Raw genomic sequence first — 226,725 nt, forward strand, 5'->3', positions numbered from 1 at the left:
TGAATGTTACATTACATCCCTGGCAGACTGTTTTGTACTTCACATCAGGTTCTCCTTCATGCCAGAGGTTATGGGGAGAGAAACAGACCAAAATAAAGCTGGGCAAGATGCTATACTGAAATCTGTCCTATAAGTAAGTGTGCCCAGGAGGTCAGAAACAGACAAATCTTCAAGCTTGGGAAACAAGGATGTCAAACATAATGAGAAAGTGAAAAATGGTTTGCAGTAACTCATGTAAGGAGAGGAAGGTGACATGGCTCTTGGTTGGTTCAAAAAGCTTCCCTGCAAAAGCAATTCATCTTCCCTTGAGGAAACACGGGAATTGGTTTCTGGGTAGAATTGCAGTGGCAGCACCACAAGAGCAAGTGCCCTGATAAAAATGTTCTTGTAAAAGTCCCAGCTGCAGGGATGGCCATCAGAGCAGATCTTACATCTCTCTTGCATACATTACCTTTTCTTTTAAAAGGACGCTAAATAATTGAATATCTCAATGCAGGCTCTTGTACTAGCACCAAGCCCAAGAGAATAAAGATTATTAGTTTGCAAAGCCAACCATGGAGAAAAAAAAAAGAAGAAAAAAGTGAAGGTTTAAATCTAGCTCACTAATAATTTTTTCATACAAGTTTTCAATCAAATTTCCTGTAGCATTTCAGGGGAACAAGAGCAGTAAGAGGGATGCAAAAGAAACACAGCGTATCAGCCTGCCATGGCATTTTTTAGGCAGAGCTGTACTGAGAGTGGGATAAGATGGATGACCACCATTAAGTGTCTGTTGGGGTGGTGGTGGAGTACAGGGTAAGCTATCCTATACAACAGCGAGGATCTGCAAGGATTGCTGAACAAGAATAGGATGAGAAAGAAGAGCTTGGGGCAGGGCACAAGTGCCAAATGACATCACTTTTGGTGTCTCTAAGAGCCTGAGCCATCAAACCAAGCCAGGCTGGCTGGACGAGCATCCCTTTCAAGGAGTCATCCTACACGTGGCAAAAAGCAATGTCTGGAGCTAAAAAAACAAAACCCAAATCCCAAAACCAAACCTTGAAGAGCAACATGAGAACCCAAATGCCTCTAACCAATCAGGTGTAGTGCTTGCCCCTGCAACCTGGGCCCATTGTAACTGCTCACCCTTGTAGACTCCATTGCTCCACAGCAGCCACCCGGTTCCTCCTTGCCATAATACACCAAGTCACTTCACATTGAGAGTGTGAGGCTTTGCCTGGAAGTGGAATGAGAGGATTCCCGCCTGTTAGCGGAAATCAAGTCAGATAACTGCCTCAGCTGTTCTGTCCACAGGTGACTGTTTGCACACCGCTGCCCCAGGCAAAATCTATTTGTTCTTTAAAAAGAAGACCCACATACAATCAGCCTGGACCCAACCTTTCCCCACTGTAAACTCTGTTCCCATTGAGCAGCGCTGGAGCTTCACACAGGAGCAACTTTTGCACAGCAGCATCAATGGAGCCCATGCAGGCTGAACTGGAGCGCACCACGGGGCACCCTCTCCCTACACATTCAGAAGGGGGTCACCGCAGTAGGTATTTTCTCAGTACTCTCTGAAATGGCAATAAGGTCTCCTAGATTTAGGAGATGACAGACTGCACACATGAAATGACTGTTCAGATCATCCATTCAACCTCCCCAAGCCCCAAAACCATCTTTTTTGTATTTTGCTACTGGTTTAGCCCTTCCACTTGCATAAGCCCCCACCTCAATGTCAGTTGCCCACAAGAGATGCTGTTGGGGACCTCCATACACCTTGATACCAGTGCATCATTCTTGGGCTGCAGCTGAAAACCGAGCCTGTTGCAAAGCTGTCCACATTGAGTAATGGTTCTCAGCAGCTCTGCTGTCCTGGTGTTTCTAATGTGTAAGTGTTCCCCTCCAATCATTCACACATCCCTTAGACAACACACTTCATCCATGATCTCCTGTTTTCAGTGCTACACCCTGCTGCCGGGATAAGCCCCTCGTTTTAAGAAGCCACACTTACAGCTTTTGCTTTTGTACCTGTGGTTTTCTATTGAGGGCCTTGCATGGTGCCTTACCTTTTATAATACCAAGGACCTTTCACTTCCAATCCCATAGCATGCTTTCCACTTGCATCTCTGTAAGCTCTCATCGCCCCTGCCCAAGGACACTGTAGCAGTGCCTCTACCCTGCTGTCCCAAGCTCTCTTATCCTTATAGCCTTGCACTGGTTGATTCTGAAACATTTTTTTATCCCTTACATTGCAAAACCTCCACCTTTTGTGTTTAACTCGTCTCTTTTTCCCCTCTGTCCCCTAACATTTTAGTTTCCATTTACAGCTCCATAGTAAGAGCTCTTCAGTCTTCCCCTCACTGTTTTTAGTAGGTAACTTAAGCGCCTACTGGGGTAACAGCTCTTTATGTACCCACCAGACACTGCCCAACAACACACATGCACAAAGCTTAGGCAGCACATGCACCACATCAAGCGCGATGCAGCTGATGCTAACAGCATCATAATAAGCAAAAGCAACCGATAGGGATTCCGAGCAGCTCCCAGTGAAAACACCGCAGGCATGCTGCAAAGTGTTGTGGGGCACCTGCAGCACCAAGAGGACACCCCAAGGAGGAGAACACCTGCCTGGGACTCCCCCACGTCTCTTCCTATCCAACTGGTGGGGAGAAGTCTTCCCTTTTCTCTGCCCCTTCAGGTGACTTTGTGGTCAATATATGCCACCAGCTCTGCTCATAAAGGATTGTGTATTTAAGGCTAGCTGACCTGTCTGTGTGCAGCAAGGGTCATACCCTTGAATCTAGGCTTGAGCGCAATTTTGCTGACAAGTTGAACCATTAGCAAGTGCACTTGAAAAAATAAAGCTCCTGTCATGTCTGCAGATTTGGGGCCTTTTTTATATACAAGATTTTCTTCAGGTATTTCATCTCTACAGTGAACTTTATTTTACAGGTTGCAGAAGGCTGTGCATCTTCTCTGTAAGTTGGAAGTAGAAATCTTTAGATTCTCAGCAGGAGATTCAGCTTCAGGACATGAACTCTGAATTGCAACAGTACACAAAACACGTGTTACTTCAAGCAAAGGGATGTTCCAGTTCACCTAAATTAAAACAGCACAGAATTGCCCAAAGCCTCTCAGCTGATGCTTTGTTAAATAGTGCATACTTCAGTTCAGGGAGTTTCATATGGATTCAGAAGTACACAGACAGGAATAATTTTCCCCCTTGTCCTGAAGGGATGAAGGCCAAGGGAGACCTTTGGCCTTTCCTTGGCAACTGAGCACAGCACTGAACAAGTATCTCCCAATTTACAGCCCCTGTTCTCAAATGGATGCAGTCTGCAGCTTCAGGGAAGCCACCTAACAAGTGATGCGCTGGGGTTAAGGAGAAGCAAATAACCGGCCTGATCCATGCCTGAGCCCAGTCAGTGAGAGCTGGGTCACCTCCGCTGCTCCAGCTTATCCTCCAGTGTGCTGCAGCTCTCTCCTTCATGGTTTCTCCCTTGGCTCTCAGAAAGGCCACTCAAGGAATTGGCAGTACCTAACCTTTTAACCCTTCTTTTGCAGAACCTGACAGTCCCCCCACTACTGTCTTTGGTCCAGTCTGTCACATCACTGGTCCTTACATGTATATGGGCAACTGCAACCCGCTACAACCCTACGTACTGCATCTGTTGGCTTAGTTCACACAGGTGATTTTCAACTCACTCACTGCTAAATACATTTCAGGGCAGGAATAGATTTCAAAAGCTGTATTTCCTCAGGCTTTCAAATGTTTCAAGCATTTTAACAATGACACGTGAAGACTTACAGAATCATCGTTAGTGACAAGAAAGATATTAGGGCTTCTCTAAACCTGTAGTTAAGAGACATTATCCTGTAAGAGAGTATGTTAATACCTACAGTTCTTCTGCTCTGGAGTAATTTGCATTTTTTCCAGTCTGATGAAGAGCTGGGCTAGTCTTAGAAGCTAGAAGAGCTATTCCTTCTCCAACAATGCTCTCTTGGCCACACCGGATCTAAGCAACAGTATCAGAAAGACTAACTCCTTTGGCATACAGAGTCAACAGATTTTTGCCAGTAAATGACATATCTTCATAACCTGATTTGGATAATGATCATGCTTTTGTATAAGATTTACTGTGTTAGCAACAAGTACTGACACAGAGACTGCTGTATTTAGATTCAATCTCAAGGGGTTTGATACAGAGATTCACAAAAATCCAACAGAAAATTGTATCATTTTGAACAAAGAATTGCTAAACAGATTGAAACTCAGTCATTATAGGCAAAGCAGAAATTGCATCACCATTAACTACACTTAGTTGGGCCAAGTTGTTTTAGTAGGATCACACAGTAGCCAGAATTAGATATTTTTTTATCAAACGCTGTCATTACCAATCTTGCCAAAGAAGTATAAAGCACTAACTAAAGCCCCACGAATACTGAAGAAAAATGCAACCACCCGAAAACACACACGGAAAAAAAAAATATCCATGTGTGCTAAAAGATTATTGTAACAGCAGTGGATTTAAAAAACAAAAAACAAAAAACAAACAAAACTGAGACTCAACTTGTGTGAATTATGTATTAAAAAAAACCAAACAAACAACAACCACCAAAAAAACCCAAACCTGAACAAAAAAACCCCCACCACACAACCCAAAAAAACCACAGAAAACCCACAACAAAAAAGCACAAAAGGTAGCTGCTGGGTAAAGAATAAGAACTTAGTATTTATGAAAGACATTTGGAGCTCCTGGACTGTGGAAAAATAAATAAATAAACAAACCAATGAAAACAGGATGATTATCTTTTAATCCACACCCCAAACAAGTATGTTTGGGAAAGAAGAGAATCCATTAGCGAAGTCTCCCTTTTCTAATTTTTATGCAGTGATGATATAATAGAGATTTATGCATTGCCGTGGGGAGAGGGTTTTGTCTGGTTTTATGTTGTTGTTCGTTTGGGAATTGTTTAACCTTTCAAACGTGCTGCAAGAAAGGTTAAAATCTGGGCAATCTAAGTTTTCTATGTTTTTCCACTATTATACATTATTTCACCAATTCCCAACTTACTGAATAAATACAACACAAGTCGCTGCAGGTTGCTTGCGAGGTCCGTATCTGAGGTCTGCCCAACACTACGCAAGGTCAACAATGAGGGTAAGCGATACCAAATACAATGAACACCACCATACTATAAAAATAAATATCGTTTGGTCAGATGCAGATAAATCTTAAAAGTTTACTTTTAAAAGCTCAGCTGAAGGTTAATCAGACATTCACATTTTCTCCTTAAAAGTTTACTTCCATATATTGGCACACATTACTGGAAGAAAACAACAGAAGAAAGAAAACGTGGATAAAGGATTAAAAAAAAATAATAATCTATGTGCCATTCTTTAATGTCAGTGGTAACAGACCCATCTGCTCTACTTCCAGAAGCCTTGTAAAGGAGAGATACAGCCGTTGTTGCAGATGCTACAAATATTACAATTTATAATGGTGCCCACAGTTGGCGGTTAAACACAGGCATATTTTACAGCTGTGTTAGATAATCTATTGAGTAGAGATCTCCCAGACATAGATTTTTATTACTATTATCATTTAAAACAAGAAAGCAATAGCTCAGCCTTATTTTTAATGGCTTAACTTAAATTAGGTTGCATTGCTGGTATTAGAATGGTATAAAGTTTTACTAAAAAAAATGGAAGAGACATTTTACATTGCTACCAAATTAGATTTTTCAACAGGAAACCTCAATGAGAGTTTTTTTCAGGTATATTTAAGGACTGACTATTTTTTACTTAAGGGGACTTCATTTATTTTGATATACTGCACGAAGCAGCTTTTCCACAACATGGAATGAGCTCTCCTCTTTCTAGCAACATCTGCCTCTTCTTGTTCAGTGTCATACACACACAGCTTCCCTTCACAGCTGCCCCCCTCCCCATCTTCAGGCTATCTCCTGCCATGGAGCTTTTGTGTTGGGTATTTATCCCTAGTTAGTGTCTTGCCAGTTCCTTGCTCCCTTTGCCTGAAGCATTTCTAATCCTTTTTTTTTTTTTTGGAATATTGTCCATATAAAGCAGCAAAACACCTAATCTCTCACTAAGCTTATGGCAACGCTTCTAAAAGCATATGCGGTCAGCTGGGCTTTGCTTTACCCAGCAACGCTTAAATGCCTGTGCAATTCCAGTCTTTAGTAGCATTGGCAGCATTAGATTTACAGTCGGACTTGATCTTAAAGGTCTTTTCCAACCTAAACAAATCTGTGATTCTACGATTATCTCAGAAAAGATGCCTGCAAACTGCTTATAACTGCATTTTGGGAAAAAGGAGGGAGAGAGGGCCACTTACACTCCTATGAAATCCAGGTTAAATTAAATAGCTGCAGAAGCCAAGAACTTACAACTCTGAGAAAGACGAATAGAGGCCATCAACCTTCCCCTGATGTCCAATTAACTTTTGCTTCCTCTTGCTTATTATTGGTACAGGACAACCTGTAGATCATGGCCAGTTTCTAGTTCAAGTTCAGGATTCCCAGGCAGAACAGTGGTAATCCCAATTCATTCAAAAGTCAGTTGAGCTCAGCAATGCATTTGGGGAAGTTATGTTAAAATGGAAGAATTATTACATAAATTGAATGGCTCTTTTCTATTCCTATACTTTGTGCATATATAACTCTTCTTTTAAAATGCTGATAATTTTTTTTTTTTGGCTAGGCGATATGCTACAAATTTCAGTTTTCATTATTGATGAAAATATTGGCCTTGAGTCAGCATAAAGTTACAAAAACAATCTTTTCTGTACCCCGGAAAAGCAGAAGATGCTTATTTGCAGGTGACAGCCCGGAAGGAAGAATCCCTTGCAGAGAAGCAGAATCAGTCAAGAATGTTTTTTCTTCAAGACCAAAGGCCAAGCACCCGATAAGCCATGCCATGGGCTCCAGGCAGGGGCAGGAGGCCACACAGTCACCAGGAGGCCACAGTGCTGGGATGAATCAGCCTGCATAAATGTTCAAGCTACTGCAGTTCAGGTACCAGTGTAACTGAACTGCCACGGCCAGCTTTACAGTATATTCCTTATGCCAGATAAACGCATCTTGAGTTAAGCTTTGCTAAGGCAAAAAAGTTCCCCTGGTTTGATTTCATGACATTGAATAGGCGTAATATAACGCAGTGGGAAACGGGCCCACAGCCCACTTAGCTATGACAGGTAAGACGATACACAGAGCTTAACGTCTGCCCCTTTGCCATGGAGTCAGTGGCAAAATTTTGACTGGCTGTGATAGCAGAGAGTGAGAGCCCAGGATGGCAACACAATTTTCACTGACATTAGTACAAAAAGAGAGGGTCTTACAACGTCAGGAAGACTGAATAAATAAAATGGGCATGTCTTGGCCTGAAAATAGAAAACACACCCAAACATTTAATTCCCACTTCCCCTACAAAACACAACTCAGCCTTGCTTTTCGCAAAACATGAGCCACCACTCAAATCAATTCCCTAACACTTTTATCACACACACACACAGACAGACAGAGTTTAGGACAGTAAGGAAAGATGTGTCATGCTTTTCAAGGTTAGCCCCCTTCCCCCTAAAAAAGTTTTGTTTTCCAGCCTTTGCCCTCACTGTGGTTTCCTGGAAATGTTCTTCAGGGCACACTGATGGGGTCACTGTACACCCAGGCCCAAAGGGACATGGGGGACGTCACCTGCCAGGCCCTTCTGGGACGGCCTGTCAGTCGGGTAGTGGCTGCAGGGCAGGCTGGGCTCCCCAACACTGCCAGCACCCAGCTGTGCCAGGGGACGTCACAGTATGGTGTCAGGCACCCCAGCCCGTGTGGCATGGCCTGGGGAAAGCTGCCCATCCCACCGAGCATCTGACACACTCTACCAGGCACTGGCTGCTGCCCAAGTTGAAAGGTAGCAGCTCACTTTTGGACAGGCTCTTACACAGCAGGTTGTTTGGTGTCCCAGCACCCTGTAAGGCTTACAAAATATTGACAGAATGGCTATACGGTTGCACAAGGCAATGTGGGCTGAAGCAAAGTAAGAAAAAACCTAAACCCACCAAAAAAACAGCCACAAACCCCCCCACAAACAAACAAAAAAAAGAATTTCTGTAGTTTGGCTAAATAGGACCAATCCACCATACGGTGCATACTGGCAGACTTAAAAAAAAGAGGAAACACTAATTCAGGGCAAGGATGACCAACCGTAAATGAAGGGGATTAAACCTAGATTGACAGAAATTACAAAAAAATAAATAATAAAGCACCCAAAGCTCTAGACAGTATTGTCAGATGGATGCTGGTCAGTCATCAGCACTCTGCTGTGGCCACAGTGCTTTTCAAGTGTTGTTACACCCAAAAACTTTAAGGGATATTCTGCAGGAGGCAATCCTGGGGTCTGTCCCTGGCACCCTCTCTAAAGGTTTTGCTCTCAGCTACCTGTCTCCAGCACTGGATCAATACCTCAGCGGTACCTGCTGCTGCTCCTATGCCAAGGTATGCAGGCTCAGCCCGCACATGTGCTGGAACCAGGTCTCCCCGTCTCTGTTTCTACAGGCTGTGACCCTGTGCAGCTTGTCCACAAACACTGCTCTGCAGAATCCTGGTTGTCAGCGGGACCATGCCAACTCGTACCTACCCTTTGAAGTCACAGTGGTTTTAGTTTGATGGGAGGAGGACACTGCTCTTCAGAAGGTGCTTTAGTTTTGAATGTATTGATGTTTAACAAAAAAGCAAATCCAAAATCTCAATATTGTGAAAAATTTACCAAAAAAAGAGCAAGTCACTATGATTTGCTTAATTACCCAAGAGAAAGGGAATGGACAGCAGCCAGCACCACTCCTGCCTGAAGGACACAGCAGCATCTACCAGCTGGTTGTAGGCGAAAAGTCAGTGTCTCCCTCCATTTCATCCCATGAATCTCCACCTGACAACACAGTGCTGTTTACAGCGGTAAGACCTCACCCACTACAATTCCAAATTTTGCGTTATTCAGGTCAGCCCTCACATCCCCCCTCACAGCAGCACAGTTGTTGTTCAAGCAGGGATGGTTCACCAGCACCTGTGGAAAGTGGCAAAAGAAAGGGGGAAGAAAGTAGCAAGAGATTTGAAAGGCACCGAGGGCACCGTGGATATTCTGTTCCCTACCAGTATTAGTGGCAAAACAGCCTAGGCTTACACTGCTAGTCACAAACATCTCAGCAAATCAGAAAGATGAATTATTTATGACAGCCACTTTCTGCTTCATACTGAGGAGGTGCCTATTTTCTGCAGTGGCTTCCTCAGAAAGTCTCTCCCTGCTCCCCTGCTAGAGCACTGGAAGCTGTATTAGCAACACTGCCTCAATTACAAACATCATGTTGCCATTATTTGACAAACCTTTACCAAATGTTAATCAATTTAGTGGTAGCATTCCGTGCCAGCTATTTTCTCCAGATTATTTGATAGGGCAATTGTTAAATTCGACTATTACAAAGGGAGGTGGGGGTGGGTGGGTGGCGTTTTGTCCATAGCAAGATCTGAAGACCTCCAAAGGTCAACCTCTCATGCACTTCAAAGCAGAAAGCCTGACACCCGGCTGTAGGGCTTGGATTCAAGGATCTTCCTCCTTCCCCCTGCTTTCACACTACAGCATGCCCAAGCTATGGTGGTACTTTTGAACTCTTTGCGAGAAGGAAAAATAAACGTCATGTATGCCCTGCAGGGCTGGTAGAAATCTGCAACAGATTTGCCATCACAAATCCAGTCTCGAGGGGTACTGCTCCAGTTCTGCACAAGAGCAGATCTCTACAAAGGCAGTATATTAAATGGGTGTCTGACCACTGGCAGTAGAAAGACAGTATCCCCATTACTCTCACTAATCTTCCTGCTGGGTCCACTGATTATATAAAAAGCCAGAGAGACAATCATTATTTTATAATCTAATTACCTGCATGGCAAAGGCCACCACATTTCCCCAAATTCCCATTTGGCTTCAGCTCTACAAAATTAAATCATTCTTAAACATTTTCCAGAGGTCCAGAATTCAAAGCAGCACTTCCTAACTCAGGTCAGCAAGTCTTTAAAGTACGCACCTTATTTTTTGGCTAAAAATCACCTAACTAGAACCCAAGTATGCCAAACTGTTTATACTAGAGGTACACACCATTTTTTACTTCTCCTCATTATTCATGATACAGTCCCAAAGCAAATTTACAGCAAGCTTTTAAAAATAGCATTAATCACCTTAGGGGCTGTATTAAGACCCTAATTAAGATAGTATATGAACGTTTCCTGCTTGCACATGAGATGACAGATTTAAGCTACACAGTCACAAGGCTCCTTAAGGAATTTAATTTCTTAACACTAGTTTGGGAAAGATGGTTGTCATTCTTGCTTCCATACAAGGTGTCAAGACATCAAGTCAGAAGTATTTTGCTGCCTTGGTGTGACCTGTTAAGCCACATTTAGGACCTGGTTTCTCAGGGGATGTTGTAATTCACAGCATAACTGCCCTGGACTCTGGTTGCTGCTGCAAACACTCACCAGCCCTGAAAGTGCTTGCCAAAATGACATGCAAGGCACCAAGGAAAGGAGAATCCTTCCCACAAGCAGGCAAAGGCTTTGCTGAGGTGACTGTTCTACCTTCACACAGGACCTCCTCAGCAGATGCAAGAGCAGGGTCTGGTTTCCAATGAACAATGCAGCTGCTTCAGCACCAAGACCAACCCTTCATTTGATATTATTTCTCCCTGTCCACTGCTCACCCGGCAACTTCAGTAACAAAACAGGACGGATTTATCAACCAACCTCCTCTCTTCCCCACAGGCCAGGTTCACCTGCAGGGTAACTCCTCCTGCACGCTGCAGTCACAGGGACCACAGCCAGCCTTGCAACAGGCTCCTCCAGAATTTCATTAGCAGTTGGAAGTGCCAGCACTTGGACGTTTCTGACGGAGCTACAAGAGTTCAGCTTGCTGCCAATTAGGCTTGCAATTCTCTGGGAGCCATAAGTTCAGAAAAGGAGTCGATGAGAGGATGTCCAAGCAAGAAATCAGAGGTTACAATTCTGACCCCAATTTTGCATCATCAGTCCCAAACACAACTTCTGCTTCAACAGGTTAGCCTTGAGAAACCATGCAAAATACACCACAGTTGAACGGGATATTTTCAACAGCCTCTCCCTCTGCTCATAGCGAGGCAGAAAAAGACACCTCCAACTTTTCAGTAAGAGTTAAACCTTGATACAACTTTCAACTTAGATTAAATATTCCTCCCTTCAGAGGTTACCATACATCAGTGAATTATTTTTTTTTCCTGGATAAACAGCACAAAGGCTGGAAACAACTGCCATTTAACAACATATATCCTAGAAAGCTGTAAATGAGTCCTGATTTAACTGCACTGACAACTTGCTATTACTGAAAGCAATCGTATACTCTCAGTGACCAAAGCTTTCCTGGCAGAGTGCTCTCTCTGGATTTATCATTAACATCTACATCCTAACACTGCTAAATAATTCAGCACAGCATTTAGCCTTGTGTCCTTGCCTCTCTACCCAGAAACCACTCTCACTATTTACTGTATGTTCCAGCAACAGGGAGGAAAAACCTGCCTGGATTGTGGTTCCTCCTCGCGCTGTATAACTGAGGGGGAACCTTTGCTCTCAACACAGAGTGGGTTTTCTCTATTTTATTTTGTTGGAAAAGTGTTTATTAGATACCTAAATATAGAGCGTTATTTATCCACACGGAGTCATGACCATGTGGGCTCAGATTCACATGCAAATTCCCCTTTTAATAATCCTAATGCAGGGAGCGCTCCAATCAGAGCGCTATCAGCCCTAGCTCCCAGATACCTGATGCCAGCTTTGCTGGTAATGTAGGCCACCGAAGCAAATCCAGAGAGATTGAGTTGGAAGTGGAGAGAGGCTCTGAGATCTGTTTGCTTGGCTTCCTGACGACGGCAGGGATGTCTAACTTCTTTTTTTCTTTTCCACTATAAACGGGATATCATTTAAGAGGGATCATTAGCTGAGAGCAGCCCAGCTGGGTCAAGGCTGGGAGGCGGGGACGCAGTTGCAAGCAGCGAAGCAAGGTGGAGGCTCGAAGACAGAAGACCAGGTTAATGAAAGCATGAGGTGGCTCTTGGGCAGCAGCTGGAGAAAATTTGGACACGCTGACAGGGGAAACTATGACTGGCTAAACAGCGAACCAGGTGGGCCGCTTCTGGAAACAGAGCTTCAGGTCTGTACCCCCTCCTGCTCATCTCTGTGGCATGTCCTTTGACTTTGCATGTGTGTGTACGTCTGTTTAATGCCTCAGTGTATAGCACAGAGTAGATACCTGGGTATTGAGACGTATCGAAGCAGTACTACTCAGTCACATAGTGTCAGAGCATTTATTGCTGTGAAGTAGTTTGAAACATATTAGTGGGGAGAGAAAAACATCAGATGGAAAAATGTTACTGGGGTGGCAGGTAAAGAAGTTTTAATTATTTCTTTTAAGCATAATGCATTCTGCTATTCCTCGATTTCCTGTCTTTTAAATGCATGTTTACACTTTGGATCTGGTCCCATGAAGCCTTGCTGCAGATGTTACAAGTCAGTAGCAGTCAGCAATGAACTCTTGTTCCCTAAGCTGTGCGCTGATTACTTCTGTGAGAGAGGATCACATGCAGGCAAGTGGGGGGAAGGGAAGTAGCCCTGAGACGAAAGCACACCCTGCCTTTCTGGCTTTGTCTAGGATACAGCGGAAGGGTTTCTCTGATCAGAAATAATAATTTAAGGTGCACATATATCCCCAGTAAATGTCTGAGTCAAGTAGCATTAGCAAATGAACTAACTGGCCATGCTACTTAGCCGAGATATCAAATGTACTGTTGTAAAATAAAAGGGGGTAGGAGTTGGGGGGGTCAAAACATGAGAAGTAATTTTTAAATGCCTCTACAATTTTAACAAATTCTACCTCATCAGTAACATTGCCAGAGTTAGAATGTCAATGTCTTCAGACTTTGTCTGACAGTTTTGTCTGACAGTAGGACACAAACAGCATCGCCAGAGTCACATTCTAACAAGTATTTAAAAACCCAGCGTAAATCTAGGCTTACTTTAAAATTATGTGTCATTATTAATGTATAAAAGGCACATAAAAATGTTTTTCTGTTTGCCAGTTAAATGATTTTGCCTTTTACAAGCAATAATGAATCAGCTTTAAGCAGCAGGATGGAGCTTGGAAAAGCACCTATGTGTGGACCACAGCCCAATGACTTCAAAACAGACTTTGTTCCAAATCCACTTAAAACATCTCAGAAGTATCGATTTCCCGATTCAGCTTCAGAAGATACCAGTATAAATATGAGCTATATTAATAAAAGTAAGTTTAATAAAGTTCTAAGTACCCTAGCAAATCATTAACAATGTAATAAATCCTAGCACCAAACAGCCACTTCAATGGGAATTTCAGTAAGCAAAACAAACTTTTGTTTTTCTGTCCTTACACAGAAGCTTTCTTTAAACTCACATTTGGCCTTACTAGGTCATTCTCTTCCAAGCCAGGTGGTAGGCTTCTTTTGTGTAGACAAAGAGTTCGATTCTAAATCAATACTCATCATGGAAATGCCACATAGCTCAGCTGCACTGTGTTTCATTCCTTTACCAACAGGCACGAGTAAAAGCTCATCTAAACTGATATGGGTCATGTAATCTGTAAACTGACAACTGTACATGCTCAGCATGTTAAAAAAAATGCAGGCAGATAGATTAGTAATGAAAGGCTTTACTACTTCTAGCGTGTGCTCTGTGCTTGGGAAAACTGACCCTCTGCCTCAGTCCCTACAAAGGTATAAATGAAAGGAAGAGAGTAAACACGAGCCTACATGACCAAACCATCCTACTGAAAATCAGTTCTGGGAAAACAGGGGGCTTTTTAGAAACATAATCCCTTTTGCCCCCATGCCTTTTTCTGCCTTTCTATTTATAAAGGGTATTTTCCCTGTATTTACGTGTCTGTAACTTCCTTCGTGCTGGAGGTCAGAGCCTTATTTTTGTCAATTACAAAGCCAACAATAGCTGCTTGTGATGACACAGGCTGAGCACACTGACCTCCAGGGAAGCAGCAGCATCAAAACCAAACCAGTCAAGGAAACACTACCAAGTAATTCCCTCAGTCACTTCATATGCTTGGTTTGGAAACTTCCCTCAGTCGCTTCATATGCTTGGTTTGGAAACTTCCAGATGTCAAACAGTAGAGAATTTTACTTTATATATGTTCTGCAGTTGGGTTATTTACTTTTACAAAGCAAATTTTTTACACTTTCTTTTCAATTACTGAAGATTCAGTTTCATTTCTAGATCATTTCACTTTCCAGTTCTGGCAGCTATTTCTGATACCTATACATACCGGTTCCATTTCTAGTTTTAGAGCTTCAGTTTTAGAAGTTAGTTTTAGTTCAGTTTAGAACTTAAGTTTTAGTTTAGAACTTCACAGCAAATATTAATGTTCTCTAAGTGACCTTTGTTTCATTTCATTAAAATTATTTCTATTGTTAGTATAATCTTCTTTTAATGGCTATGAGATTTTCCAAGTCTTTATGTCAAGATCATTGTAGTATTCTTCAGTAACCCCTTACCTATTCATGCCAGAAATGGGCACAAAACCACAACAGAAAAACAGAGACTAATACTGCTCAATTGTCTCCCAATAAATTTGATATATATCTGGACATACCTACACAAAGTTAATCAGCTTTTTGAACTACAACTCAATGTAAAATCAGTCCATGTAAAATGCTTGACAGGAGGCAGTATCAAAATGGACACGTAACTCCTTGTTCAGGTTCTGGGCACCTGTGGGGCAGCATTAACTTACTAAAAACAATTTCAACTCAAATAATGCACTAAGTAGCCTACGGATTGTTTCACCCAAACAGGAAAGCTACACAGACTGAGGAAAACTGGACTTTACTGTCACTTGCATACAGAAAATCATATTCCCTGATCCTTAATCCTACCTGCCTCACATGCCGCTATTTTGTAGATCATAGTAAGGCAGACTGTTCTTTTACATCTACACAGGACACGGTACTCACTTCATTACTAGCCATTCAATGTGCTGCTACTCTCCCCACCTTTCTCAGCATACAGCCCGGGGTCTTATTTACTGCATCTTCTTCAAATAACAAATCTCTTATGCCCTGTTTTGTATACCTTACTGAACAGATAGTCACTAAGGCACTTGTTTAGTTATTTTCAATAGAGCAGGACAGAATAGGTGTAGTTCCGTTGGAAGGGGCCTACAACAACCATCTAGTCCAACTGCCTGACCACTCTGGGGAGTACAAGAGGATATGAACTGGTTCATGACTACCTACGTCATTTTTGCCCAGATCCCTTAGTGTAATAAAGTACTCACAGGCTCAGGGCACTGCTTTTCTGCCTTCAGAGACAGCAACACAGATGTAGAATTTCTGCAGACCAGACCCAGGGATCTCAACCCAGGCACTCAAAGTGAGGTGTAACTAATGAATAACCCACAGCAACCACCTCAGCTGAACTGTCTTGCCCGCTCTAGAACATTCAGTAACAGAGACAGGAATACAGCTCCCCAGGAGAACACTCACGACTCCAAACCAGCAGGCAGTCCTCTCTCTTCCCCTGCCTCCTGACTCAGTCCCTACATACTCTACATAGCCAGCAACTCATTTCTTTGAGGTGCTGCGGTCTTCTTCCCTAGGCAATCTACCACAACCCTAGAGTGAGCACTTTGTACACAATAACTTAATTATAAGTAATGTGTGTTGTGAATCAAATTAAGGATTCACAGATTTCTAAAATGCTGGCATTTATTCAGCCTTGAGGGCTTGAATTTGCAGCTTTATATTCAATGGTATGGGTTACTCTTGGGGGGCTTTTAAACAAAAGGTTTCAGCCCAGTAGCCACCCTGACACCCAAATGAATCTAGGTTGTCCTTTTATACCTACTTCACAGACTGGCCATCTGAGCTAGCTCATAGCACAAATAGTTTCTCTTTTCCCATTTTCTTACCATTAGATGCAAACTGGCCCCTCCAACAACAATAAATTTTACATATTTCTGTTGATGCATGTTTCTTTGCAAGGTCCAAGACTGCTGGGTTGCAGTTAAGAATTTGGAGCAAAGTATTCCCCTGAGACCCAAGACCATTAGTTAATTCTTTCCATCAAGCTTAATCTTTCCTTCTCCTGCCTCCCAGTTCTTCACTAGCCCCTTTTCTTCTTCCGCAAAGACAAAGGGACTGGTGCAGTAAGAAAGGAGCCCCACCATTTGTTCCTCAGACTTCTCAGTCGTATCCAATACTATCCAAGTTTTCATTCTCTGTTCCCTTATAGCTTTCCTCCCCACAGCTTTGCATCCTCGTCACAAGCCAAGGCTCTCCATCCACACTGCTGCATAATTCTCATTCACACCCGTCTCCACTCTGCCCTCCCCCGTTGAGCCCACAGCTCCTCACTTCAGGAACACCAGTTCTCATCCTGCACTTCAAATCCACATCCAGCCCACCAGTTCCTCCTCTGCCTCCTCACCATCCTGTGGGCTCTCTGGAATCCAGTCTTTGTATGAGGCCGTGTCTTATAACAGGATGTGTCAGGCAACCATAACATCAGCCTGGGCTTCTACCAGCACACGAAGGATATGCCATCCTTGGCCATTATTTAAAACAGCAATATCCTTCCAGTGAATTTTTTAGGGAAGTTGCACTGAGTGTAAAAGTAAGAGAATCAGGGCTAGTCTCATGTATGAAATGCTGGCAATCTCACCCTCTATCCTCACCACCAGTCACAGATCCTAAGAACAACTCTTAACCTGACTGAAAGCCCACTCCCTACAAGTTAAAACCCAAAATTTACATTAGATCTCAAAAACGTGCTCTTCACTGATCATGAATAATGCTGTCCAGTATAAGCTCAGCTATTAAGGAGTATCGGTAACGTAACAGTATCAGTGAGTTTCAATATACGTAATGCACAAACACTGAATGCTTTTTCTCATTTTCCTGTGAAGTTTTATGCACCTCGTAAGACACACTAATAAAGTGTTAAAAAACTTTTTTTAAAAATCCCCTCATTTTTTTAGAAAGTATTTAACACCTGCATTAGAATAACAGCTGAACAATTTCTTCCAACTCTGCTGTTTCCTGCAGCTTATTTAATGGTCAGGTAAGACAACAGCTTGTACTGCCAGAAAGTCTTTAATAAGAAATGATCAGTAAATATGAAATAGTTCTTTAGTATGCGTTTCTGTGGTAAAAGACTGGGGCGGGGGGGGGGGGGGGGGCGGGGAGCAGCTTAATACCTAAACCACAGAAGTTTCAATGTATTTTACAATTACTTTAATGGGTTTGGATTCAGACCCACATTACCTCAGAAAAAAAAGCAGAAATCTCCTCCACACTATTTGTTAGAAGTCAAACCCTATTTACTTTCTTTTTCTTAGGCATGACCACATACTAAGAATTTCATAATATGACAACAAAGCAGAGAGGTAAAAAATACCTGGTAGATAATCAGTTGTAACGCAGGTTACAATCTGATTTTGTAGCTAAAAAATGACTATGATTCTTGGAAGAATAAGCAGAGAAGGTTTTCATAGACTAAGACAGGGCACTGGAGTTATAGGCCCTTTTTCACAAAACAATTACTGCAAACAGCCCGTTTGCAACCCTGCTTCCAAATGCTTTGAGGAAAGAACCACTCAATTTCTCCTAGCTTGAAAAGCTGCCTTCATTCAAAACAAAGGAAATCTGATCCATTGACCTGTTTAGTCTCACCATTAAAACATGAAAAAGCCATTTGATTACAGTCTTCAAATACTTACAAAGGGAATGAGTTGATAATCAACAGCATTTTAGGGTTTGGGTTTTCCACCCATTGTAGACTAGACTCTGAATGAGATCCAGTTATTAGAAGCCAGAGCTAGATAGAGTCAGACTGGAAATAAGATACATTAAATTTTAAAAGTGAAACTAATACACCTGAAGAGCACAAAAGGTGGGTTTTTTTAAATAGCTTATAACTCCTGTTAACGGTACAGCACAATTCAAAAGCTGTGGGATAGAGGTCTTTTGTGCTACATTTTGCAGGAGATAAAGCTGACACAGCAGTCACAGCTGCTATTACTCTTATACCAGAGGCTCTTTTCCCCCAGTTTTAAACAGTGAAAATGATTTTTGGATAGTCGGCAGGACAAGCTCAAGAAAGAGCACCGGTCCATGCTGTTCTGACACACAGGGTTTTATTTGGGGCTGGCCAGTAAGGTTGGAACAGCCCAAAGAACAGGTATTGTAGGCAATGTGTCCTGGTGAAAGGGATAGTTGTCATTCTATTTGTTCTTAGAAGTAAACAGCAGAGTTTTCCAAACAGAAAGAAACAACACTGGATGGTGGATCACCAGCCCTATTCATCTGCAATTCGGTGTTCTCCCAGGTTTCAAAAGTTTGGCCAGTCTCCCACAAAGAGGACTGGTTCTAGTATAATCCAAGAGTAATAAAATCTCATACCAAAATACATACAGTTCCAGGTTGTTGGGGGGTTTCCCCATTGGAGACAGGGTTTCCACCCCTCTTTGCAACTTCTCCATCTCTTTTGTATCTACTTGTCATTTGTTTTAATGGACCAGCAAACACAATTTGGCTATTCATGAGCCTACAAAACATATTGCTTGAATGTCACTAATACAGGCAGAAAGTAACTTGGAAAAACAAATGCTATGTTGGGAGTGAGGGGATGTGGGGGGGTGGAGAATGTATTTATTCTCTCCAATTAAGAGAAATCCAACACACTACCTATTTGCTTTGATTGCAGAGCAAACAGACAAGTTCAACCAAAGACGACATAGAACCATTTCTGTGCATCATATTGCCTGCCACCATGATGCTCTTCCTGGCATTCTTGCTGCTCTTCCTGTACCGCCGTTGCCAGCGCCCCACTCCGCAGGGGCAGATCTTCAGCATCGACCTCCCCGAGGCCCTGCCCGAGCACGATGTGTCCAATTTCCTTTCTGTGCTGCCCTGGAACAGCGAACAGAGTTTCCACTACTCCACTCTGCTTCCTGATGCCACATTACTCACTGTGTGTTTGCCTCCATCCTACGAGGAGGCCACCATGAAGACTCCCACAGATGAGGCTCACATTGAGCTCTCTCCAGATCCAGTGCCTCCTTATGAAGAGAGCTCACTGCAGTCCAGCAGTGCCAAATAAAACTTCCTAGGGAAGCACCTTAGCTGAAGCATGCAGCCCCTCAAGGCACAAACACGGAACTGCTACGGCCTTTAAAATTAGCAAAAAGATTCCAAGTGAGGCACCAAACCAATGAATTAATGAAAGAAGAGCCTTGGAGTAACAGGGAATGAGTCCCTTCACCTCATCCTAGGGTTGTCTATCTTTCAATTTTTGGCAAGCGTACATACACAGCATAGCACCAAATTGGTCCCAAACTGGTAACACGGGTATTCCAGTTAACAAAGCATGTCATGCAAAGATTAAACTTAAGGACAGGTGGGAATCCATCCCTCTACAATCCCTGAGCTGCAAGGAAATATGAATTATGCTTTAGATTCACCACACAAAAAGGGCTTTTAGGCAAATACCTATTCCGGTTTGTCTTTTTCTTTTTTACATGTTTATTTTTAATTCCGTTTCTGACAAGATGATTCACTCCATCTGTGTGTTTTAACATCACATCATTCTGCAGTGCTCCTGAATGATTGCAACAGCTGTCAGGAAAGCAAATAGACATATAACCTCTACAAAATTTCCAGCAACTGTCCCCAAAGGTTCAAATGTGCACTGTGGATAAAGGCTCTCTTATTACAGTTGAATAATGAGGACAACCAAAGAAGATGTGATCATTCTAGGTGAGGAAGACTCCAGCAGCACCACATAAGAGCACACTCACATTGTTGCTGCAAGCTACTTGCGAAGGTCTGCAACATCCCAATGTTCCAGGTTACTGGCTTGACTTATTTTCCAATTTACAAGTCTACAACAATAAACCCTGTGACCTATTTGGTGCAGTGTGGAAAGGAGTTAGGGGAAAATTAATAAAATAAAATGCACACAAACAGACACCCCAGGTCTGTATTTCAAAACAGCCTTATAGTCCCTTCCCCTTCATCACTAGGGCAAAGTAAATCTCAATGAAGTGCATTGGTGGCTGCGGTTCAGTTTCAGGAGGGCTTGCACATGCATACTTTTAGACAGTGATGTATGTTATCTTTAATTGTTTCATACAGGATAGCATTTTCACTATGTCCACAGATGCTCTTGCTATAGATTGTGGCTACTACCAATCCTAACAGCCTCAAAAGTTATGACAGCTTCTTCTTTGTAGGTGTCAGCTATTCCATGACATTACATTTGTCTGTGGCCTGCCAACATAACAACTACTACATATTATTGTGCGCAGCTTTAGTGTAACTCCTAAACCCTAAGGCTGTCCTGACTTGCACATTGTGATTCCAGCAAATGTCATGAGGTGCCAGTATCAGCCAGTCCTATTTTGTGAACATACCACATTCCCTTAAAAAAAAAAACAAACCACAAACCAACCAGAAACAAACAAAAAAACCCACCCAAAAAAACAAAACCAGAAAACAACAATGGAAGAAGAAACCATCACTGTACAGCAGAAGAAAGACAGGCTACTTTTCAGCTGCAGGTAGTTAAATTTCACATTACGCCAACAGTGGCACAAATCATATCACCACAGTAACCAAGCAGTCCTGGTCAAAACTGATGATCCCACTCATACAGTTCCCTTAAAACAAACAAAAAAATAATAATCTGGCTTTTGTAATTCAGAAATAAGATTATTTCCTTGAACTACACTTTTGAGATTGTTACCTTTCCTAATGTTCCCTTTTGGTCACCAAACTGTAAGAAAACAACAGCTGATGTTTTGGAAAAATCCAAGTTGAATCAACCATTTATCTTTTCAGACCATGTCTGGGACGAGTTCCTGGTATGTGCTGATGCATTTGAAAGTACTGTATTTTACTGCCTCCTTGCATTTTGTTCAACTCCTTAATATTTGGTACGTGCAGTTGTTGCCAGCTACAAGGAAAGCTGGAGAAATACAAGAGCCCCAAACAACACGTGCTACTTAATCAGCAAGGTACAAAGGTTTGAGGTTCAAAAAGAAATCACTTCTGCCTCTGATGTCTGCATATTCCACTAATTTCAGCAGAATTGTACAGGTATGCTTGAAAATTCAGCCATTGTTGTATGGAATTGAGTATATTTTGCCTTAAAAGATCTGCTGTGTTTTGAAAAGAGGTGCAATGTTCTTCAACACAATTTCCTGTTTACCAGTAACCAGGGTAGTGTCTGAAACCCAAGCCGCAGGCTGATCATTCTAAACTGCTCTCTTACCTGAGTTACAATTAAGATAACTTCTTGACTGATAGCAGTCTTATGACCAAGACTGATACACTTCTACATCCAGTCAAGAATTGCTATTCTCTCCAAGTATATAGACAGTGATTGTCTCTCACACAGTGTTTATCCAATAACTCTCAAATCCTGCCTTGGACAAGTAGTTTCTGTTCATTTGCATTACTAGAGACAATTAAAAGCAGATACTTGCTAAAATCCAAAGGAACAGAAACATCCCCATAACTTAAATTCTTCTTTCTAACAGACTGCTTTTTATTCCATTGGGAATTGGTATCCCTTACCTCATTCCAACATAGATTTGTCTAGTCTTGCATGTTAATTGTCCCGAGTGGCTTTCAACCTAACCAGCATTTCACTTCCCACTCCCAGGTCTCCACCCCAAAGAGAAGGTCCAGCAGAACAAAAAAGATAATGTTTCTCATGCAAACATACAGAAATTAATCTCCACTGCCTAGAAGCTACCTCTGACTGTATCAGCCTGTGGTGGCACACATCAGTAACCACAGTGTTACTGGTATTAGTGCTTCTGGCTGTGGAGCAGCTATCGGGTCCCTGGGGTAAACACGTTCTGCATTCAAGCGGAGAGCTCATGATCTGAAAGGAACCTGTGTCTGGCAATACAGCAACCATAACTGTAAGATAAAAATCTTTAGTTTTCTCAGCTCCACTAATCTGAAAGATGAAGGTTTAGGGCACACAACCTGAAAGAAAGATATTGGAGTCGAGGCTGTAGACAAGAAGACTGAGGAGAGACATTAAGTTTTCAAATACATAAAAGGTAACTGCAAACAAAGTAAAATAAACACCCTTCATGCCTGCAGCAATCTGAACTGGTACTAGTGAGCTTGAAGTGCAGCAAGATAAAGTCAGAAAAGAAATTTCTGAAAGTGAAGTTCAGTCTGAAAGTACAGTGAAGTACTGGCAGCACCATGTCTAGACACAGAGAAGTTAAACATCTGTCAGGAGTGATGAAGGATCCTAGCTAGAGCAAGGAACCGATTAGATGTCTTCTCTGGGTCCTTTCCTGTTCCTATGCCCTAAAGCTGTATCAAAGCAGATTCTGTTCATCATTTCCAAGTTTTGTATGAAATCAGATGTCTGTTTCTTTGAAAATCTGATACTATGAAGTTTCCTGTGCATCCAGAGATCACTGTAACCCTGTCATTGTACGTTATAACCACAAGGTCCTTATACACATTTTTCTTTTTGTTTAAATCCAATTAAGATTAGGACTTATTAAATATTAATGTCTGCTAATACACATGTTAAGTCTTACAAATTGTGGCCTCACCATGACATGAAGGGTAATTCTATTTCAGTTTTCCATTAAGAAAATACTAACAACCATGATGAGATTAATTATGTATATACAACCCCTTGTTTATACTTATTAAGAAACTATGGAACAATACAGGCCTCCTGTTATTCAAGAGGCTTTTGAAAGCTTAGAGGGTAGTATCTGTGCTCATCCTCTCTGCAAGAGGTGCCAGAGTCCCTTACTGACACGGGTCCATTATCTGTAGTTTACGATGCATACACATCTCACATATGTGCAAGTTTCTTGCTCAAAATACATTTAAAGGAAAACAACACAGGTAGTTTATACAAAATTTCTAAACTAAATATTCACTGAAAGTATGCAATAATAATATAGTGGTTCAGTATCAATAGAATATCCTGTCTCTCTTATTTTACCTGAAGGAAGAAAAGATGACATAGCTCTTTGCAACCACAGAAGGAGCTGAGAAATTAACATATTAACATCTTGGATAAAACTGATACATGCTTGTACTCATATTGAGCATCTGGCAGCTAACCTTTGCTGAGCTGAAAACTAACTCATGACACTCACTGGTTTGTACTTGCCAATGAGAAAATGTTGGGGTTTTTTTCAAAACAGGACAGTAGCTGCTTGGTCTTATAAAGTAACCAGGTTCCACCCTTGGTCTAGGAAAGGAAGAACAAGCATTTCAGTGTACACATGTCACTGAGGAGACGCTCATCTGTAACAAATATCTTGACTAGAAATTTAGATCCTGGCTTCACTGAAGTGGAATAACTTTTTAAAAAAGAAACAAACCTTGACATCAAGTCAGAACATCCTTATGATGGTTCAATAATACCACAGCGGCCAAGAAAATACTGCCCCAAAATAAAACATTTGGTTTAATCTACGTCGACAAGGATTTTACTTGGCTCTCTGTGCCAGCAAAGCCTCCAAATACAGACGCACAACTACTTTTGCCAGTACAAACTCCATTAGCATCAACTATATATGCTTTAGTGTAAAAAAACTCTTCCAAATGTAAATTTTACCTGTATGGGAAGTTGAGTCAGCATTCATATTCTGGGTAGGAGTGGGTTTGTTTTTGGGGTTTTTTTTCAAGAGGAAAATTGCATAAAAACATCAAACAAGAATGAGCTGAATGCTTACAGCAAATAAATTATTCAAAGACTCCTCTCTCAAAAAACATCCTTAAGTGAAACATTTAGAAAATTCTAATCATGGAATTTATTACTTGCAGTCTAATTGTTAGTAAATAATCATGTTATGTTATTACTTTTGTTACACAGTAGTTCATCATTGGCATAACCAGGTCTTCTGAAGAAGCATGAAGAACAGCATAACATTCTCAATGGTATAGGTAGCAAGGCTGGATACAGCTAATAAATCAATGCTGTAGAAGCATCGACATCAATGAAGATGGCAAAACCTCATTGAAAATTCTTGTTAAAAACTCTTGGATACTTGACTAGGCTGACAGCAGTGTAAATGTACATTTGCACTTTCACAAACTTTCTGTTAGAAAGTTAAGTAAAAAAATCCCAATGTCTTTCACGTTTGTTGAGGGTGTGAGAGAATCAAACTTGTCTATGACTGGCTCCATCAGTAGTTTTACTTCTCACTATTCACAAAACTGTAAAGTTTAGGAGACTTTAGTGTTAGAACATAAGCATAGGGAAGAAGCAGCAATCAAGTACTTAGAATTTCAAACTAGCCATGCCATTAACCTCATGTTATCTTCTCCAGCCCCTGCTATATTCATTTGTTCCTACAAAGTCAGGATGCGATTTTTTTCCTGAATGCTTATCTTACAACTTTTCAGTCATTTCCATCTGTGACAAAACAAATACTTTGAAGCAGTAGAACATGTATGCAGTCCTTTCCAGTCATGTCAAGGCCATTCATAGGATTCAAAGCCTATACTTTTATTTTGCAGGGTGTTTTGGTTTGTTGGGTGTGGTTTTTTCCAGGTTCAAACTAAGAGAACTGAATGTGTGTTTTTGAGTTCTTGGAGTGCAAATGAACTTAATTCCTTTAGTGGACTTCCATACACAGAGCTCAGGAAGCAGAGCCATGCTCTTCCTGCCCTACGCCATAAAGCACCCTAAAGGGAAAGGAATACGCAAAAGAATGCAAATCACTGTGAAAAAATAATAAGAGGATGTGTCCATCCAGAAATAACCTCTTACAAACTTGCTTTGCCTTCCCTTACTTCCCATTCTTCACTCCTCTCTGCTTTAGTTTATTTCTACTTTTATGCCAGCTATATAAAAGGTAACACAGAAAGGGAAAACAAACTCTGCAGACTGACCCACAGCTGTAAAGAGCACAACTAAGCATCACATGTTATGTTCTACTCATAATCTGGAATATCTGTTTTTCATTATGAAGTGCTTTGCATGAAAACAGTTTCCACTACAGGTTAAACAGACAAATTTAAGCATATTTCTACGAACGTGTTTCACTGCCTGTATAGCCAACAACATGTGAAATTACTTAAGCAGAGCCATTAAAAACCCAGTATGCATTTCAGTTCTGTGGCATTTGTCTTTTCTCTTTTTCATCCAGTTTGGAAAACATGCAGTTGAGACCACTCTCAGATATTGGTATGGCCTCAAGTTTCTTCAGAAAGACTGTACCTCCATGTTTTAGACACAAAAATCAGGCTGAAGGAAATTAGCTTGTATCTAAACCCAACCTTCAATAAATACTCACGCCCTTTACTGGCAAGTAGGGTTTTTCTATAAATGACTAGTTTCTAGTGTAATCCAAATAGCATTCCCATTCATGTGTAATCCACATATCCACAGGAAAAAAAATACGCTGCTGTTGTACGCAATGGAAAGAAAAAGAAAAAGAATGCAGATCCATTACCACAACCCTTACAGTGTTTGGCTCCAGCAGAAAGATCAGTGCAGAGGACAGTAGTATGGAGACCAATGAAGCAAAGCAAGTACACTCCTGACTAGCACAATTCTGAGACCTTTACAGCAGCCCTCTTCCAAACCATTACCAGGAACTGGGGAAGGAGTGCACCACTACATAAGCAAACATCATGGTGTCCCTGTCCTTAGGCACTGACATCAGCAGGCCTGAGCGGTGCCACACTCCACCAGTCTGGCACATCTCCCACGCTTTTGTGCTCCCCTCCCGCAGCCCCAGCCCTGCCACTCACACCCCTAAGAAGGACAGGCCAAGTGGTTTCAGCCTGTCGTATTGTAAGATCTCTACTGGAAACAAAATTAAAATCAAGTTCTGGACTCAGAGCGTATTTTTATTACAAAACTAGCAAGTTAACACACTGGTGCTGTGTGTCACTGGTTAAGTAGACACTCCCTGTAAACCAGGCATTGAGTAAATTCTACTTTCTTCTCCCACAAACGTGACATGATAAAAACTAGAGCAGAAAGAAAGAATGCTGTTTGATACTGCATTTTATGCTTTGTAGGGCATCCTGTAAGTCAGAAGGCTTATTTTCTAATCTATTATTCTTTATCTAGATTATGCATACCTTAAATATAACATCTAACAGAGATTTTGGAGATAACAGGTCAAGGTACACTCTAAGCATGAAGTATGCCTGGATACCACATCCCAGAGCTCCACATGAACACCTCGCTCTCTTTAGCTAACATCACCTCAAAAAATTATTACCTCCTTTAAGGCCTATGAAGCCATACAAGTATTTTGGCAGCTGTCTGACCCATTCCATGTGCCACCTCCAGCCCTCCCGCCAGCTAACCGCACAGCTGTCAGAGACACTGAAGATTTTGGTTTATGATTTTCTGTTGAACGGGGCACTGAGAGTCAGGAAGTGTTTACACCAAGTGTATTAATTTGCAACAAATATAATTTGCTATCTTCTAGAGTGGCTTGTATTTGCAGTGATCATACTGATTTTGGAAAAGCTAAACACAATTTTTCATTGTCACGACAGTCTGCTCCCCTAGCACAAGCTGCCCCACGTGCGCGTCCCAGTTCCCAGAAGAGAAGAGCACGGAAAGCCCTCCTGAGAGCACGGAAAGCCCTTCTCCCCGTTAGGTAGCTCGCCGTCACATCTAACAGCGCAGAAGCCGAGATTAAATTCCCACTTTCCCAAAGATTTGGCTTGTTTGGGGAAATCGGGCATTGCCACACCGAACGGCCAGTGCCGCTGCTGGGCCGCAGGGAATTTTCAGTAACTCCTGTTTGCCCACTCTGGTGCCCCCAGTGCTATGCCAGCCCTTTTTAAAGTTTTATGCCTTTATTTAGTAATTCTCACTAATTACTGTAATAATACCCAAGCTCATGGGCTACTCCAAATGGTATTTTTCCAGTTAACAGCGTTTTGAACCATAAACTGACAAGACGCTACAGCACCCCGACAGGCCAGAGCCTGGTGAGGAATTACCTACGCGCCAGCCAGCGGGCGGCGCCGCCCCCTCCCCCCGGCACCGCCCCCTCCCCCCGGCACCGCCCCCTCCCCCCGGCACCGCCCCCTCCCCCCGGCACCGCCCCCTCCCCCCGGCACCGCCCCCTCCCCCCGGCACCGCCCCCTCCCCCCGGCACCGCCCCCTCCCCCCGGCACCGCCCCCTCCCCCCGGCACCGCCCCCTCCCCCCGGCACCGCCCCCTCCCCCCGGCACCGCCCCCTCCCCCCGGCACCGCCCCCTCCCCCCGGCACCGCCCCCTCCCCCCGGCACCGCCCCCTCCCCCCGGCACCGCATGACGAGGCAGCCCGGCAGCGCCCGCCCGAGGGGCGGTGGCGTGTGTCGTCTTCACGCTTCCGTCGCCGCAGTGAAGCGGCTTAATCCGCTCCCTCAGCCCCCAGCAGCCGCGCCCCCGGTTTGTGGCAGTTGTTGTGATGGTCCCTTTTCTCACGTGCGTGCCTCGCGCAGCAAAACCACTGCCGCAGCTAAATAACGACTGGCACCTTGGGCAAATAGGTGATCAGCCACCTCAGTTGTACAGAGGCTTCTTCCTCCCCTTGGATGTGGGTGCGGACTGAGGTGGCCAGAGCACGTTTTTCTACGTGCTTCAAGTTCCTGGAAGTGAGAAAAAACTGCCAAAACCACCCAGGAGCTCCAGGGGTGCCACACAGGAGCATTGGACCAAGCAGCAGCTTTGTCCAGAAACTCAAGTGACAGTTCAATAGTGCTGTAGTGAACTATGAAGTGTCTGGTAAATTGGTATACTTTCAAATATGTAATACCAGGTATTTTGCTCTGAGTAGACGAGCACTTACTAATTTTTTGCCTCAGTTTCCCTTACTAAGCGCTCCGCACAGAGGGACAGCTTCCAAGCCCCATTTTTTGCCCCAGAGTTTGCTCCTGTGCCTCCTCTACTTGCAGTTCTTCCTCGAGGGTGTTGGTGACCAGCATGTACCCTAACGAGGTAACGTTGGCTGGAGGTACAAGGCCTTAAAAGCAGCAAAAGGCAAGTAACGTATACATAGGAGGGCTGGGAGTGCTTTTCCCAACATCAAGGAGAGAGCATGGACACCTCAGCAGTTTCTGAGAAAGGGTCACCAAATACCTGCTGAATCATGGTTTACTGCACAGCCACGACAATCGATCAGAACTGATTTTCATTACCTTAATTCACTAAACACAACGCTGCAGCAGTCCAGAAGGAGATTCACAGGTCTGCCTTTAGAAAGGGCAGGGAGATTTCCTTGCTGAGAACCTGGTAATTAGCAAAGATCACACTTGCTTCTGTCCAATTTTAATCCACAGCCTCTGTACACCCAACAGTCAGAGCACACTTATGCTACCTTTTGGTTGAAGGGCACAAAAACTAATGGGTAGTAGTCGTCCTTTCAGCAGTCAGTGTAAGGACAAGAACAGAAAAAACAGGCTTTAAAGCCAAACCCTATTCACCAGAAGCAGCATTTAACACAGCTCCTTCTAATTCTACTTTCCAATTTCTTCCTCTTGAAGGCCTTTAAGTATTGCATCCTCTGGTTCTACCACTCACACCACTCAGAAAGTTACAACTTTAGATTAAATGGAGTCTGTGAACAAACATCGATAGTGCAATTCCTATTTAAAAGTAACTTGAAGATTTGACATCATTGAAACTACTTGATTACAACAATTTTGAGAGGATTTCCATGGCTGTTTTCCATACAAGGCCTTTCTTCAGCTTTGACATAGCTCTCTGAACAACAGATTTTTTACCCCTGATACAGTATTACAAAGGCAAGGATCCTTTCAACAGAAGGAATGACTTTCATTCTGGGTCACAGCCAATAAAACAACAACAAATATTGCAATGCAACTCAACACTCCACACTTAAAATTACCTGTAACATAGCACCTGATATGCCGTGGGAAAGCAAGGTTCAGCATTAAGATGTCTTCAGAGCAACTACCACCTTCATTGAGCCTTTCAAAGCTTACTCCTAGGCTAACTTTAACTTGTAGTACGACTTCACCTGTGGCCTAATTGTTGCAGAGCAATCAAGGAGTTCCCAGGATTTAAAGGAACCTTTAAGCAATCATTAGGCAGCCACAAATTAATTTTTTGGGGTAGCCTGGCTAGTTTCAATTAGATGCTAGTGCTGTTCTCAGCTACCTTGGGAATTACTTAATCGCCACCGCCTGGCCTAGCCTTTCCTATCCCACAGGCAGCTGTAGTCTTTTCTTGTGCCCGTCTGTGAGTAAATTTAATTCTTTCCAGACCTCAGAGAGGAGAAAACAACTGAGACGAATAAACACCTTGTGGGGACAGGAACACTCTTTTTGTCAGGTCTGTAAAGTGCTTGGTCCATGGAGACCTGCCCCCATTCTTAACAGTCCTGCTATAAAACAAACAACATTCAGGACCAGTAGTGATCCTTCAGACATACTCCCTTAGGTCACAGTGCTAGGAGTCTACTATGTAGCTGAGGCGTAAAGGGTGTGCTGGGTAGCAAGGTTTCCTCAAGAAATGAATGTAATATGGTTATGTTGTATAGGATCTCAGAGTCTTTTCTTCTCCTCCTACTGGCTTTTCCACCCTGTTATGGCTTCGCTGTGAAATCTGTATGAAATTAGATAATTTCAAAAATACAAAGTTTCTTTCCGTTTCATGGAAGCTCAAGTTTCAAGGAAAGCGACCATAACAGTGACCTCACTAAGGGAAAGACTGTAGTATCTCTTGTAACACACCAAGAAAATTCACATAGAAGAAAGAACTCCTAAGTACGGTAAGCGTATTATTGCAGCGTGCGCTGTGCAATGCAGCAGAGAATCCAACAAGATGTGAAAGCACAGAAAAACAAATGTTTGTTGCCCACAGATACGTGGCAGAACAATGAAGTTTTATTAGATTTATGTGTGGTCTTACTGCCCTCTGTACAGAATTAAAGGAGCAAATGCAGCCTTTGAGCAAGCCACCAAGATAGATGCTTTCTTGACCTCCGTGCTCTTTAGCTGATCTGCTCGAGTTTCTGTGTGCCATTGAGCTGCTTTTACTTACCTGCTCTTCTGATGAAAATACAGATGGTGCCCCTGTGATCCCGGTGCACATCCACTCTGTGTTCACTTTTGCAGTCTCCCATTACTGCTACTCAAACACCAGGGTAATGGAATTCATATGTTGGAATTGGATATCTTTGCTGAAGAAAGAGCAGAAATGAGTGTGTCTGCCAGGTGCGGATCAATTTGTGCAGTGCTGTGAAATGGCTTGTGTGCCGGTAATCCAAAGGGAATCTCCAGAATAATAAAGTTAGTAAACTAGTACCTACTTTCCTGCATTAGGGAACTGAGTTTTCATTTTCACCAACTAAACCAAGCACTGCCTAGAGCCAAACCCTCGTCTGAATTAGCCTGTAACACAGCTAAAGTCATTACCCTTTTACCATAGGCATTCACTGAAGTGATTCTTATGCAAAACCCCCACATTTTTCTTTTTTTTTCTTACAAAGGCCACGATTTATGTAGATTATATCACATCAGATTACATATTACTTTCTATAATCACACGTTTCCCTACTTGGTTGTGTGAGTCAGCACAGACGGGATGCAGGAATGACACAAAACTACAGGTGAATTGCAAAGACTAAATTTATTTTCATTACCTTGCCAGTTGGGGGATCCCTGGAGCCGCACACGGGTAGAAGCACACAAGCGGGGACTATCATGCTAGAGGATCACTGAACCGGATTTGCACAGGCATAGTTTACCACCGTGCTTTGATCTTTCCCACATCAGGGCAGGAATCTCAAGCGTGTCTGATACGGTACCTGTAAGTCTATCACAGGCCTATGTTATCTAAACACAGATGTTCTACTTGTCAAACACACCAGGCTAAACAAGAATTAGTATGATATATGTGTTTTTCTACACCCCAGCTATTGATAATCCTCCTCACCAATCTTCTGTTTTTATCCCACATTGATTGTTCGTATATCACAATAAAACCATCGTGCCAATAGGAGCTATGGAGGAGAGGAAAAAACTTGAGTACTTTGCAAACATGAAGGAAACAAACTGAATTCCAGATTCCAGTATCTTCTCAGACTTCTAGACTGCTGGAAAGTGCAATTGAAGACTACCAGGTAAAATGTACATCTTTTCTGTTGTTTTCAGTGTTCCCGATTAGGCCCTATTTGATGGAATTCTACTTTTCCAGGTGGCATCTCTCAGGGCATCAGGTTCCTGAGAAATGCAAATCAAGACATGCAGCCATTTATATTATAAATTTTTTCATTGAAAAGATGTTTAATACACACTTTTGTCCCATGGCCATCTCTCTTCACAGATGTTTAGGAAACCCGAACATTTGCAGGTGGAGAGCACAGTAAAATAGACTGTAACCAACAGTCTTGCAAGGTGTAGGCTAACAGCCTATATGGAGAGGCAAAACCCACAACTTGATACTGGGTGCTGGCAACAGAGACACCTCCCACCACGCATTTAAGTGCATACTGTGAGTGCCTGTCCATACTGTTATTGCTCAAGTGGCATCACTGCTATCCATAGCTGTTGGCAGTCCTTTCATGGGTGTGAGCACAGGGTAGAGTGGCTAAGGACACAGAGCCGAGCTGCTAGTTTGCAGAAGCTGGGTGTGGAATGGGATGGTGAGCAAGAGCTTAGAGGTCAGGGTCAGCCTCTGCAGTTCTGCTGGAGGAGAAAGAAAAGGCAGCACCTGGGATTGTGATTAAGGAAAGCAGACATACTAAGAGAGGGGAAAGGTAGTGCAGTCAAAGGTCATGTTAGAAGAGGTGAGAGAAATGTAGCTGCAGGAAACTCTCCTCTGAATCCACAGTTTAGCAAACGAAAAGGTTTTGGCTGTCTGTAGTAACTGAAGAGCTGACAGGGCTGGAGGTCCCTGTGCTGTCTTGTGTGCACGTGGACTGGCACAGAAGCAGGAGTTGCTGCCGCTGATGGGATCTTCCCGGACAGATGCACTTTGAGAGTCCGTAGTCCACAGAGTGGGCATAAAGGACAATGAAACTTAGACTCCCTTCGTATTTATTACTCTTGGCAGGCCTTTTGAAAGATACACTAATATCACAAAGAAGTGTTGATGCTAGCAAGATGCTTGAAGCAGGATGAGGAAATACCTGTTGAAAGAATACTGCTACGGCAGTCTACATAAATTAATAGATGACATGAGGTGTGGCTTATGCAAAGAAGGAAAAGTCCAACAAACAAGAGTAACAACGAGAATGACTTTTGAGAGAGACAGTTTCAGTTTATTGTCCAGATACTTCCCTCTTTTCTCAGCAAGTATTTTAGATAGCTTCTAACACGGACTAACAGTTTCTCTTCTGAGAGGTCACTACAATTTCCCAGACACTGGTAATCATTTGAGACAGAGCATGTCTGTGGCACAGAAAGAAATTTTTGAGATTCTTTGTTCCCAAAATCCAACCTGGGTCTACAGAGGTTGTCATATCATGCAAGAAACTCAACCCATAAATTAGACGACCAATTTGTTGCATAGTCAGTCCCGGGCTTCAGAGCTGCACTTCAGAAAAAGGTTTTATTTTATACAAGCTCACTTGCCTAGGGTTGTGCTTAACAGTCTAGAAAGAAAAGTAATGCTGGTGATTTTCTAAACTCAGAGAAATAACCTATCAAATACTTTTCATGTTCCTACATGCCACAGTTTTCACTTCTGACAGATTTTGCCAACAACTGTATCAGTAAATGGAGAAAACCAGTCTTATCAGTGTTCCATGTTGGAATAAATAAAGGGCTACCCTCTTGAATAGTGTACACTGAGGTACACTTTTTTCCCTGCACTTTTCTGTAGAGTTTTAAGTTTGGTTGATCCTGGATAACAGACTATTGCCCTAAAAGATCAAGTGTGCTCTGTATGGGAATATGCCAGTCTCATCTGGGATCGCCAGTGGTTTGATACTGCCTGTCACGTCCACAACCTGTAAGTGGACATAAGCTACCCCAGAGCCACACCTGACTTCTGTGCAGCTGCATGACCTCTGCTCCCAGCCACACGCTCCTTGGTGCGCACATTTTTGTTGTCTTACAATCTCCTTTCTGAAATGTACTTTTGCTTTGTATTAGGACTCTATAAAAAGGTAAATATATTAAAATCATTATCGCTCCCTGGTTTATGACTGCTGTACTGACTAAATGAATCCGGGCTTTGCTTTTTTTTTTTAATCCTTTTGACTATACTGCAGTTCTCAGTTGGCACAGTAATTTACAACAATCACCATTTTTCAGACACACATTACAATATCCTGATTAAGGAGAGAAGGATGGGACCATCTCTCAGACTCCACTAGGGCAGCTTCTCAGCTGGTGCTGCTGCACTGGGCACTGAATGCTCTTGTCGCTGTAATGCTCTTTCGTCGGTTTTAAAAAGGCCTAGAAATCAGTCTACTTTTCCAAATGAAATTACTAGCTATGTTTCTAACAATTTCACACTGGGTTGCAGAAAAATGGACACAGATATTCCTGCCTTCAGGAGCTAACAATGCATGTTTGACTGACTTTTAAAGAAAACATTAATTTACTACCAAGATGTACAAGAACATGGGAGGTAAGCAGTTCTTAAATACTGCGGTTTTGCAAGCATTCTTCTTCAGATGGCAGATAGGATATTTTGTTTCCTGTATTTCTTGTTTGTTGTCAGATGTTACATAATGGTTTTTTGTAATTTATATGTATCTTTCCCCCTCACACACAAATTTTTTACTATCTAAACGCAGAACTTAATTTTTACTATGTTTTTCAAGATGTAGTGAATATGCAGATACTTCTGCCACCTACGTGTTCTGACAGATTTTAACTTTTTTTGTTCCTTCAGTAGCTAGAATTTTTGATTTTATCCCAAAGGCTGTTGCACAAATAGAGCAGTACGCTACAGACAGAAGCAACTCATGTACATTAGGATTGGCCTTTCTCTCTTCTGTGCATATATACCCCTCCACATGCATATACACACAAACATTTGGATTCACTATTAGCTTACAACTGCCTAGTAAAAATCAGTGACATTTTGTATTAGCATCGTTGGGAGACAAATTACTTGGCCCTTAGTGAAAGAACCTAACTGCAAAGAGCTGTATTTGCACCATAAAATGTACTTACTCTGCTGGGGAAGCACTATCAAGGCTTTTACCCAGTCTTTCAGAACAATATATGACATAGCAGCTCTTTATCAAACATCTCTGTATTTTACTCTGTTGAGTCTTTATTCACGCCAGTATAGTCACAGTCATGATCCAGTACTGAATACCTGCAATATTTTAATGCTGCACTCTGATTTAAAGTTGATACCTCTTTAGAACCAATAAAATTATTAGTTTTATGTCAGAAGACTTTTCTAGTCTTAACCATGAAATAACTTCTGAAAGTTACTCAGGAAGAGAGGAATTCAGAAAACTAAGATAATGTACTTTGTACATTATAAAGTTAATGTATTTTGTAGCTTTGTGGGTTTTGTGAGTATTGAAGTTATTTTAAATAAAACAGATAAAACAATTCCTCATTGCCACTGTGATTTTTTTTAAACACTTTTATTTTTTAAGTCCCTCCCTTTAATCTTCTCTTATAGAACAAACAACGCATCATTTTGAACCACTTAAGTACTACGGAAACAGCTTTGTTGGAGCAGTGACTGCTCCTATAAAAGGCTTTTCCAGAACTTCATGGGATCCAAACAATACCTGACAAGATGTATTTGCTTGCAGTATTATGAAGACATTTATTCCTGTGCTGCATGCGCAAGTAAGTGGCCTCTCTTCATTCCAGGAAATGAAGAGAGGCTTTGTGAGTTACCAGAACACGGGTGTCTGAAGAACTGTAGCCAGTCCATAGGAATCATGGGCACAGGGTTCTTGGTAGAAGTTAGACAGGATCAATCTGAGCTTTCATCTTCCCGATCCCATATTCTTTCCAGATTTCAGGCGCAGCTCTTCTGTACAGAACCCTTCCCAGAGCTGTGTTCGAGCCTGTAGCCACCTGCCAGCGTTGCCTGAGGTCTCCTAGAGCATTCTTCACTTCAGCTTATTACTGCTTCTCCAAACTCACACAGTGTTTTGCTCTTTTTCCTATTCCAAAATGGTTTTTCCCGTGTTTGACTGACTTTGGCCTTCTATGTCCTTTGAATTGTGAAGAAACACATAGGCTATTTTCTTTCTTATATTCTTTCTATTATATTTCTTATTATATTTTTCTTTCCCCTTACTGTGACTATCCCCACTGTTCCTTTGCCTTTTCCTCTCTTCTGTACTTGCTGAAGCTTCTTTTTATTTTCAAGAATCTGCTTAGCCTACCCACCTCACACCTGTTGTTCTGTGCGTTCACTGTACTTCTCTTTTCTCAATCTTCTCCCTGCTTCACCTGCTTTCTTTCAGGCTGAGCCTTACGCATGCACAAGCATCCAGTCCTGGTTCCTCAAAACCCTGTCTTCATCAAATCCACTTCTCTCCCAATTCTTTTAATTGATTTCCAGTAACCTTCCAAACCTCCTCTCACCAAGCTATTGCTCTTTGCATAACCATCCTTCGCTTAAATTAATAAATTCTCCTCTCTCCAGTATATAAACAGTGAAGGCTTGTAAATGCCACAGCACCTTATGAATGGATTAACATAGAAAGTGAAGGCTCTAAGGGGGATCGGGGCTGCCTACATCTGACAGCAGCAAGAATGAACTTTGAACATAAAGGAAGCAAGCATAGAAGGAGTTAATATAGAGGAAAACGTAGGAAAAGATTGAAGTTGAAAACTATTCCAAATAAAAGGAAAACCAGAGATTAATCTCACATCTAGTTTCAATAACGATTCTTGTTTTAGAGATGATCTGTAAACCAATTGTAAACTCTGAACAAGCCCTGTAACGGTACAATTCATTAAGCATCTGGATGACAAGAGTCTCCTTTTCTTTCTTAGCATGGCCAAAGTTTGTGTATTTCCCCCCCTCTCCTACCATTCTGGATATCTTTAGCAGAGATTTACTTAACTTAATCTATACTTATTGACCAATAAAGCCACAGTTGCAAAACCTCCCTATGGAGGAAGCTTGTAATAGAAGAAAGTAACTTTGCAGCTGGATGTGTGACAGAAAACTAAGCGTGTTCCCCTTAGCATAATTACACACACACCAAAGTTGTTGCCGGAAGAGAAAACGCAGCCTAAAGCCGTCATGCTCCTCGGGTTTTGTAGCAGAAACTTGGGCCAAGGACTGTATTGCTGAGAAAGCTGAGCTACTAACCAATTCTGCATGCTGCTGCAGAGGGTGACGGCAGCAGGGAGACAACATGGTGATACCTCTGTAAGAAAGTTGTATCAGTTGCCTAAATAAGTATCATTGTAAGCACTGTGAAAGACATTTCAGCACATTTAATGTATTTCATTACATCTTCTACTGTGTTAAATGTAGTCATGTAGCAACATCAGCAGAGCTACATAAACACTGCCTTCTGCACACTAGCCAAAACCTGAGCCTCAGCCCAAACTCGCCTTACACCAGTGGCTTTTAGATGAACATCAAAGCTACCTGTGGCCAGAGAAGAAATTCAGCCCAGGCTAAATTTAAGTTTAATCCCACCTACCTGCATTGACAAGACTGTGTGTATATAAGCCAGGGTTTTCCAAAGAGTTCCCCATATAGCCTATAAAAATGACTGGCGCATCAGCTGGCCAGCATCAGGGAAACAAGCTGGCTGGGCTCCCTCTCACAGGCCCTTTATACAAAATGCTTCCAAGTACTGCAGAAGCTGCAGACACCAGAACTGTAATTTTATCCAATGCTGCAATTTTTCACTTGGATGATTTCCCCATTTGTAAACAATAAAACCGTGCCCGAGTGTTCTCCTGTCAGCATGGTCGTGTGAGGACTAGTTCGGCATTTACACACAGCTTTGAAAGGGACAGTACCTGCTGTGAGAAGGACACAGTGCTCTATGTTTCATGTGATAAGCTCTGGGAGAAACACCAAAGCAACAAGCGTGACACATTTAGCAGCTGCAGGATGTTTTGCACTATCTCTTTGCAACAGTACATAGTTCAGATTGATATTAGTAATATCTGAAATTATCTACTTTATCCAATTAGGTTTTCATCTAATTAAAAAAAATCCAATGGTTCTTTAAATATATTTAGCATGCAAAAATGGTAGAAAGTTTGCTGCACACCACTTATCCCCACCCTTGTTCCAGTGAGTGCAGCTGGATTCACCTTCTCCACTTCACTTCTCACTCACTCCGCTTATAATCTGGTTCTCCATGAATTTTAGTTTTCTGGGACAGGTTGCAAGTAAGAGAGAAGTAGTAGAAACACTCAGAAATGGTACTGGAAAGAGCTTAGGATTATTTCATTTTTTTTAGTCTCAGCATTGAGATGCCAAAATGGGATGGATATGTAAGTACGCTTTAGTTGCCTCTAAAGTGAATTAGTAAATTTTGTGATGAAAACTGGAGATTAGTAGGTGGATGCATGGTTTATGGCATTCAGTGGGTTGCCATATGCTGTGGGACATACCTTTTGAAGGATATTTGCACCAACTCAAAAGACAATATGGCAACTGGCAGCCTTTTTCTTTATTGAAGCAAAGTCACAGCATTTTCATCACTATTCCCCTCTTGTGAAGGGAAGAGTTAAATGAAGGCCCCTGAAATTTACATTACTAACAAGTAAAGGATTGAAGAAAGAGATTACAAGCATATTTCTCTAAAATAAATAATCTACAAAGAGTGCTTTTTCTTCTTAAAAGCAATCTAAAAATGTATAAATTCTACGGTAGGGAGATCAAAAGATATTTTAACAACTTTCAATATTTACAAACAATACAAAAACTGCGCACGCCATCAAATGATGCAAAATTCTTTTTAAAAATTAAAAGCTTCATTCCTACTAAGAACCAAAAACTTCAGCCAATATTTGTTTTAATTAATGGTTGTCTTTACAATTGGAAAACCGTTAAATGTTTTTATTATCTGTAAAATATACAATAAAAATGAACCTCACTAAATTATTAAGGTTAAAAAAGAAGAGAAATACTGCAGGCAAATCAAAAAGGAAACTGTAACTTATTCTTTGGTAACCAAAAGTTAGCAAGTATCTGTATTTCAAGTGATGAAAAGTAATCATCTTCCCATTCTGACAAATGGAAGACACTTCTGGCAAAACACAACTCCCCAAGTTTCAATTTTGAAAGACAAGCTCCACCTACAGCTCTGTAGTGCAAGTTCTCAAAGTCAAATTTTGCTTTCTAATTCAGAAACGTAACCCTTCCAAAGTCTGGCAGTGCACTGCTTAACTCCTCTCCCACTTTTCTGTTTTCTGCTCGCATCTTCTGCATACATCTGACTGTTCCAGTTCTCTAAGGGAATAACTCTAGTTCAAGGAAGCAATTCACTTGGAAATGCGTGTTTCACCAAGTGTACGTGTGTGGCTGCATAGCAGCTAGTAGTGTGTTGTGAAACTCGGCTCCCTTTTCCACGTTAACTACGTATTTCATTTTCCCTCAGGAAAAAAAGTAGTACCCTGGACCAGTTCATAACCTGGTGACCTAACTGCTTTAGCAGGACACGCTTCATTGAACGCTGGGCCATACCCCAGTAATAAGCCATGTAACCCCAGAACCAACCCTGCTACCTCCTCATAGGTGAATGTGCCTCATCCTGCCTCTCCCTGCTTAACGAATGCACTATGCTGCACCACTACAATGCTTTTGAAGCAAATGTCCAGCTTGTACCACAGGAGCCTTCCCATTCCTCTTTTTCAGGCTTATTCCTAAATTTTGCTTGCACAATTGCAGTCTCAAGAAAAAGAAAAACTTCACACCCCTACAGGCTCTGAGAAAACTCCCCACCCCCCCCAAGAGGACTTCTAAGGCTTTACACAAAAAGTCCAACTGTTGACTTTCTTCAAGCCACAGACCACTCATTCCAAGCAAGTCCTCCCCACCCCAACCCAACCATGCAGAACTATCACTGCTTTAGCATTTAAACACACACATGCAGTTCATGGAATAAATGCTCAGCAAAGTAAACTTGTCCTGGTCTGGGCTTTCTTCTGGAATCTAGTCCTCTGACATTTTCTAGACTAATAGCCAATCCCTTTTGTCACTGCCTTTTAGCTTTCTTCAGCTGAAGGGCTTAGATACTTCCTTGAAGTACCTGGCTGAGTAATTAAGTCTAGATGGGTTGGATCCAAGGTCTCCTTGCAGCCTGCCTCCTCAGCATATGGAAAGTCATTCATATCCATTTCATCACTGTTAAACATATCGAGCTGCCTCTCTTGCTGCTCTTCCAAAGCCCTTCGGACCCTGCCCTCTGACTGTTCCACCACTTCCCCGTCTCCTTCACTAATGACAGTCATGGGGCTGCTCTGGATGCGGTTGCGGACATTGTACTTGCTGCTGGCAGCCGAGGGGGGTGTTCGTGACCGGCCGTACCTAGTGCCAGAGAAGGACATGCTCCTTGGCATCAGGCCCTCGCTCTTGGCCCACTCTTCCTGGGCCCGTTTGCTCTTGCTGGGTGAGCAGCTGGCAGGGCTGTCGGAAAGGTCGGGGGAGGCATCCGTCTTTGCCCGGTGGAACCGGGGGTCCGTGTTCTTCAACATCTCTGCTGCGGACATGCGGGAACTGGTGTCACAGCGACTCCCTTTCTTCAGCAGCAGGGCTTTGAAGTTGTCATTGCTGGTGCTGCTCTTGCGAACGCTTCTCTGAATAGATCCGGCTTGTCTGAGGGCAGCTAAGGTTGGGGAAGCACCAGTGGGAGTTACGGGGGGCGACGGAGAATGGTTGCGGGTACGGTCGTCTTCAGAGTCTTTACGGCCAAGGACTTTCCTTTTGGATCTGAGTTTGAAAAACAATAAAAAAAAGAGGACCAAACGAAAAATGAAACTTTTTACCTCCCCTAATTAAGCTCAGCTTAGACGGATGACAATGAATTAAGCTAAAGCAGAGAGAAGGATAAGGGAGAAGTAATCTAAATCTAAAGAGTCAATAAGAACACCACCAAAACTGTACAGGCATTAATGCAGGTATTGGAGATGCCAGCTAGTTTATTGTTCTTTTTCTGCAAATCTGGAACAACAGAACTACTAAAACCAGCAATACTGATGTCCAAAACACTTCAGCAAATTTAGTGAGTCAGGTTTTCTGTAGTCAGTATTCAGCTGCAAAGACTAGTGCATTATAAAGATCATACCCAATGCCATTTGTCTGTTAGTTTGGGGACTTGATTGAAAATATGTTCTGGAGTATGTTACGGGTTTCTGTTTTGTTTTACTATTTCATTTGATGCCTTCTGGAAAATTAGAAGTGTAGTTTAGTGTACTTCCCTTTAGAAAACGATATTGCAAGTGCACTGCTGCTGAAGTTTAGATAAAGGGAGCCACATGTAACCATTCTGGATTAAATTATTTAAAAAATAATAATCCATCCCCTACCCAAGTATTAAATGAATAGTGAAAACTGAGTTTTCCAGCCTCTATTAAGATTCACAGACAAAATTCACAGTTCTGTTGGTGCTCTGTCATTGCAACTCTTCTGCTAAATGAAGGAGCGACCCAACTTCCTGACATGAAAGTTAATTTTTTCCAAATGAAAGGGTGGAGTGCTTTTTAATTTAAATGTGAAGTGCAGGGATAACAAAAACAAAATTAAGAAACAATCATGGAACTGGAAAGAAGTGGAAACTAGAATTACATTGGCAAAAGTCAAAAACAAGTCAGTAACTTGTTACAAATACAAGATTATCATGCTGCAATTCGGTATTAATTTTTCTCAAGCATTTGTTCAGTACAGACTGTTTCCCTTGTAGAATGGGTTTCTACTTAATGTGATCTTTAGCTGTACTTTCTTAAAGGCCTTGAGATTTTGCCAGGGCAAGCTCAAGTATCTTTATGCATCGCAGCCCAATGATAATAAAAAACCCCAGAAAACAAAGTAGCAGGATCTATCAGCTGAGTTGGTGGTAGCAACAGACATTGCCATAAACTCTGGCAAGACTTTGGAGCGATCCTGTCTCTCGTAGGTGGTGAAGTTTTATGCATAGATCACTTATCATAACCCCCAGGCAGCAGCAACAGCTGTCATTTCCAGCTGCTGCTGCCTCCACCTGCCTTTCTGGAAGAACCGACATCCATTCAGCCTGAGGATGAATGGACACCAGAAGAGAGCACAGGGATAGAACGATGACTTCAGTAGTGGCAAACCTAAGAACCTTGTCTAGATTTAACTGTGTGTCAGTACCACAGGCAGAAAGTGGATTTGGTGCTTGGATGCTCTGCAGGTCTTGATGTGAGCATGTGTGCGTGTTGGTTACAGGGAAAAAGATTTCCCATCATTAGGGTTTTTGGCTGTCTATGGGTACCTTTAAACACAGCAGTGCTGGGGCTGTACTGCTGCCAAAACCCAAATGAGCAGTCAGTTTGCTGTCAGCATCTAACCAGCTTTTCTCAGCATGATGAATTATGGCAGAAACTTAAAATTAAGAACCAAACTTGGTTTTGGTGGCTTTTCAGACAGAGAGAGGGTATATATTCAAACTTGTTCTTCCTGACCTTAACGCACGTGCCACTAAATTTCTTGTCTTACTCCAAAGCACGTATTCAAGAGTGCCAATTGCTGAAACAATGCCTTTTAGAAGTAGTGAGGAGAAAACCAAAACATTTTTTATTCATTAACAGCCAAAGAAGATAGTGGTTCAAGTCTAAAGCCAGCAAAAGCAAGGTCTTAATAACAAATGTGTCAAGCAGTTTTAACTACGTCACATCCAGTTCCATTGTCCATTTCCCCATAAACTCATGAATTACACGTATGGGCCTACACACAGAGATCCACTCTCTATCTGCATACATAATGGAGAAAGGCTACTGGCCGGAACATTTCATTCTAAAACCAGATTTGTCGCAGTCCTAGTGAGCACCACGCAACATAAATGCAACAACCATTTTTAGAACAGCTCCTACAGGTCCAGTCCTAACTGGTAACCGTAAGTTATAAGAAGTTAGTATCACACGTATGTAATTTTTGTAATATCTGAAGCAAGGTAAGTTTCCAAAATAAGAAAACAGCATTTTTCTCCCAAGTGCTGCAGTCTCCCAGCCACTTTCTCCCAACAGGCTCTTCCCCATCCCTCAGTACTCCTGACGCAGAACTCACGCACAGATGCGCAAACTGACTAAACACCTGGATAAACCCACACGGATACTGCCAGGCACCTTCTGTGACCAGGTGAGAGATGGCCCCTCCACATTCTGAAGTAAAAGACAAAGCCTCAAGATGGCACTACCGCTACATCGAGCCTAGTCTGAAAGCAGGCTCAGTAGTTCAGAGAGTGGTGGTAACGGTCTTGTGTGTACTGTTTAAATGGTGCACACGTTTCATTTTGTGGTTTTAAGCTTTTTTTTCCACTTCCTTTTTTTTTGTGAACCTAACGTGAACAGCACAAAAATCTAGTTGCCTATTCAGGATGATTTCGTTTTTAAGGGAAATGAATAATGTCATTAATAATAGAGCCAGTGTTGCACATTTCATTCATGAACCCGTTTGACACAAAACACCCGACCTCAGGCTGGATTATGGCAAACTATAATCCAGCGTTTGCCATATGTTTTGCCATATGACTGACATGTTGTGTTACTTGCCAGTTTCAGCCACGCTTGCCATGAAGCATTAGCGTTGAGCCTCTGTCCCAAACTGCACCATATAAGCAGCGAAGAGAGTAAAAAGAGATGGAGAAGAACGAGAATGAAAACAAAAAGATACACAGAAAAAGCAACAGTAGAGTTAATATGGCAGATCGAGAACAGTACAATAAATATTAGACGTAACGGTATTTTAAGGAGCAGGTTATTTATAATATAATCTATATTGATTTAATCTGGTAGCTTTTAGTTCAGAATGGATTAAATATATTTGTAAAACAATAAAATACACGTTTGTTTCTTCATCTTTTTTATATATAGCCTTAATAGAATGGTCATAAATGTGTGCTTTCTGTTAAAGCAATGACTGTTGTAATTGGGTGTCTTAGTACAGAAAATGTTACATTGTTTTTTAGAGAAGTACTGGACCTGACAGGAGTATAGGAAGGGCAATTTCTGCAGTACCTGTGAATGGCTGCAAAAAGATCCTCAGTAGTCCTTGGTCTTGCTGGTGTTGCCACTCCGTCCGTCTCTTCCCCATAACTATTGCTCAGCAGGAAGGAACTGTTTGCTGTATCTGATTCAAACACCTCCACTACGCAGAGAGAATGAACAATACTGTCAGTCCATCGTGGGAACCCAACAGGCATATAATCCCGACACTGGCCCTCACTGCCTCTAAGGCAAAGCAGCCGAGAAACTGAGAGCACCGTTGTCATCATTGTGATTTCAAACAACGCTTGCTTAGGAAACTGCAGTGCACAAAATGCTTATGCTTGCTCACACAGACAGGCGGAGAACAATACTGAAAGAAAACTTGTATGGTTTCCACTAAAATACAAAATCCAAATTAACAAAGCTACCTGTGTTTTAATCCTAGCACACACAGTTAAATAAAGCATAATTTTCTTTCCGTGTCTGCAATAATGAGAAGTCAGGCAGGAATTATAAGAAATCTCATAAAGTATTAATCAGATCCCTGCAACTTTCTTTAGGCTTTTAGTTACAACTATCGTAAGAGGTTTCTTTTCCCTACAGAACCCCACCTGAATGCTAGGATTGCTGTTCTCCCTCCCCGGCTTCTTTAAAACAGCTACCGCTGCATCTGAAGAAGAGTCAGAGAAAAAGAGACTCACCACTTTCGCTCTCTTGAGATAGATGCCCTTCAGTGTTACTGCCACTGTCTTGGCTGCTGCCTGAACTGCTTCCTTCATCAAAAGCAGACTGCTCCTCCTGCCTGGGTTCTTCTTGAACTGGTGATGCAGCAGGCTGTACCACAAAGGCATTAGCTCCCACTGTCTCAGAGAAGGTGAATCCAGCAGCTCCTCCCTCAGGAACCAGGCTGCCAGAGTCCATCTCGCTAGAACTGAGTCCATCTGTAAGACAATTTCTCGCCTCCTCGCAGTGTGCAAGCACAGCGTCTCTCTTAGTTGGGCTTGATGTGCTTCTGACAGTATCACTCGCTTCAGCTGTTTTCTCCACTGTAAGATCTAACTGTGGAGGTGGTACAACAAGGAACAGTTTGGGTTTCTTTGAAATAGGAGGTGGTTTCTTGCTGGGCAATATGACCTGAGTCTTGTCGGGAGATGCTGGTGACCCCTGAAGCGACATGCCAGAATGGAGGTCTTCACTCTGCACTGAAGACTCAGGTGTGTCTTCAGTAGCTGTCCCCTGTGCGTTGGCTTCGAAAGGCTCGTTTAGACCCACTGCACTCGCAGGCTGTTGATCGCTGTCAAGCACAGGTACATAACCAGAGAGAATGAGAGGAGAACCCCGAGCCAGTGTCTGAACTGAGCTTTTAAATGAAGTGCCTTGAGTTTTCATTTCCTCTTCGCCTAAGCTGCTACTGAGTCTGAGTGAGAGAGATGGCTTTAGGGAAGACTGCGATGACGAATTTACAGTACCCTTTTCCTGAGAGGTGGTTTCAGAAGCAGATTCAGGTGATGGTTCACCTTCTGTTGCTTTTTTCACAGACCTCAGCTGCACCATTTGCAACGCTTTGGTAGTTACTAAGGGCATCACAGGTCTGGATGCGTCTTGCTTGTTGAGTGGCTGTTTCACTGGACTGTAGCAAGAATCCTCCTGGCTGCCTTTCTTAAAAGAATACTGTGGGTACATTGTTGCACCTTTTGTTAGTTTGGGATCAAGAGGTGGAGCTGGTGGTGGGACAGCTAAGGGGAAAGTAGAAGGAGGAGGAACAGGGTAAGAGAACAAACTGATGGAGGCTTCTTGCGGAAGCCATGGGACAGTCTGGGCAAAGGAAGAACTTACATCAGCTTCTGGTGGAGGAGGGGGGAATGTGGGAGAGGCTGGCAATGGTGACAGATCCATGACTTCTGCTGCAGGAGGAGGGGGGGGAGGGGGAGGAGAAAGTTCGGGGCAATGTGGGGGAGGTGTTGGAAGAGGAGGTGGTGGAGGAGGTGCACTAGAATCTGGAGGAGAGCTCAGGGCGGGGTCCAATTTCTTCACGCTCACGGTCCCTTCAGTAGATGTATTTGAAGAAAGGGAAGTGGAGGACGAAGACATGGAGACTGAAGACAGAAGAGAGGACTTCCTTTCAGGCACTTTAGGCTTCAGCTTGGATTTCCCATTTCCTGATGATGCAGACTTTAAAAGCACAGGCACTGGAGTAAGCGCAGTGGGTGTATTGGACTGGCTGGAGTACCCACTCGATGGCGATGTGACTCGGTGGGATTTCTCCGGAGAGGTGCTCTTTGGTTTGGCCAGTCCACTGGGCACTTGCGGCACAGAAGCCCTTGAGCCATCGCTGGAGTGGCTGATGCTGTAATCGCTGAGAGCAGATGACGTACTGGCAGAATGGGCTACTGAGGACTTCACCTGGTCATCTGCCACTGCAGCATAGTCACTGTAGTAACCCCACTGGTCAGCGTACTCCGACTTGATGCTACTTGTTTCACTCTGAGAGGGAGTGACTGTGCAGATGGAGTACAGGTTTGCAGCAGTGGTGGACATCATGCTGCTGCTTGCGCTGACCGAGCTTTGGCTGCGGGAACGCAACACCCAGGGATCCTCATAATCACTGCAGGGGCTCTGGGAAGGGGAGCTGCCATTTTTGCACTTGAGATTCAACTGCAGAGAATGCTGGAGGGTGGCAATGAGGGTTTCATCAAGTATCTGTCCATTGGACTGGGCTTTTTTCTTAGGCATCCTTCTGAGTGAGTCTGTTCTGGATGGTGGCAAAGGCGGCTTTTTTGCCTTTTTCAGAGAGATGTTTCTCACAAGGGATTTGTCACCTTGGCCTGACTGATCATCCTGACGTTTCTTCTCCTTTCCTTCAAAAACATTTACCACGCCGTCTCTGGGGTTGCCAAAACCATTAGCACTATTGCATGGCATGTCTGACTTCAGTCCGGAGTCCATATGCATGGAACTGTAATAACCATCGTGGTCCACAGAATACAGAGAGGTAGAATCGTCCCTGACCGAAGTCCTCTCCAGGCTGCTGCTGCTCAGGTTGCTACCCGGAGTTGCACAGCCTGGTGTGGTACAAACCACCTTGCGTGAAGAAGTCTCACCGTCTTCTGTGGACTTGAACAGCCAATGCTCTGTGCTGTTCACTGCTGCTTGTGCTCGCTCCCCTGAACAGCTAGATTCACTCCTACCATCGCTGTCCTGGGAAGGGTTCGGTAAAGCAAGATTGTTCCTACAGCTGTAGCTCACGCTCTGAGACCCAGCCTCTGCATTTCCAGGAGTGCTAAGGCAGACAGCAGAATCACCGAGAGAAAGCATCATGACAGTGTTAGATGGGATGGTATCTGAAGTCTGCGAGTGACGTGTGGAGCTACTCTCACTCCAGTTACCACTGGAAGAATGGTGATCTTCCTTCCCACTTACTGCACTGCTGGCAACAGGATTGTCTCTCGGCTTTGGGTAGGCAGCAGAGCTGGTAATTTTACTATCCAAGGATCCAACACTCTGGGCAGCATGAATCACGATAACTTCTGAGGAGGATGACAGTGTTGCATTGGGTATGATGCTCGTGGAGTAGGTGGCATGAGGAGAGACCACACATGCTGGGCTTGCAGACTTTTCGCTATCATAGCTTCTCACCTCCTGAGACTTCGGCCTTGACAGGGTCCCTGTTGTAGGATTGTTCCTCAAATGCACAACACTATCATCCACCTGCAATTTACTTATCTGGTGGGGTAAACTTCCAGCGACGTCTTCTGTCTGCCTAGATATGCTCTGTGTCTGCTCTAGGGACTGAAGAGACACTCTCGCACCAGCCCGAGGCAAGCTGTGAAAACCTATATCGCTGTTTTGGCGAGAAGCAAATATGACTGCAGCAGAATCACTCATCACTGACATATTTCCAGATGAGCTGGAGAACTGAGACATCTGGGCTGCAATTCCTTGTCCTTTCTGCGCTCGTATTCTTCTCATTGAAGGGGGCACAACTTTAACTTCCTCTGTTTGGCAGCTGGTGTCCTTGGTTTCAGAGCGCTGCATAGCTGAGCGATAGCTGTCTAGTCTGCCTAGCGTGGAACACTGATCTGGGACATACATCGAATGCCCTCGGAAATCACTTTGGCCAGTGCCAACTGCTGAAGTCAAAATAAAATAATTATTTCTTGAAGCACAGATTCACATTTATCTTCTTACTCATTTAAAAACAAAAAACCCCAGCAAACTGCTTGATCCCCATACTCGTGCAGGTTATGCTTTCTGAAAAAGAATCTGCGACAATGGATTTTGCACAGGCATCATGTGTTTTCTGTATTTCTCTTCCCTTTTTCCTTATTACTGGAACCTTCTGCTTAAGAATCGTCTGCATTCCTGCCGCACATTCGACACATGAAATCCTCTGTTTATGACATAGTAATAATTTCCATAGTAATCAGTTATGTCAGAAACGAACTAGCACTGTTTGACTTCCAGTAGACAAAGCAGCGGGAACAGACAAAAGCCTGAGAAACGTGAAGTGTGTCTCCATGCTAATGCCTCATGCAATAAAGAAAAGGGGAAGGAAATCTGGAGCCTAATGTGAATAATCAGATCTACTTTTTAGAAGCATTACACTTCAGAAAAAAACTGTCAGCAGACACTGATAGCTGTCCAAGTCTTGCAGTTCGTCTGAAAGTAGGCTAACATACTGAAACATGCATTGTTTTACCACAAATAATACATATGCTATAAGAGCATTTATACAAAGATATTTTCCAACACTGCAAAGAAAACCATTAAGTAACATTTCTCCATACAACTACTCTCTATTTATCATAAAGGAAAAACCCTTAAAAAGCGGGGAAAAGAAAAAGATGGTCATCTCATCCTTAGCACCATCAGGAAATAAAAAAATAACTGTACTTTTTTTTTTAAAAAAAAGATGTAATAATCATATATTTGCATTAAAAAAACCCTTTGAGGACAATGGAAAAAACAGTTTTAGTTCAAAATATAGTTACCACCGTGTCAGTAGAAAGGTCTGTAGGGCTCTTTTAAATTTACATTTTTATGGGTAGCTGTCTTTTAAAATCACAAACCAGAGCACTGCTTTAAAATTAGTCTGTGTAAGGCTGTTGCTTTTCAATTCAGTTGCATTACTGTATAAATAGCAGACACGAGAGGCAGGCGTGCTGCTGGAGATGCTTGTAAGGATGCTGCACATGTCACTGTGGGGGAAAATGGGTTATTTCAAGTCTCCGCCTAAGCTAGTCTCAGGAGCGATGATGAAGTAGCACGCCCAACAGGACTGTTCTCCTTTCAGATTTACTATATGGAACTGGACCAGGAGGATAGGTATTCTTATCATGCTGCTTTAAACACCACTTAAAGGACATTTAATTATCCTTACTCTTGGCAGGCAAAAGAGGCGTTTTAGGATAAGGAAAAGAGGGCTCTGAAAAGGCTACATTGAAAGCAGCACACACAAAAAGATTGTTTACTTCTTTTCCCCAGGCACATAAGTAGTCTTTTAGCAGCTTGAAGCCTGTTTAGTTTGCTTTGTGTAGATTCTCTTGCTCTCATGAAAATGTAGCCTCTTTCTGCTTCTGGTAGGTTTGCAGCAAAGCTAGATAGTTGAATGCTGGCAAACGTCTTTGATAATGTAATATGAGTTACTGTCAGAACAGATGGACTACTGCAGCCAACCAAGACAGGTATTTGCATATTCTGGATACAGTTATTAGGAACTGTACAGTAAGAAAAATAATTTAATTTTGCTTTCCATGAGTATTTTTTCTATAGAATCAGTGTTCCCCTTTGGTTAAGCGAGAGAAAGCCATCAAAGTAGACATTATGAATATTTCTCCAACCATGACACCACTGATGACAACTGTTAGCTAATTTAAAATATCCAGTAATAAAAATTTGTGTACTACATTAGAAATAACCAAAGAGAGAGGATATTTTTCTTCTTCTGCCACTGTGAAACAGATACATGCATGCAAACACACACACGCACGCACGAGACAGAAGGATGGGGCTGGTGGAGAACGAAGCTGTGAACACTACAGCAAGTGTGTAATACTGTCACATACTGACCTGTGGCTGAGAGCACCTCATTTCAGTATGCAGTATGTTTGTGTTCACAAATGAAGCTAAACGCACTCTATTTCACAAGCAGTGTAATGCAGGTGGATGGTCTATGCTTGTTTAAAACATTACTGCTAGGGAAGAAGGTAAACGGCAAAGTGGAACAACACTGGATTCGCTAACCTCCCCTCTCCTCCTTCTCAAACCAGGAGTGTTAGAATGCATTACTGGGACATGCTGTTTATAGCCAACGCACAGCAATGTCTGAAATACAGAATTAAACTTTGGTAATATATCAACACCACTAAATAGAAGAGGCCAAGGGCAGTTGTACCAAAACGCCCGGGGGAGCAGCTCCTGCCCCATCCCCTGGCACCCACATCCAGACAGAGCCTGGGGGACTGCTGGCTTGGCCCAGGCCAAGCAGGGCTGGAGGAGTAATGCCAGCAAGAGGGGCAGCATGAACAACCGCAGGACGCTGCGGAGTGTCAGTGCTAACCCTGTTTGTCAGTAGTACAGATGGAACTCAGGGTCCAGTCCAATATGCTCAGGGAAACTTCGTAAATTGTCTCAGCAGCAGTAAACCGTTACAACCTCGATACTGCAAGGAAGCGTGTCAGGGCAGGTCTTCGCACCAGTGTGAGGTCTCTCATTAGAATTGTTCAGAGCCCAAATACAGGGTTCAGAGGGGGCAAGACAGCCCAGTCTCAAAACTATGAACTGCAGGGCTACATCCTTCAGTTATTGTATGTGATATGGTCAGGGAAGGGACTTTTCATGGCTGTTGCTATCACAAGAACATAACTTCGAGGTTTTAGATTTTTTTGTAGAAATGTAGCATATTCTGAAATTAATTCAGCTTTGTTTATGGCTTTACATGTACGCACAATCTCATGCAAAGCTGTGAGGATTTACTTGCCCTTTACAACACAGCAATTTCTCTTTTTGTAGTTCCATTTCCCAAAGAGGGACAACAGAAATCTGTAGGGAAAACGGTTCAAAAAAAAAACCCAAAGGAAAATTTAAGGCTCAGGCATTCTGTTAAAATGTTGAGGGTTTTCAGATTTTGGTGGAATTCAGAGGAGGGTAGCGAGGAGTATTTTGTTTGCAATTTACAAATGCACTGAAAAACCCACACTCATTTCCAGAGTAACACTGAAAAGCAAGGGTTTTCAAAAATCCTTACAATCAAACTACCTTTGTTGCTACTGCAGCTAGAAAATGACTGATCCAATTCTAAGGGACAGCTCAAACATTTAATTGACTATTATGTTGAAAATGCTAAATCTTTCAGAAGACCTCTACTTATAAACAGTAGTTACACAAGTTACAAGATTTCTGCAACACCAAAATTCTGGAACTGAACCAGAACTTTTAAAGACAACCATCCGCAAGTCCATCTAGTTGCAGGGGTGATGTCTGAGCAGACAGCAGCAAAAAATATTGCAGAATTGCACATCAGGTTACAGATGCTGAATGCTATGAAGTCAGAAGTGGCTGCAATTTGGTGGTATGATAAATGTGGCTGAAAGTAATTAATAATCATCTTGTCTGCATTTTATATTATCATGTGTCCAGCAGCCCTACAGCCAGTGCTACGTCCAACACAGGAGACCTCTACCTACACCCCTTCCTTCCTTATTACCCTACTTCTTGCTGAAAAGACCTTAGGGCAAAAGCTCTTCCCTAATGCACATGTTCAGGGTAGACTCCAGCACCAAGTGAAGAACACCCAGTATCTGGAACAAGTGAAACATGGAACATATGTAACAAGTCTTGCATGGAAGCACAGAGAAGAGGTTCAAATGCATACCTTAGCTCCAAGTGCTTGATCCGAGATATGCATACACAGGTTACACCAGTTTTCCCTGTCTCTGGTAGTTACTGGTGTTGCTCATTAGACATGACAGGGATTGAGACTGACTGCAAATTTGATGGAAAAAAGGAAGTGTCTGCATGTAAGCCCTAGGGCCAAGTACTACCTACTAGAAGACCTCCTATCTCCCCAGTGACTCTCAGGCTGATCTGGTGCCACCAGCAGCTTGCTGCAGAGAATCAGCAGAAAGGTCCTCTGTATTGAAATAAGCATAGAAACTGAGGGTTTGAGAAGATAAAAAGTATGTGTGTTGGTATCACAAAGAACATTCTTGTTTCAACTAGTATACAGAAGTAATCTCTCTTCCCAGATTTATTCTGACTAACCATTTCTACTACAAGCACTTGTCTCTTGTGCCACAGGCACATTCCTAAGATTTACTGCACTCATGTTCTCATGCCCCACCTAGCAATCCTATTCCAAACCTGATGACCTGGCCAAGTCACTGTGCAGGCACCACAACTTCCAGTGTTACAAAAAAACCCAGAGACTGTTCATCTGTTTTACCCTAGTACTTACACACCAAATTATTTTCAATAGACATTCAAGAAGAAACAGACAAGTACATTGGGCTTATGGTAATGTTAAGGGATTTTCACTGTGCTCCATGAAGCACCTGTAATCTCTCAGAAGGGAGAAAAATATTGCAAGGAATCCTGTGATACCTTTCAGTACTGCCAGCTAAAAAATATCCTCAATCCTTGTATCACTGCCACCCTGAAAGGAAGATCTTTGATGAAAATACAGGGAATTTCATTCTTGATTCTGTTCATTTCACTAACTGAACAGCCTCTGGTGAAGGATTATATACCTGACATCTCTGTCTTTCATCCCCTATTATCAAAAAGCAGATGATATATACTTTGTAACACTCTGATCTCTAGATGAATAGTGCTGGAAATGTACAATGTTGAGAAACTACAGCTATAAAACAAGTATTGGTTAAAAGGCACAATAACTCTGGAAGAGAACTATTCTCTCCGAAGACTGTTAAAGTTGCAATTTGAAGCAGGTGCAGAATTACTTGACTTGAACAGCTGGGTATTTGCGTGGTACTTCTGCAGGGCCACTGGATATCTGGGACTCTTACCTGTAGGACCTATAACCTGAATGACTGCTAGTGCTGAAGGGACTAATTGGAAAAGAATATCAGTTACGAGGAGTCTTCAACAGAACAGCTGAGTTCCAAAGATCAGAACTTACGTGCCCCCACGTTGCTAAGATGGAATTGTTTCCTCTAAGGCACGTTAAAAGAGAAGCTTCAGCAGTCCCAAATGATACCTGGGACACCAGCTGGTACCAACAGGGGGTCTGTGCTGTGCCACAAGAAAGCAAATGAGCAACTGACAGTTCAGGAGTCAGTCATATCCATCCTAATGACTGACAGGAGGCCCTATAGGTGACAACTCGTTGTGAGCTACTGAAAATGGGAGGCAGGGAAATAAGCTGAAGAAAAGCATATGAGGTCATTCTGAACTCTCTGAACCCTCTGGTTAGGAATTTTAAAAAGAAGTAGATGGGGAGGGGGCAGGGGGGGGTAGGATGACAGAGCCATAAAGACCATGAATTGTGCCTTAAGGTGGAAAAAAAGTACTGAAATAATTCAAGGAAGGTACATGCAAAGCATAAAATTAGAAGACTGTTTTGAAGACCCAAATTGGACAGAGATTTTCTGTTTGATTAAAAAAAAGCAAAATGCCTGGCAGAAGGAGGAGAAATCAAAAGGTGGAAAACTTGAAGATGATTTCCTCTCCCCTGCTTTTGCGAGGTATGTTTATTTGGAAGATGAACTGTGGTGGAACTGATACTCGGTCTGGGACTTGCTCCTCCTGCAAGACAGGGAAGGAGTCTGGGACACCAGAAGCTGTCCATCGGTGCCTGGGACTGCAGAGCTCTGGAGAAATACTCACAACCAAGTAACTTGGCACCTTCACTAAAAGAAAGTTCCTCTCAGCCAGATCCTAGAGCACTGACACAGAGAAGGAACCATGGAGGCATGATGGCATTTCTCTCTCTTTATTTCATCTGAAGAGCTGGAATGTGTGAAGGAAGCTGAAGAGAACCTACAGCCAAGAAATGAGCAAGTCCTGTGACAGGTTCTCCCAGAAAAGCTGCTCACCTCTACCAAATTTGTTTGGGAATCATCTTCTTGCCTGAGGGGACCATACCGATTTACATATAGTGTACCATCTGAAGAAAACAGCTAGAGGCCATGGATAATGGCAACACAAAGCAGAGAAACTGAGAGCACAGAAACTGGAAAAAAACCATCATCTCAAAGTTTCCTGCCCTTTCTGCAGTTTTGATCCAACACTGACTCCATTAAATGTATATATATTTATGTTCTGAAAGACAATTAAGGCAAGTCAGAAGTATGCAAAACTAATTTTTTCACTGCTGTGTTTGGCAGAGAGAAGAATGCTTTGCCTTCTCCTCTTACTTTGGCGTCACTCTGCTAAATAGTACTGAGAGGGTCCTGCTGTTAAAAAATAACTATCCAGAAAATAACTGCATCTCTAAACTGGTAGGCATCTCATACTCTTACTCTGTCTCAGAATCCCATCTATCAGATCACATTTTATTTACAGAGCATTTTTTATGCAGAAGTCTATGCAGAGAGACTGGTTGCTGGAAGACATCTGTGAAAACACAGCAGTATTACAACGCTCAAAAGTAGGAATGTTTAAAGATACTTTAAGCACATGCCTCATGGGTGCAGTTCATGATTCCTTTCAATACATTTGACTAAATTCTACAAGGGCACCACTGCTGCTGAGCTCGGGCCAGCAATCAGCACAGGCTTCCTCTTCTGTTTGGTCTTTTTTGTTCTAAAGGAGCCAAAGCAGCTGGGGGAGAATCCCAGCAGCTTGGCCTGGCAGAAGCTCTTCCAGGCTCTCTCGCAAGAAATGAAAATAGTTCAAGCCTGGTTGAAGCTTTGAGGTTCTCTCAAGTTTCTGCTTCCTTCTGAAGGATAAACAAGAGGTAACAAGAATCTGCTCTGTGTGTTGGTTATTTAGCCTGCGCATAGCAACTTTGGTGTACCAAGGGATTTTAATTTTTGTGTAAATATTATAGCCATTTGCAGCAATGCTGTAGGGGAGAAACAAAGAGATTTATTCAGCTGAAACCACAGGGAGAATGTCAATAGGCACAGTGCAATTGCTTGACTTGGAGTTTAGTCCGGATCCTTGTTCTGATCAAATGAACTGTGGAATGTTTTAAAACAACGTTGTTTGTTTTGGGACAGTGTAAGAGAAACAGGGAACGGATGGCTATAGAAGTATTTGGGGAGTGACATGGGAGAAAAGGCAGAAAGAGCACTGAACAAGGATGGGGGAGTCTTAATTTTTCCCAGCCTTGCCAGCAACCTGGTGGGTAACTCTGGCTAAGTCACTTCACTGCAGCATGCCTGGTTTCCCCATCTATGAGATGAAGACACTGATAACTGTTCTCTTTTCAAGCATACTTAGTTTCTAGTGATGGAAAGCAATATTCTAACAGGACGGATACTGCCATCAGAGAGTTTTCCTGGCATACATTTTGCCGTCTGGATGACATACAACCACCACATGCATGAAGCTTCTTTAGATAACTTCCGTCATAGGGCAGATGGCTGAAGCCCTATGTGCCTGCCGGTTATGGGCCAGGGAACTGTCCAGAGAGAGCCCCTACAGTGAGATACCATCAGCCCTGAAATTTCTGCAACTTAAAACAGGAGCCGAGGAAAACCATCAAGCAGTGTAACATGAAATGTGCTCAGCACAGAGACGAAAGACCAAAATCAAGACCATAAAACCTGTCACCCTTAGCAAACAAAGTGGCGAAAGTGAGAAACTTCTTTTAAGATATTAATTGAAGAATTCTTTTTAAGAGAGATGCCAAATGCATTCTCAGTTTATTCCACCAGGTAAACTACAGCCGATCTTTTAAATCATTAAACATCTGTCTGAAGTAGTCACAAACATAACCTCAAAGTTTTGGAAACACTGCTGGCAGGAAGCATTCTTTGCACATCCACCCAAGTACTGTTGGCACCCATTTCAAAATCCATGTGCCCGAAGAAGCGCCGAGAACTCCAGCAAGTGACACAGTAGTGTGGGACAACATATTCTGCTTTGCTCTGTTTTTCTCCACTATCTGGCGTTGAGGTAGGTCCTACATGTGTCAAAGATAACCTCTGTTGAAAACTAGGACCTTGGTACGTATGTCATTTTCAGAATAACATGCTAGGTTCAAGACCACTGTAACAACCCTAAAAATGAACAGTTTAAGTGATTTTCTGTATCAGTTTTTCATTTAAGTTAATTTAAATTCGTTAACAAGCGTTTTTAAGGAGCACAAGTAATTTCATCTCAGCTCTAGACAGAGAGAAAAGTGATTTAGTTTAAAATGGAAGAAGGGAATGCACAAAGTATCCCCCTTGAACAGATGAGAGAGGATGAAGGTTATCTCTGCTATTTCTCTAACCAGCTGCAAACATGGAATCTGAGGGATTAGCCTTAGAGAGACCTAAAAAAGGAGAAGGGAATAATTCAATATTAAGTTCTATGTAGCTTTGTTTCCAGCTTTGATCTTTGTTTGCTTAGAACAAATGTACTTTCAAGGCTGATAAATGTGTTGTTCTCTCTCAGGAAATAATAAATTAAAATTCTGATCTCCAGGAGGACTCCAGGTCTGGAAAGTGTCTCCTGCCAGGTGGCAAGGCCCACTGTGGACAGCGAAGAGGGAGAAAGGGAACCCACACTATGAGGGGTTCCCTACGGCAGGCATCCATCCCACAAGAAGAAACAGACAAAGAGAGCTTTGGAGAAATCTCAGAGCCACAGTCTGAAATAAAATTGTTAGGTGAGATTCAGAAGTAACGAAATGTAAAACTGCCTAACTTTAGCTGTCCTAACAGGGTTAGGGAAATTGAATGTTCTTTCTTGTGGCAGAGGATTCCCATGGCAGGGCACTGTTTCATTACAGATGCTGAAGGAGCACAGTTCCACTCACAATCTGTTCTTCCTATACTTGCTTGTTTCTTGGCTTTCTATATGCCTGACCCTCTAGCTCATTTCAAACCCATCCAGAGAAGTTACCTATTTTTGCTTCTGTTTCTGAAAAATCTAGACAAAGAACCAAGAATTGAAAATATAATTTAAAAGGAGAGGCAAAAAGCAAGGTAGTAAAACTTTCTGAAATTATCAATATATGAGATGATTCCACATGTAAAGCACCTAAAATTGTGTTCTGCAAGACTATTTTAAAAGACTTTCTCCCTCTACTGCAGAAAAAGGGGGAGGGGGAGCATAACTTTATCTATGAAGCTATCATTTGGGAAAAACTGAAACATCTTTTTAAAAAGTAAGAATGATCAGATTTAAATCAGAGAGTTCTGCAAAAAGTGTCTGAAATGTCTGCCAAAATTCAGACTGCTTCATCAGCTTTGAGTATCACATGTGCTACTAACTGTGAACGAGGACAGCCTAAGGTAGTGTAAACGTGACCAAGCAGGCATTTTTCCTTTGGAATAAATGCAATAGCTAATGAGCCCATGTAAATTATGTCCAATCAAATAACACTGATACTTCAAGGGCCACCAATTACGATCTAAACTGAACCGAAAAATGTACAGGTTTTTCACTGTTGATGCAACTCTTGGCAAATTCAGGAAGGCATCCATGAACCAATTTACTCCACTGAGTAATTACTTGCAAGCCAAAATGCCTGCTCACTTCAGTTTTGCTTCAGTGAACATTCTGGGGGAGTAGACCAAATCTCCAGGAAAGCAATAGAGAGCAGAAACCTTATATCCCTGCAGATTTCCAGTACACCATTTTCCAAATACCCGGTTCCCTTCAACAGAGGGAAGTCAACAGATAAAAGGTCCTAATTTCCTGATGCACAAGGTGGCAAGGAGGCACACATGTATTTGGAACTGTAACAGGCTATCAGACTGTATTGGTTTCATGAGCACTGGTAATGTTATTAGTTGAGTAATGATAAGTGGTGACAATGAACAGTGGGTGGAATACAGTTCTGATGAGCCATACCTAGCTCCTTTTGTATGTTGTCAGGGATTCCTGTAATAGTCTTTCTCCTTTTGACTTTCTTCGGCCGTCTTACCACCGTGTCTGTGTAAATTAGAGACCGCCGAATGCTGGCTTGGCGGTCGAAATTCTCCCCTAATACATGGTAGAACAAGCAAAGCAACATTACTTTCAAGCACGCTGACATCATGCATTTTCTTCCACTAGTTTTATTGTAGAAATGGAAAAAAAGGCATTAATAAATGATGTTAGCTTGGTCCTACAATGAATGTTTACACTGAAGGAAGATACAGCATGGTGTCACAGTAAGGCTTTAGACACACATATCGATTACACAGCACTGCAGGTTTTAAAAGGAATTTTGACTTCCTGAGCCCATTTCAGATCTGGTGAGGGCAGCTCTAATTCCACAAGTGAACAGAATCCTTGCTTTAATTTGGTCTTTGTGGGTTTTTTGTGTGGTTTTGTTGTTTTATTTTAAAGTACTGAGCTTCAGAAAAAGCAAATCTGCTCATGAAAATGAAAGATCACAACGGTTTATGCAGGAACAGACATTGCTATTGGCAACAGCTATTATGTCTTTACACAGCTCCATCATTAAATCACATGAGACACCTCTTTTTCATTCCAAGTTGCTCTGAACCTGTCAAGTGTACCACATTTCTGGTGGTGATCTTTTAACATGAATACAAATAAGTACCACAGAGCATGCAGAGATCAAACTGATCTTGCGGTCTCATAAATATTTCAGAGTGGAAGCTGCTTAAAATTGAAACTTTATAAATGATTATAAAAATATACAATGACAAAAGCTGAAAAAAATGTGTAAGTGCACGTTGCCAGACAAAGCCTTATGATGACCATGTGCTGTATCATAATGGGACCCAGAAGCACCACTATCATTAGGTAGCTTTTCTTTAGGAATTCACTTTTGTTTAGAGGCTTAGAACTTGGCCATTTTACTAGTAGCAAGATGAAACTTGCCTTGTAGATTATGAGTTGTGCTAATTCTCTGTTACTTCTAAAAATCTAACAACTACCCCCATATCTCACATGTAAGTTCCCTTTTTAGAAGTCAAAGCATTTTAAAGCACTGCTAAATGTCATTTAGATGACCCATTTAAAACCTAAAAAAACGGCTATACACGTTTTTTTGTCTTTTACGCTTTTTTGAAAATTCATGACCAAATTATTTGCCTCTAAAAAGTGATTAATGCACATTAACTAATACGTCATAAATATTATCCATGGCTGACTGCACATCAGTGTGATGTGTGTCGTGTAAATAGCATAGAAAACCTCATTACCTCTATAACAGTTAAAGATACAGTCATATATCGAAGTATAGCATGTAGACTTGTGAAAATGCAAGGAAAAAACACAGCAGATTCATTCACCATATTGTAAATATAAAGACTCTGACTCTGTTTGACTGGAGCCTTGTGCTCCCATGAGCTGCACTTAGTGCTAAGCGGAATCCTTGCAGCTACAAAGAAGCGCCAGTTTTATCCAAGTTTTGGACTGACTGAAGTCAGGGCAGATCAAGGGAGGAGAAAGCCCATGGGATCTATAAAATTTAGAACTATCGATCCCACTGGCTTAGTAGAAGCCCTGAAATACTGAGACAGACTATCCACTGGCTGGGACATTACCACTACTAGGACATTAGGACCCTTATGGGGTCAGAGGGTCAGGACCACTAGGTAATCCTGCCATGCAGCATAATAATTCCAGCCACATCATAACAAATCTAAAGAATTTGAAGGAGAAAGTTTTCATCTCTGAACATATCTTTATCCATTCAAAGGCCAACAATTATGCCTGAGACAGTGAGCTGCAAGGAAATTAAAATACAGCTTTGAATGCCCTGGAATAAAATATAAATGGTAAGCAGAGAGTGCAAACAAGGAGAGAGTCTTTTACATGAAGCCTCAGACAGCACAAACAGGATGACCATGGGGAAATGTTACTGTGTCAGCTGATCCACAGTAACTTCTTCCCCTGAACTACCCAAGAGCTAACTCCACTGTAATCCATATTCAATAGCTTTTTCAAAGCCACTGTGCAAATTTGTAGAATTTCGAAGTAGCAGCTTCAATAAATTCCAAGCAAAATCAGAATGTCTCAGTCTTTTTTCCATTCTTCATTGTCTTTTTTTTTTCTTTTGAAAATACAGATGTTAATGTTAAATACATTTTGCAGACTTAAGGATACTTCTGCCTTCTGTAACAGGTTTGTAACAAATTATCTAGGCATTCCTTATATAGTTTAGTCAAGCTTTCCCTCATGCAGTTTACTCAGTTTCCTTGGATTCACCGAAAATATTTAAGTATGTGCTTAAATCTCACTGAAGTCAGTCAAGCCAGACTCAAGCAAATGCTTAAATGTTTTGCAGGGTCCTGCCAGGTGCTGATCACCTCCACCATCACCAGATTCCTCCATCTGGAAAGAAAGTTAGTTCCAGAAAACCCATGAGAGCAGACACCATTATACATCTTTTAATGCCCAGGGTATGTAAAAGCAAAGACTGGCCACCACTGGAAATTCAGCCCAACCCCTTCCAGGCCAGAAAAAGCTCAGCCCAGGCACTCCCAAAGACTGTAACTGCTTCCAAATCTGGATGTCTAGTCAGCAGCCTGTCAGCCTAATGCAATGCCCCTGTACCTTCAGGCTATCCAACAGATTTTCACTACTACTGTATTAGTTGCAATCTGTTTACCAAAGAGCCCTGAAAGCTGAACTTGTGGAGCATTTATTGCACAGCCACACGAGAGGCCATTGTGGCAGAATCATTTACTAATGCACTGATGAAAACGCTGTCAATTGCCAGCAGCCTCTTCAGAGGTTAAACTTTTATTTCATGCCAGGAGCAATAAAGTGGAAGTTTTTTGACCTCTCTTCTGGGAGAGTGAGAAAAAGAGCAAGTGAAGGAAAAAGCCAAATAAAAACAAAACAGGCAATGGTTTGTTCCATGGCACGTTGAACAAACAGCGCAGAATTTTTGGTTGTTTTTTTCCTGTCTCATGAAGTAACATAAGGAACTTCACAAAATAAAATTACTTGGCGTGTGGGAGGGCAGAGGAAGGGAGCAGATTGTGACTTTTTAAAGAAGAACAAGGACAGCAGCTTTTTTTGTGTGTTGTGTGTGGCTCATAGTCTGTTACTCTCACTTGCCTTGTTTCATGGTAGAACTATAATTATTCCAAGGGAACGGAAACAGTGGATCCCAGACCAGTCCACACACTGCAACAGCAGTCTTCCTCTACTGCCCTCCCTTTTATGTCTTCCAATTACCACGTTTAAAGGGAATTGACATGCTCAACAGCACACTCCAGAAAGGTGAGGTGTAATATGCACATGCACTATTTTATCAGAAAAGTTGAGAACTGCTGAGTTTGCTGAGTGCAAACCAAACAATTCTGGGGACACAAGGTTTGCTACACCAGTTGAATTAAGCTGGTTTAAGTCACAAATGTAATTTATCCAAACACAGTAACGTTCCCTATGACACAGAATTAAATCTACGAGGTTTATTTTATCTCTTTTACCTCATTTTTCTTTCCATCTGTTTACTTCTCCCATAAATTTTAAGTATGCAGGGTCATTAAATCGAACAGCAGATTACTCCTTCTGTAAATATACCCTGTTCTGCTGTCACAGTATCTAAGCGCTGCTCAAGCATATTGATTATGTCAGATCATCTGCTGTTCCCATAACTGCACCTGTATCCTGCATTCCCTACATAATGCCAACTGGCTTAGTAACATTTTACCATTGCATTTATTCTCCTTCTACTAATTTTCCAGAGGTGGAGTGTTCATAACTTTCCGTTGTCTTCATGCTATTTATTTCAAGTATTTGCTGCTGTTTATTCAAGGAAAGGTTTCTTGTTGATTTCTCAGAGCTCTCTGGTGTTTGTCACAGAAGTACTGCTCCTATACTACTTAAATATTTAAATACTGTTAAATAATACTATTTAAAAGACTAGTTTATAAAAAATATAGGTGAAAAAATTAGTAGTCACACAGGGAAAGATAACACCCAATTTACTTTCAAAACAAAACCAAACATTGCAAGCTACTGATTCTAAGAGGAAGCATGGAGTCAGAGTGTGCCATATGGCATTTGAAATAAATCAAGTATTAAATATCGTCCTGCTTTTGGCAGGCAAACGATCAGTTGTTTGAATTAACTAATAATAGACAATCTTGACACTGTGCAGAAAAAGAGGGATTATTAAATTGACATAACTCAGTCTTTCACAGAAATTCTATTTACACACAACAAAGTATCTATTCAGCATTAGGCTTTAACATAATTTAACTTCCATGGAGCAAGAGTTCTACAACTGTAAAACCAAAGAGGATTTTCAAAAATGAAGAGTTAATACACAGTTCATAACAAGAAAATGTGGACTATGTTCACATCAGCGGAGTATCTTACCAAGAGCCTTGATCAAAGACGGAGGTAGCCCCATTAACTTCTGCTGTTCTTACCTTACTCCCCTTGCTGCTGATAAACCTAAGCTATACCTCTTGTTGCTGATAAAAATAAGAGCCTAAAGGTTTTTTCCTTGAATTTTGTAACATTTAGTCTTTGGAATACAGAAGTCCCTGATAACTTTCTTTACATAAAATTCCTAGGGAAAAAAAAAATCCTGAAATATAGTTAGCATTGCATAAATCATTATTTTCCATTACATTATCCTCAGTGCAGTCTACAGCAAAACCACTGCTATTTATCAATCCTCTTGTATTTCACGAATATCTAGTGCCATGTCAAGCCCATGTTGTATAGACCATCTTCATTAATGATAACTTTAAGGGATTTTAAGGTTTTCTCATAAGGTTCAGAGATAAAAGCTATTAAACACAAAACGCTTTTCACAAAGATTTGCAAGAAGGAATTTAAAATTCATGCAGAAAATATACAAGTGTCAAAATACTATCCAGCTTTATGGATCTTCTTTATCCCTTCCCACCCTCCTCAGTGTAATGCAATTACTGAAATTAAAAGCCTACCAGTCACATTAATAGGAACCACATCCGTTTGGACTGCTTGTGCTTGTTGTCGCATTTTCTCTTCAGGCGTGGGCAGTGGGAGTGATTTAGTCCAGTTGGTTTGGGTGTTGATATCTGATAACTCATTTGAAACTGGAGTTTTAGGCCTTTTGATGGTAATAAGCTTTTCTTCTTCTGGGGAAGAGACGGGACACTATAAACAGAAATACACAAACAACGTAAGTTTACTACCAGGAAAAAAAAGGTAGGACTATGGTATTACTAAGGTATTGCTGCTGTAGTCAGCATGACAGCTTGTGGAGCAAAATACACCCTCACAAATATGACACTCTGACCTATGAAAAGAGTGATTAGAAAAAACCACACAAGCAAACAACCCACAAGAAAACACCTGGGTTGTATTCATCCAAGAATCAGATCAGTCTAAGGAATATATATACAACAGTGAGTGAGAAAAGAGTGGTCACGAGCACAGCAAAGCACAGTGACTAAGTATCTTACACTGACATCGCCCCTGCCATGATTAACCCCTCTCACTGCACCTGTTTGCCTTTCCCTCTGCTCTCCCCACCTAGTGCCCTATTGGGAAGATGAGATTTGAGCACTGCTTTGCTCCAGCTGTACAGGTTGTAAGGATGCATAAGGTCTCAGTGAGAAGCCTGTTATGAAGAGACAGATTTGGGGAGAGCTCAGTAGAAGAACCAGCCAATGCACTCTGCCAAATCCTCAGCTACAGGTCAGTGAGGTAGCAAAAATAACTGCTTTGGCCTTGGAAGAACTCATGCCACAGTCAAGGGGTTCGTTTTGCCAATTTTTCAGGGGTGAAACAGTTAACAATATTAGTAACTGCAGAATGGTCATTTTAAGTCATTCTTTATCAAGGTGGGAGATTTCACCTCCATCATGGGTGTTTCACTTAAACAAAAAAAAACCAAAACAAAAAACAACCAACCAATGGAAAAACTTTCTGCACCAGAAAAAGAAGTTGCAATAGCTTGTGCAAATCCTTCTACCACAGAAAGTTATGTCAAAAAAGCCACTTCCGTTTAGGGAGCAAATCTGTTTTCATTACAAGGTCCATGCTGGCATGCCAGTAATGGCAAAGCAAGCCATAACGTAGCTTTTTACTGATAGTCCGTGGCAAATGCTCAGGACAGGAAAGTTCAGGGCATGTGCAAGACATGACTGGGGCTTCCAGCAGGTGGTCACAAGCTCCAAGCAAACCCAAAAGTAGCCTTCTCTCCTCCCCACTCTACCCAGCATGGCACCCCAGGGAATCCCAGAAGCAGGAGAGGAAGACCAGGGACAAAACCCAAACTTCTGCCTCCTTCTGGCCCCAGGCAAACAAAAAAGACAAGAAAACCATGGAAGAGGAGTTGTGTAGCAGCTGCAGCACTAGCTGAGATCTCTCTGCAACCTCCCAACTCCTCTGCTTCAGGGGTGTTTGCTTTGGGACCTCCCTCTCTAGCACCAGACCAAAGTCACAGCCCTCTACCCCTTTTCTTTATTCCCTTTGGAGAGCAAAATACTACCCTACATAGGGCTGTCAGTACTGGATCACTGCCTCCCCCAGCAGTTACTCCCTCACTGCCATACACAGGCATGGGAAGAAACATCACAGCTATTTGTAACAGATGGGGTTTTTTATTATCATGGGGTTTCAGTCTATGCGATCTGTTTTCTCTTGAAGCCGAGTGCTATACAAAAGACATGCCCAGACACTGTGCCACAACCACTGTTTATCATTTCAGATTTTAATTTTATTCCTGTTACCATGAGGAGTTCCCGCTGTTTATAAATAAATAACCATTTATTTATTCTATTATGCTTTGACTCTACACCCTGTAGGACAAGGCCCAACGTTTTATTAAATAAAAAAATCAAAATAAAAGCAACTTCCAGGCAAAAAGTAGAAGAATAGAAAAGTAAAATCTCTTCAGATAATAACAAAAAAACATTTCAGACAATGAAATTACTACTAATGTCATCCTGCAGTTTGGAACCACATTTTGAAATGTGGGAGCTTTTCTTTCAGGAAATAATCCATTTCCTTAAGTCTTGCACTTCTTCACTAGAGGCTGTGGGAGGGATAGCTGCTGCTCTGTAGGACACGGCACAGCCCTCTGAAAGCCCCACCAATTCGCTCGATACAAGCTGCTTGGATGATGCCAGTATTTTTGCAGGCCTGCACCGTTTATAAAAGGCTCTGAAACCATTTCTATAAAAATATAATGTAAATACTTATCTTTTTATGAGTGTGTGTACATACACTGTTTATACATATATACAGCATGGGCACACATATTTCTATGTACTTAGACACAAACACAAGGACTTTCCCACCTCAGATCACTCAAATTCATAAAAACCTTCGTTAACTTAAGCAATTTGGGACAGAAATGCTGCTGCAGAAAGTAAAGATGCCTCCAGGCCATGCTTCCCCCCCAGCTAGGTTTAAAAACAGCTGCAGGACAGAAAGGGTTTGTAAGGAAGGTGGCACGGGTGGGTGGCAGTGTCACGGCAGGCATATGTGCATTCACTTAAAGGAGTAACCAGGGGCTGAGTCAAAGAAGTATCTACAAAAAGCTTTTCTCTGCTTGAATCGGGGCACCGCGGGAGACACCTCAAGCCTGGTTTTACAGTTTGTGTGGGGTGAGGGTGAGCTCCGGTGACTCTCAGATACTCTGCTTGGTTGATACAGTCAGCATCAATATCTGTCACATTCAGACTATACTGCAGTGCCAGGTCTCAGCTGTCATACAGCAGTCACCAGGGGCTACTCCAATATGTCAGGTGGCAGAGATACTGATTACAAAGCCACCCTTCCTTTTCAAGGAAATTACTCAAACCAAGCAGAACACTTTTTCCGTTCCAGTATATGAGTAGATAGAAGAACTGAAGCATCTACTACAAGCGAATCCTAATTTCCCCAAAAAATGCAGAGCAACAATCACAAGTTTTGCAGAATTAAAAAGTTGAGAAAATTGGGGTAGATGGAAGAAAACAGACAGAAATGAATCAGCCCTGTCAGCATATAATGAATGAAAAGCAACCGAAACCCCAATCGTGCAGTTGAGTTCAAAGCACTGTGTCAGTAAGAATGATTTTCTGCCATAGGACAGTGGTGTGTACTTCTACAAAATAATTCAGCAGAAGGGTTCCAGGCTGTTTTGGGGTATAGGAATATTTCACCTGTAGGTACACTTTCAGTGGTTCCTGAAGAAACATGACTGTCTCTACTTACATTCTTTCTTCCAAAGTACTCACAATGGTAGTGGTTCTAGGGTTTTTTTGATGTGAAGATACTTTTAGTGAGCGTGACAAAGCTGTACACAGCTTTATTGCACACAAAGGAAAACAGCAGCTCATCTTTCAGTTTTCTTCACACAAATTGTTTACCTTTATCATCAGGATGAAAACAGGGTTTTACATATTTTTAGCAAACATTACCACATTTACAACACAGAAGCTTGCTGGAAGATGCAGTGATTTGCTGCTGCATTACAGGACTGTCTTCTCAAGCAAGGTCTGTTACATCAGAAATAGAACTGGACTAGGCAGCATTCTGAGATTAGGTATCTGCTTAGTGAAGCTGATCATAAACACTATGTTCATAGTAGAATAGAAAGCACTTGCCCCGTTTTTAAAGCATCTCTGATTCGTAACAACTTTATTGCTAGACTTTAACGGCCACATTTCTGTGCAACGGGATGCTACACTCATGTCCTCAGGAAAATTTGTTGGAATTTGTTCTTTTTAATGGACATGGGAAGAGGGAAAGGTGAGATGTGAAAGCAGCAGCCTTGGACCCTTGCAGTGTTTCCATGAACATGCATTAGAGGGGAAAAAGCATTACCTTTCAAATGGGCGTTGAAATGAGAATCCAGGAGAAAAATGGCCCATAAATACCCTATAGACAAACTATATGGCTCAGTAAGCCAGAGCCTCTCTGATGGCTTGTTGACATATTGTCCCCCCAGCCTATTCAGATGCTGAGATACAATGAAAGGGTTTCTCTACCTCAGTGCATGCAATCTGAGAGGTCTCAGATGACAAGTGAGTATATGCTGTATATCTTGCAGTATGCTCTGCCTAAATATCCCATTTATTTTTCATCTTTTTATATTCCAGGAGTTTATACTACACTGTTTGAAAGAAGATGGGACATCAATGAGGAAAATTTAATCCATACAAATTTACATTTCAGCAAAGGAACATCAAACCTAGTCATGTCATTTACCTCACTGTCTACTGCAATCACTTCTAAAATTATAGTTTCTCAGAAAAATAAAAATTTGGAGGGGGGAAGATAAAAATCAGTGTTGCAGACCACAGCCATACCAATTCAGCTGTCTATACCAACTGCCAACATCTTATTACCATTTACCAATATCTTATTTCTTCCCCAGCCTTTTATTAGATTTGATGGCTTTAAGTGCCCTTTTTGCCAGTGCAAAGGGTTCTAGACAAATAATAACGGGGGGGGGGAAAACCCAAGCCCAAACCTTTAAATTCCTCTTTTCTGGTTAATCGAGAATGTCACTTTATGTGCCTGCTTCAACCCCTGGGGTTTCACACTGTCTTATGGAACACTGCCACATTATAAATTTACATGAATTTACACTTAAGTTGAATCAGTCGTGTCTTGCTCTATTTTGTGTCCTCCAGATCAATGTCCTCAGTCTAGTTCTCCCAATTTTCATAGAATACCGCCTTTTATTACTTCTACACACAGATCTTGAGCTGCACTAGCCAACTTTGCTATCCTACTAAATCCTTCACTTCGTAACCTTCACTGTCTCATTAAGGAAGGTGGAGGTTTTCGTCAGCAAAAATTACTGACCATCAAGCAAGTTACCACCTCAACCAGCACTGCAGAAACGTTCTTTCCTTCTTCCTCTACTCTGTTGTAATGGGATTAAAAACATGAGAAAAGCTGTGCTGCATCAGTTCAGAGCTCTAAAAGCCTACCTAATATCTGCCTTATGATAATGACCAATCAATGAGATACAGGTAAAATTAAATCAGGAGATGCATACAGTGGATACCCTTCCCAGAATCTTCTCTCAGCATTGGACGGACTCCTCCCTTGCATAAGAATTTACCCAGTCGCTTTCTGAACCCATTTAAACTTTCAGGATCCACAATTCCTGCAGCAGTTGCACAGTGTGAGTGTGCGTGAATTACCCTCTTTTACTTCTTCAAAGAGTTTCTGTACTCATTTCCTTATGCTTCGGTATTTTATGCTTTGAACTGCTGTTTCTACTCAGTAAATTAGCAGTATTTTCAAAAAAAGGTGAAATAGTATAAAATACATGTGCTGCTTACACGAACATCCCCATGCAATTGCAGCAGAGAGGCAGGGAGGCCAGTTGAGGACACCACCACCTAGATGTATCTCCAGTTCTGCTAGAGCCCATGCCTCAGGGCTCTCGGATGTTTCCACCTCCAAACTGGAGTGCCCAACTGCTTTACCCCTCTTAACACCAAGTAGTTTTGGATTAGACCTCCTGAAGTCCCTCTAGCCAGTTCATGCATTTGTTTTTACTTAGAATACTAAACAGCCTCTTGCAGATATTGAAGAGACAACTAACAGTCTGGCTGAATACAGTGGCAAAAACACACTTTTTTTTTCCCCATGAATGAGTAAAATAAATGTTTTTTCACCTGAAGCTTAACAGACTGTATCAAAGCAAAGTTCACAAGCCAAATGACAGGACCTGGGGAAAAATACCATGAGTGTTTGGCATACAAACATTTTCACAGATGGAATAAAGACATGATATACTGCATGCCTGGGAGCAAGCACTCTCTATAGCTCACATTCATCATTTAAGGAAAACACACTACATTACTCCAAATGAGTGAAGTTTTTCCTTGGCTACTTACAAACCAATGAAACATCCAATTAAATAAAGCACAGCGTTCACTAGGGGAGGGGTTTCAAAGGAGACAAATGTTAATAGACGAAAAGGAATTAAAAATTTCAGCAAACCAACTGAACAGAGAATATTGGACCACAGACAAAAAGGAGTGATGAGGAAAAATAAAGGAAACAAACCTGGCATGGCATTCTTCTGTTGAGCAGCTGATTTTTTATATTATTTTTTTAAAACAGAAAACAGAAGTAGGTAATGACTGAGAGCTAAGAGCTGTGTAAGACTGCATATATGCTAAATGCTACAGATAACATCAAGCTGCAGATATGGCAGCTGGATGGTCCCACTCACGGGCAAGGTACCTTGTTGCTCCAGGGAACCAAGTTACAGCAGGCGTTAATGCAAGACTGAGAGATGCAGTCTAACAGACTAGACTGTTGAGTGAGACAAAAAGAAACAAAGAGAATAAGTGATAAAAAGGGTAAGAAAAAAGAATGAGGAAAAAAACACATAAAAGACAAATACATTTAATACACACAATGTACACATTTCAGAACATAAGGGGAACCAGAGTTTGAAAGTGACATCTCCATGTATCTTTGACACTGGGAAAACAGAGCATTACTGAAGGACAGGAATAGCTCCCAAGTTGTGTCATCAACAGCGGTATGTAAGAGATGAGAACAGAGGACGCTGGTCTCACAGTACTGAGATGTAAAATCCAGATAAACCAATTTAATCTCTAACAAAATCAATTAGGATGCAGTGGAGCTTGGCCTGTGCTCCATTAATGCAACTTGTAAGAACTAATGTTACGACTAAAAGGGTAGTTCCAAGAACTTCATTTTATATCAACTACCACTCAGAGACCAGTTTTCTGTGTTTTCTAATTTTGTTTGCTCATTTTTGAGTTGGGCTAACTTGCCTGCTTCTCCCTAATGTTTTTTCTTTGGAGCAGCAAATGTTCTGCTTATCTCAGACATTTTCCAAGACTCACGCTGAATCATGTGCTTTGTGGTATGAATATTACCCTCTCTGGAAAGACACCTACCTCCACAAAATCTGAGAATATTTGTGGATCAAGGTCTCCTCTTGCATCACCTAGCCATAGTTTCATATTGCCTCTGGCACAGACAGACAAGCAGAATATCTGGCTACAATTTTGTAAAAGCAGATTAAAAAGAGCAGGGAAAAGATGGTTTCCTTTGTGAAATCTCCATGCAACAAAACACTGTTTTTTCTACAAGTTGGTAATTATATCAACTTAGAAGTGAACTTCCAAACAGTGAACTGCTATTCATCAACCCATCATTATTCTGCTGTTCTTGATTTTTGACTATTAAGTATTGCATGTACAGAATTTAGATGTTTGGGTTGTTTTGCTTTGAATAGACAAAAAAGCTATAAAGCTTTCATCTAGTAGTGAGGAGTTCACATTTTGAACCATGGGATTTTGGTGACCCCCAGTTCCACACCGTTACTGAAGAACTCTTCTGACAGCTGAAATATGACTTGCTCAAGGCATAAAACTTACTGGAATTACTTGGCATTTTACCAGTGAGATTATAATTCAAGTTCAGAGATCTGTTGTGGAAAGCGTTCATTTTTAAAGAAGAATAAAATTTTAGGCCATTACAAAAAAAAGCCAATTAAACAAAGATATGGTCAGAGGACCCCATGAAACACTAAGTTGTACAATACGAAGAGAGAATCATGCTACAGTTTACACGGAATTAACATCTTTCTGAGCTGTAAGACTGGCAAGGTTAAGGTTAAGGTTCTGAGATAATCGGTAACATCCAAGACTGTCAGTTTGGCAGCTATCTTTCTCCACAGCTCTGAATCATCCTTTCAGCTAAAAATATTAAAAGGAAACTATTCCAATTTGAAATGGAAGTGCTATCCTATCGTTGACGCATACTTTGTTGTGTTAATCTTTTTTCAGAATGCACAGAAATTTTAACACATTACATTAACACTCAAAAAAACCCTTAACCAAGATAAGGATGAGAGCTCTTGGTCTCTAAGAAGCCTTGCCCGTGCTTACATGCTCTCATTCAAACTGTTAAAGAAAAGTGTACTTAAATTTTTTTCAATGTTACATTAGTACATGTGCAGATGGTTATATGCTGCACAGCATTGGCTAAGACCAGTTGATAACATATATGTATGGATATATATGCAGTATATTAATAGCAACAATGTGTTAATATCTTCCCCAGTGGAAAACATAATTCCACTGATTTCAGCAAGGTTTTGCCAATTATAATGCATTCCACAGTATGAGTGTGCTTTACATTCTCTGCTTACTGCCAGCACATACCACACACAGCTAAACAAGATGCTCTAACATTCCCTGCCAATAGACAGATACAATGCAATCGCCACCTGGCTGAGAGATGGTACATATTCCACATCACCTTTTTTTATGCAATTAAAAACCATGGAGGACAGAATTGAATACACTGTACCCTTTGAAGTAAGTTCTCAGGATCTGCACACTTTGTATACAGAGTTATTTGGTCCAAGCTACAGAGGCACATATGGTTTAGTAATGATTCAAAAAAATTAAACTGCATTACAGTCAAGGATATCCTCCCACCCCCTAAGCAACAGTAGTTAGTGGCAAAGTATTGTAGAGTATCTGTCTTGAAAATCCCAGGAGCTCCAGCACTTCAGCTTTGGATAGCCAGGCTCTAGTGCATCCTGCTGTCCAGCCCAGCAGTAATGTTCTAGCCCACACCACCAAAGTTAGCTTCTCTTTCAGAGCCCACTGGCACACCAGGGTAAGGTAAAAACAGAGGAGCAAAACTTGGTTTCTTCTTTAGAACATTAATGCAATTCACTAATTCTGTAATTGAAACATATATAAATTGACATATATAACAATAGGTCTTCACAACTTTCTCGGGACTCGTGCTCAGCTGTCCCCTCTCTTCATTGGTTTAATTAATTGCTAGAGTTTAAGCTAAGCATACTTGGTTGAGATGTGGGCATATCAACAGGAAAACCATGAAGTAAACTGAAAGAAAGCTGATAAACCCAACTCTGTGGGCAATCTTTCATTCTTCTGGATGCCTTCACACAAACAGCTGTGCTGCATTAGGCCAAAGCCTCTACTTAGTGAAACTGCGTAACTGCCTGTATTAGCAATTCATAGTGTGCATATGCTGCTGTTACAACACCAGTACAGTGATGGCTGGCTAAGAGCTCTTCCTGCTACTTGAATGTAAATACTTACCAGATTCAAAACAGTTACCCTTGCTGGGGTCTTCCTCTCGGAACATTACCAAACCCCTGACTTTCACATCCTGAACATGCCAGTAGGAACTTTATATAAATGCATGGGATTTTCAAGAGACTATGGAAGTCAGATGACCTAGTATCACTGTAATTCAAAGGAATAAGCATCTTCATGATCTTCCAAAAATCCTGCCTTAAACTGCACCAGGCATGTATTCTTTCCAGCACTCTGGCCCCCACCATTACCTTCTGTTCAATTTCTTCATAATCATCCTGGTAACTTCCACAGATTGCGCTGGAAGATGAGGAGAAGGTTGGGCCCTGAGAGTAATACTGCGAGCTCCGGTAGCCATCCCGCCGCAGCTTGTCACACTCTGCCGAAAGACAGAGAAAGAGATGATTAATTAATGACAAGAGCCATTACTGTTTACACTTGGTGTACAATGGCACTTACAAAAGTACAGAGTATTTTTCTGAAAATGTTTACCAGGCATTAGCATTGTCTGTCCCAAGTAACACAACCCAAAGGTGCACTTCTCATATTTGTATCCGTATTCCCCCTCCCTCACATACAATATATACATAAGCACACACGTAGCATACATATATACACGGCTTTTATTTAACCCAGGAGATGGCAAGAGCTTTGGAAAGAAGGGGGAAATGGATTTATTTACTTATTTAAGCAAGGCCTGGCTTGGTGTGTTGACAGATGGCAGCATCTTGCAGGATGGGAGACGGAAGCATGTGAGTAACACCAGGGGTCTCATTTGCCAGGCCGGTAGACATCCATTATGTGCCTTACCCTTGAAATGATGATGTTGCTCACTACTCAAGCACCATCTGCTAAATAACTTTGGCACTGACCACTTGTCCTATCTTCCTGCCCACGGAAGAGACCATTTATTGTAATTTTGGAGAGAGGAACGCAAATCATGGGGATCTCAAAAATCTCATGTTGCTGCAGACCCTGTGTATGTTAATACTGGAGAGTTTTCAAAGTCCAGAAAGAATTCAGCACAAACATGCATCCTCACTCAAAACGGCCAAAATTCCAGTCAGCATCTCATCCCCCTCACCCAAGTTTTCCACAATCATCTTCCCACTTCCTAATTGATATTCAGTGTGATTGTGCTAAAGAATAACAGACGCCAGAGCATAAGGAAAAATTAAACGTTCAGGAGGCAGCAACCAAACTCATCAGGCCAGTCAAAATGGAAGTTTACATTTCCAGACACAGATATCTGAATCTGTTGAAAGATAAGGAAAGCACAAAGAAAATTAAGTATTTGGTACATTTCTGTCTAAGGAACTGAAATTTCTGCACAATACACAGGCATTATCATGACACAAAGCACTTCTATCATCACTTGCTGAAGAAAAGCCTTCTGCGACTGTATCATCTGTCTCCTTATCTTGATCATTTGAATACCCCATAAAATGGAAAACATACAGCCTTTATACTGAGGGCAAGGTTTTAGAGAGGCTTTTGCCTGGCAAACGATTAAGTGGAGTTACAGTTTGCAACTCCAGCAGACTTTTCCTCTGTTATACTCAGATGCTTCTGAGACCGAGGTCTGGAGGACTCTGTGCTGATGGGTTAACTGACCTAAAGCAACCACAGCTCTGTAAGGATTTAATCAGTGCGAACTCCCTTGTATCTGCACACGCACACTGAGAATGCAAGCTTACAGTTTGATAACTAGCTATTTCCATCAGAGCCAGATGTATATCCTGGCCTATCACATGTTTCTGTACAGGGTCAAAAACAGCAGTATGGCATGAACCTGTCACATCTCTCTTAATTCAAGGACCAAGGGCGGTGGTGGCAGGTTTTGAAATCTCAGGTTGATAGCCCTCTTTACCTGTTTCACACGTGTGAGCATGCTGACACTGCACGCATCTGGCAAACAGCTGCTGTACTTCAGGAGGGGGGTGAAAAATGACTGCCAGCAACCGCAGTAAAACAAATTCCTCCACTGCTGTTCCAAATCTGGCACTGGATCCAGCCAGATCCAGGACATAAAACTCACAAATGTGAGCACCCTGATGGGCTCTTTGTCAGCCTCAGCTACAAATCAACAGGGATAAGCTGGCTGTGCCAGAACAAGACAGGCCAAAGACTTGCATCAACTTGTAGCATGGGTTAACATGCTAAGTTGTTAACTTAAGACACTGCAAGTTTTACCTTCAGATCAGGCACTAATCACCACAAAAACACACGAACATAACCTAAGGGGTACGTATGAATGCAGTTATTTTTCCTCCCATTCTTGGGATAAGGTTCTGGGTCCTGGCTGGCCACTCCTGCAACTCTGACATCAGGCACCATGGCATGCCCCAAGGGCAACAGGCCCTTCTGGACCACAGCAGATGCACGCTCTGATATTAATTGCTTGACCTTATTTATTCTCCTAACCAAGGAGATTAAGATGATGAATAGTGCACTTCATGAAGCCCAGAAGAGCTCCCAAAACTTAAGGAAGTCAACACTGCAGATCTCAAGTCCAGCTCAAGTCCATTGACAATAAAAAGCTGGCAGTTTATCAAGCTCACAACCTCCATTTGTCCACAACACAAGATCCATGTAACATCAGAAGCTATTGCAGTAACACTGCTGAAGAAGCCAAGAGAATTGCTACAAACCGCCAGCTGACTCACACCAACAAAAAGGTGATTTGTCCCCCAAACCAGCTTTCCTATTTATGTACTGTCACTGTACATTTTGCAGCACAGCAGGAAACACACACTGTGGGTGGCACTCAAGGCCAACAAACCTCAGCACTTTCACACTGCAACAGCCCACAAGCACAACATGAGGCCGATCACTGCATCTAACTGAAGCTACTGCCGCTGCCAGACCAAGGGTGGCAGCTTCTGTTTAAAAACTATTCCAGTTGGAGGCACGCCCCATCTCATCACTATTATTAAAGGTACACATGGTCTTCTATAAGCAATCAGGCTTGTGTTTTTCAGATAAAAGGTTTTTATTTATGTAAAAAATACCAATGAAGAAGCTAGAAATCCTTAATCTAGGAAAGACTCCAGGCGTTCTCTTTTTCCCAGAGAAGCAATACTTTGTCCTATTCCCGCAATCTCAAACAGAGAGGATACTATACTATACACTGAGTTAAGTGAAAAAGTTCTTAGTTACACATGTTATTTTAGAGATGTCTGTACTGATGCTGACTAGATAACAGAAGGATACAGCCAGTCCCAGTTACTGAAAATCTTCAGTTTTAAGAATGTGACAACACGCTGGTGCTAGCTGAACTAGGGACATACACGCTCTTGGTTGGACCCACTGGCAGGGCTGCCATGACCCACATTATCCAACATACAGAGCTGCGCACAGCTTTTCCATACTTCTGGCCAAAGAACTGCCAGGGCAAACCCCAGGAGACTGCATCAGGCATGATGCAAACACCCGTTCCTGAGGATGCACCTGCCAGTTCAAAGCTGCAGTCAAGCTCGAAGTCATAATCTTGCATGGATCTGATCTGAAATGTGCAATGATATTACTGTGCCCCAAAATAACCAATTTTGTTTACACAAACACTGGGCAAAGCCAGTAAGAGCCAATGCCTCGGCAATTGTGATCGGTGGCTGCACTGGGTAATGCCATGGCAGGAAGGCTGGAACTACCTCCCCTTCATCCTCTGACTGCTTCTGGGGCTGAATGCACAGGGGTGCTGCCTGCTGCTTTCTGCTGCCCTGCTTCTACCTAGCTTTCCTGGCTCGGTAAAGCCATAGGTTAGTTCTTCTCCTCTTTCTTCAATACTAGTGATACATTGAATTTCAAATCCTCCTCTGTATTATAAAAGTTGCTTACAAATCACTGTAGTCAGATTGTATTGTAATATAATTTATCCCCACTTATGTGGTACAAGTTAAACCCTTCCTAGAGAAGGAAATTTTGCCTGACGTTGAGTTTTGCTGTTCACAGGGTGGTTTTAGTTAAGCATGAAAAAAGCGTATGGGAAATGTGGTTAAAAATCTTTTAAAGCTTTCCTCATAATTTCCACAATTACTGGAACAGGGTAGATATGATGCTCAGGAGATGCATGATGGAAGAAAATGCATTAAAGCTGTCAGTGCCCAATACCATTATGTCTGGGTTGCTGCCACAGACCCAACCACTCATACGTCTCCTCGGGATTGCACTAGCGCAGGGTTTGCTAAATCCTGGCATCAGACAGAAGTGTGCTGGGGATGTGCTTCTCACTGACAGCAGGTGAGCACATCAGTAGGGAAACAGGCAGGTACCAGCAGCACCACACTGACAGCGAGGGCTCGACTGAGCCAAGTGCGATTCCTGCACCAGAATTTTGAGCCACAGGCACTGAATTCAGTGCTGTAGTGAATAACTCAACTTCTCCATGTAAAATCTTACGGCCTCTGTGACAGGCAGTTAGACAAGTGTATAAAAATACCTTCAAAACCACTCAGCCCAGATCTCCTCTTCATTTTATGTGAGGAACTTGCATCTGACCCAGACACTGGTAACGCACAGTAGCAACCCTCACACACGGAGGCGATTTACTGCTTTTCCAACAACTTGAAACCATATTCTCACATGATAATTTGAGCCACAAATCACCAGAGTGAACAGAAGGCACAGCACTGACACCTCAGTAATTCGTCTGACATGGTATTACTGTGGAAAACCAGGATTAACATTTACCTTGTCTGCTTAGTCAGACTTACACACTGCACTGCTCGCGCCAGAAGGAAGGATGGGTTTGCTGAGACGGGACCGGATGCATCGGCTCTGCCTCTCCTTTAACCAACTTTGGTTACATTTTGACCTTTCTACCACTAAAACTAGCTGCAGTATCTTGAAGTTTATATGAAAGAAAATGCATCACCCTTCCAGCAGCAGAACTGGTCAGAGGGAGACGGATTCACAGTCGTTTTCAGAAATTTTCCATAAATTTATTACTATTTTTTTAATTGTAAATGAAGACTAGGTGTCATTTTTCACCTGCCAGGGTCAAAGCGCCCCATATTGACTTGGCTGCAGGGAGAAAGGCTGCAGGCTGCTGGTTTTCAGGGCTGGACCCCATCTGAGCATGCGACATCTCCCCAGGATGCAGCCACAGGGCAGTGCAGAGCCACAGCTTGCTGCCGCCACCCTGGAACCAGTCTTCCGCACCTCAGGCCTGAACATGCAGCCATCACTCACTAAATTAGCCCTAATGAGATTTATTCATACAAGTAAACACTGCCCATGTGACTGTTTCAGAATCAGGCCTTGAGCACTGTAGCTGTCCACATCCACACGTATGCACTCAGACACACTCTTGCAAACGTATTAAAGAGTTTAATATTTTAAAAAATCACTTTTCTGTGTTTCTAAGTATTTATTAGTAACCAGTAAAGACACCGGTTAAAGAATAAAGCTACCACAATATTCACAAGTATAAACTTCAAAATCTGGCATCAAGGTTAGTCAAACATCTGAATAGCTCTGACTTGTTTGGCATAACTAGCCATCCCACTGGATGGGTCAAGCAATGAAAGACAGAAAGATAACATCCCAGAAACATCTGAGTTTGCCTTGTATCCAAGAACAGCACTTGGAATTTGAGATCGATCACTGCAACCCAGGCAGAAAATGCCAGTTGGACCCCCCTGGTGCATAGGAAGAAAGAGGAAAGCCAGCACACGCTTCACTTGCCTTTGCACCATCCGCTGTTGTCTACTTGTGAGCAAGAAGGGACAAGTGACAAGCTGACAGCTGCATCTGCATGCTTGAAAAATTATCTCAGCTAAAGTCAGGGTGACTTCTTGGCAGAGCCTTTCACGTTGTAACTTGTATTTTGTAGAGTGGGATTTTTTCTTTCCCCTTTTTTTCTTGGTATTAGAGAGAGACTATTAACTGCAAGAGTCAGCTAAACTGTCAACTACAGAAATAAATCTGCTGACTAGTATATTAAAACACATTTATCCATTCACTGTACCTATCACTGGAAAACTGCTCTGCTCCCTGAGGTCAGATACGGTTGGGATTTTTTTAGTCTTCAAACGTTGTAGGCAATTCCTACTTCTGTAAATACCTACAAACCATGTTCCTAAGTCAGGACTACAAACACTGTCCCACAAGTAGCTTTTCAAAATTTCACCTAAAACCAGACTGTAGTACAATATACATTTGTCTTGTAGAAGCAATTTTTTTTAAATAACCCATTACTTTATAGGTCACACTGCACTTTAATAATCAAAGTATGTACTCTATCACTGCTTTCTGTTTTAAAAAACCCTTCTATTTCATAGCTGATAAATTACTGCATATAATTTTTATTTACTTCATGCATATTTTGAATTTGTTTTTTTCAGTTGAGCCGAGACAGCTAAGACCAACAGGTGTGGGTGTCAGAAGACCTGAATACCTGACCCGGCATTACTGCATCCGAGCAAATCACTTCAGGTTAGATCCAGTCAAGAACTTATATCTAGAGACATGACACAACCTAAATTTCATGTATGCGCCTCCTAAATTCAGAGTCCAAGTGGGTATCTATGCTCTGCCTACAGCACACGAGCACATAGTGAGGCACCTCAGGATAAAGCCAACTGAGGAAGAACCTGAGGTGCCTTACACCCTCGTCTTTGCCACACCAGTAATGACCAAAGCTGGGTCCAATGCTGCAGGCATCTCTTCTCAAGAGGGGCAGGAGAACGTAACAGGGATTTTAACATCTTTACTTTCTGAGGACGATGTGCTTTTCATCCAATAGCTGCTTAAAATAAAGTGCTGCAAGTTAAAGTATTTTTCATAGATACAAATTTAAGTTCTTTAAGGATGAGATGAGCACAGGCTAAATCTCCACCTTCGTAACAATGTGCTCTGAAGGCTAGGCAAAAAGGTTCCATCTGAAACATAACAGTCACGAGTTACACTTTGTTTGGGACCGGTGGTATTGCTACGTACCGAGACATGCTCTGAGCACATGTACCAGACTGGGACCTCTTCAAAGGGTGCAGCTGCCTCTCTGCCTGCTTGCAGCACTGTAGTAAGACACGGATAAGACCAGGGTAATTCTGGACTATGAAGTTAACCAGGGAATTTCAGGGAGGTAACTTCTCAAGATAAAGAGCTTAGTGAGGATGATTATGCCCGGGACCATAATTAAAACAAATGCCCTAGTTCAAAGGTCTCTTTGGTTAGTAAAACTAACTAAAATTACTGCCTTTTGCTCTGTGCTTTATGAGTCAGTTGCTCATATGTAAACGGGATAAGAATGCACAGTTCACCGTGTGTGGATGAAACAGGCTGTATAAAAGCTGAGCTGTATAAAGGCAATCTTGTTTTTGACAAATATCTCATGCTAAATATGACTTCAAAAAAACCAGCTCAAATTTAATCCCAACGCAGCATCTATTTTTGTCCCTGGATCTAAATATGAGGCAGACAGCTTGCCTCTACCACTTTATATTCTTCCCAAAAATTCATTCAGCTTGGATCAAATCCCATTTCCCTTAAATGTATAAATCCCCATATCATCTGCAGACCTTGACTATCACAGAAAGTGCCTCTGTATCAAAGCTTTAAAATATGTTGTAAAGCCACAGCAATGATGCACTTGTGTAACAACTGAACTGTAACCAATGCTGACTGCAAAGCAAGTTCATGAACTTCAGCTGTGATATATCCAGTGCACTGTTTTGTTCTGACTCCTAGTTTAAAGGGTCAGGAATTTCAACAGATGCAGTACCATGCCAGCCCAGCTGAAAAAACTTCTGCTCAACAGATTGATCTAGATGCCTTGGCTAATACCAGCCTTGCCAATCTAGCTACCTTCCCTATTATTCTCCTCTCTTCCCCCAAAATGTAATTTTACATCACTATTTCTAGATCTTTATTTTTAACAGTATATATAGAAAAGCATGAAGCAAGCCTGGAGACAGTGAACACTGGTACCCAACACTTCTTCCACAAGCAAGTGCCATATGGAAGTGGCAAGTTTTTAACCCACCAGGAAAACTGAATTATTTACTGCAAGGCCTTCTTATTTGGTGAGTAACAAGAAAGGTCTGCGAGACTTTTGCAAGAGACTTATGCGTGCTTCCTCTTCTGAAAAAGCAGCCAAGCACAGCTACACAGGTAGCTTTTAATGACAGATGCTGTGTGAATTTTCCCAGAAACAAAGGTGTCTTGGGCTCCATGGGATGAAGGTAATGCTAACTGTGGGCTGTTGGACTCTGTGATGGGAAAAGTCTGTTGAATGAATACTTCAAAGAAGTCCTACTGAAAGCCACCAAATGTATTTGTTAGGTCTATGCCCTCCAACACATAAGTGTTTGCTCTCTTGTTGGGAAGGGTGTCCTCATGTGGTTTACTGGATGCCCAGCCAGGCTGGGAAGCTCACGCTTCCAGACCAGCTTCTCCAAGCTGCTTCAGGGCTCAGCTATGCAGGTACTTGATGCAGCGCAAGTATGGAGCGTGAAATGCAACACTAACGCAAAGCAAGTATGCAGTTACACTTTTCCAAGGGTCCAAATCAGATGCAAGTCTTTAAGAAGGATCCAAACTAAAAGGAACTCTACAATGTGAAAATACCTTTAACAGGGTTAAGTCAATATAAACATGCTGATCCTTTCTTTCTCTTCTTGAAGCTTTTAACAACATGTAATCCCACCCTCAATTTCCCAGGTAATCTGCATGATTTAGCCATACAAAAAACCTTTCTAATGGCACCAAAATGCAACAGCCATGACAAATTATATTTGTTAACAAGCTGTCACTAGGGAGTGCTCAAAGTAATTAACACCGTTTGTCTTGAGTTAATTTACATTTCTGCAAGTGTGTTACACGACTACATTTAGTGGTGACAAGATGTCTTAGGTTTAACGGTTTATTTGCTTCCTTTTGCATGTTTGATGCTGGCATTAAAATCATTCTCCCTGCTTCCCCACTTTTTCTATAGCATTTTTATGATATTTAGACAACTGAACACAGCTAATATAAAAATATGAAGGGAGTTTTTATTGCTTTTTTTCTCCTAGGACACCTCATGTTAAAGCTATCTAAAATGCTGCAAACAAGCATGTGTAACACCCTAATCTAAGAGAGGAAGGAGGAAGAAAAGCAAAAAGGGAAATAACTGAACGTCTGACATTCCTTGTGATGGAAGTTGCTGTACCTAGCATTGAAACAACTACACCACAGATGGTAACAGTTTAAATTTCTTTTCTCCACTAAAGGCACAGATCTGAAATAGGGTGAGGTTTGATAATCTGTCAGCTAGATCTTCCTACTGATTCTGACTTGTATCATAAAACACTAAGAAAACACACTAATCTGGTTTAAGAAAAAAAATATCATTAGTATTATTTTGAACCAAATTTTTGCCTTCCTTTAACCCTTTCACTTACCACAGATATCAGTGTAATCAATCTACATATAACCACCCTGTATGTTTTTACACTAAGCACTGCTCTACGTAACTAAACCTAAAAATAGGGAATCTAAATGCTTCCAAGTAACACAATTTTTCAGCACAAGAGCAGCTTTCAAACATGTGCAGTGCAGACTCCCGGTCAAATTCTGTTTAGTTTCATTTGAATATTTGCTTTTTAAAATTCCTTATTAGAAAAGACAGTTGGAGTACAGGAACTTGGCCAAAACCACCAACAGATGTACTGTGAATTAAATCACAAGCAGTAAAAAGGGCAGGATACATGGGCAGAGTCTCTAGTACTAACTTGACTACTAAAACTAAAATAATGAGAAATGAGTTGATTTCTATTTTTTGATTTTACAGCTCCAAGACCTTTCCAGAACATATGGTCTGCCCCTAGACGTTAATGGTCTTCTACTTCATTAAAGTTTCCAGTTGGTAGGAAGCTCACATCTTGACATCTCTCTGAACCTGAACCAGACCTGTTGTTAACATGAAGTGGTTCTCCCCCTATTTTGCAACTCTTTAATGAAACATAAGATTATTTTAAGTCCATAATCTTCTCAGCAGGATTATTGACTAGTAGGGCTGACCCTAATATTGCTCATCCGAACAGTGATCTGGCAGATGCACTGCGAAAACAAAGGCTAAACACATACCTGTCTGGAGGGTCTTACAGCAAGACATAATAGAGGCTTTATGAGTAACTACTTAAATCCGGTTTTATTTGACAATGCTAACCAGATGTCTTCTGGAAAACAAATCAAGTGTTTCAATCACTGCTGCTTAAATACATTCCTTGAATTTGGCCAACAAAGCTAAACAGAAGCTACAGTCAGCCAAATCCAGCTCTTCTGAAGATGAGATAATAAATGAATCATCGCAGACACTGGAACAACGAGCCCCATATTATGCACATAGCTTGAATCAACAGCCCTGGGGGGGCGGGGAAGGCACAAAGTACAGCAGTTGTGCAGGAAGTCTCTGCAGCTTTAGTCTGAAAAGGAGTATGAGAGTCAGCATATGGACTGTCCCCACTATTTACAGCTACACCTCCCTCAGTACTTACCTGACACCTTGTTAACCACTGGAAAGGACAGCCAGCCCAGGCAGTACTCAGTAGTGTGTGACAAGACATTGCCTCTCACCTTCAACTTTGTGCAGAGTGTCCACAGACCCTTCAGGAGCTGGCTATCTCCTGACAGCCTAATATAATTTCAGTCTTGCTGTATTTGCCCTTTAACATTAACACGGTTATTTCATCCCTTCCCATCTTGCCTGCTGTTTCCCAACTCTTGGACAAGTGACAACTCGCAACAGTGAAGCCTGTCCTCCCCCATTTTCTTTTTTCTTTTTTTACATCAAAAGTGCTCTGCAGTGCTAATTGCAGGAACTGGAAGGTAACTGCCCCTTGGAAATCTGGCTATACATGCCCTGCTCTGGTCCCCATCACTGTAACTGACTTACACCCACATTTGAGGGAGAACATATAAAAATAAAACATTTTTTCCTCTTCCTTCACTTCTTCATAGCTCGCAAGACTATCCAAGGCCAGTGCATTCCAGATTACTTTAGGCTTTCCTTTTAGGACACTGGACCTACTACACCTGTGAACACTCCGCTAATGCTGCAAACCCATCCAGAAGGTAGACAGGCACACTTGGGACACACTCCAACCAGCTAAGCAAAGCAACACCTACAACAGTGCTGTGTCTCCTCCCCACCTTCACGCTTCATGCCTTATTGCTTGTCATTTTTAGATTATAGTACAGCTAGCAAAATGAGTCTCAAGTTACTTTTCTTACTAAATATTTGCATCATTGCTATATACTACTGCTGTGGTATCTGTGCTCCCAGCTGAAGACCACTGTAGTCGGGGGATTTCTTCAGACAATGGTCCTTTAAACACAACCGTGCTGCAGAGCAACAAGCTAGATCTGTCAGTGCACCAGGTCAGGGACAGGGCTGTGTTACGGTGCTACCCTCTTCACTCTGGGTGAACACTCACTCAACCTCTTGGCATCATGGAGCAAAAAGCAGTACGGAACACTGCAGTATGCGGCACTTGCTCCTTTAGCACAAATAATGGTCTGCCTTAAAAAGAAAAAGAACCAGCGCCATGCTGAACTACATTAAACTCGTAGCTTTGCTACTGTCCAGACCAGACTCTCAGAGCTGGTCCAGCCACTCAGTAGACCCTGGCAACATGAGACTAAACAAGTCAAACAGTCCTTCAGCCTTAGAGCAGAGCACACAGTGCAAGGGAATAGGACTGATCTGAGGATCCTGATTCCATGCACAGCCTCAACTCTTCCTTCTCATCTGTCTTCTTCATCACCTATTTTCACAACTCCATAGAAGGCAACAGTCACACAAGACTCCTCAAGGATGTTTCGTTTCTATCTGAATGTCTGTATGCCTGGAAACACCTTCCATAAAGTGACCATGAAAATATGAGGAGGAGGCCACTTGAGACAGGCTCTCAGCAAAGGCCAGTTTGAGCAGCTTGCCCTCAGGGTAAGGAAACAGGTGCCTTGGATGGCACATGTTACCCCATCTGCCCCACCAGGCACTCCAAGGTGCTCCACCTGGCTCCTTCCCCAAGGAAAAAGAGAGCCTGTTTTACCCAATGCAATCAAAACCTTAAAAAAAAAAGGGGGGGGGGGATATCTTTTATAATTAAGTTACATAAAGCCAATTCAGCGGATGTGGCCAATATTTGGGTATCAGGATTAAGGTACTTGGCTTCTCATAGTACACAACCCCTGGATTTGATGGAAAGCAGCCGTAACACCCACGGTTTGCCTGGCTAAAAGCTGTATTTGAAGCAGCAGATGTTGATGGTAATGGCATAATGTTAGAAGATACGTCTGTGGAGCTAATAAAAAAAGCTTAATCCCACCTTAAAGGAATCAAAGATTAGATTAAAATGTAAGTGCATCACAAACTCCAGCTTCTAGATGCTTCATTTTCTAATTCAGATTGCTGGACAATACTGCTTTTTAGAACTTCATGTGGCAGCTGAGCACTTGAACACCTAAAGAAGGATAAATAGCTTTACCTCTGTTATGAACAAATTTGAATGCAAGATCTTACCATTTATACCTGAAAGTAGCTTCATAATGGAAAAGCACAGTACTTCCCCTTGATTTCAAATGGGTAAAAGGCTAGTTCATAGGTAAAAAAACCTTCAAAAAATCTTCCCATGCAACACTTACCATCACATGCTGCATCTACTTCCACAATGTGATAAGCAGAGGACATTTTAATATATAATATACAAAGTTAAAAAAAGTAATGAAAAAATCTCTTATTCCTCCAAACACAACACTGCTTCTAGTCAAGGTATGCAGAGATCACAATACTTGATTTCTCTCAAGACAGGTTAGATATTTTCACTAGATTTTTTTAGCTAGAACCATGCGTCAAAAATTTGCTGCTAAAATTGTACCAGAATAAATAGGTTTGGCCTTGCATTGTCTTAAAAGCTAGCCAGCATTTCATCTGTTTAGTATTAGATGGGTGAAAACTCCTTGATAGAAAGGAGTATCTTACTTGAATATATAAAATCTTTCAAAATAATTCAATATCTTTACAGGTGGTCTCTATGACTGTTGTGCTCTACACGTGAATTACTATTTGTCACCTAAGTTTTATACTTACTTTTCCATTCACTGAGGGCGCAACGAATGCAGTAACAAATTAATAGTCTGCAATCAAGTTGCTATGTACCAGCAATTTCAGATCTCATAAGCTGAACAAGAACAGGACTGGAAAACTTACAGATGTATTTTAATGCTCTGAACTATAGCTACTAGTTTAGCCCTGACCACATTATGAGGTTTGAGGGGACCACGAGAGGTTCTCTTTCCCTTCCCAACTTCCTCTAAAGGTAGAATTAAACATACAAAAACAATTTATAGGTGCTGTTTCTCTCACCTATTCTTAAAATGATTTCATAGCCCCAAAAATGTATTTCAGTGCTTCAGTATCTTTACTGCAAGGAAGTTTCCCCTATTACCAAACATAAGTATTTCTCCACTGCTATACATGTCCACTACTTCATCTCCAACTTACCACAAAGAAAAAAATAATTTTGCTTTTGTTCTACTCCTTTCCAGTTTGTGCAAACACTTTCTGGAGAACAGGGGGATTCACACCACTGTTTCCTGCACAGAGTACAGCACACCTTGTCATCCAACACTGTTCATTCCCCACCATCCATGCAGCAGGTTGCGTCCCATACAGACGTTCTCCTGCCCCATGCTTCACCTCAACCAATGAATGTGAAATACCAAAAAGATGTCAAAATGCAAGCTTCATCATGAGGCCAAGAAATGCAGAATTAAAGAATGATAGCCCAGTGGTGCTTCTTATGAGACTACTTTTCTTCAAGGTCTTCTGTGCTGTAATCACATAGCACTGTTTTTACTTCCTACCTGTTAAGAAGCTTTGGGAAACGTGTCTTTTCCAAAGCAATGGGTGGAAAAGCCATTCAGCAGCTGTCACAAATATGTCACAATTACAACAGCACTTGTCCACTAAATGAAACTCAGTGTTAGCTACAGAACTGTTAACCCAATCCTCCAAATGTCCACTGGCATCTTCCTGATTTCACAGCGCTTGTGAAGCCGCAGCAGAGTAAAACAGATAAATCTTCAGTCAGTGCCTCTCTAACTACTCAAAGCCCCTACAGGCAAGAATGAAATTACTGAAAATGGTGTTACATTCATGCTGTAGCTACTCAGGACAGCTACAGGCCAGAGCAAGGAGTTACTTTAAAACTACTCTTAAAGAGAATAAACATGGCCCAGGGAAAGAGGCTGTGGTAAAATAAGTAAATAAATAAAAAGCAGAGTTTTGTTAACTATGTCAGCAGCTTGAGGTCTGGTGAAGGCATTACAATTCCTTCTCTCTCTCAGTTACCACCCTGAAAGCATGAAACTGAAATTCACTTCACTACCAAGCAGTCCTACATCATGTGCACAAGCCAGTTTATTTAATACAAATGGTTAACTGGTAATTTGTATTAGTACTGAATAGCTTTTGTTTTATAAAGAGCAGCAGCTCTAGAGAAAAATCCCAGCAGACCAAAATGACTTCAGATGTGTAATCTGGAGGAAGTTTCACACAAATGTATCAGATATAAATTCACTAATACAGAAGATGAAACTGCAGTAGATACATTTATGATAGAACACAAGAAAATCAGAGCAGCATTTTAGCCTATGCAGTTTTTTATAATAGTCTCAGAGAACAGAAAAATAGAATGAGTAAAAGTTTATGAAAAGCTAACCAAAAGCAGTATTCTTTTTAATCTAAAGCACGCAAATATTTTTCTTTTGTAATGAACTGGGAAGTGTAGCTGCAAAGGAACAGTAAACATTTCAAGGCTAAAGGGCTGCACAAATGTATTATCCAGTAGAAAGTATAGGGGACACACAGGCTATCTGCTGAGCCATGCATGTGCTTTAATAACACTGGCTGTCAAGACTCCCCTATTAAATCATAACAAAAAGCACCTAGTAAGAGACAGTGAAAATCAATTATCTGCAGAAATGTCAAGAGAAATAAAACACGGCAGCCAAACACTTATCTATTCAGGCATACAAAATGAAGTTTTCTGCACATTTAAAAAGAAGAAATGTCATGTTAAACAAACAAAAATTTCAGTGTTCTTTTAAATCAGGTTAACTCTGCCAGGTATCAAGTACCTGTGGTTCCTGCTGAAACAAAGAGACTTGAAACGAGTTGGTTCTTTGCAGGGTAACCCTCTTTGTTAAATAGCTGATGTAAAGAAAAATCTAAGTTAACCATTTCCTGAACACAGAAGTTAAGCTGTAATTTTAAACTTCTGGCTCAGGGAGAGATGTTCTGCAGTCCTCCCCTCTGGCTGCCTGTCTCTGACCTCATGGCTGCACTAACAGAACACACTGCCTCCCATGCCAGACCATACGGGTACAGCCAATGAAGGTACTAAGGGTAAAAAAGGTCCTTAAAAATATGCTACACCCTTCTGAAGAAAGCACTTCCATTACTGAAAGGGCCCCTGTGACTGCCCTGTTCCCTGTTTCCCATCTCTGCTCTCAGTGCCTTTTCTGATCTCTCACAATTAGCCACATCCCTGCAAATGACCCTGTACAGCAACAACAGACATCACCAAATAAAACACCTCTGATGTGGTACTTGCACTAAAGTGTACGTGGAGTAACTCAGGACTTACTGAAATTGAAGGTACCATTATGGAAACATTCCAAAGACTAAATGGAAATGGCCAAAACACACAAGGTTTTCCCCTTTCCCATTCTAGAGTGCTCTGCCAGGTAACACATTTCCTTGTCTCCTGATAGCAAAAGCATTTCTGCCCTATCCCTACGTTTGAGGGGGTAAATACCACTGATGTTCCTGATGTGCTGCAGGCAGAAAAACAAATAAACTTCCTCCAAAGCCTGCAATTTGAATATGTTTGCAAAGACTGTGGCAAAAACTACTGTCCCAGACACATTTGTGTCAGCAGCAGGATCTTACCTCTCAGTACTGACTTGAGGTTCAGCTTGGCTTGTCGGTGCAGGTCCTCCACACAAGGTGGTCTAGAAGACGGCAGGAAGACATTTTCCTGCTGGTGCCATGGAGCAGTGTAGTGCACAGTCCATCTACTCTCTTCATCGAGGTTGGAAACAGCTGCAGCAAAACAACAGTAAGAAAATTAAATGTTACTCTAGATAGCTGTGTCATGAAACTCCACACACAAGTTTGATGTGCACCATCTTAAAAAAGATTGCTTGCCACTGTAGTTCCATCAAAACACTCCCTAGAACCTCACTTCCATGACAGTTAAAAACCCTTCTCTTATTTATAATCTAAATTTGTTATGTAGGAAACACCTTTCCCTCTTCCCATGTTTATACTTGCTGTTGTATTTACTCTGAACTTGCAACTCTTGTTTTCCCTCCTCTAGCTCCCAAGTCTTCACGAACAAGATAAATGTCCTGTCCCCTGATCCTGCCAGGTGCTGTGCATTGCAGGATAGTTCCCTTTTGCTCAGAGGTGACCCTGGGAATATGACAGTCGCCATGAGAGATTACAACAGGTTCATTTGTGTCAGGAAATAACCTTCTCTGACCTCACGCTCACTCAAACCAGGAACAAAGATTCCAGTGAAGCTGACAAATTAACTACTTTCCATTACTCTGAGTGGAAAGACTATTTGGACAACAGCAATTCCGTGGGCAAGCAGTGCTCAGTGCACAACAGTACTGAAGAGGGACTGCTCTGGCCACCTCTTCTCAGCCAATACACACGTGAAAATAAAATACAGACCTTGCTCAAGTTCAAAGTTCCTACAGACAATCTACTAATGAATCAGCCAAAGCACATATTGCTAAGATTCATTTATCCTTTATGCTTCCCAGGAGACAGCCATTACCTTTTGTTTAAAGTTCATCATCAATAAAAACTTCTGCAGTTGAATGGCATTATCCCTCCACCCTGTAAACAGGAAAAGGGCAGTTGGGGGTCATATGTTGTGATCCCCCAGGAACCCTTTGGCCTCTAGCCAACGTGCTGCACATCCTCGGTTTTAGCTCTCCAAAGCAGAAAAAGGCACTGCAGCTGTGCTGCCTCCTAAGCACCTGCCCGCCAGCTCTGCACCTTCCCTGTGCTTTCCTTGCTGCCTGGGCACTGCTTGCTGCTGCGCTGCCTGTAGCATCACTTCGTGAAGCTTGTCTGATGCCTCTGTGATAGCAGAAGAGGTGTGTAAACTGAGAAGCAAAATGAAGGCAACAGCCTCCTGTCATCTGAAAAATGACTTTCCCTAACACCACTGTGCATCTGCCAGAATCACTTCAGATGGAAGTAATCGGTACTCGTTAAAGAAAATAAGCTATGCCCTTTCATTTCAAAACCTGTCTACAGCCTAATGCTCAATGCCTGTTTTGCCCCTAAAAAACTTGGGGCGGGGGGTTCTTAACTCCCTTTCTTCAATTTTTTTAGATTAGTATCAGACCTCGAAAAAGGGTTTTGAAGACTTTTGACTGGTCTCTTCATCTCTGAGGTGCCTTGGTCCTGCATCCTCTCCTCTCTTTTAGGCATACTGGCTGACAGAGTCTGTGCCTGCGCTTCTCATCCTTGCTAACCAGAGGTCAAACCTAAATCATGACAAACTGACAAGTCACCACCTACCTGGTCACAACATCAATCACTCCAGTATTACATAAAAAGTGACAGGTATGGTCAATGACCTGCCTGAAAAGCACCCCTCGCCATTCCCTAGCTGAGTAGGGGGTGGGGGAGGAAGAGGGCAACACCAGCTGCCAAGCCCCCTGTCCACTGTAGTCCCAAAATACCAAAATTAAAGTTTCCTGCTCAGAGCAATGATCATCAAAACTAGTCGACACACATTTCCCAAGTACTCTCTCTAGTGCAACTTGTCTATCTTAATGAATTAAATGAAGAGTCGGGATTTTAAAAGCCATTCTGAAACTACGGCATCTTTAAAAAACAACACTTGGCTCAGAACAAGCTTTATATAGATATATCTGAGATACAAGCCCACAGCTACCCATGCACTTGCTGAGCAGCTGCAGCAGCAGGGACAGAAACCGGACGGGCTGGGAGGGTGCCCCAGCACCCAGCGGGACAACTGTGCTGGGCAGCAGGTGACACCAGCACCCTCTGCCTTGTCACCGGACTGCTCGCTTCACACAGGGAAGTCTGGCTCCTTCAAAACCACTGCGAGGAAGGACTTCAAAAGCAACCCAGTATCCCAAAGCAGAGGTCCAAAAGCACCTCACAAGGCTGCCTCTGCACACTACAACATATTGAGTGGCTAAGAGAGTGAGATAAACTTCGGACGAGGCTTCAGGAAAGCAGGAGCAAAGCCGAAGGGAATCACACTTTCCTGCAGGACTGGGCTGCCTCCCGGAAGATCAGCGAGCACGCACAACTACTTACTCTTTCTCTTGAAAAGTTTCATGAGAGATTTAAGCTTTGTGTTGATGAAAACCACCATTTTCAAGGTGCTGAACTGCGATCCTGGAGTTCAGATCCCATAGAAAGGAGGAGCTGCGGGAAGGTGACTGTTTTCCAGACTTATCCTGTTCCAACTCCGCACACCAAACCTCTCTTCTTCAGGCTTCTTTCTCCCCTCCTCCTTTCTTTTCTGAAACCACTTTATATCTGTCTAATCTTCCTGATGCACGAGATCATTTACAGTTCTTTAGCCTGAATTTCCCCTCCTCACAGGCAACCTTGTGGGCTGAAAACAGCCAGCTTCAACATGCAAAACAGGAGGAGATGGGGGGGGAAAAAAAGTTAATTGTTATGCACGTTTGCACGGGAACAAAAATCGAGCTTTCTTGCTAGCCATGCATATTTCCTCCGTTGTGCTCCGCATCCTTTCCACCGCCCTCCAAGGCTGGCTCCTCCGGGAAGCCCGGCTCCTGCGGGCGGCGCGGGGTGCAGGTGCCGCCCGCCCCCCGCCGCGCCGCCGCCGAGCAGGGGGCGATGCCCGCACCTTCCCCCGCCCTCCGGCCACAGCCGCTGCCCTCCAGCCTCCTTCCAGTTGCAAATGAGAGTTGCATTTTCGTGCAAATCAGGATGCCCTGCTTTCCCAGCGCTCCCATCCTTCCCCCTCTTCTCTCCTCCCGCCCCCCGCCCCCCCTTTTTTTTTATTTTTACCCTCTCGCTCCCACTTTATTAAAGGCCAAAAGAGCCGCGCTGTGAACGCGCAGCCGCGGCCCTGCAGCGCCTCGCCTCCCAGCCCCACTGCTCCCCACTGCCTGTGACATCGGACCACTAATTTTACATATTGAATTTAATTCAGTAATACTCCTAATTTATTCTTGTTAGCGTCATCTCAGACCAGATACATGGAAAACAAAATCGAGTTATTTCTGGCTAATAGAGAACCTGTTACTCATCAAATGAAACATGTGCACTGAGATGAAATAGCCCAGCTTTCTGAGATGCACATTATATCCTCACGTCTTTAAAAAAAAAAAATAATACTGTACAGAGGTCCACAGTCATCCTTCCTAGGAATGCACGGCAGTTTTGCAGGAGTTAAAGAGAAAACGCTAAGCACCAAATGAATGTGCTCCCTAGGGCATGCCCTTTGCACGATGTTCAGGCTCAAGAAGCAAGCCCTCCCTCACAAAGCAGGCTTAGGAAGCCCCCTCGGGTTAACAATGAGAAGGATTTTTTTTCCTCAGGAAAAAGAAAAATGCCAGCAGCAGGGGGCTTAGACTGACCCCAAAGCTGCAGCAGGATCCGGCCCCTGTTGTGCAGCACGTAAAGAAGCACATGCTCCACGGAACTTCACTCCCAGTTTCACCGGCTGAGACTCAGCACTGTGTAGAACAGACAGTAAACAATGCTTCCCCATCATTGTCTGAACACATACTATTATCAGTATTTTATCAGTAATCCAGAGATTTTACAATTGCAAAGTGGGGTTGACATAAAAAATGCCATTAGCATCAGGTCTCTCCAGCAGGTGCTGGTCCAAGAGACATTTTGCCTGGCTCACTTCTGTCAAAGGGACCAAAGATCACAGTGCCATGGCAGCAACGGTGGGGAAGGCACCTCTGCTTTTGCATTGATTCCCATCAAGCACAGTATCAGAGTTTGATGCCAGGGGGTAATTTTTTGTGTAACAAGATAATTATTTAGTGTTGTTTTTTTTAAAAAAAAAATCACATACACGGTAATACACCTGTTAGGAATTTGCCATTACCCATACATTATTAAAACCCCTTTAAACGCACACTTGCTGGACACACTCTGAAGGCAAATGCAAAATGACTACATTTCTACCTCCAGCAGCATTGCCATTCGAGAGCCAACCCACAAAGTTTTTAGTATGGTGTTGATCTTTTTTAGGATGTAGAAAGTGGCTTTGTAAGTGGAAAGAGGAGCTACCATGTATTTGCACAGGGGAAGGTGCAGTTTCAGGCTAGTATATGAGGAGGACTGGGCTACTGGAAGTGAGACAGACTCTCACCCAGGTCTTCACAGCACCTCAGAAAGGCTTGCAAGCCCTGGGATGCAAGACTTTGTTCCCTTTTCATGGACAACCTCCTTGTATCAACGTGATCCCGGGTACTCTGGACGGCTCAGACAGCCAGCCCTTCCCCCTTTCACCAAGGTCTGCAATGTGTGCCAAGGGCAGTGCTGCTCTTTGTTACTGGATCCTCAATCCACCCTGCAGCATTTCTCCTGCCTGAGAACAAGCACTTGATTGCTGTCCTCTAGCCCTGATCTCCAGTATGGAGGCAGCTATTCAAACCCAGTAACAAACAGTGCAGAAGATGGTATCTGCCTTTCATCCTCCCTGCTCTTTGCTTCCACCTTCCCTCAGGTCATGCTCATAAAGAGATCAAACATCAGAAGTGGCTCTCAGGGGATACCCCAAAGGAAACACTACTTCGGTATTTGTATCTGTGGATCTAGTGCGATGCAATGACCAAAGCCTCTTCCTCACTTGAACCAAACCCATTGGCTTCCATGAAATTCAGCACATTGCCTCAATCCATTTAAAAATGCTCTTCCTGTCACTGCAGTTGGCTTCTAATGGCAGTTCTCTCAGAGTTGGAAACACGCTTTTCTTCACCCTGCCTCTCTACCATTGAGAAAAGGAAAAGACAGGGCAGTTTGAGAAAATTTATACTGTAGTCACTATGCAAACAGATAAAGGACTTCAGCCTCCAACATTGCCAATGCAGCAGACAAAACCACACACACCCCCCCCACCAAACAACAAAAAAACCCCTCACCTAACATTACCTTGATAGAAAAAAAATTAAAAGTTTGTTAAAGCTGGATAAACCCTGCATGAACAGTAGGTTTGCACACACCATGGTATCAGTTCTGTAAAAGCAAATGACTCAAGAGACAGGTAGCAGACTGAGAAGACCTTGCTCTGTGGCACACTTCCTACTTCACCTTGGGCAAGTTAATATTAACCCACCGCCTCAGTTTCCGCATCCTTACAAGCAGAGATCACACTCACTTCCCACCACACAAGGATACTATCACAAGAAATGCAGGAAATATAGCAAAGATTTTCAGCAAACACTGATTCTCACTTCTTACCGAAAAGGTTACCTTAGATTACAAAGTTCAGCCCAGAAGAAACTCCTCCATTACTAACAAGTCAGAGATTGAAGCAAAGAAAATGAGAGGTCCAAGACACAGTGCCAAACAGCATGTTCAAAATCACAGATGTATAACACTCATTCACAAAACTGTGTCTTTTTTTAGTTCACATTATAACGATTTTTAATCCCTGAGTGGTTAAACTGATTTTAATTTCTAGAAGAGGCCATGTACATCCAGAAGAGAAGCAAATGTGAGCGGCTGCTTGTGCACGGTGTGCCTGAAGCGCTGCAGCTGCTCCTTCACTCCTCTCTGCCTTCTCCCCTATTTGGAGGGGCTTTCCAGCTGACCTGCTCTGCGACCGCCATCTGGGACAACCACCCCTCCACATTCACAGCAACATAAAACATCAGTGCCTGTGAAACAATCTGGAAATATCTGGCTTCCACGAAAGTATTTCAAGCCAGCCCCTGGGGGAGGGGAGCTCTCCTGTCCAGCCCCCATTCACAACCAGTGCCCTGAACCTTGCACCAGCGCACAAGATCTGTCGAAGAAGTTGAAGCTTTATGAAAACACAAATGCTGAGAAGGGATGTTCTTGGGTTGTTTGTAACCACAGCTGGAGCAGCAGCCCCAGTGGCAGCTGTCTGTCAGGGCACTAACAAATCTGTGAGAATCAACTGTTCTCCTTCCTACTGCCACTCATTAACCTATACACACATGTGCAGCACAAAATTTAGAAAGTACTTAGTTAAGAAAAAAAAAATATCACGGAAAAGAATAAAGGAACCAATTCCTGCTCCCTCACACAAATCAAGACAAATTTTACCACTTATTTTCATGGAGAGGCAAACCCAGCGCACATACCAAGTTCATGAAAGAACAATGCATTGAACTACTAACATGTAACATCATCTCAAAACCCAAAGTTTAAGTTGTAAGCCTTAGCAACTTTATTCACACAATGGAAAAATCCTTCATTAAACAACTGTACAGCACTGAAGGTGTTTTAAGAGGAAAGGAAAAGTAAAACCATACAACTGAGCTGTGAACTGCTCTGTAAGAGCTCTTCCAATGAAAGTGTGTTCAATAAGCAAAAGGGAAAGCAGAAACATTGGCCAGCAGATGTAGCCAAAACAATTAAATCAATGCCTTTGCTTTTTATGGGCACGTCAATCACTCGCTCGAAGTAAGTTTCCACTGTGCCACCCTCCAACAGCTTGCATGGGGATGCGTGGGAAAGAAGCTGTTGGAGGGCAGTGGTTTCCAGCATGCCTGCAGGGATGGGTCTGTGTAGGATGTGCATGGGATAGCTCCCTGACACCCCCATTTGCCCCCTCCAAGAAGCTGCAGTGTCCAGAGGGGAGCAGCTATGGAACTTACCCCTGAGCACCCCTTCCCTGAGCTGCACAGAGGCACCCAGGCATCTGCAGGGTCAGCATGAAGCCAAGGAGGGTTACAAACGCCTTCCTGCAGGTCACAAGGCTCCTGCCTGGCTCAGACCAACACCACCCGGCCTTGAAAGCTGCACCTTTACATCTAGGCAAAACTTCCATCATTAAGAAACATCAAGTACCTGAGGCCAAATGCCTCAAGTGTTTTCAAAACTCGTGCCCAAGCTTTATGCCTGTTCTGGCCACCTTCACCCATGCTGTCAAGCACTTGCTGGTGCTTAAATGGAGCCAAAGCCATCCCCGCAGCCCACGGGAGTCAGTAATTTATGGTCAGAAGGGGTTTCTCCCTCCCTCTGAGCCAGTCCCGGCATCTTTCAGGAGAACAGAAGTGCTCGGTCCACAAAGGCAGTCCCAGGCGGCGGGGCACTCGGCTGCCCTCCTGTCTCCAGCTCGGCTCGCTGACAATGGCCTCTTTCAAGGCAACCTCAGCCTCGGTGAAGCGCGATACTTCCCCGGCTACTGAGAAATTGCAATTCATTAAACCTGGGATCAGGAGGAAGAGAAGGAGAATGCCTGGAGGAGAGGGAACAAAGGAGAAAAAGTATTTTATCCCAAAGGCACTGCAACAAAAAGCCAAGAAGGGCCCGCGCCCCAGCGGACTGGCAGGGGAGCCGGGGGCTCAGCCTGTCCCTGCGCAGGCAATTAGGGAGCAGGTATTGCTTTAACGAGGGTTCCCCGGCAGTGCCCTCCTTTATTCGTCTCGTAAGGGATTATGGCTGCAGGCTTTGGGAAAGGGGCTGCCCGGCGGGGGCAGGGGCAAGAGGGAGGAAGATGAGAAGGAGAAGCAGCACAACCTAAGCCAGAGAGGACAGAAAAGCAGCAGACTGATTGATCTGATGATCCTATTTAGGTCACAGCACAATAAAGCTAATTCATTCCTTTGACAATTCAAAACATCTTTCCACAGGATCCTCTATCATGCAAACACATCACACACATCACCAGAGAGAAAAGGGAGCATTTGGGCAGGGCTGCCTGCAGACAAAGCAGCAGTTTCTTTAGTTAGAGCATCTCCCCACACACTCTAACTGCAGGCAGGAGAACAGAAAACATTTAGTGAATGTGCAATTTTGTTCCACGGGTTTGTTTTACATTGCAGGGCACAATCCTTTTTCTCTTGGCTACTCCTGAACCCAGGCTGGGGCAACATCAGCTCCCAGAAGAGTACTTTTCTCTCTCCCTAAGAAGAGCCTTTTAAAATGCCACCAGGAAATATTCCCAATTTAATTTCCAAATCCACCTCAATGCTCCTATGCTATGGTTTATCCTGAGGAACCAATCAAAAAATGGCTGCAGCAATAAAGTTAGTCTGCAAAATCTTGACTCTTGTTTGCCCTAATAATGCTCCCTAGAGAAGATACTTCTCTTCTGAATTAGCGACGGAAAAAATACCAGGCAGACAAGTTTAGGTAAGTCTTCTCATTGATTCATCCTGTAGGACTCAGAGTGAAACCAACAAAACGAGACTGCAAAAATGCCAATTCTAAACTTCTGTCCCAAACAATCTCCCTGTTCAGCCTGTAATTCCATCTTTGGCAGCTGTGCACTTGTGGATCCACACTAATATCCAACAGATACCTTCAACTAATCTCAGTTTGCATTCTCCTTATGGGTGTCCTGAAGGAGACATGCTCCACACACTCATTTCACTTATTTAAAGATCACAGAAAGAATTCTTGCAGCCTATCTCCATCTCCCCACCCAACACTGGTCTTTGGCATGCTTTTATTTATATATGGATTACCCTGGTATAAGGACTTGGCGGATTCTTTTTTTTTTTCTTTCTGCTGACTCTTAATAAACTCAGAGTGAGTCACATTTAAGCTTGGAGACACCCTCTCTTAAGATTAGGCTAGTATATCCTCTAGTTTCCTAAGAACTTTGTGATCTATAAATAAAAAAATTAAGCTCCTTGGAAAATATCAGTCATCATACGATCATATAACTGCACATACCAAAATCAAACACCAAGTGCTTGCTCATTGTCTCACACAGCAACCTGAAAACAAAGTTCTGTTTCTTAGTTAGAAACTTTCAAAAACTTCACCTGAAAATGTTATCTGCACAACACAATAGTAAAATGATAAGTAAAAGCAAAGGTTCACAAATAATAAATGGATTTATCAGTTGTGACTTTTGGTATTGTCCCTGAAGCCCTAAGATTTTTGACAAAATGTGAAAACCTTGGCATGTTGCAATTAAATAATGGCACGATCTGCCCTGAAAAACAATGTTCTCCAAACTAAAGTAAGGCATCGAGCCAATTAACAGTCACCTAATAATTATGTTGCTGCAGGGTTCAGCAACCTGTTTTAAGCTCCTCAAGAAATAACTGAACCAACATCTATCCCACAGCATCTGCAGAGAACGTCTTTGGCTGGTGATAAGCACGTGGATCTGAAACGTGATCAAACACCAACCGATTTTGAAATAAAATTTTAAGATTATATTTGTGTGGTCAGCATCTTCTTATTAGAAGTTCTCAATAAAGCCAAATGAAAGGATAGCCTCCTAATCTTGCTAATCAGTCGAACTTTCAAAATTTATAATGTGGATACCAACTCAAAATTTTGTTACCACCTGTTTGATTAAAAGTGTCAAAGATGCAAACATCCCTGCTATTAATCATACACAATCGAGCAGACCAAACCTCAAAACATGCTGTGGTCAGTCAACTTTAACAGCTGAATAGTTGAGTTTCTTTGGATTGGTAGCAAAATGCATCTAGCAGTTTAAATGATGCTACTGTGAAAAAAAGTGCCTTGCCACCGAACATCTTCAGAAAGCACTAGTGAGCACAAGTAACACAATTCATAATATCGTGGAGACGGTTTCAGTAAGTAAGAGGGGGCATTAAGCAAACAGGCATCACCAACTACTTCATCAAAAGGTAATCCACAAAAAGTGGATTCTCTCTCGTCCTGCATTGTCTGCCATTTCTGCATCCATTTGCTGCCAGAAAGGGAATGAAGTAGATCCCTACTTTTTCTACAGGATCCTTACTGTAGATACCTACCCTTTCTTGTATTTGGAAAAAAAAAAAAAGTTATTCCCTGCTGTGGCTGGGGAACTTCAGAGCACCAAACAAACAGTAAAGGTGTAACCTGACAAGGAGATTAACATACAACCTTTAAAATAAAAGAGACAATTTTTAATTGCAAAAATGTCTCTTTTGGTATCCTGCCATTTCCCTGCTTAGCACAAAATATAAACTGCAGAGAAGTTTGTATTTTGTTGAAGGAGTTGAAGTTTGAAAAGCTGTAGAAGTTTAAGTGTAAAACTTAAGACAGCTGATGCTAGTTTTAAATATTTCTTCAAGCTTTTTTACTATTTTTATCTGAAAACCGTGGAAAGTGTGCAGCTATGGCACCACCACCTGCACTTCAGCTCCAAACAGATCACATGCTCTGTAACCTGACATCATGTCTTCGGAGTAACTTGCTTCCAGTGGTGAACTCTCACTTGAACTCTTGAGACTGAAAGTCTGAACTGAAACGCAAGCATGCATCCACAATTTAGATCAACACTGCTTGCACTAAAACCACCGCTATATTTCTGAAAGAGCTTCTAAACATATCATCCTGCCAACAGCAAATACACTGCAGCTTGGAGATTTCCAACACTTGATCAGAGAGACGAGACACCATACAAACAAATAGGGAGACAACTAAGCAGAGTCTAAAAATAAATTTCTGTGCAAAAATACCATGGGTTTTCCAGCCCAGACAACAAGCTTGCAACAATCAACTGTCCTGCTCAGCTCAGCCACTCCTGAAACTTCCCAGTAGCTGTTATTATGAAGACAGTAAGAACAAGCCAAAGTAGTTTCTACTACTAAGCAAACAATCCTGCCATCTCAAGACAGTTGATAAAACTAACATACATCCCAGTGGCTGCATTTTTAAACTATGCACAACAATCCAAATTCAGCTTTGGGTTACAGACTTGTCCAGAGGACCGCTAACTACTCACAGCTTGTGCTATTGCAGAATTGGAAGGGGGCAGCGTTTTACATTGCAAGTTATTGAGAAAACAGGAGGAGCTCCATCTAAAAACAGTCTGGAAGAGTCAGGTGGGAAACCTCCCGCCAGCTCCAGGGCAGGGCTGACCCCTGGAGCAGAAGGTCAACGTAAAGAAGGACATGGGAAATCAATAACACTGTCAGTGTGAATAAAGTTTATACCCTCAGGAAAACCAATCAATAAAACCACAGCTATATTCCCCCAAAATTTTTCTGCAGTATGTAGTATGCATGAAACAGCACCTCCTTTTTCCCATCTTTATGGGTAATGATACAAGCAGTTGTAGACTTCGGCACCCTTCAAGGACGCTGCAATGCAACACTGAGCAAACTTCAATCCCAGTCCACTTGAGTTAGACAGAAGCATCATTGAATAGGATCCCTGCTTTGCTACCATGCCAGGGAATTACCTAAGCTGATGCCCACCAGAACTCAATTTAAATCTCTGTTTTTAAACCATGGCTGGTCTGAAGAACATAGTTGAAACCATAGCTATTAAAAGTATCTGACACATTCCACAACATCTAATATTCTGTACAGAGCATACACCCTGCTCCAGAAATGAAAAAAAATTAAACTGTGTTCATACAGGCTTTGAAAATATTTCTTTTTATGTCAGGGCAATTAGCATCCTGCTCCTCTTTAGATCAATTAAACCTAAGAGGACAAGGTTAGAATCACACACAGGAAAAAAACCTTGCGCTCACCTTTAGCTACTGGGCATAAAAGACTGTCTTTTTCTCTGATGCTATTAATTATTTAACCTAACATTGCTACCACCGTCTGCTTGGGGACCTGCTCACACCCACCAAACAACAGCCCACTGTCCCTGGTCTAGTCATGCCACCGTGTTTGTGACAAACATCTAACAAAAAAAGAGGAGGGCCAGGCTAATTAAAAGTTGATGCCGAGAACAACTGTGAGGGATCATTCAGTTAGGAGAGGTGCCAAACCTGCTTTGGACACACTACCCAGCTACAAGTTTAATTAGCCTCCCCTGAAACAGATCACGAAATTGCAGAGAAATGGTTTTATAAACCTCTGTTGATGCTTTTGGGCAATGACAAAAGTGCTCCACAGCTCTTGTGTGTAAAACTTCACTGTTCTTTAACTCCTTGTCAAAGCACCCAAAGGACAGTGGACAAACAAATGACAGCACTGAACCAGAGGAGGAAAAGTTGTCCCATAGTCATCGTGGCTCAGATCTGAAATCAGACGGATAGGGGATGAGACCTTCGGGATGAGCAGCACATGGCCACTAACCCCTCGCAGAGTGGGTAGCTGAGCACCCCCACGGAAAAGGCACCACCGTTAGGTAATTTGCCTTTCAACAACAGTATTTACAAGTTTTTCTCTCTTCTCCAGAAGCCTAGTCTCCAGCAATAACAGTTTGTGCTCAGCTGACAGGGACAAGCCCTTGCTGGTAGCCTAGATGGTCCCTGGCATATTGAAAATCAGTTTCCAAACAAAAGCCACGAGCTGCAGCCTAAACAAGCTGAACAGCCACGAGCAGTGCTTTGGGGAATTCAGCCTTTAAATTAGTAATAGTTAGGCCACAGCCTGCCTGCCTGCACACAGAAGACATGGGGAAGCTGATTAAGTACCCTTCTGCTGTGACTGGAGAAGTGGCATCGTGGGGTTTTGCATTTATTCTCTCCCAATGACTCCAAGTCAAAACTGGTCAGTTCACAAGTCAAGCACTGTTTCTGTAACTGCTGTAATGGCAGGCACCGCCTGCAATCCAAAATTCAAGCTGTGTCTTTCCAATCATGCATCATCCCCATAATCCAGATCCCACTGCAGTGTATTACAGTACCAATTGAGATGTAATTGCAATGAGCCACAAGAAAACAACCCCTCTGCCTGAATTTCTGCTTAGGCATAAGAATGTCACCATTATTGTTTTGTTTTGCAATGCATATTCTCAGAATAGATCAGATCCAATCTACCTTTCAACTGCTTATTAGTAATTCCTTAATTGTGCAATCCTTGTGTCTCCTTTTGTGCTTTTTAATACAGTTTGAAAAATGATTTTAGGGTGGGTTTTTTTTAACAATTGTTAATTAAAACAAAGACTGTGCCCCCCCTTTTTTTTTTTTTAAAAAAAAGCTAATCTCTCCGAATCCCAGCTCTTCTGAGACATTCAGGAAATGCAAGCAAAATGCCATCTGTTGGCAATGAGATGGGACTAAGCCTTTAATGTTGAAATACTCACTCTAGAAAACCCTCGCAGGCAGATCTAATAAACCGATGAGACTGAGCTCCCTAAATCATTGCATATTCCAGGTCCAGTCCTGCGCTTCCTTTCACATAATTAGACATATTTCTATTCAATCTGCAATTTGCTCACTGCTTCCTCTCTAAGAAAGCAATGAGCCACTCTTGGGTTTTCCTCCTGCAGAACCTGCTGCCCCTTCGTTTGCTTAAAAATTCCAGCATGGGGCTTTGCTCACCTTCCTAAAGAGGTGTGAAGGGGAGAAGAGAGCAAATCAGCTCAAGGCAGACCTTGGGTGCGGTTTTTTTGGTCTTGTTTCAGCAAGCTTCCTTTGCATGTATCATATAATTTGTCCCCACTATGGGTGCCCACCTGCGGGCCAGCAGCTGTCCAGAGGCAGGAGACAGCCATCCCACTGTGCCGCTGAAGGAGCTGCTCTGTAGACCATGATAATGTCAGTCTGGGGGTGACAGGAGAGAAGTCACTGCATGTGTACTCCCAACCTACATCTGCTGCCTGACAGACCTGTCACGTATCCACTGAGAGTGGCTGCTGCCTTCACACAGCACAAAAATAAAAAGAAAAAAAGAAGTTGAGGGCAGCTTTCTAAAGTTTCACTTTCAGGAAGAGCATCATTCACTGTCCTACAAGGTAATCTAATGCCAATGCCAGACACACACTGCAGCCAGTCCACTACCATCTGCTTTTTGCTCTAGGTATACTACACCAGCTAACCCACCTGTGTCAAGGTTTTTAGTTTTTACTCTAAGGAGCCCAGTGCTGCGCAAGACTTACCACTGTTATCTAAAAAAGACTACATACCTGCAGAAAAATGGTGTAAGTATAAAAATCAGCAAGGTTTGTACTCCTTTTGGGTCTTGCAGCCTTGCTTCCACAAGAAGCGACTCCAGGCAGCGTGGGTGCATCCATCGGCACAGCAGGCAGACAAAGGCAGATGGCCACGTGCCAGCAAGGCTACCTTCTGCAAATTACCAAACAAATGCAGTACCAACCTGCACAGCAGTACTTTCACAAATATACAGTTACCATGCAAGGCACTACTCAAATCCCTCTCACTTTTAAATAAAAAAATCTAGCATGGGGGGGAAAAATAGATTCCTTCTAAAAATCAAATCACATCAGCAAGCTCTAAGCACCCTATCATTCTGAGATTTGTCCTCTGAAGAGGCCACTCTGCCAGTTCATTTTCTTTTTTCCACTGCTAAGTAGCCTTCACTCCACTCCACTGTCTCCCATATGGTTAACATGAATGCAGCAATTAATATGCAATTAATAAAATGGTGCGATCAACTGCTTTTGTTCACAGCAGCAGCTGGTCTGCATGTTAAGAGTGTAATTAGACAAATTAAGATGTACCACTTTTGTTTGTGGATAAACTGACAGCATCACTCATGCTTAAATGTCACTAAGCCTATTGGCATTTGGGATTATTTTAAACATGTCTCTTTTTATTAACACTACCAGGTATCAATAAGCCAGATCTATATGCTGCCACAGCTGCAATGCCAGCAACGTGCAAGTCTGCTTTACCTCCAAGATGTTTGCACAAGACAACTGAGAGTTAAGAAGTGATGTGTTTCACAGAATGAGTGCGCTTTTACTTAAGTACCACAGCTTGTAGTATGGTGCAAGTGGCTCCGGATGAGAGACAAAAGCAGAGTTGATCCATAACTGCAGAGGTTTGAAAATCTTGAGGATCAAGCAGCACACACATTTTTCAATGATTTGTCATCGGATTAGGGCAGGGAAACAACAGAGAGCTAAAAATCTGTTGTAATCTATCAGACTTTTAATACCACTTCCTTTCAAAGGCGTTAGGGCCATATGGAGGCAAAGTGATTTCAGGGACAGTCCTGAGCTCTTTGGGAGCTGACTGCAGGAGCAAAACCCCTGCATCCTGGCAGGACAGGGACCACAGCACCAGCTCTAAGTACTGGCAAACCTACACAACCCAGATCCCCCAGCAGGCAGAGGAGCTGAGGCAGGTGGCAGTGAAGCTCTGCCAGTCTGATCCCCCCAGATCTCACCACAGGAGCTGCCATCCAGAAGCCAGATGCCTTTGCCAGTGCAGGCTCCCCAGAGGAAGCCTGTGCCCCCTGCGGAGGCTGTATGCCCTTTTCTGATTGTCCCTCACCAGTGGGACGCTGCTCAGCCCATATTGCTCCCTCTGAGCACAACACAGAGGTCATCATACTCACCAGGTAAATGGCAATATACTGGTTTTAATCATCACATTACCAACTAGCATGGGCTCAACAAAAGCAGTGCTGCAGGTTACCTACATTCAAACTGGGGCAGCACATGCCATACACAAAGAATCAAACATGATACGTGATAAATCAAAGTATTTGCAAGGCAACAATCACACCTTTCCAAGGGGTCCTTATTGAAGCTTCTGGCTTCCCAATAGTGTGAGAAAAAACAAGGGAAAGGACACTGCATGAGGAGCAGTTGGCACAGGAAAAATAAGGGAGTGGCACAGAAGCCTTTGAAGATTTTCACATTTAGTAGCAGTTAACAAGAAAAGACGAGTAACCAGGAGGGTTTCTGCTGCAGGAGCACTGCAAATGTGCTAAATGCCACAGAAGCCCTCTACCACCATAACCCACCATGCACAGGCACAACCTGATTCAGGAGAAGGGTAGAAGTCACCAATCTTCATAGTCCTGGAAAATGGGCTTCTGAAGGGATGATTTGAGTATCTGCCTTGTTAATCAGAGAATTTGCTTCCCTACAACTCCAGCAGAGAAAATACACTGCAGCTATAAAACCTGGTTACCTTTTATTACTTCATCTCAAAGTGTTGGCCTGGGGGAGGGTGGGACACAGTAAGAAACATGGCATAGTAAAATGGATTTTGATAACTCTGCCATAATCCGTTTCTGATTGCTAGTGTGACTCCATTACTCAGGCTGATAAAGGCATCCCTTAAAATGCTTGTACCTTTTCTGTGGCGTTTCACATTTTTCTCACTGTGTTTCAGCTTTAATCTGGTTTGAGTCTGATTTTCTCAGCACTCAAAACCATTTATTGACTTCACTGCACTAGATAAAGCATCTCCTAATAAGATCTGCAACTGCACTGTACCACCATCCATAAACCCCATGAGTTTTAATCAAATTAAGCACTGAAGAGCCTGTTCAGTTTACCATTAACCACCATCCTCAACCACAAGTTTTCCAATCTCACCTGTTTCACTTGGGGATTTGCACTTACATTGCTCCACCTCCATAGTTACAGCAGATGCTCCCTGCTCCAATTACCAAAAACACTACACAAAGGGTGTCTCTGAACTCTCTATTTTTTGACACTCCTCCAGATGCATCTGAGTGACATTAATGAGCTCCATACCAAAACCTCCCCACTTCTCCCTTGCGCTCCTGAGTGCCACACATGGCTTCTCATCTGCTCACATGCAGAGAGGAACGCATGAAACATCCACCACAAGCACCTCCTTGCAACAGCAAGCGCAAGTTCACACCTAGCAGTCAGCAGCCAGCCTAGCAAAGCGTTTCCTTTTGGCAAGGCAACACAGCAAGGCCTTCGTACTCATGTTACTGATTCACTTAATAAAGTGCTTTACAACATCCCAACATTAAGCTCTTTTCACCCAGCATATTCCTACTTCTTCTTTATCCCTCTCCTTCATCCACAGTGCTCTTGCATCTGACTCTCAAAAGGGGCTTATGAGCCATATGGCAACAGCACAGGAGACCAAGAACTGGACCTCCATGACCTGGCCAGAAAAGGACAGGCGGGGAGGTTTGCTCTCTACAGCACATGCAGAGAATGTGCAGCAAAATGAGCCAAAAATGTGAGACGCATACAGAAATGCACATCAGAAGTGTTATTTACCCAAGACTTGAAGTAATTTTGTACAAATGGGCAAGTTCCTCTGCTTTGCAAGATTTCAGTTGCTTGTTCTGGCCAAATGAACAAAAATTCCAAGAAAACCCAGCCATAAGACAAACCTTTGTTAAGAACACCAAGAGAAAAGGTGGGGGAAGAGGGGGGGGGGAATCCCCCCTTTTTTGAGGCACGCAATAAAAATTATATTCAAGTTACCTCTGCTTTTCAAAACAAACCAGCTCCCAGCTTTATCTGATGAAATCCAATACATCTGCTGTTACAGTATGAGCTGAATGCAGCAGATAAAGCTGGGAACGAGGATGGCCAGTCACTTGCATGAGGCTCTGTAAGTAGCTGTCCTGGCCATTCACCACGATGGACTGAGTCCTTCTGTCACTTAGGGTACGAAAGACGAAAGGCCACAAAGGCTTGCTCAGTGCTCCACACAGCCTGGGATTTGCGGAGATAGAAAGTGATTCAGTCTTTGTTTCACACTGCTAAATGAGAAAGCAAAAGATGAATCCTCCCATGTTGCAAGGACTCTGGCTTTTCTTTTCTTTTTTTTTTTTTTTTTTTAATTGGGAAATTTACATCTCATCACTATCGTAAGAGTAACCTGCAACAAAAAGCCATAGCAAATAGTGAACAATAAAACACTCAACTTGGTTCAGAACATCCTATTCATTTATAAATAGATTTAGTTATTTTTCTTTCAATTTATATGTTTTTCACAAAACATATAATACACAGAAAAGTCGTGGCTTTACAGATAAGACAGAGCTGTTGTCCTTAGAACAGTAATGAATGAAAAAGAAGAAAGCATTCTTTCATGAGCTAGCAGGCAACAAAACACTGAGAAAAAATCCCAATAACTGAAGCTACTGTTTAACAAACATTAAAAGTAATCTGACACTGCCATTGGCTCACTCCCGTATCTATAAAAGAAAGAAAAAACCTCTAAAATCCTTACCAAAACCTTACTGTCACAAAAAGCCAGCAGATGCCACAGTTTAGCTAGGTAAGAAACAGCATACCACGCCTTTAAACTTTGTGCATTTGATTAAATATGAAGCGGCAATGGGAACCACAAGAGGCAGGCGATGCTCTAACCAGGAGGAGGTGACAGCTTCCCACAGCAGCAGTCACTGCAAACAGCCTCAGACTCTTAATTCAGCCGGCATGCAAAACAAACCAAACTAAGCCCTTTGCGTTTCTGCCAAACCTGGTCATGGATGATCTTATCTTAACTTTGCTGCGGGAAAACCAACTACCAAACACTCTGCACTGCTGGAGTTTGCCTGTAGTTGTGAATAAACATGTGACAGTGATAGTCCCTGCACCACTGTAATACTGTATTTCTGGCAGGCAGGCAGGCTGCTACAGGATGTATTGCTGCACTCCAGAAGATTTCAGTCCTGTGTTGTCTATTTACAGTCAATCTGGCAGCAAAGAATGGTAAAGGAACAGCATCATCAATGTTGAAAATGTGGCTGAGCTGTTAATGCAGAACTTCCACTTCACAGTATCACTAATTTAACAGTTTTACTAGAACAACTGCTACAGCTTAAAAAAACCTCAAACCCTAACATGGTCACTTGATTGTCCCAGCTGCTACATCACACCACAAGTATTTTTACTATTGAGTATTTTGTAGCTGAGATGCTGCAGGTTGAGCAGGAGCGCTGGGCACTACCGCTGCAGACCATCCAGACCCCCTCGGGGGAGATGCTCCCCCAGTCTGCAAGAAAGTTCAATAATTCGACTGTATTTGTTTTCAAACAGCCCTAACACTACCCGGGGCATTTTCTACAGGGTACATCAGTACTGTGAAACCTCTCAAAGAGCAGTTCTCATGACCATAGATAAGCACCCCAAAGGGAGGCCCTTATCAACAGAGATAAAGCTCAGCCAATAATCCCCTGCTGTGCTCTGCAGTTATCACTTGACCTGGTCCCAGAAAGCACTTCCACTCTTAAACACTTTTGTTCCTTAAAATAAACAGTAACAGAGTTAAAAAGCAACACAGCCTCCCTCTCTCAAAGAGGAATAGTACCTGTCCCGCAAATAACGTCTTTAATTGATGGCTTAATTACATTGCCATTCTTTTGTTTCTATGGTCTGGGAATGAGTAAGAAGGAAAGGGAGCCAGCTGGGCAGGGGTGGCATCCCACATGTACATACTTGTATGGCTGTGGGACACCACTGAAGCACAAGTGGTTCTCCTGGAAAAAGTCAAAGCAGAAAGCCAGTTAACTTATTCACCATTTCAAGGATCCAACATTAAATACTGAAACTTCAATGGTCTGTAATTCAAAAAGAACAAGTAAAATGCATGGGGTCATACCAGACATCAGTGAAGCTCAACATAAAGGAACCAACAATAAACTTGGTCTGAAACATAGAGGTTTATTGTTAGGGACAAGAAATTGCTTTTAAAAGCTTTACTGGATCCCAAGTCAAACAATTCGATTGCTTATGTAAGTGCTATATTACAAATCAACAAAATTAAATACATGCACACAACTTTTAAAATATGAACTAGAATTAAATACAATTCTTCTCCCTTCATTAGGAATATGTTGAAGCAATAATAAAAAACGAATGCACCTGGACACTCCCCTGCATATACAGGAACTATATCACACCATTCAGATAGGCAAAAGTTTCCCAGGTTCTTCTTTGCACACCGATTTACATAATTCCAATGCAGAGGTTACCAAATTCTCATCCAACAAGAAACTGGACAGCACCTTGAAGTGACTTGCCTATTTCAACACAAAAATAACTAACAAAAAAATCTCTGTGTTTCAGTTTCTATCTTTAAATGCAAAGAACATTTAGGATCATCAGCACGTATTTACTGTGTCTTCCTAATATTGTAGTAATGTGAATATTCTTTGAAGTTCAACTCTGTTCCCCATTCCTCTGTCTCTACTCATCTTCCGAAAAGTTTTATGATTTCAGTTCAAGTGCATTTAGAAAGGAGGGGATTGACACCTTTCCTTAAAGACAGTACAAGAGAAAAAGAAGGCAGGTTGCAGGGGGGAGGATGGATTTCTGTGTGCCCTACTTATGCTCCTCAATCCCATTTCCACACTCTGGAGAAGCAAGTTCAAACAGAGGGGCTGCACCCAATGCCCTGAGCTCGGCTGCCAGAGCAACACCTCTGAGGGCACTACAAGAACCAGCTCTGAAAGTCACTGTCACAATTTCATAGGAACAAACTAACCTGTCACTGAGCAAAAGAGAAAGAAATCATCCCCACCCAAGGCTGGCTGGGGCACAGAGGGGCTATGTCTTCCTTCCTGAGAGCATCCCTGGAGCTGCTCCCTAGCACCTAGCCTCTTCAGAGTTTTCCCAGGTCCTACAGTACAGAGACTATATAATTTTACATAAGGAAGCATTTTCATTTTCCCCTCTGAATGAATCAGAATTGACCCTGTGCTCTAAAATACAAAAATTCAGCAGATGAGCTGGATTTTTTCTTTCCCTGCATCTTAAAAAATTGCTTCCTCTTGAGGATGGCCTGAAACACCCATGTGGTAAATCTCACTCCTACAGAAGGGGACATCAAACAAAGCTTGCTTGGCACTAGATGGAGAATACTGTAATACAGAAAACAGAAATACAGGTGGTTTTACTAATCAGTGCTAGTACTGTGTGGCTAGACAGTGATTTTTCAGTTGCTAGCAATAACTAGCTGTTGTTAGATGATCAGCGTGAGACTAATGAGGAAAAGAAAAATCAATACAGTTGCAAGTATGTTCATGTACCTTATTTATTTAATTTTTTATAAAGACCTAGTACAAGATAGCCAGCCAGCTGGCTTTTGCGGGAAAAGCTTTCTTTGTCTCTGAAATGTCTCCCCCATCACCCTTAAATACACTTTTCTGAGCAACCATTCCACAAACAGCTGGGTGCCTTTGCTTAGGTGGTCAGAAAAAAAAGGAAGGCAAGCAGTAAGGCTAAAAACAAAACAGCTGAACATTACTATTGTCTGTCCTGTTCTCTCCCTATTTCCCATCTGTATTTGCCAGTGAAACTTGAAACTATACATATTAAAAAAGGAGAGAGTCATCAGAATTCATGAATTCTTTCTTCTTATGTTCAGAAGGAAAATAACCTTAGACCTAAGGTTATTCAGAAGCAAATATTTTTAAATATAAGTACCCATCAACTGCATTAAGCATCTTTGAGTCTGTTAGACCTTTTTCTTACTTTTCCTGGCCTTTTCATCCACTGATTGTTTCTATGGCTTTCAATTAGAGTGCTACGTCAACAGCTCCACTCATCTAAAACAGTCTTTTTGCTGAAAAGGAGCATTATTGAACCAAAAGCCAGTGCTCAAGACCTCTCAAACATAGACATATCACATGCACAAAGACAGTGTCATCCTGTATCAACTTAGCTGTCCCATCAGATACAATATTTACATGTACTCTCCTGAAGTGGAAATACATTATTCTCATAAGGAAATTTTCCCAATGCCTTCATCCTCCAGAAAAGTAAGAAAAATATAACTATTTTCCTTGTTTATGTCTGTTTTACTTACTTACTTCCTCAATAATGACAACACAACACTAAATGCCAAAACAGCTAATGAAAAGGAACTGATCTTTCTTACTTGGCCAGAAGGAGTTGTCGTCTTTGCTCAGTAACTTTTTCTTGAGGTGCCCAGGCAGCTTGGTGTGAGTGTTTCCCATTTTGCTGGAATACAGCGGGATAAGTTCCTCATCATCATCATTGCAGCTGGGCTGCCACTTGCTCCTGCCGAGGCACCCGACCATCGGGTCCGCAGGCAGGCAGTGCACATAGGCGATCATTGTGAGATGCTGCTCTCAAGGATGTCCCTGCTGTCCCCAATGGCTACTGTTGAGCAGAAGGGAGTGGCCTGCTCATAACCCTTGAACGGATGCATTCAAAAGGCTGCGAAGGAAAAAAATTTCTCCTCCTCTGCACTTAGGCAAGCTAAGCTATTCAGTTATGCTGGGAACTGTTTTGAGTAAGATTCTGTCAGCCCTTAGAAAAGAAGGAAAACAAAAATATCAACAACCTGGTTAAGCAGCTCGCTCCAGCTGCTGGATGCCCTGTCCCTGCCTGACCGCCGGCCCCCAGCTCACAGCCAGGAGCAGGAAAATGTGGGCTGCAGAGAGCTGGGAAACCCAGTCACCTGCCACAGATTTCAGACTTCTCCCTTACTGCTTCTACTCCAGTCTGCTGCTTCTCTTAAGCCTTATCCCCGATTATTCACCACCCTCTGAACAACAGGTACTATGGCCATACACAGATGGCCACATCCAGGAAGCTTATTTAAAGCTAACTTACGGTAATCGCTGTGACACTGATGGCTAGAGAACCGTAACTTGGCAGGAATCTGCCAAGCACAAGAACATTTACCTTCTTCTAGCGTGCAAAAGGAAGAAAAATATACAGACTAAAGAAAAAAGAGCAAAGTGTTGTGATTTCAGTACTTGGATTTTAGTAAGGAAACTCCCTCGGGAAGTCAGAAACGTAACGACTGTCACCAAAGAAGGTGGTACTCCAGGTTAGACTACCATTGGACTGATGCTGAATACAAAACACAAGCAGTTAGCAGGTTGCGCTCAGTTAGTACTGCATAAATACATAAATCCTCACAATGCCTCTAGAGGGTAGGTATTATTCCTATTTAAAGATGAAGACATAGTCTTGAAGGGATTTAGTAACCTGCCCACAGAGTGGAAAAGCCAGGATTAGAGTTGAGGTATTCTCAGTTCTTTAGCCTCATCTGCAAGCCATTAGTCCATGGCAACTCTCCTGAATACTGCACCACTAAGCAGGTTTCCATGCTGGTAACCACGTCAGCCCTAATCTCGCATCCCCTACACAGTTTTTCTCCCAGATCCAGGAAGCATTTGAATGGGTTGCAACAGCACAGTCAGATTGGGACAGCAAGAAAAACAGCACATAAAGAGATATGCACCCTGCATAAACTGCTGTCTTCCGCAGCTTTTTCAAGTTTGCTTTTTATTTTATATTGTTTCAAAGATTACATAGAATAATATTTGTCTTTTATAATGGGAAGATATCAAAACCCTAAGTAAAGTATAACAAAGACAAGTCTGCTTCCTTAACTCTTCTTTAGAAATGCTGTGGCTACAGCCCACACCATTCATGAAGTGGCTGCTCTATATGTAGGAGGCACAACAGTGTCAGGTGAAAAGGTTTTATCTGCTGTTTGGTTCTACAATAAACTCCTGGACAGAGGAAAAAAATAAAATCAGTCTTCAACAACAAAGTATCAGGTCAGATGCACATCTCCTCTTTTTCCCTGATGCATCCATGCATCTCCTGCTGCCTGCATTGGCAGCCACAGCCTGGGAGCAGGTTGTATACACCAGCTGCCTGGAGGCACTGCACCAGCGGGGCATCGGCATTCAAACACCCAAAACACCGAGCACCAACACAAACTGTCTGCAGTGCTGACTCAACAGTGCTGGCAAAGTGTAGAAAGTTAGCAAGAAACTGGATTGTTTGGGGTTTTTTGTTTAACATCCTGTTACTTTGCACAGCAACCCAAGCAAGTAATTTTCACTATATAGCTTCATACACACCTCACACGGTCAAATCTCAGCAAACTTGCAAACAGATGAAAACAGGTCTTATAATGAAATGTGTTAGATAACTTCAATAAAGAGACATGACACAAGCCCTGCCCACAGTTTTACAATATTTTTAACAACAATTTCAAGTATCTGCAAAAATATGGATGGAATGGGGAAAATATGTCAACACCACGGGGGACAGCTGTCAATATAGCAGAAAGTCACCAGCATAAACTGAACACTGGCAACCAGGCGTTTGAGGCAAATACAAATTTACAAAGCCAAGTGCATTTACTCATCAGACTATGAGAAAGACAAACCGTGATTACACTAGCCAAGTTCAATTCACTCATCAACTATGCTGATATTCTTGTGTCCGCCAGAATAAATGAATGTCTAGACAGTCCTCCTGGGTGGGATGAAGCTCCGAGAGTGCTGTTAGCACTGTTACTGAACCAGTTCATAAGGAGGCTCAATTAATGCCTCCCTAATGGGACAGTATCTCTGTAACCCACTTGTCTAGCCACTGTGCCTGCTGTCTCACCCTTTTCATTCCCTGCAATTATCAGGGCTGATAGTCAAGAAAAGTCACTCTGATATATGTGATGCACAAAACTTCTGAGCATCAACGGGCTATTGAGAAAAGACTGCACTGAGGATTGTATTTATTTCTCCTGCAGACAGGAACGGTTTCTTGTATTAGACAAGAATACAGTTGGATTTCTGTTATGCTTTTTATTTTAATGACTCAAAATAATATCAAATTATATTTCAAAAAGAGTATCAGCTGATGTTTGCATGCAGTCTTTGTATCTCTATGCAATCATGTTAATTGAAATAAAAGTTAAGCGCAGATCTACACATCAAACCAGTATTATTAGGTAACATGCAGTGCAAACAGAGGAGCAAGAAGACAGGGGGGACAGACAAAATATAGTGTTCAGCAGACTCAGATGTTTCCAAACACTTAAGATGACACAGGATAACATATTGGCCTGGAGCCCTCGTGACATTTACCACGCACTTCTCTAGACTACAGACATACTCAATTAGCCAGGTTTCCAATGCATGCTCACGAAGCAAGGCTGATGCACAATAATGGGATCAAGACTGAAATCCAGTTTAACAAGTATATTTACCATATGGTAGGCATTAATGTCCCCACAATTTTTTTACTTGAAGAATAAATCTGTTCTTCACTGAAGCCTGGAAGACCTCAGCAACATATACAAGAAAAGATCTGGTGATAGTTATGGTCTCAGCTATTAGCAAATGCAAAGCCACAGAGTTAGGAAGAGGATCTAACCATCTCGTGTGAGAAAGACATGGTGTACGTTGCCTCTTCCTCTTCTAGTCTGCCCCACAAAATCCTATAAAAATAAAACTTATTTTATACTGTGTCTATATGGTGCAATAATCTCTCAAAGTTTGAGAAAGTCAAAATTTCAACCAAAATTTTACCATAAAACTTCTGATTAAACGTCACTTACTGTACTGCAGCTATAACACTTTTATTTTTTGAAATACACAAAAGTGAGGCTGTTCATTTTTCTCAGCCTTGGGCTATCATTTATATAAATATATCCCCAAAATAACATTTTATTTCCTTTATTGTTCTTTTTCACACCTTTTAGAAACCAAACTATTAGTAATGCAAGTAACAAATGTTCTGAGCAGACGGTTAAACATGCATGTTTATCAGCGTATTTCATTTTTGCTAAACCAACTCTCTACAGTCAGGCTCTATTTGGAAGAGCTTGAATATTTAGGGAGAAAAGCGATTGTTCACTGGAAGCAACATTCATCTCAAGAAAAAAGATTGTTTAAGTATGACGGACTCCCAAAACTGTGACTAACCCAGTGATTACAAGAAACAAAATTAAAAAAAAAAACAAACACCAACAACCAAAGAAAACATTCACCCTTTTATTAGACAAATATATTTGCTCCTGAGCTCTGAGAAAAGCAATGATACTGATGACTTATTACACACAGGAGTTTAAAAAGCATATATGATATACCTAATGGGAGCTCATGGGATTTGGAATCACAAAGTATGATCACGTCAGTCCTACTCTGGTATTAAGATAATCTTTATAAATATGCTACATAAGAAACTTTATCATCAGTCTTTACGTACAATTTGTAGATCCTCTGGATAGAAGGAAAATGGTAATATGCACAATGTAGTGAAATAACAGCACTTTTATGAACCCCAATGCACAACAAAACCATCAAATGAAGTGATTTCTGATGCAAGTCCAACAGCCACACTGGAAATCAAAGAGAGCTTGTAGAAATCCACAGGGGTAAACTTTGCCCTAATTAGACAGTGATTCTGTTTTTAGCAGTGATAGGCTGATGTATTCTGGCCTTTTTGGCTGATCAGCTGGAGTTTTTAAATTGTATTTAAACAGTTATTTTTAAAACAAAGAAGGTATAGAGAGAAAGTATCCTCTCTTTACAGATGGACAACTTGCGACACAGCAAGAATAAGGACATGCCCATTGCAGCAGAGCACCCCAGCATTCTCAGGAGCTGGCAATGGCCAGATTGGACATGGGATATCCTGCTCTCCTGGCCCACGTGTATACCGTTCCTCTTTCCTGTGCATTAATCTACTATGTCTGAAGTCTAATTCATGCTCCTTAAACACATATACAGCAGACAAAAGCTAAAGAATTTCAAAACAAAGGGAAAGAAAAAAACCTTCAAGGTATTGTAATTTCTTTTTCACTGAGTATGAACCTCTCAAATAGGAAGCAAGCAGGAGGTATCAGCTTTACAGTGTTTAAAGCAAGCACAACATTTGACAAGCTGGTATAATACTGATACACATCAGGGAAGATGAAAGGGACTGGGGGTGGGGGGGCATACCATTGCTAGGATGCTCACAAAGCTTCATGATGCTCCAAAAAGCTCTCCCCACGTGGCCACCTTCACATTCTCCAGCATTAGCTCTATCCCCTGCTACTTTCATGGATGTATTTTTACCATATGCTTGCAATCACATAGCATCTACCAAGCTTTTTTTTTTTTAAAGGACATAAGTAATAGGGCATGTGCAGCTTAAAGAGCTTGGCTGGCATGACAGCTAAAAGCAGTCCTAGCAATCAAATACAGTTTGCAAAAAGCTACAGCAAGTGTTGCTGGCAATTGTGTGCCTAACAAACTGGATGCAAACCCTGAAATGCTTGGGCATTTGGCTAATTTAATTCCTGGTACCCAAACAGCCTGTCCTAGATTCAAAGTGTCATCCTTAGACAAATCTCAGCCCCCTGCAGGGACACCAAATTTGCAAACCATTTGATACAGCAGACACCCATAAAACACAACAAAAAACAACAAGAAGCACAACAATACAAATAAAAACAAAGTAAAAGGATTGTGAGGAATCAATGCCTCAGTGGAAAGCAAAAAAATCATTACAAACCCTCCTGACAAGTTTCTTGCTTTCTGGCACTCCCCAGCAATTACAGCTCTACTTGCAAAACAGCTCTTCTGTTTTCATATTCATGGTAAGCTCAGAATTAACAGCCTTCCCATTAAAACCATACAGAGATTGCTGCACATACTTTTAGTATCTTTGTTTCCATCAACAGCCTTTCTCTGTCTCTTCATATACAAATCTCGTGCTTAAAGTGGGGGAGTCTTTTCTTACTATCTGGAACAGCCTCCTTGTATCTCCCCACTGCATCAACTCTGTACAAACCCATTACCCTCTCTTTTATATCTTAATTAAATTTTTCCTTTTTTGTTATGTGATAGCCCTCTGTAATTATTTTTAATCCAATAAGTATTTTGATATACAGTACATATGTAAGACACCAGAGGAGAAAAACACACTTTACATTGCATTATTGGCAGTCCCCAGGCACTTAACAATACACTTCTGTGTTCTAATTATTCATCTTTACTTTCAATTAGGAAGCCTTCTTAAGAGTAACAAGCAATATTGTATGTTTGATATTAACTCTTGATCACTGCTTTGCAGTAGAAAGCAAATAAAGCCAGCTGTATAAGCAGTGGGTAACTCAGAAAAACCTTTCTATGCCTTTCCATTTTAGCTCTGTTGCCAGACAATTGGAAAGATAACGTATTTTGGTTGGTGTATTCTGTGAACCAGACCACCTTCGGGAAAGGGGTGAAGCACACTTGGGACAGAAGACAGAGCTATTAGCGAGATGGAAGCAATTAAATATTACCACTGGTGGTTGAAACAGAAGCTATTCTTGCTGCCTTACTCCAGGGGCTGAGTCCCACACATCTGCTAATCCTTCTGAGAACACAGAGCAAAAAACGGTGCTGCCAAAAACTGGGAGAGAAGGTGGCTTCTAGTCTGGAGCCACAATGGATAGAAGCACTGGTAACACTGGTACACCCGCATACACTATGAGCAAAAGAATCACATCTCTATCAGCTTATTTTACAACTTGTATTAAATGGCAATTCAGGAAAGAGTTGGGTAGGATTACCCAGTTCAGGTCTGCTCATTAAACTCATCACCATGGTAACAGGAAGAGAAAGAAGTCATCTCCCCACTCCTATTTTCTTTTACAATTCCTTTAATGGCTTTAAAAGCCCGAAGAAGGAAGCACCTTTTTGATACAGAACAGCAGTGACCTTCCTGCCACCCAAGCAGCTCCCTGGAAGAGTCCACATGCAGTGGGATTCTCAGTATATAAAAAGCAAAGCAACTTAACACTACTTGATAAAACCCACTGTCAAAAATCAGCCTTCAGACAGAAGGCTACAGCATCCTAGCCCTCCTCCTCCTGGACAAGACGCTCTGCTGAGGCTGCCTTCTGTTCACAGACACCATCACCACTGTCAAAAATGCAGTGCCACCTCCTGGACATGCACATTCCCGGGAAGGCCTGCTTCGGCCCAGGTGCATAATGGAGAACCAGGAGAGCTTTTCAAGATTGAAAAAACAAAAATTACTAATTACAAATTCAAATCCTTACTGGAAGAGTTCATTATTTTTAGTGGGTACTTCTAAAAATGTTTTGTTTTCACACAGAGTGCTTCAATGAGTGCCCTATAAAGAACTGCTTTTAAACTCCACTTAAGATGAGGGGAAGGCTGTGGATGGTGTCTACCTAGACTTTAGTAAAGCCTTTGACACTGTCTCCCACAGCATTCTCCTGGAGAAACTGGCTGCTCATGGCTTAGACAGGTGTACTCTTCACTGGGTAAAAAAATCACAGGATGGCCAGGGCCAAAGTGTGGTGGTGAATGGAGTTACATCCAGCTGGTGGCCACTCACAAATGGTGTTCCCCAGGGCTCAGTACCGGGGCCAGTCCTGTTTAATATCTTTATCAGTGATCTGGACAAGGGGATTGAGTGCACCCTCAGTAAGTTTGCAGATGACACCAAGTTGGGTGGGAGTGTTGATCTGCTTGAGGCCAGGAAGGCTCTGCAGAGGGAGCTGGACAGGCTGGATTGATGGGCTGTAGCTGATTGTATGAGGTTCAACAAGAAGTGCCGGGTCCTGCACTTGGGTCACAACAACCCCACGCAATGCTACAGGCTTCGGAAAAGCAGCTGGAAAGGAGCTGGGGGTGGTGCTTGACAGCTGGCTGAATATGAGCCAGCAGTGTGCCCAGGTGGCCAGGAAGGCCAATAGCCTCTGGGCTTGTATCAGGAATAGTGTAGTCAGCAGGACTAGGGAAAGGACTGTCCTCCTGTACTCCGCATGTCAAACACTGTGTTCAGTTTTGGGCCCCTCACTACAAGACAGACACTGAGATGCTGGAGTGTGTCCAGAGAAGAGCGACAAAGCTGGTGAAGGGTCTGGAGCACAAGGCTTATAAGGAGCAGCTGAGGGAACTGGGGGTATTTAGGCTGGTAAGTAGGCGGCTCAGAGGAGACCTTATCGCTCCCTACTACAACTACCTGAAAGGAGGCTGTAGCGAGGCGGGTGTCAGTTTCTTCTCCCAGGTAACAAGCAACAGGTCAAAAGGAAATGGTCTCAAGTTGTGCCAGGGAGCTTTAGATTGGGTATTAGGAAACATTTCTTCACTGAAAGGGTTGTCAAGCATTCAAACAGGCTGCCCAGGGAAGTGGTGGAATGACCATCCCTGGATGTATTTAAAATATGTGTAGATGTGGCACTTATGAACATGATTTAGCTGTGGACTTGGCAGCCCTGGGTTAACTGTTGGGCTTGACGATCTTAAAGGTCTTTTCACAACCTAAACGATTCTATGATTCTAGGAAAGGAAAAAAGTGAAACTCAGTTTTACTAACAGAGTGCTGCTTCATGTCAAGAGATGAGCTGATCTGTTGCTCACCCATTTTAGACAGAACCCGCTAGGAAATTCCCAACCCCGCAAGGTCAAGACTTTCCAGTCTGTAGGGCACAACATCCAACACTGTAGAGCATTAGTCAGCTGCTGCCAGGCAGATGCATTTGCTCACTTTTTAGACCACAGAGCAGGAGCTAATAAATCTAATAAATACATTAGATACAAACACATTACAATATAATCCAACCATATCAAAACATCGATGAAGGAACCAGAGCAGTAAACCTAGCTGTCATAAAAATAAGAAATTAAATGGTCACGCTTTTCATTTTGCAGCCTGAAAGGGACTTCCTGCATATGGGCACACGTTTAAGCCACACATTAGTTCAACTCCAGGACGCGCCTTTTGGCACAACCCTGGCCACCTCCACATCCCATGCCACTGGTTTGCATCGCAGGTGCAAGGACCTCAGAACTACTTCATGCTGCAGACTTCTCTCTTCTGTCATGCTACTTGCCAGTGTATATGGTTTCTCACAATCATTGCTCTGTGTGTAAGATAAGATAGTTTTATTATTTTTAAATGCACAACCAACAAAAAAAGTAACCTTGTCACTTCTGTCAGTGGCCTAAAGAAAGGTTATACCTCAGCAAAGAGAAGTACATTGAAAGAACTAAACCAATACTTTATATCAAATACCACACTAACAACTTTGGTATAAAGTTTTTAATCTGAAGTGTCACATTTACTTGAAAATTGTATTCATGCAACATAAGCCAGTTAGCACTGGCTTCTTAGGCATTATGGCTGAAATACAGCCCACCTATTTTCTAACAGGTCACATAGTGCTTTTTAAAGATTAAGTAAACTTCTGGATTTACAGATCCCAGCAGAGGAATGCTTCAAATTCCATTAGAAAGAGTAATGACAAAAATATGCACCCATTGCCATAGAAAAGATTAAGCTAATGAGGAACAGTACAAAGTGGCAGTATTTCAACCCAAAACAAAGTCACACGCTAGGAAGAATGGTCTTCTTGAGTCCTGGGTCAATAATATATCCATATGATATCCACACGAGGTGTTAACTTTTCAGTATCAATTATATAGTCCTGATTTTTACAGAAAATTCATATTAACTTGTCACTTTTGTATCTCTAACAACAAATTTTCTGGACTGCTTTTTCATGCAGAATACAAAGTTACTGAAGTCAACTGTTCTTACAGTATGTGATTTTCCAACAAAATGATTAAATGCACATGCTATAGCTGCTATGCAGCCTACCAGTGCCCTTCTTCCTTGTTATCTGGAGTTACTGGAGTCAAACGGGTGAGCTTCACAAAATCAACTGGAAAGAACAGCCATCTGTATACATGCCAAGGTACGCACACAAATTAATAGATCCAGTTGCCTATGGGTTTCATTTTCAGTCTGTTCACTAACAAAAAGGCAATCAAATTAATCCTGAGTTTCCAAGCAGTATTCTTGAAAATAAATCTCCTTTCTGATTACCCTCCCTACATGCTGACATGGTGTCTAAGAAGGATCTGCTCTGCAAACTCCTCCCTGACTGAGCAATGCAAACTGCCTTGGTTATGACAAGGTCCATATCAAAGCCATAAACTAAGATATGGAAAATTTATATAATTATTCAAATATATGTTTCTGTTAATTTCAGCATTACATATTCTGAAATTCCATAATTTGGAATACCTCCTCCTTAGACTACTGGATCAAGACAAATCTGAAGCTGAACTCATCATTATAAACTTTTTTTGTTCTTGGGAAGAGTCACTCAGCCTTTACATGTATTTTGCACTATATTACTTTCTTTTTAAGAAAAGCCACAGCAAAACCACACAATTAGTAAGATAATTCAAGAACAGGTTTCAAAATTTCAGCAGAAAAGTAAAATTATTTTTAACTGACTTGAAAACAAACCTTTAAAAAGAGAAGCAATATGTAACCAGAGCAAACTCTGCACAGGAGAACAAAAGAAGCCCTTAAAGATCTTCAGGGTGGAGCTACAAGCTGTTGGACCCAACAGAGTGGGACATCTCTCACCACAGCAATCCCCTGGACAGCCCCTAGGCACGGGTCTGCTGCAGAGCACGCACCAACTCATAATGATACACATGGACACACTGTAGATGGAGAAAAATAAGGCTTTGTAAAAAATCAAAAACTGTCTTCCAAATACCCGTTAGGCAGGAAAAATAGCTTTTAAATTTTTCTATTCTTATTCTTGGCCTTAATCCTACCAAGGAGTACTGTTGGTATCTCAAGTCTCGCCACAGCTGCAGAGGGAAAGAGGGCTGAGTAAGACATACATCTGTGTCATGGGAGAGTGTTCTTCTGAGACCTCCAGAAGGTAACGAAACAGAGACAACTTGACAGCTTTCATTTACCTTTCTTAATTCACTTTTCCAAAAAGGAAAGGTGAACAAAAGGGACCTTGCTCCTCACAAATGTCTCAAAACATAGCTTTGTAACAGGCAGGAGAAAGAATGTATTTCATTTTTAAAAATTCTAATTAAGGTACTAAGCACATATTCCTTCTCCTAATTTGACAGCCACCTTTACTCCAGCACTCTGTCTGTAAGGAGAGAAGTTAAACACCAAACCTTACATACTTCTTCCTCAAGACTCTTCCTCCTATCTGTTTTCCAGCATGGCTTGCGTGGGGAAGGACACCTACCCACAGGGTGCTGCACAAACGATAGCTTCTCATTGCCAGAAAACTACAAAAACCTTATTGTGATATTGGATTCATCTGAGGTATGAAACTGGAACAACAAAAAGTAAACCTGACCCACTAAAGAAAGGTGAAGTTGTCCGTTCAGATGGTGGAAAGCTTTTCTCCTATTTAACACAAACCTCCCTCCAAACTAAGCCTTCAGGAAAGACCATCCAATGGTTGACTTTAATAATGAAGGGAGGAAAAATCTAGGTCTTCCTCATTACTTAAGCATCATGCTTCTTTATCTCACATAAACATGTTAAAGATGCCATAATTCTCTTAAGGCTAAAAGATGCGCGACTGAGGTCCAGACAGAAAGCACATTCCCCTCCTAGGAAGTAGGATCTGCCACTGCTGAAGATGCCTTTGCTTCAGCACTACAAGTATTTGTCCTTGTTTTCACTATGGGATGTGGCTAAAATTCCCGGTTTATCTTTCTGTTTCAGCAACTATTGATAGGTCTAAATTAAAATGGGATGGATTAAAGATCATCACAAACAGAAAGGGGCCAGGATGCTGTGCTGCAAAGAGCAGATTTCCAACGGGTCTCTGGATTAGGAGGATTTGCGGGCCCAGAAAGACTCTATAGCAAGCAGCCTACAGTGAGACACAGCGGTATCTCACTACGCAACTACAGTGCATCCCAGGCAGGAGAAGCCCAGCGGTCCCAGCCAGGCTGAGCTTGCAGGTAGACTTCTGTCTCGGCAGTACCTCTTGCTCAGTGTAACGGGAAGGATGGGGTGGCACAACTGCCAGCCAGTATGATGATGTGAGGACCTGCAGCACACCCTGCTCTTCATCCTGCCTTTACCTGTGGCCAGCCTCCAGTGAAGCAGGACAGACGAAAGACAAACTTCAGAAGCTGTAATTACATATTTGAAGAGGTAATTCCTTGTCTCCACAGGAAGATCAACAGCACTTAATAGATGGGTTTACTACAACACACGCCCAGTACAAATGCAATCCTGTCCCCAAGCCTCCATGTAGCCTGATGGCCTTCTGTCACAAACTTCCCTTACCAGCTCCAGAAATTCTGACTTAAATCCTCCCCAAACTTATCAAGAAGCATCTTAAAAACACTTCTTTGTCCACATTATCCTGTTTGGAAGTCTGTTCCACAACTTCCCTCCTCAAACGGTTTGGGACCTTTTAATGTCTGACTTCAATTAATTCAGAAACACACTCATAACCATTCATCCTGTGCCAATACCCTCCTTGGACTTCAGCAGGTTTCCTCCCTCCTTGTGGTATTTACCTCCCAAGCTACCAGCTAGACTAAATAAGCCATGCTTTTGTAATCCCTATGCATATGACCAGCAATTAAGCTTAAAATATTTTGAAGTCTGAAGGTCCAGATAAGTTACACAAGAGCTTCAAATGCCAAAAACATTTTCTGAATTTTTTTAATATAGTTAGAAAAAAGTGGGATGCTTTAAAGGACTGGAAGTCAGACAACACTGGAATAGTATTAAAAAAGATGCCTGGGGTAATTACAGACTGTTTTGCCAGCCATTAAGCACAGGCAAGATCACAGCTGTGACAGGACTGAATAAAAGAATAAAATTTCCATCTCTTAATATCCGGCAATGTGCTTTCACAGGGAATGGGTCTCCCATTTGACAAAGGTTTATGCCATTTCCCCAGAAGTGACAGCGGCCTTCTGCACAAGTGCTGGGGGTAAGGGCAGGGGAGCCAATGTAAAAGAGTGACAAGCATAGACAGTACAATCCCGGTAACACAATACTTAAACAATGTGAAATCATTACTATGCTTAAACCACTGAAAACCCTAAGAAGATATTTATAGGTTCCAAGTATGTGCTTGCTCTTGCAAAGACCACTTCAACATGAAATTCTTTCAGTGCTTATGAATCCAATCAGCTGTGCATGCTACTTTTACATCTGCTTTAGTATTCTCTAGACTGCATGCTTCTGCTGTTTAAAATTAAGTGTTGGCTTCTTGCTGCAATTTGACAGAAATTCACAGCCCTCTACTACTGCTTTACACAGCAATCACCATCTGTATTGTACTTGCAGCCCTCCAGATGATGGAGAGGGTTAATAGATATTGCTTAAAAGCAAACACTAGCAGGTCAAGGAAAACAACAGATGATCATTCTACCTATGATTCACTTACCAACAGGCCTTCTTCAGGATTGTAATGCTGTGCGAATTGTGCAAACAGCTCCTGTTGCAGCCTGCAGTAAAGAACTAGATGTGGAGCAGAAAGGCAGGGTGTGCATTAAATGCTCACCTGAAAGTAAAAATAGAATCTAAGGAAAAGCTGTGTGTTAATTACAGTTGGGACAATAGTCGAGTCCATTTCCACAGAGTCTTAAAAGACTGAACACCACCTGAGTAAACTAATGGACTACAAACATCAAGTGGTTTTGGCTGTATGTATTTATATGGCACTGTGTTTGAAAAGCGCAAGTACTGAAAGCCAGGTACATACAGAAGTCTACCCTGAGCTCCACATTTGCAATCATCAGCTAAAGATTTACTGAAAGAGAGGTTCAATACTAACTGATTTCACAGCTGAATCTATAGAACTTGCCTTGTCACTATACTACTTCAGGGCGAAAGCCCCATGTGCCCTGTGGAAGGCTGGCATACCTGCCAGAAGAGATTTTTATCTAATGCCTGATTTATGTTCACACTGCCACTGGCCTTCTTAAAAATTTAACGGAAAAAATAGGTGCCCACACCCTGTTCCATGACCAAAAAAAGCAAAGCAAAACCACAGCAAACAATAGGCATTCATTCTGCAGGTTCTGTGCCCGTGCCATTTGGTGGTCTCCTCAGAGGCGGTCAAATGAAACCGATCCAAGGAGTGGAACAACATGCTTACACAATGTGGTGAACAAATGTATTTACGGGCAATCTCTGAACCACAGAAACAAAAGCTGGGGTATGCCACTCTCCCCCAATGGGCCGGCACAGCAGAAGTACTCTCTGAGATTTCCATTTGCCCCCTTTGCTGCAAACAGAGCCAAGAAACAAGTGGGGTAGGCAATGCGGGCACGGCCGCAGCTCAGACACCCAGATGCTCTGCTGCCTTTGGAAATTCACTTTGCTTTTATATATGCTGCCCCCTTCCAGTGTATTTAGGTTGTAAATTCATCCAAGCAGAAACAGTGGTTTATTTGGTGCTCAAGTACAACATTATACAACAGGACAGTAGTTGAATTATACTTAAGAGAAAAAAAGTAGAACTACATGGCGATCTTCAGTATTTCTGAGCACCTGGCTAACTTCAACAAAAATGTTATTATCCAGACTTTTAATCTTCCTTCCGTTATGTTCAATTCCATTCTGTACTTCCAGGCATGGCTAGAAGTGATTCCTGTTCACTGCTGCCTGACACAGACAGGCCAGTCCTGTGCCAGATGCTGTTAGCTGTGCTCAGCCACAGACATATCTTTCCCCACCTCTGTACCTCTCCTTCCTTCAGCATGCGATAATAAAGTTGTCATTTAACCAAAAACCTTCAAACTTTAACCAGTCCTAAAAACTAACATTTCTCTAGTAATTAAGTAAAATCTGATTTTTTCCACAGCATGTGAATGCACTGTGTTTGACAGAGCTCTCTGCAGCTCTCCTGGCACGTCAGGGATTCACAGTTTTAACTGTGAACAGTTTCATTCAGCTGATGCAGAGTGAGCGGCAGACCCCAGCTGCATCTGAGACTAAGCAGGGAGCCATTCACGTGAGTGGGGAGAAGAAAATCAGTGGCAAAAACCAAGAGACTGAAGAAGGCACCGTAGAAAGCAGAACTCCATAAAATACAGAAGAAATAAAGAAAAAGAACAGAGCTCTTCTTTCGGAAGTAGATTTTTTTAAATTCAGTCATATGCTTGATATTTAATTCTCATTTGTACTCATTCTGTTTGTTCAAAATGCATTTATATTTTGAAGAACTACAGATAAGAAATGTCCTCGAAGTTACTCATCCTATTAAAGTAATGCATATGAAAAAAAAAAACTAGAAAAAGAATGAGTATGACTCATGAGTCCCATTGTGATTACACACAACTCTTGAGACAAATTAAAGAATTGAAATTAAGTCAGAGAAACAAATGCCACACAATCCATTTTAGGCATAAGCTGAACTCATTAAATTCTGTCAGGCATCTTCACTTTGACAAGATTCCATCATTTACATTACTACATGTCCCCTCCCTCATTTTGGCCTCCTTTTATGCACACAAAAAAGTAAAACTTTAAACAGAAAGAAAAAAAAAGCAACTTGCAGAAATTTCTACTTGCCTAGTTCGACTTGGAAAATGCATTTGTTTAAAGACATCAGAGAAAATCTGTTTCTGATTTCAAACATTGGATATTTTATGAGAACATTGCCAAGAAAGGAATCCAAGGAATGTCCTTATGCACACAAAACACATGAGACAACTGGTGAGCAGCTCTGTGATCTTTCACAAAAAAAAAAAAAAAATCAAAAAAAAAATCTGCATTTCTAGCATGAAACCCTTCTCCAGGGAGCTAAGCAGCACATGCCTGGGATTCTTCACGGATAGCTTCTATCATAACTTCTTGCTATTATTAGTATAAAAGACTTCCCTCTCAAATCCACAGCTGTAAGACAAGGAAGGATGGAAAATACTTCCCAAGTGCAGGCAAGCAGTAAGCACACATGCTTACTTTACCGCATTTCTTGGTACTATTCTCCTTTTGTAAAAGCTATGAAAGAAAGAGAAACTCTAGATAGATATTAGAGAAGTGTGAGCTCATTTTTCAGCACATTTTAAAAGAAAATTTATTTAAGTCTTCCAGAGGTTTAAGTACCTCTTCAGTCGAAAAGATCAGTAACAAGCACACAGCATCAAGCACGTAGCACTGCCTCTGCAACAGATGCCTGATTTTGATCAACCACCAATACAACTTGTGTTTCACACGATGGGAGTCACCTCAAGGGCCATGCTGAAGAATCAAGCACTGCCCATGGGCTGCTGCGGTGTGTGGGCCATCCAGCGCCAGAGAGCTCAGGTCAGCCTGCGAGCAGGAGATGCTGGGTCACCTGCTATGCATGGGCAGAGACACCCAGCTCTGACCACTTCTTTTCCCCCGAACGTCTTAAGGGGCAGCTGGGAAAGGCACAGTGACAAGAGGTTCCATGCTGATGGTACAGACTATCATAAAGCAACCAGAAACAGCAACGTGAAAAAAGAAAAAATTAGAAGCAGCAGGCCCCTAAAGCTCATAGGGACCAAGTTTTAGAGCAGAGACTTCATCACCAAACCCACACACACCCAGCACATCCACACCCACCGAATACACCAACTCAGTCCCTACGCAAACCTGGGACCAGTTCATCTGATCGAGATCAGGCTGAGAAAAACACTGCAGGCACTGGTAACCACCTGAACAACTACACTGCTTTACCCCAAGTCCTCAGAGCCCAAACAAACCAGCACCTGAAGGGCAATATGCCATGCCGTTTCAAAGACAAAATCCTCCTCCCTACACAGGGTACCATCAAGTCAGTAAAAGGACTGGTGCATAGCAACTTCTCTCCTTCACATGTTAAGGCTATCAATGATAATGCCCCAACTGACTATTTCAGGAGCATGAATTTCAATGCATAATAATGTAATACACAGCAACTGTTGCTCCTCAAGGTAGGGAGAAGTCTACTACAAACTAACAAAATACTGCAAAGTACAGTAACTTAGATAAAACTATGTAAGTGCATGCAAACAGGAAAAAAACCTACATCAAAATACATTGGTATGCAGCAAAACTATCCAGTACCTTCACTACTTTGAAGCAGAGCCCTAAAGTGGGCTTTTACATCTTGTAACTAGCAACTTTTCTTATTCAGATACAAAACCTGATAATTTTGAAAATACTTTTTCCACACATTCAACTTAAGAGTCATAAAAAAGCAAGTGTAAATCAATTTCATCATGCAAGACAAAAATATTTTGCTTCTCTACAAACTCATTTGCTGCACATACAACACTCTCTGAAAACTTTACTCCTTGCTTACTTTTCAGATAGGTAATCTAGATTACAGAAGCCTCAGTCTTCGAGCGGCCTGGTTACTCAACTCCATTGAAAAACTTTTACCTATTATACTCTGCATTTAGACAACAACTGCTACCCTGTATCGCTAAGTTAATGCTTAAACAAAAGTTTCATCTTTCATTGTTTCTAAATTCCAGTGATCTGTTGAAAATTATGTGAATTGAAGAGCTCTTGTGCAGTTAAAGGCGGGTTTTTTTACTTTGTACACAGGAACAATTTTATTTAAGATAAACCACTACATAGCAAATTGTGTTGTACAATTCATTAAGGTTTTCTCTAGAAACACTGGTTCACTAGTCTGAAATTTGCAAGAAAGGAACTTTTTTTTAATGCCTTTTTTAATTTATGGTTGGCACCTGTATCAAGATCCTTAGTGGGAACTTTGCACAAATAGAAGTCATTAGAAGAATAAAAGCAGTCAACATTTTGAATCAAATTAGACAGAAAAGAAAAATACTCCGACCAAGCATTGATAAGCACTGGAGTATTTGACTTAATGAGTATTCTCTCCCAGGGGAAGTATGCTCTTTTACAACTCCTAAACCCTTCCTTACAACAGCTCTCCGGTGTCAGCTTTCAACAACTGTACTTCAGCAAGAAAACAGCTGTAGCAGTAAGCCCAGTCTTTGATAAAAACAGAAATACCGAGCTAAACAAAAATAGTAAGCTTTTCCTAGTCTTTTAGTTTCAGAACCGCGTTCCTATGAAGCTCAATTATAAAGATAAAATAAAAATATCTCTTTGGGCATAAAAACTCTTATTGTCCGGGCAGCTCTGCACCATCTCTAAATGCGAGTAAGCATCACCCGGCTGAGCAGCAGGAGTTTCTTATCAAGCATCTGCAACACGGCAGCACGACCAACTCTCTGCTTTCGCCGGGTGCTCCACGACACTTCATCCATGCGGGGGCAAACCCGAACACAGGTAAATAAACCGCTGGTGCAGCACCCCCAGGACAGCCGCTCGGCACCCCCGGGCGCCGCACGGGCTCCCGCGATGCCGGCCCCCCGGGCGTATGGGACATGCGCACGCAGACCCGCACACACCGAACCAGCCCGGCCTTTTGTCTGGCGAGCTGCCCTGCACCTTCCCATTGGATTCAGGCCGGGCAGCGATGTCCAGCTCCCTGCTCGCAGGGACAAAAGGAAGAACGAATTCAGGCGCGCTTTCATCGCCGCACTGAATACACTTTTTTTTTTTTTTTTTTTAAAGGATTACATTTCCATCCCCAACTCCCTTCTCCACCGGCCGCAACGGTGCAGCCGGCAAAGCCTCACCTTTCAGGCAGAACATCCCGCAGCCGCGCCGGGCGGGGCCGAGGCGGGGCCGAGCCTCCCGGTGCCTCCCGGTGCCTCCCGGCCGCGGCCCCCGCAGCGCCCGGCCCCACTGCTCGCCGGCCCGCGCCGGCCCATCCCGCGGCTCTCCCGGCCCCGGGCCGCGGCCGCCCAATCCGCTGGGGTCTGCGCCGCAGCGCTGACACCTCCCCACCGCCCACCGCCCCTCGGCCCCGAGGAAAACGCCGGTGCAAGTGACACGCCGCTCACAGACCGGGCAGCCGGGCACTCCCCCGCCCGTCCCGGCAGCCTCCGGCCCGAAGGCGATTGTTCTGCCTCATCTGTCACCGTTTTTCAGCGCTGGGCGTTCAGTTTACGGGCATCAGTCGGTCAGCGTTGGAGAAATACATTGCTTTAATCCCGCTCGACTGCTCGTTACGAATTACTAACTCTGCTCTTTGTGACTTTTTTTATTTGTTGTTGCTGTACTGGAATATATGGTCACCTCAGAAAGTGCTTTGTGCAATTTTCTATTTCATCTATACCAACAGGCTTCATTAATAAGAATCTTGCAAGTGTATCTGCACAGTCAAGCCAGAGAACGTGCTCATTTTCTGAATGCAGTATATTCCTTTCTGTGCACCTTAAGGCTTCCCCAGACCAACACCAGAGATGCTGCGGCTAAAAAGATTTCTTACATACAACGTTTCTGCAGAAGAGACCTTCAGGAACAGAAGAACACAACCTTGCAAGCACTTTATTTTATAAGGGTCACAAAGAGCTGCCACCAGCACTGTGCTGATCGGCAATATTTGGGTCAAAATGCAGCTGTGTTGTGTTGACTAACTTTTATAGGGCCTGGCCTTGCACAGTGAAAATATACAAGGACCAAGGCAGCAAGGTAGGGGTCAGGGTAACTCACCTCGCTGAACAATCGAGAATTGCATCTGCAAATGCATGAGTCCTAAAATCCATGCAAAGCCAAATTAAAATAAAGAACATACAGAAATGCATGCTATCTTCAGGCAGAGCTCCAGAAAAAACCCTGCTCCAGACACCTTGAAAATCGCAGTTTAGACCCCAGATGAAGCAACACTAATGAGTGGCCAAGTACCATTAGCCAGTCAGATATTAAAGTATCACATTTCAAGAACCTGTCATCATGTAAGAAAAGTTGCTTCATTTTAGAGTGGGCTAAGAGCAGGCTGCAGTGGTAGAAAAGCAGAGACATTACAGTGGAGTAGCTCAAAATCCAGAAACAGCATTTATATAGCTTAGTCTGCCTTTTCTCTTTTAAATTCTGCTAGAAAGGATACAGACTAATGTCAAAGCTCTCCTTACACTCTGAGAAGCAAAAGGGCCCTTTCCTCTTAATTCCATTTTCTGGTGCTCCAGGCATGCACACACTATTTCCTACCATAACTCTTCAGAGGGCTCCAGGAATAAACACTTCTTGGAGGCAAAATAAACAAAAACATACTGTAACTGGAGGAAGGTAACTTGGATACCAGAGGGATTTTAAGGTCCAATCTTGTTAAATCTACTCATTAATTATCTGGAAGGGGAAGTAAGCAGCACATCAGTGATAATCACTGGGGACTGAAAGCAGCTGCGAACACACCACTGGGGACTGAGTAATGGCACAAGAAATTCTAGGGGACCCACAAACACAAGTAGAAAAACACAAAAAAGACAAAAACCCAGCAGTCAGTTCTGCACATAGGTAGTGGGAAAAATTGTCAATAAAACAAGAAAGAGGAAGCCAACTACAGAATAATAATATTGCCTATGAAATTAGACCCAGCTTAGAGGCAACATCATACTGAAGTGCTAAAAAGTCAGAAATTGCTCTGGGATGTAACATCAGTGGCACATACCCCTCTGGGAGGGGCCAGCATCCCTTCCTCAGGAGATAGCCTCTGTCCTGTTCATCCGCTTGCTCTCCCACCCTGACTGGGAGGAAAGTAAAGATCCCTGGAATGAGATTCCCCACCTTCCTGATGCCCACTGGGACAGAAGGAATGCTTAAAAAAAATGTAATAATAAATAAATGAAATAAAAATTCACAGATTTGGGAAGGGAGCGGAGTTTCCAAACCCCAGACAAGCATAGAGCAGTCCAGCATCTATTTCTCTCCCTTTTTTTAGTGTGTCAGGATTCTTAAGAGTGCCCCGAAGACATGTGCACAGCTTTACAAGCACCATAACTAAGGAGGGCTGGTATCCCACTGAGTGCCTCAAAGGTGGTGGACCTTGTCCTCTAGGAAGGCAGGAGGTCCACGTGATGCTCTTCTGCCTGGGCATTTGCAGAAACCAGACAGGTGCCTGGACCCTCTCCGGCAGCTGTGACACTTGGAGGATGTCATACCTAGTCCCATCAGGGAACCAGTTCTCCAACACCCTACATCTCTGTGTACATTGCTGTCTGTGACACTAGGGAACCGGATTTCCCCATTGTAATGGGGTGAATTCTATGGAAATAACCCAGAAATCTCTTCTAACAGCCAAATTACAAAGTATACTGACTGTGTAAAGCATTACATGTTAAGCTGTGTACAACAAGACAGCAACAAGTGTGAAGCATTGCCTCCAGGAACATGTCCCACTACATCCATCCCATGAAGGGAGAAGCAGAGAAGATAATGCCAGCTGCCATTGCCACCATCTCTCACAGAGGCACTGCTCCTACTGGCTGGATGCTAGTCGACAGACTGGCTCCATAGAGGAAAACACAACTGACATGGAGAACTGTGCATGTATATCCCTGTTTAATAAGGACTGGTCATGGTCTTCTAAGTAGAAATGTTTTAACCACATGAAGTAAGGAATTTTGACACACCAAACCACATCCTTCATTGTCTCCCTTGCTCTGAAGTCACTGAAATTTCTATCAGCTCTCTGAGAGCAATGAGAAGAAATAAATCTGTGTGATTTTTCACTTGCTGAAAACATTGCATCAGTAGTGCCATTTCTCTCAGCTGCCCTAGCCTGAAAACGCAATAGGATGGAGGGAAATAAATTTAGGGAAAACACATATATACTTACACCATTTTCTGTTACTAAAGACTACCATTACAGTAAGCACGAAAGAAAATGCAGCTCAGACCTGCCCAACTCATGGAGAAAAGATGGAGGTTTAGGCTGTTTCTATCTTGCTTCACATGTTGTTGCACAGCAAAGCACATCCCATTTTGACCACCAGCTAGCAGAGCTGTTGGGATGTCTAATTAAAACCTTTTTCCTTTTAGAACCAAACTGATCTGTGGAGACATACGTTTCTGATACCCTGGATGGGTGCCAACTATTGAAAGAGATATTTTTTTCTAAAGCCTGAGTAATTCCAACACATTTCCCTTTCAAACTGTGTATAAAACACACAAACAAACAACAAAAAAAGCCCACCCTGAAAAACTATCCAAAGAAAACAGCTGGAGTAAAAACAAAATTTTCAACTTGAAGGTTGTCACAGCCCAAGACCATTTAGTCTGCAGTTGGCTCAAGCACTAAGGAAAGCCAGACGCAGAGCCTACCGGGCCCTGTGGTCCCACTGGTGATAAGAAGCGGGGAGACAAAGAGAGGTCAGGTCAGCCCCAGTGTATCTTTAAAGGGGCAGCATTGACTCAGAAGCTGAGCACTAGCTGAAAAGATACTAACCATTATTTTGATAACTAAACCCAAATAATTCCAAAACAAGAGAAAATATTTTGCTATTATCTCTTGCATTTGATAGTGTGATTTGTGTGATAATGTGTGATAGTGTGATAATTGATAGTATTACCTGCTCCACTTGAGGACTGATTAGGGCAGAGTTTCCTCATACAGTGAGGAAGGAAAGAAATATTTAAAAAATTATTACAGAAAATGAAATTTGTTTGGGGAAAGTCACAGCAAACAATGAAACAAGTAACTTACTCAAAATGATCAGGCTGGAAGTATGTCCTATGAAGTAGAATCCACTGTGAATAATTAGAATAAACCTGTGATTAATTCAAATAATGCAAATGGCTAAATATTCACCATAGGAGGAGCTAAAAGGACATGTCGTGTCCTGCAGAAAGTAATGCAGGCAGGTGACTTGTAGCGAATGGACCTCTCAAATTGTCAGTGATACAGCTAGCATAGAGCTACTCATGCACTCCTACATTCACAGCTACAAGGCCTTGTCATACCCTTCAAGACTGGCATGAGAAACAGAATTTTCCAAATATTCAAATGTAGAACAAAAATTAATTTTAAGCACTTTTAAGCAACAGGAATACAAGAGTTATAAATATAAAATTTTATATATTTATCTATAGTTTAATATATATATAAAAGAAGATGAATGTAAGATAATATAACTAAGAGCCAATATAAACATTTGGAAAAAAACCCAACATTTGCCTATAAATAAAACTGATTTCTAAAACAACCATCTTCCAATAAAACCTCTGAAACCATTTGAAACGGTTTTCCTAGAGAATTAAACCTGAAGCACTGACCTCTTACTTGAAGGAGGGACATAGTTCCACTTTAGTCATATGTAAATTCAGGAGCCAAAGTAAAATCCTTGGTCTATGTGTCTGGTTGTTTGAGGGTTGGTGTTTTTTTTCATTGAAAGACCGTTTTCAATGAAACAACTTTATTTCTATTCCTACCGTAGCTATAGCCATACTGGTGGAGTCTTCTATCAGATACTACACACAGCATTTGTGAAATTGTGTTACAGTTTCCAAGTATTACAAACAAAAAGTTCTTCTGTTATAAACACAGCACCGTCTGCAGGTGCAAAGTGCTTGGCATTAAAATTAATAAAATAAATGGGTTTAGGAATGGACTGTCTTCTGCCTTAAGCGAGGAAGAAAAATACAATGAAGTTGTTAATTAGTTTGCCTTATCTTTTGTTTGCCTTACTCTTCAGACAAAGGGCACAGAAAGGGCAAAATCTTTTTAAGAGTTGCTGTAGGTCGAGAAAGGAATCTGTAACCAACTTCAAATTCATTCAGGAATTTCTTTGCCACTGAAGTCGAACAAAGAGGGCATTCCCAGTTGTGCAGGGAGGAAAAGCGTATAGAAGCTTACCACATGACAAGGCGAAAACTAATTATACCAAAACAGTGACTGACAGTCCTAAATTTAAAGAGAGGCTAGAGGAGAAATTCTGAAGTGAAAAAAAAGCCTGGGAAAACAACAAGCAATCCAGTAATTTCAATCTGCTGCTAAAAGACCTGCTCCTAAAAAAAAAAAAAACAAAAAACAAAAAACCAAAACCTCCAAAAAAACACCAAAAAAACCCCACAAAACCCCCTCATCATTGTTTTGACAAATTATCTTTGATTAATGTATGCAAAGGACTTTATTGATAATGTTTACTATTAAAACAAAAGAAAAAAGCCCCTTGTGGGCACTTTCATTTGCCCAGTCACCTGTGCACTGCCCCAGAAAATTGCCGCAGGTGTACCACAGGTTGACAAAGGCTTGCTCCTTCAGACTGATGCCATCAGTAATTCACTAGCCTTGGTAACAACAAGCCACTGAGGAATGCTCTGAGGCCGCCTTCTGGTAACCAGGGGTGTCAAAATCATGGGCAACAGGAAGGACACCTGAATTACCCCATTACCATCCTGGTATCCAAAGACAATTGTACCATTACGCCCCATCCTACAAGGAGGAGGAGGAAAGAACAGGTTGTTTCCCAAAATATGCACAATTACGGCACATCATTCCCAAATACAGAGCAATGTTCTTTTACTGAAAAACTCCCCAAGGCTGAAACACACACCAGCAAAACATAAAGCAGCAAACAGAAAAATCAGTTTCTCTCTTCTGACCTACGGGGTACAACCATGCAGGCAGGCTATCAGTACTAGCTGGGTAGCTGTCTTCATTCACATTGTCAAAAAGCTTACCTAACAGACCAGAAATAGTTCACTGAAATACTGAGCTAAAACCAGTAGTACTTTAGGTAGCTGTCTCTTGATTTAAAGCTGTGGGCCAAAAGACACCCAAGCCCTTGAAAACAAAGGACAAGAATTGGCACTTTGGCATTTGTTCTCCTTGGGTAACAAGCTGAACCAGCACTATCATCAGTAACCGTGCACCAAGCAGGGTGACACAGTGGTTTGTACGTTATTACAGCTTCACCTGTGTGTTGCAATGGGAAATATTCCTGAATCCCACCTGTTCTAGCTCTTTCCTCACTACAAACTCAAGCCAGCCCTGAGGCACTTTATGCCATCATCCCTGGGGTAGAAATGCAACTGCTTCTTCACTGAGGCTCTAGCACGTGCATGTGAAGTGTCAGCGTAGAGCAGCGAGAACAAAATGAGTTATTTCTCATTTGACCTGATTAATTTAATAAATCTGCTGCCTTCCCCACAGTCCCAGCTGAATCACAATTTACCAGAGACTGTGGAGGAGCTGAAGCCCTGTCAAGTGTTGGTCCAGCTCCATGACACAGCCAGCCGGTACCCCAGTGGAAGCAGTTGTGCTGCTGAGCACAGGGGTCTTCTCCCTTCACAAAAGCAGGTCAAGTTGGCTAGAAGTCAAATGTATAATTTCGTACCTGATTCTGCCACCACATGTCACAAATGACCTAATTTTCATTTTGAAATGAAAATGCCATATTTGATGTACATAGCATTACATGCATTACTCAAGGTTAATAAAATCAAGTTAATAACTCCTGGATGAAAGTTTCCATGTAAGTGTGCAGTATACTGTAATCAGTTACCCTTACTCATCAGCTCTTCAACAGTCTTGACTACTACAAGGGAAAAAAGCAGATACAAAAGACTCCATGGAAATTACAAGCAAGTACAAACAAATCTCAGTTTCTGAAAGGCAACAGCCTCCACTGTTCATTAGTTTCTATACTTATTTCAGGCATTGAAATTAGACATGAATGACAGAACCAAAATTAAGAGCCTGTTTTTTCCATAGGTCCCTTTTTAATTAATACAGTCACTAGTGAGGTACCTACAAGAGTGTGATTCAGAGTAGTAAGCCAAATATGTAGACTGTGAACATCCATGCTCTGTTAGGGAGCAAACACCTGCACATGCAAAATAAAAACAAAGCCTCGGGGAAGTAAGAAAATTTGCACATGCAATCAAGCAAAAGCAAAGCGCGGCAGCAAGCGACAGAAGTGGATCTGATCAGATCCTACCAACAGGGATGTGCTACGTGTACCGAGGCACATGGTGCCCAGCAGGCAGGTGTCAGCCCGGGCGAAACAGCAAGGAGGCTAAGCCATGCAGCCATCTCTGTGAAACACGACTTGCCAGCTGGCAAGCACAGCTTCCTCCTGTACCAGGGTTAACGGACATGGCCCATAGTTCATGTAAGAAGTGGGAAAAGGGGTCATGTCTCTGCCTCCCCACCCCTTTCCAATATACATGCACACAAATCCATGTGCGCTTTTATTATGGACCTGCATTACCTTGGAGAAACTACAACCAGGGATAACTTCCATTTAACAACTCTGCGAGCTACTCTCAAGCAATATGCAGTATTCTCAGTTCCTCTGCTTTGGTGTTTGATTTGACAGCTTCTGAGCAACTTCACCAAAAGCGTTCTACACACTTCTCACACGTTTTTGTTTTGAGTGAATGGGCAAATGATACACCAGTTGCAATGCATTTAATTCACAGCTCACAACCGACTTCGGTACACTGCAAGTTCATAGAGACTCAATGTCCAGAGAATCCATCTGCTTCAGGGAGGTAAAGTGCCAAGCAGAAGCTGCCATGCTATATGTGATGGAAGTTCTAGGAGGAGCAGGGGGTGTACATATTAATTACCTTTTCATGGGATGGAAAATATGCCATACTGTTATGTGTCCAACATACCATACATCCTCATGTGCTGAAATTACATCTTGCATAGCTATCGTAAGCACCTATGCCTTTTATTTTAACAGACCACTTTACCACAGGCTTTGGAACAACAAGGTACATGTAAGGTTACAGCAGAGTTTCCATTTCAATTCCCCAGAAAAAAAAGACAACAAAGGGGTTTCTACCTACAAGTTGGAAAGGCAGTCTAGTAGATAAATTAATAGATAAAGTCAGCAAAAAACCAGGTAGATGGAAAACCTAGAGTTTGATTTCTTTATTTTTATTGAGATTCTGCAGCTAAAACACAAGAAAACTTATTTCACAGTTTAAATTAAAAACTGTCAAATCCACCCTTTTTAATTGTTCCAGATATTGTAATAGAAGCTAAATATACTCTTGCAAAATTCATTAACCTTAGTCATTAAACAACATTCTTAACCTTTAACTTCACTTTCTTTTCTTTTGTAATGGAGATTGAAGAAAAACAAGTAGCTGTAATATTTGCAATGTCCTGCCAGAATGGTGAGCTGTGACCACACCCGAGACAAAGTCCCCTCAGTTTTAGGGAACAATTCACGAAACAGTTGACTAATAAACTGCATGGAAACAAAAATTTTAATTTATTCTTTTACTTGATAAGCAGTTGTAGGAAAGCTCGTTTCAGCTCAAACAGTGCATACAATGTCTTACCGGAAACAAGCTTTGTAACATACAGCTAGCCAAGAGTAAAATGCGACGGTCAAGGAGACATCACTTTTGTCCCTCTACTGATGTGGAAACGTTTGCCCCAGGTTTTCAGCCTACGGATTAGCTGGACTTCGGAGGGAAGGAGAAGTATTCTGGGAATAAGTAGAAGTGTATGAAGTGTATGAAAGTATATATAAGTGTATACATCATGAAATACAACTTGAAACATTTCACTGAATTCAAAATGGTACACTCTCAGAAGGAAAATCAGTGCACCCTGTGCATTTCTTCATTAGTGCAAAGAAGCAAGCAAAGGACACTATTCTGTGAACAGCACTGCTCTAGCTACAGTGCTAATCCAAATGTCAAAGCTAAACTGCAAGACAAATTGGGTTGCAATGTCCTTGTAACTTTGGAAGCACACAGTTAAGTCAGGTGCTACTCAGTTTGTTTGCATTTCCCAAGCCTGTGGTCTTCTACAGTGACCAGTCAAGAAAACTCTTACTGGAGCCACTCTGAAAGTGAAATTAAAGCTGCACTGCAGAAGGTAAAAACTAGTCTCACTTGATAGAAGGACAGAGCTGCCCAGAAGGAACCAGCATCTGCCCTGGGAGCAGCAGCAACCCAGGGAGCCTCATGGTTCTCAAAAACCAGTGGTTAACTGCCCCTTCATCTAACAAAGGCAGACTTCTGAGACATCATCTTTAACATGTTGATTCCTCAGAGTAACACAGTACAAGTGTGTTCTTCCCTTCAATTCCTTCATCATAACAAAAAAATCCAAATCCCCTGAGAGATTAAGACCCTTCAACACAGTAAACTTACATTAGTAAAAGGTTATGGCCCTTAAAGTAGATAGCATATAAACAGTGAAACCAGCCACAGCTAGAAATTTTTTTTAAAATTAAAAAAAAATAATATATCTACTTGGAGGTGTCCTTTAGCACAGACTGCAGTTCTCCAGCCACTGCTTCCTGGAGAGGAATGGGCATACTGGAATAGCAGCTGGGAAAGAGGGAAGGACTGCTGCAAATGTTTAAATAACCAAGTTATTTTTTCTTTTTTCTGTTTTCACCTGGAACATCTTGATCAGATAATAAAGAACAATTTTTAATATTTTTTTTAAATAAAAGTTATTTGTACAATAAAAATAACAAAGGACTGATATTTGGCAAGGATATTAGAACAAATAACTGAGATGGCTGGATTCATGTTTTTTTGATAAAGCAAAAGTAGAGATGTGGGTTTGAACAAATGATACATATCAACATGTCTGTCTTAAACTTGATTTGTTTCTTTAGCTAACCATTTTTTTTTGCTCAGCAAAACCACTTTCAGATCCCCATCTTTGGCAATATTTACCAGAAGACATGGGAAACAAGGAAAAGTTATGATTAAATTTGCGTTTATGTACAAACATAAAAAAGTTGCTACTTCAAGTTGTAGTTAAATGCAGGCCTTTTGACTGTCTCCAGCTGTTTTACCAGCATGAAAAGTTTCAGTTGCCACTGGAGATCATGAAAGTTTTACAGAACCCTCTGCTGTGCCATGATACAAATATGCTAAGACAAACAGTACATCCCTCAGTAACTTAAATAGTACCTCTGCTTCCAGCTGAAGACTGCTTCCTTAAAAGTACAACATGCAACAGTTTCATCCACAAATGAATTGATGCAAACTTGACCATATAAGCAAATTGTTACAAATGCATATAACTATATCCAATTTTATTTTTGCACACAGAACCTACAACATATAAAAGGAAAATGTATGACGACAGAAAACTGGCCTTTGTATCAAATCTCTCATCATTTTTTCCACTTAAATACGTAATTTGTATGTGTGTTCATACCTACAAAATTGCATGTCTATAAAACACTCATTTCTTTAAAAAAAAAAAAGAAGTAAAAAAGTCTTCCATAAAAAGGTATATAAAACATGTAATATTTGTTTTGGAGTTATTCCAGTCTCTTACACAAATGCTTTTTGCGGTTTCCATAAATGATTATTTATGAACTTGCCCAAAGCTTCAAGAACCATTTTCACAGACACACACACCCCAACAGGACAATCCATCACATTATTACCGCTTCTACAACTGCTAACAGCTCCCTTTGGGTTTATGGGCCCTTATCTATGTAGTAACTGACATGACTTCTTCCCCCCTCGAACACCAGATCTTGTGCAAAAACATACAGAAAAAAGCTCTACTAAATGATTTTTACATTAGAATAGCAACAGCAAGTCTGGGTTCAGTAAACTTGCTTATGGGGACTTAGTAGTTCTTGGTACTCATATCTCATTACTAAAAAAACTGTGATTACTGTTCTGCCCCTGAAATCCCCTCCTGAACTGTGTTCATGACTTAAAAAACCAACACTTAGAAATTCATTTGGACTTTAGAAAAAGACCAAGCTGATGCTATGACACTGCAGTTAGACAACGTCAAGAGCTGCAAATCTCTACAGTGAGTTTCTGATGCACTGACGCACAGGACGCACTGAAAATACAAATTCCTCAATATTACAAAAGCCAAAGGTCTTAAGTTCCAACCCTGCCTCTGGAACGTTTAAGAAAAAGTCATCTGATAGTATCAAGCCTATGCATACACAATATATGACTAAACTGACAACAGGTAGTATAGACATAGCTAAAGAACATAATTTTTACTGCTGTAATAAAGCAGCACCTATATTGCTATAGTGACAGAAGAAATTAATTGTTCAGTCTGTGGAAATTTAATGCCTTGGCAAGCATGATGTTCTCAAACCGTGATACGCAGTGTGTGGTTAGGAACTTAACTGACAGCTTTGGTAAGATTGCCACCGGATGTCAGGATTACCTCCATCAGAAATGCCACAAGGACATGAAAGGCTGAGCCCACAAGTAGTTACTCACGAATTTAAAGGACTTTTAGCATTAAAGTGAAGTTTCACATTTAGACTTTTTGCAAGGAAAAAATGGGCATTCCACATGCTTTCATGTTAAGGACAGACTTGGCCAGCAGACACCAGAGAGCCAGTGGCTGCCAGCTTTTGAACTGGGTTTGATTAGTCTTTAAAAGACCACATTTACCTGAGAAACAAGGTTTCCCTGAACAATGACTCCAAGGAAGTTTTCCAGCCTGCAGTAAAAAGCAACCAAGGCTCTTGACTTCCTTGTGATGCACAAAGGTTGGAAAATGACCAAGTGAAATGTAGGCAGTGGGTAAAAAAATCAGAGCAATAAGCAGGGACAGGAGCTGGGGGGAGAGGGGGAAACTTCCCAGTGGGGTAGCAGCTTCTTTTGATGCATTGCCACCTGCAGCCAGACCTGACTGCTGATTGTGCTTCTCCAACACCTGGCAAGAAGATCACTGTTGGAAGGAAACAACAGGAGAAATAAGGTCACTAGCTTAGGCACATTTAACTGCACCAGAGAAAAATCTTCCCCTTCTCTGCATCCCTGCCAGCATGGTGGTGAGATCAGCAAGACCAGCCGTGAAGGCAGCACTGCTCAGAGCTGCTGTCACAAGCTCTCCTTTTCTAACTCCCAAAACTAATGGGGAAGGAAGAAAGAAGAAAAACAAACAAAACGACCCCAAACAAACAAACCCAAAGTCCACAAAACTCTGTAAGATGTTATGATGCTGAAATGTGACTCATGTCATTTTCTGCAAAGTCAAAGTAAATACAGTGAGATATCTGTACCATAAACTGATTTGTGTATTATCTCTACCCAAAGTTAACTGCTATGTCTTACTCACGGTAAACAGCACAGGTTCACATGAATGACTGTTATGTACTTCCACATGTCAGAAACCCTTGTCAGAACACACAAGCACCTTCACTTCCGTTTCAAAGAGTAACTGTCAGTCTTTTTTCAATAATGTGTTTTTTAAAGGAATAAACACTGAACTCCAGTCTGAAAACACCTGCTAGCCCAAAAAGTAAGTAGTCTGAGCTAAAAATTCAGATTAAAGAAGAGAAACTCGGGAGTTACAGTGTGCTCTCATTTCAAAGGTCCTTCAGCTGACTGGGGAGGAAGCAGGTTGAGCAAGAAATATTTCAAGCAGCAAACCTTTATTTTACTATCAACTTTTATCATCTGTTTTGGTAACTGCTTTATCAGATGTGAAGTCTAATTGGTGCTACCAGTTCCAAAACCCTCTGCACTACTGTGTGCCTTTTAAAAACAAAGAGCGAAGCAGCAGCCTGTGACTTGACTTCCACACAAACAGAGCTCTGCTGCGCCACACGTCAGGGTGTGCCCCAGGTTCGTAGTTAAGCGTTTACTTCTTGTTTTTCTTGCTCATTTTAAACTGACAAATCCAACCAATCTCACTGCTCTCTACTGCTTGCTAGTTCCCGTTTTCGGCCACTGCAGATTAGCCACTTTGCTGGTGAAATACCATGCAACACATGCTGCCTTGTGCCTGTCACCTAGCAGCCTCGTGGGAATGCAACATGAGCCGGGAAGAGCAATGGAGCGGCAAAAGAATAAGAGGTTTAAAAAGACAGGAAGAGAAACAGCTCAGAAAGAAAAAACAACAATTCCTTCATTTCCAACTTCTGTTAACACTCCTGCCTTTACATGTGCAGTCAGGCAAAGAAAATGGTAGAATTGAGAGCCTGTGTTTTGTCAGGCTTAACCCTTTTACTGATGTACCTGAGGAAGAATTGGAGGCAAAATTGCTCTGATAGCTGAAAAACTATTACTAACTTAAAATAAACAATCTGGTTTTCTATATAAAACTAGCCATCCTTCCAGACCAGTTCTTTCTAGTCTGCGTTAATTTTAAGTGATGTGGTTAATTCAAGCACCAAAGACAATACTGTTTTGAGCCCTCAGTTTTACAAAGGCTGGCAAGCAGTAACACAACAGTCCAATGGAGCAAGTTAATTTGAGAACACAAGTATTCATTTATCATATGTGTTTTGCCTTTGAACACCAACCCAAGATGACAACTCAGCCAGGTACCGATACACTGCTCCAACAACATGCAAGCCTGACTTGCAGCCCTGGGTGAAACACTTGCAGCCCTGGGTGAAACACTTGCAGCCATGACAAGTTTCTCCTGCCCGAGTATATAACCCAAACTCCCTTCAGCCCTGGCATCCCCTGCCAGTTTGTCAGCTCCCCACAAGCAGAGGAGCCTGGTCAGACAGAAGTACACAGTTAGATTTATGATCCAGGCAGATTTTACAAGTCGAGTCAAATCACACCCTGCAAAGGGGAAATAAGCCCTGCATAATCTATCCTTCCTCTACCTTGCTTTTAAAAATGACGTACTGTCATCTCTGCTATAGGCAGACAGGGAGACTTCCATAGCTTGCTGCTCAATTATGGGAGGAATTCTGCTCTCCCCCTCCAATGCATACAACAGGCTCTTTATGTAAATCACTCAGAAAAATTAATACACCATTAATCCATCAGTAAAGCTTCCTTTCCCATCTCTGCCTTGTGGCGTGAGTGCAGGCTAAGGAAGGCAGCATGAGAAACTTTATGGAAGTTACATAGTGACCAGCAGCAGGACCAGGTTGTACCTCTCATCCACAGCATGTGGATCATTAGAAGTGAATCTGACATTGCTGTACAATACCAATGTCCCAACAATCAAAAGTAAAAATTAGCCACTGATTGCAAATGCAAATGGTTCCTTTTTGGAAGTTCTTCAGCAGCAAAAGGGGTTAAAAAAAACACCCTCAAAGCACAGATTCAAATCGTCTCATAGCGTGCTGGGAGCAAAGCACAAGCATATACATCCTGTACTAGTGTTCCTGCATCCAAACTGTTTACTAGAGCCACAATTTATTCTGATTTGGAACTGAAATTCTGGTCAAATAGCTAACGACTGCTCCCAGAAATGAAAAGAAATAAAAATCCCTTTGAAGTTCAAATGCCCTTGGAGAGCCTGCCTGCTCTTACAACAGTGACCTTACAACAGAATTGAGTCAACCTTACGCTTCCCACCAACAAATTAGTGCTCTGGCAGCACTAGAGAAACTGTAACCAAATCACTTTATCAAGTATTTTTAAACACACACACACCACTGCCTACCAGTCAGTAAAGGCACTAGTAGCATTAGCTCACCATCTCAGAGGAGCAAACTTCTGAAATTTATTTTGATTTATGGTACGTGAGCGGTATGCTTAAATAAATGCCTGAAAAAATCCACTAAAAAACCCGAATGTAATAAGTTACTTATTAAAAGTCTCATATAAAATACACTCCAGGTTTAAGTATTTCACGAGTCCATTCAGAGCTGCCTCTCTTGCATTCTAGATCTCCCTCCTCCTCTCTGTGGAGCAATTCCCATCACCTTTTTTATTTTGCATCTGGAACCTCATCTCAATCTGCCTCCATAAAAAAGAAGACACTTAAAATTTTCCAGCAGGACCATGACGCAGTCATCCAAAAAGCCACCCAGCCTGTTATAAGTGGAGTCTTAAATGGCTTTTGGTACCACATAGAGAGGAGAGATTCCTGCAGCACCTGCCCAAAGGATCTGCCACCAGTGACGACTGGCTACAGGAAACATAAACAAAACTTACCTATACACCACATGGACAGTATCTCTGTGTTGCCCAGATGGGAAATTAAAGGTTTTCCCTGTTGATTACTATAAGCTTTCACAGTTTTAACCTGAGAAGAACTTGGCACAGCGCTGCTGTGCCTAGGCTTTTGTGCTGCCCTCCTCCTACCCCACCTGTGGCTCCCAGCGGACCCAAGCAGCTGGACAACAGCACGGACCAGGGGCTGACACTGACACGGCAGCAGCAATCACAAAGGTTAAAGAGAAAGCAAGTCACCTTTTCTCTGCTGGCTCCTGTAGGTCCAGTTCTCATCATCCTCGTCTACCTGCTGCACACACATGGAGGAGAGTTCACCATCGCTGCGAAACAATCTCTTTGTCTGCCTTGACAAGGAGGAGAAATTTATCCAGCTTACAGCACGCGAGAGGGAGCCTGGGTTTTGTTTGAGTTTGAAAGATCTCGAAACACACTCCTTTTTCATTTTCTTTCAAGCCAGCTACTGGCCTCTGTTCCAAACAGACCTTTCTGAAATTGTTCCTGTCTCCTTTCTCAGTGGTTTTCATGGGAGGCTAAACAATTTCAATCCGACTTCCATCCAGGTTTCTTCTCACTGCATTTAAAAGAGCACCAGCATGGAGGTAGGTCACTGTGCCAGCACAGCTCCCCTGAAGCTGTTCTGATACAGCACTTAGGGAGCTGCCAAAGAAAACAAAGGGGAGAAAAGCAGCAGAAACTGGCACCTTGCAGCAGCTCAGAGAAGCATGTAACAGCTGAGCAGAATATAGCACTAAAGCACGTGTTTACCCCATTCTCCACTCAACAGCAAAAACCGTAGCTCCACTCTTCTCCCTGGCATCGCTCCCCAGAAGCGTGCATGTGATTCAGTCCTCTCTTCTGGCTCATCAAAAACACCCCATGAGGGGGGAAGAGCAGGCAGAGATCACACCCCAGCATGGTACAGCTCAGGAGGGACAATGGTCTGACCACACTTCTGCCTTCTCATTCTGGCTGCCCTGCTCTCCCTTAGTGAAAAGCCTGGTGAAGGAGCTCCAGGAAGGCTCTCCTAACAATAAAACAGTCTGCGTGGCTATCGCTTAGGATTAGAGTGAAATACGATAGGCTCGCTCTCCTAAGAGCACGACCACAGAAGCAAAACTCCTCCTTTCCTCAGTCAGCTCGGTGGCAGCGCAAACTTCTGAACTCTGCGTGCAGAAATAGAAAAGCACTTGTGCACTTCTGCGGACTTGGAAAGAGGAAAAAAAGATTCTGGAGCTTGTCAATGCTGCAAGCATCCTGAATGGTGTGCTGAAAACATTAGTGCCCCTGTAATCTGGCGGTAAATTTAGAAAGAAATAAAATACAAGTGCACAGGCACAAACAAAATCTGTGCATGAACAGATATTTTTAGTGACCAGACTTCAACTGGTGTGGCCGCAGCTCACAAAACAGGTTTCGCTCCCAGCGGTGCTATGTTCTGCCACCTTCTCTTTAAACTAGCAGCTAGAAAAAGCACTCCACAGTGTGAAGGTTTTAAGAAGTCAGGCACTGCTGAAAGCTGCTGCAATGCCAATCGCTTGTCCTGCACACCAACACCAATGCTGCTTCCAGGAGGGAGTAAGCCTGGAAGGGGGAAAGGCAAAGGCAGCACCTTTAAAGCAGACAGAAGTTGGCAATACCATGCCATCCCAATACCCATGGGGTTTGTCACCAAGATGCAAGTTGACAAAACCCACACATTTGTAGATAGACTTGAATGTATGAGATAGTAAATAAAATTAGCTCAGTGAAACCTCAAGGAGATGCTGGTAGCCAGGAACGCGGGGGGGGGGGGGGGGGGGGGGGGAAAAAACAAAACCAAAATAAAACCAAAACCATGCCACCTATCTGAAGAATAATAAGCATTAATGCCACAACACCCTAATGGCTGCAGATGATGTTAGCAACATGACGAGCAGCTTAAGAAAAAAAGGGTACAGCATTTCAGCTCTCAAGCTGTCACTCAGATTTACACTATTACAGAACACGCCCCAACCCCCTGGCAGATGTTCTTGCAGCCCTCTGGATTCTGCTGCACAGTCTCTTCAAAACCATTAAAAACAAAGGCTCTGGCTTTTTCTGAAACTTATGGTTCTCTGACTCATAACAAGAGTATAAGGTTTAACCCACTGACTGGGAGGCAAAAAGCTAAGTACTGTATCAGATTACCCTATGAATCAACCAGGCACACTGAAGTGACCTTTGGCTCCTACTACACAGCACAATGGGTTGGCCAACTGTCTTCTGTAAATAATTTAATAGGCTGCATTTAAATTAAGCTCACCCAGCGAGGTAATGCATATGTAGATACACAGATCTTCCACCACTTCGCAAAGTCAGTGGTAGTGTAGTGAGGTTGGGGAGGGGGGTTAAGGGGGTGCGCAAATGGGAGCACACACTGCTAACATTTGCTTTTCTTGCTGTCATCAAGTCTTCCTGTTTTGGAGCGGTTTGTCTTAAGACGACACCATCCCCATCCCTGATGAGACAAGAGACTTGGGTAGGGTTTTGGGGGTTTCTTCTGGTTTTATTCTTCAGACCTTTACTTAAAAGAAGATTTGGAAAATCTTGTGGGGTGACGTACCCCTAGAGACCCAAACACCGGAAAACCAAAAAGCCACCCAGCCTGTTTCAAGTGGAGTCTCAAATGGCTTTTGGTACCACATAGAGAGGAGAGATTCCTGCAGCACCTGCTCAAAGGATCTGCCACCAGTGACTATTTGCTACAGGAAACATAAACAAAACTTGCCTATATGCCACACAGTCAGTATCTCTATGTTGCCCAGATAGGAAATGCAAGGTTTTCCCTTTTGATTACTATAAGCTTTTCACAGGCAGTCCATGTTCAAATTGGCAGGATTTGATGCAAAAATCAAAGAATCAAAGACCATACTTTAAGTCAACTTACTGTTTCTTTTGAGAAAGAGCAAACATTTAGAATTGCCAGTACTGCAAAGTATAGAGAACTGTAAACTACCACGGCTATTACCGGCTAAATTATACAGAACCAAATGCATAAAACCCCTGGCAGGAACTGCAGAATCTCAGACATCTCTCCACTGTACTACTTAGGTGATTAGAGAAACCAACAAGAAAGAAACCCTTTTAGGTTAACCCAAAATGCCAGGGTAAATCACAGAGACCTGCCCAGAGTCTTGGCAGCAATTTGATTCTAGGAGTTTGCCTGACCTGTCTGGAGCTCTGACTTTATATCATGGTGTTGAGTCACAACTTGATGATTCAAGGGCAAAAACGTTGTTATATAGGTGACTGACCATAACATTCCATGTTACCATAAATACAAAGTGATGCAATGCTTTGCTTAGTTTGGCATTATTATATTTCATTGTGATACTGTCATTACCACAGAACGCTTTTGATTTGTAGGTGACAAGAAGCTTAATATCAGCATACATTGTTGCACATGTGGACCAAAAGTAAATTTCCCAAGATGAAAACAGCAATTACCATTTGAAAAACAATACATATTGAGGCATTAACACCAATGGAATTGCAGGTTAATCCATGCTTTAATCAGTAGGCAAATGCAAGGCCAAGGAGTTGGAAATTTTAGCATCTGACACACTTTAGAGGATTAAATCTGATTTCGTAAAACACTCTACAAAGCCATCTAAAAGAAACAAGGTACGCTTCTAATAAGCTTTGCCAATTTTCTAACCGGACTATTTTCTCCCTTATGAGGTCGTCATACAAGTAAATAGGCTTCATATTTTCCAGGTTATGCATGTAAAGATTAAGGCATCATTTTTGGTTCACTTAATACTTAAGTCCATCTCTATAATAAAAACATGAAGGAATCAGAGGAAACCCAAGGTTTGAAGCAGAAAACTAAACTGGTCCCTCCCTCTGCCCTTTTTTTTAAAATTATTTTTAGAGGTGAACAAGAGCAAGTATGCATAGCCAGGATTTTTACCATCTATCACAACATGATCATCAAAGAATTCTCTAAAAGTTGTTAAGCTAACAGACGTACATGGCTCACAGCCACTGCATTCCCCTAAGGCCAGCAAACAAAAAAACTGTTGCACGGAAAAGGTTTCGGTTCAGTGTAAAAAACCAACAAAACAAAGAAAAAAACCCCAACAATACAAAGAAAAAAAAACCAACCCCAAAACCCCGCAGACATGTTCTGGTTTTGGTTGGGCTGTGGTTTTTGGCACAATTCACATGTTAATTTAATTCTTACATTTCCTAGTCTATCATTTGTGATGACTCAACCAGACAGTAACAAGGGTAATTCACAAGTACAGCTTCTTGGAGCAGCCATTGCTCCAACAGCAGAGGACACCTCTTTTTCAGGCTTCCTGGGTGTTTTCCTTCAGGTGGTAACAACTCATCACTAACCAGTCATAAAGCCATTTGGATTAAGCACTGTCAAAAGCCCATTGAAAACACCCTGCCTGCAGACTCAACCCTTCCCTATGCAGCTCTCGCTGCAGCCAGCAAAGGGCACAGGGTGCCGCCAGCAGTCCTGAGAGACTCTCCATCCCAGAAACTTTCACAACACCACCTGATCCGTATGGTCACCTCCCCAGTGCTGCTCATCATCTGAAGGCAGAGATGTATGGGAATTTCAGCAGGTATCGAAACTTTGGGAACCTGACCTCCATCAGAGGTCTCTATCTACAATATGCTTGTTCTTGTACCCTATAAAATGCTCACATAGCAAACACACAAAGTGATCCATACTCCTGGGGGACTATTTACAGCAAAGCAGCCACAGAGAGCGTTTCGGTATTACAACAGGGGCTTAAACTTCCGGTTAAGATTATGTCTCTTTTTGTGCATAGCACATAGCGAGAAACTCCCTTCCAGACGTGGTTTAGTGGTGGACTTGGAGGGCTAGTAACAGTTGGCCTTGATGATATTAAAGGTCTTTTCCAACCTAAATCATTCTGTGATTTTATGTGAATGGACCTGACAGGGGAAAAAAACACAGAAGGAAAAAAGCCCCACAAAAAAAGGAAAAAGATCAAAAATGAAGTTACTTGCCCAAGATCACAGAAAGGATAAGCAGCAAAGCTAAGAAAGTAGGTCTCCTGGCTACCAGCCTTGCAACCTACTTAAGTAGGCTCTGTCTCACACAAAAAGCAATACCTATTAATTGCTTTATCACAACCATTACAGAGCCTTTGAATGCCCTAATTACAAATGAAAATTTCCTTTCTCTTTTGTTACCCATTTTATCCTTTTGGGTTTTTTTTTTTTCAACTTAAAATATAGCATATATCATAAATGAGCAACTAAAAGAGAAGGGAGCTCTGCACTATAGGACTGTTTCAAGTATCCCATCTACATTTCAAACTTTATTAGGTCCATGGAGGAAAAAAATAAAGAAGAGAAAAAAAAGAAAAAAGAAAACCAGACCGCAGACAATGCCAAAGGATAAAACAGTTACTGGACAGGTCTGTATGATGGACCTGCTACCAGCCTCCCTTCCTTCAACGTCTGTACCCCTGAAGGAGTCATTGTATCAGGGCAGACAATATTTTCTCTGATTTAATAGCTGCACTTACCTTGGGATAAGGACATTTTGTAGGCCAGTGGGACAGTTTCTATGAAGGGCCAGGCTAACCTGGGCCTGGCGCTCCCCCAACACCAGCCACGCAGAGGGGTAACTGCCCAGCCAGCCAAACTGCTCTCACTGCGAGGGAGGAACTGGGCAAGGAACACGAACAAGGCGCTCGCACAGTTTGATGGTTAGTAAAAAAGTAAGGTACTTGTAAGAGGGGCAGAACAAACACCAGAATCACCAGAAACAAATGCTGGTTTTCTCTGAAAGAGTTAGATGCCAGAAGAGCAGGCTAGTTAACTGTGCATAAGACATCTACCTGCTTCAACTGGGTACAAACGCATCTACAAGCCTTTGGTTTTCTTAATCTGCATAATTCCAGAACTAATGTAACCCCCAAATTTGAGAGAAAATCTGCATCCAGATACACAAGGAGTTAGGCAATCGCTGGCTGCAGGAGAAGTTTCAAGGACTGAGCTTTGCTGGGTAGAAGCATGATGGATACTCTGAGGGACACAGGAGGAAAGGTCTCGAACTGCATTAAGCTGCAGCCTTGTCTGTACACAGCCAAGTTTACCTCATGGCAGCCAGTAACTATTTTTCCCAAATAGAGCAGCTTGTATTTATTGGTAAAATAACTTCTGCTGTCCCAGCACCCGGGTGTCGATGTGAGGTTTTATACCATCATACAATCTAAGGGGACAAGTAACAGGACTTTGATGAATTCAGACAACGTGCACGTACCTGGGCACTCCACAGCCAGTCGCCCCGGCACTGCCGCGCAGGGCTCCGCAAGCACCGCGGGAACGGGCGCCGGGCGGGCCGGGCCGGCAGGTGGCAGCAGGGGCCCAGCGCCGGGGCGCCGAGGCCGCTCCCACACCGAGCGGCGCCGGGGTCAGCGCCGGCTGCGGCCCGGGCACACGCACTTGCCAGCTACCCTTTAGCAGTTTGGTTATAGGAAGATGCTGTTATCTCTGCTTAAAACGTAATTAACAATTTGAGTGGCTTTTGAGTCGGGCGTAACAACTCACTAATTAAAGATAGCTTTGCTAAAAGCTTCCACTAACGGCAGCCACTGCCTCGATGGCTACACAAGGCCTCCTGAGGTGCGGGGCTCTGCTTTTACAACACAAAAATATTTTTTTTTTTAAAAAAAATATCTCTTAACCATACGGCCATCTCTCCTCCAAAGCTGAAGGCCAGGGAAGTACTCCACTCACAGCCAACACATCCCAAGTGTTGATAGCCTGTGAAGATTAACTGTTGAAGTATTTAATTTTCGCAGAGGGAGTTTTCTGTGGGAAGTTATTTTCCCCTCCCCAGGCACTCATCTGTTCATCGAATCACCAGAAATTATCAGTGACGGTGCTGACACCACCAGCAATCACTTAAGGGGCCTGCGAGGGGAACTCGAGGTGCCATGGAGATCAGCCAGCACTCCGCAGACCCTCACCCCGCTGGGCACCCACCGCCCCGCACTGCTGTCCCAGTGACACCGAGGGTCTGCGTCTCGCCAGGCTGCTCCTACCTCCCCGGAAAGCTGTGTGCTTCTGTAATACCTCGTCTCTACTTCACGTACATTCCTCTTTGCTCTTGAACGCTCCGCAATGAACACGCGGTTTAAACGAATTCTGACTCCATAAATGCAATTTGCATTGCTTCAATCGACATTGTAAGATCAGTTTACTCTCTCCTACTACTTTACTCAGCATATGCTGATGTTCGTACTAAGAAGGAGCTCAAATTACTTTTAATACCTGAATTACGCACGTGAAACTTTGCAACATGCCAGTTACATTAGAAATAGGAGTTTTTGGTGAAGCACAGGAAACTTATACTGAATTATCCAAGCTTCCTGTGTAAATGCTGACAAATGTACCAAAACCAACTGAAAGCAGTTAAAAACAAACTGTATAAAAAACATTTATTAACGTGCAATTGAGGGCCATTCTGACAGCAGGAAAGTAGCCCAGACAACTAATTAAATGTCTTATTTCCCACTTCTTTGATTAGAGGATACCAGGGAACCTGCAGAGGGGATTATGACTGTCTGCTTTGAGGTGGAAGCCCTCTGCTGGTTAACATCAGCTAATTAACGCACTAATCTGAATGTTTGTGTAGATAACAGAACCACAAAGAACAAGAAAGGAGAGAGTGGCTAAAGAAGCAGCCGAGGAGAATCTAGTAATTGCAGAAATCCTCATTCTTCTTATTTACTAGTCCTGTAAACGAAAAAAGTATTTTATTTTTTTCCTGTTTGTATTTACACACTCTTTTGACTTACAAAATATGCAATTTAATAAATCTTACCAGGTATTTGCAATAATCAAATGTTAAAAAGGAACTTTAGAACCCAGTGAGACACCTGGGCAGACCTGACCAGTCCCAACACCAAAAACCTAGTTCATGTGTGCCATAACCAGGTCTCACTGACATGCAAAACAAAGAAAACTCTTTCTTTCTATAAATACCAATGCTGTTTGAGTACATCTTTTTTGCCTTGAGTCCTGTATCTTTAAAACATATTTCAAATTTACTTCACAGCCAAAGCAGCAAAATTATTTGACCTTACTGACTTTATATGTATATCTTTTCTAAGAACCAAGCTAAAAATGTATGGTTTCTGTAAACCATGCATGAATACTGAACTTCAGGAGAAAGACAGAAAGCTCACTTTTGCATGTGTGTGTGCACAGGTATTGGATTGCTGTTGTGCGTTTTCAGTTAATTTTTAAGTTTGCATGCCTGCTTAGCCTCACACATACTAAGTACAGAGGAATGTGGTGCAACTCTGGACAAAATTTGTAAATGAAACCCAGCCCCACCACGCCTGGAAGAATGCTGCAATCTCTTCCTCACAACAGGCTCTAGGTTAAAAGAAACTCATTTCTAGGCGGAGGATGAGCACAAAGAATGTTGCTGACACACGGAGAGTGAGGAGGAAAACACAAGAGTTTGTGTCTTAGTTACTGTTCTACATAGTTATATTTAATCCCAATTAAAATAGCCATGTTAAAAGCTTGATAAAAATGCAAGAGAAAACAAAACTTCTAAAATAATGAACATATGGCCTATGTATGTGCATGTGCTCTCTCTGTATGGAGTGCTTGTGCATGTGCTCACTCCATATGTACACATCCACGTATTCAGCAGGAGCACCAACTGTGACCAACCAGAAAAATTTTCTCTCCCCCCCTGCAATTTCCCCTTCTGCCATATACAGGCTTGAAATCAACCTTGATTCATTTTTTGCAGCCCTGAGACATTTTAACATTTTCCCCTACCAACAGCAGTTTCTAGGTGGAAAAAGACCCTAGAATACAAGAAAGTAATATGCAGGGTCGTTCTCATAAGGCCTGTGGTCTCCCCCAGCAGACCCTATATAAAACATTTGACACACAGGAAGGGTTCCTATTCATCGGCTGCCAAAACAAGGTGAGGACAGGAGGGAAAATGAAAGCCCAAATTACCCTCAGTAGAAGACAGGATAAGTAAGGACATTCATACTAGCAGCAGGAATAATCTGACACTGCCTCTCAACTACTGGCATATGGAATAATCAGCCTCAACAGAACAGCTGTTTAGTCACAGTTAAAAAGAAAAATGAGAGTGTAATTTCTTAAATCACTCCTCTCTGCTCACAGCACAGAGAAAACCAAATCAAGGCTTTGCAATCTTCTGTAATTTGCATCACAGCTTCTTGTTTACATATCTAAAGAAAGCTCATCTTCTGGCATACCACTTAGTGAAATACAGGGTGGGAGGGGTAGAAAGTGAAAGAGAAACCACGTATTATTGAAATTACAGGTGCAAAAAATGTTTGCTCATCAGATACTAATCTGTTGAGAGCCCATTGGACATCTCCCACAACACTAACACCCTAAATCAATTTCTTCCAAGGAGTAAAGAGTTTAGAAACCAGACTTAACTGACTTCTCAGACAATGCCAACCACCAATCACTATTTCAGGTGGTTTCATAAAGGCAAAGAAGATTCACACCTTGATAATAATTTTTAAATGAAGTCAGCCTGACATTTCACTACTAACCAGTGGACCAAATTACAGGCTTAGTCTTCACCTAGAGCTTTTCCCTGCCCACAAGACAATCTGCTTGCAATACCCTGCTAGCCTGAAAGCATCTCTGAGCTCCTCATCACGCAGGTTCTTCCAAGTCTTCCTCTTCAGATGCCTGGAAACTGAGTATCAATCCTGATGCATCATTAACTGCCAAACACCTCCTTCAGCGTGACAACTCCTGTGGCCAATGCCACAATATTGCTCCTTTGTATACCGGTTGGGTTTTTTTCTTCGTTTAACTAAATGAATTAAAGCAATTGGCACAACTGGCAGCCCATGTGCCAAATCCAGTGTTTCATGAGGTCTTTCACTGTCTCCTTGGCAGAAGGCAAAGAACATGGCTCGAGCTTGGTAACTGAGCTTGCACACTTGCATAGGAAGAAGTGGAGCAGCAGGAGATCTCCCCAAGAACAGGCTCAGGTCCCAGGGCAGTGCACCACAACAGCAGTATGTCCTTACATCTTTCAGGAGATAAGGGGTGATGAAAAGAAGTAGGATCCCAAATGGAAGCTAAGCCCTTTCATACTGTATTCTCTGTATAAGCAAAAGTCCACTAGGCATAAAAGGAAATGTCAAACTAATTTAAATAATTAAAAAACCAAAAGAAAATATTCAACGTATGCTTTAAAAGATAAGATTTTTATTGTAAAGAAATCAAAATGAAGATTTAATTGCTGTGTTTTTCACCTAGTTCTGCCTGTAAAGTCAAGACACCTTCATCAGCATGAAACCTATTGCACTGAACACAAATGGAAAACAAATGACATTGAGAAGTAAGAGATACTTATTATTTCACTTGCAATAAACATTCCTTATTTACAGGCATCTGGCAAACCGCCAGCAGCAGAAACAGATGCCACATAGATATTCCTAAAGAAATATGAATGCAGACACATGGGATTACATAGAAAATAAATTCATGAAGAAATACTTATTATCTAACCACGTGCTCTATCACATACCACATTCTTGTTATACAACCAAGTTTATTCACCCGGAGGAGTCCTCTGACAAATAAGGAGAATGTTTCATATGTATTTATTCATCAAATAAAAATAATAATGGTTTCTAGATGGGAACTACCACTGTCTTTTGATTCACATGCCTCGCATTCTACCTGTTCTAAACTCATCAAGTTGACAAGATTATCAAGATTGCTTGAAGAGTCAATAGTTCTCCGTGGTATTTTTTTTCCTGAAATAGCCAAGTGGAAAACATTCTGGCTTTCTCAGCCAGCTTTGGCATAGAGATAATGCCATGCTCTGTGGTTAATTGCTAGCTCTTCTTCCTCCAAGGCACTGTGAGTCATCTCTGCTTTCCACACTGGTGTCTTCCAAACAATTCTGGGTAAAACTGTGCTAGTTCATTCTCACCAAAGACATTGTATGAGAGCACAATTAGGCAGAAGAGATCACATATTAAACAAGTTTTTTAAAGCAAAAAATGTGCAAGGCAAATATCGCAGTAGCTATTAATCAAGTCTAAAAATAAATTAAAACTAACTTTATTAAAGACTCCTTGGCATTTGTTGGCATTTAAAGCTTTTCCTTCAAGCATGGCCACAGCAGGATTTGCTCCTCTCATCCAATGGCACCTTTTCCTAAGCTTAGACAAACAGATGTGAGGAGACTCTTTCAATCTTTACTCGCAGACAGCATTGTTTTTTCATTACGAAGTGTTGCTGAGCATGGTGGTAGAAACCACCCACTTTCAGGAACTCTCACTGTATTTAATATTCTTCTGCTTAAGAAAAGATGCCTTGGTCTAAGGCTGTTTCTGCAGGCTGTTGTTACAGCACTGCACCCAACTGACCTTCATTTATGAAGGGCTACTCTCGTTACAGGATCGTAAGTTATTCTGTTTTGTTTAGGGCCAGCAAAAGGCAAAAGACTGACAGCTCTAAAAATCACTTTAAAAACCCCACAAAAAACCCGATACCACCACCCCCCAAAAATCCCCACATCTTAGCTAAAATATACCTGCCAGCATCCTTCAGCAATGAATAGGCCATCTTAAAAGACTGTTTAGTTGTCAAGTTAATATCCTGCATGGTTTCTCTTTAAAAAAAAAAAAATACTGAGAAAAAAGTGCCACCTTTTAGACACTTGTAACTAAACAAATAGACAAAACAGATCTTTTATGGCTCCCAAATTCTGGGCTGCCCTAAGGGTCACTGTGTTTGCAAAAAGAACACTTACGACAGCCCCCAGGAGAGTGCTTGCAGACCCCCTTCCTGGGCAGTCAATGGGACCTACCCTCAGGTGGGGTCATTACCAAGTACCTTTTTCTTTGCTCTCAAGTAAAGCCAGAAAATGAAGTTCCTGTCTTTCCCTGCCCTCTGCACGCTTGTTCCTGCGCTGCACGGCTACAGGGCTCCTCCAGGGCAAGCACAGCTGCTTCGGGGACTGCCCGGGATACTGCACCACTGCAACCGTGGCCCTTCAGAAATGCTGGAATTTAATCTAAATCACTGCAGTAAGCCAATTTACAGCCCCAAAACAGCTAGGTTTGCACAACCGAAGGGACAGCAAGCTGAAGGGTGGGCATGAGCACTGAAAGAACAAGAACTTCTTCAGAAGCAGAGTGTGTCAGGTTAACTAGCCATATCTCCAAAGCTACATCTGCCCAGGGAGTTCTACAAAATCCAATTCTCTTCTGCACAATTCAGGGTATTGATAAGGAGAAAAAACTCAGAGCAGAGTGCTCTCCTGGATCCCTATTCAACTTGTACTTCGGGGGTGGGGCGGGGGAAGGAAAAAAAAAGCAACTTTGATTTTCAAACAGAACTCTTCTTTGGGGGAAAAAATCTGTTTGTGGGGGTGGGTTTTTGTTTTTTAAATAGTGCTTTATTTTCACCATGTGTGGGAAAATGATGCCTGAAGTCTTTGGTAGTTTTCAACATAGGAAAAAATACTAAAACTCCACAGCGAGGTGAGGTCAGGGTTGGGCAGAGAGCACTCACATTTCTGTGAATTATGTCACCCAAAAATGATTGAAAACACTTCATAAAAATGTGTCAAAAAGTCATTGCCACAGCACAAAAGGAATATGGCATCCAAGATCACAGGAAGGTCATTACTAGATGCAGACATTTCTTTTTTTCTAGGTTTGGCAATCAGTTTTGTTATGTTGGAAGTTCGCTCCTGTGCTATGAAGGTTTAATTATATCCAAAAGCATCTCAGCAACCAGCCAAGACAGGGATCAACAGAGGGAAACACTGTTATGTTCTCCCCAGCTCAGGAGATAATGAAGCCAAGGTAAATAATTTAAGAGAGCTGTCTTCCGAAGTAAACTTTTCTTTTAGTTCATGAGTTATTTCTACATTGTTAGCCAACTATAGACACTGCAATTTCTTCGGGCAGCCTGTTGAAAGTAAGTGGAAATGTATTTCAACCTTAATTCCAGGGAACCTTATTTCCTTTACAAATTTTTAACTCAAGGCCCCCTTGGCATAGTTGTTGTCTGCTTGGCTTTCAACACTATTTTTTTATTATTTTTTTCACAGAAACCTTCAGCTTCAGACCTTGCTGCAGAAAGCCACTACAAGACAGGGCAGATAATAACATTTCTGTGCTGGAGTGGCAAGCACAGAGAGGGGAAAAAAAACCAAACCAAAAGGCGGCAAGTGATTCATGTGAGAGGAGGGTAGGACAGGCATCCCTGGCCCTCCAGCTGTGATGGAAAAGAGATGTCACTGCCTTGCAGCTGAGATGAGAACACAAGCTCACTCCTCGACTAAAACATGTAACACGCACACACCCCTTCTCGGAAAAACAGCTCAAGATGCAGCCTGAAATACCCTCCTTGCCTTCAGCAGCAGGCCTGGTCGGCAGACACTCATCCTTTAGGCACTACCAGCTAGTTTTAAGTTTAGAGAGAGCTGTTGCCTTCATATGTCTTCAGCAGAGGCTCATCTACAGTTGCCCTACAGGTTCTGCCTGTAAAACTGGGCCTGGTGTCTCCTTGCAGGGAGGCTGGCCTCCTTCCTGCCTTCTCTCCTCATCCCACAGCCTGTCCATGACTGCTTCCTTCTCCGGTCATGGACACGGTTAGTCAGAGCCACACACTGACACACTAGAAAGTATCTTTAACTTCATAAAACATTTTCTCCACTATCACTCACTCTCTCCATACACAGCTGCCCAGGATAATGCAAGTGGGAAACTGAGCTGCGGAAGGCAAGGTAGCACAGAGCAGCCACAGTGCAAAGGATGTGTGGAGAAACACCACACATGTGTACCCATTCCCCCCCTCCCGCCTTTCACAGCACTGCCAATTTCTGCAGAATTCAGGGTGAATCACATCTGTGCCGCTTCTTCCTACATCCCAGTTCTCTGGAGTCATACATCTGGGCGAGTCTCATCTTTTATCTTCAAAGAAAAAATTCCTAACCTGAATTTGAGGGATCGGGGAAATTCTCTCAACCTAAACATCATAAAAGTTCAAACTTCCAGAGCTAATTTAAAAAAAACCCCAACCTTTTTATTTCCATATTTCATAATTTTAGGGGAATAAGCTCAAGATCCCAAGTGCTTTGCTTTTATACACCCTTCTACAGGTGGGAAGATCTTAGCCAAGTTTTCTCTAATGGAAGCAGTTACACTGGAGGAATGCAGTTAAAGCAAGATAAGGGATGCTTTCCTGGGGAGGGTGCTGCATGCTCGCATACAATAATCTTAATGTCACTCCTGTCAAGCTAATGCTCCATTAAGGTGGAAGCATGAAAACTACAGGCTTTTCATTATTGGATAATTGGGTGCACACCCTCAGTAGTGAAAGCAGTTTACTAAATTGCTCACCACCAAGTAGACAAAACAAGAATATTAACAAAAATACTGCAAGACTGCAAGTGTTAGAAGGGAAGCAAGAACTGAAGCAGCAACTGTATGAAAATAAGAAAGCTTTCTGTACAGTAAAGACTTCAGCCAGTGTGAACCAACAGCACGCACTCTCCTCCCAGAAAACACACAGCCAAACTAAGCACAAGTGACCAAAATTATTTTGCTCAGAAGGTAATTAATGAAACTTAAAATTCTTGTCCTACAATGCTTATTTTATTCAAAGAGTTTACTGAAAATCTGATCTTGATTCTTAAAAACTCTCACCACTGACTACATTTAGATTTCAATCAAACTTAAAAAAAACCTCAAACCAACCAACTTTATCTTTAAAAACTCTCAGTCTGAAAAGGGTAGCTTCATAGGGGTTTTAAGCATAAAGTAAGCAATATCTGAGATGATCGGAATGGGATCACCACTACTAGCATGTCCACCTCCCTCCCTTTCTTCACTAGCTCTGTGTAAAAGAAGAGTCTTCCTCAGTCATCCGAAGCTGGGTGTGTATGAAGGTGAGCAGGCAGCTTCAGATGGATGCCTCCACCTAGCTATCAATTACTGTCACAAGATTTATACTTCAACTATTTTCCACCCCACCTGTTTCATTTTTTCTGCATCAGTAATGAATCTAGGACAAAACCATAAGATTAAAAATGCAATCACTGCCACCTACTGAAATCAGTTCACCAATAAATGAGCTTACTTTATATTGCATGGTGTGAAAGAGCAAACCACAAGCTCCTACTGAAAATTTTCTTATTTACGTTTCCTTATTTTCCTCTAAGGACAGCTTACTACTAAGTTTCCAGACCTGCTTCCAAAAAAGCTGCTTTTATTCTTAGAAAAAGCAAGAAGGGACCAAATCAACATTCAATACCTTCTATCTAAAGATGAAATATGCCTACCAATTTAGCCAAGTGACCTGTATCTGCTGTACACTAACGTTTTCTTCTTTTGTCCTTTCTTAGCGAAAATTAAGCCAACACATTAAGAGGGGTGAGAAAGAACAAGCATTAATGACTAGATAAATCAGAGTATACTGAAGGTAATTTGATTGAAATTGAATAAACTAAGCCATCAATTGACAGATTTGCCTTGAAAATAACAGTGGTCAACCCAGATTACTTTTTTATGATCAAACCAACAAGACAGCTGGCAAGAGATATGTAATGCAGGAGTCGGTTACTCAAAATGAATCATAATACATTGGAACTAAGTAATGGTTTAGAACTAGAACTAATAGTAGTCTAGAACATTTACAACAAATGTCACATGCTTTTGCCACACAAAGGAAGACAACAAGGAGAGTGCTGGACAACAGAGGAGCTTACTAATGGGGATTTGAAAGGGAAAAAAAAAGATAATCAGCAGAATGAGAGGTGATAGTTTCATCACAAGGATGAAGGTGACCCTCTGCCCACAGGAGAGATGCCACAATTTGGGGATGGAAGAGTGGAGTATTTCCCTCACCCACTTAATGTTATAAAATGAAAAATCTCTTCCATTTTATTGATCCTTTCACTGCTCTGAAACACAAATCTTGTATAAAGAAACAAAAGCTCTGCAATACTGTAAATCAGTCGGTCCACAGCTGACACCGGCTGCTACAGCTACCATCCCCACTATATTTATTTTACTGTTTAATTCCCTCTTCTTCTCAATTTATGGCATTTCTGAATCAACAAAGACAACCAAAATAGGGTTCTGGTCATTTGATTGGGAGGTTCTCAGAAAACTTGGGAATAATACTAAAGAACAGGAACTTTGGCAAAGGAGAGAAAAGACCTACAAGGAAAAATAAACTCCATTTAGTAGGATTATATAGTCAAACTGAAAAATGGGGTTTTGATCTGATCTGTGGCTCGTTGGCCCTTTGTTAAAGCAGACACACATATGTTGAATGTCTATTTAAAAGCAGAATACATTCACTAACCCATACTGGAGCTAAAAAACTATTTGTAACTGAGACCATAAAAGGGAGAAACCTATGGAATGTGTTATGTTCATCTAGCAAAGCTGTTCTCTAGCAATCAGCAGATTCAGGCAGCATATATCAATCCTGCTGTTAGACACAATAGAGTCTAGTCTGGAATACAAGAGTAAACTAAGACAAACCATTAGGCCCTCCAGACATTTCATGGGTTCCACCCCCCACCCGCCCCCGGATTTTTTTTTTTTTTTTTTTTGGTGTGGTATCAGTCACCATTGGCAGGAAATCCTGATGGCAAAAGACATAATGTGTTCAAAGTTTACTGTTCTGACTTTCTAGCAAGAGGATGAAATCAAAACAATTCCCTACACACTGCACTTAGAAAAAAAGAGAAGAAAGAAAAAATTAAATAAAGGAAAATATCAACAGAGAAGTCATCATCATAGTGAAAAATATGTCTGGAAACAATTAACAACTGGAAAAAAAAGGAAGAGTAATAAAGAATATACTTCAAATACTAAGTACTAAAGCAGTGAAATTTTATGAATAGAACACTCTAAACATTGCAGAGATGTAACTTAAAAGTTGATACATGCTTCCACAGAATCTTACACAGTTCAAAATAAAAGCAACCTCTTTAATTATCGACATTCCAAGGCCATAAACCTCCACAGCAAGTTATCAAAGCAAAACATCTGTGCACTGTTCACACATGCAGCGCGTGCTTATGAAGCAGCAAAGAATGATGTAATATCAGCCTGGTTTTTATTATATTCCATTTTCTAAATTCTCAGAAGTATGGCCCTAACTCTGCCTCCAAGAAACAGCCCAACATTACTTCATCACCATTTGGGGCAAATTTACAGAGGAAGCCACTTGTAGTGCCCCATGGCGCAAATGCTGCCTGTCACAGGCTGAGGAAGATACTGCACGGTTTCATTTGCCCACCACAGCTGCAAACAAGCCCTTGCCTATAAATGAACCTGAAGAGATACAGATTTTGTCAGCTTCCCCCTCGTGCCACCAGCGCAGCCAGCAGTCTGCTCCCTGAACACAGCTGGCCTCCAGCAAAAGCGCACGTGTCCACGCAAAGGAGCATGACACTAACATAAAGTTTCTTCTGCTCTCCAACAGAAAGCCATAGCAACCCAAGCTGAAGTTCTCAAGACACCTACCGCCCCTGAGGCTTACATGTCCCGAGGCCACTTGATGCGGCAAGGAGGGAACTGCGCGCTTGAGAGAAAATCTGAGGCCACATATGTCAGCGCTTCTCTAGGCCAACTGCATTGTGTCCATCAACCTTTGTGCTTCAACCTCCCACCCCTCAGAAGCTTGATTTATGCCAACGTCCTTGACACTGGTTCAAAAATTCCCCCAAAACAAATCCCCATTTTACTACCTGTCAGTGGTTTCTTGAAACTAGCACCCCCTTACCATTTCCTCCATCCTCCCATCACTGTTCCACCTCACCCATCGCTTCTCCTGGAGATGATCGCTCATATTATCAACACTTTTTCTACAGGGAGAGTAAGCAGGAGAATTGCTGTTGTGACCTACACAAGCGCTATGAAGTGTGACTATGCTAACACAGCACTGCACTGTTTATTTCTTCCCTCTTGGGGGAAGTTAATGTAAATAAAATGAACAGATTTCTGGTACTAAGGCCTAGAATACTCCTAGAAACTGTCAACCAGACTGGTGCTTTTTTGTTTGTTTGTTTTAATTTACTGTGCTAAAGAAAAAAAAATGCTGTTGAACAGAGCATACAGTTTCATAAACTTGGTGATTCATTTATCCTTTTTAATTATTTGAGAAGGACTAGTACATTTTAATGAGGGCTTTGTAAATGTGGACTCTCAGTAGTTTTGTAGAGGAATACGGAGTACACGTGTTTCTCTTTCTCAGACCAGTTCCAGGAGATGGTGGAAAAAAACCATACCCCTTGATTTGAATGAAGTCACTCCTGCTTGTCTTCCAAAAATTACAACAGCACCATGTACGAAACTCATCAGTAACTGGAGAATCTTGGACTTCATTATTTAAACCTGGATTTGATGCAATATGAACTCTTTTTTAAAAACAACTTTTCACATAAAGATATTAATATGAACTTGGTCATATGTATTTTTTTAACGCATACCAATGCTTTCTTGTAATACTCTTGGACTGTGTAATATTGGCCTTACACACTGCATGTAAAAATAGTCTGTTCTCTTACCAAACGATGGGCTTGAGGAGCTCCAGGGTTTTTAAATTTGGACAGACCGCAGCAGAAACACGGGATCTGCTTATGGACCCTGAGTGGGAAGCAAGTACGTCTCCTAGCATTCCAGAGGCCAACCTCCCCATGTGACGGCCAGCTTGGCTGTCCCGCCAGACACAGCAAGGGAAAGTCACGTTCCCTGTCAGAGTCACTGCAGCCACGTTGCTTTCTTTCCATCTCTGTCATCTCTTCTCACCCTTACCGGGTCTGATAGGGATATTACCAAGGTAGTGAATGCGTACGGTATCTGGACAAATTGCACAGCAATATAACATTGTCTTCACCCATGCATGCAGTGTGTTAACCCTCACAGTCATCAAAACTTTCACGTCGTACTAGTCCTGGAAGGAATACAGATTTCAAAAATTCCCAAATGTAGTAATTTCCTGCTTTAAAACAGCCTTTGCATGTAAGGTGACCTAAGCCTGAGCAAAGAAGTATTTCATTTTGAGACCCTAAATTAAAGCCCCAAGCTCATGTTTACTGCAAACCAAAACATCAAGTCCAAGAGGTATGAGCAACAGATAAGGAACTTAAAATTGGCCATTTTTATTAATATAAATGAAATTTAATTGCCACTAAGAAAGAAAAAAATATTGACAGCTCACCATTTTTATCATTGATAGTAAGTTCTTTAACACTTTAAATTTATATGAAAGCAATCAATAGCCAGATGACTTCATTAAAGGCTTTTGCTGTTCTATAAAACACACATACACGCACAATGGAAAAAATAAAAATCAATGTGCAAGAACGGCGGAGTGTATTCAGTCTGCATCTCTCCGAAAGAAATTACTCCCTTAGATATCTGCTTATATCTATTTATACATATACACTTTCCGCTCCTTTTCTATATTGCACACTATTGAAATCTACCCAGTAGGTAAAGTCCCATATACAAATCAGCTAACAAAAAGGTCATCCAAAAAGAGATGCTTCCCCTGAAATGCATAAAATACTCAATCACATTTTTAAAAATGTTCTTAAATATACTTCAATTAATAAATCTCCTCCCCATCTGGAGTGAGCAAGTTTAAGAACACTGACACTAATTTGACTGTATTGTAAATATGAATTTTGAAGACTGCCACATAAAGGTTCACTTCACTAATATTGCTTAAAAGGAAGGAGTTGAGTCTGCCTTGTTTTACTAGTCACTTTGTTAAAAGCCGTTCTTCCAAGCATTCAGTGAATTGAGTTTACTCAGCAGCATTCTCTGTTGTTATTTATGCTTGAATTAAAACATATTATAAAATCAAAAGGACACATACTTCGGTTAGAATCTGTGCACTTGGACTCTGACCTGACTTATACACACCAAAATAAAATGTAAAGCTTTCATCCATAAATCAAAGTGCAGCCTCTATATGCATAATCATAAATGCTACACAGTTGTAATAAAAAAAAAACCCTCAGTGGCTCCTGATATACTTAATTATTCCCTTCTAAATATAGAATAATTCCAAGCCTAGAGACTAAGGTCACCAGGTAAAGCTTTGCAGAACATAAATCTGTCACCATCTTTGCTCAAAGCATCTCTTTAATCAAAATTCATCTACTGCGACAGTGAAAAGCGGCCAATTTAGCACAGCCAGATAGTTTTGAACCCGTTCGTCCTGTTTTCAAAGGAAGGAGATCACAGTGGAAACTCAGAGGAGTCAGCAGAAACTCTAGCAAGCTGTCAGCCTGCCAACCAACCTTTTTATCTTTTTGTTTGTTTACTTAATCTGCAAAAATGCATGTTCATTGTAATCATTACCGATTCCCAATGAAATTCTTATAGCATCAGAAAAAAAAGTGTTTCTATTTTCCTTCTTTGTAACAGTTATAATAACTAGATATATGGGTAACCAACCACTACCACAAATAAGATGATGTAGTTCCCATAATTATAAGGGAACACATTAAGACCAATATTGTTCAATTTTTCCAATTAATATAGTTACCACTGAACTCTAATTTGGTTCACATGTGTCAGAGTGAGCAGATAACAACAAATACATTTGTAAAGGGCAGGCCTTTAAATTACTGATGTCTAAGGCATATACGCTTTTATAGTGCGCTTTTCTAAAACCAGAGCAACTCTACATATTTATGTATTTCTTCCCTCTTTTCTGCTTCATATATGTTCTTAAAAAAAAAAAAAATCTGCTGTTGAGTTACAACTAAATGAAGGCATTTGCTTTACAAAAAATGGGAGATGTTCACTTTTTTAAAGCAACTTAGATTTTGTGAGACACGGTAGCACTGAGCTTTAATGAAATAATAAAGCTGTGTTCCAAAAAGATCTGTTCAAAGTACTTTGAAATATTTAAGTATTCCTATTAAAATACAAATGTGAAAATTTAACTGGAAATTAACATTTCTTTACAACTTTATTTCAGTAGCCTGCATTGAAGCATTTCACAGCACTAGCACAGCGTCACAGGTTACTGAAATCCAGCATTCCTAGGGAAAAATGGAATCACCCAGTTCCCTGTGGCACATCACATAGTTAATGAGCGAGGAATTAGTCAAGCAATGGTATCACATTTAAGTTTTCATAACAAATTACTTTCTCTAGGGAAGCCAAAACAAATTAAACGAAGTATTAGAGCAGCGTGAGCTGTATTTAAGCTGCAAGTCCTTGTGGGGCAGCAGCCCTGCTTTAACAGCTACCAGCCACAGCTGCTCCTGCCCACACCCTGCACAGCACAGGACAAGGAATGGTGCTGCCCTGGTGGCCAACCGCCCAAGGAACTGATCTGGCTGAAAAATAACCCCACAAAGTCAAGTAAATCAAACCAAACCTTCATGGGCCACTTTTCATCCTCTCGACCCCAGCCTGGTTCTCCCTGCAGTCACACACACGTGTGCCAGCACAAGGAGGGCCCAACAACAGGCACCGGTGCCAAGGGTTTGTTCAGAATGTGCCCTGAATTTCCTTCACTTTCCAGCTAAGCTCGTCAAGAGCAGAGAAAGGCTGAGCAGCTGAAGAGCGGGTAGTAGCCGCTGCTGAGACATAGCGCCAGCAGCTGCATTCCCGGGAGCTGCGCTGGCCTTTCTGCCCCCCAGCCCGTCCGTTGGCCTGGTGGCTCCTGCTGCAAGTCCTGCTCGAGCTGCAGCAGAGGCCAGCTAGTTCGAGCTGAGAAATAAAGCTGGGGGAAGCCCTGAGGCCCCAGTTTCACATAGCTTAAGCCAATCTAATTGCTATCTTGCCAGCATCCTAGCCCTCCGCTCCTAAGCCACTTACCCAACAGCAAATAATCTTTTTTTCTGTTGTGTTATCCCATGGGTTTTGTTTCTGTCTGCTTACTGAAATAGCTCAGCAGAGAGTGAAGGGTGGGACCACAGCAGTGGAGAAGCCACCGTCCAGTTCAGAGATAGGTTTTCTTAGGCTGCTGTCAACATACAGCCCACATTAAATAATCAATTTGCAGCAATTCCTGCTGTCTTCTTTTAGATATAAGTCAGCATTGCCACAAACCTTTGCAACACCCATATTTCCAAAGTGGTTTTGCCTTTGCTCGTAGACTGTACATTAAAGCTCAGTAAATGGATATTGAAAACGCTTCTTGTCTTTCAGCATTGCAGAATATACAGGCCACGCCGCAGTGCTGCGCTGCCACAGCAAGTCATCAAAGAGATGCGAGGGTTGGCTGACTGTTCCTATGGGTCTCGTAACTTGCATGCCAATTCCCAGACCGGTACAGGAAAAATCAGTCAGGACTTCTCTCAACCTTCCCTCTTCAAAGCCACAGAGAAAGGCTGTGGTTAGACATGGGAGTGCCAGCATCTCACCACAGGTTGAGAGAAGCCCTGACTGAAGCCCAGCCTCTGAAGGCTCACACAAACCCCCACAACCGACCTTCAGGCTGAGTGGAGCTCCTGTGCCAGGTGCTGAGCGAGGGGCAGGTTACAAAGCCACCTCCAAGCCTCAAATTCCCAGCAGTGTGCCACTGGTGGGATAGCCACCGCCACGCCTGCCGCATCTCTGTTCATCTTCTCTGGCAGGAGAGGTCCCATGCAACACAGCCAGCATAACTTGTCATGACTGGCATGTGACACCATGGTATTTTTTTCTACAAAGAGACACAGCACATACTACGTGTACATGCTATGAAGGCAGGGCCATGATTCTTTAATTTCCTTCAGTAGGTGGAAAAAAATACAAAGAAAACAACCATGAGGATCATCAAGGAGGAGATGCCCTTGTCTGAAACAGCCATCCGGCTACAGATATCTTAAAAGAATTAATTGGTACCTGCTTAAATATGCCTTCTCCTACTAAAGGAGATTTCTTTCTGCTTTGTTTCCACTAGTGAATTAGTATGTAGGGAAGAGACAACTTTATTACTTAAGAGAGACTCAGTAATATATCTACATATCCACATCATGCTTCATCCAAAACAATCTAACACTCCATTAGAGATTATTAATACTTGAAGCCCCATGACCACCTTGTGATTTATGGTATCATTTCCTCCACTTTACAAACAGAGAAAACTACAGAACAGCAGTTATCTCAGTTGAGTAGGTTATTAAAAAGCTCTGTGAGGAAACCCACAATAGAAGTCAGCTAATTTCCATGGGGCCAGGATTTCACGTCTGTTTTTCTGACTCTTTCCCTGTGCTTTAACTTTACAATTACTACCAAACTTCAGTGAAGTGAAGCTCAAGTAATTAAAGAGACGTAGCCTGCTTGCACCAAAGCCGGTGGCAAAACCCTCATTAATTTTAACAGAAGCAAGACTAGACTAAGTAGACTAAGTGTTTATAAAGCAGTTGTGATCACTGGAAGGCACTTCAAGTTCTCAATATTATTAGCTACAAGACTGCATATGTCTAAGAACAACTTCTGGTTTAAAGCATTCAAAACGTGGGCTCAAAACCTACCAGGTTTTTAAAAGTTCTTGTTTTCCACAAGATCATTGAAGGAGCACTGAATGGTTATTACTCATATTAAATTTTTTTATATGAATAATGTAAGTGTGTTGCTAAAGTGCATACCAAAGGCCACTCCAGCAATGGACAGTCCCTCTGAGAATTCTCACTTCTTTCATATCTGCTCTTGCCCCTGGTTATAACAGTTTTCATTAATTTTCAATTACAATAATAATGTAAGGAGATTTGGAAAATGCATCCAATCAACAAGTTTATTGTGTATTCACTGGAAAAATCATGAAATACCTCAAAACGGAGGAAGAAAAACTTTTCAAATTACATCAAGTGCTTACCGTGAAATTCTTCAGATCATAAAGCACAGCAGATGTGCAGAGTTTCTTGCACCTGGCTCACCTATTTCTTTTTTCTCTACATAGTGTCCCACACTGAAACAAATATACCCCAAAGATCATGAATGATGGGTTTCACCACATTTCCTCGCTCAGTGCTGAAACAGAAGTTCTATCCTGAGTATGAGGTACGCCTAACACAAAGGCATATGTAAGGACTCACCAAGCCTTTTGGGCAGCAAGTGAGCAAACAAGCACAGCTTCATGATACTTTCACTATGGCCAAATCAGTGCAGCCAAGGGCCCTCCAGTACAGAATTGCACCAACAGCATCAGAGGACCTACCTTTATTTAGCGTGAGCAAGAACTACACTAACGAACACGAGTACAGCAGCTTTCACAAGAAAGGTCACAGGCAAATCACTGCTGTGAGCCCCACCAGGCAGCAAGGAAGAAGCCAGCACAACATCTACAGCTCTCCCTGTAAGGGAAGTCATAAACAGGCAGCTCTGCTACACTCTGATCTTGAGGTACCTCTCATGGGATTTTAAAGAGGAGGCTTCATTAAATACTTGTGGAAGCCAAAAAAGCACAGCTAACAGCAACAAGTTTCACACAGCAGAAAAATGCCACCATTATTATATCAAACAGAGGACTCTCCAGGAAACAAGGGATGCAACAGCATCCTGAAACCACACACAAGTGTATGTCAAATCTCAAATAATGGAATTTTTTCATGAGCTTTCCTCTATTTTGCAGCATAATGTAAACAGCTGGATGACGACTGCCATGTTTGGAGGTCCCTTCCAACCTAAACCACTCTATGATTCCATGTCAGCATAGTTGTTTAGACATATTCACCCAGATTAAAGAGAATGGAAGTGAAAGTCCAGGCTGCTGCTGCTTACAAGAAGTTCCAATGTTTCAAGGGTTTGCGCTTTTCACTAAAAATGTGCAAGGCCACAAGAAGGCAAAGCATACAACTTCCACAAATGCTGCTTCTATCCTACCCATAATCACAGATCGGGAACACAGAGAACTTCAAATATAACAGAAGCTTAGATTGCCCTTAAGCAAGGATATCTGTGGATACGCAAAACTTTTAATTATTATTTTAAAATACATGAAAATACGTTGGAAATCAGCTTTAAGGAGGAAACTATCACTGTGCCTTGCCAGTCAGTCTGCAGCCCCCGTGAGCTTATCAGTGTAAGGAAGTTTAAGTTTTCCATAGCCTCACCTGAGCATCCAGGATTCATTCGCAGCTTCAGTGCATTATAATCCCTACTTTTTTACTGAAGATAAATCAGTGAATAAAGATATTCATTTAAAGCAAAGAATACTCATGTTTCTCTACAGCAGCAGACCTCGTGCATTGTGTATGCCTTGATAATTTTTTTAATTAACTTCATTTTCAGATTAAAAAGCTAGATTATTTTGAACAGCAATGACAACTTGTTCTTTTACAAGCATGAAAACGTGCTCACTCTTCTGTTTAGTCAGCTAAATGCCAAAAATATAACCCCCTATTTAAATTTACCTTCAATAAGCAGGGACTAGAAATGTGCCCATGTTATTCCCAAGCATGAAATCTGATTTGCACAGAAACAAAAATAGTTCCTTCCCCAACATATGACTACATCCAGAAATGGCTCTGCTCACACCTGTACTAAGACACAAAGAAACTGGCACCTTGTCCCCGTGTCCATCTCAACTCTAGCAAATGGGAATCCCAAAGCTGCTTGCAAGTGACTGTTTCCCCCCTCGGCATTACACACCACATGTACTTGCCTCCACCCACCCACCCACTAACTCTGTTCCCAGATAAAACTCACAGATTTACTAACTCAAAACACACAGTAAGCACTACCTGCTGCTTCCTCGGATCAACATCTCCAAGTACATCAGCTTTCCATAAAGGAACTGAACCTTCTCTATCCTTCATAACACAGGGGCTTCCCATATCCCTGTAAGGATTTCCATGCTGGCAAGGACAGAGCAGAAAATTTCCTCTGTTTAAGCCACCTGCACCACTGGATCCCTTTATTCAAACTAATCCAATTCACTCTCATTCGTGTCTTTCCAGTCATCTGTAATTTTTTATCCTTGCAGACAACTGTACATCTGTGCCAGCTACTAACATCAGTCACTCGTTGACTTTCCATGCTCCCTCAGCCCCTTTCTAAATCTCAGGCACTAACCAGTTTCACATTACTCCGTGATGTGCCAGGTAAGCATCGGTCTTGTTTCACAGCTCAAGACACAGATCTAATAAAAGTTTACTGACCTGTTTAAACACAGGAGGGGGGGCACATGGGGAGGGGAGACTTGTGAATTAACCCTTCTGATCAACAAAAACATGATAAAGAACTATTTAAGACACTTATTACTATCCTACTGAGACTTGAAGTTAATATAAAATTATCTGTATGTTTAGCAAAGTTATGTTTTGAAAACACTCATTAAGCCCAACTTTCATCACAAAAAGGCCATATGCTACTAAAGCAGATTTTTTAAGTCTAAATAGGTATGTATGAGACTGTCATTCGTAAATATTCAAAGGGAGCCCAAATGTAAAAAAAAATTAAAGGGAAAATAGCCTGCAATTCTTCACACAACCATTCATTCAATTTAATTTGTACTATTAAGCTGTACTACTTTAATGAAAAATAATTTAAAAAAAGAGTGGAATTCTAGTTACCAAAAGGGTAACCCCTTGCTTTACGTACCAGAAACAGACAGGGTGATTAAAGTACATATTATATTTGATACGAAAAAGAAGTAAAGAGGAGAAAAAAGAAACTGGTAACATCTAATTTCACACTTCGGGGATTACAATGTAGAGAATACACAAATGTATTCTTCACTGACAACAGCACTGTGAAATGCTCAGTAGATGGCTGGCACTCTTAGGATTTAAAAGATTTAATGTTCTGCTTCGTTACTTCACAGCATGCAAAAGTTTGGAGGATGCTGCAATACCGAGCAGCTTAGCAGGGAAGAAAAATGCAAGAAGAGAGCCTCATCAAACTTACAGGATCCTGATAGACCTTATCTGACAGCATTTCATTGTGCTTAAATTGTGGAAAATAAAAAACAGAGTGCTTCTGTTCCCTTAACTGTGAAATCAAGGCCGCATAGTGGGTGCCGTACTGATTGCCGCAAAAGTAGACTGTACATGCACCAATATCCTATTTTTACTTAACCTAGTAAAAAGAAACTTCAACCATTTCCTCCCTCCCTTCAAAAACCATTAAGCCTTGCGAGAGTGAAAAACAGAAACAAGTTGATAGAATTTACACCTGCAGCAGATGTATTAGAAATTTTGACCATACCTGAATGTGGGCTGTTTCTTGTCCTGGATCTCCAGAAGCCGACATTTTGCAAATGCACGCTCTCCAGTGGTCAGCACTGAGGTGGACCATTGCTCCTCAATGGAATAATAATTAGGGCAAAGCATCTCTGCAAACCGCAATAATTTCTCCCTTTTCTCCCTTGTGCAGCCAAGCAGGAGCAACCCTGCGGGGTAGGTGACAGCACCACAATAGCCAATCTCAACAAGCAAAATTCTAAGAGAGGAAATGTGCTCTGAAAATGCAGTATTTATTCCAAGAGGATGAGACTCCTGAGAAAACAGAAAGCCTTGGTAATGAGTCTTTGGGATGAGAAGGTGGCTCTTTCGCTTAAGAGCTCCTTTCAAATCTCGGGTATTTAGTTTAGCTCAAAGAAAATAAGCTTTTTTGTTAAGCAAATATCTAAGCACCTGGAAATCTTAGAGGCACACATACAACTTCAACGAAATAACTTCAAACAACTGAATTTTGTGTTTAAGTTGCCCCCTAATTTATCTGCATAACGCTAAAGGTTCTTTTATTGTTGGTTTTACACTTTTTATGAAAAAACATTTTGGGGGCAGGTTTTGTTCCTCTTGTTCTGTTCCAAAAGTTCTTGAGGGGCAAGTTGCAGTCTACCCAAGACACACCTCCCCATCCTTCCCTTTTCACAGTGCCTCTTGGCGCATGCTGCAAACCTCCCCCAGCACGTGGCAGAAGAGCAATGGATCCGATCCACCAGCATAGTTCAAATGCAGCAGGGGAAGCCACTACCCTCTGCATGCTTTACTCACCCTTCTTGGAAACCATTGGACAAAGACCTGTCCTCACACTCTTCTTCCCATTTGCATCCCTAAAGAAACCCACCTGGGCCAGGAAGAGCTCATCCCAGGAGGAGGTAGTACGGCGGCTCCTCGAGGAGCGCGCAAAGAAACGAAAGCGGTTTCTGTCTTGTGCCTCTTCAGAAGTTACAACCTGTTAGCAGAAAGCTGGTAACCGACCTCACGTTGTCCTGAGCAGTCCCAACTATCTTGTGCCTCTTCAGAAGTTACAACCTGTTAGCAGAAAGCTGGTAACCGACCTCACGTTGTCCTGAGCAGTCCCAACTATCTTGTGCCTCTTCAGAAGTTACAACCTGTTAGCAGAAAGCTGGTAACCGACCTCACGTTGTCCTGAGCAGTCCCAACTATATCATAAATATAGATTAAATTATCCATATTTACTTTGTTAAAAGCATACACAGAAATGTCCAGGCTGGTGGCAAGTCAATCTTTTATAACTGGCTGATACTCTCAGACCATCGTCTTACTGCTCAAAGCAAGAGCAGTACATCAGCTTCAACAATTTCCATTCCTCATCACTTCATCCTTCCCCTCCCTTTCCCTGCTAGTCATACCCAGCAAGGATCTGACACTTTTGAAAAAAAAAAAACCAAAAACAAAAACCTGGCCCTTTTCTTTTCTTCATTTTTCATGGCAGCTTGGTTCCTGATGCCGGCTTATACAGCAGAGCCACACAGCTCACAGCACTGGCACAACCGGCCGCGGGAGCAAGGGATGCGGCGGGTGAGGGGACAGGAGGAGGCAAGGGAAGGAAGGATGGCGAACACATTTGAAAGTCCTGTAAATACATGACTTTTTTGGCAATATGGGCAGGTCCACATGTGCTCTCCCAGCATGTCGCCATGACTCTACACTGCACACAGAGCTCGAGGGACATATTTCGATAACTAGAATTTCTATAGCTGACTTTCTGATTTAAAATACTTCAGGCTGCATTTCTACAGACGAGATCATGTTCTCTGGGAGCTCGTCCACTCCCAAGTTTTACAGATGACCATCACCTACCTCCTAAGCCTGTCTACTTTTCCAAGCACTAGGAAAAGGCATAAGGTTAGCAAAGGGTATTCAGACACAGCAGCTTTCATAGATAAAACATGGGGAGCAAAAGGAAGACAGAACTGAAGAAGAAACAAAGCAAGATTCCCTAAGCAGGTTTAGCTGAAGCAAAGTTTGAAATATCTAGCTCTATTTTATTTTATATCACATATCAAAATGTGTGTACAGCAAGTACAGAGCACAGAATGTAAGCACTTTGGAAGGAGCAGTAATATGCAAGATGAGAATAAGTAATGGAGACCAAGAGCAAACAGGAAGAGCTAATTTGCATAAGACAGATATTTGAATAAAAAAAATTGAATTTAAAAGTGTATATTAGTAAGTAAAGGAAACATCAGGACAAAATGTACATCTATTCTCATCAAGCATAAGGCAGGTCTACATGCAGTGTGAAATAGCTGCTATTTACAGGAAATTATTAGAGCCATAATATACAGTGTTTCATTTTGAAAGCTTACTGGACTTAAACTAGACTGGATAGACAAAACAGAAGGTTACTTATTATTTAACCAGCACTCATCTCAGAAGGATATTAGGTTTATAGCCTGATGCTGCTTACTCATAACAAAGTCTAATTACAGCCTAACAAGCACACCCACTAACTTCAATGAGACTAGTCAAAGAATAAGACAGGCTCCACTGTGTGTCAGGTTTGGCAGCTTCCTGATGAAGTACTCCAGAGGAAACAAACTATTCAGCCAGTTAATAGAGGAAACTATTTAACGTGGAAGGCAGAGGAGAAGTGATGCAACTTGCTCACGACCGCAGCAGTCACCATCAACACCCAAAGCAGGGCTCGGGAGCTTCACAGCTTCCCTGTATGTGCGTAAGACCATCAGATCTCCTCACGGAAAATGATCACCTTTGGTAGGTCTTTAATTTCACTGTTTGGTTACAGCTTTGATAAAAAGCTTCTGAATCACTTGTTTTTATTATACTTGTAACTGTGTAGGGACTTGAGTTATAAATAGGTCACTGCCTTCTATTAGAGGAACGTACACTTTTGCAGCTGTAGTAAAATGCAGAAAGGCAATAAGGGAAAAGTAACTGGGGAAGAAACCCAGGACCAAATGGCTGTTGTTTTCAAGCTTCACCTCCCATCATGAGCCAAAAATCAAGTGGTAAATCATTTCTGCATATCTGCTTGGCATACTACAACAGACACAAAACATAGCCATCCAACTGATACACCTCCCCCAAAACGCTGAATATTCAATGCCAGCAGTATCAACCTAGATAGCAGTTTCACTCCAAGAGCCTTCTCTTGGTTTTAAGTAGGGCACTCTGCACCTCTCTTCAAACTACGCTCGGCATGGCCTGTAGAGCACTCCTGATCGTAGTCCCTGCTCAAAGCATCTTAACGCCGCCGTCAGGGCAGACAACTCAGGGGGCTGAGAGGTGCCTCTGTCACAGGGTGTCACAGCTGTGACCACTGGGCGTTACAGACCCGTCCTATGGAGGAGAGCATACTGAAAAGCACCGCTACTACCGACACATCACGGGGAAACTGTGCCAAACTGACTAAATGTCGACTGCTCCTTAAATAGCTTTTGTGTTCTTTATTTATATGAAGTTGCATTTATGTTCTGACTGCACATGGATTTGGTTACACAGTGGTGTTAAAAAAAAAGATTTTAAATATTTATATTTAAATTTGTAATATTATGATTGAGTTGGTGTACTTGCATTTCAGACACCATTTACATTCCTCCTCCTTTCGTTTCCCCCCCACTTCCACCTGAATTACAACCACCTGAGCTCCCATCAGCATTGCCCACAGCTCCGAAACACAACCTGCACAACCTCTCTCCCTCCACTTTCAAACCACGCTCTTCCTGGACAGCAGTGCCTTCCCCTCCAACGGGAAGGATGGGATCCAGCCAGAGCCCCGCTTCCAACGTCACCCTGCTTTGTGGCAGGCTGACTCCATTCAGCAGAGAGCTAATGTAGGCACAATTAATACAATCTCAGTTACACAGGCGTAAGGGTTAGGTGTCTGGTTACTCTATGTGCAACGTCTCTGATGCCCGTCAGACAAAGCCAGGCTTTCTTAAGCTGTGCAGGCTCAGGCATGGAGTTGAACCCAACTGCACTTGAAGGTTGGCGATATATAGGAGAGCCTGTGCTGTGTTCATAACAAGCTATGTATAATTTGTTGCAACAGTTAAATGTTGGCCTGGATAAAGAGAGCATCCACAGCAGTTGTGTTCCTGATGTATTGCAGCACCAGCACAGTCTTAAAACACCCAGGGGGTCAAATATCTGTGATTTTGAAAAATAATTTAAAAAAAAAAATTGGGGAAGGGAGGGACAGGGAGAGTAGAGCACAGCACATGCCTCCACTAAAAGTTTACAGCTTATGTCTCTCTGGTCAAAACTTCGAACCAACTACATCAAACGATACCGATCTGATCTATCACAAAAACCCACTTGCTTTTGAAATGCCTTTAAAGTCATTTCATCTGAGTAGCCAGCAGGCTGCTCGCCCAAGTGGTCCTCCCACACTGAAGCTCGCCCCACAGCCCCCCACCCAGCTAGAACGGCGAGCAGGGGGATGACGAGCCAGCGCAGGCATCAGCCACGGCAAGGGGCAACAGCAACACCCCGCGCAGCGCGCATCCCATCCTTTTTGTCAGTTCTCCTGAAGTGGCGTTCTGTTCTGTGCATTAAGCAATGAGGAAACCGCAATCATGCACATACAAAATGAGCCGAACCCTAACAGGACAAGACAACTTTGGATATGTACTAACTGGTGAATCAGACATTTTTCCACCTCTCTTAACTGAGAAGTCAAACTAATCCCTCCCCTTTGAAACTGTAATATTTAGATCACAGCTGTAAAAGCAGACTCAGGCTGATCTTTAATTATAATTTCTACATGTATTTTGGTTACAGGCTTAATAAGGGCATGCTAAAGGCCCTTGGGTCGTTTCCTTTCCTCTTGTGATTTTATCTCACTTCATTCAAATTACTATGTATGACTTTACACAATTTAGCTGTTTCAAGCATCAAAACCCAAATGCACTAAGAATCAGAGCACCACAGCTAAATCCACCTCAACACACACAGATACCTGCAATTTCTTTCACTTGCCAATCCTAGAGACATCTCTACATGGTTTTAAGCATGGATTCATGTGCTGCTTCCCCATCAGCTGGGAGGAGCAGAAGAATGCAGGAAAAGGATAAACAAAAGAGGATGGCCATTATGTCACTGCATCCATTTTTCAGGATGCAGTCCTACGGAAAAGCTCTCTGGTTCCTGCATCAGCAGGGACAGCCAGTTGGGATTCCTGCCTCGCTCAAAAGGAAGGACTTCAAAAAGCACACGCGACTGGTTCTCAGGCTCTTCAAAGAGCTCTAGAAGCAGGAAAACAAGCAGACTACAACATATTCAAAACCCAGTAATAACAGCGGCAGCTTCTTCTGCCCCCTTCTCACATTAGAGATGTATCTGCAAACTACTCCAGGTTAAGATAAAGAATAAAGCAGTATAATCAGACCACAGAAAAATGGAATTCAAGAAGAGGGAGGATGGGGGCTTTTTCCAAAGTATTTAAACTTAACTATTTTGGTCAACTACCGTACTGGAAATTTTAAAGACTAACTTGGGGGGTAAAGGATAGAGGTTGCAAACAATTTGAAAAATGCTTATTTTTGATCAGTGTTGTCAGATGCGCTTTTCAGCTTGTTCCTCTGCTTCCCTAGCAAAGAAGAAAGGAAGCTATAAAGGGCTTGCTAAGCTTCTGAGCAGAAAAAAGGAAAATAAGCAAGCAGGTAAACATCTCAAAGACACAGCTTCAAAAGGAACTGACAATGCCAATACCATTAACCGGAGAGACTGCCTGCCTAAACCCATCCATATTAGAACGTGTTACTTTTCCCAAAGCTTACAAATGAAAGGGAAGCAGTCTGAATGAAGCAAGGAAAAAAGAAAAAAAACAAACCACAAACCAGCATGACCGTACCGGTGACAGGAGGGTGGGCTGACCCCCACACAGACATGCTATAAGCTCATGACATGATTTCATCCACCGGCGCCTCGCGCAGTAGTGCTGGCTTGAAATGCTGCTGCCCACCCTACAGCGATGCCAGCACGCCCGTTTACACAGCCATGCTGAGAGAATCAGAACTGGCTACACCGAGCAAAACAAAACCCACAAAACATGTTGGGTTGTTTCCCCCCAGCTTTGCATTTTTAAGTCAGACCCAGTTCCCGCTCTGGGTCACAGGAGAGCTGTACAGCTGCGCTGGAACAACTGAGAAGGGTGTGCATGTGAGCGCAGGGTGGAAACAAGGGATATGAATTCATCTTGTAAAAACACAGTTTAAGCCAGTTCTCCCTGCCAGAGACAGATTTATCTAGGCTTAGAGGAATTTATAAATGAGCAAGTAAAACCTATCTACATAAGCCTTTTTGGAGACAAAGCTACATCTCATGCAGTACCATATCATGTATCCAACAGGCATTTTTGAGGGATGAATAAATAACACCATGTTCCAAACGTGCTGTCTCCCTGTCACTGACAACATCTGCTGTCACTAGACTGCAGAAGAAAGTCCCCTACCTAGTGTAAGATGTGAGCTACCTGCTGAAGGAACTGCCTGAGGCTGCCATGCCCAGCTGCAATCCTGATTTTAGGTCACGAAAGGACAAACCGTGACATGGCATCCTAAGAGAGGCAACTGTCCAAAGCGCATCACCTGCACTCACCGCATAGCAATGTGCAAGAAAACGCACACAGAAAGGCTTCACCTGCAAAAGCCGTTGCTCTGGTGCTCCAGTGCATGTAACACCTATGTTCAAACAAAGCTTTTAATTCAAGGAAAAAATGCAGTTGCTATAACACTTGTGTTATAAGCAGAGTTCTGAGTGCAGCTAAATGCCTGTTTCTTTTATTCCATATCAGTTTCAAATTCCCTGAACTCAATTTACTTCAACTTTAAAAGAGATAAAATGTCTCATTTATTTGCGTTACTTTTGCAACCTCTACATTTTGTTTCATTCATACATTCACAACTGTTTAAATGATCATGGATTTGAGAAATTGAATTCTCATTTGCAAGGCAAACAGCATTCATGCCTGAAGAAAAAAAAAATATCACTTTCATTAGAATACAAAAATACCTTTCCATCTTTTGAAATGCTTGATTCCGGTTCCCCTGGGTTTTAACCCTTCTGCAGTTATTACAGCGCACTTGAATAGACCTTTTCCACCCCTAGAGCGTGAAAACATTCAGATGTGAACTCTTGCTTTGAAATAGAAGCATAAAAACTGGCAGGCTTCTGTGGAATGTAAAAGAAACCTCACGTGCAGTAAATCTAACGTGCGGAACAACTCAGTGGAGAAAAGTAGCAAAAATCATTGGTTTGAGTAATTCTTGCAAAGAGAAATTTTGGAGAATAAAGTTAATCATATATAAACCTCATGTGCATTAAAAAGTGAAGTTTGAAATAGGTAGCAGGGCTTGTTTTGTGCCTCCCCACCCCAGCAAATCTCACAATTACTTAAGAGAAGGAAAGGTAATTTATGCCTTTTATTAGCAGAGAAACAAAAGGTGTAATTCCCAGATGCACCTATGCATCTTTGTAATCCACAGTCCAGCTATTTTTTAAAGTAGTAATCTGAAAAATCAGTATATACACACCCGAAAAATTCACCAAATAGCAACTCCGAGAAGCGTCTTAACCAAACCTAGTACTAATGGGTAAAAGCTTTCAGTTCACTTAAAAGTTAAGTTGCAAATCTTGATCTTTAGCTTTTTGGGTCTCCCAAAGCCAGCTCCTGGCACTACACCATGGTACGCAAATCGGAAAAAATCATCAAGATTTGAAAACACATCCAAATGCTGTTTATTTATGTGGACACTGGTGCAAGTAGTCAAACTTGCACAAAATTTATCAACTCTCCCAGCTACCTTCCCCAGGTTTACAATTATTTCTATTTAACAGCTTTTTTTTCTTCTCATTTAAGTATTTCATAAAAAGCCCCAACATCAAATGATTATAAGTTTCTAATACTGCATTTCCTTCAAGAAAGCTCTGGCTTCTCAGAGTGCATGGCTCATACTGTGTTTGGTACAGTTACTGTACCTCTGTAGAAGGATGCATTTGATGTAAATTAACAAAAATAACCGACTGTAGCTGTTAGAAAACAAAAGGAATATAACAGCAAGATTTTTTTTGCCTGCTTCTTCGAAGGACATCACGGGATGACACAGTGCCATGCCGTTTGGTAAAAAGTGTTAGCATTAGGTAATTCCCTATTGCAAGGGTGAAAACTTCATAGGCTTGATCGAAAGTTGTATGATAGATACCTGCTGATAAAGCCACTCTTTCCAGCTTCAGAACTGTTGCTGTTTGGGTTTCTTTCCACACTAAGTTTTTGCCGAGTACGTGGCCTCGCTAAGTCCTTTTGGTACTGTATCTTGAAATGCAGCAAACTGACATTTCCATAGACATGGAATTACACAAGTAATGCCAGGGGACCCAGATAGTAGAAAAAACTATGATTCAAGCTCAAATATTTTGTACCTATTTGCTCTCTTTGGAAAAGAATTAAAATTTGTATTTTTCATGTGTGTTGCAGAGTCCAGACTCTTTGGGAAGAGGAACAGACTTTGAAACTTTCAGAAAGTTTCTCTTTTAGGATGAAAAATATTTTCATCTTTTATACCTCTTAGCTGTCAAACGTATTTCTAAGAGAGATGATCAGCTCAGAAGCATGTGACCGAGTCTTGCGTGGAGATTACTGGATAAATCTCCATGATCTGTGCAGGTCTAACCAAGTGTTCGCACAGACTTTGCTCTGTAAAATCTGAGTATGAAACCACAGACTTGAGCAAAACAGAAAAACAGGCTACCCCAATTTTGCATCCAGATCATAATTTGGAGCTTATGCTCATCCTAAAACTGGCCCCACCTCTTTTCTTTAATGTTGGTGCCAGAACTACTGTCTTTCACCTACCTCACTCCCATGGAAAACTCCCATTGCCTACAGTAAGCGGCTCCAACCTGAACCGTACAAACACACTATGTAGAAAGTTTTCTCCAAGTCATTCACAGCCTTAAGAGAAATTGAAACAAATGGGGATAGCAAACAAATGGTGGGGCTGATAGACAGAAGGAATGGAAATAGAAAAAAAAGCACATGCAACTTCACAGTACTACTAACAGCATGGTTAATTGTAATGAAGCTTGTGGATTTGTATTGTTTATTTTGACTTACAAGACATAAATAAAATACTGCAGCTTAAACAACTATTTCCTTACTCATTAGACTCAGGTATGTATTAAGTCTTTGTATATTAAAATGATGAATAATTCATAGAATCATAGATTAATTTATGTTGGAAAAGACTCAGCAAATGTTCATGCATGCCATATGACAGGAAAGAAAAATAAAACAAGCAAGTCAGGGAAAGACACCCAATGACTGAACATTAGAACTTGGCAAGGACAAAAGCAACGAAGCAATCACTTCCCTGACAGCTAAAGTTGATACACAATACTGACAACATGGGCAAACTATCATCAAGAGAGGGCAAGAAAGCTTAGAAAAACAAGGTAATAGCAAGTATTTGGAAAGACTGACATGCCTACTGCCTTCTGCTGAAGAGCACTGGTGAGAAGAGCACCGCTTTGCAAGGAGCTATGGCTGGCTGCTCCCCATTTCCCTGGTCTGCCCGCTCAACAGCAGGGGCTGCACAGAAACAGCCCGGACAAAAGAGGACATAAGGCAAAGCCACAGAAGACAAGAGAACCAGAAAACATGGCTATCCAGCCAAAGCTCGCTCTTCTTAAAACACCTGGCGCTCTCATATTACTAAAAACTTCCTGGACATTCATCTATAAATCCTAGTGTGCAAATACATTAAGCACCTCTGTGACGTAGTAAAGCAGTCAAAAATGCAGAAGTTCAGGCACATGCTAATTGCAAAATAGGAAAATAGCAAATATGGATAGATTCAGTGCTTTTGAGGAAGTTACCTTCTGGAGAGGGCAAATTTGCAAGAGTCACAATAATATCTGATTTGAATTTTTACTGTCTTTAAGTTTAGTATAATAAATCGTGGTTAAGAATTTGTGTAAAAATTAGAGCAGGTTACAGAGAAGTGAACTATTTCTGAATTTATAAAACAAGTATGAAAATATTCTGCCTTATTTACATCTCTATTATATTGAAATCTCAAAGTAGATTGAGGGTATTTTTTTTAAAAGAAGCTTCATGACACTTGATAGTGGAAAACCTTTCTGTCGGGGCACTAACCTGCAGCAGAAGGCTCAAGGCAGGAGCTCCTTAAACTCTGTGGTAGTTCCTTCCTCAGACACCAAAACTCACATCAGGTTTGTGACAGATTTGTAGCAGTCAGTAAAAGTCAGACAAGTGAAGTTGCTATCTCTACCCACACACCCTGTCCCAAGGCAAAGGTGCCCAATTTGCACATGAAGCAGCTTGGGAACAAATGCAGCTTTCCTCCCAGAAACCCAAGTCTATTTAACTTGGTGTATACCCAGTTAAAATGAGTAGATATCTCTGCACGTGAGCAAGTGGAAGAGCTTGCCAGTTGCAAACACCCCTTGAAACACTGTTTTCAACTTCCTTATCACTTCCCATCACAACAGGCAGCCAACAGCACTAGAATTTCGCTCCAATGGACCCAAGACTGAACTGTGCACAAACTTACTCGTCAAACCAGGTTCTGGCAGTGCAAGCTAAGGCCAGCTGCTCCTTATTGCTATATCCCACAACTCAGCATAAGGAAGTCTCCAACTAAAAGGACCATCTTTAGACTTGAAGAGCAACGTGCTAAAATTTTAATCTTAAATTCAAAAGGATATTCTATTATAGCACCAACTTTCTGTTGCACTGCTTTCAACATGACACGTCTACTAGAATTGCTTCTATTTCAGTAATACTCGCTTTGAATCTGCTCAAATACCTGTTCGATATCTGTTTGTGTAACATTCAAATAATGCATTGACATTAATGTTTGATTTCAGCTCTAACCACACACAGTGAAATTTACCCGAGTAATAGAAATAAGGAAACCTCTAACTAGACAGGAACAGTAAACACCACAATTAAATGTAACAGCCAGTTATAAACACAACTCTGTAGCCAAAACCAACTTCCAAAATATTTGCTACCCCAAAAACAACTTCCAGTTGTCTTCTAAAGCCAACCTGTTTGTACAGACTATGAGCACAAAAGGATGTCCATCTCAACTGCAGTCTTGCAGAGCTGTTATCACAACTCCAGGCCACACCAAAATCTAGGATTTACAAAAAAAATCACAATTTCTGTATGTTCGTTGTTACTTATAATCAAGATTTGTTCTAAAGATTTATGCCAAACTTGCATAGATTCCACTGACATTTAGTTTAACCAATGATAGCAAGACAGATGATGACATACCTGACAAATACTAATTTTGGTATGGGAAATGTGAATACCAGCAAGCTCTCAATCTTCAATTTATTGTTTTCATCTACCCAACCCAGCTCTAATTTGGAAGCGTTTTATTTTGGTCGAAGAGCTCATCTAGTAGAACAAGTCAAACTTTGTTGGTTCTTGCCCAGGGGATAGGTGTGTTTTTCAAATTATACTCTCACAGACTAGGAATAAAGAGAGTAGGTTGGGAAAAGAAAATCATGACGGAGCTGGGCTTCAATTTACTTGGAGACAGTGGAAAAGAAAATACTGACAACACGTAAGCACACCTGGATTTTTTTCATACAGTGAAGGATCAGAAAAAACATTGCAGAAAATATAACTCTTAAAAATATTTTTAATGCACATTTTCTAATAAAATATCCTATTTCATTACTTTTCATGCTTCACCCCTCTAACCTTACGACCCTGTGCAAGCTCTTGAACAACCTTTGTATTTTGTACATGTATTTTCTATTTGGCTAATATCTACTCTACAAAAAGCAAATTTTATATTACCAAAATTTAATCCTCAGACATTACTGAAGGTACTATTTATTTTTTTTTAAATAACCCTGAAAATTTGTGGATACTGTAGTATTTCACAGTTCAAGGCAAACTGCTGCCAACTGAAGTGTCATTGGTAGTTTTAAGCAAATTAATCAGCGTTCATGAGAAGGCTCACTGTTAATAGTTCTGGAGAAACTTGTCTGCTTTTGTTCCATTTTGATCTGTAAAAATGTCTGAATTTTTGTATTAGAAATGCAGATCCTGTCTAGCCTGGAAGATCACGAGTTTGCAAAATGGTGACATTGCAAGAGTAACAAAATCAAGAGTGCAGATGCAACAGGTGCCAGAAAGTTCTTGTAAAAACATCTGAGTTTCACAAAAACGGAACTAATACAAGCGGGTAAGAAAACACTGTGCTACTTTCACCCTTAAAACCTTAAGGTCTTACCACATAGCCTTCTCAAAAAAGAAAAAGATCAGAACTGACATTTTTGGTACTGAGTGATGGTAAGATGGAGAATGATAGTGTTTTTCAAACCCTACTTTTTCATTCCGCAGCATAAGAATTTTAAAAACTAGGCTGTAAGTAAATTTAGGCAGTATCATTCTTTCACAGTTAACAGAGTGGACACATCAGCTGTATCTATACGTCACTGCGCTAGGTATAGGCAACACCACTGTCCATATGGTACTATATAATATAGCAAAGAGTCTAGAGTGGTTGCACCAATTGCTAAGTACAAGCTTCTCACCTCACTTCTGGGGAGGGAGGGATGGAGGGAAACCCATCCAGCTACTTATATCAAACTTGTTTAACATAAGTTACGCTTGTTTAAAAAACCCAAGCTTTATACCTATTTTTGAAAGTTTTTACTTATGTCTCTCCTGTATGACTGTGAAAGGTCTATAATTATGCTAACCACAGTGATGCCTTGGAAACATGAATGATGTGGCCATTTGGAATACATCTGAGATCAAAGATTTCATGTGCTACTAGAAACATCAAACTGCAATAACCTTCAGTTCCAAACAATTTACACTTGAAGAGAACTAGATCTTAACACAAAAAAACACCAACAAAACATCTCCCCCCCAAAAAAAGGCAATTTCATTTGGGCATCCCACAAGTTTTTAAATCATTTTTAAGAAATAAAGCAGCAGAAGTAATTTGCCAGTTGACAGAAAACAGAACTACATTCATTTTGGCCAACAGGTAAGCAAGGTTCTTTCACGTAAATCGTGGATAGGGTCAGGAACATCTCACAGAACACAGAAGGCATGAGGAGCTCAGGGGATACTGCTTCTGTATTACCCACAGGCAAATTAGGAAGACCTGAAAGAGTCAGAAAAGTCTTAGATTTCAGCTCTGGCCTGTCCCATCCCAAACACGTTGAGATGGAAATAACAGAATTTATAAAAACTCCCATTATAGCTTTATGGTTCAGTTTAATGATACCTTCCCTTTGCCTGTACTTTTTGGAAATAAGAGACATTTTAATTAAAATGCTTATAGACAAATATATATACAACTTGACTGCAGTTTACTTGAGTTCTACAACCATACAAGCGGCATCTCTACATTGCATCTTGCAGTGACTTCAGTTCCTCTATCATCTATGCCTGGGAATTTAGCATCTCCAGGCAGTACACACATTCCTAGTCTTCAGTTAAAGAAAAAAAAAGGGAAAAAGAAAAGGCTTACTCTCAGATCTATTAACATCAAATAAGGGTATTCTCTCCCTCAAAAATTTTCAGACTTCACTTAAGCCTACACGCAATAAGCAGAGGCACATTTGTGCATTCATGCTTTTCCAAAAAAAATAACCACCTAGAATTTCTCCCAGTGGGTAACACCAATTTAAAAACAATCAGGAAAAGCTTTATAAACTAGCAGCGAACGAAAGATGTTTCTGGTGTCATGACGAAGCCAACACTGAAACAGCGGAGTTAGCAGGGCATTGTATTCCTCTTGAGCAGCTACTGCAAGCTTCAGCAAATGGGAAGACCAGCATCACAATTAGATCACAATTTATTTCTGAGTTCAGGATCAAAGTGGCAAGCTGACAGACTTACTTCTACCACTAAAAAGCAAGTACAGTCACTGTGTCAGGAAAAAAAATAATAATGTAGGTACAGGACTAATGTGAAAATTAAGAATAAGTTTCATTTGCACACTGATTGCCTCCCAGGTGCTAAGCCTGCCAGCACGTCCCCACTCCAGAAACTGCGACACATGCCCAAGTCCATCTTCAATTGACCAGCTCGAACCCCCGTGCAGAGGATGCGTCAGAGCCAAGGGTGGGCACGGGGGCTGCTGCCCGGCACTGCAGCAGCCCCCGCGGTAGCCCAGGGTACCAAGCGCTGCAGCCCTGCTCCTCACCTCGTTAGCTTAACATTCGAGACCATGCTGCAACCACAGCAGTGACTATTGCTTAAAATATGACAAAGAAAATCAGAGTGGATTTTACATAACCTATCACAGGGCATAAACGAAAACAACTTACGAGTTAAGCCTTCCCTCAGAATAAACTCTTCCCTATGGTTTTCCAAAGCCCCATTTATTCTGACAAGATTAAAAAAAAATGTGAAATAAAACAATTTTAGCAAACATAGGTGGGACATAGCACATATGACTCTTTACTAGATAATAATAAAATACCCGTCTTTATAAAAACCTAAGAAGAGGAGAAAAACTGACACGGGGCAACTGGCTTAAGCAGCGTGCTGCTGTGGCAGATGTGTGCAGCTGTGCAAGGCTCCTGACCACCCCGCAGCGGCAGGGGCTAAGGAACAAAAAATGGAGGGGGATACCCCCAAACTCACCCACAGACACCCCTCTGGTTTGCAGTTTCCTGGGAGGGTTAGGGAAACATGATGGGGTTTTGCTTGTTTCATTGTGATGAAGAGGCAAGGCCAACTTCACCTGCTTCAAAAGGTTTTAAATCCACCTGACAGTGGTAAGGGAATAAATGTAGAGCTACTGACTGCACAGTCGTGAAGAAACTCCCCTTTCAGGAAATGAAAGAGTTTTTTTTAATTCAATTAGGTCTTCTACATGTAAGCAAACACAAAGTTAAATGTGCTGTGGAAATGGTATTCTATTTGTGCTTCCCTCACCAATCCTTTACGTATCTCCAGCCATACTACAGAGCACTTCTGTGTACCTGGCATTCACGGTACTTCAAGCTGAATGAATGAAAGCAATGAATGCTGGAACTGCAGCAGTAACACACCTCCGTCCTGCAATCAGGGATATTCCAGCACTGAGAGGGAATAACCCGGATTAGGGACACTGCAGGGAAACCACACACCCCTCACTACAAAGGGGAAACAATTCATAAATCAGGTCCCAGTGCTGATGTGTCCCACCTCGGTCAGCAGGGACGGAGCTGACACAAACCATCGCCACCGGGCACCACCACACCGCTCCCAGCAGCACAGGCCCGCTGGGCACAGGGCTGGCACAGCCTTTAGACCCAGGCACCAGCGCACAGCACCCTGCAGCATCAGACACTGTAACACAGCATTTCCCCCTCAGCCACTTGTTTTTCTGGGACTTTGCACCTTTGCTCCCAGTTACATTCCCTTTGTTCTAGCCCACTATGCCATGTTATCAATCAGATGTTCCATTTCCCTGATCTGGGAGAGAAAGACTCTATATTTGTACTGCACCCTCCCCTAGCTATCCTTCCCCACACTGTTCAGAGCACTGCCTCCCTCCCTGCTGCCTCATCCCTCGCTCCCTGCCCCAGACACCCAGCTCAGGATCCAGCTCTCCAGTTTCTGCTCTTACCTCAAAGGCTTTCCCCACATTAAGGTGGCTAGAAACACCTAGGGCTGCTGGCTCTCCCTGCATTACCATGTCTGCCTTGCTGATATTTTATTTTTAAGAGAACCATATGAAAATCAGTGTGACAACGAATCAGGGCTAAGCCACTAATCAGAAACCATTCAAAATTTATTTCCTTTAAAACGTGAAATATAAACGCTTGCGTAGTAGGAAGAGGAACAAAAGCTCTCCAACATAAAAATGAAAGAACTATCCTTTTTTTTATTTTTTTTTTAAAGTATTCTATCATTGGGGTTCCTCTAAATTTTTAGAAGAAAGAAATTTTTAAAAATATCTTTTGGGTTGTTGAGCTAAAAAATAAAGAGAAAAAGAGCATGCAGAACAGAAACAAAAAGAAAGAAACAAGTCAGTTTTCCACCTTTATTTTTTTAATGGAGACACACATATCAGATAAAATACCAGCTTAAAAAAATTTAAAAGTATAAAAATATTTTAAATACCTTAGTTTTTTCAGACCAGTTAAGATTTAATCCTGCAAAGGCTTGCACATTCAATTGACTGTGTGAGCAGCTCCCTTTAGGTGAGCAAGAAGAGATAAATTGTATGTATTTGTAGAACTGTGCCCTAATAATTGTATTAATTCCTAAAATACAAACAAGACTTCTAGAAACACATCAGAAAGATTTCTTTGGAGCACTCTTATCCATCCCAGTTTTCAGGATTTGAGATGACACTAACTAAGCAGAAAAACCTTTAATAAAGTAAACGTACAAAGAATGCAAGATGCAGTGCATAGACTATTTTGTATCTATTTCATCCCTATCTGTAGATTTTTGTGCAATCTTCTCCCAAGACTTAGCACTCACTGCACACTCATAGTTTCAGGCTTTTCTATTTTTTTCCTATTTCACCAAGGCAGACATTCCAAATGCCTTTTTCTGGATAGTGTCTTCTCAGTTCTTGCTATTTAGCTTTGAAGGGCCTGTAAAGTCAGATTTCATAGCAGGCCCTTACTCAGTACCAAATATTGTTATAATCCTACATATTTATGTAGGATTTTTATGATTTCAGAAATAACAGAAGACAAAAATTTCCCTTTGTTATCATAGCAATGTTCTGCAAACCAGATTTTTTTCTGCATGGTTTGTCTCTTTTCTACGTATTTATATCCATGTGATTTGTGCTATCATGCAGAGCTCCAGACAGTACTGTGACCTCATCCACATTCAATCACGGCCATAAAACATGTGCTGGACCTAAATAAAAATCATTATATTGAAAAACAGCGACATAAGTAGAAAACTCATATTTACCCATTGGTTCAGAATATTCTGCATCCATCATCAGGTGTCAGCCAGGACAAAATGAAGCGTCTCAGAACACCAGCAAATGGACTGCTCCAACTGATTAGTTTGGATACAGTTTGACAATGAAAATACTTTTTAAAACAGAAAACAAGCAGAGAAGAGCAAGCTGAATAGCGGGTGGAAAGCACTAGTAAGCGCATTCTGTGACACATGCTGCAGCAAATCATGCTGGTTTGTTACAAGTTAAAACAACTTGCAAACAGTAAACACTGTTCTGGCAACTCATTAAGAATCATTAACTTAGTCCATGGTTATCAGAAATTTTCTCTCGATTCATATGACACCACTCAGTGTATAAAAGACCCTGACCTTCAAAACAAATTACATCAGGCTCCTCATTAGCAACTATCTTCAGAAAAAAAAAAAAAAAAAAAGGAAAAAAAAAAAAAAAGTCAAAATTTTCAGAGTTTTAAAAGCACAAATAAAAAAATAGTTTTAAATCAACTGTAAATAAAAGCTTAGTAGAATGAAACAGCTATATTCCCAGCATTTATAGCGGCAAAACACCCGTGCAGATGGTTAGCTCAATATCACTTTTTCTGTGACAGAAGAATCAATGTTGTCCATTTGCATTATAACAGCCAGACAAAATCTCTGTGTGTGATAATTTGCTGTAGCTAGAGCGAATTTGCAATGGGAGCTTGAAAGTTTTCACAGCAACCCACAGTGTCCCTGTGTGCATGAGGGATTAAAAAGGAGACGCTTCTTTTGCTCGCTGCTCAAAAAACACTGTCACACAGGGCACAAGCCCAGTGCCACACACCTTGAGCTGTGTCCAAGCGGAGTCTCCAACTTCCTGATCTTTCCTTGGGTGTTTTACTTATTCATCTTCTTTCTCTTGCCTGAATACACTGCCTTCTCTTCCCCCCTCCTCCAGCTCCCTGTTTGAAGCCTCTAATTCAGGTCATTCAAATCCTTGCAATGGACCCCAAGGTACTTCTCGGGGTTGACCTGGATCAGTTTGCTTCTAATTCCTCTCTCTGCACTGTGTCACCTAAATGAAGGGCAGTTCTTGTACTCTAAAGATTTATGCAGATCAATGACTCCATACACATATTTTTAACATACAAACACTACGGCTGAGTGACAAAAAATTATTTTATACTTTGAAGCTTTTATGCAATACAAAAAGAAGTTAAATCGAAAAGCCTCAACATGATAAACTGTTTCTGATATTAATCAGGAACTGGAAGCTTATATCTCGACACATATTACGAAAACAAATGCCTGCCCAGTGAAGTCAATAGATTGCAATCCCAATGGATAGGTCCCTTGTGGGTCTGCAGTTTTTATTACTGCCTAAGATTCTGACGAGGCTATACAGATTAAAAATCTAAACACAAAAGACAGTACAGCTGTTTTCTAAAACTCTTCTGACTGATTCCTATATGATAACGCACAGGTAGGCACAGACCACAGCTTCCACAGCCCGCTCCCGCAATTCTCGCAAGTCCAAAGGAGGCAGATTTCATTAGGACATAAAAGTATTTGAGCTAACTGCAGTGCTTATTAGCATGAAAAGCTTTTCCAGAATAGACTGAAAAACTCCATTGTCTGCCCAACTCTCATTCAAACTAGCTTAACTCAAGAACTATAAATATGTAGAAACGATAAACACAGTGAACAGTTAATGCCTGGTGTGTTTAGCTAAGAAGGAAACCCTTTTGCCGCTGCATAAAAGAGACAAAATTAAAGCAAAACTTTCGAGAACTACCTATAAAGACAATAAAATGTGTAAGCCTGTACTGGAGATCAGAAATCTTACTTTACCAAACACAATGAAAGGGAAATTATTAAACATCAGACAACATGATATCCCTGGAAAAAGACTGGGGAAAACCCAACTTGTCTAACTTCAGAAACACAGAACTGGAAAGCAGCAAAAAAAAAATTAAAGCTCTGCATTTTAGCTAATTTATTTCACCATTAAATTTTATCCTTTAATACCAAAAACATGGCAACTGTTACTTACAAAGCAGAAAAATACAGCAAAAAGTGAGGCTCTTGCAGATTCAAGAGATACAAGTTGAATGGCTTATTATTGTTAAATATCACTAATACATTCCACACATGGAGTAGCTTTAGTAGGATACATAGTTAAGGCAAAAAGCCCTTTATCAGTCTCGGTGACCATAAAAGTTAGCACTATCATCTTTATTGTCTCAAAAAAGCACAAGTTGGAAAAAAACCATGATATTGTGGCCTTAGAGAACCGCTCACCATATATCCACCGTACACGTGTCGTGCGGTGGCTTTGGATTCCCCTGTGACTGAGAGAAAGGCAGGAATCAACTGCCTGTTCCCTACCTTGTCCCAAGCAGTAGGAAAAGGTGAGCCACTTGTCTTATTTATTGCACTGGACAAAAGATACTATGCACCTAAGAGCGTGCCTGTGGCACACCGCCTGGGACGCAGGCAGGCACGCTGCCTGGGACACTGGCTGTCCTGCTGCCCTACGCAGCAGAGCAAGGTCTTCCCAACTAGCAGGAGCACTTCCCAAAGCCCCCAAAAGGAACAAAAACTTAAAACGCCTTTTGCACATTTCTGCAGCCTCCGCAGTTTTCTGGTCTCTCGACAGGACTGGTCTCTCTTTCCTTTCACTGTAGGTGACAGCACCCATTGGGAGCAACGTGAGAGAGAAGATGCAGCTGCCTGCGGCCAGCCACTGCTGCACCCCTCCAGGGACAGGGACGAAAGGGAAGACAAAGAAATACAAGAAGTGCATAAAGCACTGAAGGCAAACAGACAGCAGGAGCATGATTTGCTGATTGCTGAGCTCATTAAAAGAAAAGAAAAATGAAAAGAAAAACAGAGAAAAGGAAGAAGTGTCTAGTCATCTTAACAGTGTTCGAAATTTTGTAACTGAACCTGACTAACACATGTTTTAGTTATCTAGATGAAGTAGACCTGTAGCAAGTAGATGCACATCACCACATCAGTAGGAAGTATTCCAATAACACGAAAAATAAGTGACCATCCAAATTTCAGCCAGAATAAAAATCATTCTATCTCATTTATAATCACTTAACATGTACAGCATCTTTCCTTTTTTGAATAACAGGCATCACTTATAAACCCTAATGCATTTCATTTGTAACATTGCTTCCTGTTCTTGATAGGGAAAGGAAAATTCATGAGGCAAATATTTAGCTCCAGGCAACAGGCCAGTATAGCAACAGAAAGTTTTACACTTGTGCCAAGATTTCTTGGTTTCCTTTTAAAATGAAAATCGTGACAGTTATCTTGATGCTCTCTGATGAATCAGATCTGTCTATATGAAAAAAGGACTTTTTTTGTTTCCAACACGCTATTTTACAAGCTTATTCACTTTCTTTAAAAAAAAGCAGCTTATGTACCAACTTAAAAGCTAATGTGCTTGCATGAAAACATTCGTAACCAGTCAAGCCACAGAGATTTTCAGTCGGTAAACCTGAAATGCCAATTGAAAGAGATACAGAATTTCACCAAGGGGATGAATTTAGAGACGCTTTTCAAAAAACACAGTTATTGTCCACTTTTTTCAACATTTTCCAATCGACATTATACATTTGACTGGCTTGTAGTGCCAATTCTTAATAATGTTGGCATTTCAAAAACCATCTTACCACAAATTAAAGCTTCAAATGAACTTGGAAAGAAACCCAAGTACTTAACATCGTGTGCCCATGCTGCTTACTGCCACAATTCTAAATTAGAGATTGTTTTGCTGATTCTTTGTGTCATACCTGGTTGATTTGTTCTAGGGTCTTCTCAACACTACTTTTCTACTTTTTTCCCACCAAGTGTGGAAAGGGTCAATTGTTAGCTGATTTGCAGGTAGGAATCTAAACTCTGCTCATTTCTGATCTCCTGCTTTAACTCTGTTCTTACACTGAGCAGCAATTTAAGAAAGGCTAAGGTCATTCCAGTTTGTGAAAAATACTAGCTCATCTCCAGAAGGCTTTTTGAAGCTGAAGTTATCCTGTGATTTTTCAATTTACTGACAATCAAGAATCTAATCTGTTTTAATGTCCATTTGTTTCCTTGCTTTTGTATCTCTTCCCCCCCCCCAGGATCTCCTCCTGGCTCTCATGAACACATGCTTCTTGACCAGCAGCTGATTGCTCCCCCTGGTAAAGCTGGGACCAAGAGTGCTGCAGGTACAAAAGTTCACAGCAGAAAACAGCATCCACATTCAGGCAAGAATTTACTATTTTCTGGGCTTCTGCCTCGCCCTCCTTCTCCCCTCCCTGGCAGAGCTGCAAGTGCACTTTCTGCCTCCCAACAGAATGAACACACAGGCACATTTGCAACAAGAAACTCTTGTTAAATGCAGTGTTCACATCCCATCAGGCACAAAACCCAGTTCCTTTGGCAGTCAAATTTCCCTGCTATGAATTACTAAAATTCATGACTGTCAGGCTGCGAGCAAAAAGTAAAGTAAATAAATACAGACAATTTGACAGTAACCAGGGAAGCCCTTGCTGTCACACAGCAGCTTCTCAGCTTTCAACCTGCCTCACTGCTCTAGACACAACAGACCTCCTCCACCACTCTCTGCTTACACAGTTACTATATACAGAAACATTATTTTCAGTATAGGAGGAAATCTGAAGTCAAAGATTCTGCAGCTCTTCAACCCCTGCTTGTAATCCTTTACAAGTCCATCCCCCAAGACAGAGCACAGTGCCCTTAAGATGTATTTCAAGTCCATTTCAGAAGGAATTTTACATTATGGAAAGCTCCTTTTCACAGTAGACACCAGGACTACAGATCCATGGTAGAAACTCAGTAGATCTATGCATAAAATATAAAAACAATACTCATGGCACTGGATTCTATGTTTTCATCAGCCATTCACTTTCTATGTTATCCAAACCTGAATCTCCTGCCCTTAATAACAGTGCAGTCAGACACACTCATCCGTACCATACACGCACTGTTCACATGATTGCATGCTTGAGATATTTGAAGACATTATGACAGTACCTAAATTTTAATTGTTAGATCTTTATCCATGAGGTTGCTTTATTTTTTTTAATGAATCTGGTATTAGTTCAATAATTGAAAAAATACCCAGTAACTAGCTTCCTTTTTACTGGAAAGTTTCCATTGATTGCAGTTAATGAAACTGAATTCTAGAAATTAAAACTGACTCTCTTTGGATTTCCTTGATGAGAACTGATCTCAAGCCATTTTTGCCCAACTACAGCTTTTGCTGAGGGAAAAGGAATCCTTGTGTTCTTCTAAGCATGCCCTGTCGAAATCTCATGGTAAAAAAAATACTGTTTTCTCTAAGAACATGCTTCATCTGGAGCTATACAGGGTTGATGCCCAAAACCAAACTACCAGGGACTGTACACAGAGAAGAACATGAAAGAAAAAACCCCAGAATACAGTGTATTATTACTCCTGCAGCATTATATTATTTGTGGCTGAATTCTATTTCTGTTAGCTTTTAAGCAGACTCATGTTATACTGTTAAGTATAATTTCTATATTTGACCTCCCTTGGGATCATCTATTATGTTTTTATGGAGTCAGTGCATTTCACATAGCAGCTGAAAGTGGAGAAAATACCCTCGAGCAAAGACAGCTGGATGATACTTCCACAGACACTGTACTGGAGAGGTCAGGGATTGTCTTTTTTTTTTTTTTTTTTTGTCTTTTCTGTCCCCTAATCATGTTCATTATTTTGTGGAAGGGATCGAACCTATATTTCAGTATGAATATGCAAATCTTGGGGGGAAAAAAAAAGCGTGATTATTCCTCTCAAAACATATGGCAACCATTACTGAGAAAGGCCAATAAAAGCAAGGTTGGGCATGCTAAAATAATCATAATTATATTTCAATCGTTGGAAGTTAAACAATCCTTCAGAAGGGTCAGGAAGCAAACGTTTCATCATGAACAGACTGTACTTTGGTTTTACTTTCTTCTGCAAGACCTTACCCAACCTCAGGCATAAGGAACTGAAAGGGCAGCCGAGAAACTCTCTGGTAGTCAGGAGAGACATCCCAGCGCACAGCAGAACATTTGCTTTTCTTGAAATGCCATACTCCAAGCCTAAACCAGAAATCTCTGCAGTATTCTCTGGAAGTACCAGGTTTTGTACAGAGGAACACAGGCACTAGTTCCGTGCTTCCAGGCACAGTACCTGATGCACCACACAGTCTCAAGCAGGCTCCAGGCTTCGGTTTGTCTCTTCCCACAAAGGCCATCTCATGACAGGTTTTCTACTTGTTTGTTTAATAAATCTGATCCCTTATTTTATCACCTCCCCTCCAGTAACCGCCCAGCACTCCCACACGCTGCAGCACTGGCCTGGCCTCTCCTTCACTGACCGTCATCATCTCTTCTTGCTGCTTGATGTCTCCTTCCCTTCGGACCTCCCATCACCCCACGGGACCCCTGTGCCCACACCCCTGCCAAGACTCCTGGCACACATGGTTTAAGGTCACAGGGGAGTGCTGCCTACATGCGCTTAAAGAAGTGGGCTTCTGCTTTACCATGCTTAAAACTCTGATCTGGGGCACGATGAGGTATGGAGCAGCAAGAGAAGCAGCTGAAGCCCCAAGTTCAGCTGAATTCACCACTCCTGATCAAAAGGGTCCCCATTCTCCCCTGCTTGGCATGATCCAACTCTTGCTTTTGGGCAAAGGGAAGTGCAGGGAAGGGAACTGCCTCAGCAAAGGATGCATCAACCTCCACCTCCTCCTCTTCCCCTCTGCTTCATCTTCAGCCAGAGCAGAGAAATGCCACTCACAGCACTGACTTAGGAGGGATTATTAATGGCAACAAGACTAAAACAGGAACTGGAGAGAGGAGGCCTTGATTTCAACAGGAAGAACTGAAGAAACACACTCTTCACTGAATTGTTCAACGCTTCCTATTAGCTCACTTAAATTAGACCTCCTAGTAAATACAGGGACACGGGAAGAGTTTATGCCTGTTTTTGTGAGGGATTAATGGTAGAGCTGGAATTAGGAATTCAAGCCTTGCAAGTCTACTCCATTGCTCAACCAAGTGAACAACGTTGTATACACAAGTTTAAAATGGCGTTTGATGGCACGCTTCTCTGCTGCTCACAAAATGCCCATAATTTTTACTACTGTTGCATTCATAAAAAGCCTCAGAGAGGATTAAAAGCACAATAACAGAAGGCAAAGTTAAAAGAAAAGCCTGAGTGCCAGAACCAGAGCTCTTTGTATTTTTGGTTCTGCACTTGTATACATAAGACTACTTACGTATTAAAAGACAAAAAGTTACTATCACTGTGAAGCCTCTAACAGCCTTCCTTCTATGGGAGTGCTCACAGGCAACTGACAAATGCGTTTTGCAAAAGCCAAGGGGCATGAGCAACATGGCCAACACGTACGTAGTACGGCACCGGCTCACATCCAGTACACATCACTGATGGTCAAACCCACTATAAAGCTAGCTAGCCAGTCACCTCAGCTTTTGTAGAGGCAGTATCTGATCAGTTCGCTCACTGGTATTGTGACTATAATTAGACTGGTTAGGCACAATAAATTCACACTTGCTCACAGATGCAAGAAGATTTACTGTCCTTTGATGAAGCTGGTACTAAAAGAGAAAAGTCCATGCCATGCTAAAATCCAAGATATCCTGAAATTAAACTACATTAGTGAGAAACTACAAACTGAGGATTCAGGATCAATCTTAGGAACGACCAAGCGCTGGGGACAAGGAAAAGAACCTCCATTAATTTTAAACATTTCCCTTGAATAAACAGGTTTCTATTAGGGACGCTGAAAACCAAGGAAAAACTTCATACAGTGTTTGGATTGTGGTTTGGGGCCGATTTTGAGAAAGGACATCTTCCTGTGGGGGGACAGAGTTGCAAAGTGTGATCGCAACCCAAAACACCATAGATACCATGCCTGTGGAGTGGCACTGGCTTCACAGTCTTAAGACAGTTTCCCAAGCTGTTTAAGACATGCATAGAGGTGGAACCAGTTTAAAAAAAAAACAAAAAACAAACAAACTCTTAATGAAGAGCAATTAAGCAATAATTGTACACTGGGCAGTAAATAGCTACCCACCAATATGCCTACTCCTACCAGCATGTCTACTAGTTAACATATACAGTGTTCCAAGCTAAACTGTATATACAGTCATGCTTACAAACACAGTAAAGGGAAAGTGTACTGAGTAATAACAACCTCCCCACCCCACGGGGAATTTCAAAATCAGGCCCCATATACACCTCACATAGAAGACAGCTAATATTAAGGGGTGTGCTTGTTATAACCCTAATGCACCCTCAACAGGAATGTTTTTTGGGAAGCATGAGTACTAAAGGCAAATGTACAGAACAAATGAAAACAGTGAAGAAACATGCAAGAGAGGAGGAGAAATCAAGTAGGAAGAAGAAACTTGATCTTAATGCAAAATAAGATGAGATACCAACAAACGTATGAAGAGCCAAGCAGCGCTGAATACAGAGAAGCAGCAGTCCCCCCACCCCAGCTCCCAGGGAAGCAGGATTACAGAGCAGACTAAAAGCCCTGAGTTTCCAGCAAAACAGAACAGACCAAAAAAATTACAAGCGCAGACCTGTCTGTCTGGACATTAGCACTAGTTTCTGGTTGAATTAAACCCATCATTTAGGAATAACAGTCTTAAAAAAACCCCACTTTTTCCAATTCCTATTAAAGCAGCTGCAAACAGGAAAGGGTAATATCCCATCTTCTACTACTTTAGGATCTGAGAGGCATCTGCTCTCAACTGCAAACCAGCTGCCTTCTGCCACTGCCATGTAAGTCACAGACTGTCGCACCAGGCTGAGAAGTTCAGTGACTCAGTTTTTTCAAGACATTACACATTTTTAATTAGTGAGTTGTAATGAAGGCTAACGTTGAGCAAAACTGCTTTCATTTGCACTTAATTACAGAAGTAGATCAAGCCACACAGGTCTGGCATCAATTTCAATAGGGGAAACTAATGAATACTCAAGGTGTGCGAGAGAAACAGGAATTTCAGCTAAGCAAAAATTCCAGTCCCTACAGACAAAGACAAGAAGAGATGGTAAGAGAGCGGGGAGCTATACTCTAGAGAAATATAGTAAGCAAAGTTTTCCATTTTGACATGCCAAAAATACTTGATGATCTAGGCAAAGAAATTAGATTTATAAATTACGTGGAATCAAGAACCCAGAACTGGATACAAAGAACTTTTCATTAATAACAGTGGTATTATTATTAAGAGACATGAAAAAAAATAATCACTGGACTAAAGCAGAAAAAAAAATCCCAGCATGCAGACCAAAACCCACATTAATCTAAACCAGCCAGTGCCCTAACTCCCAGGCTACAAAGCCTGGGAGGCTTCTTTCCCAATTTCTTCCTTTCTGGTCCCATGACCTTCACGTCAGCAGGAGGGAAAGACAGTGCTTTAGTTCACACCAGCCCAGCAACTGAAGCTCGTGCACTCTTGACTGTCTTTGGTCTGAAAAGACCATTAAATGAAAAGTACATATCATTGTCCTTAAAAGAATTAAAAACAAAGCAAACCAAAAAACCCACGCACCAAGGAGGGAGGTATCAACTGAGTTTAAGCATTCAGGTTAGCGCAGTCCTCGGACAGTGAGTCCAGGCTCCCGGACCCAGCAACCTCCCAAGAACATGGTTATTCATGTATGGTTTCATCATAAACAAATGCCAGATAAAGAGCTCCAACCTGTTTCTTTTACTTCTTCATAGTTATCTCAACTTGGCTTATTTCTGTGATCACTTTGGTGCTGATCTAGCACACCAGAGAGACGGCAGAAGCTGTTACGGTGGGCACTGCAGAACTGAATGTACCATCATACCTCAGGCACAGACATTACTCTTCATCTTAGTAAAACTGTGTTGCCCCTTCTGCCAGAAAGTTTCTCCTTGGATCAGCAGGCTGAACTAGCACTGCACCTTTGCTGGATCTGGCCCAATAAGCCTGCAGCAACAGCAGGAGGAGAGGACAACGGGTGGCAGCAAGCCACAGTTACGCAGATCAGGTGCCACCCAGTGTGGTGGGCTGAGCCCATCCACCAGCTTGTTGCAACCATCAAAGGAGGCATTCACGTTCTTCCACCTTCTCTTGGGGATCAAAATGCTTGTGGAAGAGGTCTGGAACATTTCACTGGTGCCTTATTCCTGCTACTTCCCACACACACAGCACACCAAGCTCTTTGGGTATATGAGGTATGGCTGGACAGGTTATGCCAGGGCATAGTGTAGATGCTCCAACAGATAAAACTTACTGAAAAGGCAGAGAAGCCACCCTGAACCAAAAATCAGCATAGGCTGACATGTGCTGTAGTTTTATGCACAGCACCATTCCAACAGCTAAGCACACACACTGTACGTAGCTCTGTCACATCATATCCCACAGAGAAGACCTGTCCCAAAATTAGGGTGTGAAATAATGACTCTTTTTGGGAACAAGCAGCAACCATACCACTTACATTTTAGGCCAAACCAGTAAAAGTTAAAATACAAACTCCTCTCACAATCACCGCACAAATTCTTAGTTACTGTCCTAAAAAGACCCAACTCAGTCTTACGAATTTGTTAGATCCTTGCAGGCAGCTCAAGAGGTGCTGCTGACACTGGGGTAGTGACAAGTCTCAAGCTTGTGTCTGAGAGCAGCTGGTGCTACCTCCCTACCTGGCCTTGCAGCGCAGGCTCCAACTGCTGCATTTCTGGAGCTTCTCTGGGCTCCCTCTGCCACTGTGCTTCAGAAAGTAAAGTGAAAGCCATCTAGAGAAATGCTTAATAACAACCATGGCTGGAAAAAGAACAACAAAGAAATGTGACATTACAGGCAGAGGGAAGAAAAAGCAAACCTAAGAATTTTCAAAGCTTTCTACTGATACATGCATAAACTAAAAATAATCAAAGCACCTGCACGCAGCAGGCACAGACTTCACTTAACAGGTGATGAAAGAAACTTACATTATTTGTATGAAGGCACAAGGCTTCCATGGCAGCAAAGAGACCAGAAATAGAACATTTGTTATCAATTCTGTGCTCTAAACTTTGCTGCTTTCCTCCCTCCTATATTTTTCCTACTAGCTTCTTTTTAAACAAGATATAATGAGTAACAGATGCTACAGCAGTGTAGTCCTCAATGAATGGGTAATTAGCAGATGAAAGTTCAGCAGTTGTTTCTAGTTACAGCCAGACGAGTGGTACACTCATCCTGTAAGTGAGGGAAGGGGATGAGCAAGCCAACCTCCGCCCCCATTCCCCGCTGTCAAATGGTACAAAGAGGTACACATTGAGCAGGACTTGGAGGTGTTCAGAGAAAACAAACCCAGACCACTCGGGGTTTTTAGGTGTCACCTCCAGGATTTAAGAATTGCAAATATTTACAATACTAACTTTGCCAAAACGTTAAGAATATTCACTATGTTTAGTAAAGCTAATGAAAAAATATCAGTACTAGATATCTGATATTGACCAGTAAGATATCTATATTGTACAGATTCATTACAGTTTGGTTCATAAAAAGCTTGTGATTTTACTATTGTTAATAAAGCTTGTGAGTAAATAATTTCTGAAGCTCTGCTGATCTTCAAAGTGTCATTTACTTCCTACAGTGTAAGCAAATGAACAGAACTAAGTGCAGAATATGGAGGAACTGCCACATACGAATGAACACAATGTATGGCTTCAAATAAATGTAACCCAGTTTAGTTGCTACTCCTGCTACTTGATAGCTGTCAGAGTTTTCATTGCTGCATAACTAACCTTAGAAATATGCCAACTGAGGCTTGTTTGCCATTTCAGCTTCAGTTTGGTTGTCAAAAACATAAACTGCAACCATAAAAACAAGCAAACAACACAAAGTAAGGACAAGCTTAGCTAGTCTTCACAATTATTCAGCTGAACTTTAATTATTGCAAGAGTAAGACCAAATGCCTCAAAAGATTACAAGATGAAGTGTGTTGCTCCATGTGTGTTAGAGTAACACTGTTATGGTTGAAAACATAACTATTGTCATAAACCCATGGTGCTGCAACATTCACTGTTTCAGAAATAAAAAAGCATTACTTTGGGGAATTCTATTACCCAGAACATATTTCAGCTGGCAGTAATGTGAATGACTCCATATAGGAGATCAGGCCACACATGCTCATAGGGAGCAGCAGGCTGGCAAGGAGGTGAATAAAACTCAACCTGTAATTTCCGAATTATTTTTGAGCTAAAAGAAAGTATTTTACAATATTTTCTTTTGGGGGAGGCAGAGGTTGGGAGAGAGTACAGCATGCTTTATTTTAAGGACCCTGAGGAGAGCTTTTTTTAAAAAAGAAACCTTAACACCACCACCACTATAAATCTGATCTTAAGACAATAAATTACTATCTAATGCTATTTAATTAAAAAAAAATCTGGTTTAGATTAATGCATTTATAAACAGACAGTGATTTTTTCTTCCTCCAAACAGTAGACTATCAACACATGAAGTGAGCAAAAATCATGAAAATATACTCATGCCAACGTAACTGCTCTATAGAATTAACAATAGTTCAGGACACTCAAAATCATTTGTTAAAGAAAATACGAAGTCTTATATTTAAACACTCCAGTATTTATTATATTATTTGGGAGAGGTTACTGAGAGTTGAACTGTATACCAACTTACACCAAAATAACTAAATCTGTTTTCATTTCACGCTTTCTGTTAATTCTCAGCAAATCTGCATGTGCACATTTATTTTTGAATCTGATACTTTTTCAAAATGTTGCCACTGGCATCAAAAAGGTGGAAAGAGGTACCGCCAACACCGAGTGGTCATAAAGCAATGGAGGGCTGGCCAAGAAAGTACCAGAGCTGGCTCCCATTTGATGATTTTTTCCTCAAGTGCCACTGAAACCTGGGGCAGCTCTAACTCCTGGTAGCGGCCCCAAATGGCAGCATATGGCCATGCCTGCTCAAATCATTCACCCCATTTGCTCATCAGGAGCTGCAAGATATTCCATCGCATCCTGTGATGCCTCCATGCCAGCCAGTGATTTTGCTTATCTTACTGTGGAGCCACAGGAGCGCTTCCTTTGGGTCACTGCTGCTTGACATTTTTTTGTTGTTGTTTATTTTTTGTTTGGGGTTTTTTTGGCATACGCACACAAAGACAGAAGAGTGTAAAAGTCAATGACTTTTTCAATGAATGCAAGTGAGGACTATGTCTCTCTTCTCAGCATAAAAAAAAAAACAAACCCACATGTGATTTTCAGAGCTTTATAAACTCCAGTTCTGTCTAACATTTGCTTCCCTGAAATCCAAACCTGTTTTAACATCCTAACTTAGAGCCTGCAGCTGATGGAACCACTACTACTTCATCACTTCAGCAATGGGGCATTTTCCTGCTCGCTTCTCCATACTCTCCTGCATATCTATTCATCAGGTTCTGATACGGATCAACTATGGACCAAGTAAAACACTGCAGCAAGAAGCTACTGGTCACCAGCTGAAGCATTTCTAAAGATCCATCTTCCCCCCTATGACAGAAAGGACAGCACTGCCTTGCATGATGGACTGCAGATGTGGGCATCCTTAAAAAAACAACACAGAAGGCACAAAAATGCTGCCCTACATTCTTATATTAGCAAGAAATTATCTTCTTTTTATTTTTAATGGTTATAATTTAAAAATAAATCCCTGTTGCTACATCATCCCAGTATTTCCATGTCTGTGTTATGGCCCTCTAAGGAAAACACAATACCAGCAAATCAATGAGCTGCGCTTAATACTGGTCACATCAGTCTGCTGAGCACAAAGAGATTAGGTCTGATTTTATTTGCGCAATACCAAGATCTTTCCAGCATCCAAGAAGAAACCAGTCTGTAACTGCAGCAGGAGTGGTCCCACCACTGTAGGGTGCTGCCTGCTGGGTGAGTCAGTCTGGACCGGCACTGCTGGGGGGAGAGCGAGGGGGCTGCTGTGAGCCGGCACGGAGCCGCCACCGACGGGCCAAACTTCTGCCACAGCTGGGTGCCTGCAATTAAGCCTGCAAACCACCACTGCCATGGAAATGGGGCTGGAAACGTGGCTAGTGTGATACCACTCCAGAAGTTGACTGACAGTGAAAGACAAAGCCCGACACAAGGGACCACAACTGCGGTAGCGCACGTCATACGGGGAAACGTGAGCGCGCCGGCAGCCTCATCATTAAAAGCTGACTTTAAGGTAGTAGTGAATGCGAGCAGCACAGGCAAGATAAGCACAGGCTGTCTGCCTATCTGGATCGGAGATCTCACACTTTCCTGTGTTCAGGTATGCTTTCCTTTACCACAACAGATGTTTTACTGCATTTCCTTTACACCAAAGTAGGGAAACTGTTCGTTTTACCGCTCCCCTGCAGGCAGCAGGCGCAGGGCTCCCAAGTCAGTGCTGATCTCAGCACCCCGGCACCAGAGGTAACCCCCTCCTGCCTCCACCCGCCTCAGAAAGGCTACACCCTTCTGAGCTCCATTTTCAAACAAACCCAAAGAAAACTCCTCCTACAGTCTTCTGTGATCTTCAGGTATTAGGTACAGGTATCACGAGCCTTGAAATTTAATTTGCTATACATACTGAAAGCTTCTACACGTTCAGCTCAGTGTTTGCCCATTTCCAATTTCTGGCTTGCCAGCAAAAGCACTCCAAAAAGTTTTAGGACTCCACGCAACCAAGAAAAATCTTTACTCATTCTGCTGCCAAAAAAAATATCCTTAGCAGGGTACTCAGGAACAGCCACACAACTGAAGTGTATTATAGCAGATTTTCACATGCAGCAGTTGGAATTAGGTATGCACCTTTCTGTTTGGTGTTTTTCATTTCTGAGCATTAGTCTGATTTCTTTGAATACGCTCAACTTTTGCTCTGCCAGAAGCATAAGGAACAATTTACAGCAAAGCCTCAAATTTTTAAATCAGCGGGAGTTAAACACAAAGCCTTAAAAAATTCTAGACCCTATCTTTATCTTAGGAGCTATGTAAAGTATTTCCCCCATTAGCACTTTTCACTTCTAAGATTTCAAAAGCCACTGTAGACATTTACATCTACCATTCACAAACTTTTTACTAGGAATGCTTCAGAGATTCATATTACATAACTCAGCTGGGATAAGTATTTGAGAGCAGTTAATCACTGGGGATATCACATACAGAACTTTTGTGAAATTTACGTAACCCAAGTCAAAAAGCCTTTGACCCTTTCCACAGAAATCTTCAGACATACCTCATGAAATTATTTCAGAAGTTACACGTACATCCTAATCCTTTACCAATTTATGTGGCAAAACCATTCTTCGATTTGTTTCCAAGGGGTTGTTAGAATTAATCAAAGTGGGGATTTTTGCAGAAGGCTTTTTGGGAATACTGAAGCAGAAGGAAAGAGTTCAGCCCAGGCAATCAGCCGCAGACCAGCAAAAAGGCTGCCAGCACAAGCCAGATCTGAAGGAGCAAGCAAGAGCCGTGGTGTTGCAGAGTGTCCCTGGGCACACACATAGCCGAGCAGGCAGGCAGGAAACCCAAGAGACACCTTTGGAGACCATATTGATCATTGGAGAAGGAATTTTGTGATGAATGCCCTAGTGCACCAAAATGAGATGTTATTAATTTCATACAATGCTGGGGTGAAAAGCTATGTCTTGTATTTAAACATCTATGGAATGTTAAAGGAAAATAATTACATTATTCCCTGTATCAAAGTCATCTTAATCGTCACAATCAGCCCAAGTCTGCAAAATACCAGGCACTCCTCCTCAGATCCGGTGGATAAGTTTGGCCACTGGTGCCCTATTCAAAACCAAACCGATCAAAGTGAAGTTCAACAGAAGGCAAACCAATTCCAGCCAGATCAAGCTTGTGCAGCCTACAAACTGGAGAGCAGGTAAATCCATTGGGATATCCTATTTCATCAGGATCGCAATGCAGGCTCTGATAGTAGCTTACATGGATGTGCCACTTGACCCTTCTGCATTTTCTTTGTCTTAACTGCAAAATGGGAATTCTGTCATACTCAAAGCCCTTTTCACATCTATGAGTGAGACTGTCTTTTAGCTATGGCTACAGCCACACCACAATGGCCACATCTATGCTGTGGCTCACTCTGAAACATCAGCCCTCAAAGGAGGGATGTTGCTCTTCCACTGAAGGATTTTAATATTATTTTTTTTATGGTGGTGGTAGTACTTCCATACAGAGGTTTCCCAGTTCTTTGTGCATCAGTTCATTCTTCTGCATCCACAAATTCACCATTTCCAGTTTCCAAAAACAAGATCTGTCTCTTCAAGACTTGCAAAGGAAGACCTCTAATTTTCAGGCAAGCCTTAAATCATATTAGACGAGATCTTGCAAGCTTACAGTACAAGAGTGCTGGTCATTATTAGAGGTCTCATAGGGATGCTGGCAACCATGAGCACTCTAAGCATCAGTAGTACTCACAGGATTTCATCCACAGCATTTTAACTTTTGTTGATTTTTCACACTGATTTATTTCCCTAAAATCCCCTCCAGCTAAACAAGTGACACTTTTACCCCTCCTCTTCATCTGTTTATTTTTGTTTCACATACAAACAAAACCTCCACTGGCAACAGTAAGACAACACACGAGAATCTAACTTGACTGCAAGATGCCCTCAGAGGAGAGAACTTAATTAGTTCAATAGGACCAATGCCTGCCTCATGCTGATTTTGTTTCTCTTCAATCCATCCCTTTCCATTTGTGCCATCTGTTCTTGTAACCACTTTACCTTTTCTGTCCGTAGCAAAACATTAAACTCAAAGTAGACATCACCTGGATATGACAGCACTAGTAGTCACATTCCTCCACTTTCTGATCGCAGGACACCCCAGACCACTGGCAGAAGCCCAGCTGGGAGCCACAGCGCAGCCCAACACAGCACCGCTCAACCCACTACTGCTCTACAGCAGTCCTGCTCTTACACTGCACTCACTACTGAATATTAATAAAGCTTGATTAAAAACTCAACAGCAATCCTTAGTTAGAAGGAACTCTCTGTGTTCAAATTTCAATATTGCAAAATCCGGCTTCCAAGGTGTTCCTGAATGTAACACTGTTCAGGCTGCTACTTCCACTGCTGGTAATTCCCTCCCAAAACAACCCCCTCTCTGTTTTTATAGCATTTCAGTGAAGAAGAATGAGGTGTAATCTCAGCAATTTTGTCAAAACACAAACCTGCGATAACTAGAACTACTGAAATAAATGGGGGGAAAACTGGAGTGGGATAGGGTTCAAAAAGTTTTTTTAATAAAAACATAATTAAAAAAACTGTACCACAACCCACACACAAAGCAGGCTGAAAGCAAGATGAAAGGAATACAACAGCATTTCCTATACCATAGATAGGCAAAATGTTGATCTAAAACAGCTACCTAATTAGGAAACACTGGGGGATATCCTGCCCCCAAAAGAAAATAAAAGAAACCAAAACTTACCTACACACTTCTCCCTTTTCCTCTCTCTCCGACATCTTCACTATTATAAACACACTCCCAAGGTGCCAGACAGCATTTTTAACTCCTGAAGCTAGTGAGCTCTTCCCTATGAAGACAACGCTTCAGTCTAAAGACAGACTGAGCTCCGAGGATGTGAGCATGGGGGAGGGAAACTTCAATATTACAACCCATCCATCAACCACTTCTATAAAGCGCTTTTGTTCCAAGTTCATACTTAGCAACTCAAGGTCAACACTGATGTTGGAAAATGCAAATCGTAAGTCAACCCAGACTTTCACCCTTCCGTGTCTTCTTGACCTTAAAGGCAGACAAGAAACAGACAAAAAGAAATCTTAGCTACACGATTTACTTATATTAAAATGTGTATCAAGGAATAAAATAAATTTAAAAACAACTGTGGATTGGCTTCTCAATCTACACCATTAATGATACAGATTGGAAAAACAAAATCATGATATATGCATTTAGGATACATGCCTTTACTTTGGTTTTCTTACAGTTTGGACAAAGTCAATCAGTTATTTTCACCTGGTGGGGGCTTTCTTCTTTGGGGTTTTTTTTGGGGGGGTTGGTTCTTGGATTGGGTGGTTTTTTTTTTTGTTTAGTTGTTTTTCAGTTTTTTTTTTTACTTTAGTGGGGTGTTTTGGTTTTTTGGGTTGTTTGTTTTGGTGGTTGGGGGGGGTTGGCTTTTTGGTTTGGGTTTTTTTTTTTTTTGAGACAGACACACACACACACACAAGGTTTGATTGAAAACACCATGGGGAAAACTAACAGGTTTTTAAAAACCCAACTTCTTCCTCTCTGGTAAAAAACAAAGGAACACATCTCTATTAGCCTTTGGCTTTAAGAAGTCCTGGGTCAGATGTGAGCAGCCTTAACAAAGAAGAAAAATAGTAGGTATTACGAATAAGAAGCAAGCGTTTGATTGCACTGCAGAAAACAGGATGTATTCCACAGGCTATAACTATTCTCCTTAGAAACACAATAGGGGGAAAAAATTGAAATAATTCATTATACTTAAGGCCAGACTTTTCAGTGAACCCCATTTTTGCGAGGTTCCATAGCAGAAAGTAGAGGTGCCAAATACCTGAGATTACAAGCTTATCCAATGGATATTTCCCAGAGGCGCTGTAACAAAAATCAGTTTACATATACAATACAAAGATGGTGTAAGACAAGAGAACTCTGACACAAAACTGTGATCCAGTATTTAAATCTCTTAATTTTAGGATGATCTGGTAGTCTTTAGAATTGTTACCTCAAAACTTCTTAAGGTTTTATGCCAAAAGCTTACATGTAACATCTTTCATATGGGAAAAGTCCTGCCAAGAGCTTTAAATATAGATTTATCGAATGCCAATTTGGCTTCCTCCATGTGAATTTGGACACTTTAACAAGAATTTATGAACTTCCATCAGAAAAAAAAAAGTGACTGTGCAATAATAGTGTGCCATCCATATGTGTAATAGGTTATGTAAAATACCAGATAATCCTGCAGTCTAACAAAAGCATTTAAAATAAGTTATTTCTCTCCAATAGCTTTATTTAGCCCTTAAATCACAAGTTTCATTTAAAGCACCATCACACATACAAAGTCTTGGTGATTAAGTCAGCCTAAAAGGGAAAGATAAGAAAACGTGTTTAATTAGCAGCAACTCAGGATACCAAGGGACTACTTCATTTGATCAACTGCTGCTGTGGATGATGAAACGGGTGTTTCCCATAATTCTTGTTGGAGTTCACTTGCTTGCCCCAAGCAAGATGAAAAACAGAACTATATGGTATTTTTTCTAACGTGCTTAATAAAGCTCCCATCAACAAGAAGAAAAAAAAAAAAAGAAAAAAAAGAAAAAAAAAAAGAAAAAAAGAAAGGGTACTGTATTAACGTAACCTAGATCCTACACAGTTTCCGAAAACCTAGCCAAGAATCTTTGTCAGAATTTCAAAAAGAAGCCGCTGCTGAAATTCTTAAGCATGCGGAAGGGTTGTTCAGGACTCCTCCTGCAAACACTGAATGCTTTTCACTGTAAGAGACATTGCCGACAGTATCTGTTAAGGTGAGACACTGGAAACAGTTTCCACTATCTCCACCGGAGAGAGTTTTGATCTTTCTGAGATCAAGTTTATTACCTTGCCTTACCACAGAAACAGCAAGTATTTTTATTGAGAGTATTAAAGCTCTTCCAAAGCAGCACTGCAAGTTTAGTAGTGCTCAAATAATTATAAGTAAAAATAAATAATACTAAAAAAAATTGTAAATTTTAAAATGTGATGTTTGGCTGCCAGCTTTGTTACTTGATTAACTAACACCTTCCCTTATCCATCCTTTTTCAGATAAATGTGCTAAGGCATTGACCTAAGGCCACAGAGAACCCCTGTTCTCTTGATCCAGTTGTCCATCTTAGATACAAATTAGCAGCCTTCTTGGATGACCTCACAGTAGGAAGAGTATATTGGTGTTCCCACTAATAATGCTTTGATAAGTCGCAATAAGCACAAACTGAATTACAAGAAACTCCACTTAAAAATAAGGAAAAGGTTTTTTTTTACTATGAGGTTAGTCAAACACTAACAGGTTGCCCAGGCAGGTTGTGGATGCTCTGTTCTCGGAGATATTCAAAACACCAACTTCGACGCAGCCCTCAACACCCTGCTCAAGCTGAGCCTACTGTGAGTTGAGGGCTGGATTAGGTGGTTGCATCCAAAGGGCACTGGTCAGCAGCTCAATGTCCAGACAGAGATCACTGACAAGTGGTGTCCCTCAGGGGTTCATACTGGGAGCAATATTGTTTAATATCTTTATCAGTGACATAGACAGCGGGATCAAGTGCACACTCAGCAAATTTGCAGGTAACACCAAGCTGCGTGGTACAGTTGACATGCCTAAGGGAGGCGATGTCACCCAGACAGACCTGGAAAAACCTGAGAAGTCGACTTATGTGAACTTCATGAGGTTCAACAAGGTCAAATGTGAGGTCCTGCACCAGGGTCAGGTCAACCCCTGATACTAATACAGATGATGGATAAAGGTACTGAGAGCAGCCCTGCAGAGAAGAACTTGGGCGTACAGAGGGATGAAAAGCTGGACACATCATCAATACAAATGATGGATAAAGATGTTGAGAGCAGCCCTGTGGAGAAGGACTTGGGCGTACTGAGGGATGCAAAGCTGGACACGAGTCAGCAGTGTGTGCTCGCAGCCCAGAAAGCCAACCGTGTCCTGTGCTGCATGAAAAGAAGCGTGGCCAGCAGATACAAAGAGGTGATTCTGCCCCTCAGCTCTCATGAGACCCCACCTGGAGTGCTACATTCAGCGCCGGAGTCCTCAGCACAGGAAAGACGGGAACTTGTTGGAGCAGATCCAGAGGAGTGCCACAAAAAATGATCAGTGGGATGGAGCACCTCTCATATGAAGAAAGGCTGTAAAGAGTTGAGGTTGTTCAGCCTGAAGAAGAGAAGGCTCCAAGGAGATCTTATTGCAACCTTTCAGTACTTAATGGGGACTTATAAGAAAGATGGGGGACAACTGATTTAGTGGGGCCTGTTGCAACAAGACAAGGGGTAATGTCTTTAAATGAAAAGACGGTAGATTTAGACTAGTTATAAAGAAGAAATTTTTTATAATGAGGGTGGTGAAACACTGGAACAGGTTGCCCAGAGATGTGGTAGATGCCCCATCCCTGGAAACATTCAGGGTCAGGCTGGACAGGGCTCTAAGCACCCTGATGTAGTTCATGTCCCTGCTCATTGCAGGGGGTTGGATTTGATGACCTTTAAAGGTTCCTTCCAACCCAAACTACACTGTGATTCTATGACCTCCAGAGGTGCCATCCCACATCTGGGATTCTGTGATTTCAATGACCATGAAGAGAGTGTTTACCTTCAGTTGCAAAGCTTTCAATCCATGATCTTTGGTGACTGCTCAAGCAGCCTCAAGAACTTTTTTTTAAAAGTTTCATTCTGCTCTAACTCACAGTCACAGCTTTAACAGTAGCCACCAAGGCAAGGGGGAGAAATCAAAACGGGTACTGCAGCAAATGGCACACACAGTTCAAGCATCTTTTATAACACCCTCTAAGTGTTAACTGGTATCACGCAGGACTTCCAGGCTGAGTGATGAGAAAGACTCTGGTCACATCAGTGTTTGCCTACAGAGTGCATACAAAGCCTGCTATTTGGTAGTACCTGCTTTTTGTCAGTCATTTTTCCATTTTTCCATTTCTGTTAAAAGGCGAGATATTCAGGGGTTCTCCCCAGGAAGTTCAAACTTCTACTAGAAAGAATACCCATGTTTTATTTTGTGTTCAGAATTAAGTTTATTCATATTTTATTTTTATAAGCCACTAACAGTAATCTAAATTAGGAATACCATATGTGCATAGACATAACTAGTGGCAAAACCAATGGAGCACAAACACCAAGCTGACAGGAGCTCAAATGAAGACAAGCTTTTGTCTACAGTGACCTAATTCACTTTTCTACCAGTTGTGCTACACAATGCATTTAAATCATTTAAATATTTGATGTGTTAACCTGCAGCACATAATCCCCACGTACAATGCTAAATTACGTACTCCTCACCCTACCATTTACAAGCTGTAGCTATTTCCATACCGCAGCAAGTTTCACAATTTGTCAGCAAGGCTACTAACTGTAACAGTGTTTTGTAAGGAAAAAGATACTGTATTTTGTGTGTTGGGAAATGGGGTGGGAGAGGAAAATATGCTCTGCTAGAGCAACAGGGTCAAAACAACATGCCTCAAAGAGCACTCCCTCCCATGTTACATACCACGCTCTTCCGAGGGGACATCACAAATTACAGAATTCAAGCCAAACTCAGCAACGAGTGGGAGCAAGCAAGATAGTAAGCACTGCAGATGGTTTTGGTCTTTGTTACCATCAAGCAGACACAATGTCTCTAACAGATATGGAACAAACAAAGGCTTACGAAAAAACACCAAGAGCTCTGTGTTTTTGTGGTATTCTGCACCTCAGGCAAACACTCTGTGGATTTCTAATTACCTGTTCTTCCTTTAGACCTCAGGAAGGCCCATAACTATTGTGAAACTTTGGGTTCTTCAAAACAGACCTTTTTAAACCACGCTTAACTAAATTGCCGTCTTCCAGCTTGACTTGTATGTGTCAAGACTAGACTCTCTTGGGGCAAACAGCCTCGTATTCAGAGTTAAATCTGTCTTGTGGCTGTGCTGAATAAGTGCTTTCTAATGTTTTAAGGAAATTTGTGATTGCAAGTTGGCCAACATGGCAGTTTCACCTTCCTTCAGGATAAGCAGGCACAGCCTCCCCGCTGTCTGCGCAGGGGACTTGCTGAAGGGCAGCCCTGTCCTACCGCCAACCACCAAGACAAGGCAGGGCAAGAGAACTGGCTCACACTCACCTCTCCTTCTCCAGCTTTCCTGAAGGTGAAGATCATGATTATAGATTACAATTCCATATAATTTATGATTATTATATAATTATAACTGCAACTATAATTTCATAATCAACTGCAATAATCCATTTACATTTCAACCACCCTTGTTAAGATCATGCTTGTCTACCCAGGACAAGGTAAACCCTACACGATGCTACCTGGGATTTCAGCAAGCACAGAGGCAGAGCCGCTTCAGCACTCGTTGCACAACCTGGGCCAAGCCCAGCTGCAGCCTGACAGGGTCAGGGCCCCCCCCCCCCCCCATGGGGCTGCTCCCCGCAGGGCTGGGGCTGTCCCAGCCTGCCCAACAGGACTGTACATGCTCCCTACTGCGAGGGCAGCAGCCAGAGATATGGGGAAGGGTGTTGGCCCTGCAAAGATCAGTTGCTATACCAGTTTCCCAGTATCTTGGCTTCCATCATGCTCCTGAACACAATTGATACAAAACCTTTCTATTCCCCAATTATTGCCCTTCTATTTCCTACCCTACCTGCTCCCTACAGCATGCATTCAGCTGCACAAACAGACTGTTAGCGTTGAATTTGCTTATACCTTATAATACTCTTGATCTTCTATCAGATACACGTGCTATGGAAAAAAGCTAGCAGAAGTAACCATGCAGCAACTACCTACCTTTATTTTAATAGAAGGAAACACTTTAATGCAAGTCTTAGGAAACTGCATCCAAACTAACACACCGAAGCATATTATGAACATCCATATTATCAATTTTAATTCTTTTTCTCTCCCATAACACATGTAGAACAAACTTAAAGTTTTTCTTCATGTTTAAAATGTTAAAGTTCACAAAATAGGGGCCTCTATCTTTCCAATACTACAAATCAAAATAGCATAAAGGAACTATATCCATATACTTCATTGCATTGCTGTTCATATACACATTATCATATACTTCAATCTTATGAGTGATTATTTCCAGAAATACTTCGATTCTTAGACTTCTTCAAAGAAACATTTTCCATGTCTAGTACATATGTTGGGGGGGGCGGGGGGGGAATTGTTCAAAATGTGATATAAAAGGATTTCATTTGCATCATGTCCAGAATGGGGTCGGGGGTGTGGATCTTGCTGTGTAATCAGTTAAGCTTTGCTTGTGCTATCTTTCTTCTAAATCAAAAAATCAAGTACCACAGTTAACAAAAAAGGGAATGTTTTAAATAAGTTTTTAAGAGCTTGTTTCCATTTCCTGGTAGTTGGCTTCTTTTTTCCTAATTGAAAATGTTTTAAGTTCTTTTAAGGACAATGTGGCTAACAACACTTTGAGGTTTTCTTAACATTTGAAGATACTGCATTAACCAAACATCATTTGGTTTTTCAAGCTACTTGAGCAGATTCAGTTACTCAGCATCAACTAGATATTGAACAGGAAGGGAAAGCCAACACCACTCACTTGGGAGTGCTTTCCTCCCCTACGACAGAAACAAAAGGTGCCACTAAAGATAACCCACAAAACAATCCTCTCAGGTCCTGCTGAGCTTCCTGTAAGCAAACTCCATCTGTTGCCAAAAGCCCAAACTTGCCAAAGTAGAAAAGAGAAGACAGATGTCTGGTTGCCAGGAGAAAGACTAAGCTTGCTTTCTTACTCAACCCCAAGCTATTGAGAAAGCTTACCAATGTAACAACCAGAAGAACACGTAAGCCAGTGAGGGGCAATATTTATCCCACCACTTAAAGGTTGATGAGAGCTCTTCTGTAGCCAGCATTTTGATACTAAAAAGGAAAAAAAAATTGGGAGAAGAAAGAAGAGCATTCAAGTACAATACGTTACTATATAGAATATTCTGGAGAAGTCTCTTCATTTTCCACTTGGGACATTCAGCCAAGGGGGTGGGGGAGAAAAAAACCCACCACTATCACTGTAACTCAATATGCTTGTAATCTCTACTTTACCATTGTTCTATTACAATTTACATTAGTATTTATTGCTAGTAGAAAAATTAAGTGGCTCAATTCTTCAGATAGCATCCACAGTTTCAATTTACTTCAGGAGGCATCTGTTATTGTCTTAATCTCTGAAAAGTAGGAGCTAAATTGATTTTTTTAAATTACAATCTTAGATTAATCAAAACTTGCTTAGTTAGACTACAGTCTGATTACAGTAAAAGGAATATCCAATCAACCGACTTAACAGACCTACTGGTGGTCAAGATGTTCAATTTCAAATTAAAACAAACTTGCTGCTCACATGTAGATCAGGGCAATTAAACCTACCGAACTACTAAAATGTCCTTCAAAAAGTGTAAGAACTCAGCCACAGATACACATTAAAGCAAATTCCTTTGAGTGGTTTTTTTTAATTATTATTATTTCAAGTAATACCTGGATACTCTTACTTCCATCACTCTAATGGTGTAAATGGTTTTGTTCTTGGTTTATACTCCTGTAGCAAAGCAACAGGCATCTCTGCATCTGGAAGAGGAGCATTAAAAATGAACAAAGGGACACACTTGGACGGGATTAAGACTATTACTATGGCACTACTGATTGTGCCACAACTCCAGCTGGGAAGGCCTTACGCTGGGCCTAACACCAAGGGGTATGAAAGGAAAGGGAGAGGTGAAAAGGGATTGTCATGAGAAAGCCAGAAGCTCCATCAAATTCTACCCTTTCCTGTCTCTGCCTCCCATCCCCCTCACCCCCTTCCTCCAAAATCCTATCAGGCATGCACAGTGCCTTGTAACTGAGGAAGGAGAGATACCCAAAGTCACTTTTATCAGGCACCACATGGGTGGTGAGGTGCAGAGCAGACACTGAAACTGTCACACCTCAGAGCAGGCAGGACTGGAGATGGAGAGGCAGCTCTGGGCACACCTGGGGTGGGGAGCCTGAACAACTAAAGAAAAGGACGAAGATAAGAAGGAGAAAAAAAAAATAATAAAAAAAAATCAGGCCTTATCCTAAAAAGCGTGTAGACCAGTATCTCCAACAGGAAAATTACCAAGAGGAGTTATGGCAAAGCAGTTCCTCGGCACTGCCTCTCTCTGCAGGTGTAACTACCCTGCCTCCAGGTTGCACAGTGACATAAGCCCAACCACATCCACCAGGACCTTAAACACTCATATTCTAACCACTCATAACTCTCAGAGGGCAGCAAAATCTTATATGCACAATGCTGATTAAAGGACAAGGGAGGCAATAAATAAATAAATAAAAACAACCTAACTTAAACCACCATAATTCACAAATGACAAAGAAAAATGAACATGACAGCCTGAAGCCAGAAGAAGCCCTGCCCAACTAAAACATGGTATGATATAAATACAAACAACTTGCAAAGTCCACCCACATTAATCTGTGCTTAACCCACAGGTAGAAAGATTTTTTTTCTAGTCTCTTAAGTGGCGTGTCATCCAGGCTCTCTGGAGACTGCCATCCAACCAGCAGGTTTCCTATCCAACCTACAGCCCAGAACAACATTTAATTACCATGTTTAATTGATCTTGTTAACTGTTAGGGTGGACAGCTTTGATCTTGCCTGCTGACAGCTAGTTTACGACTACAAAAGAAACTGGGACTTTGCATAATTGCCAAGCCTTCAATGTGCATTTTTTAATGCCTTCTATTTCTCAATCTCCCTCTCTGTTTGTGCTGCACTAGCGCTCCTGATAACAGGAACCAAAGCACATGCCCTCATTTATTGTATTATTTATTTGAACGTGCAGGGGAAAAAAGAAAGATGAGGAAAGGGAAATTGCCCTTCCTTCACCCAGAAATACAGAAAAAGGCCAAGAATTACCATAGGAAATCTGGCCTTGGCAGTGTTCAGCATGGTATCCCATGGCTGATGGCAGCCAGCACCAAACGCTTTGGAGGAAGGTACAGGAATCACTAAGTACGTGTGGGATAATCTGCTCCCCATCCTCCTTGAAAGCCTCATCTGACTCTCCACTGATTAGAGGCTGGTTTAAATTCCAGGACTGAGGTTTTGAGGAATTTCAGTGGCTTTCCACTGTGTTGTTTTATGTTTGTTAATAGGTTCACCCAAAAAATGCCTCTTCTGCAGCAACTTTGTATTAGCAGCTTAGGCGAGAAGCCCACAAGACCAAGATTACTAGCTCGCACTCAACCAAGCTGAGACTGTGCCAATACTAATAGGAAGAGAAACTTCTGAGGACATTTTATGTTACCCTAAAATATCTAGGAGCCTTCAAAATAGATCCTAATTAAAAACAACTAAATACAAGTATGTTTAATTCATTAACTACCTCTCCTAAACACCATTTTCCTGAATGATCAAGCCAATCGTAAGATCTACAGAAATAAATGTTCATAGGTGGTGTATAATAGGTTCTGAGCAATGTACAAAGCAGCTCCACATTTCAGCCAAGGAGTGTCAACTGTTTTCAAAACAGCGAGCCAAACCCTCATCAAACTGAATTCAGCTGGAGCTTTGCCACTCAGCAGGACAGCGACTTGGCCCACCGTCCCCATGGGAAATCTTTCTCTAACTCAGACTTTCTTCCTGCTTATTTCAGATGAAATCTCCTTTGAATCAGGTTGAATTTCCACAGATAATTAAGAGTTATAATGCTTCTGAGCAACAATCTGAATAATTACAATAAAGTAAATTTTTTTTTTCCTCCAAGGGGAACTTAGCAAATAACTGTTTAACATGGTTTGACCTTTCTGCTGAATGTTCATATTACACAGCAACAGAGAGAGTACCATTGTGCACGGTCACCTCAAGCATCTGCAGAGTATCATAGCCAAACTGTAGCTCACAGATAGCGTTAGAAGAGAATTTTTCACCTGAGAGTCAGTCCTTTCTCACCTAAGCTTCCTCAACAGCTCACCACGGTTTTGGTGGCTGGTTTGGGTTTTTTGGTTGTGGTGTGGGTTTTGTTTTTTCTCTTCTGGGAGGGTATGAGCTTTGTTTGGTTTGGGTTGTTTTTTTCCCTAAACCTTTTTCTAAGGAAGGTTTCTTCTAGTTATTACAAGATGACCAATGTCTTGTACGCTCTATTGTTACACCAGAAGCTACAGAAAGTCCAGAAGGTCAGCCAGCCCGTTCATCCTCCGCTTACTGCTGATACTGTCTCGAATACTGCTCACTTTTGGTGGCTGTGGATGGAGGAGGGGTTTCCCTAGGAATAAGCTGAATAAAGCTTCCTGTTCGGCTAAAGCAGGAAATGTGCTCCAGTACTGCCTTGCACACAAAGAGTGGAAAATACTTACTAAACAAAATAGCAGGAGATGAAGTGTAAACTGGATTGTCCTTCCATCATGCAGACAAATAGAAAGCCATACTCCCCATCCCCCCCCGCTCTCTTGCATTAATGTGCTTAAACTTGGGAAAAAATACATACATATGTATATACACCTTCTGCATGAACATCAAATGATTATGCTGTGCCTTTAAAACCAAACACTGAGGGATTTTAAACAACACTAATTAGGAGGTAGCATTTCCTCCCGCCCACAGGACCAGTTTCTTCTTCTTAGAATAGGAGGTACAACTGGCCAAACCCCATCCTACTAGTGGAGAAACTGAACCAGAAGTTGTCATTAGGTTAACCTCCCAGCATTTCTCTCAAAACATCTCTACATAAAGACTAAAAATAAATAGCATAGAAGATGGAAGGACCAGCCTTCCAGTCTGTCAGACCATTAGGAGTCACAGAAAAGAACAGCAATATTAATTTTGCATGAGTATCTGCAGATGGTAGAAGACAAATTTTAATGGAAAAAATGTCCACCTTCATGTCCTACAGAAAGTGACTGTTTAAGGCCTCACAGGGTTTCCCAAGAGCTGGCCTTGTAATTCATGCAAGATTTCTCTGCTGCTGCCATCGTATGCCTTTTGATGAGCTCTGATCACTTCAAAGAGGCACTTGTCCTCACCCACCCTGACATTTAAGAACCGAAAGTGATGAAAACAACATCACCTAATGCTAGGTCACAGCTACAGATGCACACTGCTAGAAGATGGAAAGCTGTTAGGCAAGTTCCATGGTGTAAAACACATTACAGCAGCTGGATGCTGGAAACACATAACAATACACCACGCAAAACAGCAATCACATAAGCTTAATGAAAGCCTGATGAAAGACTGTTAAAAAAAGTACTGAATTAATTAATTCTCTAGACGTGGCTAGTGCAGTTAAACTAAGGTCACAAGTACTGCATACTACTCTTGAATTCTATGAGCCACCTTGAGCCATTAGGGCCTCCCACCGCCATGTGTTATAAACCAGTCATCAGCCCCATAGGGACAAGTCTCATATTTTGATGTCCCTTATGGCACAACACCTTGCTCATCATGCAAAGCTCAAATACATGTCAGGAAAGTATTTTACTAAATGGCCTGAAAAATATCCTTGTACTTAAATAGTCAGGCACAAGTTTCTCAGTTGGAGGACATAAACAGAAGCTTCTCTGCCACCCTGAATGGGACATGTAAGAAAGCCAAACCAAACTGGAGAGAGCTGAACCATTCCAGTGAAGCTCAACATCAGTGGTGAACCCTCAAAAAAACAACCATCACTAAAAGTCACATACAAGTATAAGCTACCTTCAATACCCTGAAGCAGACATGAAATAAAAACTGAGTGCATGTGGCACACCAATACAAAATCTTTGGAAAGCCGGCCTCCCAGCTGAAGGCCATGGCAGGACTCCAGCCACTCTTGACAGCTGAGGAATTTTTCCCCCAGTACGGGCTGCAGAGAGGTAGCACCTACTGCAGTGCAGCACATCCTTAACCAGTCTGCCACACGAGAGAGTTCTTCCGCATGTGGTGCCACAAAGGATACACTTGAACTAATGGATTTGCTACAAGATACCAAAGAGTATAGAACAGAAGAGAAACAGCAGAGATCATTCATAACACATTTACCTATTGATACTCCAAAATGTATATCAAGAGCATATGGACCCTACACACACAAGGACACAGCATACAGTCAGACAAGCAAGCGCAGCCCATGACTGTAAAGAATGACTAAGTGAAGACAAAGAGCTTTGTTCTACCTGCTTTCCCTCCCTCAAGCCCCCACCCATGCTCAGCGAGGAGCAAAAACTAATGGACTGCTGCTATCCCAAAGATACTGCGTGGAAACTTTACTTTGAAACAAAATGACAATACAGTTTCAAAGTACACACTTTCCCAAGCACCAGGGACAAATGTACCATAGCTTGTATCAGCTGCCAGTTTGCAGCTACTTCCCCAAGAAGCGGTTGTGACCTAGATTTGAAGTTTGCTTGTACTCTTCTGGTCCTTCCTATATAAAGTCATGTTGGGATCACAAAGGTCACACTGGGACCTTGGGTTCCAAAAGCAAAATACTGTCTGGGCCCCACAAAGAGAACAAAATTTATTTGAGTAGAAATTGCCCATGATCTGAAACGCAGGTATACAATCTACCCCCTCGTCCTAAAAGCCAGAGCAAAACACCTAAGTCATCTGATACAGCGTCATGCTGCATCGGCCTGTGCACCGCAAGAGACAGCAGTAGTTTACAGTGTTTTCCTCACAAAAAAAAAAAAAAAAAAAAAAAAAAGTTTATGAGCAAATAAGAATCTAGTAAATGGGAGAGCAATTAGATTTGTTTACAATCCTTGCTGTTCTTACAGTCCCACACCAGCAAAAAGCTTCTTCCATGAAGCTTCTGTATCTGCAGAAACTGGAAGGAAAAGTCTCCAAACAAAGCCAGCATTATTAAACCGTTCTCTTTGTCTTGCAGAGATTTCCCTTTAATGCCAGAACAGGGTTAAACTTGCTGACAAGCCTTGACAGCTTGCATTATAGAGACATTCATGATGCTAACTACAACTGAACATCCCACCCAATCTCCTTGGCCAGATTACAGTATGTAGAAAGCATGTAGGAGAATTGACATGTCTTTATGTGCAACTTCATGTCAATATGCTTAGCCTACACATCAATTCCTTGCAACCGAAAGGCAAGTAAGACAACCTTCCTTTACGAAAAGGTTGTATTTAATGAAAAAAAAAAATCTGAAAGAAATCACCATTAATTCTCATTGACTTTAATAAACAAGATCTTTAAAAAGTAGATATTAGCCACAACAATGCAGCTGTTAAGTAGCAAAATTAAATTTGACAGCAGAGATGCCACTTACCAAATAATTTAAGACCAAATGGAGAAAGCCAAACATAAGAACTGTGTCCAGTTTCAGGAAATGCAATGACAAGCACAAAGATCAACAAATTAAAAACAATAACAGGCTTAGCTCAAAGACCTGAGTTGTAATTTAAAAAAAATATTAATATATAACTTGTGCAAGAGGATGACCAAGACAGAATACAGTAACTAAGTATCTGACACGTGTAAAATTCAGGGTTTGCACTCTGCAGCACTCGACTCACTTCACCCTTCCCTTCAGATGTGTTGCATCAGCACAGGGTATTAATTAGGTCCCTATTTAAAACAGATTAATAAATACTGCTTCCTATCAGTGCATCAATACCACCATACTGCAGGTATGCCCTATAACAAAACACTCTCATTTCAAGTCTGACTGCACCATGCCATGCCAAACTGACATAACTATATTGGCAGAAAAGGATATACCTGTCTTGGTGAGGAAGAAAAACTCCTGAAGTTTGTCAAGCAGTTACAAAGCACCCAAAAAAGTTATCCCACAACTTCAGCCTAACACTTACAGCTGTTCGGTAAGGTGACTGTTTCCTCCTTTGGAAGGACCATATACTGAAGTATACCATAAAGAATAATTCTGTAATGAAATAGGTGCTACCCACACAAGGTTCATACTCTGGATCGTATCTGTGAAAGGCCCTCCTGACCAATTTTGCTCATAAGTATGCCATACGCAAGGCAGGCTTTCTGCTTCCATTCAAAAGAAAACTGTTGGTGGTCCACGAGCAGCAACTCTGTTTAGGCCAGGCTTACACCTTCTACAGCTGCCACAGAAGTTGCAACAGTTGAAACCTAAGCTGATGTTGCAAACCATCTTTTTCACTTTGTCTGCGGAGAGCGAGACACACACAAACGAAACCGCATGTAGCAGATAGAATTTTTACGGGACCCCTTCTCCAAAGTTGGGCCAAGCTCAGAAAAAAACTTTTCCTGTAGCTCTGTGTGGCTGTACAATTAGTCGCTTCCGAGGGCCGCTTTACAGGCTCAGAAAGAAATTTAACAAGGACCTCCCCGTGCAGCCACTGCTGGGGAATCAGAGGCCGAACCTGGATGTCGCTGCTCCTGCCTCCGTATGAAGCCGAAACCACAAACTTGAGCTCAGCTCTGCGGACTGAGCAGCAGCTCAGGAGAACCGACAGACACAAAGCCAGCTGCAAAGCGTACCCAGGTTTCTGTTTACTGAGGTCTTCCCGTGCACATGCAAAAGAATTAACCAGGCATGTGGGCTGAACTGTCAGAATCACGGCTGACCCGACTTCTGGCGCCAAGCCGGCACAAACACCCCAACAACCCCCCCAGCCCGCCCCCGCATTACCGCGCTATCCCCCCGCGAAAACCGGCCCGCCCGCCCCCCGCCGCTCCGCTGCAGGCGCCCCCTCCCCGGTGAACTGAGACTTCTGCCAGACCAGACAGCGGCACTGGGGAACACCAGCGGCTCCCGGCCCCCGACGTTGGCACCTCCCTGCCCGGGCGGCAGCCGACGCCGGAGCCGCGGGGACGGAGCCGGGGCGGGTCACCGGGAGGGGGGCGGGCGGCCCGCGCTGCAGCCGGCTGCACCGGCGGGACCCCGGCAGGAGCCGCGGCCGCCGGCCGGCACCTGGACGCGGGGAGGGGGAGGGCGAGAGCGCGGCGTCGGGCTTCCCTCCTTTTCTTTTTTAAAGGAATCAATAAAGCCAAGCCTGGCGCGCAGACGGCCCCGCCGCCGGGCGGGTGCCCCCCAGCCCGCCCCCCTCCCAGCCGCCCCGGGCCCGCCGCCGTGGGGAAGGGTCGCACTCACGGATCTTGACTTTGCGGTGGTCGAGGCGGGCGAGGAGCGCCTCCAGGGCGCCGAGGCGGCGCTGGAGCCGGGCGTTGCGGTGGCAGAGGGAGTCCGCCTCGCTGAGGATCCCGCCGAAGATGTCGCCGGCGCAGCGGGAGAGGTCGGAGAGCTGCATCAGCAGCGACACCAGCGCGTACGAGCTGACCTGCTCCAGCGCCCCGAAGAGCGGTACAGCGCCGCGGCGGCGCCCGCCGCCCCCCTCCGCCGCCCCGCCGTGGTCCCCCGGCGCCGGGCCGCCCCGCTCCGCGCCGTCCCCGCCGGCCTCCTCCAACCTGCACAGCTTCAGCGGCTCCAGGGTCCGCAGGGGGAACGGCATCGCGGCTGGGGGACGGAGGGCAGCGCAGGGCACGGCGGCGGGGCGCGGGGGGAGAAGCTAGGCGTCCCCGCCGCGGGAAGCCTGCATCCGCGCAGCGGCCGCGGTGACAAAAGTTCGGGAAGAGGAGAGAGAGGGAGGGAGGCAGAATTAACAACAACAAATGAATCGGAGCGGGAGGGCGGCCGGGCTACGCGCTCCGCGGCCCGGGGGGAGCCGCCGCCGCCGCCTGGGCGGAGGGGGAGCCCCGCGCGGCGCCCATGTGCGGAGCGGCCCCGGCGGGGGGGGGGAGGGAGCGGGGGGAGCCCGGGGAGCCCGCGGCGGCGCTGCCCCGCGGCCGGGAGACAGGAAAGAGCGCGGCTTTCTCTCCCCGAAGTGGAGACTGGGGGGGAGGAAGCGTGGGAGGGGGGCTGGAGCGCCCTGGGTAGCGCCAAAAGGAGGAAAGGGAGAGGGGGACAGGCGGAGGGGGGGAGAGGAGAGCCCGGAGCAGCCCCACCTGGGGAACCCCGCGCCGTTGCAGGCACTTTGCTGAACGCACCAAACTCCCAACCCGGAAAGCGAGGGCTGGAAAGAGAGGAGGAGAGAGGAGGAGGGGAGGGAGGGTGAGGGAAAAAAAAAAGCCTCCGCGAACCTGGGAAAAGAAAAAGAGGCCGCCGCCTACCTGTGGCTCCCCGAACTGGAGCCTCTGCCAGCGCCTCGCCCTTCCCGGCCAACTACCAGCCGAGGGAGCCGCTGCCCGCCCTGCCCCGCGGCGCTCCCCGGGGGGCACCAGCCCCTCCGGCCCCGCTGTCTCCTCCTGCCCGGCGAAAGGGGCTGAGCAAGGGGGATGGGGCAGGTCCCCCGGGCGCCCGGCCGCAGCCGGTGCCCCTGCCGTGCCGGGGGTGCTGCGGGAAGGAGCTGGGGGTCGCGGCGGGAGCGGAGCCCAGACGGCCGGTCCTGGTTCGTTTTTATTAAGGTCGGCACTAAGGCAGGAAAAGCCAAGTCTGGACAAGGCAGAATGACATCGAGTGTCGCAGCACCAAACGTCGTCCCAGCGCCTAACTGCCGCGGGCTGAAGGCAGATTCAAGCCCTGGAAGCCCCCGCGCTTCGCCGGGGTAGGACACATCGGCTCCTCCTCGAGATGGCTGCTCTAATGAGCTATTCCCCACAGAACCAATTTAGTCTACTAAGCAACTGTCAACAGCTGCTATTTGATTTTAATTGGACAACACCCTGCTGGCTCTGGCTCCTGCTATATGATAAAGAGAGGAACCCAATCCCTCCTTTCTTGGGGAAAAGGGCCCTGGGTAAAAGCAATTGTATGGTCCCATCCTGCCCCATAGTCTGCTCCAGCTCCCACTGCAGCTGATGAATCTATGTGATGAAAGAAAATCAGCTGGAGAAGGTGGGATTCAGGGACAGATCCACAGTGCCCTTTCATTAGCCTTTTAAGGATGCGTGATGTGTAACAAAATATTCTGCATCATAATAATACTCATGTAGTTTTAGCCTTGGTTACTTAAGGGAAACCTAGAGAAAACTGTTCCACCAGCAGTGTTTCAGAAGCTCCTCAGTGCATGGAGGAGATTGGGGGCAAGGCCACAGGCAGTGGAATACAAACCAAAGGCTCAATGGCATGCACAAGCAGTAAGACCTACAGGAAACACACTTAGGGGTGATACTCATACACAAAAATTCTAAGTTGCTAATTTGTCTCATACATTACTCACAAAAAGTCTTTCATCTTCAAGTTTTCCTAGGCGGAGGGGTGGGGTTTGAAGCAATGCAGTCTAGAATCATGGAATGGCTTGGGTTGGAGGGGACCCTGTCATGGGTAGGGACACCTTCCACTAGACCAGGTCGCTCAAAGCCCCATCCAACCTGACCTTGGACACTTCCAGGGATGGGGAATCCACAGCTTCTTTGGGCAGTCTGTGAGCACCACCCTCACAGTAAAGAATTTCTTCCTTATATCTAACTTAAATCTACCCTATTTCAGTTGAAAGCCATTCCCCCTTGTCCTATCAGTACATGCCCGTGTAAAAAGTCCCTCCCCAGCTTTCCTGTAGCCCCCCTTTAGGCACTGGCAGGCTGCTATAAGGTCTCCCTGGAGCCTTCTATTCTCCAGGCTGAACAATCCCAACTCTCTCAGCCTGTCTTCATAGGAGAGGGGCTTCAGCCCTCCGAGCATCTTTGTGACCCTCCTCTGGACTCACTCTGATGGGTTCATGTCTTTCTAGTGTCCATCAAGTGTTAAAAAAATAAAGAACAAAACCACCTTTCTTCAGACATCAGGCCGGACAGGTTACCAATGGATAACTTTGCAACTTGGAATGCTGATTTTCTGTTACAGACAGTACCACTGGGTGCATATGTGCTGTATTTGTAGACACTGATGAAAAGAACATGGTGCAAACAGACTAAATGGTGTTTAATCAGGGGTTTAAGCACATGAGGAATCCTAAGCAATAGTCTTGTGACAGGGAAGCTGTCAGGATCGATCAACAGAGGATGGAAAGCAGTCATTCTCTCATATTGAATTCTTCTGGTTTTATTTTGAGACATAATGTCTTCATTAGTTCTTAGACGTGTTTGTTTGGGATAGTTGTTTGATAAAAACTATGGCCTGTTCACTGGCGTGTTTGAATTGAGAGGAGTATATCTTTGTAAGTTTTGTTTAAACTATAGGAGTATCATGGGGAAACCAAGTATGAGGGGACTTTAAATATAAAACACAGTAGGAAGAAAACAAGCAAAGAGCTCAGTTCAGTTGTCAGCTGAAAAGAACCCACAGCAACATATATGCCAGAGTAGATATCATGAGACCGTGAACATGTTTGTTTGATCAGAATTTACTAATTTTTATTCTGAAGGTTTAGTAATAGGTAGTTCAAAAAAGAAACATTTACCAGTCTAATATGCTTTCTAAAAATTCAGATCAAATCCTGGTATTGCAAGTATTTTTGCATGTTCTTATCTGTAAGCAGGAAAAAGTATTTAAAGCAGATTAGAGCACAGGGAGAACAATAAGAAGAGAGCAAAACTTTAGGCAACATGTAAATGTAGTAAAGAGCCTCAGCTACTGTGAGTGGAATTTCACTGCCCATGAAGTCTGCTTTACCTATTTCGCTGGTTCCTGTGTTTGCAAACTGTAAAATGAACTACTGTGGCAGCCTGAATATTTCTGGTGGGAATAATGTCTCATAAAAAATAAGGGCTTTTTAGGAATGACAGTTAAACCAAGAAATATATCTGACTTTGAAACACACTGACATTCTTGAAACATTCAAAGTCTGTATGTTTATTCCAGAACAATACTTTTTTTTTTTTTTCATTAATTTACTTGGGACTATTTGTCTGGGATGGGCTGTTACTATATGGATGGCTCAGAAAAAAACAGGTGGGAAAACAATGTAAATATTCAGTGTCTGGAATGTGAATATCAGTTAACTGAAACCAGTAAAGGATGGTCTCAGAGCCTGGTTCTTCCCATGCAAGAGGAAGGGACATAGGAAGGGAAACGGAGCTTGAATACTTACACGGTTGGAGGTTTTAAGTATTCATCATGCTGGAAAGGAAGCATTTAAAATGTCTAAGTTCAACGGAAAAACAGACTTTCATAGGGATGCCCCATCCCCCTCAGATACCCATGCATATTGTCTACTTCAAGTAGTTATGGCTAGAAAATGTTTCCTTTTCTGCCAGCACTGTGAGGATGCTTCTGCCCCTTTTTTATCCTCCGTAGGCTCAGAGGAGCACAGGGACGAGGAGGCACTGCCAGCTGGCTGTCTGGCAGGCTGCTGCCTTTGAGTGAGCCACCCCTGTGGCTCATGGCCCCACGCATTCACGTCAGTGCAGTTTGTGGCAATGGTGATGTGTAAGTGGTGTGAGGGGCTGCTCTCCATTTAGCTGTATCCACTGGAGAAGGAGCTCTGCAAGCTCACCAGGCATCAGTCGCTTTCACTGGGGCAGCTAAGCCTGGCAGAGCTGTGCCCCAGCGTTCTGGGCCTCACACCCGCAAATATCCTCGGTCAGGAGTGGGAGATCTTCTGAGAAGGGGAACCGAGCCTAGAAAAGCAAGATGCAAGGAGGAGGGCAGACAAAAGGACGGTAGAGACTTTACTAAATATTTCAAGTCAACATTGATTGCATTTTTAATGAAAGTTCGAAGTTCGCTGGAGAGTTCATTACATCTGAATTGTAGCTTGTTTCCTTCAGCGTTTTAAGCCTCAAGTTAAATCACCAAATTAAGGACCTAATAACTTTTGTGTTCTATTTCAAGAAACAGAAAACAAGTCTTGTGGGAGTTACTCATCACCTATTGCGGAATGAATACTGCTCTTCCCTCAGCTTGCTTCTGCAATCCGTTTGGGCTCTCAGAAGCAAATGCTGAGCAGCAGTACAAGAGCCACGTGGCCAACCATGAAGCATCAGACAGCTTTTCCTGAAATTGTAGTTACATGCCAAGAGGGTAGTTTAGATGTGGTCATCTGTGATTACCGGGCTCATCCATTGTAGCTTAGCCCACAGATTTAAGCTATATGCCTGTGTAGGCTAGGAAAGCCCAAGCAAGTTGATACACAGAGATAAACAGCGGCACAACTTGGAGGGATGGAGGAGGGCATTTCTTGGCCACTCCCAGAACAGTGCTAATGAGCTCTGGTTTGTAATTTAGAAAGCAAGCTCAGTGTTCTGGGCACACAGTCAGCTTCTGTATTTTCATAGCTACTTTGGCTGTTAGGCTGTAAAAGTTTGGTGTAGGCTTAAAATAGAGGCAGCTTTGCAAGAGACAGGTGTTTTCTGATATTTTGTTCTTCCCTGGTTATTCAAAAGTATGTGGATGTTCCCAGTCTTGTTGGGCCACTGGGCTCTTCTAATCATCATCTGTTTCACTTCTGTCTTCAATAGAAAACCTTCTTCAAAGAAGCCTGTATAATCTAGGCAGAAAATGGGAGTAGATCTGACTCCTGATGGTAGCAGAATTTTGCCTATTTCTTTTGTGGTCTGTCCATCATGACTAAATACTTTTCATGATTTATACAACTATTATCAAATGATCAAACTAATTACCACAGAAAAAATAACAGCTGTTTTGCTGGGTTTCTTCAAATTTACATGCCACTGTGTTAGACTGAGGATCACCTTTGCCTGACAGTGCAGCAGGAACTTCCGATCATCGCTTTTCTTCCCACTAACCAACGCCAGGAACTGGTATTTTTGTGTACTGGAATTTGTATCCAGCATGGCCCAAAAGACTCCCTCCTTATCCAGAAATTTAATCTTGTGATTATTCTTTCAAAACTAATAGCAGAAATTCTCTGATGATGACAAGGGCTTCTCTGATACCGGTTGCTTACAAAGTCCTATTTCCCTGAACATTTATCATTTCAAACTTCTGTCAGGCCCAAGCTCTCCTTGTCTGGTTTATCCCTGGGTTGTGCACTTGCTTGAAGCCTGGAGCTGAGCTCCTTTTTCTGTTTAGTTCTGTAACATTTTTGCTGATTTTCTTCACCATGTTATCTTCACCATTAAACAAAGGCAGCAGTGTAACTCCACTGCTCCAATCCCTGTTATTCAAAGTACTTAGCAGATGTATCCACAGGTCCCTAGTAGACAAATCTAGTCTTTTCTTGAGCACTGTCTTAAAGGTTAGTGGTTCATTGCACTAGCCACAGTGATTTTTCTGTCCCCGCTCTCTTTCCTCAGAAAATAATATAATAAGCTAAATACAATAAGCTAAAACTTACTCTTCGACTCTGCCCAGCTTGTAGTTTAGACCTTGGGTTGTCCTGCTAGCTGGTCCCTGAGCTTCTCAGAGCTACAGAGCTCTGCTATCTACACAAGTGCATGAGTCAGCACACTATGATCTGCCAGCTTAAAATCTCTCTGACCCTTTCTCATTTTTCTATCTTTACACAGTTGTCTTTGGATAAAAGCCATGCTAGCAATGGTGCAATGAAACAATCAAAGCTAACTGCAGTAGGAATGACACCATGGAGGAAGCGGTAGTTGTGATGGCCTAAGGATATGATTCAACAACACACTAACCAGGCATAACAGCTCTTTGCCACTAAAAGAGGAGCTCTTCTACCCCTGCTTCCTTCCTTTCATTCCTGCCACAGATGTATGGTCTGTCGCTTGCTCTGCAGGCATCTGAGGCTTGCCGGTCGCTATGGCAGTGTGGGACTGAGTACTCATAATCCTGGAGAACAGAAACAACCCTGTACTTCCCCATAAAGAAACCAAGTTACTGAGACATTATCTCAATGGATCAATACTACTACTTCTGGAGTTGCTGTACCATTTTTCTTCATTTGGTTGAGGTTTTTCTGTGTCTTTTAACAAAATGAATTCCTCACGTCCACTTCATCTATGGTAGAAAAAAATTCTGATATATTCTTTTTCTGATCGATAAAGTATTTAGGTTTCTGCTTCACAAGGACTTCAGCCATTTAAATATCATGGAATCATGGAATCACAGCATCACAGAATGGTTTGGGTTGGAAGGGACCTTAAAGATCATCTAGTTCCAACCCCCCGCCATGGGCAGGGACACCTTCCACTAGACCAGGTCACCCAAAGCCCCATCCAGCCTGGCCTTGGACACTTCCAGGGATGAGGCATCCACAACTTCACTGGGCAACCTGTTCCAGTGCCTCACCACCCTTATAATGAGAAATTTCTTCCTTGTAACTAACATAAATCTAATCTAATTCATGTGTAATTATTCATTATTACTGAGTTACATAGCTACAGGTATGCATACAGCAAGTGACTGTAGGACAGGAATATGGGAGTCATTGTTTGTGAAAGAAAACCTTCATCGGGAAAAACAAAGGCTGGAGAAATTATCAGCTGAAAATCAGACTCAACATATGGAGATTCCATAAATGCTGAGCAAAGTCTTTTGTTGCTGTCTGTAGCTTTAATGAGAACAGTTTGTGTTGAAAGCTTTTGTAAATTCCATATGAAATTTTTATTTCTCTAAGACACGGACCACATTCATGTCCTCTCTAATTGTGTTATATGTGGTCTCCTTTGAAGTAATTACACAGTTTACATTTTGATTCATTAACTAAGTATCGTAACAAAAAACCTAAACCAGTTTGAAAAACAGTTCAGTCAAGACT

At 42.2% G+C, this 226,725-nt stretch overlaps 2 protein-coding genes across 11 annotated transcripts; one reads left to right on the plus strand and one right to left on the minus strand.

The window, feature by feature from the left end:
* Positions 1 to 11,841: 11,841 nt before the first annotated feature.
* SMIM28 (small integral membrane protein 28) lies at positions 11,842 to 22,663 on the plus strand. Its single transcript, XM_037393092.1, has 2 exons — positions 11,842 to 12,217; positions 18,811 to 22,663. Exons 1-2 carry the CDS (start codon positions 12,107 to 12,109, stop codon positions 19,204 to 19,206), a joined length of 507 nt encoding a protein of 168 aa, XP_037248989.1. The 5' UTR covers positions 11,842 to 12,106; the 3' UTR covers positions 19,207 to 22,663.
* A 9,658-nt stretch (positions 22,664 to 32,321) lies between these two features.
* On the minus strand, positions 32,322 to 219,835 carry NHSL1 (NHS like 1). Of its 10 annotated transcripts, XM_037392018.1 has the most exons (10): positions 219,261 to 219,835; positions 87,204 to 87,356; positions 71,518 to 71,645; positions 68,391 to 68,462; positions 62,150 to 62,342; positions 57,132 to 57,263; positions 43,862 to 47,290; positions 43,191 to 43,320; positions 42,726 to 42,777; positions 39,502 to 39,927 (listed from the first exon to the last, which is right to left on the minus strand). In XM_037392018.1, exons 1-10 carry the CDS (start codon positions 219,616 to 219,618, stop codon positions 39,901 to 39,903), a joined length of 4,674 nt encoding a protein of 1,557 aa, XP_037247915.1. In that variant the 5' UTR covers positions 219,619 to 219,835; the 3' UTR covers positions 39,502 to 39,900. The 10 variants fall into 10 exon arrangements, with proteins under 10 accessions (XP_037247906.1, XP_037247905.1, XP_037247911.1 ...); XM_037392009.1 differs by lacking the exon at positions 42,726 to 42,777 and having other exon boundaries at positions 32,322 to 39,927; positions 43,862 to 47,287; positions 219,261 to 219,833; XM_037392008.1 differs by lacking the exon at positions 42,726 to 42,777 and having other exon boundaries at positions 32,322 to 39,927; positions 219,261 to 219,833.
* Positions 219,836 to 226,725: the final 6,890 nt, after the last annotated feature.

This window comes from Falco rusticolus, chromosome 6, assembly GCF_015220075.1.
Source record: "Falco rusticolus isolate bFalRus1 chromosome 6, bFalRus1.pri, whole genome shotgun sequence".
Classification (NCBI taxonomy): domain Eukaryota; kingdom Metazoa; phylum Chordata; class Aves; order Falconiformes; family Falconidae; genus Falco; species Falco rusticolus.

Coding starts and splice junctions, on each gene's coding strand:
- SMIM28 (XM_037393092.1), top strand. CDS start 12,107: ATGAGGTGGCTCTTGGGCAGCAGCTGGAGAAAATTTGGACACGCTGAC. Junction 12,218..18,810: donor TTCTGGAAACAGAGCTTCAG/GTCTGTACCCCC, acceptor CTTTGATTGCAG/AGCAAACAGACAAGTTCAAC.
- NHSL1 (XM_037392008.1), bottom strand. CDS start 219,618: ATGCCGTTCCCCCTGCGGACCCTGGAGCCGCTGAAGCTGTGCAGGTTG. Junction 57,264..62,149: donor GGTTCCTATTAATGTGACTG/GTAGGCTTTTAA, acceptor ACCATGTATTAG/GGGAGAATTTCGACCGCCAA. Junction 39,928..43,190: donor CTTTTTGCAGCCATTCACAG/GTACTGCAGAAA, acceptor TTTCAAACTCAG/ATCCAAAAGGAAAGTCCTTG.